Here is a 281266-nt window from a genome sequence, read left to right on the forward strand (position 1 = left end):
CACGACAATCCCGTTCCTCTTTGTCAATACTCAATTTCCCAGGCTTCCCTGAAGTGAGAAGAGCATGTGACTCAGTTCCAGCCCACAAAATTTAAAGGGAATGGTGCTGTGAAGCTTCTTGGAAAGCTTTTACTTTCATGATGAGTGCTGCTGCCTCAGTCACTTCACGCAGCTGTGGCTGCCGCCTTGTGGCATGGAGGGAACAACATGCAAAAGATGGGAGAGGAGGAGGATGAAAAGTCTAGGTCCTTGATGAACCAACACCTATGACACTTAGAGGATGCTTATGTCCAGACTTTTTGTCAGGTGAGGAAAAATGAACCACTCTTTGAGGTCCTGTAAATCAGGTTGTGTTACTTGTAGCAGAGTGCATTCTTGATTGAGGGTCTTTGTGAGGATGACCAAAGGAATTATAAAGGACAGCTCCCTACTTGAAGCACGCTTGGGTCGCTTCTGCCTTTGGGGCCTCACCACTAATTACAAACCAGTTCTCAGCCTTCATGTGTTCTGCCCTCATACTTCGGCTAATCAGTGTAAGGTGGCTCAGGACGCTGCAGGCTGCATCTAGTTGTCCTGCATCACCTGCCTTCTGACCAGCAGTCTGGTATCCAGATTCTGAGCTGGAACTAGCTTGAAACCCTTTTGGCAACAGTCTGAGCTGAAGAGAAAGCCCCTTTGGGCAGAAACGTGTAACCACTACTCCTCCTGGGCAACAGGGAGGAGCTTGGGCTTTGGGCCAACTTCCTGGCACGGCCCAGTGAGCACCTCCAGTCTCATGCCTCCTCTGGGAAATGTTTACTCCAGCTTTGCCCTCCACACCCCCGTCACCCAGCCTCACCTCCCACACCTGCAAAGACACAAGCATGCCAAAAGAGTGCCATTCAAGAGGCTTTCTCCATTTTATTTCTTTGGGAAAAGAAAACGAAGTCTTTCCATCACATGTGGTAGAGATATATATTTATATATATTTATATATAATTTCTTTTGTGGTTGGAAATCCCAAAGCTGAGTCTGTTCATACTTTTTTCTATTTTTTTTTTTCCTACTAATGCCTCCTCTTCCCCCTGCCCCTCTGGCCCAGGCCCAGTTTCTGGGGCAGGTGCAGTGAAGGGTGAGTGGAATGGGCAGTGATTGCCAGGACAGCCCCCCACCCAGCTCAGAGATCTGGTGAGGGGCACTGGAAAGGGCTGTGCAGAAGGACAGAGGCCACAGGGGCACTCCTGTTTTTGTGGGGGATGCACAGCTCGTTAAACAGTCACCAGTCATGGGAGGAGGCTGGTCAGGGGTCGGGGGATTGCTCACAGTAGTTGCCAGCTCCCTCCACCCTGCCCCACAAACCCAGTCTTGTGGGTGGGTGGGAAGGAGAGAGTGAAAAGAGAGAAATACAAGGGCTGAGGGCCAAGCCTCCTCCGATTTTTATTGCTGGTGTGTTAGAAATTTGCCTTTCCCTTCTTATTTTGGGGAGATGGACTCTGAGAGGGCCCCCAGAGAAGGAAGTGACATTGGCTGCCCCAGTCCCCACTGATGGCCATGCCTACCCTGGGCAAGCACTGGGCTACTTCAGGCCTCTGGGACCCAGGGGTCAGTGATCCTCTCAGTTCAGTCTTGCTCTTCAAGAGCAATCATAGCCACTCCCACCCCCCAAAACAAGGGCCTCAGGCTCAAGCTTGGGCCCAGTGGAACTTGGAAGTGGGCAGTGCACCAAAGATCAAGCAGTTTTCTACTGGAAGAAAAGGTGAGGTTTGGGGGAAGAGACGGCCTAGGACAATGATGTTCTGAGCATGAAAGCAGTAGGCTGAGCACAAAAGCAGAAGGTGGCTGAGGGAATCAAGTCAGGGAAAACACAAGAAGACATCACAGACACTCATGTGACCTCAGAAACTAGGTGAGGGGAGTGCCTGAGAGGCAGGTGGCACTTAATAGCTGTAGTTAGAGCTGGACAGTGGCCCTGGGTGTGGGGTCAGCCAAGCAGATGGGGCTGTTGTCCTGTGGGATCCTGGTCAGAAGGGTGAGGGTAAAGCTAAGAAGCCTCCAGGTGACCCTTCTCAAGAATAGGATGGCAGATCTTCCCTGGGCACTGAGCCTCCAGCCCCAGCCCTTCTCTCCTCCAGCACACACATATGGACACACACTCAGGACCAGGCCAGGCTCTGAGGCCTGAGTCCAAGAGACCTTGGCAGGGAGGGGCTGGGCAGGTAGCCCTCTCAACCACAGGTAGGCCACCTGCTCCCACTTGTCCTGCCAATCTGCCCAGGGAGGGAGAAAAGTACTGGAAGGAGAGAGGCCAGGAGTCCAAGGTGTCAGCTTTGGCAGAACTCACGCAGGCCCCCTCAGGTTACATGGCCTAGGAGATGGGTACAGAGAGCATCTCTGGACACAGGGTGGCTGACAGTAGCAGCCCAGACCCACCAAGGAGCTGGGCACCTCATAGCACTGCAAGGCCTGCCACCTCTCCAACAAGGGAGTGCCAAGAAAAGGAGCATGAGTTCCCCTGCTGCCTGGGCTCCTCATCCCCCCTCACTCTGCCCTTCCCCTGTTTCCTCCTTGGGAGGAGGGTTGAGTGGGCTGCCCAGAGGGGCAGTGGTAGAGCTGGGAGGCACCCAGTGAGGGGAGGGCAGGGGAGGGGCCTGGTCACAGCTGCTTTGAGAACCTCTTTGGTCTGGGGATACAGGGGACATGGGGAAAAGAGATGGCAGGGAGGGGATACTGGGGACTCTGGCCTTTGACTGGGTATTTGTCAAAAGGCCACATGCCCAGGTAGGGGATCAGATTTCTGTGGACTCGATGCGCTCGAGGCGGGAGGGGGTCCAGGCTTTCTTCTCCTCCCCATGTTGGGGTGTAGGTGTGCTGGCACCTCCCGCAGCCCCCCGCTCTCGCAGCCGCCGCTCCAGCTGCTGGTTGCGCTGGTACATCTCCACATAACTCAGCTGCAGCTGCTTCTGGTACTCTATGACCTTCTCCTTCTCCTCCAACCACACTCGGCGCTCCTCTGCAAAGCTGGCGCCCTGGCGCTCCCGGGCTCGCCGCTCAGCTGCCAGCTCAGCCTGCAGGCGCCCCACCTCCCGCCGCAGGGCCCGAGTCCCACTCTCCCCCCCAGCATCCACCTCCCCATCCAAGGAAACCAGGGAGGCGGCAGCAGCCACCCCAGCCTGACGGCGCATCTTGGCCTCGTCGCTCTCGCAGGTGGCCAGCACATCCTGCGGCTCGGCCGGGTCCACTGGGGTCAGCGCCGGCTTGAGGCAGGCAGAGGGCAGCTCGCCCTCACCCAGCTCCAGGCTGGCCTGTTTGCTGCTGAAGGAGTCCCTCAGGCTGAGCAGCTGCTCCTCCTTCTCCCGCAGTGAGGCCCGGCCCTCCCGCAGCTGCGAGCGCAGCCCAACAATCTCACTCAGCTTCTGGGACACGTCCGCCTGCGAGTCCTTCAGCTGCTGCTTCAGTAGGGAAATCTCCCCAGCCTTCTGGCATACCTGGGCAGGGACAGGTGAGAAGAGAAGTCAGGGTGAAGGCAGAGCTCTGCTCACCCCCACCCCAGCCCCCATATCCAGCCCCAGGGCATCAAGCTGCCCCGGGGCTCAGGGTCAGCTCCTCATCATGGCAGAAATGACATGCAGGCTTCCCTCCTCAGACTTGGGACAGACATGGCTAATCTCACACAGCCTGGGACAGCTCTGGTCCTCACAGACACTCCTAATTGATCCCTGCACAACCTTCACTCCCCTTGTGATAGCTGTGGGCTGCTGCTCTGGGTTCCTCCAGAGAGACAGAAGGAAGGGGACACAGGGAGATGCCCAACCCCCCAGTCTGCACCTCCCACTTAGTTTCCTCCATCCGGGGCAGGAAGTCGGCCTGTTCCTTCTGGCAGGCGGCAACCTTGTCCTCAAGCTCTTCCCGTTGCCTCATCAGCCGGGCTGCCTCCTCCTGCAGCTGCTTCTTGTCCTGCTGCAGCCGCAGCACCTGCAGCTGTAGGCCTTGCTGGGCGCGCTGGGCGCGCCGGGCCACCTGCTGCAGCTTCCCACTGCAGCCCTGCCGCAGCTCAGCCAGCTCACGCTCCCAGGCCTTCTGACGCTCCTCCAGCACCTGGGCCACTGCCGCCTCGCTCTGCTCCAGGCTACGCCGCAGAGCTGCCACCTCCTGCTCCTTCTCCCACAGCCGTTCCTCTAGCTCCTGGATCAGAGCACTGGGCGAGGGTGGTGAGCAGGCCACAAATGGCAGGCCTCCACCTCCGCCGTCCCCTGATCCCAGGTGGCCTGGCCGCCCCATGGATGAGGATGACCCACTCTTGCTGGAGGCCCGCACACTGTCGGAGGTTGCCAGGTCCTGGTAGCCTGACCCACCACCGCTGCTGCTGCCACCACTGCCACTACCATAGCTGGCAGTGCCGATGCGGTTGATGTGGCTGGTGGAGGCACTGAGGGGCGCCAGGTGCTGGCTATAGCTGGAGCTGTAGGTGGGCAGGCTTGTGAGTGAGTTCCGGCCTGAGTCTGAGAGGCCGCCCCCACCCCCACCCGCTGGGGTCATGGTCCGAGACTTGTCCAGTCCACCCTTGAGGCCACCAGGGCCCTGTCGTGCCTCAGGGGTCCCGTTGGTCTGGGGCGGGCACAAGTTCTGCATGGAGTGGAAATTTTTGGGTACAACAGGCTTGAAGGCCGAAGGCCGAACTAGCGGCTCTGAGCACTGCACAAAAGCAAGGAAGGGGGAGTGGACATCAGGATGGGACCTTAGCCTTGCCCCCAGTCTCTTCCCTCTGATCTAGACTTGTTCAGCCCCACCTCCCACCCCCGTTGGATCTCCATCCTGGGAGTCCCTCCTGGCTGGAGTCCCACCTTACATCCACCACCTGCCCCCCTCACAGCCAAGTCTCTGCCCTAGACCTACCAGCTGGAGTTGGCCCCCAAGGCTCCCCAACCCAGCTTCTATCTCAGCTTCTACAACCCAAAAACGTCCAAGAAGGCCCACTTCACCCTCCTCTCTGGGCTGCCGCCCGCCCCAGGAAAAGGCCCTGGGGACTGACCTGGTCTAGCTTGCCAGAGGTGGCCAGGAGCTTGGGTGGGTGGCTGGGCTCACGATACTGTGGTGGGGCCTTGTCACTGCCGCCGCTGCTGCTGCTGCCACCACTGCTGCCCACCACATTGCCGCAGACATCTGTGTGGTCATTGCCCCGTAGCTCGCCATTGAGGTAGAGTGAATTGGCGAGAGCCTTGTCCTCTGAAGGGTAGCGGCCTGGCCTCTCCCTGCTGGCCCCACTGCCACGGGGGCCAGGGAAACTGCCTTGGCTGCCCCCACCCCCCGTGCGGGTGCCCACACTCTTCATGGCGAACTCCTGAGTGTGGGCCACCCCACTGCCCACACTGCCCATGGCCAGGCGAGGGTCTGGGGGTCCGAGCTCAGAGGGCCGAGGGGCAAAGGCCAGGAGGGGATCCCGCCCTGGATCAGCGCGCACAGGCAGTGTCTCCAGCTTCGCCATGACTAAGCCAGGGGGGCACTGTGGGCACAGGTGGGAAAGCAGATAGGTCAGCCCCACCTCCACTCCCACCACCCCATGCAAGCCCGGCCCGGCAGCACCTGCACCCAGCCCCTCAGTGTCCCCTTCCTTATAGTGGGTACAAGAGTTCCCAAACACCCAAGGTAAAGGAATAGGGCTGGGTAAATAATGATAGCTTGATAATAGGGGCTGCCCGTTGCACACCTGACAAAGCCCAACCCCCAGGGACCATGCACCTACCCTCCTAGCTTTGCTCTGCTCAGTATTCCATTCCTTAACTCCCACCTCAAACCCACCTCCTTCATGAGCCTCCCAGACTCAGTGACCCCCTCAACTCTTCACTGCAACCCCCAGAACTCAGGTGTACTTTACTCAGGGTCTGGACCCCTATATCCCAACCTCATGGGCTGGGGAGATGGGGTTGGAAGGGGACAGCAGTACCTGGATTCAGTAGGGAAACTCAGAACTTAAGGGAGGGAGAGAAACCCACCCCTATCCAAAAACTGTGGATGGGAGTCCTTCCCGGCCCCCTAACCTAGGGTGTTGCAGTCAAGGGCAGAAGTGGAGGCTCACTACCAGCGCAGGATCCTCTCCTTGCCTCTCCAAGGGGGTGGGGGGCCGACGGGTCCTCAAGCCTTGGACGCTCCGAGGCCCGGTCTGCAGGGGCCATGTGCCTCACTCTCGCAGCTCGGCCAGGACCCGCTGCGAGACTTTGGACGGGCCGACTGAGCCATCCCGGACTGCAGTTTTCTCCTCTGCGAAATGGGAGGAATGGAGGACCTACCTCGCAGAGCTGCCGCATGCCAGGCACCACAGGACGGCGGGCGCGGGGAGGGGACAAGGGTATTGGGGGTCGGGTGGGCGGGAGCTGCCGCGGCGGCGCGCATCTGGGCCACCACGGGCATGCCCCGCCCCTCGCGGACGGCCGGGGACCTCAGCTGCAGCGCTTAGCAGGGGGCCCTCCCGGAGGTCTTCCCAACTCCGCCGCATGGGGGCCTGGCACGAGAGGGCCCCCTACCCATGGTCAGTACCTCAGCAGAGGCCCCCGGGCTGGCTGAGGCCGGGGCAGAGGACGCAGCGCCGCCAGCGCGGGAGCCTGCCATGCCTCCCTCCAGGCCTGCTGTTCCTACAGGTGGGCGGGGGCAGGGGCGGGGGCAGGGGCGGGGCCTCTGCGCCCAGCGGCGCCCAGGAGGATTCAGCGCCTGCAGAACCCCTCCAAGAATTCACTGCCTTCGGGAAGACTTCCTGGATTACCCCCCTCCCCCGCTCCCTGTGGACCTTGACCCTGCTCAGTTCACCGTGAATTTCTCTGAGCCCTTCAGTGGACGTGCGTCCCTCCTCCCCCAGGGCCGGCCCACAGGAGCAGGGGGAGCAGGGCCTCGGGTTACCTGCGCTCAGGAAGGCCCCGCTTCCTGGTTCCTTTGTCTCAAGTCCGCACCTGGGAAGACCTGCCCCAGAGATCCTCATATCCAGCCAGGCAGTGGGAGCAGGCAGTGCCTACTGTGAGTGTAGACGCTCAAATACGTGTGCCAGAAATGGAAGGGGGCGCCCTTCAGGCCTTTAACCCCTGTTCCCACCAGAAACCAGGCAGGGAAGCTTCCTTCTCTACCAAGGTGAAGGGGTACAGGTAGCAGCCCTTGGCCCCTTGAGTGCTCTTCAAACTGTCTTCTACCCATATGCCCATTTTTAATGCTGTGTTTGTGCTATCAGGCCCCAGACCAGGGGAGCCTTAACAAAACTCTTGCCCTTCAGTCTTCTGGCCATCACACCTGGAATTACAGCCCTAGGTGGTTGGAAAACTTACCACAAACCAGTCCACACTGCCTTTGTAAAATTCCATTCTATCAGCATCTCCCCCCAACCCCCCAGGTGTGGAGAACAGGACTTTACTACATTCCTCCTTTAAGCTAATCTGTCCCACATGTCCCACAAGGCTGAGACTTAGGGTGAGGCAAGAGAGGCACCTAGGGTGAAATTTAAGTGCAGGAGCAGCAAGTGCAGGACCCTGAGAGTGAGTGCCTCCATTCATCTGATGCCCTAGGTGCCTCCCTTTTTTTTTTTTTTTTTAAATATCTTTGGCTGCATTTGGTCTTCGTTGCTGCGCACAGGCTTTCTCTAGTTGCGGTGAATGGGGGCTACTCTTCGTTGCGATGCGTGGGCTTCTCATTGCGGTGGCTTCTATTGTTGCGGAGCACGGGCTCTAGGCACGCGGGCCCCGTAGTTGTGGCTCGCGGGCTCTAGAGCACAGGCTCAGTAGCTGTGGTGCACGGGCTTAGTTGCTCCGTGGCATGCGGGATCTTCCTGGACTAGGGCTCGAACCCGCGTCCCCTGCATTGGCAGGTGGATTTTTAACTACTGCGCCACCAGGGAAGCCCTAGGTGCCTCTTGACTCACCCTGGCCATGCTGTCTCCACTCCCAGTATACTCCAGCCCAGATATCCCCCTCCCAGCCTAAGCATGACCCCCTTCTCTTGCCATCTCTGGATGCAGTGTAGGGAGCAGCTGGGGACTGAGAGGGTGGAGGCTGTGAGGCCTGAGGCTTAGAACCAGTGGGAAGATCTGGGCAGGGAGGAAGAACGGACAGAATTTCATACAGATGGTGTTCAGGGGGTGGGGGCAAGGGAGGAATCTGGACTGGGGCACCAGGATGGGTGTGACACCCTTAACTTGACAGGAAGAGAATGTTTGGGGGAAATGGGTGATTTGAGGAAGACCAGAGAAAGATATCTGTCACATACCGGATGGAAAGAGAGACTGGAATCATGAGCATTAAAGGGTGGTGTGGGTGGCGCCCAGCATGGAGCTCGAGTGGCAGAGCCCCAGAAGACTGGGAGGTGGTGTGGGAGTGGGAAGAAGGCCAGGAGAAGGCAGGCCCTGAAGACCAAGATGGAGTGGGCTGCAAGAATGTGGGGGCAGCTCCTGGCGTTAAAAAAGGGGCCAGGGCTTCCCTGGTGGCGCAGTGGTTAAGAATCCGCCTGCCAATGCAGGGGACACGGGTTCGAGCCCTGGTCTGGGAGGATCCCACATGCCGCGGAGCAAGTAAGCCGGTGCACCACAACTACTGAGCCTGCGCTCTAGAACCTGCGAGCCACAACTACTGAAGCCCACAGGCCCAGAGCCCATCTCTGCAACAAGAGAAGCCACTGCAATGAGAAGCCCACGCACTGCAACGAAGAGTAGCCCCCGCTCACTGCAACTAGAGAAAGCCCGTGCCCAGCAACAAAGACCCCACGCAGCCAAAAATAAATAAATTTATATTAAAAAAATTTTTTTTAAAGGGACCAGGTAAAATTGGGATTGGCGAGGGTGTCCTGAATTTGGCAGGTGGAAACATCACTGGTGTCTATGAGAGAATGATTTCAGAAAAGTGGTGCAAGGCAGAGCCAGACTACAGGAGTAGGAGGGGGGTCTGGAGGGAAAGATGGAAGAGTTCCCCTCTCTTTTAAGAGAAGGCCAGAGAAGGCAGTAATTTAAGGTGGTTTGGGATCCAAGGGCTCTTTTCTAATTTTAGAATTTAACATGGTAGAAACCTGAGTGTGGCGATATCCTGAAGGAAGACATCAATAGTGAGATTAGAGATCTAGGCAAGGGGGCTCCACCAGAAGCCTGGGTGTGGACAGGAGCAAACCTCAGAAGTGATCATGTTGATCATGAGAGTGACAGGAAGGTTCTTTGCAAACATGTTTGTGCAGTACAAACATGCAATACTACCTTCTCTGAGATTCAGGAAAGGAGAATCTGACCATAGTTTGGGGCTGATCATATTCCACCCTGACCCACTGTTTCCCTGGATTGTGTGTTGTCCCCAGGAAGGTCTGGATGCCCAGAGCCCTGGATGGATGGAAATGAGGTCCCAGAACTGTTTCCTGAGCCTCCTATCCCTGTGGTTTACCTGGGGAATCTTTGACTACCAACCCACTGCAGCTCTTCCTGGAGTCTCTCTCCCCAAAGAGCTTCTTGCCATAATTCTAACCTGTTATGGTCAACCCCATGCAAACGTTCCCTGCCCCTTCTCTCTCCCAAGCTTGGGCTGCTGAAGCTTCTTTCCACAAAACCCCAGCAGGGACTGGTAGGATAAGGAGGGGCGTTATGTTTCCCTGATAGGTGGAAACTGAGCCCAGGGGAAGGGTTTGAGCTTCATTTGTGGTCAGGGTCCTGAACTAGCCCAGGTAGCTGAGTGTGGTCGGCAAAGACAGCCTCATGGCCTCAGCTCAACAACCTGGGATGACAGCCTGTTGCCCGATTCTGCCTCTATCTCTGTCCTATCAGCTCTCAGTGCCTAGGACATTACACACAGTATTAGTGGTCATGAACAGGCCAAATAGACAATACCTGGGGGTTACATGGGCAGGTCCTTCCATCCTACAGTGACCACCCACCCCGCCGTACCTGTGTCCCTCCCAAAACTAGGAACACTCCACCCTTCTCTTGGGTCTCAGAGGCCCCAAACTCAGCCCACTCACCCCCTAAAGATCTCAGCAGCCCCTCCTGCCAGCATCCTTGTGGGGGGCTCCTCACTGGGCTTTCTTCCCCAGCACTCCCTCCCCTGTGCAGCTGCCAAGGGACACTTCCGAAAGGGCAAAGCCGATCTTGTCTGTGCTCTGCCCAAATTCTATTGCACCAAGTGCAATAGAGTTATGGAGGTATCAGCTCCAAGTGTAAATCCCAGCTCAACTGATTAGGGGTGGAACTGCATGCAGGTTATTCCACCTTGGGTTCTCACACCTACCTTACAGGAATCTTAAGAAGTGAATGTATTATGGGTAAATGCCTGGCATTCCTCTCAGCCCTCAGAACCAGAGCAGAGCTTGCAGCAGGGCCCCCAAGGCCTCTCCTGTTGCTCATCCTATTTCCCTTGACCTGAGCCCCTCTCCACTCTACACACAAAATCTCTTCTCAGCTCTCTGTGCCCATCCTGCATCCTTCAAGGACCAATCCAAATGCTGCCTCCCAGGACAGCATCCCTGATCTACCCTGGGAGAGGGGGGAGGGCGGTCTTGGAGCACTTGGCTCAGGCCACTCCAGGGATATTTCATTCTGAGACTGGCCTGTGAGTACCCCCAGGGGGAACGGACGGCAGTCTTGGGATCTCTGGCCCCTGGCACTGAGGAGATGCAGAAAGAATGCGTGTGGGAATGCTAGTTATGAGCAATGCAAAGAAGCAATGAATCGGACAGGAAAATCAGGAAGGGCTTCCGGTAAGAAGGACTGAGGGAGAAAAGGTATCAGGGGCACTGTAGGGCTTTTGGGGGTGCAGAGGTCTCCAGAACTTCTTGGTTGGGATGTGTGAGGGAAGATCCATCTTCCCTTGGCGACAAAGGGGGAAGGGCCCCATCCCCTAGATCCTGGCTCTGATAAATCCCATGTTTCAGGACTGAAGGGGCTGACAGCGCCCCCAACACGCACCCCGAGCACACACACGCGCACACACGAGCCTCCTGCACGGGGGTGGGGGGGTGGCGGGGGGCGGGTGTTCGGGCGCTGCCCGCGACAGATAGAGACCCCGGCCACAGGCCATCCCGAGGAAGTGCCCGGGGGTGGGGTGGTCTCTGCGGTGGGGGAAATCCCTCCCGTACCTCCCGGTGCTCCCCACCAAGGCGTGTGGCCCGGGGGGCGGGGCGCAGAGGGAAGAGGTGACATAATCCGGGCCGCACCCCCTCCGGCCGCCACCTTCCCCCAGGCCCTGCGAAGCATCCATGACATCATCGGCCTCATCTTCACTCCCCTCACCCCCAAGGATCCCAGCAGTGGGACGCGCCCCCTCCCCGGCTCCGGGTCCTACCGAACAAGCCTCGCGGTGCAGCGGGCAAGGCGACAGGTCGGAGCCGGGAGGGGCGCCGCAGTGGGCCTGCCTCACTTACTCGCTATCTCAGGGTCCGGTGCGGGGTCTTCGGCGCGGGCGCCGCCCGCCCGGCTAGCTGGCGCAGCCAGAAGCCCGCCCGGCAGGGCGCGAGGCGCGGGCCCGGCTGCGCTCCGCGCCCCTCCCACTCCCCGCCTGGGCCCCGCCCACTCGCGGCTGCGGCAAACGCGGGCACGCCCTCCAGCCACGGCCCCCGGGCCCGCCAATCCCCGGGCTGGGGCGGGGCCCAATGCCTTAACCCTTTCGTCTCTGCGTCCAGGCCCGTGCGTGGGACCCCTCTCTTTCACCCACCCCAGGACGCCGCGAGTCTGCCCCGAGCCCCCTGCTCATTCCCTGTTAACCCTCAAGACCCTTGGGCTCAGCCCCCAGTCTTTCCTCTTCAATAAATCCAGTAGGACCGCGCCCTCCTTGAACCCCACATCTTTGGCGACAGGGAGGAGCCCCTCTGGCTTGGGGAAGGGGCTCTAGAAGCTAAGCCCCGAGCCCTATTGCTCTCGCGCTCCTGCTCTTCGGGACGCGACTTCCCAGCGAACGCCGTGGAGACCTTGCAAGTCTGCAAGGTGGGGGCGGGGCGAGCCGTCTGGAGTGGATCCGACAACGCGCTTGGAAGACCCTTCTGGGCGCGGGGACAAGCAGGAGGGCATAGGGGAGGCTTCGCGGGTCCGTGACTGTGTCCGTCAGCAATCGGAACCGGTTTGAAACTTGATTGTCACGGAGGATCACCGTCGTGGGGGAAAAGGCGGGCGACAAGGATAAAGACATAACATTACAATCGAGCAGGGTTTGACGGCTTCACCCTGTGGGCCGAACCTGGCAGGATGCCTGGCCCCTCGGAGTGAGAGGGAGTAAGGTGGTTCGTCTCAGATCTGGAGCACCAGCTTCGCACGCACTTGCCAGGTCTGTGAGAAGAGTGCTCATTCCGCCCCAGGTGGCCCCGGAGGACTGCCGGGAGGAAGAAGTCTGTCTGGAAGTGAGGCCTTAGCTTGAATAGGGTAGACAAGCAAGCCAGGCCTAGGGTTAAGGATTAGCAAGAGCCTGGAGGCACAAAGTGTCAGTCCTAAAAACTGCAGCGTCTCCACTCCGGCTGGCATTTAACCCATTGTAGCTCTACTGTTACAGATGACTTGTTTGGTCATCTGTCATCCTACTTTATGGTTTTTATTTTTGGCTATTTCCTGTTTTCTGAATTTTTCCATATTTGCTTTTATCTGCTATAGTGATTTGCAATGCAGAAAGCCTGTTTTTAATTCTCCTGGTTGTTGCCTTTAAGTTTATCAAATAAAAATGCAGTTTAAATTTCACAAATTATTAAAGTCAATGACAAATCATTCATTTTTATGTTCCTCCTTGTGTAATGAGAAATTTCCACCTCTTGGCCTGCTGCCCTCACACTTACTTTTATCTGTCCACTTAATCCAGGATGATAGACCCAGCTTTTGTTTACACTTTTTTTTTTTTTAAGTCACAAAATCCTCTTTTTCAATCATTGTTTTTGGCTTTTGCCAATGCTTCGTTTAATTAGTAACAATGTCACTGCCAGTTTTTTATGCACTAATTTTTCTGTTCCTCATTCAGACTCATCTCCCACTTGACTGGTGATTTCAAGGAGAACTCTGGGATGTTACCTTTTTCTAAGTCTTTGCCCTAGGTGAGAATGCCTTTCTACTGTCTTTACACACATGGTGGCTTGACTATTTATAGAATTCTTGAATCTTAAACTATCCCCGTCAAGACTCTCTTGTCCTTATCCCATTCTTTTGGCTCTTAAAATGGTAGCAAGTACACCTGAAACTAATATAATGTTATATGTCAATTATAGCTCAAAAAAAAAAGGTAACAAAGCTGGGCTGGTCTCTTTTATTTTTTATAATATTTATGTATTTATTTGGCTGTGGCGGGTCTTAGTTGCAGCAAGCAGGATCTTCGGGGCATGCCAGATCTTTTTTTAGTTGCGGCATGAAGGATCTAATTCCCTGACCAGGGATGGAGCCCTCGGTCCCCTGCATTGGGAGCGTGGAGCCCTAACCGCTGGACCACCAGGGAAGTCCCTGGGCTGGTCTCTTTTAGGCGAGCAATTCACCTGGTGCTTGTTGGGATTTTTCTTTACCCTCAGAAGTCAAACATTTTGCCAGTATAATTCTCAGTATAGGCATTTTTCTGTTACTTTTCCAGAAATAAAAAAGGTCTTCTTTTCAACTGAGAAAAGTTTTCTTCTATGTTCTTTCTTGTCCATTCTATGAACAGATTGTTTTGGATTTTTTTCTCCCCTAAAATTATCACGTTGGATTGCCATTGTCAATTAAATCTCTTTGTCCCTTTTCTCCGAATCCTGGAGACACTATCTCAAGTTTTTTGTTTTTGTTTTTTCAACATCACTGATTTAATTTTCTTCAAAGGTACTCTGTTTTCTCTAATAAAATATTTCATTCTGTTTATTTTCCTTTCATTTTAGCCATTTTCTACCCACCTCTGTCTTGATCTCAACTTAATCTCTTTTTATAGTTCTCTGTTCTTATGTGATGGAGAATGTGGTTTTGCATCCTAAGAACACCAGGAAAATAAGAGAATAATCGTATCTGGCTCTGTTCTAATGCATATGAAAACCTTGATAATGTGGACAGTTTTCTGGGAAATAAAATTATAAAAATAAGAAAGATGTTGAAAATATTATCCAAGAAAGATGTCCAAAACAGGCTCTAGGCCCAGATGGTTTAATGGAAGAATTCTCTCAAACTTTCAATGAACAGATAATCCTCACCCTGTAAGTCTGTATCAGAGCACAGGAAACCAAAAATGGTAAATATTTCATTTCATGAAGCCACAATTCGCAATAAAGGAAGATTAGAAAGGAGAACTACAAACCAGTCACACTTATCAGTTCAGAGGGGGAAAAAAATCCTAAATACAAATCAAGGAAATAAAATTAAATATTATTGTATATGAACTTAATAATCCATGAGTGTGTTAAATGAGAAAAACAATCATCATAATAGATGCCAAAAAGTCATTCAAAAATCAATACCCCAAAGAACCCTCATAATTAACCAGGAATGGTTGAAATTAAGTTCAATATTTTGTGCTACCTTGACAAAATCTAGAGGGCCTCAAATGGCCTAACTGAAAGTTGCCCTAGTCAAACAATCCTCCTTATCAAATGGACAAGGTGCAGTTTCTGCTTATCTCTGAGTATTGTAGTGGGTTTCAGTTCTCTGCCGGCCCTCAGATTTATTCAAACAAGCCAATCAGATCCCCTGCAGGAACCAGGGGGCACTCACCCTCTTGCTGCTACAAAGTCTGCCTCCCACAGTCCCTGGTTGTTCACTGTATTCCTGAGTGCAACACCTGTGTGGCCCTGGGTGGCTTGTGGTGTTCTCCTCCCCTGGGCTGTGAGTATATGTGCTGTCAATCTCACCTGCTCAGTTTCAGGTATTGTGTTTGGCTATCCCCATAACCCTAAGGAGGGAATCTCTGCCTCACCAATGGGGTGAAGAGCAAGTAATTAAAACAAGAGTATATCAGACTAACAGGGAATTCCCTGGCAGTCCAGTGGTTAGGACTCCTCATTTTCTCCGCCAAGGGCCCGGGTTTGACCCCTGGTCGGGGAACTAAGATCCCGCAAGCCACGAGGCGCAGCCAAAAAAAAAAGAGTATATCAGGCTAACAAAAATTAAAAATCCATGTTGGTGAGGATGTAGGGAGATAGGAAATCACAAAGTGTTTTTTTTTTTTGGCTGCGTTGGGTCTTCATTGCTGTGCGCCGGCTTTCTCTAGTTGCCGTGAGCGGGGTCTACTCTTTGTTGTGGTGCGTGGTTTTCTCATTGTGGTGCTTCTGCACGGGCTCTAGAGCACGAACTCGGTAGTTGTGGCACACGGGCTTAGCTGCTCCGCGGCATGTGGGACCTTCCAGGACCAGGGCTAGAACTCGTGTCTCCTGCACTGGCAGGCGGATTCTTAACCACTGAGCCACCAGGGAAGCCCCACAAAGTATTTTTGAGAGTATAAATTGGTACAACCTTTTGGGAGGACAATTGGGTAATTTATTAAAATGAGAAATGCGTATATCCTTGGACCCAACAATTCCATTTCTGGAAGAAATACCATCACAAATAATATGACAGATGTACAAAGACAGTCATTGACATAATGGCGTAATAGTCAAAAAAAAGTTTTTTTAAACCTAAATACATCAATCTGCTAAGAGAAGACTGATCAAGTGAATAACAATGCAACCAATGCAATGCAAATCCAAAAAACCAAGTGGCAGAATCACATGTATACACACTATACTCTAATTTTTCTATTATTTTTAAAAGAATATATATGTACATGCATAGAAAAGTCTGGAAAGATACATACCAAACTATTAACAGTGGCTACCTTGAGATGGTGGGATTTCAGGGAGCATGACAGAAGAGAGGACTCTAGGCACTTTGGTAATGTTTGCACTTTTTAAAACAAGCATGTGTTACTTTTGTAAAACAAAAAATTTTTTTAAGGTAAAGAAGTTTGCTTGCAAGAATAAACAGGTGAGTAAGCTCTGAAAATTTAGACAGACTATTAGATATTAAATATTTGCTCAAAAATCCCTGCCCCAATGGAGTTTGCGTTCTAGTGGGAGAAGACAATGAGTAAAATATATAGTGAATTAGAGAGTGGTAAGTACTAAGGAGAAGTTGAGACTGCAGGGGATCCCAATTCTGAATAAGATAGAAGGTCTTGCTGAAGAAGTGCACTCAAGTTACAGACCTGGAGGGGAGGGAAGCAAGCCTGAAGTATAAAAGAGGTTCCTAGGATGCAATCATTTTATCTATAACAAAATGAGCTTTTCTTTTTCAATGTTTTGTTTTATTGCACTAAAGCTTCCAGACAGAAAAATGGTTAAACATTAAAACATTATAGTTTTTAATAAGATCAATAACTACAAAAAGAGGGACTTCACTGGTGGGGCAGTGGTTAAGAATCCGCCTGCCAGTGCAGGGGACACGGGTTCGAGCCCTGGTCCCAGAAGATCCCACATGCTGCGGAGCAACTAAGCCCGTGCGCCACAACTACTGAACCTGCGCTCTAGAGCCCGCGAGCCACAACTACTGAGCCTGAGTGCCACAACTACTGAAGCCCACGCGCCTAGAGCCCATGCTCTGCAACAAGAGAAGCCACCGCAATGAGAAGCCCAGCAACCGCAACGAAGAATAGCCTGCGCGCAGCAACAAAGACCCAAGGCAGCCAAAAAAAAAAAAAAAAAAAAAACTACAAAAAGAATTAGCATTGTTAAAAATCTATCTTTTTTGGCCACGCCACGTGGCATGCGGGATCTGGTTCCCCAACCAGGGATCGAACCCGTGCCCCCTGCAGTGGAAGTGTGGAGTCTTAACCACTGGACCACCAGGGAAGTCCCAAATGTCTACCCTTTTAAACGGCACTGGCCCTAGATTGTTTTATGGCTGAGTTCTACCAATCTATAAACAGGTCATTCTAAATCATAGGGAAAGAGGAAAAGCTCTATGGACCTAGAGATTATCATACTAAGCGCAGTAAGTCAGAAAGAGAAAGACAAATACCATATGATATTTTTATAAGGAATCTAAAATACGACACACATGGACATATCTACGAAACAAAAACAGACTCACAGACATAGAGAACAGACTTGTGGTTGCCAAGGGGAAGGGGGGTTGGGGAGGAGAAGGATTGGGAATTTGGGATTAGCAGATGCAAAGTATTATATATAGGAATAATAAACAAGGTCCTACTGTACAGCACAGAGAACTATATTCAATATCCTGTGATAAACCATCATGGAAAAGTATATGAAAAAGAAAATACGTATGTATAACTGAGTCACTTTGCTGTACAGCAGAAATTAACACAACACTGTAAATCAACTTTTTTATACTTCAATAGAATTAAAAAGAAAAAAGGAAAGCTCTCTGTTTTATAAAGGTAGAATAATCTTAATGCCAAAATCTGACAAATGAGACAAAAGAAGAAAATTGTGTGATTGATTAATCACCTGTCTTCCCCACTAGCTTGTAGCACCCATGTAGACAGGATCCTTTTTTAAAATTCCATATTTCCATCTTAATACTCTGGTAAGCAGAATAATGGCCTTCCAAAGATGTCCAAGTCCTAATTCCCAGGACCCGTGACTATGTTAGGTTACATGGCAAAGGAGAATTAAGATTGTAGATAGGGCTTCCCTGGTGGCGCAGTGGTTGAGAGTCTGCCTGCCCATGCAGGGGACATGCGTTCGAGCCCTGGTCTGGGAAGATCCCACATGCCGCGGAGCAACTGCGCCCGTGAGCCACAATTACTGAGCCTGCGCGTCTGGAGCCTGTGCTCCACAATGAGGGAGGCCGCGATGGTGAGAGGCCCGCGCACCGCGATGAAGAGTGGCCCCCGCTTGCCACAACTAAAGAAAGCCCTCGCACAGAAACGAAGACCCAACACAGCCATAAATACAAAATAAATAAATAAATAAATAAGTAAATAAATACTATCCGGGGGTGGGGGGGAAAGATTGTAGATAGAATTAAGTTTTCTAATAACTTTAAAATTGGGAGATTATCCAAGTGGGCTCCATGTAATCACAAGGGTACTTAAAAATGGAAGAGGGGGACTTCCCTGGTGGTCCAGTGGCTAAGACTCAACACTCTCAATGCAGGGAGCCTGGGTTCAATCCCTGGTCAGGGAACTAGATCCCACATGCCCCAACTAAGGATCCTGCACACGGCAATGAAGATCCTGCGTGCCACAACCAAGACACAGCACATCCAAATAAATAAATATTTTTTTAAAAAATGGAAGAGGGGGCTTCCCTGGTGGCGCAGTGGTTGAGAATCTGTCTGCCAATGCAGGGGACATGGGTTTGAGCCCTGGTCTGGGAAGATCCCACATGCCGCGGAGCAACTAGGCCCGTGAGCCACAATTGCTGAGCCTGCGCGTCTGGAGCCTGTGCTCCGCAACAAGAGAGGCTGCGATAGTGAGAGGCCCGCGCATCGCGATGAAGAGTGGCCCCCGCTTGCCGCAACTAGAGAAAGCCCTAGCACAGAAACGAAGACCCAACACAGCCATAAATAAATAAATAAATTAATTAATTAATTTTAAAAAAAATGGAAGAGGAAGTCGGTGGTGGATTGGGGGGGCAGGCAGGGAGATGCGACTATGGAAGTATGGTTAGAGAGATACAACGTAGCTCGCTTTGCAGATGGAGGATGGGGGCCATGGGAATATGGGTAGTCTCTTGAAGATGGAAAAGAGCCTCCAGAAAGAAACATAGCCTTACCTTGATTTTAGCCCAGTAAGACCTGTATTGGACTTCTACATAACTACAAGATAATAAATTTGTGTTGTTTTACAACACTAAGTTTGTGGTAATTTGTTACAGCATCACTAGAAAACTAATGCAAGGACATAACAGACACTCAGCATTCATTTGCTGAATGATGAATGAAACCACAAAAACCCTGGGTCTATAGATAAATGGGTAAAAGATAGAAATATATCATTCACAGAATACAAATGGCTAATAAGCAGTTGTAAACATCTTCAGCTGATATTGAAGAGATGCAAATGAAAACCTATCAAATTAGCAGGCTGTTGTGATCCTTTGGGCGTCCTACCCACCAAGTTATACAGAAGGGAATTAGGGGCTCCTTCTCTGGGATGACTGGGCAGTATCTCCAGATGCCAAATTGATGAGCAGGCACTTAAATCCATGCAAACGTTTGGATGTTTGTACTAAAGCTTTTTCCAGCTTGCTTTATAAATAAAGGAAATAAAAACCTCCCCAATTGGGCCAAAAATTCTTAGGAATGACCAGTAAAAGTCTTGGGGGTTATCTAGACCAATATAAAACTATAAGTGAAATGTTGATGACCCAAGCATGCTGGGGTGTTTTACAAACTGCTGATGTTCACACACACACGCGCACACACACACACGGCCCGTGAAAAAGGAAATTTAAAGGAAAAATACAAAAACATTATTAGACTATATTCTCTTTTTTACCACTATTCTTTACTAATGGCACATTCTACCTAAGATAGAAGATGGTTTTATGTTCCCCAGGAATTTTTCTTTTCTGTAACATTTTTCTTTTCTGTTTTTACATAATTGATGCTTTGTTTATATAATACTAACAGACAGACTTATCTGTACCTATATGATATAAACCTCACTGCAAGATATTTAGAAACAAGGTAAAAAGGAATACAAGTCACCACCCCACCTACCATATCAGGTGAGTTTTATGTACTCACCTCTATTTGTGAAGCATGTTGGTCCTTCTTAAAGCCCCAAGCAAAATAATATTTTAAATGATTATTGCATCACGGAAATTAGGGTCATGCCCAAACCTCTAATCAATTTTATGGAAACTTGCAAACTCCAAAAATGTTACCAGATTTAATTTTTGTAAAATCTGGGGTAAATTTGTCCAGCAGAAAGTCTTCTCTGTAAACTCTGTACATTATCATTACAGATAGGTACACTGGTGGTTAAATGAAACTTTTATAACCTGCCTTGGGGGCCCACATTTCCCATGTGTCCAATACGCGCAAACTAAAAAGGCATCAAGACAACTGTCAAACTAGACATCAAGCGTGTGTCTACACAACTACTATGCGGTTTAGCTCAACAAAAAAGTGACCTGACTTACCTCATTGATGAGGAATAAAGGAAAATAAAACAACAGAAGTATTTATCTCAGTTACTCAGTTACGATACAGTCATAACATTACTGGTTTTAGTTCTGGTGTAATTATTATTATTATGGATGCGTTTTTTGTATCATGTTAGAAATTTAAGTCAAATTGTAAAATCATATAAGAAAGTTAAAGTGACTAAAATTGGTCAGAGTAAATCTAGCAGGTTATATAAAGGGATATATTTAAACAAGTTTAGTGTTACAGTATCAGTATTTGGTAGGTTCTCTTATGAGGTTCCTTTACACACTTATCTGTAATGAGTAATCAAATATTGCATTAACCAGTCAAAAATTATGTACGGTGTCAGAAGAAACCAAGCAAAAAAATTCTTTTCAATGTCCCCACTATAGTCTACATTGCTTTTGGTACAATTCTGTGACTACTAAAAGTTATGTATGATACACAACTCTTCACTCAGATACTGCCCTGTCAATACAAAAGGAACAAGCTCCTTAGAACCCTGGTTTTCAAACTGTAGGTCGAGATCTGTGAGTGGGTTAGAGAAACAGGGAGTTCCCTGGTGGTCTAGTGGTTGGGATTCTGCGCTTTCACTGCCATGGCCCGGGTTCGGTCCCTGGTCGGGGAACTGAGATCCCGCAGGCTGCTCGGGGCAGCCAAAAAAAAAAAAAAAAGAATAGAGAAACAAATATCAACACGCATCAAACCGTGACAAGCAAAGGATTACTGTGAAACTTTAGCCTGTTCATTATCTCTATATATGCACACACACGTGTACCAAGTCCTTGATGTAAAACGGATTTCTTAGTAAGAGATACTGTCAAAAATTTTTGAAAAACACAACATTGGTAGAATAGTTGTCTCCAATCTTGGGGCCAGGGCTTAGGACTGGAGGTGTCTGGGGCATGCACTTGTGAAGGCTTGCTGCAGTGCCCTCCAACAGTACAACGGGGGCATGGAGGGAGGAGGTGATAGAGTAATAAAGATTTGTGGGATATGAAGATTGCGAAGAAGGCTTAAGAAATGAGTTAGTGATTTAAAACACTAATTAAACATCCCCCCGACACTTCACCAAATACAGCCCAAATCTCTGGGCTCAGTATTTACCACCCTTCCCAGCTGGGTCCCAAGCTCCCTTTACACCCTGTCTCACCTTTGCCCCCACCCAACACTCCATGCCCCTCAGTGAACCACAAACCTTTACATTCTGCACACCTGGCTTCTCCTCAGCCCAAAAGGCCTCATCTTGTAATTACAGGCCGTGCACCTGTTGGCTGAATGATGGGCGGTATCCCTGCTATATTAATAGCATTGCCCTGCCCCCACTTGTGGATGGGGCCATGTTTTGTTTACTGTGATTCCCTGGGGTGCTTAGCATCCTGCCTCATACTTAGTATTTAATAATTTTCCAACTCTTGACCAATTTTGTAAACAACCATTTTGATAAGACAAGTTTATTATATGGCTCTCCAACCTCTGCTTGTCAATATACCTTGAAGGTGCCTTAAAAAAGGAAAGTTGTGGGACTTCCTGGCAGTCCAGTGGTTAAGAATCTGTGCTTCCACTGCAGGGGTGCACGGGTTCAATCCGTGGTCGGGGAACTAAGATCCTGCATGCTGTGCGGTGCGGCCAAAAAAAAAAACAGTAGTGATAGAACCGAACTGAACCACACTGGACTCTATTGGGAGCAAAATGCTTTCAAAATAGACCTGTTGGGCTGGGCTGTGAAGATAAGGCACCTAGAACTAGCACAACAAGCACTGTGTAATTTAGGGGTTACAAAAATCAAAACTTATCTGATTGGTTGAAGCCATCAGTCTAGAGTTCCTGATGGAAGGGGGAAATCTGTGAAAGAGGAGCCACACAACAGGTTGAGGACTCAGATAGGTCCCTGGCTCTGAATCACCATCCTTCAGTCATTTATATTCTCAGCCACCTGAAATAACCACCCTGGTGCTCCAGGATAAGTAAAAACTGTACCCTCAGGAAAAAATAAAAATAAAAATGGAGTTAGTGAATAAGCAAATGGAAATCCATGGTTTTTAAATGTTTAAAATCAGTTTTAGCATTGCATGTACAGATCAGTAATGTAATCATTATGATACCTTGTGTGTTTGGTCAACTTTTTAAGGTATAAAAGTATGTAAAATAATTTCATATACAGCTGACCCTTGAGCAACATGGGTTTGAACTGCTTGGATCCACTTACACGCAGATTTTTTTCAGCAGTAAATACTACAGTACAGCACAATCTGTGGTTGGTTGAATCCGCAGGTGCAGAACCACAGATAGGGAGGAACTTCCGTATAGAGAGCCAGCCATAACTTATATGCAGATATTTGCCTGTGCAGAGGGCCAGCGCTCCCAACCCCCCGTGTTGTTCAAGGGTCAACTGTACTAATTTGGGGAGTTTAAATGCTTAGAAATATTTAAGTAATAATTAATGTTTACACACTTGAAAATTTGTCTAAGCGGTTAAACTTGAAAGTTTTATTAGTTGTTAAAACAGTTTGTACATATTTAGAAAAATGTTAATCGCTTACTGTCTGAAGAACTATTCATTTGATACTTTTATTAGACTAGTGGATTGATTACTAAATAACGCACAAAGGGTTACAGGTTTTCCCCCTCTACACTAAGCCTCTGGGACATTAAGAGTCTTAGAAGCCTTCTGGGATATGAGGAAGGGTTGTGCCTTTTTCTCACTCCTGGCCTGTGGGCAGTGTCCTGAAGGTAGAATGTGGCGGCTTGGGCCGCCATAGTCATCTTGCTACGTGGATGGCAGTGGCTGAGGATGGTTGAGGGAAAGGATGGAAGAGACCTGGAGCTACTGTCTTGCTCTTCCAGAGAAGCTCCTTCCACTGGGGATTTTAATTACCTGCAACTTTACGGCCTGCCTTTCCACCCCACCCTCACTTCCTTTGCTGGCTCTCAACCTTGGCTACACATTGTAATCTCTTACTTATGTTCACTGGACCCCAACCCCAGAGATTCTGATTGAACTGGTCCAGGGTGCAGCCTGGCACAAGACTGCAGTAAACTCCCCAGGTGATTCTAACAAGCAACCAGGGCTGAGAACCACTGCTCCAACTGTAAGCTCTTCTTTTCCCTTTGGAATTTTATCTTTCTATTTCATACTGTGGTTATCTATGTCTATTTCTTCCTTCTTCCTAGACTGTGGGCTCCCAAATGGCCTTCCAAACAATGCATGTGGCTCTTCCCAGCTCCAGGGGACTTCAAGTGTCCATCGCTGATAGAAGTAGCAGAGTTATGCCTTATTTGGAATTTAGGTTCTATAGTCTATGCTTATGGCATCAAATGAGTCAAAATCACCCTTGACAATCCCTCAGGAAGGCTCTGTTCTGGGAGTCTGATGTCCTGTCTCCCCATCACCATCTACATAGACCGTTTCCTCCTAGACCGGAACAGAAAGCTGCCTCCTCCTCCACCAGGCACCAGAGGAAGTAGGTGGTTGTATTTAGGCGCCATCTTGCATAAAAAATACACATTTAAACACATGCCTCACCCTCAGCACAGCAGGAAGCTCATGCCATGAACAGCCCACAGGAACCAGAGTGCTGACCCTACAGGAGACACACATCTCCCATCTCAACCCACTCTCGAGCATATGGTCCTTACATCCACCAGTGCGTGGAATCACCCACACCATTCAAACTTTTTGTCAAGGATGTAGAACTGAATTCATGTGAGGTACTATATGAAGCAATGTCCCTCCACTGCACAATTCTATCCAGCTCAAACAGGTCTTCCCCTTTCTTCTCCCTGTCCCACAAGCAGCTGGCCCAGCCTCTCTCCTCCCTGACCTCCCTTCCGTCCCTCTTAAGGCTGATGTTCCCTAGGAGTCTATCCTTGGCACTTCTCATTAACTCTTCTTCCTAAGGGCTCTCATGGTGAGAACTCCTTCCTCAGTTCGGGGAGATGTGGCCCAAGAGGATTCCCACTTTGGCTCTGGTAAGGTAGGGGAGGAGGAGTAAGACTTCATCCAGGCCTTGGGGGCTGGGCTTGCAGGACACAAAGGAACAGAGTAAACGCTTTTTTTGAATGAATGAATGAATGCATGCTTGATAAGAACGGAACTTGTATCTGCCTCCAAAGGACCCCACCCCCACCCCCAAGATATATTCTGAGGCTGAGATTTTCACCTGCTCATCTAGCACCTCTTCTGCCACACCAAGCCACACCAAGCTCACCAGTGCTCATAGACCTTTAATCTATAACTGCCTGGCCACACTCCACCACTGCCCCAGGATGGAAGGGAGGGATAAAGATGTATAGCCAGCTAGACCATGCCAGCTCTGAGTCCAAGAGGGAAGGGCTAGGTCAGGCTGGGACCTGGGCAGGGGGCTCCCGGCCCCAGGCGATGAGGGAGTTGCTGGCCTGGGCAAGCTCGGTGATGGATACCCGGCCCCGCTGTCGGATGAAGTTAGCCATGGCAGTCAGTTCCTCCGGGGTTATGTAGATGAACTTGCCCCGGTCGTCAATCACACCTGTGGGGACATGCAGGTTGTGGGGCTGAGCCCTCCCCACCTGGCCTGAGGACGCCCACCCACCCACCCCTCCTGCCTGCCTACTTGGCCTCTCCTGGCTGTATCCAATCTTGGCTAGGTGAGTCAAATCAGGCTTCCTTGCCTGTCCTCGTCACTCAAAGCCATCCCCAGGCCTTAGCGTGTCCTCCTTGTAACTGCATCCCCCTCCTCAGTACACTGCTCCCCCAACCCAGGGTGGTCATCCTACCTCTGCAATAAGTCCCTGCAGCACCACGTGGCTAGATACTCCCCAAGGCCAGGGCCCGTAATGACTGATTCTTATCCTCTCACCTGTAAGAGTTCCCTCAGTCAGCAGGTCCTGGATGCGGTTTATGGTGTCCTATGAGGAGAACAGTTCTCAGAGCAGAGATGGGTGCTGCCGTCCCCAGAAAAGGCACTCGCAACCTCCCTCCCACCACAGCCAAATCTACTCCTCTCCTTCTCGTGGCCACCCTGCAATGTGACTCCATGTTTCTCCTTTGGAGGGACCGAGAGAGAAGGGGCTCTGGTCCTGGGACCCTGCAGGACCCCTGAGAGAGGCTCTCTTCCAACCAGGGGAGAACCGTTGGTGACATTTGACCGAGAAGGCTGGTATAGCCTGTTGTAAGACAGCTGTCAAGGTAACTGGATTTGGGCTGCTAAGAGTGATGGGGTTTAGACATTTTTCTTTTTTCTCCCTGCCTGTTTTCCAACTAGTTAGAAAGGCAGGATTCCTGGGGTGCCAAGAGATTCCTACTCTACTCATTCTTGGTTGGGGGCAAGGTGGAAGGGGCATCAAGACTTTCCATCTTTAGGGCAGGCCCTCTCTTACAACCACACAGACCCCATGGCCACACTCCATGTAACAGGCCACCTTGTAGGGCTTACCTGAGTCCGCAGGCCCACCTGGGAAGCCAGGTCTTCCAAGAGCACAACCTTGGACTGCTACAAACAAAGGGAGGAAAGGGAATGAGGCTGAGCTTGAGCAAATCCTTCTCAGCACTGGAATCCTCTGAAGTTGGCATTCTGATCCGATCTGCTCTGGGTGGCTGGATAAACACCGTGTAGATTCCTATGGGAGAGCCTTGCTCCCTTCACACACGACTCACGCACTCTCCCAACTACCCATATGGAGAGACACACACATTCATAACCTCTCTCATTCCCTTGCTTGTGGGCAGAGATCTGCCCGAAACTACCACCTGCCCCCCAGGCTCCTGGACCGAAGACCACCCTGAGACAGACTCACAAGTGGAAAACCAAGCACAGCTGCCACCTTCTTCTCTGCAACCAGACGTATCTTTCTAACATCTTGGGCAAGTTGGAAGGGGAAGCACCATAGAGATGAAGGGGAGGGGTGACAGTCACCAAAAGCTATTTAAAAAAACTTTTTCTAGGACTTGTATTTGCTGAGAACCTGCCAGGACAAGGTACTGAGAAGGTGTTGGGGAAGCAATGTTGAAAAAGACATAGCTCACAGCCCCGCCAGGAGGAAGGTGAGAATGTGGAGAAGAACAGAGCAGATAAAAGGCCCCAATAAGCCAGGGCCTCGGTAGAAGCTCATTCTTGCCTCGCCTTTGCTCAAGGACCCCTGGCCTGGAGAGTACCACAACCCTGACACGCCCATACTTCTTTTTACCCATCCTCTTCACACCGTAGGAGCCCCCCCTTAAAATAACTGTTGATAACACTGCTCAGTGCTTTCCACACACAGCCATGTGCCACGTGCCTCCCTCACATCCTCAGGAGAAAAGTTAGTTCCCAGGGATGCAGCTGAGGGTCCACTGCTGGATCCTACACATGCACCTGCCCCCGCCTCCCCCGCCTCTCTCAGCATATGACTTGAGAGAAGGCGGTCTTTTGCGTTTCTGTGCATCTTCCATAGCAAATGAGCTGGGGTAGGAGTGACACGGTGACACCGCCCCAGCTGCAGATGGCATGTGACTGTTTGAAATGCCAAACCGAATACGTAAGCAGGGAGGCAAGTGAGCGGCAGTTGGGCCACAGTGTGGGCAAGCACAAGGTGACCTGGCCAGCCTGCCTCTACCTACAAAGCAGGGAGTGGGTGCTGGGCTCCGAGCGACAGCTCAGAGTGGGAATATGGAGTCAGAGACCAGGTGGTCTCTGAAAACCTGGCCTGAGGGGCTACTGGAGCCAAAAGTATGTTTGGCAAAACAAACCAACCAACCCAGCCTCAATCAGAGAGAAGAGTGGAGTAACAAGAGCAAGCTATGCCTGTGCACATAACTGCTGCACACAGAAATGTCCCTCCAGTTCTGAAACCCTAAGACGAAAGGGCCCATCCCCTTGGAGCCAAGAGGAAGGTGGGTAGGCTGAATTTTGGAAATTCTCCTTCTCCCTGCAGACAGCAGCTCTGGGAGAATCAGCTAGCATAGGCTGGAGAGACTTCTAAACTCCAAAAGAGTTTGGAGAACCCCCAGAAAATGGCCCCTCGAGAGAGGTGCTGAGAGCGAGGGCTGGCACTGCCCTGGGTACCTTTTCTCAGGCCTCTGCCTTGGAGAGGGGGACCTGAAACTGATGCAGGAGGGCTTCCTGGAGGAGAGACTCAGGACTACATTGCTGCCCACCGGGTAGGTGGGGACAGTGAGCTCCAAACAGCAGCAGGAAAATGAGAGATACCCTGCCCAGGGTTGCAGCCCTCAATCAAGTGTGCCAGGGTGGAGAATGGGCTCCATCAGAGGGGAATGGTGGCAGTCTGAGGGAGCCTTCTCCCTCTCGGGAGCCCTGGCCCCCCGCTGTGAGCCTAGCCCCTCGCCGGCTGGGAGGGGTCTAAACCCCGCTCTCTTCTGGGAGAGGTGGGGGAGGGTTAGCAAGCCCCCAGCTCCTTGGTGCCCCTGGTTACCACTCCCACTACCGCCTCCGCTCCCTCTGCATTCCTTCCCTCAGCCGCCTCTGCACCCCTTAGCTGCACTTGAAAACCTCTCCCCTCATCGCATCCTTTGTGGGAGAGGAGAAGTTGCTTAGCAGCAAAGCAGAGCAGGACGTGCTTATGCAACACAACCCGGAGCAGTATCCGGGAGGCCTGCGCTGCAGCTGTAGACAGAAGGGGGCACACCTGCTGCCCTGCCCCAGATTCCAAAGGAAACATCATCCTATATCCCCCGGAAGACCCAAGTTCCTGGTTGGGAACACACGGCAGGGGATGCTTGTTTCACCTCAGTAGAGCCTCAGTATGACAGAACTGGCAGAAAACACACGTGAAGAAACTTGAAAACACAGTGACTCACTGAGCATGGGGTCTGAAGAGCAGGGAAACTGTCAAACCCTAAGCGTGAGGAAGCGATCATAGACTCGCACCTCCCACACAGACCAGGTGCTTCTCCACCTTTGGGGTCAGAGAAGAAGGGACTCTCCTGTCCAGGACCCCAGCAGCTCAGCCTCTCTTGGTCCACCTGCCCACTCCTGCACAAGCTTGAGTGAAACGCCTGCAGTCCCCGCTCAGGCCTACTCCCTCCAGGTCCTGAAGATGCCTCCAACATGCACACAGGAAGCAGGCAGCTGACACCCAGGTTCTGCTCTGTGGCTTCTTACCTTAATGTAGTTGATGAACTCGGCCAGGAAGCTGTGAGACTGGAGGAGCAGAGAAATCAAGGTGAGTGTCCCTCTGGCAGGGGCCACAGGGTCTATGCCTACACACCTGCCCATCTGAGTGCCACTTGCCTGCCCTGCCTGTGTGCCTGTCCAACCACCTGCGTGAGCAGTAGAGCCTCCTGTGGTGTGGGGATCAAGGCACCACTTCTCCCAAAAACAAGGTCTCAGCCGCTAGAGCCTGCTGATCCTGATGCCCACCCGCCTCTCACTGCCTGACTGGGGAGGCAGGTGAGGAGCAGCGGGGTGTCTGGGATGGGGTGGCTCGTCTTTTTGGGCACAGGGAGGGGTTTCCTAGGGGGTGGTGGGCCCACCTGCTCCTCAGTCATGGTCTCGCCCACACCCTCTTCCTCCACCACGAAGGCCTCCTTCAGTTTCAGATACTCTTCATGCTCCCGCTGGGCCTGCTCCTCCCGGGCTTTCCTCTCCTCCTCCTCCTGTGGACACAGAAGAGGCAAGAGTCAGATATTTTAGGGTGAGTGCCCACCCTATCCTGTTCTGGTCTCTGCTGCCCCCACAGGGCAGCAGAGCATCCAGCCCAGCCCTTTCTCAGGGACAGAGCTCCGTTAAGACCTTGATCCCTCTGGCCCCTAAGCTGAACAGCAGGATCCCTCTTCTCAATCAGTTCCATCACCTCCCAGAAGAATGCTGCTCAGCCCCCCTATCCCTGAAAATCCTGCCATGAACCCCCCCATAATATCCTCCAGTCACCCCCCCTCCCACTTCCTGTCCTGTCATGTCCAAACTTCGTGAACAAACACCCAGTTTCCCTTTCCCCCCAATCATCCATCCATCCAGCCCACTCCAATCCGGCTTCTGCATACTCAGCTCCACCAAAACAAGTCCTGCTATGGTCTCACCCATGTCCTCCAACCACAAAAGCCAAAGGACAACCATCAGGCCTCATACCCCTGTCTTCTCAGTGGCCTGGGGCAAAGCCAACCATCCCTTCTTCCCTCCCTTGGCATCCAGACCCTACCCTCTCCTGGATTTCCTCCTGTTCCTTGGGCCATTCTTCCCGCCTCCTCCATCACTCAGCCCTGTCCCTTCTTTCTCCTTCACTCTCTGGGCCACCTCACCATGCCCACAGCATCAACAATTATGTCCTTGCCAGTGGCTGCCACAGTTGTATCCCCACCCAAATCTCTCCTTGCAAACGCACGACTGCCCAAGTGGCACATCCACTGGGCTGTCTCACAGGCACCTCAAATTGATTATGTCCCAGAAAGACCCTGTGATCTACTCCCCACACATCTGGTACTCCTCCTGGGCCCCTGGCTCAGTGAATCACACAACCATCTGGCCAGATGCCCTGGTCAGAAATGAGGCCCCATCTACTTCTTTCTTTAACTTCTGGAAAACTTGATCCACCCATGTCACTCCATCACCAGCACAACCTAGTGCAACAGTCTCGCCCCAAATCAACCCATTTTCCAGAATTCTCAGAATGATCTATTTTAAACATGAAGCTAAAGCTGGGACACGGAATATACAAGATGAGCCTGGAGCATTTTGCAGTGTCAAAAGTAAAAAAGTACTTAAAAAAACAAAACAATAAGGGTATGTCAAAGGTACACAGGAGCCAACTAAAAGAGCTCCCAGTGGCCAAAGCTGGAACAATCTAAGCAAAAAAGTCAATAAGATAGCATTGGATAGGACTTCCCTGGCGGCTCAGTGGTTAGGACTTTGCACTTTCACTGCTGAGGGCCCAGGTTCAATCCCTGGTTGGGGCACTAAGATCCCACAAGGCACGTGGCGTGGCCCAAAAAAAAAAAAAAAAAAAAAAAAAAGATAGCATTTGGATTATAATACTAAGTTCAAATAAATATCCATAAGTCCACGTGGATACAAATAAACAATTGGGGACTTCCCTGGTGGCACAGTGGTTAAGAATCCGCCTGCCAACGCAGGGGACACGGTTCAATCCCTGGTCCGGGAAGATGCCACATGCCGTGGAGCAACTAAGCCCATGCACCACAACTACTGAGCCTGCGCTCTAGAGCCCACAAGCCACAACTACTGAGCCCATGCACCGCAACTACTGAAGCCTGTGTGCTCTAGGGCCTGTGCTCCGCAACAAGCCACCGCAATGAGAAGCCTGTGCACTGCAATGAAGACCCAATGCAGCCAAAAGATAAATTATTTAAAAAAAAGAAAAAAATTTTTAAAAATTGCTTTAAAAAAATAAAACAATTGAATAAAGAAAGAAGAAAAGATAAATCTGTACAAAAGAATTCCAAATACTTTATGTAAATACTCTCCTCTTAAGAAGGTGGAACATAGCTCCCTACTCCGTAAGTGTGGGCTGTGCAGTGACTTGTTTCCAAAGAAGCATGGGAAATGGGGAAATCTGGCAAATGTAACCTTAGCCAGGTGATCAAGGTTAACATACTAGTGATAAGTCAAGTTGATAACATGTACTCTTGCTATGTTGTGGTGAGGATGACACTTCACCTCCAGTCTTCCTTCCAGAAATCTATAACCCCCAGTCTAACCGTGACAATAACATAAGCCAAATGCAAATAGAGGGACATTTTACAAAATACTCGCCCAACAGTTCTCAAAACTGTCAAGATCATCAAAAGCAAAGAAAGTCTGAGAAACTGTCACAACCCAGAGGAACCTAAGGAGATATGACAACTAAGTGTAATGTGGTATCCTGGATGGAACCCTGGGAAAGAAAAAGGATATTTGGGGAAAGCTAATGAAATCCCAATAATGTGTCAAATTCACTTAATAATAATGTATTAATATTAGTTGTGAGAAATATACCACAGTAAGGTATGATGTTAATAATAAGGGAATCTGGGGTGCAGGGGAGAAGAGTCCCAGAATATTTAAGGTGCATTATTAGGATCAATATTCAGAAAGGTAAAAAACTCTCTCAACTAATGCCTCCCCTCTGCTATGTTCCAGCCCATCTGCTATAGCACCCATAGCCAGGCTTCCTGCCATCCAGTGTCCCTGGACAATAGGGCCAGTAGAGGCCAAAGGCACCATGCTATGGGGTCTTCCCAGCTGGGCAGCCCTGGCTCTCACCCTATATATCCCACATCTTTGTGATGTTGCCTTTCTTCGGCACCTGATTCTCAGAAGGAAGGAAGCATCTGGCAAACAAAGGTTGATTCACCGCCCTTATTGCAGTGGCATCCATTCCCTGAGCATCTTCTCTATGCCAGGCCCCAAACAGAACCTGGTACAGATACGATCCACCATCTCTTACAATGTCCTTTAACAGCCTCAAGACCCTTGGGATCCAGAACCCGCACTCCGCCACCTTACCTCTCTGACCCCTTTCCTTCTTCCTTCCCCTGCTCTAGCCACTCTGTCTCAATGTTCTTCAAATGCTTCAGGTGTGTCCAATAAATCACATGCACAAAATTTCAGTCTCAGGCTCACTTTTCAGCAGCAGCTTTACAGAGGCTGCACCTAGAGCTCAGGGACCAAATAAACCAGGGCCTGCACCTAGCTCAAGGCCCCTCTTCTAGGCTGGAGGTGTTGGGAAGCGGCGTGGGTATCAAGGCTGCCTGGGCAGCTGTCAGAAGTCAGCATCGGGGGACTGGCTCACCTTCTGTTCCTCCTCCAAGCGAAGCCGCTCCTCCTCCTTTTTCCACTCTGCCTCACGCTGCGACTCCAGGCGTTTCCGCTCCTCACGCTCAGCCTCCTCTGCCTGGAGAAAGGCCTTCATAGGGGGCACATCTCCACCCCCAGTTAGAGCTTGCCCACCTCCCAAACAGGCCAGGCTAGGCCAGGCCTGGCCACAGACGAAGGTTGCAGGAGACGGAGACAGGCAAGCATCAAATACCAGCCCAGCATGCAAAGAGCCTCGAGGGGAGGGTCTGCCATTTAGAAGACCCTTTCCCACTTCTCAGAGCTGCACCCCATCCCTCCTGCTTGCCTCACGCTGGGCTTTTCGTGCTTGTTTCTCCTCCAGCTTCCGTAGTTTCTTAGCTCCAATTTTCCCTAACAGGTGAGTTTCCACTGGCCTCTCGATGTCTTCTTCCTCTTGGGCTGAGTATGGTCAGAGAAAGACACTGCAGGTCCTGACCATGGAAGACTGATGATGATGGATCCACCCTACCCCTTGTCCCTCTCCTTATGGGCGGTTCTCCTTCCACTCACTTGCAAATACCACTAGCCCAGCTCTGCCCTCTAGAGGCCTCTGCCACGCAGAAATTCATCTGGGTGTGTGTGTGTGTGTGTTAGGTGTGGGGGAGGGGTGAGGGAATCATGAGGCAAGAAAACAGATGATAACTTTAGATCTGCATAGCCATAAAGAAAGCACTCTAACCCAAGGGTTAAGCCCTCAGGAAATGAGTGTGCCCACACAAGGAGAGTGCTGGAATAGAAGGAGTGGACTGAAGAACTCTCTAGGTCAATCTAAAGACTCCTGCCCTTGGACTTCCCTGGTGGTGCAGTGGTTAAGAATTCGTCTGCCAATGCAGGGAACACAGGTTTGATCCCTGGTCTGGGAAGATCCCACATGTCCGGAGCAACTAAGCCTGTGTGCCACAGCTACTGAGCCTGTGCTCTAGAGCCCGTGAGCAACAACTACTGAGCCCACGTGCCGCCACTACTGAAGCCCACGCGCCTAGAGCCCTTGTTCCGCAACGAAGAGTAGCCCCCGCTCGCCGCACTACAGAAAGCCCGCACTCAGCAACGAAGACCCAGTGCAGACAAAAATAAATAAATAAAAAGACTCCTGCCCTCCTGTTTGGACACTGAGAGCCACAATGAAGGAAGAGGGGGTTGGCTTAATGGAATAGGGATCAGGGTCCAGAGCTGCTAGTCCCCGGGAGCAAAGCCTGGGTCCTAAGTCTCCCCTAACTACATCCTATGGCTCCCAGATATCCCTCCCACACTATGGCTTCACACCCCACTCTTCTGCCCAGCTTTGGGGGTCCCCTCACCCTCTAACCCAGGCCCTTTCTCCACCAGGCTGGGCCCCTCTCACCTGGGATGACGGCCTCCCCCTCATTCTCAACTTCTTCTGCCCAGGCCACCCGCTGGGCTCGACGCTGGGCCTGCAGGCGGCTGCCCAGGTCCCTGCGGCGCCGGGGCCTGCCCCCAGTTCTCTGCTCCTCGGGCTCCAGGGGCAGAGGCTGGGCCACTCGGCCTGCTACTACTGCCTCCTCTTCATTGTGCAAAGGCTCTTGGACAGCTGTAGGGAAGAGAAGAACCATGATTCTGTCCGGCAGCCCAAACCACCTCATGGCAGGGGGAACAGCGTCCTGGAAGCCTCACCCTCCTCTGCTCAACTTCCTCCAGGCTCCCGCTGCCCATAGCACAAAGTCCCAATTTCTCAGTCTGACTGTGGAGGCCTTCATAACCTAAACCCAGACCTTGGTCCTATGCAGCAAGATCACCCCATCCCTCCCACCTGTGCTGATATCTTTCTTTCCTCTCAAGGCCCCACTTTTCCAGTTGACCTGTCAGGAAACTACCACCCTGCAAGATGGAGCTGAAGCTCTACCTCCTCTAGGAAGCCCACCTTGACCTCTCCAGACCTCATCTGAATGCCCACGGCAGGACTGCATTTATCTGTTGCCTAACACCACCTGGCATGGTTTTATCTGGCACCCCAGTCATAGAGCACACCCGAGGGCTGAGTCTCTCCTCTCAGGAAGATTTGTTGGCTATTTGCCTTACCTCAGCTTCTCTGTGCCCACCCCCCTCCCGCAGATGCTCTGAAGTAGCTTGTGGGCCCAAGGAGGGGGAGAGACATATACACAAACCCATATGCTGATAAGAAATGATGGGGAGGGGGGCAGGATGGAGGATGACAGGTGTATCTGTTCTGTGCCCTGGAGGATGACATGGCCTTCCGGGCGGGGTGCAAAACAAGGAGGAAGGTGCATGGCCACATGGGTATTCTCCTTGAAGGTGAAGGAGCTTCCTGGAGCCACCTCATGCTCTGTTCAGCTCGTGGGTAGGTAGAAAACTTAGGTTCCCCCTTCTCGTCAGCTGCTCTGGAGCCCGCCTGGGAGGGATGGGAAACCCCTGTGGATCCCCCAACGGGCGCAGAGAAGGGCTGCCCGGATGAGGGATGGGAGTGCCCGCCAGGGCCTGGCCCTTCTGCAGTGCCAAGGGACGGGGGGGAGAGGTGAGGCGAGGCTCTCTTTTGGGGCCAGGAGAAAGGCGTAGGTAACCTGCTACTCAGTCCGCGAGCCGCAATCCTGCTCTGCGGCCCCCCGCTGGTTCCCCTTCGCGCACGTATGCGCATGCGCGCAGCCTGCCTGACGCGGAATGCGCGGTTATCTCGTCAGCCCAGCCAGGCAAGCCGGCGCATGCGCAGGAGTCGCGGCTCGACGGCCTACAGAGGCTCTGGAGTCAGAGGACGCGCGGCCCCCACCGGCCATGGCGTGGCGACGTCTCCTACCTGCTACCACCCGGCTCCGGCTGCGAGTCAGGAAGAGGATAAGGCCGACAAGCAGAGCCGCCGCCACCAAGTACACCACCGGGGCCACCATGGCAACGCCTTCCAGGTGGAACCAGCGCGTCCACTCTGAGGCCCGGGATCTCCCAGGCCCCGCCTAACGCCCATGTGGCCCCTCCCGTTTCCCATTCTAGGCTCCGCCCACCACTCGGCCCCGCCCAGGCCGCACACTAAATTTAGAGGCCCTAATTTTTTCTTAATCTGCTGTACAGCAATGAATGAATGAATTAATTAGCTGTATAGCAAAGTGATTCAGCTATACATATATATCCTTTTTTTTTGGCCTTGCTGTGCAACTTGCAGGATCTTAGTTCCCCAGCCAGGGACTGAACCTGTGCCCTTGGCAGTGAAAGCGCAGAGTCCTAACAACCGGGCTGCCAGGGAATAACCTACTTTTTTTTTTTTTTTTAATATTCTTTTCCATTATGGTTTATCATAGAATACTGAATATAGTTCTCTGTGCTATAGGAACACAGAAGGTAGGAGCTTGTTTATCTATTGCATATATACCAATAATAGCTTACATCTGCTAACCCTAACCTCCCACTCCATCCCCCCCAACCCCTCCCCCTTGACAACCACAAGTCTGTTCTATATGTCTGTGAGTCTGTTTCTGTTTCATAGATAGGCTCATTTGTCATATATTAGATTCCACATATAAGAGATATATGGTATTTGGCTTTCTCTTTCTGACTTACTTCATTTAGTATGATAATCTCTAGTTGCATCCGTGTTGCTGCGAGAGGCCCTAATTTTTAACTTTAAAATGAATTCTGGGGGAGTAAAAAATGTTAAGTGGAAATTATTGCAAATAGTTATGTGCAGCGTGACATTTATGTATGTTTAAAAAGCACTAAACAATACCACAGTGTTTATGGAAGCATACATATGCAGAAAAAGTAAAAAAGTTGCTTGGGAATGATACATACCAACTTCAGAATAGCAGTTACCTTTGGGGAGGGAAGAAGTTGGATGGCATTAACAGCAGAGATTTGCCTGTATCTGTGACATCGATCTCATTAAAAGTGGAGACCAAATCTTCTATATAAATAAATTGTAATATACTTTTGTACTCAGACTTGCAATTTCATACCATTTTAAAGTAACTTATTGGGTTGTACAAGAATTATTGATCCAGTTTTCCATAGTGAGCACTAGGAAATTAAATACAGGGAATTTAAATTTTCTTTTGATTCTTGACACTGTTCAAAAAGAAAAACAAAACTGGGACTTCCCTGGCAGTCCAGTAGTTAAGACTCAGCACTTACAATGCAGAGGGCGTGGGTTCGATCCCCGGTCTGGGAACTAAAATCCCACATGCCATGTGGTGCGGCCAAAAAAACCCCAACCAACCAACAAAAAAAAACTGGGGACAAATTCTACCTCAATAAAGTTGTTTAAAAAAAAAAACCTAGGGACAGGATGTAAACTCAAGATTTTTTAAAAAGCAAATAACAACTAAACTACTAGGAATTTGCTATTACAGTAGTATGAAGATTTTGTGTGTATGATGACATAAAGATCCCAGGACCCATGATGTGTGTATAGGGGAGGATTTGAAAAAATATGGGCACACGTTAACACTTTAACATGTTAAATTGGAATGGTGGAAACTTGAGCATTTATGATTTTCTGTAATTTTGAAATAGTTCATAATTTATAAACAAGCAAAAAGGGCAGGACAGTGCTTTTAAAATATATAAATGTTGATGATCGTTGAAGCTGGTCAATGGTTATATAGGGGCTCATTATACTGCCTTTTTTTTTTTTTTTTTGGTAAGTTTGTCATTTTTGTGCAAGTTTGAAATTTTCCATAATAAAAAATATTGTTAAAAAGTAAAAATTAAGACTTGATACATTTTTGTGTGTAATTTGCATGTGCATAGAAAGTTGTTTGGAAGGGCAAAATAAGAAACTGTCAATAGATATAACTTCCTTGCTGCCTCAGATTATATCACTTTCACAGCTTTCATTTGGAGTTCTCAGATTGTCAGGGTCCTGGACCCTAAGCATGTTGCTTAAGGTTTGTGGGCAGACTGAGTGGGGTGGAAGATGGCAGGGAGAACAACAGTGAGACAGCTGCTGCCCTGGTCCAGGTAAGAACAGAAGAAGGCTGGATTCATGACAGTAGCATTGGAGTGGTGAGGAGGGGACTGATTGAAGAACTATTTCAGAGGCAGAATTCATAGGACCTGACAATCTCCTTCGAGGGCATGAATTGTCCTTCTTTGCTTAACTTGGTTTCCTCCACATGAGGGAAGTGTAATTCCAAAGAGATTTTCTGTCATATTCCTTGCTAAAGGAAATAAAAATTTACATTTTAGGGACTTCCCTGGTGGCGCAGTGGTTAAGAATCCGCCTGCCAATTCAGGGGACATGGGTTCGAGCCCTGGTCTGGGAAGATCCCACATGCTGTGGAGCCACTAAGCCCGTGTGCCACAACTACTGAGCTGTGCTCTAGAGCCCACTAGCCACAACTACTGGGCCCATGTGCCACAACTACTGAAGCCAACGCGCCTAGAGCCCATGCTCCACAACAAAGAAAAGCCATCGCAATGAGAAGCCCGCGCACTACACTGAAGAGTAGCCCCCGCTCACCGCAACTAGAGAAAGCCCACACACAGCAACGAAGACCCAACCCAGCCAAAAATTTTAAAAAAAATTTACATTTTAATTCTAGCATAGGCTACTTAATGAATGAATAATGCAGTCCCCTTCCTTTCTGCTCAGAGAAACTAAGAACCTATCTACGTTGGCTCACCAGTTAAGTGAAGCAATCGATACATTTCTTTTTTGTTTTGTTGTTGCCTAAGAGGATTTCTGTCACTTGCAACCAAGGATCCTAACTGAAGATCACACATACACAAACTTCTGCATACAATTTTAGGTATTCACCCATCTCCTTCCTCCCCCCCCGCCCCCGACCCTGCCAAGCTCTTGGGCTCCAAGACCTTCAGATTTATTTATCTAACTATTTACTATTTATTTATTGGCTTGCGGGATCTTAGTTCCCTGACCAGGGACTGAACCCGGGCCTTCGGCAGTGAAAGAACAGAGTCCTAACCACTGGACAGCCAGGGAATTCCCCAAGACCTTCAGATTTAGAGTGAGGTCTATCTAAAGTGAATACTCATTTATTTCCAATACTCCATGCTTAATAACTCTGTAGCTGAAGCTTTCAACAGTCAGGAGGTCGGCTTTGCTGAGGGGAACCTCTTCTGCCCCTCCACCTCCCTGAAGATTCACCATGACTTCATGAATTAGGAAGACAAATGACATAGAGGGAAGGCAACCACTTCCTGATGTAACCCACCACTTCTCAGGTCAACTCCAAGGAGCCTCGCAAATCACATGGTAGAAAGGGATCACATGGTAGAATGGGAAACTTCAGGACCTGCCTTAGGACACAGTGAGGCCTTTTGGCCTATGCAATACTCCCACTACGGTAAAGTCGTTGAGCAACAGGATTTTTTCCCCCACGAGGACAAATTCTGGGGTCTAAAAAAAAAAAATCATCCAGATTATTAGAGGTCTTTAACATTAACAAAAATAACTCATCCAGGCATTGACAGCCCTCCAGACTTCCGATGACACTCCTCTGACGGGAGTTGCCTCACCAGGAGTAGAGCTGGCCCTGAATCTGCCCTTACTGTTAACCTTCGGTTGCTGAGTCCATGAAGGAGGGAGACAGCTGAATTGCCCAGTGCGGGTGTCAGCAGTGGGTCAAGGCCTATCGCACAGGTGGGTCTGCTGGGGCACTTTCTGCTCTTTGCTGTGTTGGGGATGAAAAGATGTGGCTGAGAAGGGATGATGGACTTAAAGGACTGGAGGAATGAGGTAATAAGGGGGTCGAAATACTGAAGTCGCAAATCTGGGAGATGGGGGAAAAGACCGGGCTAGATTTAGGCTATGCCAAGTTTAAGATCACAGTCAAGTAGATCAGAGCTGGCAAGCAAGGAGGAGCTAAGGAAGCGAGGCTGAAGGTGAGGTCAGGATAAAGTCCCAGGTTTGGGGGCCCTTGTCCAGAAGGAAACAGTTTCCAGAGACAGCTTTAGAGTGCCCGCGGTTAAGGCGAATCGTCCAGAGCCTAGTCAGTTCATCACCAGCCTCGAGGTAGCTACGCTGGGCTTCTTTGCTTCCTCGGTGTCCCTGTCCCAGAGAGGGGCGAAAGCAGGGGTGGGGCAGGTGGCTGGAACGGTCTCTTCTGGCCTTGAGGAGAGCGTCTCTTTGCGGGAGGGACTGGTCCCGGCGTACGCAACCTCCAGCGTTGGGAAGACCCCAGCAAATCCGACGCAGGAGGGCCGAGCCCTTCTCCTCCCTTCTAGCGCCCGGGGCCCCAGGCTGCTCAAACGGAAAAGGGCGCTGTGCTCCCGGTGATCTGAGCAAGGATTCTGTGCGCCCAGCGCAGCCTTCCCGCCCCTGAAGTGCCCAGACTGCAGCTGCCGCCGCCACCGGAGCGCGCAGCACGCAACAAAATCCACAGCCGGCCTTCCTGGGACCCCCCGGCCGGAAACCGGGCCACCCCCTTCCGCCGCCAGGCGGAAGTAGAGGGGCTTCCGCTGAGCCTGCCAGGTACTTGTGGCTCACAATGGCGGCCTCCTTGTCCGGGAAGAAGATCGTGTTTGTCACGGGGAACGCCAAGAAGCTGGAGGAGGTGACGGGAGGGGTGGGAAGCCGAGCAGGAGGCGGTTGGGGGGTAGCGTGTGGCAAGGTTGGCTGGGGAGAAGGCGGAGAAGTGGCTTCCAGGCGGAGGGAAGCACGCTGGTGGGGAAACAGAGTCCGACCCGGAGGGATGGGTTGGATCGGGAAGGGGATGGGCCGCGCGGAGTGGACCGGCACATGTGCGGAGTGGGGGCGACCCGGGGTTGGACTCGATAGAATGAGGGCCTTGACAAATCCGGGCACGGGGCTTGTGAGCTTAGGGGCATCGGGAGCTGAAGGAGTGGTGGGGTCCTTAACACTTGTCCCAAAGGTCACCTCTTAAGCTAGGTCCTAAACCGGGACCCTGACACCCCTCTGGAGCTGATCCAGACCCCGCTGCTGGCCTGGGGTTGGCAGGGGCCGGACAGGGTGTGGGGCCAGGCATCCAAACTGAGTTCCACACCCCACCACGGTCCAGAAATGTGGTCCTCAGCCTCTCCCAGCCTCTTTCCGCCATCTGTGAAATGGCCATTATGCAGGAGGTCTGCTTCACAGCGCAATGGAGAGGAGGAGTGAAGGAGGCAGTGGATCCAAAGTTCCTGCCTACAGGGACTTTGTGGCCAGCTCTGAGAATTCTGGGGGTTGATGGAACCGCTTTGGTTGCAAATAGTAGAGAGACACAGGGAGCTCATGTAAACAACCAGGTGACAATGGTGGGAATACAATGGTATGCTGTCCCACAGGGCTTGAGGAGTCTTTCTTAGGAGTCCCTATCGAGGGGTTTATTTGTCCTTCTAGTTGTCTCTGGATGCTCATCCCTTTTCCTTTTGAGGTCTTTCTGCATTTTTCCCTTCTGTTGGAGGAGGCAGTAAGGCTTCTGCCAGACATCAGCTCTGATTGGCCTTGCTTGGATCAAAGGTTTGCCCTTACTTAGTCAGCCATGGTCAAGGAGGTGGGTCATGTGTGGGGAATCAGGATGACACCTACTAGATGTCTGAGGCAGACCAATGGGGTGCAGTCATTAGGGTCATTTGTCTACAACATAGGGACCAATGACACTTGCACGCTGTTACAGGGTGGCCTCAGAAGTCAGAGCCCTGTGCTGATAAAAGGTTTGTGATCTTGAGGCCAGACCAGACAAGCAGACAGGCAGTGCCACACTGAACAGAGCCCCATGCAAGATGGTGGGTGCCAGCTCCCAAGGCCATCTCTACCTCTGGTTGAGAATGTGGCCCTCCCACATTTAAAGAAGAGGGAGGGAATTCCCTGGAAGTCCAGTGGTTAGGATTCGAGCTTTCACTGCCGGGGCCCGGGTTCGATCCCTGGTTGGGAAACTAAGATCCTGTAAGCCATGTGGCACGGCCCCCCAAAAAAAGGAGAAAAAAAAGAAGATGCTGGAGTGGCCAGAGGAGGCTCACTGGAGAAAATAGACTTGAAGTTGGCCTAAAATAGGGAGTTTTAACTCTTCATCTCATGGTACCCCATTGGCAGAGTGACGAAGCCTCTGGACCCTTTCTCAGGAAAATATTTTTAAATGTACAAAATAAAATACATAGGATTACAAAGGAAATCAAGTCTACTGATTTACAATTCTCAAAATATTATAAATATTTGTGATCCAGTTACATATGCTTTATTAATGCGTACCGAGCTGATCTCCCTGTGCTATGCCGCTGCTTCCCACTAGCTATTTTACATTTGGTAGTGTGTATATGTCGATGCTTCTGTCACTTCGCCCCAGCTTCTCCCTCCCCCGCTGCCGTGTCCTCAAGTACATTCTGTATGTCTGTGTCTTTATTCCTGCCCTGCCACTAGGTTCATCGGTACCATTTTTTTTTTAGATTCCATATATATGCATTAGCATATGGTATTTGTTTTTCTCTTTCTTTACTTTTTTTCTTTACTTCACTCTGTATGACAGACTCTAGGTCCATCCACCTCACTACAAATCACTATTTCGTTTCTTTTTATGGCTGAGTAATATTCCATTGTATATATGTGCCACATCTTCTTTATCCATTCATCTGTCAATGGACATTTAGTTTGCTTCCATGTCCTGCCTATTGTAAATAGTGCTGCAGTGAAGATTGTGGTGCATGTCTCTTTTTGAATTATGGTTTTCTCAGGGTATATGCCCAGTAGTGGGGTTTGCTGGGTCATATGGTAGTTCTATTTTTAGTTTTTTAAGGAACCTCCATACTGCTCTCCATAGTGGTTGTATCAATTTACATTCCCACCAACAGTGCAGGAGGGTTCCCTTTTTACCACACCCTCTCCAGCATTTATCGTTTCTAGATTTTTTGATAATGGCCATTCTGACCGGTGTGAGGTGATACCTCATTGTGGTTTTGATTTGCATTTCTCTAATAGTGATGTTGAGCATCTTTTCATGTGCCTCTTGGCCATCTGTATGTCTTCTTTGGTGAAATGTCTATTTAGGTCTTCTGCCCATTTTTTAATTGGGTTGTTTCTTTTTGTTTTAAATTTATTTTATTTTATTTTATTTTATTTTTATTTTTGGCTGCGTTGGGTCTTCGTTGCTGTGTGCGGGCTTTTCTCTGGTTGCGGTGAGCGGGGACTACTCTTCGTTGCGGCGCGCAGGCTTCTCATTGCAGTGGCTTCTCTTGTTGTGGAGCATGGGCTCTAGGCGCGTGGGCTTCAGTAGCTGTGGCATGGGGACTCAGTAGTTGTAGCTTGCGGGCTCTAGAGCGCAGGCTCAGTAGCTCGGTATTTGTGGCGCACAGGCTTAGTTGCTCCGCGGCATGCGGGATCTTCCCAGACTAGGGCTCAAACCTGTGTCCCCTGCATTGGCAGGTGGATTCTTAACCACTGTGCCACCAGAGAAGCCCGGGTTGTTTCTTTTTTTGATATTGAGCTCCATGAGCTGTTTGTATATTTTGGAGATTAATCCTTTGCTCGTTGTTTCATTTGCAAATATTTTATCCCATTCTGAGGGTTGTCTTTTCGTCTTGTTTATGGTTTCCTTTGCTGTGCAAAAGCTTTTAAGTTTAATTAGGTCCCATTTGTTTAGTTTTGTTTGTATTTTCATTACTCTAAGAGGTGGGTCAAAAAACATCTTGCTGTGGTTTATGTCAAAGAGTGTTTTTCCTATGGTTTCCTCTAAGAGTTTTATAGTGTCTGTTTTTACATTTAGGTCTTTAATACATTTGGAGTTTATTTTTGTGTGTGGTGTTAGGTGGTGTTCTAATTTCATTGTTTTACATGTAGCTGTCCAGTTTTCCCAGCACCACTTACTGAAGAGGCTGTCTTTTCTCCATTGTATTTTCTTGCCTCCTTTGTCATAAATTAGGTGACCATATGTGCATGGGTTTATCTCTGTGCTTTCTATCCTGCACCTTGATCTGTATTTCTGTTTTTGTGCCAGTACCAACCTGTCTTGATTACTGTAGCTTTGTAGTATAGTTTGAAGTCAGGGAGCCTGATTCCTCCAGCTCCGTTTTTCTTTCTCCGTATTGCTTTGGCTGTTCGGGATCTTTTGTGTTTCCATTACAAATTGTAAAATTTTTTGTTCTAATTCTGTGTAGAATGCCATTGGTAGTTTGATAGGGATTGCATTGAATCTGTAGATTGCTTTGGGTAGTATAGTCATTTTCATAATATTGATTCTTCCAATCCAAAAACATGGTATATTTCTCCATCTGTTTATGTCATCTTTGATTTCTTTCATCAGTGTTTTATAGTTTTCCAAGTATAAGTCTTACGCCTCCTTAGATAGGTTTATTCCTAGGTATTTTATTCTTTTTGTTGCAGTGGTAAATGGGATTGTTTCCTTAATTTCTCTTTCTGATTTTTCGTTGTTAGTGTATAGGAATGCCAGAGATTTCTGTGCATTAATTTTGTATCCTGCAACCTTACCAAATTCGTTGATTAGTTCTAGTAGTTTTCTGGTGGCATCTTTAGGATTTTCTATGTATAGTATCATGTCATCTGCAAACAGTGACAGTTTTACTTCTTTTCCAATTTGTATACCTTTTATTTCTTTTTCTTCTCTGATTGCCATGGCTAGGACTTCGAAAACTATGTTGAATAAGAGTGGCGAGAGAGGACATCCTTGTCTTGTTCCTGATCTTAGAGGAAATGCTTTCAGTTTTTCACCATTGAGTATGTTTGCTGTGGGTTTGTCATATATGACCTTTATTATGTTGAGGTAGGTTCCCTCTATGCCCATTTTCTGGAGCGTTTTTATCGGAAAATGGTGTTGAATTTTTTCAAAACCTTTTTCTGCATCTATTGAGATGATCACATGGTTTTTATTCCTTAATTTGTTAATATGGTGTATCACATTGATTGATTTGCATGTATTGAAGAATCCTTGCATCTGATGTATGATCCTTTTAATATGTTGTTGGTTTCTGTTTGCTAGTATTTTGTTTAGGATTTTTGCATCTATGTTCATCAGTGATATTGGACTATAATTTTCTTTTTTTGTGATATCTTTTTCTGGTTTTGGTATCAGGGTGATGGTGGCTTCATAGAACGAATTTGGGAGTGTTCCTCCCTCTGCAGTTTTTTGGAAGAGTTTGAGAAGGATCGGTGTTAGCTCTTCTCTAAATGTTTGATAGAATTCGCCTGTGAAGCCATCTGGTCCTGGACTTTTGTTTGTTGGAAGATTTTTTTTACATAAAAATTTATTTATTTTTATTTATTTATGTTTGGCTGCGTTGGGTCTTCATTGCTGCGCGTGGACTTCCTCTAGTTGCGGCAAGCCAGGGCTACTCTTCGTTGTGGTGCACAGGCTTCTCATTGCGGTGGCTTCCCTTGTTATGGAGCATGGGCTCTCGGCAGGCGGGTTTCAGTAGTTGCGGCACATGGGCTCAGTAGTTGTGGCTCGTGGACTCTAGAGCACAGGCTCAGTAGGTGCGGCACATGGGGTTAGTTGCTCCGTGGCATATGGGGTCTTCTCGGACCAGGGATCGAACCTGTGTCCCCTGCATTGGCAGGCAGATTTTTAACCAATGCGCCACCAGGGAAGTCCTGTTGGAAGATTTTTAATTACAGTTTCAATTTCATTACTTGTGATAGGTCTGTTTATATTTTCTAATTCTTCCTGGCTCAGTCTTGGAAAATTGTACATTTCCAAGAATTTGTCCATTTCCTCATGGGTGTCCATTTTATTGGCATATAGTTGTCTGTGGTAGTCTCTTATAATCCTTTGTATTTCTGCAGTGTCAGTTGTGATTTCTCCTTTTTCATTTCTTATTTTATTTTATTTATTTATTTATTTATTTATTTTAAACATCTTTATTGAAGTATAATTGCCTTACAATGGTGTGTTAACTTCTGCTTTATAAATTTCTAATTTTATTGATTTGCGTCCTCTCCCTTTTTTTCTTGATGAGTCTGGCTAAGGGTTTATCAATTTTGTTTATCTTCTCAAAGAACCAACTTTTAGTTTTATTGATTTTTGCTGTTATTTTCATTTCTGTTTCATTTATTTCTGCTCTGATCTTTATGATTTCTTTCCTTCTACTGACTTTGGGTTTTCTTTGTGCTTCTTTCTCTAGTTGCTTTAGGTGTAGGGTTAGATTATTTATTTGAGATTTTTCTTGTTTCTTGAGGTGAGATTGAATTGCTGTAAACTTCCCTCTTAGAACAGCTTTTGCTGCATCCCATAGGTTTTGAGTCGTCGTGTTTTTGTTGTCATTTGTTTCTATGTATTCTTTTATTTCTTTGATTTCTCTAGTGATCTCTTTGTTACTTAGTAGTGCACTGTTTAGCCTCCATGTATTTGTGTTTTTTACAGTTTTTTTCCTGTAATTGATTTCCACTCTCGTAGCAGTGTGGTCAGAAAAGATGCTTAATACGATTTCAATTTTCTTAAATTTTCCGAGGCTTGATTTGTGACCCAAGATGTGATCTGTCTTGGAGAATGTTCCGTGTGCACTTGAGAAGGAAGTGTACTCTGCCCCTTTCGGGTAGAATATTCTGTAAATATCAATTAAATCTGTCTGGTCTATTGTGTCATCTAAAGCTTGTGTTTCCTTATTTATTTTCTGTTTGGATGATCTGTCCATTGGGGTAAGTGAGGTGTTCAAGTCCCCTACTATTATTGTGTTACTGTCGATTTCCCCTTTCATGGTTGTTAGCATTTGCCTTATGTATTGAGGTGCTCCTATGTTGGGTGCATAAACGATTATAATTGTTATATCTTCTTCTTGGATTGATCCCTTGATCATTATGTACTGTCCTTCCTTATCTCTTGTAACAGTCTTTATTTTAAAGTCTATTTTTAAATAAATTTATTTATTTTATTTATTTATTTTTGGCTGTGTTGGGTCTTCGTTGCTGTGCATGGGCTTTCTCTAGTTGCGGCAAGCAGGGGTTACTGTTTGTTGTGGTGTGCAGGCTTCTTATTGAGGTGGCTTCTCTTGTTGCAGAACACAGGCTCTAGGCACGCAGGCTTCAGTTGTTGTGGTACACGGGCTCAGTAGTTGTGGCTCACGGGCTCTAGAGCGCAGGCTCACTAGTTGTGGTGCATGGACTTAGTCGCTCCACAGCATGTGGGATCTTCCTGGACCAGGGATCGAACCTGTGTCCCCTGCAATGGCAGACAGATTCTTAACCACTGCACCACCAGGGAAGCCCTAAAGTCTATTTTATCTGATATGAGTACTGCTACTCCAACATTCTTTTGATTTCCATTTGCATGGAATATATTTTTCCATCCCTTCACTTTTAGTCTGTATGTGTCCCTAGGTCTGAAGTGGGTCTCTTGTAGACAGCATATGTACGGGTCTTGTTTTTGTATCCATTCAGCCAGTCTGTGTCTTTTGGTTGGGGCATTTAATCCATTTACATTCAAGGTTGTTATCAATATGTATGTTCCTATTACCATTTTCTTAATTGTTTGGGTTTGTTTTTGTGGGTCTTTTTCTTCTCTTGTGTTTCCTGCCTAGAGAAGTTTTTTTAGCATTTGTTGTAAAGCTGGTTTTGTGGTGCTGAATTCTCTTACCTTTTGCTTGTCTGAAAAGCTTTTGATTTCTCTGTTGACTCTGAATGAGATCCTTGCTGGGTAGAGTAATCTTGGTTGTAGTTTTTTCTCTTTTATCATTTTAAGTATATCCTGCCACTCCCTTCTGGCCTGCAGAGTTTCTGCTGAAAAATCAGTTGATAATGTTATGGGGATTCCTTTGTATGTTATTTTTTGCTTTTCCCTTGCTGCTTTTAATATTTTTTCTTTGAACTTAATTTTTGTTAGTTTGATTAATATGTGTCTTGGTGTGTTTCTCCTAGGGTTTATCCTGTATGGGACTCTCTGTGCTTCCTGGACTTAGGTGGCTATTTCCTTTCCCATGTTAGGGAAGTTTTCCACTATAATCTCTTCAAATATTTTCTCAGACCCTTTCTTTTTCTCTTCTTATTTGGGACCCCTATAATTCGAACGTTGGTGTGTTTAGTATTGTCCCAGAGGTCTCTGAGATTGTCTTCGATTCTTTTCATTGTTTTTTCTTTATTCTGCTCCTTGGCAGTTATTTCCACCATTCTGTCTTCCATCTCACTTATATTTGTTCTTCTGCCTCAGTTATCCTATTATTGATTCTTTCTAGTGTATGTTTCATTTTCAGTTATTGTGTTTTCATCTCTGTTTGTCCTTCAGTTCTTCTAGAACATTGTTAAACATTTCTTGTATTTTCTCAGTCTGTGCCTCCATTCTACTTCTGAGATTCTGGATCATCTTTACCACCATTACTCTGAATTCTTTTTCAGGTAGATTGCCTATTTCCTCTTCATTTATTTGGTCTTATAGGTTTTTACCATGCTCCTTCATCTGTGACATACTTTCTTACCCTCTCATTTTTTCTGATGGGTGGGATTGTGTTCCTGTTTAACTGGTTGTTTGGCCTGAGGCTTCCAACACTGGTTTGTAGGCTGTTGGGTAGAGCTGGGTCTTGGTGCCGAGATGAGGACCTCCGGGAGACCTCATTCCAATGAATATTCCCTGGGGTCTGAGGTTCTCTTGTTAGTCCAGTGGTTCAGACTCAGAGCTCCCATTACAGGAGCCGTTCACTTGGGGGTTCTTCCCGTCTCCTTTGGCGTCAAGGTCCCCCACCAGCATCTGGCAGGCGCCCGAGTTGTAGGGAGACACAAACTCTGCGTCTTCCCATGCCGCCATCTTGACTCTGCCCCTTGTAAATGATATTTTGAGATATCTGCTACAACTGTAATGGGATATGACAGCATCTGTGATTTTAATAGGTTTAAATATCACAGGAGATGCTAGTGCTATTTGTGTTTGTTTTCTATATTCACTATTGAAAGGGATGCTAAATTTCAGGTAGGGGTTAGTGAAAATAAAGCAGTTTTTTTTTTTTCTAATCCAAGTTCACAGACCTCCTGAATTCTGGGTAACCCCTGATAGAAAATTCCTGGCCCAAAGGATAGGTTTTGGGAGCATTGAGAAGGGAAGAGGGTGTTCTAGGTGGGTGGTTAGCATGAACAGAGACCTGAAGTAGGAGGGAGGGATCGGAGAGTAAGCAGATGGGGGAGCTGACCTGCTGGGGTGGGACCCTGAAGGCTGAGGTGAGGCTCGTGGGCCTGACTTGGTAAGCTTTAGGGGACTGACAGGAGAGTTACCTGATGAGAAAGGTGGGTGACAGCTTTTGTAGTAATGGGGAATAGTTAAACAAATGGTGATAAATGTTCTTTCATTTTGGAACAGGTCATTCAGATTCTAGGAGATAAGTTTCCATGCACTTTGGTGGCACAGAAGATTGACCGTATGTCTCTGTTTAGTTCTATTTTTAAAAGATGATTCAATTTCTCTCTCTGTGACCTGACTGTGTGTCTGTTTCTCTGATAAGTGCCAGAGTACCAAGGAGAGCCTGATGAGATTTCCATTCGGAAGTGTCAGGAGGCAGCTCGCCAGGTGCTTGCTTCACACATGTCCTGTGCTTGCGCCTCTTGTCCTGGTGGCTCCTGGGGTCTGTGCCTGCTGGGGATGGGTAAAGAATATGGTGGGCCAGTTTATAATGACTTGAAGGACCTTTCCAGGCTTAGCTAGGCTGGAGTCAGTTAATGTTGGCTCTGGAATACTGCCTTCCTTTCTCAGCCTTGACTGCATAGTATCCCCCTAGATGACCACACACACATATAATTCACTCTTCCCAATTATCAGGTACATACATTCCACCCCTGCATTCTCCCCACATACATCCACCCTGCACTCACACATCTCTGTGGAACTGAAAAAGAGTGCTTTGTAAACAGTCAGGCTGCTTGAGTATGAATCCCAGCTCTCCTGTCACTGTACCTGGAGCAAACTTTACAAGCTGCCAAGGCTTTGATGTCCCTACCTTTAAAATGAAGATAAGAGATTAGTCAACGGCTGTTACCCAGAGCAGATGGACCTCTATCTGATGCTGCTCTTGCACATCCCAGCTAGCTGTGGGTATGGCCTTGGCCTGGGTGGCCGGGGAATTCAGGGTGGAGATGGGGCCTGCTGCTGGGCACAGGTCTCAGAGCTGCATGTCCTTGTGCTGCAGGTGCAGGGCCCTGTACTGGTGGAGGACACCTGTCTGTGCTTCAACGCCCTTGGGGGCCTCCCTGGCCCCTACATGTGAGTGCTCCCCCACCCTTTTGCAGGGCCCTGGCCACAAAACCACTTGAACTTTGAAATGATTGGTTACTTGATACTGCGGGTCATTCACTATCTTGGCATCAACACCAGTATGTCAGATTGTCTTGAGGGAGGATTAGGGATGGGGAAGAGGCATACCTTTCTTTTGTAAAGTGAGAGAATGTGATTGTGTAAGTTGAGATGGGCAAGGGGAACTCACCCATTGGAGAGGTACATTCGTGGGCAGATCAGTTTCAGGAAAGAGGAAATAAGTTGAGATCTGCAGATGGATTTCCTTAAAGCTATCCAGTACCCTGGACCCCCTCAGAAGGTCTTTGTGTATCTCTAGGGTACAAATACCCCAATTTGTTAGGTCTTGGGTATGTATACAGTTGACCCTTGAACAACTCGGGGGGGTTAACCTGCGTTTAACTTACAGTTGGCCTTCCATATCAGTGGATTCAACTGTATATTACTGTAGTATTTACTACTGAAAAATATCCATGTATAAGTGAACATATGCAGTTCAAACTCATGTTGTTCAAGGGTTAACTGTATCTTTAACTTTTGGATTGCTAATTTGTTTGCCAAGGCAGTAGCACCGCTACACGCTTATAGTGTACATTGCTCCATATTCTTACCAGCACTGTTTTATGACTTTTCAGTATTTTGTAATGGTGGGAGTGGGAAATGTTACCACATGCAATTTTAATTTGCATTTCCCTAATTACCAGTGAGATTGAGGGCTTCACTGGTTTATCGATTCTTCTGTGGATTGCCTCTTTGTCTCCATTTCCTTTGTCCTATTGGATTATTTCTCTTCATTTTGAGTTGAGACATTCTTTATCTTTTCTCCTTGGCTGTCCCAGGGCTCTAATCCCTGGGGGACGCAGCCCAGAAACAAGGTGGTAAGAACATCCATCTGCTTGTGGTGTCTGACTCACCTTTATTTCTCTTGCAGAAAGTGGTTTCTGGAGAAGTTAAAGCCTGAAGGTATTATCCCCATTTGTCTCTTTCTTTAGACCTGTTTGAAATTAAGAATCTGTGGGTTCTAGGGGAGGAGCTCCAACTAGTAATCAGGAATCTCAGGTTCCATCCCCTTCACGGAGTCTCCATTCACCTCAGTTTCCCCATCTATAATCTACAGCTCACACTCTCCCTATACACCCGGTGCCAGGGAGCACTGAGACTTGGGAAGAGTGGATGGGGTGGGGGTGGGTGGTGAGAGCATTGAGTTTGAGGGACAAAGGGGCTCTAGTTGATTCTGACTCTGAGAGGGACTGGCCCCACTGCTTGCTGTCCTTGCATCAGTGGGGGGCAGGGAGGAGGACACCCTGCTGCTCCTCCTGGTCCCAGCAGCGCATACCCTGAAGCCCACAGTGGTAGAATAAGGAACCCCACGTCCCCATCGCCCAACTTCCTGGGTTATCAGCGCAGGGCCTATTTGGTGATATGTATAACTCCCCTCGCCACCTGGGCCCCTTGAGTGTGAAGAGGGGGCTGGGGCTGGGGCTGGGCAGCATAGAGTGCGCTGAGCCCTCACTGCACCTGCCCGCAGGTCTCCACCAGCTCCTGGCTGGGTTCCAAGACAAGTCGGCCTATGCACTCTGCACGTTTGCGCTCAGCACTGGGGACCCGAGCGAGCCTGTGCGCCTCTTCAGGGGCCGGACCTCGGTGCGTACCCATGCTCGTTCCCCCGCGTGCCGCCAGAGGGCGCTGTGGCTCGCGATGATGCTGCAGGACTATGGTGGGGAGGGCGCGCCCCTGGGTACCACAGCTAGAAGTGCTGTCAATCCCGAAACGTATTTGACTCCTGAGTCTGTTGTTTGGAAACGCACAATGGCTTACAGCTGTTGGGGCCTGGTATACCCAGAGCTCTGCACTGTATGCTCTCCTGAGAAGCAGATGTGGAAACTGAAGGTGACAACTCCTAGAGCTACATCTATAGCCCAGACTTCTCCAAGCTTGAATCTCCTCATCCCACTGCTGAGGCAACAGCTTCCCTTGAACATCTCACAGCCTTTCCAACTTCTTATGTTCATATAGAATCATCTTCCTTCTCCCCCCAACTCATTCCTTTCAGAACTGCCCTTCAGTGCCCCCATGCTTACCTATCAGACCATAGGTTCAGCTGCTTCTCACAGGGTCCAGACCACCCTCTGGGCTGGCCTGCTCCCCCCCCCACCCCAGCCCATCCATCCCCTCCCCGTGGCAGGAGTGTACCTTCAGGCACATCATTTCTCTGCTTTGTCCTTTCTGCTCAGGATAAAATCCAGAGTCCCACCATAGCTCACATAGCCCTATGCCAGTGGCTGCACCAGAGACTGTCCACAGATGTTTTACTTTACCCTCCCTGATTAGATTTTTAATTTTTGTGGTGAAAGAACAGGTGACAGAAATTATCATCTTCATTTTTAAGTGTACAGTACAATAGTGTACACTGTTGTGCACCAGATCTCTAGATCTTTCTCATCTTGCAGAATTGAAACTATACCCATTGAATAACGACTCCACCTTCCCCTCCTCTCTGCAGCACCTGGCAACCACCATTCTACTTTCTGTTGCTAAGAGTTCAGCTACCTCAGATACATCATATAAGTGGAATCCTGCAGTGTTTGTTTTTTTGTGACTGGCTTATCTCACTTAGCATAATGTCCTCAAGTTTCATCCATGTTGTAGCATGTGACAGGATCTCCTTTTTTAAGGCTGAATAATATTCCATTGTATATATATACCACTTTTTCCTTTATCCGTTTACAGGCATACCTCGTTTTATTGAGCTTCACAGATATTATGTTTTTACAAATTGAAAGTTTGTGGTAATCCTGCATTGTCAGATGATGGTTAGCATTTTTAGCGATGAAGTATTTTTAAATTAAGGTATGTACATTTTTTTTTAGACATAATGCTATCGCACACTTAATAGATTACAACATAGTGTAAACATAATTTTTATATGCAGTAGGAAACCAAAAAATTCATGTGACTTGCTTTATTGCGATAATTGCTTAATTGCAGTGGTCTGGAACTGACCCCGCAATATCTCCGAGGTCTGCCTGTATTCATCGATGAACACTTGCATGGCTTCCACTTTTTGGCTCATAATGCTGCTATGAACGTGGGTGTGCAAATATCTCTTCAAGATCCTGTTTTCATTCTTTTGGATATATATCCAGAAATGGGATTGCTGGATCATATTGCCTGGTTACATTTTTAACAGTTAGTTTTAGTGGTCTGCTACTTTCACAGAAATGTTCTCTCAAAAATCAAAAGTATGAACAACCACAGGCCCAACTTCCTGCACCATGACTGACTAGCAGCTATGCTGCTGACGGGGCCGGATCACTGCCATCCGACCATTCCCTATTGTCTCCCCGGCTTGGGCTGCTGTTTGTACTTTGTTGCTGCCAGCCCCGACTTTAACTGAGGTAGCCTTGTTTCTCCTTGTTCTGTTCTCCCCTGTGCTTTCTAAACCCCAGCCACATTGCCCTTTCAGCAGTGCGTATGCTAAGCCCTTCTCCATCTCTGGACCTCGGCACAGCTGTGTCCTCCACCTAGAATGTTCCTGCCCTAGTCCTTTATGTGGCCAAAGTGTCCCCTCCTCACTGAGGCCTTCCCTGAGCTCCCCATCTTGTTATTCTTGAGCCCAGCTCCCAGTTTGTTGCCTCTAAGACACTTTGCATTTGGTAATCATTAATGTGTTTACTGATGTAATGCTTGTTTTGCTTAAGAGATCCATTCTGTGAAAGCAAGGCTAAGGCTTTCTGTTTTCCTGGTGCCTGCTTGGCTGAGGTGTTCAAAAAACAGTTGTTGCATGGGTGAAGTTCAGAGTGGTTCAGTAACTGGCCTCAGTCACACAGCTCCCCATTAGCAGAAGCAGAATTTGCCTTTGGTCTGAATGACTTGGAATTTATATGGCTAATCCCCATCCTCTAGTACCTCCTTGTATTTTATAAGTTTTGTTTTTTGTTTTTTTTTTTAAACTCCCAAGGTAGCCTGACATCTCATGACACTGGTTGTCTTTGTCACATTTTCCTTTTGGAATTTGCCTCTTACACCCTGTATTTATTGAGCTCATTTTTGTGTTGAACATTGTGCAAAGTAATTTCTATTTTGTTATTTCATTTAATTGTTAGAGCCTCCCTTGTATTTTGAGAAATGCAGTAATAGTAGCAGGCACAGGGCTTGGCTGCAAAGTTCAGGGCCCTCAAACTTCCTATTAGGAGAAAATGTTTTCTGTCAGTCTTTCAAAGTTGATTCTCTTCTTCAGTGAGGTCACAGTTTGTCAAAGCTTCAGAGAGGGAGGCTGGTCCCAGGGGTATCGGTGGGCTGATTAAGCATGTGGTTCCTCCCTGTCTGTGGGCAGTGAGCCGTCCTGCTCTGCATTTTGTCTGTGTTCAGCAAACATTTGCTGGCACCATGGACCCCTTGAAATAATATATTTTGAGTAAATAGGGTTTAACCAAATTCATAAACTAACCAAACTCAAGCTGGCTACTGCCCTCCTCATAGTGCATCTCCTCCACACCCAGTGGCACACCTGTCCCCCTTTCCTCTGGCAGGGCCGGATTGTGGTGCCCCGTGGCTGCCGGGATTTTGGCTGGGACCCCTGCTTTCAGCCTGATGGATATGAGCAGACGTAAGGAGCCCCAGTTTCTTTCAGGGGTGTGGGGTCGGGATGGCCGTGGTCTGGGTTGGGTCAGTGCCCCGCCCAGGTGCAGGCACGCGGATACAGGCGGGGCAGGCTCTGAGGTGCCGTTCTGGCTGAAGGCAGCTCTGCTGGGGTGGATGCAAGGAATCTGGGTGGCCCGGTCCACAGCTGGGAGGCAGCTGGGCGTAGCTGAAGTCCTGGGCTCTCGGGCTCAGCTCAGCTCAGAGCAGCTTTGTAGCTTCAGTGGCTTCCCCCCTCTGACCTGGGCTTGTCAGATTTGTTGGATGATTATCTGACCCCCATTTAGTCTGGAAAAATGTTAGCACTTGGCCACCACGTTACACCCCCACAGTGCCAGGTGTTTTCAGTATTTCATGCTAGCCCCCGCTTATTTACACGGGACATGTTGGCCGTTATTGGAATCGGGCTTGTCAAGCTGGAGGGGGGCCCTTAGGGAGTGTGGCCTGAGGCCTCACAACAGCCAGGCAGGGCTGAGGACAACATGAAGCAGCACTTTGGTGACACAAATGCTCTGTATCTGCGCTGTGCAATCCGGTAGCCATTAGCCACATGTGGCTGCGGAGCATTTGAAATGTGGTTAGAGCAACTGAGGAACAGAATTTATTTTTATTCAGTTGTAATTGGTTTAAATGGCCACAGTGGCTGGTAGCCACCATACTGGACAGCATAGATGTGAAAGTGACAACTGGGTAGGGATTCTCAGCTCACTGGGGGCCTGCCATGGATGGCAGGCCACTGGCTGGCTGTTCGAGGCTCGCCTGCTGCCCCCTGCCCACACCTGCCCGCCCCACAGTGCATTGGAGGCGATTGCTGTGTTTGACTGTCAGGCCCCACTGCTTCCCGTCAACAGATGACAAAGCTGATCAAACATGCAGCTCGTCCCCCTGTCCCCAGCTTCCCTTTGATGACTTTTGGACACACTAGAACAAGTTTAAGATCCTTTCACACTCATTAATATGGGTTTCTACCTACAGGGGAATTTAAGACTCTGATTTAAAAAAAATTAACTCTGGTTGCCAGGAGCTAGTGGCCCCACTACCCTTTCCTGGGGACTCTTTGAGCTTTGGGCTCCAGGATGAGGTGAGGTGTACCTACCCTCCCTGAATCCGGGCTCCCTCTTCTCTGAGCTGCTACTGTTGCCCCTTAGGTATGCAGAGATGCCCAAGGCTGAGAAGAACACCATCTCCCATCGCTTCCAGGCCCTGCTTGAGTTGCAAGAATACTTTGGCAACCTGACTCCTCTTGGAGCTAGTGATGACCACTCTGGCTGAGGATCCGGGGAGGGCTAGCCGGAAACCGCCTCTATCAGGCAGGCACCCGTCCAAGTACTGCCTTCAGGGGTATCACTTCCTGGGGGTGTTACCAGCCGTCAGGAGCAGCTGGCTCTGCCTGGAGAAACTTTGGCCAAAGGACACCATCCTCCTGCCCTCAGGGATTCAGTGGCTTCCTACAGCCTCCAGGCCTTGAATCCGGAAAGGACCTTGGGTGTTAAAACTGGCCTTGGCAGGGTTGAGGGTTTGGGGAAGAACCACACAAACAGCCTTAGATGTTTTTTAAATGCAGCAAGTAAAAATTCGGGAGGGTACTTGCTTCCAAAATAAACTGGGTATATTTGCTTTGAAACCTGCCCCAGGCAGGCGTCTGTCTCCTGAGTCCCCTTTGACACGAGCAGGAAACCTCTCAGGTCGGCGGTGGGGTGAGGGGGGGCAAAAGGGGTTGGGGGGGGTGGCTGGACGAGGGCAGTGCTGTGTCGAGGCTGTTCGTGTGCCCTTGCTAGCTGGAGTATTATATCTTTCTTTTTGTCCTTGAAGTCTCTGATCATGGGCTGAACTTTTCCGTGCCACATCCCTGCTGCCTGCCCACCCACCCACTGAGCAATGCCACCACCCAGCTGGCTTCTATTGTGTTTGCTGGGTTGGGGGGCCGGGCAGTGTGGGATGTTGAGTGCTTTTGCTTTATTCTGGTGTACATTAGAGCAGCTAAAATGTTGGTTTATGGTTATAACGCCAGGTTCATTTTTATGGCAGGGAGGAGGGATGGAGTTCGTGACCCCAGTTGGGTTGACATGCCACGGTTCAGCCTGGGGGGCCAGCTGAGTTGAGCCCTTCAAGCGGCCCGGCTCAGCTACCCCAGACCATTACTGTGTCCTGGTGAAGCCCTTCCCTGGGAGGGACTTCAGAGGCCCGGGGTGGCTCCCTTGCCTTCCTGCAGGTGTTACTCTGGTAGAGAGGAGGTGCCCAACCCCAAGGACAATCAGAAAAGCGTGTTGTGTGCAGCAGGTTGCGGGGTGGGGGTCCCTAATGCTGGTGTGTCACTCCCAGGCTTAAGCTACATCCCCTCCTCAGTCCTAGCAGCACGGCCCAGGGCCTAGATTTAACAGTTGTTTCCTCCCCTAAAATTCATCAGCACGTGTGGGTGAGGACCGGACCTCATCCCTTTGCTCCCCTCTCGTCTGTGAAGCCCAGCTGGGTTGTTTCCTCAGGAAGTGCCGGTGGTGGTGCTCAGCCTCCGCTGAGTTGTCTGCTTGGGGTGGGTGGTGTCCGGCTGGAACTCAGGTGTGGGGTGCTGGGGGGCCTGCCTACTCCTTGCCTGGTGATCCTGGACACAGCCCCACCTGCAGGAAACACACAGGCTACTGGGGTGGGGGCCCCAAAGAAGGATCACTTGCCACGTGGCACTTGGAGCAGGGCACCCCTCTGTGTCTGCTCCTCAGCTGCTTCCTCAGAGTTCTGTCCTGGATGCACAGTACACTTTCTGTCCCCTTTAAACTTTACCCATCCTGCAAGCAGCACCGTGAATGTGCTCATCCCACCCTACCAGCCACTGGGCTCTTCACTGGCCCCAAGCCCACTTTCCCTGCAGGTTCCTGGCAACATGGCAGAACAAAGGCCTCCTGGATCTTCCACGTTTCCCTGTTGAGCTACTGTGTGGAGCTGGAAGTAATAGCCCTTAGGCGGCACTCAACAAATCAGTCCCTTTTATCCCACTTCCCCTGGGAGGGTTTCTCCCTCCTCAGGGCCCTCAGGTGGCCTTCAGTGGCTGGGGCAGGGCAGCATGGATGGAGGCGGTATGTAGAAGCATAGAAACAGGAGCTTTATTCTCTAATGCGCATACAGCAAGTTCCTTACACAATCAAGGAAATGGTTTCTCTTTCAGGCTCTTTTATCAAAAGAAAATCCATCTTGCTTAGTCCCACCCTGGGCAGAAGCTGCCCTGAGCAGAGTTCCGGACCCAAAGCAAAAGGCTAATGGGAAGAGGAGCAGACACACACCTTGGAGCCCCCTCAATGCCCAGACACCCTAGGCCAGTTGGGACAGCTGTGAGGGGGTGCAGCACAGAGCAGCACCCCAAGATACCCACACACAGCCACAGAGCCAGCCTGGGAAGACCCAGAGGGATGGGCGGATGGGGTGTGGCCAGGGCCTGGTAGCCAGGACCTCAGTGCTCAGCGTCCATGGCGTCCAGGTACTTGGCTTCAATGATTTGGGGTAGCAGGTTGTAGCTGAGGGGAGGGGGAACAGGCAGGAAGATAAGCACTGGGTCAGGGAGGAACAGGCTGAGGGTAGCCACTCCAGCCCACCGTCTCCCGCCCAGCCGAGTCCCTCCTGCCTGCTGTCCACCCTCCCGTACCGGATGGGGATCATGGCGATCATGATGAGGGGAAAGATCATCTTCATGTAGGGCAGGGTGCTCATGCCAAAGGCACAGAGCAGCAGCAGCTGCATGACCTGCAGGCCTGTGAAGTAGTGGATCTTCCTCTGGGGCACCCTCCGGATGTAGTGGGTGGGTGGGTATGAGGTCTGTGGGTGGCAGGGGCCAGGTGTGGGCAGGTCTGCAGCCAGATTCCCCCACCCCCACCCCTCACTCTCAGGGCCAGACACTCACTTGGTCCTTGAGCAGCAGGACCATGCGTGCAAACAGCTGGTTGCCGTCGATGGAGGTGAGCGCGATGTAGAGAAAGAGGCCATAGAGCACAGGCTTGGGGATCCACTGTAGCGGGAAGGGCAGCAGCAGGAGGGAGAAGCCCACCAGGATGCTGGCGCCCAGGGTGGTCAACCGCGTCTCCTTCACACTCACAATCCTGCGAGGTTCCAGTGCACTGGGTCACCTCCGGCCTGGTCCACAGGGCCGTGTCCATCCCAGGTCACATGTGCTTCCTGGGCTCTGTTACTTCTGGGCCCTTATCCCACGAGCCATATCCTTCCTTAGGTCATATGTGGCCCAGGGCTACCCCCCACCTCAGGTTCCACGTGACTCTGGTCTCACGTCTCAAGGGGCCACTTTCACACTCACGTCTCATAAATGTGCCCATTCTCCACACGCTCCTCCACCAAAGCTAGTGCCCGCACGTGCAACGGGGAGTGAGGGTAGGCAGCGTGGATCCAGGGCAGCCCAAACAGAGACAGCCCGGTGTTGATGATGGCGACGAGCAGGAGGTCCCAGTGGTAGGCAGTGCCCTTTACCAGCCTGCAGCAGGCAGGGTCACATGTGGACAAAGCCCCGTGGCCCCTGGAGGGCTGGACACATGCTTACCCCTCCCTCCCCAGCCCTGCGAACCTGTTCTCCGGGGCATTAGCCAAGGCAGCCACCAGGTTCTGCTCGATGAAGAAGAGCATGGAGAGGAGGAAGCCGAGGCCCATGGCGCCGCTGACGGCCACCAGGGATAGCGAGTGCATCTCGGCCATCTCGAACAGGCTCTTGCTTGGGTTGTAGCGGAACTTGCCCACTGCAGCCGGGTACAGGCCCCTGCTCAAGCCTTCCTCCCCCACAGAGCGACCCACCCCACCCCACCCCACCCCACGCCTAGTCCCAACTCACTCTTAATCTCCTGGAAGCCGTAGGAAGAGATGAGGGAGAAGGTAAGCACTGAGATGGGCAAGGCACAGTCTGACAGGATCTCACGCATGTAGGGGTGCAGGTAGGGGCTAGGGAGGCAGGTGGGTGTCAGCGTGGCCTGCGGCTTGTGCTCCCTTCCCCTCACCCTGAGGGGGGCACCCCTCACCTCTTCTTGAACTGGTAGAGGGTGTAGCTCAGCCAGAGTGTCCCCAGCATGATGAGGAGGCTGAGCACAGCCGTGTCCCGGGCCAGGGGCTCGGGGCCCTGGCTGCCCACTGAAGGCAGCTCTGGTGGGCCGGCCAGGAGGCTGGTGTTGAGGGCAGCGTGGAGGCTGCTGTTGAGGCTGGGGCTGAGGCCCAGCAGGCTCACCGGGGAAGACCTATCTTTGTAGTAGTTCCCGAGGTTGTGGCCACAGTAGTACTTCTGGAAGACTATGGATACAGGCCAACAGGACTCAGCCATCTGGGCTCTGGGAGCCTGGGGCCCAGCAGCTTCCTCCTGGATGTGGGGGTGAAGGAGCCCCGAGGGGAGGAAGGGATTCTGGGGGGAGGAGGGGAGAGAGCTGGCCTTCTGTCAGCTAGGACCCCTTGACCTGCCTGTCTACCCACCACCCCACAGCCTGCCCTTGTCCACTTCTGACAGCGAATCCTGCTTGGCCCAGTGCCTCTGATCCTGCCTAGGGCAGCTCTGTCATCCTCTAGCATGTGGGCCTGCTGCTCTTGGCCAGTCATGGCTCCCAGAGCACCCTGGGCCATGGAAGCAACCTTAGCGCTTGCATGCTTCTTGGCTGCTCTGGGCACAGTCCATAGCCCCTCATCTCAACCCAGCTTCCCCTGCAGCAGGTGGCCGCCAGCAATACACTCACTTTTGACCATGCCCTTGACAGCATCCAGCACGAATGTGATGGAAATGAACAAAGCAATGATCTCCTCCGTTGACCTGCCAGCAGGGGATATGCCTCATAAGATGGGGTGAGTTGTTACTGGGGGGAGGCTTCCCCGAGCCTCAGCATGGCCCCCTACCTCCTGCCATGAAGAGGACCAGGGTCCCAGGCTTTCCCCTTGGAGCAGTGATATGGTGGGGGCACCCCATCTGCTCTAGGGTTAACAGGGCCTCAGAGGCTGGCATGGAGGCTGACCCAGGCCCCTGGCCTTGGTCTCCCTCCTGCTTGCGAGTCCCAGCAGCTTAGGGAAGGCCCTGTCACCTCTTGAAGAGACTCATGACCAGGCTGAGGTTGAAGAGGGCATAAAGCGTGAGGAAGAAACTGTTCCACAGGCCTGTCCATGCATAGAAGGTACTGAAGTCCAGATCGTAGTCATCACAGATGCCACGGATCACTGCAGGCGGCGGGACAGGAGTGAGCAGTCAGGGCCAGGCTGGGACCAGGGACCTCAGGAAGCATCTCCCCGCTGCCGCCCCCACTGCACCGTGGATGTAGAGGGCCAGGGGTGCGGTCGTCAGCAGCACCACCAGCGGCTGCCCAGAGAAGAGTGCGTACAAGAGGCCTCCGATGCTCTGCCCAGCTATGGTCTTCTGTACATCTGAGGAAGCGGGCCGGTCAGGGGGGAACCGTGGCCCTGGGCTCCACCTGGCATGCCCCACCAGGCTCCAACCCCTCACCAATGGCCCCGTTCGTGTTCTCATCGTTGAGGGACCCAAAAGCGATCGTGGGCAGGAGGCAGGCGAAGTAGAGGAACAGGGTGGTGGTGATGTATTTGCCCACAGCTTTGTTTTTCCCGATAATGCCTAGGAATGGGAGACAGGGCGGAGGGTGTGTTGGGGACACAGGACAGGCCTGGGGCCTCAGCTACAGGCTGAGCTCCAGGAGGGCCACGGGCCACTTACCATCAGTGAAGTCCAGCGGGTACACAGGGAATCTGCGGGCGATGTCTTCCCGGATGCCCCTCCCCATGGGGAGAAAGTCCTTGTGCCGTGGGGGCTGGGAAGAGGACATGAGCCCATCAGCCCTGTGTCCCTGCCCCGTGCTGCCCGCCCAGGCCACCTCTGCCCTGCACCTGCGGGGGTCTGTGGGTGCAGACGGAGCTCATGCTGTAGTCCTTCATGCTGATGCTCGGACAGTGGCTCATTACGGTGAGCAGCTGTCTCTGATGTACCAGGGCCTCCTTGAATTCCTCCTCCGTGCGGGTCTTCAGGAGCTTCTGGCGGAAGGTGATGTCTAAGAACATGGTGGCAAACGTGCGTCCCACCTCCGTCGCAGTCTTGGTGCTTTTCTGGGGATGGGGCAAGAGAATCACATCTGTAGCCACTGTAGAGCGAAGGGTGCCCAGCCCCGGCCTGGCCACTCACGGACAGACATTCCCACACATGTGGCAGGTGCTCTCCCCATGACCTGGGTGTAGTCCCCCAAAGTTCAAGCATAGTGGATCCTGCCACGATTTCCACCAGGTCAGCAGATCACTAGAACTACCATCAACCTAGTATTTTTTTTTTAATAAACTCAGGTATTAAATCTGTGTAATTGTGGATAATGAAATCATGATGATGGAAAAAAATGTTCACCCAGCTACTTTACACTGGTGGCATTTGCACAGTCGGCTGGTTTATGATTTGCAGAGGGGTTCCAGGCCCATCCAGCCTTCTGCCTCTTGCCTGGCCAAGCTCAACCCTGTCCATGAACTCAATGTTCAACCTCTACCACAGCAGCCTGTCTCACCTCCCCAACCTAGGTCCCCTGGGGGCAGCATCCACCCACTCCGTGCTGTCCAAAGCTAGTCCCGGGGCTGCACCGTGCACACTGTGCTTTCTGGTAGCTTTAGAGCAGGCTTGTTCCCCCGAGGAGGAGCCAGGTGTCAGGATGGCTGGTCTGTCTCAAGGCACCAGTCTAGCCACTCAATCCTAGGGATTCTATTCCTTCCAGCTGTTCTGGCCACCTTGTCAGCTGTCACTCCCTCTGACCCATGAGCTGCCCACTGCCCTAAATGCCCTTCCTCTCTCCCCAGCACAGTAACATCTGGAGAGATTCACAGCATGTCTATGAAAGCCCTGGGAGGGACGATCCCGTTAGCACCCCCTTTGCTTAGAGAAAGCCTGGGGAGGGGCCATCTGAAGCTCTGAGTCTACACCAGAGGCAGGGGCAGAATCATCAAGAAGCCAATGGAATCTTAAGCATTAAGGCCCTTCCCAGGCCTGGGGAGGGGCCCTAGCCATTTTCTATTCATGATTTTAAAATCCTTTTCCATAAAAGAAGATTCCCCAAATTGTATAAGTCTCAGCCCCCACAAAAGCGAGATGCCCCTGGCCAGGGGGTAAATGCCCCAGGAAGGAGTAGGGATCTTTGGTCAACAAATCAGCCAACTAGAAGAGTTAGGGTTGGGCAGGCCAAAGAAAGGCCCCTATGTTTGAACAGTAATAATCTTAAAAAGTATCTCTTTTCGGTCAGGAAAGAAATACAACTTTTTGGGCAACTTCTGGGGAAATTAGGGCTTGATGAAGACCTAGCAAGTATGCTTCAAATAAACCCCAGTAGGGCGGAGATGAACAGAGGGGGTGAGAATGTGGCCTTCAGAGGCCAGGACTGTGGTGCCTCCAACACTGGGAGAGATGCCTCCAAGAAGAGGGCAGGGTAACCTGGAACCCTCCTTCCTGGGAAACAGAGCAGCCACCCGAAACCCCTCCTCACCATCTTGGGTGGGGCCAGCACCAGGATGACAAACCGCACCTCACAGGAATTCTCCCCCCAGTTCTGCGGGCGAACCAGTCGGCTGATGCACACATGCCGCTTCAGCAGGGCCTTGGAGGTACAGCTGGCAGGGACAGAGAGGGCACATAGCACACAGTTGCCACCCTTGGGAGCTGGGCCCCCCCTCCCCTAGCCCCCAACTATGACCCCAGTGACCTCTGTTAGGGAGGAAAAAAAAGACCAAAGGGGATGGATTCCTCACTCTCTCTCCCCCCAAACTGAGCGGACCAGCCTCCACAGGGACTGGATGCCTGGCTCCAAGGTGACGTGGGGAGGCCAGTTGTGGCGGCCTGGCAACTCACATGATGCAGAGCCACGACTGCTGGTATTGCACCCCCGTTACTGTGGCAGTGACCCCTTGGATGGTATCTGACAGTAGGTGAACTGCTGACAGAGTGGAGGAACAGGAGGGTCAGATGGCCCCACCTCTCTGACCTCCCACCCAGGCAGAGGGACAGCCCTTACCTTTACCCTCCGTGGGGGCCCCGGCATCAGTGAAAAGCATGGCCATGAGCGGGTCCAAGTTGCAGTCGGGCTCGGTGTTGTGGGAGTCTTGGGCTAAGCGGCACAGCATGGCCCGTAGCACATCATCCAGGGAGGTGGCTGTCTCGTTCAGGATGATGCTGGCCCGTGCCAAGAAGCCGTCTAGGTCCCGGTGCGCTCGGATCTCTTCCTCAAAGTTCTTTAACTTCAGGTACTGTGGGGACCCCACACACAGAACCACACAGGCCCATAAATAAGAAAGACCTCCTGTCGCTGTCTGGGTCCTTCCTCTGTGGTGGTCCCCGGCTGACCCTGCCCACCAGGACCCGACACCCACTTCCCGGAGAGAAGACCAGCGTGGCTGGCCCCAGCAGCCGGGCCCTGGGCTAGTGTGAGATCCAGCAGCAGTGTGAGCTTTCTCAGGGAAGCAACCACCTCCACCCCCAGCTAGTGGCCCAGGACCAAATGTCTCCCATCCGGTCGATGGGCCACTCACCTTGCGGGAGGTGTGTAGGAGCCCGTAGCCGCCAGGCGATTCACCCTCTGCTGGAGGAAAGCGGGAGGGCTCAGGGGGCGGCCCCAGCCCTTCAGGTCTCTCTTGGTGGAGCGGGGCCGTATCTGCCCAGTCCCCAGTCCCCTGCGTGCCTCCCCTGACCCGTCCCTGCTACAGCCCCCATACCGGACTGGGTGGGCTGCACCTCGAGGTTGACGTTGACAAAGAAACGGATGCTCTCGCCAGACACAATGGAGGAGTTGACCGTGTCGAAGGCCTCATCCCCCAGGCTCTCCTCACGGGTTTCAGAGGCATCATCCGCGTCACACTTGAGGTAGCCTGGAGCCCCAACCACCACCAAGAGAGACCCCCGCAAGAGGGCCTGGCTACACACAGGACAAAGGGGCTCCAAGCCAAAGGAGCAGGGGTCCCTGGGCTGTCCCACTTGGTGCAATCTCGGTGAGTGGTAAGGGAGGCCTCTAGCAGGCTAGGAAGTAAGCCTCAGCTAGGCCCAATATCTGGTCCTAGCCCAGCCCCCTGAGTATGGCAGCCAGCTGGCACCCCCCCACCCAACGGTTTTCTCCAACATTCTTCAGCAGCGGGAACCCTGCACTGTTCTGTGCCACACATATCCTTTAGCTAGAGAAAGAACATGTTCATTCCACAGACACTGAGCCAGGCACATGGTACAATGATGTAGTTAAGACTGACTGGCCCCTGCCTTCTCAGAACCTCCAGGTTGCGGGACCTGGACCTGTCTGGCTCCCCAGAAGCGACTCAAGGAAAGCCAGAGCCCTGCAGTATGCGGACCTCGTTGGCACAGGGAGGGCATGTGGGGCAAAGCATCGAGGCTGAGAGACCTTAGTCCAACATCAGACAAGGCCCAGGAAGCAAGACAGCCAGACAAACAGAGCCAGAGACAGAGGTGACAGGACCCCAGAGGAGGCCTCATCTCAGGCCTCCACCCATGGTGGGTGAGGGGCATGTTATGGCACCTTGGGACTCCAGAGCACAGAGCCTGCTGCCCCTTTCTTTTGGTCTGCCTCTCAGTTCCTGCAACTGCCCCCAACACAGGCCCCCTCCTATAGGAAGCCTTCCTGATGACATGCAAAAGTTCCAATCTGCCCTGAGTCCTGCTGGGGCTCCCCACAGCCTCTGGGATGACAGCCTGAGCCAGCCCTGCTTTCCCTGGCCCCTCAGGCCCAGTCCCACGCCGCCCATCTCAATCTCTCACTCCTCAGGCCAGGCGGCCAGCACCCCAGGCATGCCAGCTCCTGTCCTCCAAGCTGAGGGCTTCCCTCCCTGGAGGGCCTTCTTCAAGGCTTGACAGACCCTTCCTCCTCTGGCAAGTCCACCTAGGGCCCTCCTTGCCTTACTCTTGGCCCAGCTGACACCTCTTCCTCACTGTCCTGTGGGTCCACTGTGGTCCACCACTTGTGATTCACCCAGGAGCCCTTGTAGCTGAGACCCCCACCAATGCCTGAAAAACACCTGTGCAGGAACAGGGACGGGTCAGCAGCATGCCTCCACCTGCCAGGCAGTGACTCACCCTGACTCACTTCCACTCCCTCCCACTGGTTTCCTCTGCACATCCCAGGCCCTGTTCCCCCAATGTGCTGTGCTCAGCCTGGGCCCTTTCTGGGTAGGAGGCACTAGGCCTCCTCTGTCAAGGCCCTCATGGACTGGTGACCCCTAACTCCAGGTCTGCACTGCACCCAGAGCCCAGAGAAGAACTATTAAGTCAAAAGATGTCATTCCCCCATTTGTCATGGAGCTCATGTCCATGAAAAACACCTTCCTCCCCAATTCTAGACCTGCTTTGCTTAGAATGCTTGGTTCCCCAGCCCCAACCTGTCCCAACCTCCCTTCTGTCACCCCCACCAGCACCCACTATTCCCCGGCATGCCTCTCACACTGTCCCTCTTCTCCCCTGTCCTGGGCTCTATCTAGGACCTACCCAGCAGACACTACCAGCTCCCTGCAAGGCTCCTGGGATGCCATGCGTGCCCTATCTCCACCCTATAGCCCAATCACATACCTAACCTGCCCACCAGCAGCCTGGCACATGCAGTCACCATGCTCTGGGGACCCTGGGTAGGAGCACATCACCACTGTGTCCAAGCACTGTCCCACTAAACACCCTTCTGAGGCCAGCTCCCGAATCCGGGCTCAGGAGAGCCAGCCCAGAGATGTGGGGAGGGAGAGAGCCAGGCTGGTGCAAGCAGGGAAAGCTGAGGTGCAGAGAGGTTACAATTCTTTAGAGGGACAATGGCAGCCCCTCCCTCACAGGGCTCAGCGGGGTCTGAGGAATGTGGGCACACACAACACTTAGCCTAAAAGCTGGCCAGACAACCAGAGCATTGTAACAGCAAAACCATGGGCTATCAGATGGTCCACATAGTGCAGGATGGGAGCAGCCTGCCCTCCCAGGACCACAGGACCACCAGAGATCTGCCAGAGTCCAGGGCAGTGTCAGCTGCCCCTCTGACCACATCACAACCTTCTGGAGGGTAGAATCCAAAGGCATCCCAGCCCCAGCAGAGGATCATGAGTACCCAGGTGGATGGACTAGGTCCCCTAGAGACTTTTGACCAAGGAGCTCTCTATATACACACACCCATACCTGAAATGTACTCACCTGCATCCTCAAAGTATCCATTCTGCGACATGATAGAAGAGTTTTCTGCAAGGCAAGCCAAAGAATTGTCACCAGCTCCATGCACCAGCCCCGGACAGTCTCCAGGGCACATCTGCTGCCCACCCCACACACCAACCCTGCTGAGTCTTTCTTACCCTTCCCAGAGACCCTGGGAGAAAAAGGAGCAGGGGACAGTACAAGACAGGGGCTCCTTGAGGAGCCAGAGGAAGCCAGGCCTGTTATTCTTCAGCCCATCTACTAGGGGCTGCCCAGGTGGGAAAGGACCGAGGCAGACGGGGAGATGTTCTCAGCATGTTTTCTCCAGGAGTAATTAACAATACCCAGGGAAGGAAGGAAGGATTCGCTGGTTGCAGGAGTCTGGAAGGAGGAGACCTGTCTGGCCACCTTCCCTGTGGAAGCCGGTCTCCCTCTCTCAAGCCTTCGCTGCCAAGCCCAGTATCTGGGCTGGGGCTCTGCCAGCACATTTCGGCTCTCACTCTCACGTCGGTCCCTGGTGCCATCAACACCCATCACACGTGCAGTTGCCCCCAACCTCACGCGCCAGGGGTCAAACGGGGGCGACCCGGCAACGGCCTCCTGCCCTCAGCACCACCCACTTTCTCCTGGGAGGCGGAGCCGTTGGTCCTCTTGGGAGATGCCGCAGGGTGGGGGGCGGGTGCGGGGGGAGGAAGAGAGCTGTCCGCGCTCTCAGCGCCGGTCCCCGGATGGATGGTCCGGGCTGTTTGTGCCTCGCTGTGCGAGGAAGGAAGCGACAGGAAGGGCCGCGTGCACGAGAGGAAAGCGCCTCCAGACTCGGAGACCCTGGGGGTCGGGGGGCAGGATGCGGACGGACTCCCGGGGCGGGAGCCCGGGCGGCATCCAGAAAGGAGGGGCGGGGTCAGTAAAGCTAGCACCGGAGGCTGCAGGGATGGACAAAGGACGAGGATGACGAGGGTATGGAAGGGTGGAGATGCTACTCCCATGCGGGGCGGTTCAAGTGCACGTAAATAGATGGTCGTACAAACCCCGGGCTGGCCCTCAGGTGTCAGGGCGGCGACGGAGAGACTGCTGCGGCCGCGCAGGGGACCGTCAGAGGCCCAAGGATCCCTAAGAGTGGGCAGGCTGCCGCGCAGCGCCAGGGGCGAGAAGGTGTCGGGTAGAACGTAAAATGAGGCTTTCCGAGGTGGCTGCACGACCGGCCGCTAAGACCCTGGCGCTCGAGGTGCTAGGGACCCCGCAACTCCGCCCCGCCATTTGCAAGCCCCCCACCCCTCCACCAGCTACCTCGTAGGTTCAAAAACTGTTAAGAGTTTCAAAACGGCGTTAAGTCAAGCGCGCAGTGCCCACGAAGTAGTCCTGGGCTTCCCCCCGCCACCCGCGTACCCACCCGGGCTCCCACTCCCTCGCGGCTGAACTCACCCCGGGCACCCCCGTCCCTGTTGGGAAGCCCCCACGACCCTCTCGCCCACCACGCCGGGGGCCGGTGCAGGCCGGCGGCGTCCGCATTCCCCCCCCAGCGCCTCGACGGCTCCGCGTCCCAGCTTAGCACGCCTCTGCGACGGAGACCGGACGGCCTTCCAGCCGCAGGCACCCACCGCATGGCTGGAGATGGAACACGCGCCTGGTGGCCGCGGCCATGGCCCCAGCGATCAGCCGCGGGACGGCTGCACACCAGCGCGCACGCCCTGGCTCCTCACCAGGTGCCGCGGGACCCCAACCTCGGCGTCCAAGGCGGGCCGGCGGCTGGAGCCGGTGACACAAGCCTGCGCCGCGCCTGGGTCCTAATGCCGCGCCGACGGTCCTCCCCAGCGCGGCCCGGGCGGGGTCCCGTCCGCCCGCCCCGCGCCCTCACCCGCGCTCCTGTTCAGCCCGGGCGGGTACTGCCGGGAGCCCGCGGCGACTTAGCCAGAACGCGTAGACCGGGCTTCTTCGGGCCCGCGCGCTGAGCGTTAGGGGCTGAGCGGGGCTGCGAAGTTTCCGGGAAGAAGCTCGGTGAGCTCGGAGACCCTCAGAGTTGAGGCAGTGAGGCGGGTCTGGGTAGGGCCTCCCTGCCGTCGGCTTTAAGCTCTTGGCCGGGCCCCCACCTCCTCCTCTCGGCAGGGGGCCTCCGCTGGGCCCAACCCTCGTGGGCCCCGCCCCCTCCATTCATCCCGGCTGCTCGAGCGGTAAATCCTCCTAGTCCCCCTCCAGGAAGCGCGCCCCGACTAACTACACGGGCCGGCGCGCGTTCTCTGGGCTACGCCCTGCCCCGCGGAGCCCGCTGCCCTCCCGGCTCGGCGGCGTCGGGTTTACTGGCAGCGCGCCTCGAGGTTTCTCTCCCGGCCTCGTTGCGCCCTCGGCCTTCTCTTCGGTCAAGGTCTTGGCTTGGGGCTTTTTTCCTTCTCAAGATGGCCCCGCCGCCCGGTTTTCCTTCCCGGACACGAGGGAGCCCGGCCCGGGGACGCGCCTTCTCCGGCGCCTGGTCCTCTGCAAGCAGAGTATGTGTTCGGGGGGAGGGGTGCGGGGTGGGGCGCGAGCTCTCTTGTGTAGGGAGGCGGTGGTGCGCGCGGCCAGGCAAATCCAGCCCATGCGATGAACCCCTGGTCTGACCCTTGGTGGCTTCTCAGCAAATGATCACACAGCCCTCAGGCCCCGGATTGACCCAGGAACTCTCCCCATAACAAAGTGTTAACCCCCCATCCCCTCCACACTGGCCACCAGCCCGAGGAATAGCAGCAATCCCCCCATCTGACCTCCTGTTGGAAAGGAGTTCTCCGCCTCTGTCCCCCAGGCATGGAAGAGGGCAGGCGAAGCAAGCCCAGGGTGAGCCCACCTCTACGGTGGGGGGGGGGGCTTCCCTGCGGCCCCCAAGGGTTCCTGGTGCGTTGGGGCAGCCCCATGCATAGATCCGGTGAGGCTGACCTGGTTTCCCCTCCCAGAGAGATAAGAGAGCATTAGGAGCAAAGCTCCATGCGGTGCCCTCCTTGGCAGATGAAGGCCTGGGGGTCAGGATGGCTCTGAGAACCCTGCTCCCTACTGCTGCAGAAGATGCTGCAGAACAGACCTGTGGAACTCTGACCACGACTGACTCGGGGCTGGCCACATGCTTCTCTGGTTGTGGTGAGCAGAGCTTGGGTGGAGACATGGGGTCTCCTCCATTCAGGGGTATCCCCTCCACTCAGCCTAGGGACTGTCTCTAGGTCACCGTTTAGGTAGAGCTGCAGCCCATGGCACAGACTCCCCCAGACAGCGGGGTGGGGGATGGAGATTAGAAGGGGAGCTGAAGACAGGCAGGCTGATTGCCCAGGAAGCAAAGTTCCATGTGGGAGGTGCAGGGGCTGGACCCCTGAAAAGACACCCATTTTGCCCTCAGCCCCTCTCATCTCAGAATGCCTAGGCTTCTACATCTGCCTCCCCATGTCATCAGCAGCTCCCAAACACCTGGACATTCCAACCCAGCTGTTCCTGGAAGCCACCGTGGAATGGAGGGGACACCTCTCATCCCCTTACTGCAGCCTCCTCCCTCATCTGAGGCCCTCACCACTGAGCTCACTGAGGAAAGAGGAGCCCACAGTCAAGATCTCCCGCAGTGGTCTATGGACCTGACTCTCACAGAAACTGACACCAACCCCTTCTGACCCCTTCCCCAGTATAGCCTCCTGCGCTCTGCCCCTGTGGTTTCTATTCCCCTGGTTGTCCTGGAGAGAGCCCCTGACCCCCACACCCCTGCTGCAAAGTGAGAAGCTGTTTCCTTTAGTCCTCCCACCCACCACCTGCCCTCTGTGGACCAGAGGCTGAGGGCAAATACAGGTGCTCCAGGTCTCCCTCCCCCCACACTCCCCATCCTACCCCTCCACCCTCCATGCCCCAGTGGGTCCTTACACAGGGGGTTTAGGGACCTGGACATAAACACACACATTCCCTCTCATTCCCATCCTTGAAGTCCCATCCTTGAAGTCTCAGACTTTACTGGGCTGTGGACACAACCTTGAATTCTGGGTTCCAAAAGGCACTTAATGGCTTTCCGAAGTACTTTCAACTGAATTTTCTCCTTTAGCCACTATGCCTATAGATTTTAGAACCTGGAGAAGTAACTCTATAGTATCTCATTAAAAAACAAAAACCAAAATACTCCCTTGAACTCCCCCCTCCAGGTACCACCCATTTCCTCAGCTGCACTTCAGAGCAAATCTCCAAAGAGTTGTCTCTAGTTCTCTGTATCCATGCCCCTCCTACCTCTCTTCCACCGATGCATACCGATCTTTTGTCCCCACTACTCCACTGAAACTGCTCTCAAGATCATCCTGCCTCAGCTTTCTGCCAGCCCCTCCCCCACCCCCTAGCAGCACCCAACACCACCAATCCCTCCTTTTTTAAAAAAATATTTATTTATTTTGGCTGCACCAGGTCTTTGTTGCAGCATGCATGAGGGATCTAGTTCCCCGACCAGGGATCGAACCCAGTCCCCCTGCGTTAGGAGAGCGGGGTCTTACCCACTGGACCGCCAGGGAAGTACCCCTCCTTTTTTCTTGCAACATTTCCTTCTCTCTCTCTCACCTCCTTGGACCTAGGAGTGTTGGCCTGCCCTGGATCTTTCCCTGGATCCATGGCTCTCTACCAGCCACAGCTGGCCACCAGATTTCATGACACCTGTCATTGAGCTCCTGACTTCAACATGACATAGCCTACTTACCCCCTCCCCCTTGCCTGGATGGCTAATAGGGAATTCAGATGATATTCAGGCAAAATAGAGCTCCCGAGTCCACTATCCGCCACCATCCACCTGGCTGCTCTGGACCTGGGAGTCCCCCTGACTCATTCACATCTGATCCATGAGTAAGTTTTGTTGGGTTTACCCTCAAAATAGAGCTCAGTTCTGCCCACTTGCATCCCCAGCCTGGTCCATCATCTGGCCCTCTGACTTGCCCCCACCCACCCAGGGCTCTCTGACTTGCCCCCACCCACCATCCATTCTCCACCTCCAATGGCTTCTCATGGCATTTAGGAAAAAAATAAATAAAAGCAAACTCCCTGCTATGGCCTAGGGGAGTAGGGGTGTGGGGTAGGGGGTGCTGTACAACCTGGCACCTGACTATTTCCCATCTCATCCCAGACCTCCTGCTCCCAGGGGAGCACTGTTCCAGCCATGTGGCTGCTAACAGTTCCTTCAACACAACCGCCCCCCACCTGCCTCCAGGCCTGGAGAGTCTGAGTGCCTGGAAGGTGTGTCCACAGCTCTTATTGTGGCTCAGTTCATCCTTCAGCTCTCAGAGAGGCCTTCCCTGGTCACACCATCTAAAATAGGTTCCTGTTTTCTTCCATCACAGATCCTCATGGCCCCTAACTCTGCAGCACAGCCTTCTTACTTTACTGCCTGGGCTGTCTCCCAGTCTAGACTGGGATCTCCCTGAGAGCAAGGCTATGGTGTCTTTCACCAGCGCAGCACCGGTGTAGTAGGTGCTCAATAAATCCATGACATATTGAACGCATGACCAACACCTCCATGTACAGTTCCTGGAGGCTTTCAAGCCGTGAAGCCCCCCAGATGACCTCTTCAGCCACCATCCTCCACTCCCACTCAGGTTTTCCAGCCAGATACTCCTGACTCCGTCTGCCTACTTCCTGTCACCTGGACTCTTCAGATGTCCAAGTCCTTGTATTTCTACTTCCAATCTGCCCTCTCCTACTGCCCTCACCTTCCTTGGACCCTTGGCAAGCATGGCTTTCCACACCTTGCAGCCTTAGGCTTTCCCTGGAGTCACAAGCCTCTTGGGGCTCCTTGCTGCCCAGGGCAGGCAGCCTTGACCAGCATTCCCAGCCCCTTAACAGCCCTTCTCCAGCTGCGGCTGTACCGCCCCCTTGCTGTTCCTGGGAGGAGAGATGATATTCCCACACTATCCCTCCAGTGGTGCTGGAGGGGGCTGAGGGAGGGAACAGGGCCTCCACTGGCCTCCCCTCTTTCCTGGGGGACTCCTCCAGGCCCCCTGGGTAGGTGAGAGGAAGACCTTTTGGTGCTCAAATATCACAGCATGAAGCCTTCTCCCAGTTGCCATCTACCCCTACTGAGAGGAAGATCCAGGTTCCTATAAGGGCAGCCAGGAAGGCAAGGAGCCCTGTGGAGGGCCAGAAGGACCTGCTCCCCTCAGGACAATATCCCTCTGTGCCCCCCATACTCAGAGTCAGAATCTAGTGCTAGACAGCAGGCTGTTGATCAGGAAGGTTCCAGAGCTGCCCCACTGCCCTCATGCCTTCTGACCTGGGTTCCAGTTCCACAGCCCAGCTTCTCAGCCAAGAAACCCCTGGCAGACAGACACCACTAAACACTGACCTACTTTCACTCATCCTGCTCCAGGGTATCCCTATGAGGGGCCAGGAATCTGCATTACCAGCAGAGCTGGCCCCAAACTTCCCCTCCCTCATCTACCCCCAGGCTCCACTTCATTTGAACCCCATCAAAGGCCACCTGAGTCCTTCCAAGTGGTAAGTCCAGGTGGCCTATCACCCTCCTGCCCATCACTGCCCTCCTTAGCCTTTATGTGTACCCCGCATCCTCCTTATCCATGGCTCTCATTCTCACTGGTCCCCTGTGTCAAGGAGCTGCCCAAGGTTCTGCTTCGAGCTCACTATTCAGGGCTGACACTGCCTGCCGCCCCACTTCAGCTGTCTTTCAAATGACCACCAGCTCCTCCCAGCTCCTGCAAGGAAGCTGGATGCACAGAAAGGAAAAGTTAGTGGAGAAGGCATATAGGGCAACACCCTCGGGCAAGACGTTCAGCCTCTTTGGGTCTCTGATCCTTTTTATCTATAAAACAAAGAGGTTGAAATTGAGTCTTTTTTTTTTAAAAATTTTTATTGGAGTATAGTTGACTTACAATGTTGTGTTAGTTTCTGCTGTGTAGCAAAGTGAATCGGTTTTACATATATATATACCCACTTTTAAAAATTCTATTCCCATATAGGTCATTACAGAGTATTGAGTAGAGTTCTCTGTGTTATACAGTAGGTTCTTATTAGTTATCTAGAAATAGTTTTTTTAGTTAGAAAATTCCATGAATTTTTGGTTATCAAACCATCTTTCGTCTTCCTGTTGTCCTTATTTTGCTATTATTTGTACATTCACCCAGGCATGAAATTTCAGAGTAAAGATGTAAAGTTTCTTAAAATTTTGAAGCTATGAAGGAAAAAAATTAAACTTGTTTATTGGTATGGGAAAAACAGTAGTAATGGTAGGATAAAATGGAAATATAGTCACACTTTATTTGGTTAGCTTTTTTTTTTTTTACTGATTTATAATCATTTATTAGTTTGACATAAAATTTGTTGACCCTGATGCAAGTTTTTTAACCAAATTATTTTGGCTAGTCAATTTAGCAATGCTGAGGCCTGGGCAAAACAGGAATAATTTGTGGATAAATTTATTTTTCTTCAAATTTCTGGAGAATGAAACAAAAGAATTTTGGAATTGTTTCAAAATGTTGGGTTTTTTTCCACTTTGGCTTTTTCCACTTCTACCTTGAGGTCATCCCTTTGGCTCTTGTCTAATTAGTCATTTCGTCTTGTCAATTGCTCCTTCAGAATCACTCTCTAGTTGGTCCAGTTCTCACCCCCACCAATGTGGAGTAGCATTACAGTCTACATGATCTTTTTTTAATTTTGGTTGGGTCATTTCCCTGACCAGGGATTGAACCCGGGCCACAGCAGTGGAAGTGCAGAATCCTAACCATTAGACCACCAGGGAACTCCTGATCCTTCTTTTATTTAGGAAAAAAAAGTATCAAACAGGCTCCCATGGAACACTGGTGTCCCTGGGTATACAGAGGCAGTAGGGAGCCTTTTCTCCATCTTCAGGGGGGCAATTATCTTCGCGAATAGAACATTTTCAAGTTAAAAATTTTCTTCCCTTGTTTAAAAGTCACTACTACCATCACCACCACCACAACAGAACAACTATGTTTGCTATCACTTGTACTAGAAAAGACTAGCAGAAAGCAAAAAAAATTAAATCAGATAGGTATCTGACTTTAACAGAAGAGCTCAGAAATGGCCTTCAGGTGGATGTGCAATGCTGATCCATGGGAGCAAACCCCTCTTTGGGAACCCAGCTCCCAAATGATGTTGAAACGCCCTCATATGTGTGCAGTGACCCCTGGCCAGGCCAATCAGAATACTCCTGACCATTGTGACTGATTCAGGGATGAGAATGTGACCCCAGATTTTGGGCCTGCCTTTGGAGAGAGAGGTCGGGTCTTGCCTTTGGGGTGTTGGGGCTGTTGGGTGGCACAGAGGAAGCTTACTACCAGGGGAGAGTGAAGCCATTAAGGATAGAGAGGGGGCTCTGATGACATCTGAGACCAGCTGAACTTGACGCTGGTACCACCCTGGACTCCTCTTAGAGCAACTAAGCCATTCCCTTTCCGTCATGAGCTGGCAGTAGGGCCGTGGTCAGATTTTCTTCGGGCATGACTGTTCCCTAGATTATATGATAGAAATTAATACATCAGCATTTCTCTGTGCTCCTCAGAGACCCTTGTGACTTTCAGCAGCTCCACCTTCTGCTTCAAATCACTTTCCACATGTCTATCCCACCAGGATTCCTTGATTCTGGGACTCTGTCTTGGTCAAGCATGCCCTCAGGGTTCAGTTCAGTAGTCCCCGGCCCCTACTGTGGGCCACTGGTGGGGAGGACCCCTTTCCCCATCCCCGGACTTCTTGGCCTCCAAGTCCTCCTGTCACTCAAAGATCATCCAGTTCTGGAGCTCTTTGCCATTTACTGTCTCCCCCTTCTCTCTGACAATTCTTTGGGGGTAATCCCCAAACCCTGGCGGTTTCTGGGAAGTGCAAGCACAGGAGCTCCTTCAAGGTTCAAGCCCTGTAGGATGGCGCGTGTGGTGGTGTGTCTGGGTGGGGGGGGCGCGTAGCGGGGAGGGAGGGGGCGTGTTGGGAGGCTCTGTGTAAGCCGGTGCTGAGGAGGGTGTATAGTACTGAGGCCAAGACCCCTCCCCCAGTTCTCTCGGCTCCTCGCACGGTTTTGCGATCACATAGAGCCTCCAAACCCAAGACCACCTTCCCAACCATTTGAGGGAGGCTGCCTGTGGAGCCTGCACCCTCGCCCTCGGGCCAGCTCCCAGATCTTCCCAGTGGGTCACTTCCTTCGTCCGGAGGCCCCTGCATTGAGGGTGGGATAGGAAGCAGGGTCTCTGTGGACGCCGGCGGTGCCCCTCCTCAGTCGGCCCTTTTTCCGAAACGACAGAAGCCCCTGCACGGGGTGGGCCCTTGAGAGCTCCGGGGATTCCGGCCGACCTCTCCCTTAGACCGTGTGGTTCCAAGGCCCGCCGGCCTAGGGAGCGCCAGGAGGGGTGCTCGGATCTAACCCGGCGAGGGCAGTAACTCTGCCACCCGGGCCAACTACTGTCCCTTCGCGCCTTGCTCATCCCCCGATTGTAAAGCGGGACCGAGTGGCCACCTGACGGAGCTTTGGCCGGGATTAAACCAAGCTACCAGCCTGTGAAGCAGTGGTTCCTATGGCAGCCTGGCGCAGGCGGGGTGCCCCGCAGGCCAAGCGCCGGGGCTGCGGATGCGGCTTCTCTGGGTGAGGGTGGGACAGCTTATCTCTGGGGCCCCGGGAGACCCCCGCGCCCACAGCCAGCTTCCTCGAGCCCCTCCTTGGGATCTGGGACTCCCAGAGAGTGCCCACTGCAAGCCACAGTGGTCTCCTCATATGAACTGTATTCTCCATGGCCCCTCAGGGGTCTGGGGAGGGGAGTGGAACTCCCGAGGATCCCTCCTGAGGCAGCCCCAGCAAACAGGCGTCCCGGGGAAAAACTGCGGGGAGGTCCCCAGTCCCAGGGGGAAGGCCACCTCCTGAACCCCCAGGGACACTTCGGGAATACAACAACAGGCAACTACTGGAGGCCCTGCTTGTTCAGTGATAAGTTTATTGGTCCTCAGCATTACATCTCAGTTAACAAGATAAATTCACATACACAACTGCAGGTAAAAAACATGAAAATAATATAAAAATAAATTGAAGGCTACTTTTATATATTTACTGAATTAAGTAGTGTAATAAATACTATAATAAGCAAAAAGCTTCAATCACACAATTGTTTCACTGAAGTTACAGTAGTGTTTGTAAATAGGAGTTTTAAAATTTAAGTTACGAATATTAAAGCACTGAAAAACTAGTATAAAAGTGAATTTTGGCACGTAAGTGAGCTCTTCTGTCATTAGTATTTGACAACCTGGAACAGTGAGGAAGCGATTTCTCACCTACTTTTTGAGGTACAACTATCCATCTAGGTCAGCAACACGGCTGGAATACTTAATAGCTTACAATCTTTGAGTTAACTTCTCCCTTTTGACAAGCCCAAAGAGCAAATCCAGAGCTTATTACTGTGCAAAAAATTTCCAAAATCCTAATAGAATTTAGGAGGGTACTTTTTTTTGAGACCCACAGGGCCTAGTGTCCAGGCCTCAGGTCACAGCCCCCAGGACTCTGTGGGGCCAACTCCACTCCTTGCCAGTGGCCCCTTCCTAGGGTGATCCCTTTTCTCCAATTTCTGCCTCCTTCCAATCAAAAACAGAAAAATCCCACATCAAAATGTAAAATAACCTATAACTTCAGCGACTTCAACACTATCACACTCACTCGGGGTGATATAAAACTGAAGCTGCTAATAGAAAAGTGGGCAGAAAGCATGTAAGACCCTGGAGGACTTCTGCCTATCCCTAGGAACCTGATGTCTTTGGCTGGATCCCTGGTATCCACTTCTAAGGTCAAAATTTCAAACACAGTGTCATGGCCCTTCCTCTAGAGACAGTCTAAGACCCCACACCTCCACCTGGAGTGTCCAGAGGAATCAAGTGGATATTAATCTTCACATCCAAGACCCAGAGGCCCCAAAGGTTACAGAAGGGGCAGTGTGGGGAGGAAGCATCCTCCCAGCCTCAGTCCTCAAAGAGCTCACACAGCGCACCGCTAGTGTGCCTCTTCACCAGGGGCACAGCAAGTACGCCCCAAGGAATGCCCTTTCGCCAGTGTGCCCTTCACACTCCCAAGCAGGCTGAGGAGTGTCTATGGAAGCCTCAGCCAGCTTTGCCTTTTTGGCTTTGAAACTTAACATTTTGACTTTTTTCAATCACAGTTTCATATTCAAGTTGAGGTAATCACAGTTTCCCCTCTAACAGGAGAGGAATTGGGACAGTGGGGCAAGTTGGTGAGAGAGCATTTCTATGGACAATGGTCAGAAACCAAGACCATCAGGAGGTATAACCCCATGCAGTGTTTAAGACCCACTTTTATGGCGGCTCCGACCCCTCTTTAAAAACTCTTTTGTGCAGCAGCCAGGAAATGGCTCGAGCTCCTAGAAAGAGAGCTTTCATTTAAATGTTCACAGCAACCCACCTGGAGGAGATGGCCTGTCGTCTCCCCCCCCGCCACCCTCCCACCCCTGGCTCCCTTTTCTAAGGCTGCTTGAGTTTTTAAAAAGAGCTCGGTAGAGCTAAAGGAAGCTACAGTAACTCATTATTATTTCATCAATTGCACTTAAGATCTCTGTTATTGATTCTGAAGCAGAGGCAGGCCCACTGTGGACCCCAGCCTCTGGCCAGCTAGAAGTGAGGAGCTCCCAGACTGGGGCTCCACACCTGGGCCCTTGTCACCAGCAGCTTTGGGAGCTGGGACTGGAGCACATGGGCCTTTCAGAAGCCTTTCTTCAAGCAAGAGTTCTTATTAAATGGTATTTGGAGTATTGTTCATTTGGCTTCAAATGAAAAATTTTTTTCTAATATAACTACATTTTACTAACAAGCCTTTAACAACTGCTTTACTACTTGCATGCAGGCCTCTGTGTGACAGACCACATGTGCTCCATCGGTTTTCTGTCTCTCCTCTGTGCCAGGATCCTTTCTCAAAAACCCCTCTACATTACTAGAAACTTTGCTGGTTTTGCCTATGTGCTCCTTCCTAAGGCATGCAAAAAAATACGTGAAATTCAGAAAGCATTTACAATCTAGGCAGCTGAGGCGCTGAAGTCCTAAGAGACATCACCTAAGTATCTGTGCCTGCGACCTTCCTCTTCCCCACACTAATTCTGGAGGTCAGGCATGGGATACACTTGAAATTCCCCTCTGCTTTTTAGTCCAGCTGAAAACAAAGCTACTAGAAGGAATTCTAACTTGGATATTGGAAATTCCTGGTCCCCTGGAGCCAAACAAATACAAGGCTAGCAACGATGCTTGGAGACATGAGATTCCTGAAGGTTGGGCTGAAAACCAGGCCTTCCCTGGCAAGACTGAGGGGAGGTATGGGTGCTGAGACTGAACCCCCTTCAAGTGAAGATGCCCCATAAGCGACCAGAACCCTGGGCCCAAGACTATGCAGTTGCAGGACACTGCCCTTAACAGTGAGGCAAAGCGTCACCAAGGAGGCCTGAGCAGCAGTTTTTCTCGTCCCCGAATGAGGTAAACCACAGTGATGACATGAGGAGGCTCAAAACCAGTCCCAAGGGGGGCTGCTTGTGTCAATTCAAAAGCCACATACTTCTGGAAAGCAACAAGTCTTTCCCCTCTGTTTAGTCCGTAAGTGAAATTCCCTCATTTTAGAATAAGCTGCTGATCTCCGCCCAAGCTGTTGGCTCTGTGGGTTGGGACTGACCAGGGCTTGTGCTGTTCCCTCTAGGACTGGGCACAGGGTCAGCAGGGCCCAAGCCTTCAGTGGAAGGGGCCTAAACAGGGAGGCAGGCACTCCACTGGGGTGAAAGGCTCTCCTGGGGTGATGTCTGAGGCCCGAGGCCTGTGGTGGCCTGGGCCCCCAGGCATGGCCACAGTTTAGCAGCCAGAATTCTTTATGTCCCAGCAGTCACTCTGTGCAATCCAAACGCTCCTCCCCACCCTCACACACTGCTGCAACAGCCCAAAGGAAATACTGTTATCAGAGACCCAGAGGTCCTGGACTGCCGGCTGCACACAAAGGGCAGCCCCTGTCTGCTCATCCTCCATGAGGACCCCCCTCCCCCGCCAAATCAGTGGTGCAGGTGATGCTCTTCAGCGCTGTATAGAGAATAACGACAACATGCACTCAAGCCAGCACACAAAGGCCAAGGAGAACAAAGACAGCCCCTCTAGGGAGAGGCCTCTGGAAAAGCTGAGGTTAAGACACCCCGTTTTAAAACGTCCATCTCCAGGGTCTTCTTCCTCTAGGGCTTCTGCTCAAAGAGGTCATGATACTCCTGCTGCTCCAGCTCGCGGTTATACTTCTCGATTTCCCGGTTGGCTTCTTCCACGTAGTCATTCATGAACTGGTCCATGACTGGCACCTCATTAAGGAAGAAGGCCCTGAGCCTGGGGGCCAAGGGAGCTGCCAGGCCAGAGGAATATGTGGACAGATGAAGTAGGGGACACTGAGGTAGTGAGTGCTCAGCCTGCACAGAAGGTACCTGACTGGCTTTTTTAATATACTGGCAGCACCACAGCTGCAAAGAATGTGACAGGGATTGACACAGGGCCCATCATGAGCTCTTAGAACTGAGCCCTTCAGCTTTCACTAGCCCACAGCAGCACCCCATCCACCTTTTCACAAATTAACTACTGTAATCAGACCCAGTCTCCAACTTGTAAATCATGACTCCCTGATGACCACAGGATGTCACCACAGCTGCATTTAAACTACAACCCACAGAGTAACCTCAGCCATCATTGAATGAAGAATAAATGTAATTTTAATGACTCTAAGAGGACAAAATGAAAAGTCAGCCTCTGTGGCTTGCCGTGTATTCCCAAACCCAGCCGGCACCAGGGGCTGGGCTATGATGGCTCTAGCAGATACCCTCTTTACAGCCAGGTTTTCACACACCCCCAGCCTCTCTGCCCCAGATTCCAAGGATACGTGGGTGAAAATCAGTCTTGTCACCAAAGAAGTTGACAAACTGGGTGCCATTATAAAAGTAACCTGCAGGTAGGGGGTCCAGGTGGCGTTTCACCTGTAGGAGAAGAGTCCTGTTAGAATTATCTGACCATTTTCTATCATTCACTCACTCATTAAAAACAAAAACAGGGACTTCCCTGGTGGTCTAGTGGTTAAGGCTCTGCACTTCCACTGCAGGGGGCGTGGGTTTGATCCCTGGTCGGGGAACTAAGATCCTGCATGCTGCGTGGTGTGGCCAAAAAAAACCCAAAAAACCCCCCAAATCAAACAAGCCTATTACCCTAGCAAAATAGCCCACTTTGCGATGTGGAAGGCTAGGTGTGCCAGGGAACTAACACCATCCTCACAGCAGCCATCAAACAATGACTGACGGAGGTCCTCCCACCTTTCAGGGAGGAACTCTGGGATTATTCATGGGACTAAGCCCCAGGTGCCCACAGTGGTACTGGTTTGACAATACACGATTCCCTTCTCTTACTTTCCCATTTTCCTAATAGTGTTTTCTAGAATCACTTCCAAAATAAACTACCTGTGCTCAAATCCTTGTTTAAGGTGTGCTTCTGGGGAAACACACACTGCCTGCCTTCTGAGGTGCCCATGGTGTCCTCACCAGGAACACCCAGAGATGCCCAGGCCCTGGAGTCAGAATAAAGGGGCCCTCCTCAAATCCACATCAGGGGCTCCTGGAGGCCCAGAGTCCTGCCCCACCTGCTCATTACTGGGACTTGTGACACAGCTCATGCTGAGACCTGGATTCTCTGTCCCTTTTAACTTTTGCCCCCAAACCCATCAGGAAAAGGCCTCAGTGGGTATGGGAACTGGGGTAGACCCTGGGAGTCAGCCTGGAGTCTGAGAGGGCTCCTCAAAGGGCCTCTCGTCCTGGCCTCAGGATTTCACAACCTGCCCATGAGCAGCTTCAGGATCTAGAGTTTTTACCTGGGCCCTCGCTGGTTTCGTTTCTCTGTGGTTTATCTAGGACAGAGGAATGGGAGGAAAGGACTTCTGCAGCTGCTTGAACACGGTGACAAAACAGACCTCCACGTCACCTGTTTCTCCCACAGGCACTAGTTCTCCTCAATTTCATAACCACATCACACCAGAGGTCACCCCGCCCTTCTGAGGTTGCAAGGCCAGGTGAGCTGAGGTTTCTCTTTACCCAGCTTCCCTCTGTGGCCTGAGAGAAGCAGGACCTCCAGCATGCCCTACAAACAGCCACCTCACTCAGGAATCCTAAAGATAGAGCTGCGCAAGAACAGCCTTGGGACACTGAGGGGACTTAGGCCTCCAGGGCAGGGTACTCACATGGATGTTCCTGATCTCCTGCTGGGTCAGCATCCCCCTGGTCTTCAGGGCCTTCCTCTGAGGCTTCTGTGCAGAGATGTAAGGAGGCGTCAGTTTCCAAAGAGCTGATGGGTACACGGGAGGGTGAGGGCTCAGGGCTCTGGGGGCCAGTTACATGACTGAGATGCCAGCAGAAGGGGAAGCACAAGCATCGTCATGGACTGGATACAATATCCTGCCTGTCTGCCCCTTGAGAAGACCACTTTCCCACCACAGAGCCTTGCGGGCCAGGGGGGAACAAACGGCAGAAGAGAGACTGATGCATTTGCAAATAGGCATGTTTCTGCCTCTTTGCAGATTCTCAATCCTAAGCCCCACCAGTGACAGACATGCAGACAAAAGAACTGGAGGTCTCACAGTCAAATACCATTTAAGAGTTTATCTAATGAGTCTGAGAAAGACCCAGTCTGCAAGCAGTCATTCCTTAGTATAAAAGACAGGTCCCAACTGAGCATGTACAGAAGACCCAGGCCCCAGCCAACTCTATTTCCAGAGCTCTAGAATAAGCTTAAGCTCAGACTGTGCTAAGAGACTTAGAACCCAAAGCTAGCAGCATATTAGAGGATTTTAACTCCAGTCCGGATTTTTTTTCTTTGTAGTATTGGACTAAAGATGCTTGTGTGGATCTATAGGCAAGCCTCCTCTTCCCCTGTACATCTCTCCAGGGCCTCCAGGCTCACTGCTGTCTATGCTTGGAGTCTTGGTTTGCAAAGGACTCTAAGCATATCTTTGTTGTTTTTCCTTTCTAGAGAGAGAACCAAAGTACAGGAGATGCTGGGCTCAGAAGACAGGAGAGCCTATGAATTAGGTTCAGCTAAGAAGACATTTTTGAGTTTAGAACACTAAGCTGATCCAGGGTCCACATGGAACAACTAAGTTTCACCTAGGTCCTGGTTAAGCCATCTGATAACTCCAGTCTGCCTTGGGAAGCAGGACTGGAAATGGCTTTGAGAACCTGGGCTTGCAGGGTAGGCAGCAAAACAAGTCTGCCTGGAGTTTGCCCCAGGGGCTTCCTCCCACTCTCAGAGTCCCTGAAAACACTGGCTGAGCCTGTGAGGGGTGAACCAGTGGGGAGAAAGCAGGGAGAAGGTGGAGGGGCTTCTGCCTCAGGTCCAGTAGCAACTCTGAAGTGTGTGGTCATATCAGTGCCAGGTCTGTCTGGGCTTTGGAAACCACCTGCTTAGCTGACTGCCGCAGCCAGTCCTTGACACTTTCTTCCTTCAGGGAGCAGCCTATGAACACGAGGTAGCATTCCTGCTGCCCACTGCTGCCTTGAGGTGTGCTTCTGGAGTCAGGCGGTGGCGTGGGTCCCTCCAAAACTGGCACGATGCTCAAGGAATTGGCCAGAGTGTTGTGGCAGACCTCCATGGTCCTCTCAGAGTCTGCAAGGAGAACACTTTAGTCCCTGAGACCCTGCCCCGAAAGGAGAAGGTTACACTAAGACTGGATTAGTGCAGCTGTAGGGGACAGATTCACAAGATATGCAGGAGGGAGAACTGACATGACCGGCAGCAAATTATAAAGGATGAAGTAAGAGCGGGAGGATCAATGTAAGTTTCTAGCTAAGCTGATTGGGTGATCAGGTAGACACCATTAACCCAGAAGGGGACTACAAGAGGAAGAAAAGGTTTGCAAGTGGGAGAAGAAGAGTTTGACTCTGCATCTGCGGCATTTGAAAGACTGCAGGACCCTGAGTGGGAGACATCTACACAGTCGTTAGAAGAAGGGAATGGCTGGGGTCACCCCTATGGAAGAGGTAGTTGAGGAGAAGCAAGGAACGCTCCTTTGGTAGAGGTGGAGGGGGTGGGTCTCAGCTGAGGCCTGAGAGTCCATGGGAGGAGGGCAAGCTCAACAGTACAAGTGCTGCAGGAGGGACACATGGGTGGGAACAGAAAAGATGTAATCGGGTTTATAAGCTGAGGAGCTGGGGGCTAAGATATACTGAAGACACAAGAAAAGGGTAAGGTTCCCCAAACAGGCATGATGAGAAAGAGATCTAAAACAAAGAAAAGTTTACCTTTAACAAGAAAGGGGTCAAGAGTCAGTTTAAATAAAAAAGAAAAGGAGGTGATGATAGGGGAGAGGGAAGAGCAGGTGGGGTCTGTCAGAGCCTGAGGGAAGGAAGTGGGCTTGAGTAAGGGGCTTGTAGAGAGGGGCCAAAGTTTCAGATTCAATAACATAAATTAAGCCAAAGGTTAAGGACCTTGAGAGATTCTTTTATAGAGGTTCTGCCACCTAATTCTCCTATCTGAACCCAGATGATTCCATGCTTACAACTCTCAGTGGCTCCCTGCTGCAGACACCCCCAGTTACCTGCCCAGCCTCCCCTTCTTCCTCCAATACCAATTCCCCATGGGCAATGGCAACTTGATCCTGGCCAATGAGAAGTCTGCTGAGGAACTGATAAAGACACCCACAGAAGAGCCAGCTTCTTCCATCAGCTGGCTGTTGTGTCTGGATGTGACACCTAGACCTGCAGCACTACCTGGCAACCATGAGGGGTGGGAACCTGAGGAAAAGCTGACACCAAGAATGTAAGAGCACAAAAGCCATACATTACCTGGGTCTTCAGTGGCCTTGCTATGCTGCCAGATCTCTTGACTTCTTGCTATGTAGCTAACACCTGCTAGTTGAGCTGGGGTTTTCTGTTATAACTGCCAAAGATGCCCTAACAGACACACTCCCTCACTTCCTCCCCTGGGACCCAGACACAGTAAACCCTTTTTGGTTCCTGAAACGTGCCTTTTTTTGCCTCACATCCACAGCACGTGCTCTGCCTTTTCCCTGGAACATTCTCCCCTTTCTCAATGTTGAGTTAACTGGCTCCTTGTTTTCACACCTTCCCTGAACCCCAGCCCAGGACTGACAGACTTCAGGTTGCAAGGGCTCCAGGGGTCAAAGGCTGATAAACAGGTTTACTGAACAGAGGGGAGGAGAAGGCAAGTGGAAGGCTTGAAGACTTTGGCAGAAACGGATCCAGAGCTGGAAGGCTCAGCATTGGGGTAGCTCCTGGTGACAGGTCTAGGAGGAGGCCATGGATGGCTCAAGAGGGGTGGAGTGTGAGTCTCTAGAACAAGGAAGTCAAGGAGCTGTGAGGAGAGGCCCTGGGCAGGTTCATCCAGGGGCAGGAAAACAGATCCTCCACTGCAGAGCAGAAGGACCTGGAGAAAGATTGGGACCCTGACTGAAAGGGATGACTGGAGGAGCCTATGGTGTAAGACCCAGAGGGGAGGGTTTTTTGAGAGAGTCTAAGAGGCATCAGTGGTCTGCAAAGCACCAGCAGAGGCTATGAACTCACATCATGAGATGTGAGCACTCCACAGAGTAGCGCTCCCAAATCCAAGCGCCCAGTTACCTGAAAACTTCACTTTGCCCAGGATGTGGTAGATGTTTCCAGAGAAGGGACTTGGCTTGATAGAGGACTGAATTGCTGGTGGAGGAAGAGGACAGGGTTGTTACTCACCTGGGGGCAGAGGCCAAGTCCAGGGTGGCACAGCTGGGAGGGTTAGGGACTGGAAAGGCACCTCCTCTAGGGTCCAGGGTTCACAGGTACCCCCACTAGATCCTCCCCCAGTGGCTCTGCCACTATTCCCAGGGGTAAGGGACTCCTGGGTCCTCAGATTCTTCTGCCTGCTTTCAGACCCAAATGGTGAGAAGAGACAGCACACACAGAATGCTAAAATGGTGCCAGGAAGTGGGGACAACTCTGGGGCATTCTTTTACCAGTGTCTGGGACATGTCCCAGTCCAGGCTTACCTTTACACTTGGCCACAAAGCGAGTCTTCTCCAAGGGACGACCAAACCATACACAAATCTGAACCATTAATGGAAAGGCCGATCCAACATCAAATTTACCTTCATACCTTAAAAGGTTTAAAAAATTATAAATACAAGTAATTGGGGCTTTGAGTGTTACTACATACTACATTGGAAAGAACTACATATCACTTATCATATTTGAATTCTCCCTTAATTGTACGTCATTTTGTGTACAAAGCACTTATTTGAAAGCATTTATGTCTCTTTCATCTTGAGACTGAGAAGCATGTTTGTCCCCTTAGAGCAGGAAGGTCTTACCTTCTTTGGACTAGCAATTCCTTAAAGTCAAAGACCCCCTCTACCTTTGAAGCTTGCCAGTATCCCAACTGGGATTAGGGGTCCCTCCTGGTACCCTTGGAGCTCTTCCTCAGGATCCCCTCCCACTCTCTTCAGGGCTCCCACTATGCCCCACCCTCACTGAGGGCAGTTTAACAGACTACATTTGGATGTGCAGTCTCTCCAGAAGGAACTAAAGGGCTAGGGCATCTCTGATCTATTTTCTCAGTTTTGAGTTCAGCAGACATACTGACTGCCAAAGACTCATTAAGAACGCAGCATTTTAAAAATTTAATTTTTTATTATGGAAAATTTCAAAGATATGCAAAGATAGAAGGGTAGTGTAATGAATTCCTACCACCCAGCTTCCAAAGTTATGAAACTGTCATTCCTTCTTTTGAATGATTTCATTGAGATGAATCCCTTGATTGGAATCAGTCCAGGAGGGCATAACATCTCATGGGTAATTTATACCACCACCAGCAGTAGATGAGTGTACTAGTTTCACAACAATTCCCCCAGCAATGAATTTTATAGATATTTTTGCCTAAATGTAACGGGTGTCAATCAAAGCAACAGTGAGGCACCATTTTGCATTTGAGTATTACCTACATGGAATTCTGTTACCACAGTTGCCATTTATACTTGGTCTTAAGTGGACTGTTCACATCTATATAATATGGGTTACTTTTCTTAAGTATCTAAACAAGCTTCCCAAATACTATATTAACCCTTCGTCACATTTGATGCAAACACTTCCCTCCAGTCTACTGTATTTTCTTATTAGTTTCCTTTGTTGAAAACTGCACTGCAGTTTTGAATTTTACATTGTTGAAAGTATCTTACTCTTTAAAGCAACTTCTTTAAAGTAAGGTGGTGGCATAACATTTTTGCAAGACTGACATGTTCTTTTTGTTCTCTCCCCATCCAAACATGAGATTTGGAGACCACGGGCTTCTCAGGCTTCTGTGTTCAGAGGCTGTATCCTTAGGGGAATTTGGAGGGGCCAGGGGAAGAGTACAAGGTTTCCTTACAGACTAGGAACAAGCCCTTCTACCAGGGGAGGTGGGGGTGGGGTCGATGACAACAGAGGGCTGTGGGAGGGGAATGGCTGAGAATCTGCACAGCACAAAGCTGAGCACATCCTGCAGCTAAAGCCTGTTCACTCTGAGGTGGTGGCCCTCACCCAAGGAGAGAGGGGAGTAATGTATAGCGATGAGCAAGAATCTGATGACTGCCATCTTGTTAAAAGAGTAAATCATCTGATTCCTAGGAATGAACTTGGAAGGGAGGGCCTGAAGGGTGATTCTGAGGCCCCTCCATCTCTGATTCTCTACAAGGACTGATCTTCCTGATAAAGGAAGATTTCAGACTCTAGATTCACAGAGACTTCTAATGAACTCCCTCATACCTGGCTCTGTCCTAGATCGGTCTGCCTCCAGAAAAGTCTGTGCCCTGAACTAGGTTAATGTATGCCATGTCCACAATGAGTTGGTGTGGACTGGAGAATAGGTGCTTCCCTAGGCACCAGGTGGAGATGACAGAAGTCTCAGGACCAGGCCCAGAGGTGTGGGCAGCAAAAAGGTCAGTAGCTGCAGCCACTGGAGAGGAGAGTTTCACCCCAGAAGCTCCATCTTTTTCTTTTTAGCTAAGATATTATTGTCTTGTTCAGGCATAAAGAATGATCCACTTACTCACTGTTTAAGTATGATGTGACTCAAACCAGAGGTTCCTTCTAAAAATAAGCCTGAAAACCTTCAATTTTACATATTGACCTTTTTTTTTTTTTTAAACAGGATAGTACAATCAGTTTTTTGCTGGTACAAAATACTGGTGATGTAAGGGGTGGTTGGAGGACACACAGATGTGGCTGAGGGAAGTGAGTGAGGATAATAAAGATGATCCAAATCAACATGAGGGATCAATTTTGGCTAAGCTTTAACAACTGTCTTCCCCTGAACCTTCAACAGAGCAAAACTAGTTATCCATTCCATACAGGGACAAGTGCAGCATGGTGGTTAAGAGTACAGGCTCTGCTGTACAGCAGAAATTAACACAACTTTGTAAATCTATTATACTTCAAAAAAAAAAAAAAATACAGGCTCTGAAGCCACACAACCTGGGTTTGAAACCCAACTCTTTCATTTACTTGGACAAGACATTTAAGTCCTTGCTGTCTCAGTTACCTTATCTCTAGAATGAAGAAAATAATGGAATCCACCTTGCAGGCTTGGTTTGAGGATGAATGAGATAACACAGGTTGAACTCTTAGAGCGGCACTGTGAACAGAACTTTCTGTGATGATGGAAATGTTCTGGATCTGAACTGTCCAAGACAGTAGCTGCTAGTCACAGGTAGCTGTTAAGCACTTGAAATGCGGCTTGTGTGACTAAAAGGCTAAATTTTAAATTTTACTTTATTTTTATTAATATACATTTACATTTTATTAAGTAGCCAAATATGGCTAGTGGCTGCCGTACTGGAGAGCGAAGTCTTAGAACAATGTGTAGCACACAGTAAGTGCTCAAGTGATGCTGGAAATATGATTACAGTGTACTTCACACTCTCTTTTCTCTTCCTCTCCTATCTGGAGGACAGGTTCAGGCTAGGAGGCCACCTGCAGAGCACAGAACATCCCCTGGGCCACAACAGCAGGGAACCTACCTGTCAGATGGGAACCCTAGAGGACTGACTATTCTCAGGAGAGACTCTCTCACCCGGGAGGGTCATAACTCCTTGGTTCCATGGCGGCCACCTCACCCTCACTAGAGGCTAGAGGAAACAAAGGATACCATTGTGCTTAAGGCCTATAAGATGACTCCTTAAGTCTCAACATCCAGCAGGGGTCTCAATTTGGACCCCAAGATGTGGATCACTGGGCTTCCAGCAAGGCCAGTGGTTACTGGGACATGGCAGGTTGTTGCAGCTGCCATTGTCACCCTCCTAGAGCACACCTGGTATTTTCACTTTCTCTTTTTCTGTCCTGTAAATAAATAAATCACTGAGTTTATAAAGAAATCTTAGCTACTTTTCAATGATGATACTTGCCAGCCAGGGTACATTAGATATCGAGATCGTAGCATCTGAGGACTCGAAAAACTATTTTCTGAGAGAATCAGTTCAATGTCTTCATTCCTTTGAAAACATACAGAAAATCCAGGTTAATTAGACCTATTAACCTTAACCTGTACATTCTGCTTACTCTCTACACCCCCATACACACATACAAGTACATACATATATTTTTTTTTCTGTTATTTCACCCCTAAATACTTTAGTATGCATCTCTAAGAACAAACACATTCTCTGGAAGAACCGCAACAGTATTACCACACTGAGGGAATTTAATACTGAGGACAAGCAGCACTGGTACCACATGGGAGCTTGGTGGAAATGCAGGATCTCCAGCCTACTCCAGACCTACTGAATCAGAACCCTCGTTTTAATAAGATCCCCAAGAGGTTCATATGCACATTAAAGTTGGAGAAGTACTGATCTAATATACATCCATTTTCAAATTTCCCCTTTTTGGGGGGATAGGGCACTCAGGATCCAATCAAGAATTGCTCATTAATTTATAATCTTTATTTTCCTTCAGTCTGGAATAATTCCTCCAACTTTTTTTTTTTTTGTTTGTTTCTCATGGAGTTGACATTTTTGAAGAGTACATGCCAGCTGTCTTGTGTCCCACAACCTGGATTTGTCTGGTTGCTCCTCATGATTAGATTCAGCTAAACATTTCTGGCAAGATTAATGGCCAAGTGATATTGTGTCCTTTCCACAGTGTCACGAAGGAGGCACATGACGTCAGTTTATCCCATTAGTGGTCTTGCTAAGTTTAATCATTTGGTCAATGTCATGTCTTCTAGATTAGAGCTCTCCATTGTGAAGGTACTTTTCCCTCTCTGTAAGTAGTAAGTAGTCTGTGGAGTGACAGATACTTTTTATTTATTCATTAATTAATTTATTTATTTATGGCTGCTTTGCATGTTCGTTGCTGTGCACGGGCTTTCTCTAGTTGCGGAACAGCGGGGGCTACTCTTCGTTGCAGTGCGCGGGCTTCTCAGTACAGTGGCTTCTCTTGTTGCAGAGCATAGGCTCCAGGTGCGCAGGCTTCAGTAGTTGTGGCACATGGGCTCAGTGGCTGTGGCTCGCGGGCTCTAGAGAGCAGGCTCAGTAGTTGTGGTGCATGGGCTTAGTTGCTCTGTGGCATGTGGGATCTTCCCGGACCAGGGATTGAACCCGTGTCCCCTGCATTGACAGGCAGATTCTTAACCACTGTGCCACCAAGGAAGTCCCGTGACAGATACTTCGAGACAAGTGAGTATCCTTTTCCTCAACAATCTGTCATCCACTGCTTTTAGCATCCATTGATAATTCTTGCCTAGATCAAGTATTATATGAAAGGTTATAAAATGCTGACTTTCTAGTACTATAAATCCTTATTTATTCATTAGCTAGCATTCTTCTATAAAGAAGAGCTTTACTGTTCTGTCCCTCTCCCTTTTTTTAGTATCACCACAGACTCATTTTACTCCACGTGCTATATAATCCATTATTATCATGGTTCTCTCATATACTCAAGTTGTCCCAAATTTGCCTAGTGGGAGCTTCTTAAGCTAGCTTCTGTATCCTTTCGACATATCTCCACTAATCTTTGAATACTTCCCTGCTTTTCTGTCATGAAATGTACTAGGCTCACCTTGTACTTTCACTCCCTAAACCTGCAATCAGCCAATTCTCCAAAGAGTGCTGATACCTTGTAGCGGAGATTGGTACTTAGAAATTAAGATCTAGAGGTAGAAGTATTAATTGCTATTATTATTTCTAGTCCCTTTTAATGGAAAGGGTATTATTTCTGGTCCCTTTCAATGGAAAGAGCTAGGGAATATACTTTTTTTTTTGAAATAATGAATTTATACCGAGTCCCCCAATTCAACTCCAACATTTGCAGGGTTTTTCCTTACCTTTCCCATTTCATATTTATAATCTCCCTTCTCTAATCAGTGATGTCGTTTGGAATCAGGGTTCCAACAGAGGATTATGCTCAGAAGCTACTTGAATTATTTTGCATATGTACGGTTCTTATTACTTTGGTATACAGATGGATTCACTTTTTTGTTTGTATTTTTTCCCTCCTTGTTGACTTAATTTTTGAATGTGTAAAATATGTGCAATGCTCAAAAGTCAAAACTATATGAAAAGTATACACCTTTTAGCACCTTATTGAGCAAACAAAACTGCTATATGACAAGATGTTTTCATACATACATACACACAAAGTCACTAATTCTCTATTTTTAGTTTGTAATTTGAACCCAGGTCTATGAAGTAAAGATATAATTTCCCTATGTTTCTATGCCATTTCTCTCACATCTTAACACAAAGAACATTGAGAGAGTCTTGACTTCCATCATTTAATGATGAGAACGTGAATGCATCAAAACAAAACATCTCAAAACAGTACAGGATATTAACATGTGGGGTCCTCTTGGTGATTTTTACACAGCATCAAAAGCACTTCAAGACCTGACTTTTATAAATGCTCAGGTCTTTGATACAGTGGAAAGACCCAGTGGGCCATAGCCAGACTGCTGCATCTGAGAAAGTGGCTGGTCCTGCGGAGTGAAGTGAACTGGTAAGTTTACCTGGTGACAATCCCATTTTCTGCAAGAATGAAGGCTGCGGAAGGATTGGCAGCTCTGATGAGGCTCTGCAACTGAATGAGGAGAGGGTGCCTCTGCTCTGTGGTGTGACTGGTGAACACAACATTACTCACCAGGCCTGGGGAACAAAACCAAAAACAGTTCAGTCTTTATAGAGTCCTGACTGGGGCTGAGGGTTTGCACAAATGTGAGCCCTTGCTCCCTCCCCTGATCATCCCTTCTAGCAGCCCCCTCATGTAGACACCCCTGACACCCAACACTGATATACATAGCCATCATTCTGCTCCTCTTTCTGCCACTGCAACCTCTTGGAGTGAGTGGCCTCAACTCTGTAGCTGCCTCACCTCCTAACCTCCTCTGTCTTCTTAATTCCGCTTTGATACCTGGAGCTTTTTCATCTAAGGGCCCTTTCTATATCCCACGTACTTAACCTCATCAGGAACTGGTGCCAGTGACTTTTCACCAGTTCAGAACACAGACGTGTACCAAGCACAAACCATATGTCAGGTGCTAACCATTCTCAAAGAGTGCACAGTCAAGAAGTCTCACCCATGGACCCACAGTTCCAAGGTAAGTGCTAACAAAGATATTCACAGAGTGACACAGTAAGGAAGGGTGGCGCATGTAAAGAGAGGTTGTGGAGTGGGCCACAATCACTCTCAACCTTCCTGTGAAAATATAGAAGTAAAATCCACAGCACTACAGATAATTTCGAAATCAGAGAATTTGCCACATCCCACCATGCCAACACAATTGTAATACCTCTTCCATACTTATGTTTACATGGCTAGGATCACAGCATATACACCATTTCTGCTATAGTATCATTTGCATTTGTGCTATTCAACCATTTTTATTCACTTAATATTGTGAAAATTTCAAACATATACAAAAGTAGAAAAAAATAGTATAATGAACGCCCACGAGCCCATCACTTGGCTTCAAGAAAGATCAACATTTGGCTAACTATTTCTTCTATACCATACCCCAACCTTTTCTCCTTTCCTCTCCTTCCCCACTGGATGATTCTGAAGCCAATAATAGACATCCTATTATTTCATCCAAAAATATTTCAGTATGTATTATCATAAGATAAGGACTCTTTAAAAAAATGAATGATTAACAATAAATTCTTTAATATAAAATATCTAGTCCATATTCAAATTTTTCTGTCTCAAGAATATTTTCTTAATTTTTTGGAAACAGGAACCAAACAAAGCCTATACATTATATTTCACTGATGCATCTCATAATTCTCCTTCAATCTATAGTTTTCTTCTTACTTCTTTGTGATTTATTTGTTGAAAAACTGCATCTTGTATATTTCTCTCAGTCTAGATTTTGCTGATTGCATCTCCATAGTGTTGCTTAACATGCTAGATATATCTGGTTTATAGATTCAATCCTTTTTATTATAATCTAGCTTTAAAAACGTTCTTGTTCTTTTTCTAACTTCTTAAGTTGAATGCTTAATTCATTATTTAAAAAAGCCACAATGAGACAGCATTTCACACCTGTTAGAATGGCTGTTCTCAAAAAGACAAGAAATAAGTAGTGTTGGTGAGGATGTGGAGAAAAGGGAAACTTGTACACTGTTGCTGGGAATGCCAATTCCATAGTGGTACAGACACTATGGAAAACAGGATGGAGATTCCTCAAAAAATTAAAAATAAAAGTACCATATGATCCAACAATTCCACTTCTGGAATATACCAGAAGGAACTGAAATCACTATCTTGAAGAGCTATGTGCACACCCATGTTCATTGCAGTATTATTCACAATAGCAAGATATGGAAACAACCTAAGTGTCCATTAGTGGATGAATGGATAAAGGAGATATAAGATAGATATATCTTATATATTAAGATATATCTATCTTATATATGATATGATACATATATGAATGTTACTCAGCCATAAAGAGAATGAAATCTTGCCATCTTGCCATGGATGGACCTCAAGGGCATTATGCTAAATGAAATAAGTCAGACAGAGAAATACCATATGATCTCATTATATCTCATTTATATGCAGAATCTAAAAACAAAAACAAAAAACAAAAACAAAAACCAAGCCCACAGATACAGAGAACAAACTGGTGGCTGCCAGAAGCAGGGGGTAGAGGGTGAGAGAAATGGGAGAAGAGAGTCAAAACGTACAAACTTCCAGTTATAAAACAAATAAGTCATGGAAATGTAATGTACAGCATGGTAACTACAGTTAATAATACTGTACTGAATAACTAAAAGTTGCTAAGAGAGTAGATCTTAAAAGTTCTCATCATAAGAAAAAAATTGTTTTGTAACTATGTAAGCCAATGCATGTTAACTAAACTTATTGTGGTTATCATTTTGCAATGTATACAAACATCAAATCATTCTGTTATACACTTGAAACTAATACAATGTTATATGTCAATTATACCTCAATAAAAAGAAAAATTATTTCTTGTTTAGTAACATAGTAACTTAAAGGTATATGCTTTCTTTTGAATTATTTGGTACAGAAATATTCATGACAGGTTGTAGATGGTGTCCTTTATCATTAAAAATTGCCCTTTTATTTATTTATTGGCCGTGTTGTGCAGCATGTGGGATCTTAGTTCCCCGACCAGGGATTGAACCTGTGCACCTTGCAGTGGAAGCACGGAGTCTTAACCACTGGACCACCAGGAAACTCCCAAAACTGCCCTTTTTAGACTCTTCAATATTTTGCCTGGTATTCAACCCTGCTGTTATTAATATCAACCCCATTTCTTTTTGTTTGCATTCGTTTGTTATATCTTGTCCGTTCTTTTATCACCATCCTTACTTAGTTTTAGATGCTCCTCTTGTACAGAACATCATATAATTAGATTCTATTTTTTGGTTTAATCTGAGATACTTTTCCTTTTAATAGGTATTTATACCATTTATATTTACTGACACTTTGTTTCTGTTACCTTGTTTATGTGGAATTCTATTCAAAAAAAAATTTTTTTTTAACTTTTAGCAGTATGATTTCTGCATTCTGTTTTCTGCTTTCCTTCTGATAAGTGGTGGGCTTATAGTCTGTTTTATGTTCTTATGATAGCTATCCTTATGTCACCTTTAGACAATGTCTTTTGACTTTTCCATATGACAGACAAGGAAGTTCATATACCCTTAAATTTGTCCCACTTCTCCACTATCACGTTCTGGTTGGTTACATTAATAATTTTATAGTTCCTCTAGTGGATACTTATTTTTTTTTAAAGTTTTACTGTTCTTATAAATTTATTTATTTATTTATTTATGGCTGTGTTGGGTCTTCGTTGCTGCGCGCGGGCTTTCTTTAGTTGTGGCGAGCGGGGGCTACTCTTCATTGCGGTGTGTGGGCTTCTCATTGCAGTGGCTTCTCTTGTTGTGGAGCACAGGCTCTAGGAGCGTGGGCTTCAGCAGTTGTGGCTCGTGGGCTCTAGAGCACAGGCTCAGTAGTTGTGGCGCATGGGCTTAGCTGCTCCACGGCACGTGGGATCTTCCCAGACCAGGGCTCACCCCTGTGTCCCCTGACTTGGCAGGTGGATTCCTAACCACCATGCCACCAGAGAAGCCCGAGTGGATAATTTTGTATCTTTAAAGAGTATAACTAACTCTTTACAACTTGACTTAACAGCTTTAAAATTTACTGATCTCCCACTTGAGAAGATGTAGAGGTAATATCTCTCTCTTGTTGCCTCCTAATTTTTTATTAAATATAATTTCATTTATAGGTTTTTGAGATTTTCAACATTTATATTCTATTTTGTAATAGCATTCTCATAGGTGTTATAATTTTTTTTCTCATAAATTTATTTATTTTATTTATTTTTGGCTGCATTGGGTCTTCGTTGCTGCGCGTGGTCTTTCTCTAGTTGCGGCAAGCGGGGGCTACTCTTCGTTGCGGTGCGTGGGCTTCTCACTGCGGTGGCTTCTCTTGTTGTGCAGCACGGGCTCTAGGTGCACAGGCTCAGTAGTTTTGGTTCGCAGGCTCTAGAGCACAGGCTCGGTAGTTGTGGTGCACAGGCTTAGTTGCTCCGCGGCATGTGGCATCTTCCCGGACCAGGGTTTGAACCCGTGTCCCCTGCATTGGCAGGCGGATTCTTAACCACTGCGCCACCAGGGAAGCCTATAATTAATTCTATACCTAAGAAGACTCAATGCTCATCATCAATCTTTTTACTAATAGAGACTAGTTTTATAAACGATTAGTTCATAAGTGAATGTCTCTAAATTATGAGACTTCAGCTTTCCTAAGTAACCCTGTAATTGTAGGATCCTGAATAATGAATATTCAGTACAGAGGACTCTTACTAATACTGTTTACTTCAGTCAAGTGTTTTGTTTTTTAAAGAATTAGCTGTACTTAGTTTTTGAGGGCAAAACTCATAATGCACAGAAGGGTTCACAGAGAAAGTAAATTCCCTTCCTATCCAGCAACCTACTTCTTTCCCTGGAGGCAACCATATTTATCAGAGTTTTCTTCCAGATATGTGCTGAGTATTTACAAGTAAATGTGTATGTATACATTTTTCCCACAAACAGTGGCATACTATACCATTCTGTACCTTGTTTTTTCACTTAAGCCCTTTAAAAAAATTTTTTGGTAAAGCTTACTTCTTCCTTACAATCTTCTCTAATACCTTACCATCCCAATCCTCCCCTCATGCCACCTTGCTGTCTCTCTTTCTCTGAGCTACGAGAGCTCCTTTGAATAACACAGGCAGTGCTTAAAATATAGGGCTTATATTTTTATTTATCTTCTTCATGTATGTAAAAAGATAGCATAAGGTAAAGATTAAAGCATGGGTTTTAGAGCCAAGTAAACCTGAGTCTGAATTTTCGGTTCCACTAATTATTCATGGGTGACATTAGGCAAATTGCTCAACTTTCTCTCTGAGCCCAAATTTCCTCCTCTGTCAGATGGGAACACATATCTCCAGGTTATCTGTGAAATGCTTTATCACAGGCTACAGAGAGTAAGAACTCATTAAATGCAACCTGACACTACTACCACCACCATCTCATCATTTGGGAATGGGACCCCTACATGTACACCAAGGAGCCTGGACCGATCCATTCCTCAGACTGACAGAGGTGGCTGTGGCACACCTTACCACAGCAACAAGCAGGAAGGTAAGTCACATGACTCTCACCAGCCTAGGCTGCTGAGCCCATGGTTTAGATGAGTGGCTATCACTGGTTTGAAGGCAACTTCCAGGACCCCTGGCCCCTGCCTCTGGTCTGAGGCAGAAGTTAGTGATACTTCCTTCCTCTCACCAATCATACTTATAAAAAGTGTTCCAAAACTCTAAAGACTGAATCTAACCTCATAAACACATTCCATTCGCAACCAGGGAACAGGGGTTAGGAGCTTCATGTCAATGGTCGTGTGTAACAATGGGGACAGGGCACACACAAAGGGTATACAATATGCCTAGGATCATAGATGTCAGGAGGTAGGGCTCGACTGCTGAGCACACAATCTGCTTCCTGAGTGCTTACACACTGTTTGGGAATCTATTGGTTCCTTGGTTCTGAGACATGAGTCCTGCTCTTCGCAGGTATCTGTTAGTGCTCCACAGCAAGTCAGTCGGTCTTAGGTAAATATGGCCCATATGCCTCTGCACAGTGCTTGAGAGACCTCTGAGGATTCAAGGGTGAGTTTCCTCAATGGCTTCCCCTGACATCCAAGTGGTCACTTGGTGAAAGGCACACCGACTGCCCAGTTCCCCAAACCTGGGCCATCGTCCATCCTCCACTCTCAGTCCCTGCTACCATCTGCCTGGTTTAGACCACTGCTCTCTCTTCACTAGGTTACTGCTCATTCTACTTCCAGGCTTCCTTTACAATTCATTCTTCCTACTGTAGTAAGAGTAATCTTTCAAAAACATAAATCTGATCAAGTCACTTCTCTACTTAAAATATTTAATGCATTCCAATTATTTTTAGGCTGATATCTAAACTTCTTGGCCTGCTTGATCTATCTGCATGCTGCACTTCCTCAGGGCCCTAGTCGTACTCTAATCACCATCAGGCCTTCAATCTTGCTGTTTCTTCTGCCTGGAGCCATCTTTTCTCTCGTTTTTTTGAAGGAGGGCCAACTCCTCCTTCAGGGTGTAGACAATCTGAATAGCACCTCTTCCAGAAGCCTTTCTTAATCCCCCAGGACTGGGTTACAGCAGGCATTAGATAAAGATTTGCTGAAAAAATGAAAGAATGAATGAAGTGTAATGAAAGACACATGCAACCTGACCTCCGAGGCAGCTGCCTAAGAAACTAAGCTGTGGGTGCCCACATGCCAAAAATTCTCCCACTTGCAGGTCTGAGCAAGTACCATTCATCAGACAGCCATCTGGAAAGGTTTCTAAGATTTATTAGTATATATATATTTTTGGTGCAAAATTGATAAGGTACAAAAGGCTGTTCAAGTTTCTTCTTCCTTTCTCTGGCACCCTGAGCCTTATTTCTCCTCCCCAGAGGCAACCACTAATAACCAGATTTTGGGTATGCCTCCTCAGATAGTCTATGCATATACAAGTATATAGGAATATACAGAACCACATTTTCTTAACAGCTTCTCCTACACTTACAACTTCTATTCTCAAGGTCTTCAGGTATGGCCTAGATGTGGTAACAGCACAAGACTTAGGAATTCAAATGGAGAATATGTCTGCATTTTGTTTATTCTATTTTAAAAAGGTTCCTCACATGCCTTCCTTGTTCATAAGCTTTAACATTAAGATGGACCATCTGCAGTTAGAGTTTCAGGAAAGCCTCCTAACAAAGGTGACACTGGTAGTGCCTGTGCTCCCATTCCCATTTAGAAAGGTCACTCTGGAGGCTGTGGGGAGGCAGTGAGGACAGCCTGCTGAGCCTACTGCCAGAACCCCATGTCCTGGTGCAGCCACAGGAAGTGGCTGGGGCCTTTGGAAACTGAGCAAAGCAAGGCCAGGCAGCCAGGCCCAGAATGTGGCACAGTGGGGTAGCAGGCAGCGTTCTAGAAGGCTCAGCACATTCCAGAGATGGCAGTTATGGGAGCCGGCTCCTGCAAGAGGCCCATGACATTCCCAGGGGTGGAAGACAAGAATAGCTGTGGTGGATCTTGCAGTGAGGAGTAAGGAAAGGCTGAGAGAAGATCTATAAAGGCCCTAGGACACTACTTAGCATCTTCTTGGGCAGAGAAACTGGAGAGTCAGACTACTGCAAATGTGCCAACCTGAGTGGCATGCAGCAGGGTCACAAGCACAGGCTTGGCCTGCCTGAGAAAAGGCTAGGGTCTGAGTCTCTGACAGACACCTTGCCCAAAGTCCTGTCTGCCCCATGAGTACCATGTAGACAAACACTGTGAGCTTTGGATTCTAGGTCAGGAATTGGACATAGAAAAGGGGCTTTGCTTTGTGGAGAAACAAGCAAAAGGATTACCCCCAGCATTCCTTAGGCCAGCTATGCAATCTGCTACCTGCCAAGAGGAAATGCCATCTTCAAGGCAAGGTACAGCAGTTATCTGGAGCACAGGGTGAAGAGGCCATCATGAGCGGTTTCATCTTGCTTGGGCCGGGAGCTTCCTTCTGCTCTGTTATCAAGGAGTGGATACTCTGATTTGGCCAACGTCTCACCAGTCTGGGCTGTGAGTGAGCAGGCAGCCTGGACTGGCCCGTTCCCAAGAGTGGAGAAACATCTCTGAGGTCTGTTTGACCATCCCAGTCTGGCTAAAGACTTCCAGCAGCCCAGAAGAATACAAATCTCACTTCTTTTGTCTATCTACAGATACATCTAAAAGCAGGTCATGGTAGTAAATTATCTACGCTCTGTTTTAAAGCCAGCATTATAATGAGCCTTGCTTGTTGTTTAAGGATTGAGATTATTTCCTAATCCTTGGATTTCTGTAATACACATCATCTTGTGGCTGCAATACAGTGCTTTTCTCATTGTAAAATAATCCTTTGTTGTAAAAGCAATGAATCAGGGAGCTTGACTCATGAACAGGAGCGAAGGGAGGCAACTGCTCCCTTGGGACATGAAATGTTTGTCTACCGGTGGCAGATCCTACCTCTAAGAAAGCCACCAAATCTCTGAGGAGGAAGAAATACTTGCATTTTATCTCCTCTCTCCCCAGAGGGTCCATGCCCATGGTGAATTAGGTCAGATCAGTCTATAGGGTCCTCTTGGCCCAGATGTAAGGGGAAGATGTCTACTAAGGCACTATCACTTAACAAGCCCTTTGCAGTTCAGAAAACAGCAATATATGGCCTCAAGGTTATCTGTCTACATCTGATCACATTCCCAGCTTTCTTTTTTTTTTTTTTAGTCCTCCGACCAGGGACTGAACCCGGGCCGTGGCAGTGAAAACGTGAGTCCTAACCACTGGACTGCCAGGAAATTCCCCCAGCTTTCTTTTTTTTTTTTTTTTTTAAATTCTTTTTTTATAAACATGTTTATTTATTTATTTAATTTTTGGCTGCGTTGGGTCTTGGTTGCGGCACGCGGGATCTTTTGTGGTGGTGCACAGGCTTCTCTCTTCTTGTGGCGTGCGGGGTCCAAAGCGTGTGGGCTCTGTAGCTGTGGCATGCAGGCTCTCTAGTTGTGGCTCGCATGCTCAGTAGTTGCAGCGCATGCGCTTAGTTGCCCCGCGGCAATGGGGGATCTTAGTTCCCCGACCAGGGATCGAACCCGAGTTCCCTGCATTGGAAGGCGGATTCTTAACCACTGGACCACCAAGGAAGTCCTCCCACCCCCACCCCAGCTTTCTTTATATAAGCACAGAATTGACACACATTGCCTTTGAACAATGAGTTGGAAGGCAATGTTAATGAAATATGCCTACAAAATCCCAGACAGAACTCATTCTGTCTTTGCCTAAAAGAGCTTTCCTCTTGTAATGCTGGCCCAGGTTCATGGACAGTAAAGACAGAACACTTGCTTAAGGTTCTTTGCCAAGGTAGCCTGATCATCTTTTTCCCACATGCAAAAAAAGCAGAGGGGCACTGAAGGAGAAAGTGTCAAGAAGCCAAGGGGCACTAGGGTGGCAATCGTCATGTGATCGATCATGTGATCGATCACTATATGATCGATCATATAGTCAGAAGGGCTGACTATAGCCCACACCCTTGGCTTTGATCATGACTTCCAAACATTTATCGAAGGACCAGACAGCTCTCTTTGGTTATCTCCTGGACCTACGTTTTCTTCTATGTAGTCTATTTCAAGGATAGGTACCATGAACCTTCCCAATCTCCCAAGCTAGAAACCTAGGAGTCATTCCAGATACCCCCTTTTGCAATGTCCCCCCATCTAGTCTGTTACCAGATCCTACTGACCCAGCCCCTATAAAATCTCTTTAATCTACCTGGGGTGGACACTGTAGATAGACCCAGCCAACCTCCATTCAACTCTGCTTCTGGGGTGCAGTGCCTAGAAAGCAACAGGGGCCTCTAAAAGCTAGACTTGAGACTCCCTGGTGCAGCAGTCCAACACACACATTCTTCTCTCCAGTGACCCGGCCTCCTGCCCTGCACAGCCTCCAGCTCAGCTCTTTCCCAAGACAACAGCTCTACGAATGCTCTATTGTCTCCATTCCCTGTGGATTGGCAATGGGATCAGCAGGGCAAAACTGTGCTGGTGACACTGAGTTATTTTCTTCCATCTGATTTCTACTTGCTGGGCTGTTTCAGGAAGCCCAGACCCCAGGTCTTCTGACAACAATAAGTATTTTATCACTAACTGTAGGAAACTTAGAATTTATTCTGGGTCTCCAGCCATCATAGCTAATATGACTAAAAAGTGCTGCTCCCAGGCTGCCAGATGGTAGGACAATGCAAGGTTGAGTATAACCTACAGGATGGGTGGATTTTTCTAAATGTTATAAAGGAGACGTGGAAAATTTCAGTATATGTAGCAGGGGACTAAGGGAGAAGGTTCTACTCAGCCATACTCTCACTCATGGGACAGGAGAAATGCATCAAAATCTTGCTGATCCACAGGCTAGGAATACCTATTCAGTCCACTGACATTAGCTGGAAGGCCAGGGCAGACTTAAGCCCAGCTCAGAAGAGGTGTTGCCATGGCAATTTATTATCATTAAGAGACAAACTCTTGGAAGAAATCTGCCTATCAAATAAGATAAAAGCAAAAAATGCGCAAGTTTTCCCTGGATCAGTTTTATTTGCTTTAGATTTCAGAATGGTAGGTGGGAGCATGAAGAAAAGTCTGTTGCATCTAAACATAATTTGAAGGGCATGCAAGCGAAAATAGAGCATATTGCTTACCTTGTGAACACTGGTCGAGACATTTAGGAAAGAGAAATCTAGGGAGAAAAAAGAAATATTTTAAAACCATTGATCTCAGAATTTTCATTGGTTATTTCTCACAAAAATGTGAATATCACTAACATACAAGATGACTTACTCAGTGGGGCAACTGGCAGGCAACACTGACATTAAGGATAGCCATGATTATACAAAAGGTTTTCATAGCTTTGAACCAAAGTTCCCTAAGCCAGAAACCCCATAGAAGTCCCAAAGTGGTCAACTCTTGGTGGAATGTTGAAGAGGGGATACTGAGCACAGGGCCAGCTCTCAAGACTATAGGAAATGGAGAAAGAGAACTTGGTCTTCTTTTCCACCCTCCCAAAGAGATACTGTCCTGACAGTAAAGGGGAAATTTCAAGGGAAAATGAGAATTATTTTGCCTAATTGTGCCAAGGGCCTTCAGTACCAAAGTTGCCATATTTCCCTTTATGTGCACAACAGAATCCTGGTTTCCCTTTAATCCTATTCTGAGCTCAAACAGTGAATGAAATGTAGGAAACTGACTGATTGGATTGAGGGTGACTAATCCGAAGTGTGAGTTAACAACTGTAGCTCTGCAGTAAGCTCCAGAGAAAAGCCCATATTCTCAGTGCTTTAAAACTTCTAAAACACCACGGTGCTCTTCTTAGAGAAGAAAGCTAACACTAATGAGAATAGCTGCCTTTTATCAAGTTCTTAGCATGGGCTGGGCACTGTGCAAGCAGTTCATATGTACAATTTTATTCTCACATCCACCCTGTGCCTTGGGTACCTAAAAACCACAAAGAGTGGGTTTAGGTTGGCTAAGCAAGCTAAGCACTTGGCCCAAGGTCCCACATGCAGCTAGGAAATGGGAGAGCTTATACAGGGAGCCAGGTTTGTCTGGCACCACAGAGCTCCTGTGTCTTCTATCCCTGCAAATGAGATGCTTGATGAAGCCACCCTCTGAATTGTTGCTGGTGTAGTTGGCAGGTATTAATGCTGTTCAAAACACTGAGGGGAGTTTCTCTCCTGCAATTCTCTTGGTGGTGGCAAATCCTCATCTTTTAATTTGATTTCTGACAACAGCCAGACACACACCATTTGGAACCAAATTTGGTGGATGAGTGAGCTGGATGAATACAACTTTGGGCCGTGGATCTAGTTCACGTGCCTGACTCCTTCATGGTTTCTAAAGAATTCCATGGGAGAATCCCCACGTGCTATGACTGAGCAAGGTCAGGAGCCCTGGAACAAAGGAAGAGGCATCCGCACCAGAGTCTCCCAAGAATACAGCTCACTGACTTCACTGCACTCATAGTCCACTGAATGGCCAGCCACACAGCAAATGCATTCTTAGAAAAATGTCTGTCCCCATGAAGTAAGTGCCTGTGACTTTAGAGTACATGCCCTTAAAAGCCCTTCTCAGCGTCCTGCTTCCTTTCTTGCAGCAGCCCACAGCAATTCACACCAGTGGCATCTTAGACAAGGTTGAGCAATGTTTCCCCTCAAGGCATCTTATACAATCACAGGTTGGATGCTCATGTTTTAAACTTCTGACAGGGTAGAGGGCCATTAAGCTGCTCACTTTAAACAGCTGCAAAGAAAATACTCAGAACACATGGACTTGCACATACATGCAATTTCTTCTCATATCTTGGCATCTCTGGCATCCCTGTCCTTCAAATTCATATGCTGGCTTTCTTTCCTAATCCAACTATGAGTTATCATAGCTTTTTTATAATTCTTATAAAATTACATGAATCTTTTATCACAGCACTTCCTACCCTATATCATGATTAATTGTGTACATGTCATGGGTGTGGCATTTGGAAAGTTATTTAACTTTTCTGAGCAACAGCTTCCTCATGGTAAAACATGGTAATGATGCCTACCTTAAATGCCTCCCAAAATACCTAAAGGGGATTTTGAGGTTTGAAAAGGGTAAAGCATCACAGTGTCTAACAAACGGTGGAAAACAAATGTTGGCTCACTCCTTTCCTTCTCTACATATCGTCCTCCCTACTAAACTGTAATATTATTGAAGACAGACAATAACAAGTATTGGTGAAGATGTGGAGAAATGGGAACCCTCATACATTGTTGGTGAGGATGCAAATGGTGCAGTGGCTTTGGATAAGTTTGCAGCTCCTCAAAAAGTTAAACATACAGTTACCATATGACCCAGTAATTCTACCCAAGAGAACAGAAAACATACAACCATAGGAAAACTTATACATAAACATTCATAGCAGTATATTTATGATAGCCAAAAGATATAAATAACTCAAATGTCCATCAACTGATGAATGGATAAAAAAGATATGATATATCCATACAATGAAATATTTGTCAATAAAAAGGAATGAAACACTGACACATGCTACAACATGAATGAACCCTGAAAGAAGCCAGACACAAAAGGCCACATATTATATGATTCCATTTATATGAAATGTCCAGAGTAAGTATATCCACAGAAACTTCAATAAAGCTGTTACATTAAAAGAAGCAATATACATGATACTATAAAATATCAAATGGTTTCCCCATCATCCAACATTTGCCCCCAAGGAACTGGTCATTTCCCAGAAGGAACAACTAATCACAGTTTGGCATGTATCCTTCTAGATATTTTCTCTGCGTATACAAGTAAACATTTAAAAAATACACATTGTTTTGGTAATTTGTTTTTCTCACTTCATAAAATATTATGGCCATTTTCTATGTTAGAAGATAAAAATCTACTTGATTTTAAAAAATGCCTGCATAGCAGTCCATTATATGAATATCCCCAAATTTAACCAGTCACTTACTAATTGAGCATTTGGATTATTTCCAGTTCTTTGATATTATTAATAGTGTTGTCTTGAACATTGCAGAGCACATCTGTCATATTTCAGACTGCCCAGTACCTTCTAAACACCTTTCCCAGACTTGGAATTAGGAAGCCCGTCCCTGGTGTAAATGGCAGAAAACTGCTTTTCCAGCCTTTCTTGCCATCTGGTGCAGGCATATGGCCGAAGTTCTACCAACTAGACTCCAAGTGGCAATGAGCATGGTGAGTGAGGGAATGTATGGTAAGCAGACTCCATTTTCTGGTGGAGGAAGTGGCTGAGATATCCCCTTCACTGGGGCAGCCCTACAGGAAGTTTGAGTGTTCCACCTGGCTGCCTAGCCAATACAGCCTGACCCTCCTAGAGACTCTGCAAGCTATAATGTACATTAGTAAATTCCTCCCCAGCTAGACATGCTGGAGTGGGCTCTACTGTTTGGAATTAAAAATTCTGCCTGAAACAAACACCCCATACATATATATCTTTGCACATTTGTAAAAATATAACTGTATGATAAAATTTGAGCAATGGAATGGCCATATTTGTTTCCAAAGAGATTAAATCATTTTACATTCCTATCAACAGTGTATGAAAAAAAAAAAGAGTGTATAAGTGTACTGATTTTCTTACACTGTTGCAGTATAATAAATCACCCCAAAACTAAGTGGCTTAAAATAATGATGATTTATTATTTCTCATGATTCTATAGGTTGAATGGGCAGTTGTTTTGGCCTGGGGCAGCTCAGCTGGGGCTGATGATTATCTAAGATAATCATCAAGGTCTCACTCACAGGCCCAACTGGGGTCTCAGTCCAAATGGTAGGAATGGATGGCTGGGCCTCTCTCTCCACATGGTCCTTCATCCTCCAGCAGCCTAGCCCAGGCTTCTTCATATGGTGGTCTTAGCTCCCAGAAGCAAGAGAGGGCAAACCCCAATGTGTAAATGCTTTTCAAGCCTTGGCTTGTTTCATGCTTCTTGATGTCCTACTGGCCAAATCCAAGTCACGATGCCCAGGTGAGTAGATTTGACTCTTTAGGTCTTGATGGGAGGGGCTGTTTCTGCTGTGGCCATAATTTTAATCCACCACAGTTGGCTAGGTAAGGATGGATTCCTTCCTTCCTTCCTTCCTTCCTTCCTTCTTTTCCTTCCTCCCTCCCTCTCTTCCTTCCTCCCTCCCTCCCCCTCCTTTCTTTCTTTCTTTCTTTCTTTTGGCCATGCCATGCAGCTTGCAGGATCTTAGTTCCCCAACCAGGGAGCGAACCCAGGCCACGGCAGTGAAAGCGCCAAGTCCTAACCACTGGACTGCCAGGGAATTCCCAGATTGTTTTTGCTTTTTAAAAATTTATGGGCTTATTAACACTGGCCCACTTAATTTTTTTCTTAATGGAATGGGATTAATGTTATTTAATAACTTTCTATTCTTTTTTTTTTTAAACCAGATTTTAAAAAATATATATATTTATTTATTTACTTGGCTGAGCCACCGGGTCTTAGTTGTGGCACACGGGATTTTCTAGTTAAGGCATGTGGGATCTAGTTCCCTGACCAGGGACTGAACCCGGGCCCCCTGTGCTGGGAGTGCAGAGTCTTAACTGCTGGACCACCAGGCAAGTCCCAGTAACTTTCTATTCTTGATCATGAGTCCCATAATTCTCTTATTCTATTCCACATGCACCCCCATGCACATGGAACAGAACAGCTCTCCAGCCCATGCACAGGAGCTAATCATTAGTTTTCCAACAGAGAATTAGTAAACCAATATAGTAAATTACTTTCTGGAATGGATTCAAAAGTAAATTTGGAAATTTCTCATTAATATCTAAAAAAATGAGCAAATCAGTAATTTTGATTTACTGACAAATATTATTAGTGATCTCTTATACTTTTTTTTTTTGGCTGCATTGGGTCTTCATTGCCGCACGCGGGCTTTCTCTAGTTGCGGTGAGCGGGGGCTACTCTTCTTTGAGGTGCGCTTGCTTCTCATTGCGGTGACTTCTCTTGTTGCGGAGCACAGGCTCTAGGTGTGCGGGCTTCGGTAGTTGTGGCTCACTGGCTCTAGAGCGCAGGCTCTGTAGTTGTGGCGCATGGGCTTAGTTGCTCCACGGCATGTGGGATCTTCCTGGACCAGGGCTCAAACCTGTGTTCCCTGCATTGGCAGGCAGATTCTTAACCACTGCACCACCAGGGAAGTCCCAATCTCTTATACTTTTTAACCCACCTGATTTTGTCATTTATATTTTTATATTCCATAACTATAATTCATATACTTTACCCTTATTTCTATATTTAAAGAGATTATATACTTATCTTTAGCTTGTTTATTGATTTATTTATTTAAATTCTCTTCAAGGACACTTATTCCTCACATGCTGGCACACTCATTTATTCCACAGGCACTTCATGAGCACTTACTATGTACTAAGCATTAAACAGAAATGATTTCTGTCCTCGCAAAAGCTAAATCTGTATTCTATAATTCCTCTCTTTTCTCTAATTGTCTTCATTTCTTTGTCTATTTCCTCTGAAAATTTTTTTTTGGCCGTGTGGCTTGTGGGATCTTAGTTCCCCGACCAGGGACTGGACCTGTGCCCCCCTGCAGTAGAAGGGAGGAGTCCTAACCACTGGACCTCCCAGGAATTCCGTATTTCCTCTCCATTTTGTTTTAGCAGTGTCTACTTTACTTCTCACTGCTTTGAGATTTTCATTTCTATAGTGAAATTTTTATTTTCTTTCTAGGACTCTAACAGTTTATCTTTCAGCTGCTTTTGGCAGCTAAATTCCTTTTCCCCTGATCTTTTCTATTTAACTGCTTTATTTATAACCTACACAAAATTTACTCATTTAAAGTGTACAATTCAATGATTATTTTTAGTAAATTGTTTACAGAGTTGTACAACCATTGCCACAATTCCGTTTTAGAACATTTCCACTACCCCAGGAAGATCCCTCCTCCCCATTTCCCCAGACCTTTTATATCTCTTCCTTGAGCTCTTCCCTTACCACCCTGTTAGTTTCTCTTCTCCTTAACTTTTTCTTGATGGTGTAGAAGAGAACTTGTCTAGAGTGTAACCTTTGTCTGTTCTTTGTTTATTACTATCTTTTCTTACCTTTCTATGTTAATATCTCTGGTAGTGTCTAGTCCCCTGTTAGACCCCCTTCTGCTTTCATTCATCTTTAAGTGAAAACTTCAGAACAAGAAGAGACATGGATGGTAGAAAGAGTGGCATGTAAGACTCAATATGGCATTCTGAAGTAGAATGGGGATGCTCAGCATTCACTACAATAACCTAACCTAAGGCAGAAGGAAAAATAGACCACCTTAGCTTTATTATGGGAGAGCAGAACCTAGGTCAGAGCTAAAGAGAAGGGAGAATGGTGAAGACATTTCTTGGGATCAGTTAAGGTGACTAGGGAAGTAACTTCTAATGTAAATTCTATGTGAAGTCTAAAGATATCAACTTGGGACTCAAGCAGGGAGCTTTTTCAGATGAAGATCTAAGGATAGATCAATCAGTTACCAGGAGATGATAATAATATGGACTAGCCAGAAAAACCACATGATTACAGACCTTGGATACATTCTACTAGGCTAAAGGGAGAGGAAGTCAAATAGCTCTATGAAGGGACACTGTAATGTTTGAAACTTCCCAGTGAGGATTTCTCTCATGATGAAATAGGTACTTCCAGACACCACTGGGGCAGTATAAACTGCAAAACCCACTCAGAAAGCAATTTGGAAATATGAATAAAGAGTAATAAAACTATCATACAATTAATTAATAATATATCTTTGAGGAATCTATTCTAAGGAAATTATCTGAAATTTGAGAAATTTATATGGATAAAGATGTTCTCATAGCATTATTTATGATAGTGAAAAGTTGGAGTCATCCTATGTGACTAATAGTGGGGAGCTGGTTAAGACTATTATGTCCATACATGCACATAATTATTACATACCCAATCAAAATGTAATTACCACTGTAATTGCAGGAACATATATATGTTCACTTACATAACATGTCTATATGTTAACCTAAGAAGAAGGATATAAAATTATATGTATACCACAACTGTAAAAAAGCATGCACATAAAAGACCAGGAAGGAATTCACAAAAATTATAATAGTTAACATTGAGTGAGATTATGAGTGAATTATACTCAATTTTCTTTGTTGTTGTTATATTACTTCCAAAGTAGAAAAAAAAATTTCACCTGTTTGTAATGAGAATAAGTGTCATTAACTGAGGTAAGATGCTTTAAGATGGCTTAACCACATGAAAAAGTATCTGTGAGGTACTCCAAGTGCCTTGGGACACAAAGTCCCTCCCCTGCAGTGAAGAGGAAAAGAAAAGCCTGCCATAGGCATTCTTTTTTTCTGGGAGAAGCTATTTCAAGTCCCACTGTCCTAGAAGGGTGACTTTTCAGTGCACAAAGTGGTGAGGAGCTGCCAGTCCAAACAGTAGCTCTGAGGACCTAGCACTAATCAAATGACAACTGGGCATTTATTACATATAAGGTAGACTGATGCATTTCAAAACATAAACACACATAAAGATGTGTCTCCTACTGGTAGGTGGGAGAAAACTGCTTCCTGTACACTTAAACACAACACACCCTGTGGGCCAGAGGTGGTCCTAAGTATGTACCTGTGCTCCATGTAGCAGCTCAGGGGCTCCACGCACACTGTGATGGCACCAATGGTGAAGGAGGACTTGACATTTGAATCTGGATGTATCTGCAGGGCCTGGACAACATCAATAACATCTGTGTAGCTGGCGGGAAAAAAGGGAATAATTAGTTTACTGATTGGCGCTTTAGAGTGTGGGAAGAGGGGTATGCTTGCTGCGTGGCTGAGTGAGCAAGGTGGAAGGAAAACCAAAAGGGGGAGACTGCGACTGGGTTCCTTGGGGTCACCCCACTTCATGATTTAGAGCCCCTGGAGTCCACAGTGGTTCTGTATTTCCGAGTTCCATTAGTTCTAACTGCAATAGTGAGTGGAAGAAAGAACCCTACTGCCCACTCCCCTTAGAGAAGACTGCAGGTGACCCTGGGGCTCTGAGGGTGGGATTTGGTGTTTTCTAATAAAGTTAGGAGCTCCCGCATTGGTATATTTTCTTTAATAGTTCTTTACTCTCCTTTCATCTCACAGAACATGCAGGCAAGAGAACATGTGACCCTGGGGCTCTGAGGGTGGGACTTGGTGTTTTCTAATCAAGTTAGGAGCTCCTGCATTGGTATATTTTCTTTAATAGCTCTTTCCTCTCCTTTCGTCTCACAGAACATGCAGGCAAGAGAAAGAGGGATTATGAGACATATCTCCAAGTCAGTAGACACATGTCAAATACCAACTGCATTTGTATCTCCTGCCTGGAACTCCCTCCAGGGCCAATTTGATGTTTTCAATTACAACTTAATATGTTCCTGATCCAACTCTCCCACATCTGCTCCTCTTGAGGTCTTGTCCTTCTCAGCAGAGGAGATTCCACTCTTTCAGCTGCGAGGCCAAAGGTTTGTTTGGCATCTTCTTTGACTCCATTTTTCCTTAATCTTTAAAATATAACTATGCTCATACTCCCACTCTACCACTGAGTCCAAACTGCTTCTGTCTTTGTATCTCCCTAACCTGTTTTCAACACAAAAGTTAGAGGGGTCATGCTAACCCCATCAGGTAAGTCACTGAGTGAGTGGCTTCCATACCCCTCAGCCTGAAAGCCAAAGCTCTTACAATGGCCCACACAGCCCTCTAAGATCTGACCCGCACTGCAGGGATGAGTTTCATTTCTTACTATTTCTTCCTGTACCTGAATCTAACTACTTTGACCTCCTGGCTCTTCCCTGAACGTGCCAGGTATACTTTCACCTTTGCACTCTCTGTCCCCTCTCCTGTAATGCTCTTTTCCTCAGATGTCTGCAAGCCTCACTCCCTCAACCCCCTTCGGGTCTCTGCTCAGTTGGCATCTTATGAGAGAGGTGTCCTCTGACTTCATACAGCCTATGGGATATAGCAATCCTCTCTCTTGATACTCCCCACCCCCACCCCAATTCTTCTCCAAAGCACTGAACATCAGCTACATACACTGTATTTTCTAATTTGTTTATTGTGTGTCTCCACAATAAGAATGTAAGGTAGTTGCTGGGTGCTGTAATCAATGGTGCCTAAAGCAGGGTAGGTGAATGAACTGGACACTGAACTCCAGGCAGACCCCTGGCCACTCCAAGAACATTTTCCTGACTGACCCAGCCTATCACAAAAGGTCAATTCTTACAGAGGAAAGGCAAATCTGATGGGCAGCCTTGCTGATCATACAGACCTGGGTCTTAGCCTGGGGCTGGGGGGATAGGTACAGCCTGCCTGGGCTATTTCCTGAGTTCCTACAAACAATTCATCTGTACAACGGTACTTGATTTTACTCCACACAACAACATTAGCACCCCCAACCCCAGGTCTGCCTCAGTCCTGACCAAACAGCAGTGGGTGCTTCAGTAGAGAACATGGTGTGCTAGGTTCTACAGAGAGCGAGCCCTCTGCTCCCTGGCTTCTCTTGGAGGCTTCTCCCACTGCCTGGGCATGTGTGTATATGACCATGTGGAGTGCTTTCCACTGGTTCTGTAGTCTCTGGATGGTCCTAGATGCTAGGAGAGCCCCTCAAACTGCAGCAACACTCTGGTAAGCAGGCCTGAAGCTTACAAACGGCCCTAAATCTCTTTGTAGTTGTGTTTAATGGCCTTAATGCTCATGGTGAAGTGCCCTAGCCTTGCTCCTCAGCATCAGCTTTTTCCTCCTCTTCTAAAAAAGTGTCTGGGGGCTTTTTACTTTCCATGTTTGGTACAAGCTGTAGAGACTCTCATTTCTTAGGGTTAAAAAGACTTCCCTGGTGGTGCAGTGGTTAAGAATCCGCCTGCCAATGCAGGGGACATGGGTTCGATCCCTGGTCCGGGAAGATCCCACATGCCGCGGAGCAACTAAGCCCATTCACCACAACTACTTAGCCTGCGCTCTAGAGCCCGCGAGCCACAACTACTGAAGCCCGCGCACCTAGAGCCTGTGCTCCGCAACAAGTGAAGCCACTGCAATGAGAAGCCGGCGCACTGCAACGAAGAGTAGACCCCGCTCACCGCAACTAGAGAAAGCCCGTGCGCAACAACGAAGACCCAACACAGCCATAAATAAATAAATAAATAAATAAATAAATAAATAAATAAATAATCTTATTTAAAAAAAAAAGAACTGAAACATTTATAAGTCAGTCCTGAGGATTTTGGCAATTTTAATACAATAGATTTCCCTTAGACAGGGTGACTGGGGAATTCACAAGTTTTCAGAGCATTACATTAATTTTCACTGATTTTAATGGAAAAAAGTTAGAGTAAAAAACAGGCCCCAGGCTTCTTGGTGAGGCCAATGTATCTAGGTGAAGCATCTGGGCACTGCAGCCAGGAGCCACTGAGGCAGACAGCAGGTCTTTGGTGTCAATCACTCTACTTGTTAATGGGGTGCCTGCTAATGCCCTCCCTTATTGCCCAGCCCCTGCCTTATAACCATCCTGGGCATGGCTTTCAGACAGCAGGAGGCAGCCCTCACCTCAGAAGGATGCACACTGATCCAGCTGCTGAAGCCTGTACCTGGCCACTCTGGCTAAACTGCCCCAACTGCATGATGAAGGCAAAAAACTAACTCTTTGTGTTGCCTCTTTCTTGTCAGTAGTCTCTTTATTAAAAACAAAAACAAAACAGAAACGAAAAACCCAGCAGGGCTTTAACTTTCTTTCCTTTGAAACAACAGATATTCCATACAATTGTCTTTCGGGCTCTATTTTACATTTGCAATTTAAGCCTACAATTTTACCTCGTTTTACATTAATTCAATTTTTGTTTTGAGCAATACTGTTTTAAATGTAGATAATGTAAAGAATAATTTTACAATGTTCCAGAGTATGAAGAAATACAGCCCCTCAAATTCCTTAAAATTATTAAAACTCAGATTTCCGCAGTTTTACTTATTTGTGTATGTATTAAGTTCTATACAATTTTGTCACCTGTGTAGGCTCCACCACCACGATAAAGATACTGAACAGTTCCGTACCACAAAGCTCCCTCGTGTTGCCCTTTTATAACCACATCCACCAGCCTCCTGCCCCCAACTCCCACCCCTAACTCCTGGCAACCACTAATCAGTCCTCCATTCCTAAAATTTTATCATTTCAAAATACATTAATTTTTAAAACAACAACCTAATAATCCACTTGATGTCAAAGCTCAGCACCACTGCCCACCTGCTGCAGTAAGTAGAATGGGACCAGGCCACTCTAGGGGCAAAAGAAAACTCTGCCCTACAGCACAGAATCCTGTAAATCAAAATAAGGCCACATTCAAGGAATAAAATTCTCAACTTGAGAAGCCTCTGGGGTGTCCCCTCACCAACAACCTCAATACTGGGCTCTAAGGCCCAGCCCCAAGGGGATGGACATGCTACAAAGAGGCTGCCATGTGTTCCCTGCTGAGCCTCAAGAGAATGGGCCCAGCCTGTAATAACGGTGTCATAGTGAGCACCACAGCAGGAAATCCATCTGAGGTTCCTAGTGTCCTGGGGCTATGACTGGGCAAGAACTGGGTCTGAGAGTACAAGTGGGCTGGCCATACACTGTCACTGCAGTCCAGAGCAGCCAGGACAGCTAGCACTTTTGCAGACTTGTACAGTTAGAGACAAGGAGTCAACAATGCTTTCTGAAGTAATGGAAGACGGAAATGACCTCAGCTGCACAATGTCAAGCTACCAAATTTGACTCCAGGTCCACACCCCCAATGACTCTCAACTCTGGAGAAGCAGCAGGAGGTGATGAAGCTAGGCCAACCCATTCCTTTGACCATTAGAGGCGATGGAAAACAAGTGGTTTCTAGCCTTCTGGCTCTGTGGTTTCCACAACCTCAGCCCACTAGTAGGACAAAAGGGTCAACAGAAGGGAAGCCCAAAGCAGGTGTAAGAACAAGATCTAAAGAAGAGGAAAGATGGCCTGGCAGGGCACATACTCCCACCTGCCTACTGCAGCACCATCGGCCTGGCTTTCCTCCAGTTCTCACCATCACACCCCAGAGACCAAACAGGGCTTTGGATCCGGGCCTATTCTCTACTGGAAACAATTAGCCAGTTGCAAATACTAATTATTACGAGCACAAAAAAACACAGCATAGCACAAAAGCACTTTGTGAGAACTGCCAAAAGCTTCTTTATCACCAACTATAATGACAGCAGCAAAGAGCACACCCTGTTTTCCTGATCTGGCACGTTCTCCTCTGGGCCCAGGGGATGATGGGCCTGCTTCCTCCCTGGAAGCTCTTAGAACAGGTCAAGGGAAGCTCCTTGCAGCCAGGGCTCCCCAAGCAGTGGTACACACTCCGAAACTGTCCTCACAGGGAGCTCCTTGCCCAACTGGATTATTCATGCTCCTCACTGAGGGTCCAAGGAAACCCTCCTGCACTAGCCATTCCGTGGATGATGGGGCTTGAGACTAGAGTGTGGGGACTGTCTCTGCAACTCCACAGGAGGGAGGACTGAAAATACTGAAGTTCTCTTGCCTCAGTGGCAAAGGAAGAAGCTTAGGGACCACTACTGTTAGAAGAATTATCAAAGAATCTTGCCCAGAAAACCGCCTCCCTAACTCTCTGCCTTCTGAGGATATTATGATGTTGAGGCCAAACTTAAAACTTGTGTGCAATCTTCACCAGTCACTCTGGGCCACAGGATGGCAACAGTTCTTGTTGAAGGCATATCTGTGTAACACAGACACTTCTCATGCATGTGTGTTTGTTCTGTGCCCCAAGTTAGCCACACATGAAATAACAATAATGGCAAGGTCACCACCCTACCCCACTATCCCCAAAAGACTTCCAGTGCTCACCCTTGTAACACCACCAGTAGTCTGGTCTTCTTGCGGATGTAGGCTGACTGGCGGGCAGAGCGGTTCTGTTGGGCCTCCAGGGCACTGGAAAGGTATCTCTGGAAGTGGGCAGCATGAAAACATTCGGAGCTGTCCATGACTTGACGGTATACCATCCACCTGGAAATGGCAAGTGTAATCTCAGCATGAGGACCAGGCCCATAGGCTCTGCCAGTGGATTCAAATGTGACCAGTACTCCCACAGACTCTCTGTCCATTGAACCCATACAGGAGAAATCAATCCTGGCACCACAGAAACAGGAAGAGTGCACTGGCTGGGTGGGGAGCCCTGTATCCTGCAATCACTACCACTGGAGCTTCTGGCAGGAAATGCCTTGCCACAGGAAAAAAGGTCAGATAAGCACATGACCAACAGATTTCAGAGTCGAGAAAGACTCCTGAACAGGCAGTCACTTCCTGAAGGATCATTCAGTAAAATGGCTTCAGTCCAGTTTTCAGTAAAATTCTTGCTAAGAATAAGTAATGGGGGGAGGGGGAGTTCCCTAGGGCCCTAGTGGTTAGGATTCGGCACTTTCAGTGCAGTGGCCCAGGTTCAATTCCTGGTTGGGGAACTGAGATCCCACATGCCACATGGCACAGTCAAAAAAAAGAATAATGGGATAATGGGTAGGGTGAAGAATTCAGATTCTTTACAGAACAAAAGCAATGGAAATGAGGGAGGAACTGGTTAGCTATTGAGTACTTATGAAGGAGGCCTAATATTTCCCCATATCTCTCCAGAACTCACCTCCCCACTGCCCCCACCCCCACAATCTCCCACTCTAAACTCCCAAACTTCTAGGTGATTTCAGTCTTCTCAATTCTGCTATATGGCCTCCTGCAAGATGCCTTGCCTTTTTTTTTTTTTTTTTTTAAATAAATTTATTTATTTTTGGTTGTGTTGGGTCTTCGTTGCTGTGTGCGGGCTTTCTCTAGTTGCGGCAAGCGGGGGCTACTCTTTGTTGCGGTGCGCGAGCTTCTTACTGTGGTGGCTTCTCTTGTTGCGGAGCACGGGCTCTAGGTGCACAGGCTTCATGAGTTGTGGCTCGTGGGCTCTAGAGCGCAGGCTCAGTAGTTGTGGCACACGGGCTTAGTTGCCCCACGGCAACTAAGTGGGATCTTCCCGGACCAGAGCTCGAACCCATGTCCCCTACATTGGCAGGTGGATTCTTAACCACTGCACCACCAGGGAAGCCCAGGATCCCTTGCTTTGAGGTAGACCAACTAGTTATTAAAAGCCTGGTCGGCAAGGGTTGTTTAGCAATCTGCCAGCCAAATGGAAGTGATGGATGAATGATTTCCCCAATTTTGCCTAAGCCAGCATGTCCCAGTTCCACCTGAGCTCACACAGTCCCCTTGTGGTCACAGAAGGATCACATCCACCAGCTCTCAAGTTCTAACCACCCTGGTCCTGAATTCCCCTGCTGACCAGGCATATTCCCAGGCCTCTGCCCATGCTGGTCTTGCTGCTACAGGGCTCTTGCCCAGATATCCAAGGGTTCATTCCTCCATTTCCTCAGGCCTTTGCTCAAATGTCACCTTCTCAGTGAGGTCTTTCCTGAGTACCCAATTTAAAAATGGAATCCCTCCCCCAGCCCAGCACTCCCTATAGCCTTCTCTGCATTCATTTCTCCATAGCACTTTTCACTAGCTAATACACTGTTTTCCTTATCTGGTTAACTGTCTATCTTGCCAAACTAGAATACAAGCTCCATGAAGGCAGAGATTTTCTAGTCTGTTTTGTTCATTTGTCCCCTACAGTTAAAACAGTATCTGGCATACAGAAAGTACTCGGTATAAATGTGTTAAATGAATGGATGGATGGATGACCACTGCGCCGATACCAGTAACACCAAAGGTCAGTGCAAGTTGAAGGTTTCCCAGTGCCAAGGCAGACCCAGACATAGAATCCCTTTCCCCAAAGCAAAGGCAGCAGCCATACTAACCTGCCGTATTCCTTATGCAGAGTGACCAGAAAAGCACAGAGCTCGCTAGCATGACAGCCTGGGAGGCCAGTTACAATGCTGATAATTACCTACATGAAAGAAAAGCCATGTGGGTTTGTGATTCAACTGGGAGGCAGCGTTGTGTAAGAGGTTAAAAGAACTGACTTCTTGAGCCAGGTTCTATGTGTTTGAACCTCAGCACCAGCACTCACTAGCTATGTGACCTTGTGCTCACAACAGAACCTACCTTGCAGGGTGGATGTAATGATTAACTGAGTTAATATATGTAAACAAAATGCGTGCAGCAGCGTCTGGCACATAGCAAACACCATATACAACAATGTAGTGTTACTATAATAATTTCCATGGAGCAGGCTGTGACTAGATCAGTCTATGTGTGGAACAGATAACTAGTGAGAGCCTGCTGTATAGCACAGGGAACTCTACTCAATGCTCTGTGGTGACCTAGATGGGAGGGAAATCCAGAAGGGAGGGGATATGAGCATAAATACGGCTGATTCACTTCGCTGTACAGCAGAAACTAGCACAACATTGTGAAGCAACTATACCCAATAAGTTACAAAAAAAAAAAAAAGTATAATGGAAAATACTGGGCAGAAAGGAGGTTTGGGACAAAAATGCCACAGGCTAAATTGCTGTCGTAAATTCAGCGAAGGAGGGGAGTGGCCTGTGCCTTCCAAGCCACAGGGCCTGAGCTAAGGAAACAAACTGGGTGGAGGAAGCACTTCTCAATCTTGATGGGGAGAAGAGGTGCCAGGCTGCACTTTCCTAATCTTGGCACATGACCACATGAAAACAGGGCCCTCTGCAGGCAGACACTCCAAAGCAACTCAAGAAATTCACCAACAAAGAAGGGGTCAAGCAGAGGAGGAAAGGAACCGTGCATTTGCTGAAGGATAACGATGTCAGTGACATAGCATGGCAAGGGCTTCTTTAAGTATGTTTTATTTCACAGTACACAAGACTCACTGGGACAGGTCTGGAGTGAAGTTCAACTTGCTGGCACTCATCACTTGAGCTAGTCCCATCAGGACAGAGATGGCTATGGATGCCTCTTTTATGGGAAACAGTTCTCCCTCCTCCCCTCTGACCAGACCCTTAGTCTGTATCCCTTTCTGTGCCTGTGGGCAGTACTCCATGTAACTGACTTTCTGTTTATACTCTTCCCATCCAAATTTCTCCATCTTGGTTCCCATTCCTCAGCACCCACGCCTCAGCCTCTCAAACCCCAGCAAACATGCTCACAGCCAGATACCCTCTTACTTTAAGGCCAGTCCTGTAGCACTTTGTTATATGAAATATCAATACCTATATTAAAAAAATATTTAAAATATGTAAAATATAATATTTTCATTTTTAAACTCTTGCTTAAGGGAAAAATGAGGCTTCTGACTGCTTAATGTTTCTATTTCCTTTTGCAGCTGAGTGTCTTCTAGATTTGCGCAGAAATAAATGCCCTCTTTGAGCATATTATGACATACGGTTCCAAAGAAATGTTGGGAGGAGTCAAGAGGAGAGGCGTGTGAAGCAGGAGCAGATGAAAATCCACTCTTGGGAAGACAGTGTTTATAAAGTGTCACCTTATCCTGGTGGTGCTAGCAAGGTCTCGCTAACACTTCCCCTTACGAAGCTCAATGTGCCAGGTAAGTCCTTGCAAACCAGAAAGAGCTGATGGCATGAGAGTACTGAGCAGGAGTTTGGAAGACCTGGAGGAGCAAGGGGAAGGCACAGCAATATGCCAGGGTTTCATCATTGCTATGGGGCTCAGCTGGGGTTAATGTAGATGCCTGTACACAGTCATTATATAGAGCAGGTTTCATGTGTATCATTACATCAGTATCCAGGGAGGTGGAGAGTCTTATAAAAGGGACTCCGCCTGAGCTCCTTTTGTTAATTGACACTGAAGATTAAGGGCAGGCTACCAGAATTATCTTCCCATGAATTCCCAGCTTATTTGGTGAGCTGTTGTACCTTGTCATTTTCTACTCTGTGAGTAGGGTTGATTTCAGCTTGCTGCAGCAGGACAGGGAGATGGGTCCTCATCACGGGTTCCCGACTAATGCTGCTGACGGCAAAACGCTGGAGAAACCTAGAAAAAGAAAGACAATGCTATTATGTTACCATCACCAGCCTTGCCTGAATGTGCCCATTCACATGATAAACTTATTTCACTGCTGAAAAGAAACCTTAGTGAATATCTCTAGAGAATAAAATTGTATATGGTGTGTCACTACTACTTTTTATAATTATTCTTAAGAAGCTATAAAGAAAGAAAATGGAGCTTAGAAAGCACCAACTCTGAGGTTTCTGACATTTCAAAAGTCAGAAACAGAAAAACAGAGCTCACCCATCCAGCTCTGGGAGTTCGGCTGAGAGTAGCTTTAGAGGACTCTGTTTCTCCCCAGCAGAATGGCTCAGGACACTGAAGAGCTTCTGTGCACTGGAGTGTCTGGAATATCAAAGGCTCACAGATTAGAATTCCATGTCTCTACAGCAAACATACGTTACATAACTTGTTCTGATATTTTCAAGCCAAAGTCCCGTGACAGAGTCAATACTTCTACAACAAGCATCTCACTGACTTAAGCAAAATTCGGCATTAATGCCGGATGATTGGTTTGCCCACATAGGAAGCCTGGCCTAAAACCTTTGGTAATACTACAGGTTTCTGATTCTTGGTGGATTTCATCTCTCTTGACTTTTGTTCCCCAAGGGCACTGGCTACCTGCAAGTTGGCAGCACTGGAATGATTGTGTCGGCCCTTTCAGAAGCCAGGACCCCTATGTTACATAACACAAGTCATCCTGCAGAGAGAGCAGACACACACAGCCTAGGGAAGCAAGCATAAACACTGAAGGCAGCCACTTACAATCTCTTTTGTTCCACAGATAATCCATCTTCCTGGATCACTTTTAAAGACAGCCCTGAGTTAGCCTGCTGTTGCCAGGGGGAGAAGACCTAAACAAAACAGAATTTGAGCAAAGAACACTTTAAACCCAACAACAGGATATAGAACCCACATGGGGATTTGATGGCTGTTGAAAATCTAGACTGTCAGTACAGAGAAAAACTATCATAACAAACAAGTTTGTTCCAAAAATAGAGGCCTGAAGCAATTCTGTTCTGTATTTTTAAAAACTAGAATTTCTTTCTGGGTTCTTCTCCCAGGGACTCTGCTCCTTAAGAGGCCAGGAAGCACAGAGGAAGGTATCAGGTAACACTGTTCTGGCAGCAGGGGCATGTCTTCCCTGGTGATAGGGCCAGACAGAAGGAGCAGTTCAAGCAAATTCTGCCTAGAGGCAGAGGAGTAGCTGAAGAGAATCTCTAGGTTCCTAGACTGAAAGGACAAGCACAAGGAGGTAGAAGGACCAGCTGGCAGTAAGATGGAGACACAGACAGGCCCTAAAAGCCGCTCTGCAGCCAAGGCCAGTTCTTGCCTCTTCCCTGTTCTACGAATCTGTCCTGAGGGAGGGACTGTCCTCTCAAAAGCTGTTGCATCACACCTTTCCAAGCATTTACACCAGAATAAGACTGGCCATTTGTATGACTCTGGCTACTGCTTGGTCTCTAAGTAGGCTGTATAATTCTTGGTGAGCTCCCTCACTCGTAAAATCTGTGCTGAGAGCCTATGGTGTGCAGCCTGCCAAGTGGAACCACTTGCAAGGGCAGGGCCTATGAACCATGGGGAGGGAGATTTTGGGGTAGGGTAGAGAGCTCTGACCCAGTAGGTAGGGCCCAACAACTCAATAAAGTAGCTAAAAGGAAAATGAGTCTAATTATGACTTATAAGGGACAAAGAAGATTTTTCTTAGAAGTTAAAAAGCCTTTTGTTCAGTTCCTTTAGGTTCTCACCTTTCAATGGCAAGAGTACTATTCCAGGACCCCAAAAGATCAGAAGCAGCCACACTCACACCAGCCCTCCCAACTCTCCCTCTCAGCACCTCACTGTTAGCCCTGAAACATTGCCTTACCAACTAAATTACTAGGAAAAAGGGTAGTAATTGTTTTGCTGAATAATGATTGATGTTACCTCTGAGTAAAATGTCTGGTATATCTTGGATTTGGGGAAAAGGGCAATCATCAGAAAATTGCTTGATCCACAGAAATGAACTGGAAGATGGGGAAGCAATGAACTTTTGAAGTCTATCAGAAGGGCAGCAACAATACTGGTGGAATCCTAAAGAGAAAAAGAGGGAGCATCACTGAGAAAAACCATATGCATGATACAAGCCCTCACATCTACTGTCAGAACACATATGGTGAACGTCAGTCCAGTTATTTTCACATTACGTGGTTTACTGGGATTCAGTTATAGATGTGCTTGCCCACACCCAGTTTTAGGAGATATAGGAAGTGCAGGGTCTTTTCTCCTAAACTGAAAATATCATCTCTTCCTAGGATATTAATCCCTTATCAGATAAATGATTTGCAAATATTTTCTCCCATCCTGTGGGCTGCTTTTCACATTCTTAATAGAGTCTTTTGATGCAGAGAAGTTTTAAAATTTGATGAAGTCCAACTTATATATTTTTTCTTTTGTTGTCTGTGCTTTTGGTGTCAAATCCAAGAAACTGCTGCCTAATCCAAGGTCACGAGGATTTACTCCTATGTTTTCTTCTAAGAATTTAATAGTTTTCGTTCCCATATTTAGGCTTATACTCCATTTTGAGTTTTTTTTTTTTGTATACAGTGTAAGGTAAGAGTCTAACCTCATTCTTTTGCATGTGGATATCCAGTTTTTCCATCACTGTTTGTTGAAAAGACTGTCCTCTTCTCATTGTATGATCTTGGCACCCTTGTTGAAAATCATTTGACCATATAAGCAAGACTTTCTTTTTGGGCTCTCTATTCTGTTCCACTGGTCTACATGTCTAATCTTACACCAATACCACACTGTTACAATTATTGTAGCTCTGTAGCTAGTTTTGAAATTAGGAAGTGTGAGTCCTCCAACTTTCTTCTTTTTCAAGATCATTTTGGCTATTTTGGCAGGGGGGTCCCTTGAGATACCATATGAATTTCAGGATGGGTTTTTTCATTTCTGCAAAAAGCGCCATTGGGGTTTTAACAGGAATTGCCCTGAATCTACTGATTGCTTTGGGTAGTACTGTCATCTTATTTTAATATTAAGTTTTCCAGCCCATGAATGTGGGATGTCTTACCATTTATTTAGGTCTTCTTTAATTTCTTTCAGCAATGTTTTGTGGATTTTGGTGTCTTAAGTCTTTCAACTCCTTGGTTAAATTTATTGGAATTGTTTCCTTAAGAACCTTTTCGGATTATTCACAGTTTGGGTACGGAAATGCAACTGTTTTTTTATCGGTTTATTTCGTATTCTGCAACATTGGTGAATTCGTTTGTTAATTCTAACAATTTGTGTGTGTGTGTGGGGAATCTTTAGGAATTTCTACATATAAATCATGTCATCCATGAACAGAGCTACTTTTACTTGTTTCGTTCCAATTTAAATGCCTTTTATTTCTTTTGCTCGCCTAATTGCTCTGGCTAGGACTTCCAATGCTATGTTGAATAGACGTGGCAAAAGCAAGTATTTTCGTCTTGTTCCTGATCTTAGAGGAAAAGGTTTTTTTTTTTAAAGTTAGTTTATATATACTTTAAAATTTTTATTTATTTTTGGCGGTGGGCTTCTCTAGTTGCAGCACATGGGCTTAGTTGTATTCTGTGGGATTTTAGTTCCCCAACCAGGGACCAAACCTGGGCCCACTGCATTGGGAGCATGGAGTCTTAACCATTGGACTGCCAGGGAAGTCCCTTTTTTTTTTTTTTTTAATCATTTAAGATTTCATTATGAAAGTCATATGTTCATTAAGTAAAAATTTGAGAAAAATATAAAAATAGAGAATAAAGGTTAAAAAAATTAATCCAAGGTCCCATCACCCAACTCCAACTACAGTTAACATTTTAGTACTTTTCCTTCTAGTCTTTTCTTCCTATTCATTCATTGACTTCCCTTTTTTATGTACTGGGAAATCATATTCACTTTTACAGTTTCATATCTTGCTTTTAAAACTTAATCTAGGGCTTCCCTGGTGGCGCAGTGGTTGAGAATCTGCCTGCCAATGCAGGGGACACGGGTTTGAGCCCTGGTTTGGGAAGATCCCACATGCCGCGGAGCAACTAGGCCCGTGAGCCACAACTACTGAGCCTGCGCGTCTGGAGCCTGTGCTCCGCAACAAGAGAGGCCGCGATAGTGAGAGGCCCGCGCACCACGATGAAGAGTGGCCCCCACTTGCCACAACTAGAGAAAGCCCTCGCACAGAAACGAAGACACAACACAACCATAAATTAATTAATTAATTATTAAAAACAAAAACAAAAAAAAAACTTAATCTACCATTAGCACCTACCATGTTGTTGTAAACTATCTGTAAACATTTTCAAAGGCTGCATCTGACTCCCCTCTTAGCCCACCCCTATGACTGGACATTCATATTATCAATTCCACTTCACTTTTTGTCTACTTCACTGTACCTTTTATCTACTCTTTACTAATTTACTAATTTACTGTTATACATGGTAGCACGCATCTGATGTGCTTCCACGTATCTGTTAACTAACCTCACATCCTCTGAACACCCATGACCTGGCACTCAGTGTTTTCATGTTGATAAAGTTAGAGCTCTTCATAGAAAAGAAACAGCAACTCATTTTTTTTTTAATCACCAAAAACAGTTTTCCTGGTTTGTGTTTTTGTCTTTTAATTCCCCTTTTGAATATTTTTTAGAGTTTTAAATTATTAGTGTGATAAATTTTATGCTACATCCATACACTGGAATACTACTCATCAATAAAGCAATAAAAAGGAAAAACTATTTTTTTTTACCATCTTTATTGGACTATAATTGCTTTACAATGGTGTGTTAGTTTCTGCTTTATAACAAAGTGAATCAGTTATACATACACATATGTTCCCGTATCTCTTCCCTCTTGCGCCTCCCTCCCTCCCACCCTCCCTATCCCACTCCTCTAGGTGGTCACAAAGCACCGAGCTGATCTCCCTGTGCTATGCGGCTGCTTCCCACTAGCTATCTATTTTACATTTGATAGTGTATATATGTCCATGCCACTCTCTCACCCTGTCACATCTTACCCCTCCCCCTCCCCATATCCTCAAGTCCATTCTCTAGTAGGTCTGTGTCTTTATTCCCACCTTGCCACTAGGTTCTTCATGACCTTTTTTTTTTTTTCCTTAGATTCCATATATATGTGTTAGCATACTGTATTTGTTTTTCTTTTCCTGACTTACTTCACTCTGTATGACAGACTCTAACTCCATCCACCTCACTACAAATACCTCCATTTCATTTCTTTTTATGGCTGAGTAATATTCCATTGTATATATGTGCCACATCTTCTTTATCCATTCATCCGATGATGGACACTTAGGTTGCTTCCATGTCCTGGCTATTGTAAGTAGAGCTGCAATGAACATTTGGGTACATGACTCTTTTTGAATTATGGTTTTTTCAGGGTATACGCCCAGTAGTGGGATTGCTGGGTCGTATGGTAGTTCTATTTGTAGTTTTTTAAGGAACCTCCATACTGTTCTCCATAGTGGCTGTATCAATTTACATTCCCACCAACAGTGCAAGAGTGTTCCCTTTCCTCCACACCCTCTCCAGCATTTATTGTTTCTAGATTTGATGATGGCCATTCTGACCGGTGTGAGATGATATCTCATTGTAGTTTTGATTTGCATTTCTCTAATGATTAATGATGTTGAGCATTCTTTCCTGTGTCTGTTGGCAATCTGTATATCTTCTTTGGAGAAATGTCTATTTAGGTCTTCTGCCCATTTTTGGATTGGGTTGTTTGTTTTTTTGTTATTGAGCTGCATGAGCTGCTTGTAAATCTTGGAGATTAATCCTTTGTCAGTTGCTTCACTTGCAAATATTTTCTCCCATTCTGAGGGTTGTCTTTTGGTCTTGTTTATGGTTTCCTTTGCTGTGCAAAAGCTTTTAAGTTTCATTAGGTCCCATTTGTTTATTTGTGTTTTTATTTCCATTTCTCTAGGAGCTGGGTCAAAAAGGATCTTGCTGTGATTTATGTCATACAGTGTTCTGCCTATGTTTTCCTCTAAGAGTTTGATAGTGCCTGGCCTTACACTTAGGTCTTTAATCCATTTTGAGTTTATTTTTGTGTATGGTGTTAGGGAGTGTTCTAATTTCATACTTTTACATGTAGCTGTCCAGTTTTCCGAGCACCACTTATTGAAGAGGCTGTCTTTTCTCCACTGTATATGCTTGCCTCCTTTATCAAAGATAAGGTGACCATATGTGCGTGGGTTTATCTCTGGGCTTTCTATCCTGTTCCATTGATCTATGTTTCTGTTTTTGTGCCAGTACCAAACTGTCTTGATTACTGTAGCTTTGTAATATAGTCTGAAATCAGGGAGCCTGATTCTTCCAGCTCCATTTTTCGTTCTCAAGATTGCTTTGGCTATTCGGGGTCTTTTGTGTTTCCATACAAATTGTGAAATTTTTTGTTCTAGTTCTGTGAAAAATGCCAGCGGTAGTTTGATAGGGATTGCATTCAATCTGTAGATTGCTTTGGGTAGTAGAGTCATTTTCACAATGTTGATTCTTCCAATCCAAGAACATGGTATATTTCTCCATCTATTTGTATCATCTTTAATTTCTTTCATCAGTGTCTTATAATTTTCTGCATACAGGTCTTTTGTCTCCTTAGGTAGGTTTATTCCTAGATATTTTATTCTTTTTGTTGCAATGGTAAACGGGAGTGTTTTCTTAATTTCACTTTCAGATTTTTCGTCATTAGTGTATAGAAATGCAAGAGATTTCTGTGCATTAATTTTGTATCCTGCTACTTTACCAAATTCATTGATTAGCTCTAGTAGTTTTCTGGTAGCATCTTTAGGATTCTCTATGTATAGTATCATGTCATCTGCAAACAGTGACAGCTTTACTTCTTCTTTTCCAATTTGGATTCCTTTTATTTCTTTTTCTTCTCTGATTGCTGTGGCCAAGGAAAAACTATTGATACACACAACAACATGGATGACCTAAAAATCATGCTGAGTGAAAAATGCCAGGCTCAAAAGGGTACAGAATGTATGATGTCCATTTATATAACATTTTAGAAAATGCAAACTAATCTACAGTGACAGAAAGCTAATAAGTGGTTGCCTGAAGCCAGAAGCTGGGGGGAAAGATGATCTGCAAAAAGGTATTAGAAAACGTTTGGGGGGTGACAAAAATCTGTATCTTGACTGTGCTGGTGGTTTCATGAATATATACATCTGTCAAAACTTTAAACAGATACAGTTAACTGTATGTATGTATGTATTTATAATATATTTTATTCAATCCAACATATCCAAAATATTTTAAATGTAATCAGTATAAAAATATTATGAGATATTTTACATGCTTTTTTTTAGGTATAGCTGGTGTACAATATTATATAAATTTCAGGTGTACAACATAGTGATTCACAATTTTTAAGGGTTATATTCCATTTATAGTTATTATAAAATATTGGCTATATTCCCTGTGTTGTACAATAAGTCCTTGTAGCCAGTTAATTGCACTTAAAGTATACTTCAATAAATTATCAGCAAAAAGTTAAGAAATCCTTAAGTGGTCAAATCTGACAAACTTTTTCTTTAGAATTTCTTGTATCATTTCTAAGCTTAGATTAGAAAGTCTTCCTGTCCCTAAAGATTTAATAAATATTCATTTTTATATTCTCCTTAACCGGACTTACTGTGGTGATCATTTAATAATATATATATGTCTAAGACAGTAGATCTTAAAAGTTCTCATCAGAATCTGAAAAAGAATGGATATATGTATATGTATAACTGAATCGCTTTGCTGTACACCTGAAACTAACACACTGTAAATCAACTATACCCCAATGTAAAATAAAAATTAAATTTAAAAAAGTTCTCATAAGAAAAATAATTTGCAACTATATCCTTCTTTTTACTTATGAAATTTTAAAATATTTAATTTTCTCAGAAGTTTATTTTCATTTTTGATATGAGTTAAAAATCCATCCCCACCCACCCCAAAACTAGGTAAATTATCATTCCAGCCCTTAAGTTTCACCCTTTCCTTCCTGATGTTGGAAGACTCTTTAACCTAATTAATATCAAATATCAAAGCTTTCACCTAATATAGCCATCTAACCTGTCTGGTTGGTCTGCCTGCATTTTTGAACAGCCTTTAAGGAACCAGGTTCTATGTGGAAGAAAGACATAACTCTTTCTGACTTGCTCACAGAATTCATTTTCAGAGCTATCTGACCAAACCACTTTACCCGGTCTCTGTTCCGGCTCCCGAACAAGCTGGTTTTGAGGCTGAGACCACACAGGGTGGAGGGCCTGCCCTCTGCTCTGGTGTCACACTGTGATGAGCTGTGCCCTGGCCAAAGGGTATAGGCTAGGGGAAACTCATAGCTACCCCTATGGCTCACAAGAGCCTCTCCATGACTTTCTTGCCTGCCTGCCTCAAGGGCAGCGCTGGTTCCTAACATCCTGCCCTGTGGTGGTAGAGGGAGGACAGGGAGTTATTTGATTTTCCCTCAGAAGTGTGAGTATCTTTCTGAACATCAAAACCATGGACTGTGAAACACCTACCCCATCATAGAACAAAACGGAATTCATGTGATCCTTGGAAATGATGATATTTCCGTGATGACGGTCAGAAAACAGAAGTCCACCAGAGAAGAAATGTACTTTCCCTGGAAGGAAAAGAGAGCTGGTAAGAGCTGGAGGGCTGGATTCTGGGGGCCAATATCACAATGTTCTTCCTGCAGGTTCCAGGCCAAGACAGAGGGGTAGCTAGAGACCATCTGAAGTGGTTAAGTTAAACAATCTTTATGCTGAGCCCTGTGCTCTGAGAAAGCCAATGTACCCTCCTAGGGCCTCAGAGAGAAATGAGGCATCAGATACAGTCTTTGCATAAGAATTAGAAAAAGCAACAAGTGAGTAAGTTATCAGCTGATGGAGAGAGGCAAAATTCACATTCACTTATGGGTTTCTTCCAGGGAAATACACTAAAGAAGACTTTGGGTATGTCTGCTCCATTACTGAGTTTATAGATGCTCCTTTCTACTATTTTGGCAGAAGCCGGCTCAGCTCTGAAGTGACCACATCTCTCACATAAGGCCCAAGAAAGAGCACTAGGGCATCAGTTGTTGAAAGACTGGTGAAGGGTGCTTAAGGGCCCCTTGCCAGGAAAGGAACATGTGAGTTAGGTAATAAGTGAATTCTACAGACACTGGAGGCTGCTGTTCTGTAGTTCCCAAAAGCAAGATGAGTGGGACATGGACACTGAGTGTGGGTTCCTTAGAATAAGGATTCAGGTTTAAGGAGAGCTGCTTGTTTCCTGGGTGGCCAAGGTTACACAGCAGCTGAATATGGGCCCTAGGGAGTAGATGACAGAATTGATGGACACTAAGGTGACAAGGGTTAAGGCTGGGCCTGGGCTTGCTTTGGAAACCCAAATGAAGCACCCAGAGCACCCATAAGACCCCTAGGTGAAGCTGCTCTCTGGAATGGTCCAAGCTGGATCCTTCCTATTCCTGTAATAGCCTTTCTTTCCATGTTTTCACAAACAGAGAAGAGATAAAGTATTTCTTAGAGCTCAAGGCACAGGCTTGGGGAAAACCGCCAATATCTTATTGCTAAGGCAGAGGACATGAGACCAAGAAGAGGGACTGATTCCTTGAGCTGTAGCTCTAAAAAGGCAGCCCCAAAGCTGTGTAAGTTGTAATGACAAGAAGAGCAAAGGCCAAGTTTTGAAGGTTTCCTGAGAAGGTGGGGTTTCAGGAGGCAGAGAGGGGCCTAGAGAGTATGTGTGCTTGTGTGTATGCATGTTAATGGGGGGTGGGGAGAAGTGGGGGAGGTGGAGGCAGTTTTTAGGTACTAGAGGACGGTTTGAAGCCTGAATATCAACAAAAGAACAAGACAACCAGTCAGAGGGAACTAATGCCAACCTTACCAGCCAGCCCAGTTCAAGGCACTCAATGGTTCAAGTCCTGTAAGGCTCCTACCCTCTAAGAAGTATAACCTAGCCTCACCTACACACAGTCTTGCCCTATGGCCCTCTTGAGTGGAGGCTCCTCATGCCCCAGCCTCATCCTGCACCCATGCCAAGGTTCATCACTGCTGTTCCCAGACCATTCCCTCCCACAATGGCACAATATTTTCATTCCCTCAGAGACTCATGCCCCTCCTTTCCTTCACTGCTCACATCTACTGCCCTCCTAATTATGCTACAACACTTCAAACAGCTTCTGAATGTGTTCACAGTCTTCTCTTCCAAAGCCGAGACTCCCATTCCCTCTGAGAGATCAGGGGGTGGGCCATGCCATGCTCTGGCCTTGCTGCTCCTCAATGCCAGTTCCATACCAGTAAAGCAGCACCCAGAATGTCTTAACTTCTGAAATCTTCAGCTCCAGAACCTACTCTGACTACAAAATGCCATCATACTTTTAACTATCTCACTCCCCAAACCTCATCCCGTGATGTCACTGAGCCTTTGAAGCCTTCAGTTCCCCCATTTTCCCTTATTGCTCAGAAATTTCTGACTTTCCTCTCATCCACATTCAGGGCCAATCCCCAGGGACAAGACAAACGTTTGATCTCTGTTTTGTCAGGGAAAGGGATGGGAACAGATTTTATTTAGTATTCACTAAGCACCAACCATGTCATATACATTACAGTTCTCCATCTTTGCAACAATTGTAAGAGGTAGTATTATTTTTAGAGGACTGATGGGAAACTCAAGCTTAGAGAGATATTCCCCAAAGTCATAGAACTGCTTGATAGTGGAGCCAAGTACAGAACACAGGTTTGTCTGATGCCAGGGCACTGTACCATGCTAGCCACTTCGGTTCTCTTTTTTCCTTTACCTCTGCTCTCTCCACAGCCCATTTGTGGCTAATCTGATGAGGTACCTTCTCTGCTTGCTCAACCTCAACAAGCCCTCAGTGCTGCCTGGCAGTCCCACCACTGCCATCTCCTTCCATCAACTCCTCCTGGGCCCAACCAAAGCCCTTAACACTCTCCTAACACCACAACTTCTTAAACTCCAGCCACAAGATGACTCTACCTACTGTTAGAGGAAAGAGGGGTCAACAGGTGTAATCAGGTAGAAACTGCTCCCCTACCTACTGCTTAGTATCTGGACCCTTCCATGTCCTGGGCTCTCCGTCCACCTGTATACCTCTAACATGAAGCTTCTCAGGAACAAGTACCACTCAAAGGCCTCCTGGACCCAAAATCACTCAAAAGCTTCCAGAAAACAGCCTCAAAATCACTCCAAAGCTTCCAGAAAACAGCACATATCTGAGAGTTGGTACATTCCAAGTAGTCACTGGGAAGATGGGAAAAGAAGTGGATCAGGGAGGTCATCTCCAGCACTTCTTCTCCCTCTAGATTCTAAAGCCTCAAAACAAAATGGAAAAGAGGCAGAGAGAAATTCACAAGGCAGTGCTGGAAAAGCACTCACTATGGGGCCTGGCCCAGGGCAAGAGGTGATTTTAGTACTGGTGCAGACTGTTCTGTGTTGCAACTACCCTTTGCTCTGGGAATAGTAACTCTGTTATTATTCTCAGGGCACACATGAGATAACTGAAGTCTCTCACTGGGTGGTCCAATGCCAGTGCCCCAGTCTCTTAGATCCTAATCCACTTGAAGTAGTAACACTTCCAGTACCTGTTCTGGACTTGTGACTGTCCAACTGTTGTCTGATAGGACATGCCTTTGCAAGGGCTTCTCAGTGACTGGGGGAGCCAATTCCTGATGAGATCTCTCTGGCTCCTTAACCAATCCCTGGTGCCTTGCTTAATGGGCTCTTTCATTCCTTCTCCATTCTGTGAGTCTGAAAACCCAAGGTAAGAGGAAGTTCCCCCTCAGTACCCAAGAAGTAGCAGGGGACTACAGCAGGGCTGTCTTTGAGTGACCTCTACATCCCCGGAAGTCTAACAGGAATGAGCCCTCAGGGCAAAATAAGACACCAAGTGTTAATGAAGAATATGGCTTTTCCTCCTTCAGACAACTGGCTGTACAAATAAAAACGCTTGGACTTCCCTGGTGGCGCAGTGGTTAAGAATTCGCCTGCCAATGCAGGGGACACGGGTTCCATCCCTGGTCCGGGAAGATCCCACATGCCGCGGAGCAACTAAGCCTGTGCGCCACAACTACTGAGCCTGCGCTTTAGAGCCCTTGAGCCACAGCTACTGAGCCCACATGCCTAGAGCCCATGCTCCGCAACAAGAGAAGCCACCGCAATGAGAAGCATGTGCACCACAATGAAGACTAGCCCCCACTCGCCACAACTAGAGAAAGCCCTCACGCAGCAAAGACCCAACACAGCCAAAAATAAATAAATAAATAAATAAATAAAATAAAATAAAAATCCTCCAATGGTCCAGCCTGTGTAAAGAGGGAACATTATCACTGCTGGGAAAATATTATGATACAATGGCTGGATAATTTTCATTCTGTGTGTGTGACAGTATGTGAAGTATACACACATGATTTAAAGAAAAAAACCTAAACAACAACAAACCCTGATGCCTGTATATGCACCACTCAGCTTAATAAATCAAGTATTCCTAGTGCCTTTGAAGCCTACTCAATGCCCTTCCGCAAAGGCCCTCTCTCTTCCACCCAGAGGGAACCAACATCCCAAATTTTATGTAGCTTTACCATACTTCAATGTATCTATAAACTACATATGATTTAGTCTTGTCTCTTTTACTTTCATACAGATGGAATCTTAATACATGTGTTCTTCTGTGACTTGCTTACTTCTTTCAGCATCCTGTTCCTGAGAGTCATCCATGCTGTAGGTAACACGCAACTGTGGGTAATATGTATGTTGTAGGTATATGCTATATAATTCATCCATGCTCAGTGCTGCAGAGAACTTTCTCTTTTAAAGTGTCCCTCAACAGTTTCATATCAGCACAAGGGAACACATGAGAGGGTGCAGAATGAAGCAGATGGCCACTGCCTGGGCCTTCCCATCACAGGAAGGTGAAACTCAGCTTGGTCACCAGAGTTCTCAGACTTTATGTGTCAATGGTACCAGCATCTCTGCTCCTCACTGCTAAAAAATCTCTGCCTGATGGAAAAAATACTCTGGAATCTGTAAATTGCTACAGGGATAATGAAGGTGCTGCCTGAGGGCCAACCATTCACTGAGGCTTGTAGGAAATAGTAGATATATGGTCAACTGATATTCAACAAAGGTGCAAAGACAATTCAAAGTAGAAAGGAGAGTCTTTTCAACAAATGGTGCTGGAAAAAATGGATATTCCCATGTAAAACAATGAACATCAATTCATACCTTGCACCAGATATTCTGCCCATTCGCACCAGCCACAGTGGAAAACCTCATACTTCATAGGGATGGCAGGTAGAGTTCTCAAGATGATTTTGCCTCATTACCGGGGTAAAATTAGTCCTAAACTAAATGCTGCTCTGCTTCCTGCCTAACAAAGCTTAAAAGAAAGGCCCAGATGATAAGAGTAGAAGAGAAATAGAGCAGTTATTATCACTGTATTCCCTATGTTCGCGGCTAGAGGAAAGACTGAACCATGTTAACCTGAGACATGAAAGATGTAAAAAATGTCTAAATTGAACTTCTAGAGATGAAAAATACAATTTCTGAGAAGAAAAAAACACTGGATAAGACTAATGACATGACAACTGTTGAGAGCTTAGCTACTCCGTGGTACTGCTGCCTCAGCATCCATTTTGTCTGGCCAAGCGGGCTGCACAGGCCTTAAACTGACACTAGCTCCCTCATGTGAGCACAGGCCCTAGACAACAGCCTGCAGAGTCACAAGCAAATGTAAGTTCCTGATATGACTTTCCCAGCAACCCTTGTCATCAACAGTCTCCCCTGCCTCCTTAGTGCCTTCCCCTTGTGTGCCCCTTATATAAGACCTCCATGGAGCTTACCAAAACCCCACTCTTTTTGGTTTGAATTGACCAGTTTGGCCTTAGCCAAAAGGCTAAGGAATCCCAAAGCACTCCAACCCACAGACCTTAATAAAGGCATGTACCCAGGTTCAGCCTGCACCTTGCCTTGACCACCGCCCCCTGCCCCCCCCACCTCCGTGTAGCCCCTCAAGGCATGCCATGTACTTCCTCCTGGACCTGTGAGTAATAAACTTCTTTATTTCAATTTCTTTCGTGGTCTTTTGCTGAATCTGGCTCACCATTCAGCAGCCTGTGTTCCGTTTAACAAATGTTAATTTAACAAACTCGTAACAACAATGCAGAACAAAAGATTAGTAAATCAGAATATGTAGAAACTATGCAAAATAAAACACAAAGAGAAAAAAGACTAAAAATAATTGTACAGAGCATCAGGGAGCTGTGGGACAACTTTAGGCAGCCAAATGTATGTAATTGGAATCCTTGAAGGAGAGGGGAAAAACTAAAGAAATAATGGCCAAAAAATTTCCAAATTTGAGGAAAACTCTAAATCCATCAATTCAAGAAACTAAATGAATCTCAAGCATAAGCAACATGAAGAAAACCACACCAGTCACAAAAAGATCAGATTGCTTAAAATCTGTGATAAAAAGAAAGAAAATCTTAAAAGCAGCTGGTAATAAAAGACACCTTATATAGAAAGGAACAAAGATAAGAATGACAGTAGATTTCTGCTCAGAAATAATGTTAGCAAGAAGACAGTGGAGTGGAGCAACATCTTTGAAGCACAGAAAGAAATGGTCAACCTACAATTCTTTACCAAGTGAAAATATCTTTCAAAAGCCTCAGGGTTGGGACTTCTGAAATGGCTGTGAGGAGTCTGGAAAATTCTCTCCCCAGGAAGCAGCCATAAAACTGGACTGTCAAAAACAACTAGTTAAGGACTCTGGAAATGGACCAAAGTTATACAACAAAACTGAGAAGCATTTAAGGAATTCTACTGAAGCTTGGTAAGAACAGTGGAAATTTATGGTATTTTAGCTTGGGGCTATTCACATTACCTCCCTTCCAGCTCTGTGGTGCAGAAGTCTTATGAAGGAGAGAGGTTGGCCTGTTGGAGTGGCTGACTTTATTTGCGGGCAAAGCACAGAAAATTCCATACATAGAGATATCAAAAACCAAAGCAATCCAAGTGGCAAACATGGGACTTCCCTGGTGGCGTGGTGGGTAAGACTCTGCGCTCCCAATGCAGGGGGCCCAGGTTTGATCCCTGGTCAGGGAACTAGATCCCACATGCATGTCGCAACTAAGAGTTCATATGCAACAGCTAAGGAGCCGGTGAGCTGCAACTAAGGAGCCCGCCTGCCGCAATTAAGACCTGGTACAACCAAAAAAATAAAAAAATAAATATTAAACAACAACAACAAAAACAAAGTGGCAAACATTCAGAGAAGACCAACATACCAGAGATCTCAATGCTGGCTGGTACAACCAGACAGAAATGTAACAGGAAAATCAGAGGATTGAGACCATAGATGACAATTTTGTCTTTACATACCACAAGAAAGATGTGTTGTAAGGCACTGTCCTGGTGCCAGGTGCACCAAGAGACATGTACAAGAATGCTCATGAGAGCACTGTCTGCAATAGCAAAAAACTATAAACAACCCAAATGTCCATCAAGAGTCAAAAGGATAAACAGCATATTTTCATACAAAGCAATCCTATGGAACCACGAAAATGAATGAGCTGTAAGGCTACACACAATAATCTGGATGAATCTTAGGAACAGAACACTGAGCGAAAAAAGCAAGTCCCAGAAGAACACGATAGAGTATAATCCTAATTTGTGTTAAATTCAAAAATAAGACATTGTTTAGGGATATAGGCATATGTGGTAAAACTCTAAAGCAGGCTCCTGAGGATTAGGTACTGGGCAGCCTGCCTGACCAAGGTCAGCAGGGTAGGGAAGAAAAGGGCATATAAAGGAAATGAATGAAAAGGAAGCTGCATAACAAAAAGTCTTTTGATAGCAGAAGTCACTAACTGGGAAAGGGAAAAGATACCAGAGCTGGAAACATTTCAAGGTAAAGGAAGTACTATTCTTTTTGCCCATTAAGTAGTTCACTGGGCCATCCCTAGACCAAAAATCAAAAGACCTGGACCACCCCCCCAAATATCACCACTAACTTGTACTATAACCTCAGACCCATTTTTCACCTTCTATGGGGCTCAAGATACGAAGATCAATCAAGATAATGCATGCTGATGAGCTCTTTAAATGCCTTCAGAGGATGGGAACAGATAAATCTCAGTCTCAACTCCAGGCAGATTTACCTAGACCCTAATGACATTTAAGCTTCAGGACCCCTCACCTGCTCAAGCCCCTTTTTCAAGGCCCAGAGAAGAGACCTAACCCTTCTGTATGTACTATTTTTCCTTAAGAGAGCCCTGAAGTGGTATAAACTTCAAGCCCTATAAAACTGACCTGAGCCCTAATGCTTAATACACAGCCAGAGGATACTCCTATTTAAATTCTCTGCTCTATTGAAATTTCCTGCCTCAGAAAACCATCTCCTAAATTCAAACTACATTTTCCTCAGGAACTAAGAAAGTGTGAAATCTAAGCTCTCAAGTGTGTTACTAACAAGGCCCCAGAAATTCCTGGCTTTATTCGTGTGTAGAGACCTCAGGATACACTGAATCTTGCTGGATAACTCAATACAGTGTAAGATTATTTTTCTAACAAGGACTTTTGCTAAGAAGGTGCAAACTAATTTTGGCAAATATCCTTGCTAAATATTATAACTGGCTCAACTATGACACAGCACAACCACCTCTGTGTTGTGTCTACAAGCTGATTTTAAAACATTACGCAGCTTTGCCTCAAGGCTGGGAGTACTGTCACACACTCTCCTGTCTTTAGCAAATGTTCCTAACTTCCTGGTTTTTTGCACCAGGATCTGGAGAGGCAGAAATGCAGGGGGCACAGCATGATAAAAAATGCTACCTGGCATTTTGTGGATCGAAAACCAGGACTCCTTGCGCTTTATCTTCTATGACAACAGAGGAGCCAAGTTTAACCAGTGATCTGAGACCATGGAGAGCAACTTGTCACTGGAGAGAATATTTTCAAGAAGAACAAATTATCCAGAGAGGGAATTTGCTTAGTAAAGGATGAGGAATTTGTGGAGTAAGTCACAACTCCTCTTCCACAAAAAAGGCTTATCTAACAGGGAAAGAATAGGACTCATAAGAAAATGTTATTTTGAGGAAACCAAAAAGGAGCATGGAATGAATCCCCAGGAAATCCATGTAAGACCAACACAGTTCTTGAGAATTTTACATCAGCAGAAACACTGCCAGCTTGGACTGAAAGGGATAGAGAGAATAGAAAAATGAAAGGAGACTGTTGGACCCCCAAAATTCTAGCGGCAAGAAGCAGGCTGATAAAACTAGTCAGCTACAAAGTGCCACCTTCATGAAAAGGAAGGACGACAGAGGTATAGCCACAGACAAGAGGGCAGAGTCATGAGCCTAGAGGGCAAAACTAAGAGTTTAGAGGGTAGAACCAAGAGCCCCGGGGGCAGAACTAAGGGCCATGGAGGACTATTCCTAGGCCTTGAAACCTAATCTTGGAACTGGAGTTTGTCTAGCTGAATTTCAAAGCTGCCTTGGGGTTCGGACTCCTTTTTACCTTTCATTCCCCCCCACCTTTTTTTTTTTTTTAAATTAGTTAACTAATTAATTTATTTTTGGCTGTGCTGGGTCTTCATTTCTGTGCGCGGGCTTTCTCCAGTTGCGGCAAGTGGGGGCCACTCTTCATCGCGGTGCGCGGGCCTCTCACTGTCGCGGCCTCTCTTGTTGCGGAGCACAGGCTCCAGACGCACAGGCTCAGTAGTTGTGGCTCACGGGCTTTGTTGCTCTGTGGCATGTGGGATCTTCCCAGACCAGGGCTCGAACCCGTGTCCCCTGAATTGGCAGGCAGACTCTCAACCACTGTGCCACCAGGGAAGCCCCCCCCTTTTTAATATGAATGTCTATAACTGTTATCCTATGCCAGTCCTACCTTGTATGTTGTGAGGGCTGGGGCAGATAACTTGCCTCTAATTTCACAGGCCTACAGATGGAAAGGAATTGTGTTCAGGACCTGTACTTTATGAATTAGCTCCAGAGCCTCACCTACAGCTGATTTAAACAATCTTGATGATGAGATTATGGATTTTTCAGTTGGTGAGATTTAAGACTCTGAATTGTTACCATAATGGAATGAGGCTCTTGGGTGGGGGTGATTATATCTTGCATGTGAGAATCGTGGGGCCCAGAGGGCACACTGTTATAGGCAGAAATTTAAAACAGCCCCCATGATCTTCATCCTCTTAGGTTACTCCTGTATTCATGTAATATTATATGGCAAAAGGGAGATTATTTGATTGGGCCTCCTCTAATCACATGAGCCCTTTATAAGCAGACTTTTCTCTGCCTGGTAGAAGAGGAGTTCAGAGAGATTAGAAGTGTGAAAGAGATTCAACACAATTAAGGTTCTTTGTTGCTGAGATGGAGGGGGTCACAGGGCAAGGACTCCTGGGAGGAGGAGCTAAGAGTGGTCCCAGTTGATAGCCAGCAATGAAAGAGGCCCCTCAGTCCTACAGTCTGAAGGAAATGCACTCTGCAAACAACCTGTATGAGCTTGGGAGCAGGTTCTTTCCCAGAGCCTCCAGATATAAGCCTGGTTAATGCCTTGACTTCAGTCTTATGAAACCCTAAACATGAATCCAGCAAAGCCTTCCTGGACTTCTGACCACAGAACTGTGAGAAAATAAATGCATGTTGTTTTAAGCTACCGAATTTGTGGTAATTTGCTACACAGCAGTAAAAAACTAACCCAGGTTTTGTTTTGGCCCAACAGAACCTATTTCTGGACATGTTGCTGCTCTAGCCCATTCTGAGAGCAATCCTCAGGCAGCAGCAAGAGGACCAGGTGCAGTTCTGGCACCAGTCCTTTCTAGCACAAGTTTCCTCATCTGGAAAATGGACAGATCAAGAGAGAAAAGCTGTAAGAAAACACTTCTACACCAACAAGTTTTTTCAGATATCAGATGTATTATTAATTACAACACTCATGTTGAAACCTATGAAAGAGGTACCCAGACAGAGTCAAAAACAGATAAGTCAGAGCCGCTCACCTTCCTCAGGCCAAGACTGTGGATTACTAGAATAAAGATACGCCCCTTCTCCTCTAGTTAGAAAAGTGCCCAGGAAACACTCATCTCCCTTTAAAAAACAAACATAAAGAGCAGGTGATTTACAGCATAAACATTCAGAGAATCAAAAGTCCTGCCCAAGTTAGTCTGTCTACAGAGGCTGCTAAGTCAGCCTCAGATTTACCCAACTTCTTTCATGGCCTTTGGCACTGCTTGGCTCTTTGCCATGTTACTGGTATTCGTGACTCGTGCTGAGAAAAAGAATGTTAAGGTCCTCTCTGAGTCTAGGCACCATGGTCTGCAATGCTTGTTCATGTTCCCATAGATTTATATCCTCTGATAAAAGAGGCAGCTTCTCCTTGGCCTAAAGCCTTGACCTCTTAGCTCTACATGTCTAGGCCAATTTGAGATCTGCATGTATGTATGTATGTATGTATGTATGTAATTTATTTATGCCGCACCACGTGGCATGTGGGATCTTAGTTCCCCGACCAGGGATTGAACCCGCATCCCCTGCACTGGAAGTGGGAAGTCTTAACCACTGGACAGCCAGGGAAGTCCCTGAGATCTGCTTTTAAAAGTACTGGGAGATTTTGAAAAAACATCTAAAGGTTTAAGTGGCAGAAAGAATCCCTCTAGTTTGTACCCCATACATGGTTATTTCTAGAGCTCTGCTGGGAAGAGGAAGAATACAAAAAGGAACTGAGACAAGAAGGTACAGAATCTTTAGATTAGCAGTAAGAGGAAATATTTTAAGTTGTTTTTATAAATTGTTTACATTTCATTTTGATATGATGTTAACATTAAGAATAAGAAGGTTGCTTACCATAACCGATTGCTGGGTTTTCTCAGAAAATTTTGCTTCAATATCTTCTACCTGTGTCCAAAAGGAGTGCAGATTTTCAGTTTACTACTTAAAGGGCAAAACTCTGCTAGGTCTCCCTTGTGTTCACATATTTCTAAGAGAGCAGTCCCTCCACCAAATCCAGTGTTCTCAGGCCCTGATGGCTAGCAGAGCTGGCTGCTGGTCACAAAGCTCAGAGCACCAGGCCATGATGGGCTCTCTCATGGGGACCTGAAGTCCAGCTAAATGACCCTACAATATGTGGAGAGGATATGTTAGTCTCCACTTACATTTCACTTCGGAGAAAACTATTTTTACGGATGAAGGAAAGAGAACATTTTAAAGTATTTTGAATGTGTTCTCATTTAAACATGTTCACATTAGAGGATGACTCTTGCTCTTCTCTATTCATGTCAGGATTGTAGAAACAGAATATAAACAGATTCTGAAATAGGTACTTAGACCATTACTAGACTCACTGCTGTCATATTTTCTGTGTCCCAAGGCACCAGAGTTTCCGACCAAGTCCCACAGATGAAGATGGGACCATTCCACATGTAGAGACGTGGTTGTAAAAATTCAGCAGCAACTATTCTGACCAGAAAAGCGAGCACATGATCCACTTCTCACTTTCCGTGTGACCTTGGACAGGTTGGTCAATTTCTAAACCTTAGTCTCCTCATCTGTAAAATGAGGGTGTTAATTTCTTCCTTTCACAAATTTAACCGGGACCCAGATAATTGAGTTCCTTTCTTTTGGAACTTTTCCAAGATTATAAGAAAGTTAAAGAAACTAGATTCGTCTGTATAAAGAAAAAGAGCAGAGATAAAAACTTCTATTCCTGAAAAGTGGCTAGGTAAGGATCTGACATCCCACCAGGACCCAATGAAGAGGCTCTTCCTTAAACGTTCTCCCCAGTTTCTCCACGTTTATGTCCACTTTCACCTGATGAATGACACTAACCAGCCAGGAGCAGAATCTGGGTATGGCAGCTGTCAGGATTATGAAGCTGGTTTCTGTGGTAACAGTGCCATCTGCAGGAAGACCACAGATATGCCGGTTACTGCCCACCACCAGAGCCCACCATGCAGGCCCCAGACTACTTCCCTTCTCAGGAGTGAGGGCTCCTCTTATTAGTATACAGAGTCTGAGGCCTTCAGAAAATGAAAACTTACTCATCTGGGTACAGGGAGTCTAATGAGGGGATGGAGAAAGGCTTCCCCATGTGATTAACTCTATTCTTTTTACGCCAAATAGAAATACATATTTAAATAAAGAGTCCATTTTATCTATACTTTTAATTTTTGTCAAGGTAGTACAGATGTATATATTAAAAACCAAACAAAACATTATCAAGCTCATCCTACTAGCACTGGATATTATCATTCTCTAGAATTTTTTGCTAACATAATGGGTAAAAAAACCAGATCTAATTATTATTTCAAATTGCTTTTTTCCTACTAGTAAGGCTGTACATATTCATATATATATATATATATATATATATATATATATATATATATATATATATATATATATACACATACATACACATACAGTGGACCCTTGAACAATGTGAGGGCTAGGGGTACTGATCCTCTGCACAATTGAAAATCCATGTGTAACTTTACAGTCAGCCCTCTGTATCCACAGTTCCACATCCACGGATTCAACCAACCATGGAACATGTAGTTCTGTAGTATGTACTTACTGAAAAAAATTTGTGTATACGTGGACCTGTGTAGTTTAAACCTGTGTTCAGGGGTCAATTATGTGTGTCTGTGTATGTATAAACATTAAAAAATATATATTTTTAAAATATTAAAAATTTTTTTTTGTTTTCCACTCTGGTAAACTGCCTGCTCATATTTTTTGCCCATTTACCATGGGGTATGTCTTTTTCTTATCAATTTATAAAAGCTCTTCATAAATTAGGATATGTACCCTTTGTTTATTTTAAGTATTCTAATATTTTCACCAGTTTGTTGCTGGTCTTTTGATTTAGTTTATGGTTTATTTTGCCAAAAAAATATATATACATATAAACAAGTTCAAGTTTTGCCTTCCAAAGACGACATACACTTACCCTTTTCTTTAACCAAGATCTGAGATGTCAAAAATGATTCTGAGAAGACCACAGATCCTAAGCACCCACTTCCTCCCAGCAAGTCAGGAATGTCATAGATGGTCATACAAGCCTGTATCAAATAAGAAACCAGAGTTAGTCCAGTTGTCAGTCCTAAACATACAGGGAAAGATCCATAAGAAACAGACCACAAAATACTAAGGCACATGGCAAAAGAATACTGGAGAATTTCTAAGGAAAACTCAAGTATATCTTGAAATACATCTCAAACTGGGAGATGACTTCAGGATCATCCAGGCTTCTTGCTCCTTGGTCAGAGGCACACGTGGGCTAGATGAAGAATATCTTTATGTTTCTGTAAATTCCCTCAAATTGCTTATCCTCCCTAAAAGGCAATGCAACAGCCTTCCTTCTTAACCATGACCAGTGTCACATCCCAGTGTGTCCACATGCTCATCCACTCATTCTTTGGTTTGGGCTCGAGTTCTGAACAAATCTGGAAAGGGGGATACATGTCTTCATGGATATTTCTGGGTACCTGTCAAAACATGCAAATGCTCCTTTCAGTACCAAAAAATTAAAAGAAAGCTGTTTGAGCTTTAATGGCCAAGACAAATAAAAATAGAGGCTTCAGTAGGCCAGAAAAAAACTAGAGCAACTCAGAGAAAGCTCTGAATGGCTGGTAAGAAGGCTATAATTTAGTTAAAAACCAGTGAAAATGGAATAATTCTGAGATGAATCTAGCAGAGGAAATGCAGAAATTGGTACAAGCCAGAGTTAGAGTTTGAGATGACCGTGAAGATCTGGTGAAGGACATAGGATAAGCTGCACAATGAGCACTCCCAGGTCCCTGCCCTTCCTGGCCTGACGATGCTGAATGGCCAGGTATAGAGCTCCTAAAGCCAAAGCTCATTTTCACACATTGTTGTCCTCATATGGGATCCCTGCTCTATCCTCAGTACAGAGATAAAAGACCTAGGCCTCTTGAAGGGACTGCTAGATTCTCAAATAAAAACAGATGGCAGGGGAACTTCCCTGGTGGTGCAGTGGTTAAGAATCTGCCTGCAAATGCAGGGGACATGGGTTCAATCCCTGGTCTGGGAAGATCCCACATGCCACGGAGCAACTAAGCCCATGCGCCACAACTACTGAAGCCTGCGCGCCTAGAGCCTGAGCTCTGCAACAAGAGAAGCCACTGCAATGAGAAGCCCATGCACCACAATGAAGAGCAGCCCCCGCTCTTCACAACTAGAGAAAGCCCGCGCAGCAATGAAGACCCAACGCAGCCAAAAAGAAATAAATAAAAAATAAATAAATTTATAAAAAAGAAAAAAAAAGATGGCAGAAGAGTTGAAAGGAAAAAAACCATAGTTAAAGTCCTTAATCATCCATGCTGTCGTGATAAAGGAATGTACAAAAGTGACAGATAGGCTTTATATTTCAGTTAACTTTCTGATTAGGCATGACAACTGGAAGGTTTATTTAAATTTGTTTCAAAGAATTTTGAGTATCTGAAGACACAGAACCTTCCTGGGCTACATGGTTCCTCTTAAGTGACAATGATCAGTTAGGTTCCCAAATCAATTAGGAAGACAAATCCTGTGGTTTCCTAATCCCCCACTTCCCTATTTGGCCTCTGGTGCTGAGGAAGGGGAGAGAGGACATTAAAAAGAATACATGTAGTATTTTTTAGACACTTGCTATGTACTTCCCACATGTGGCATGGGGAGAGAAAAAATATGAAGCGTGGTTCCTATCTTCAGGAAACCTATAATGTATAGCTGGGGAGACAAGAGCATTCTTACATAGAAGTCATCATGTGACACATTACTATAGAATTACTCCCTAATTCATGTAATTTACTCCCTAATTATGTATTCCTATAGGAATACAGTACTTGTAGGGAGAAATCAGTAGGGTAGGCTTGGAGGAGGAGGCAGAACTTCATCTCTGCCTGGAAGGGAGGATAGGATTTGGACAGAAAGCACCAACATCCTATCTTTTCTTTCCTACTTCATTAGCTGCTGCTGAATGTGTACTTAACACAGTAGTATGATTCTACTGGACTGCTAATCACCTTCTCCAGTGCAAAGCATCTTCCAGAGCACTGCACAAGAGTCTAAGAAGAGAAGTCAGGGAAACTAAAGTCCAGCAAGGAGACAAAGTATTATTACCTAAATATCAGAAAGTATTTCCCAGTGTCTTAATAATGTCACAAAAAAGTCTCCATTAGTTCTAAAAGAACATCACCACAAAATACTGACAGAGACAGGGAGCAGGTATCTCATAAACACAGAAACTACTCACAACCTCAAAAAATTACCCATGTTGTACTACTCTCTGTAGATGAGATAACACTATGCTTGTCCCCTGGTGATGGCAGTGGGCATGCATTTGCACCAAGTCATCCACACCTGCCCACCCAGTTCCCTATGACCAAAAGCTCACTGAAATTAAGGTTCAGGCAGTAGCCACAGAATGGACTGAAGGTACAACTTGTACCCATATATACTACAACCAGAATCTTGGCTGGATGTCCACCATCCTCTTATGCATTGCTTGACAATTTTCTTCATATCAGAATACACTGGGGTAAATAGAGGATTTGGATGTGGCTGGGAGCAACTGGTTTAGAAACCCTGGCTCCCCAAGACCATGCCAGCTCACCCCAGGGACCAATATTTCTGCATCTCTAAACCCATTTCCTTGGCCCATTAGTTCTGCCTTCAGCACGTAGGTCAGAAAGCTCTGCTCTCACTACCCCACTTCACAGGAGACTCAGGCCCGTTTTTTTTTTTTTTTACGTTAGTTTGTTTTTATTTTCATAAGCGCCTGTTAAATAAGGGCATAAGGACTTCCCTGGTGGGGCAGTGGTTAAGAATCTGCCTGCCAGTGTAAGGGACACGGGTTCGAGCCCTGGGCCAGGAAGATCCCACATGCCACAGAGCAACGAAGCCCGTGTGCCACAACTATTGAGTCTATGCTCTAGAGCCCAGGAGCCACAACTATTGAAGCCTGCGTGCCTAGAGTCCGTGCTCCACAACAAGAGAAGCCACCGCAATGAGAAGCCCATGCACCGCAACGAAGAGCAGCCCCCGCTCGTCCCAACTAGAGAAAGCCCGCGCGCAGCAACGAAGACCCAATGCAGCCATAAATAAATAAATAAATAAATAAATAAATTTATTTATTTAAAAAAAAAGGGCATCAACACAGGCCTTGGAACACAGAGAAGCCACTGAAAACTTGGTCTGTGTTGAGGTAGGCTTGTCATCAGCTCCCATATAGCCTTCCATGTGAGGCCAGAGAAACCTCAGTCACTTGGAGGAAGCCTTTCTAATCTCAGGAAGAGGTGTCTACCACCCCCACCCCCTCGCCCCCCACCCCCCCAGCTAAGACTCTGCACCCAAGGGGCGCCTAGACATGGGAGTGTGGATGTGGTAAGCCTTGTACAGCTGCTGGACACCCTCAGAAAGCACAGGCTCACCACCACTGCAGCTGGAACAGTCCTGAAAGTAGACTAGTTTTCTCAGGTAAGGGGTGGGCTGCCTAAGACTCCCACCCACTCCTACCTCACCCCTTGTAGATGTCCTCTACAGGCCATTCCCTGCCAGCTGACCTGTAACAGCTCTGCTTACCGTCTTCACAAAGTATAAGCTATCTTCACTGTCCAGAGGCACAAGTCTACAAAAGGAGATTGATGGGAGAGACATATATTAAATTTACAGTGTTCTCTTTTTTTCAACTTGGAAGCAACTCACACTCAGCTCTCTCTCAGGGATTTTCAGAACACTGGGTTGCATGTATGCAGAATTCCACTTGGAGGGAACTAGGTCCACCCCCCAACCCACCCTAGTCTTTCAGTGGGAAGCATTCAGGGCAAAGGGTCTCATCTGAGCACAGCCACCTCCAAGCCCAGCCCTGGAGTGATGCCACTGCCAGGTGTAGAAGGGTGAAAAGATCATCCATGCCAGCAGTTACAAGGTAGCTGCTCTTCTTTTTGCTCCTAACTTGCCCCCAGTGAGGACACACCATAAACATATACTTACCTTCCCTGATTATTCACAGCATGTATATGAAAAGCCATCTTGGAGCTGTAGACCCAAAACAAAATGAAACAAAAGTCAGTCTGCTTTTGTGACCACTGTGTTGGCATCCTCCCCAGACACCTGCCACTGCAGTGCACCTGTGCTGTTCTCGCACAGCCACCAGTGAGGTGTGTGTCGTCCTTACCTGCCTTAGGGTATCATGCCATCAGCAAACATGGGGTCAGTGTCTGACTCCAGTCATGGCCCTGCCTCTGTGCAGATTCTCAGGGCTATCTTGACTCTTGGACAGAGCAGGAGAGAACTATGTGACTGCTGTCCATGGCAGATTGAGAGTAAACCTCTACTTGCCCCAGGCCTCTGGCCCACAGCTTGACATATTCTCCTGCTCCTCCTCCTCTTCACCACCTTTGAAGTCAAGCTGCCATCCCTGCTCGGAGTCAGACTGCTACCCACAGTCAACTGCTATGTAATAATGGGCATGGTCAGGACTTCAGAACTGAGGAATAACCAGGAAACCCTTTTGGCATCAACTCTTTTTGTAAAAGAAAGTTTCTAAATTGAATTAAGTTTAATTTTTTTGCCTTAACAAGTACTGGTCAGTCATATGCTAACTTCCCATGTTCCTCTTGGGAGAAGATTTGCTAATTTCGTGCAGTTTGAGGGAAGTGACCACGTGAAGAGAAGGAAGTGGGGCTCTTGGGTGGAGGACTGGCCCTGGAAGACTCTCCTCCTATTGCCTGGAATGTATTCTCTCCTTGTTCTTTCCTCCAGCCAGGGTGGTACACCCCATGCATAGGAGGCCATGGGATTGAGAGCGTGGCCTGCCCTAGAAAGGCAGAGTGGGTTAGGCAAGGCCCCGAGGACAGGAGGAATGGAATGACTTTGTCAGCCATGCTGATGGTAAGAGAGGAGAACCCACTGAGACAGCAGCTACCATTCACTTGCCCAATCACTCTACAGGGCAGGAAGATGATGAAACAGATGCACAGAGAGCTCCCTATCTTGCCCAAGGTCACACAGCTGGAAAGCAAAGAAGCTTCCTTAAACTCAGGTCTGCCAGGAACAGACAGTGCAGGTCAGCACACAGTCTTAAGGGACCAAATTTCCTCTAGCCCTCCCCTCTCAAGGTCAGAGCTACAAGATTCAGAAGACCCAGAAGAAAGGAAAAGAAACCTGAAGCAAGCCTACAGCTTTGCACCAAAGAGTTCTGGCTCTTTCCTACAGTCCTGGAGCTATAGCAATAGAATTCTTCTTGTTAGATCATAAACTAACTTAGTTTTCCAAATGTTCCTTCTCACTACCCAGGGCTGCAGATGTAAGAAAATGTGGGGTATGGAACTGACGTACCACAGGGCACATCCCAGAAGCGTCCTTAAAGAAACTCTCTGATATTGGTGTCTTTTGTCTCCTTCACAAAAAAGTACACCAAGTCGTCCTCATATGGGACAGAAGGTTGAGAGGACTGGGTTCAAGAAGGTTTAGCTATGGACAAAGACTACACAGAGATCCACTGTGATATGCCAGGAGATGTGTGATGGGAAGACTGCCAGGAAGCCAAATTCCCAGACCTTCTAGACCCTGAGACATGGCCAGGCTCAGGGGTTTCTACCATCTGAGAGGCAGATGAGGCCCAGGGCAACTCTCTTCTAAGCAGTGACCATCTTCATGTGCCCAGGGCCCCTAATCCTAACAAACCTCACCACTCATGCCCCCAGCTTCATCTTTCTAACCTCTGAACTGTCTGTCAGAGGTCTGAACTGTCTGAACAGTTCTAATACTGATCTGCCTCCCATTCCAGCCTCAGGCAGTGTGTCTGACTCTCAAACAGTTCCTCCATCCTTGGCTCCTTGGCCTCTCAAATAGAACCCTGATCATGAATGACTCTCCTTCACATATCTTATTGATTTACTGGAATATTTCTCAAAGGGGAGACAGAATATCAAATACAAAGGAGAAAAGGGTTTTTAAAACACAAACATTAAAGAAAAGCTTTTATAAACAATATCAGCTATTGCTTACCGTAGGGCTGCCTTAAACTGCATCAACTCAAAGGAATTTAACCCAGATCCAAAGGTCTGCTCAGCTACCTCCTTGGCCTGTAAAATCAGTAACGAAACAGAGACAATTAGCTTTCACAGCAGGAAAGAATACACTTAGAAGGGCCCTTCTCACATATGGCCAGGAGAACACTTCCCATCCCCTCTAAGTGACTATTTTGTACACATCAATAGATTAAAGTGAAAACATCTTGTTAGGGGAAACAGGAGCCTGCTTTCTTCGGGCTGGGTTCACATGAAAACACTTCATTCAGGCAGGTGGGCATTGGAACCTGATCTGGTGACCTGTAACCAGCTGGGACGGTGCCATTATGAGGCCTGGAAAAGCGCTTTCTCCTCCCCTCGAGAGATCACTGCCCTCAGTGTTTCTGCCCAGATGCTAAGCACATTCAAATAACTAAAGCTATAAAAAATCAGTTAAAAAACAAAGGTGCAGAACTGATACTGAAGAATAACCTACTGTTTTGCATAAGCTTTCATCTAAAGGGCTGAGAAATCCCAAGTACTGGGGGAATCAAGTTCAGTGAGGAGGGAAGGTGACAAGGAACTGGTGACTAGGCGATAGTCTCTTTGATATCTACAACACAACCTTTCCAATGTCAAATGGTTTGCTTCAGGAAAGGTCCTATTGGCACTGGGAGGCATCAAGCCAACTCGTTCTCATCTGTCACTGGGTCAGATATAGAATCCAACTCAGCACAGCAGGTTAACCACAAAACAGCAAGGAAGTAAACGGTCAGAGAAAGGAAACACATGTGCCTGTCTAGGAAAGACAAGTCAGAATTTCTAATCTTCAGTTAATTTTTTAAAACACAGAATTATAGGAAATCAAACTATGTAGCTCAAAACAAACTTATCTAACTTTATTAAAATTCACAGTAGAACAATCTATATTTTTATTTTTTAACTTTTGAAAGCCTTTTAAAAAACTACTAAGTAAAACAATATACTACAGAATGATTTTTTTTTTTAACACAACCAGATATCTACAAAGAAGTGCTGATTAGCTGTCATTCATAAGACAAGCTCAGCACACTAAAGGCATCTCTTTGGTGCCCAAGTTCACACACAAAATTAAGTACTATAAGGTGTCCAAATTAAAAACAGATCGATAAAAAGTTTCACATTAAAATAACTACTAAGGAAAGAGAAATGCGGTATTTAAATTACCTTTGTTAGACTGGAAGTTTTAGCATAACATACAATGGCAGCCAAAACAGCCTCAATAACAGCAGCATATACCTGTGACAAGAGCCTACTTTAAAAACAAAAAATAAGGGTTAACTACAGCATCACAAGGTTTCATCATAAGCTGCGTGCACATAAATGACATTCTCTAAGAAACAGATTTTTAAACAGAATGAGAAAAGTATAATAACAGAACTTGTTGATTTCTAGACCTTTTAAAAGCTATGTGCCCCATTCCAATTTTTACTTTGCTCTTGTTAAACCATGATAAGAATCACCTTTTCTTAATTCTGCTCAAAAGACCAACCCTCCCTGTTCGTGATCCAACAGATGAAAACAGTGTAGACTCCCTGACCCTCTATGAGGACCCAAAAGGTATCATGACACAGACTTGCTGCTTTTCCAGGAACCAACCACAGCACACCTTCAAGTTGTCTCCTCCCCAGGCCTGCTAAGGGCTGGCTGCTACTGGAACCTCAGGGTGGGACCCCTCAGGGGGCAAAAGAGATCATCCAATTGAGGAGAAGACTCGCTCCACTTAAACGAAAATTTTTTTTTTTTAAATTGGGGTATAGTTGCTTTACAATGTTCTGTTAGTTTCTGCTGTACAGTGAAGTGAATCAGCTATACATATACATATATCTCCTCTTTTTTGGATTTCCTTCCCATTTAGGTCACCACAGAGCACTGAGTAGACTTCCCTGTGCTATACAGCAGGTTCTCATTAGTTATCTGGTTTTTTTTTGTTTTTTTTTTTTAATTTATTTTTGGCTGTGTTGGGCCTTCGTTGCTGCACACGGGCTTTCTCTAGTTGCGGCGAGTGGGGGCTACTCTTCGTTGCAGTGCGCGGGCTTCTCATTGTGGTGGCTTCTCTTGCTGCAGAGCATGGGCTCTAGGTGTGCAGGCTTCAGTAGTTGTGGCACATGGGCTCATTAGTTGTGGCTCGCAAGCTCAGTAGTTGTGGCTCATGGGCTCTAGAGCACAGGCTCAGTAGTTGTGGCACATGGGCTTAGTTGCTCTGCGGCATGTGGGATCTTCCTGGACCAGGGCTTGAACCCGTGTCCCCTGCATTGGCAGGCGGATTCTTAACCACTGCGCCACCAGGGAAGCCCTAGTTATCTGTTTTATACATATTAGTGTATATATGCCAATCCCAATCTCCCAGTTCATCCCCCACCTTCCTCCCCCCAACCCCGCCTTGGTGTCCATACGTTTGTTCTCTATGTCTGTGTCTCTTTTTCTGCCTTGCAAACAGGTTCATCTGTACCATTTTTCTAGACTCCACATACACGTGTTAATACATATTTGCTTTTCTCTGTCTGAGTTACTTCACTCTGTATGACAGTCTCTAAATGCAAATTAATAGCCGGAGACCACTTTCTAAATAGCTCACCTGATCCAGAGAATAGAGTATGCTTTTGAGGGGAAGCATCCCCTGCTCCTGCCCAACCTTGCTCTTCCTATCTGACTTCACACTTCCCAAAGACATTATAAGAAGGTTTTTTTCTTGGGACTTCCCTAGTGGCGCAGTGGTTAAGAATCCGCCTGCCAATGCAGGGGACACAAGCCCTGGTTCGAGCCCTGGTCCAGGAAGATCCCACGTGCCGTGGAGCAACTAAGCCCGTGGGCCACAACTACTGATGCTGCACTCTAGAGCCCGCGAGCCACAAATACTGAGCCCGCGAGCCACAACTACTGAGCCTGCATGCCACAACTACTGAAGCCTGAGTGCCTAGAGCTCGTGCTCGGCAACAAGAGAAGCCACCGCAATGAGAAGCCCACACACCACAGCGAAGGGTAGCCCCTGATCGCTGCAACTACAGAAAGCCGGCGAGCAGCAACTAAGACCCAACACAGCCAAAAATAAATAATAAATAAATAAATTTATTTAAAAAAGGAAGGTTTTTTTCTTTGCCAGACAGGGAATGCCATGAAGATTCCTAGAAAATCCAAGTCTGGTTCCCTTTTGGGCAGGGTTTCTCAATCTCTGCATTTTGGGCCAGCTAATTCTTTGTTGAGAGGTCTTCCCTGTGCATTATAGGATGTTCAGAAGCATTCCTGGCCTCTCAGTAGTAACCTCAGTTGTGACAAGCAAAAATGTCTCCAGACACTGCCAAACATCCCTGGGGGTTGGGGGTTGGGGAGGAACTGGTGGGAGTGATGTGGTAGAACTGCCCTCGGTTGAGAACCATTGCCTTAGGGGAAGGAGACCCAGGGTCTTATTAGGATAATTACAGAGAGAAGGGGCTCATCCACAAGGCCTCAAAGGCAAGGGAGGTGTTTGGCAAGTAACTGCCTCATCTAAGAATATGTTTATTTTTAAGCCTGAGAATCTCGTACCAGGTAAAGGAAGGCGAAAGGACTTTTGTAACAGGGAAGAGCAAATTCTGACTCCACATTGGTTCTGTTTCTTTTACTTTAACCTTTGCTTTTCATTGCTTTTGTTATTATTATAATCATTATCTATAGCTGTAAGCATACATAATGGCCTGCCACAGGGAACCCTGACCCTCTGCCTGACTGTTAAACTAAAAGGCCTTTGTTCAGCTCACAGAGAGACATTCTGACCCTGCCCACCTGTGAATGGCTGCAGAAAAGAAGAAATTAACACAACCCCTTCCCAGTGCAGGAGATATTCTGCAAGACAAATGGCCTTTTTACTTTACTTCTTCACCACATCTCCCTCTCTGATTCTATAAAAGAAACTGGCATCCAAACCCCGGTAAGATGGTTTTTTGGGTACACTAGTTTGCCACCTTCTTGGTCTGCCGAATAAAGTCTCTACTCCTTGCCTCAACACCTCATGTCCCGATTTATTGGCCTGTTGTGCGGCGAGCAGACCGAGCTTGGACTCGGCAACAGTTTGATAGCAGGAAGAACACAGAAATGATCTGGTCTAACACTCTCATCTTACAGAAGAAACAAGCAGGGCCTGTAGAGGAACTCAGGTCTGCTCTCAGCCTGGTGCCTTTCCATTGCGCCACACCACACTGCCAACACCTTCAATTTCCTCTTTGGCTCTCACACCACACCTCTGCATTGCAGGTAAGAGATTTGAATAAGGTAGAAGAAAAAGAGAAACAACACATAACAAAATGACAGCTCCAAGGTTCAACATATCCTGAAGATTGTTGACCAGGCCATGGCAGAGGGGTATGTCCTGGCAGGAAAGTGCCCGGCAGGGACACTGCCAAAGAGCTTGGCCACTTCCAGGTATGACAAGAATCCTCCACATCTCAACACTAAGGGCAAAGATTTATAGACACCAAAGACATATAAAGAAACCCTTACTCCCTCCCTCACCCAGCTTAATTCAAACATCACTCAGTACCAACACTGGTCAGGCCAACCCCCTGCTTGGCCTTTTCCTATACAGACCCTTAGGCAAGAGTTCAGTACAAAGCTATCTGGCTTCTGACTCATAAAAAGGCCTGGACAGGAGGCCTGAGACCCATGATTGGGGAAGGGCCTGCTCTATGCCTGGATGGTGCTGCTGTTGCCTTCAGTAGGACTCCATTAGGCCCCAATTCTACCAGCCCTGTGATTTAACAAGTCTCCTGATGTGGGCCCAAGCACCTCTCAACACCAGTCCCTGAAGTGGAGCACCAGTGACTTTGGTTTAAGCAAAATGTCTTCGGGTCTAGAATGAGGATCCAGGGCAATGGCTAGGCACAGATGGCATGGAAACACAAACAGGTGCAAAGCAAGACTATACATATCCACCAACACATGAGAATGTGGTTGACGTGCTGCTAACGTAAAGAAAACCCACACAGAAAAATTGTATACACACTACAATTACAGCTACACAAAACCTAAATGTATAATTTAAAAAAAACAACAAAAAGATACACATTAAGATACTAATGCGTGGGGCTTCCCTAGTGGCGCAGTGGTTAAGAATCCACCTGCCAATGCAGGGGACACTGGTTTAAGCCCTGGTCCGCAGGGGACACGGGTTTGATCCCTGGTCCAAGAAGGTCCCACATGCCGCAGAGCAACTTAGCCCATGTGCCACAACTACTGAAGCCTGCGTGCCTAGAGCCCATGCTCTGCAATGAGAAGCCACCGCAATGAGAAGCCCGCCCACCGCAATGAGGAGTAGCTCCTGCTCACCGCAACTAAAGAAAGCCCATGTGCAGCGACAAAGACCCAATGCAGCAATCAATCAATCAATCAATATATTTTAAAAAAGAGATACTAACGGGTGGTGTCTAAGAAGAGGAATTATGGTTAATCTTATTTTTTCCCCTTATTTCTCAAATTTTCAAATGTGATTATATTACTTTATATTTTTCCAACAGAGCCTTACGGGTTCTACCCTAGAGATTCTGATTCAGTAGTTCTGAGAACTACTATAGCCTGGGAAATGTATCTTTTTAAAAAGATCCTTAAATGATTCTCTGTGGCCTGTCACTGTTAGCCTTTGGGAAGCACAGACCTAACTAGTTTATGCTAGGATATTTAATTAGGTAATAACAGAACTCTATTACCTTCATAATTCTGAAAGAAAATCCCTTTATGGAATTCAGAAATTCCTGCATTATTATGGACTGATTACATCTTCCCAAAATTCATATGGAATCCCTAATCCCCAATGTGACTATATTTGGAGATAGGGCCGGGCCTTTAAAAGGTAATTAAAGTTAAAGGAGGTCATAAAGGGTGGGTTCCTAATCCAGTAGGATTGGTGTCCTTATAAGAGGAAGAGACACCAGGGACTTCCCTGGTGGTCCAGTGGTTAAGAATCCATCTTGCAATGCAGGGGACACTGGTTCCATCCCTGGTCGGGGAACTAAGATCCTACATGCCATGGGGCAACTAAGCCCACGTGCCACAACTAGAGAGCCCGTGTGCCACAACTAGAGAGAGAGAAGCCCACATGCCACAACTAGAGAGAAGCCCGTGCACCTCAACGAAAGATCCCATGTGCCAATGCAGCTAAAAAATAAATAAATATTAAAAAAAAAAAAAAGGAAGAGGCACCAGAGATCTTTCTCTCTCTCCATGTAAGCACAACACTAAGAAGTTGGTGGTCTGCACTCAAGGAGAGAAGCCTCACCAGAAACCAACTCTGCTAGTACCTAGATCTTGGACTTCTAGTCCCCAGAACTGTGAGAAAATAAATTCTGTTGTTTAAGCCACCAGTCTGTGGTAATTTGTTACGGTAGCCCAAGCAGACAAGCATTAATGAGTTTACTTCTTGTCTTTGGTTTCCTGCTATATTGGGGGGAGGGGGGGAGAAGTCAACACTAGGCCCTTTCTAGAGAGTTGCATGGCCTGAGTTGAGATCCTAGCTCTGTTCCATAAGTCTGAGTGTCAAATTCAGAGGAAACACCTCTCAGACCAGATGTGGTTTCACACAGGTTCTACCAATGGGTTTCAGGATGTTTTATTTTTTGGAAAGCCCCTATTATAAAATGCACTATATAGAAAATATATTAAGAAGCGTTATGCCACTTAAATGCATGGGTGCACAGGCAGGAAGTCTCTGAGTCTGGAGAGAGGAGCAGATGGCAAACCTGGCAGAGTCTCTAGCCTAGACTTCAAGGTGAAAGACAGGGGCTGGGACATCCTGGGAGACTACACAGCCCTACTTATTATAAGTAATAAGCCTTATTATAAGCCTTACTTATTTTACTTATTTATTTATTTATTTATTTGGCTGCACTGGGTCTTAGTTGCAGCAATGTGGACTCCAGAGAGCATGGGCTCGGTAGTTGTGGTGCGGGCTTAGTTGCCCTGCAGCATGTGGGATCTTAGTTCCCCAAACAGGGATTGAACCCACGTCCTCTGCATTGGAAGGCGGATTCTTAATCACTGGACCATGAGGAAAGTCCCTCTGCTCACCTCTTAAGCCAAATGTCCTACCCAACGCTGATCTCAAAAGGAGGTAGATGGGACAATCTCAACATCTGAGTAACTCAATGTGAGGAAGAAAAAATGTAATAGAAATGAAGACTTACATTTGTTCAGTTTTCTTGGGCAGCTTGTTGTCATCTCCTGTGAAAGAGGACCATGTATTAAGAATGTGACAAGATTACAGGAGATGCAAACACTTCACAAGGAGGCTAGAATTTCCTAATTTGAAGGAGATGTCAAGAACTACATTTTTTTCTTTTGAGTTAAATACTGTACAAGCACAAACAACAGTGAAACCTAGCTTCTGCCAGTATCTTCCCAGACCATCATCCCTGACACTGACCTTGACAACCAATCAGCATCACCACTAAACACCAGAGAAGACATGTGGAATCTTCAGCTCTGGAATGTTTTTGCTTTCATTTTAAAATTTTTGAATTAGGAGGTATAAGTAAGCAGGCTCAGTTCTGCCTCTTTCTTCATCTCCTTAATTATCCAACCCAAGTCATGCTTCTTTCAGAGTTTCCTGGTTTATATAACAATGCTCAGGAGAAAACCTGGTTTCTGATGTATACTCCTCTGTGGAACAGTGCTGGGACCCTCATTCATTCAAGAGTTCTTCTCTGTGTCTCTTTGGATGTCTGCAGCTTCTGGTTACCACAGCAAAGAGGATAGCCTCAGTCAGCCTAGCCTTTCTGAATGGCTCCTCAGCATGGAGCACTTGCTCCTGTCAATGTTCCCAGCTTATGGGTACCCTTCTACCATGGCTCTTCCTCACCTTCCTCACTAGAACAACAGGCACCTGGCTGAGTCATCCAAACTCCCCTTGCAGCCCATATCTCTTCCTGCTATCTCCAACTACAGCTGACTCATCTTTGCCTTCCCTCTGATACCAAGCACATGGTCTCACACATGATTGGACCTAATATATACTGAGTTGATAGTTATTCCTCCTGAAATACACTCTGTGATAAATGTGTTAGGCACATCAACAGGGAATTACAGGCTACAAAATGAGTTTCTGAGGAAAGTAGTAAATCTCAAGTCCACTTCTAGTTCATGGGAGAAACTTTTCATTAGGTAAGTTGATGAGATGACAACTTACATGGACTTACCCAAGTAAGGAACATGAGTAGCTCCAAAAAAGTATGTTCTTGAACAAGCAAGGGGTCCCTTTGGTGAAACACACTGTACTACCTGGATGTCAGGAAAAAAAAAAGTAAAAAAGGAGCAGGGACTTAAGTGTGTACTGTTAGAGAAACAAAAAGTGTATAGTTAATAGAAATCCATTTTATTTTACCAACAGCTGATTTATTATTTTTTAAACGCATAGGGGAAAAGGTCACCTTTAATTGTTGTTTTTTCTAAGGTATCTTGTGTGTGTTTTATAACTTTGGCTACATTGTGAGGCTGCTGTTGGGTCAGCCCAGGATGCTAAAGAATTAACAACTTAGAAAGAAGACAAAATGTGCTTGGATTTTGACTGTCATTAATGTTTAGTGCAGAACTTTCAAAGTTTGGACCTTGGCTGACATGATATGCAGATGTGGGAAGGCAGCTACAAATTCAGGAAAGGAGGTGATACCCAGGTCCCCACCTTCACTTGTATTTCATCTCTGTACATAGGCCATCCAGAAGAGAAAATAAGTTCTCTAGATTTTAAAATTCTTATTTTTCTTCCCTGCTTAGTTGTTCATTTATACAGATGGAAATGGATGTCCTTTTCTCTTTTGAAAATCCAACAATCTCATCAGGGGTCCTAGGATAGTAGGTACAAAATGCAAAAATGCTACCACAAGAAACAGAGGAAAGGAAATTAGCACAGTATCTTTTTTTTTAAAATTAATTAATTAATTAATTTATGGCTGCGCTGGGTCTTTGTTCCTGCGCAAGGGCTTTCTCTAGTTGCGGTGAGCGGGGGCTACTCTTCATGAGGTGTGCAGGTTTCTCATTGCGGTGGCTTCTCTTGTTGCACAGCACTGGCTCTAGGTGTGCAGGCTTCAGTAGTTGTGGCTCACGGGCTCTAGAGCGCAGGCTCAGTAGTTGTGGTGCATGGGCTTAGTTGCTCCGTGGCATGTGGGATCTTCTCGGACCAGGGCTCAAACCCGTGTCCCCTGCATTGCCAGGCAGACTCTCAAGCACTGTGCCACTAGGGAAGCCCAGCACAGTATCTTAAAAACAGCTAAATATGACACAAGTATTCATTCCTTCTATTTTACTCTATTAAGGAAGTCACAAGAGAATATATGGCATTTTTCTGTAATCCAAGTTATAGATTTGAAATAAAAATTTAATTCTGACTAATCTAAACTATACCATAGTGAATATGATCAATACTGCCATGATCCTAAATGAAAAATCATGTACATAATTCTAATTGTTGGTTAATAGGCTTATTTCCTCAAAATATGTTCCTTGGATTTCCAAATTTTCCCTAACTAAAGGCTTTTTTTTTAAGGTGCCATGTATTTCAAACCCACTTCCTTAGATGAGGTCACAAATTTATGTAAGTCTATATTAACATCAAATTTATTGATGTTTAGATGCAACTGACAAGGGATTAATCTCCAAAATATACAAACAGCTCATACAGCTCAATATCAAAAAAACAAACAACACAATCCAAAAATGTGCAGAAGACCTAAATAGACATTTCTTCAAAGAAGACATACAGATGGCCAAAGGGCACATGAAAAGATGCTCAACATCACTAATTATTAGAGAAATGTAAATCAAAACTACAATGAGGTATCATCTCACACTGGTCAGAATGGCATCATCAAAAAGTCTACAAATAATAAATACTGGAGAGGGTGTGGAGAAAAGGGAACCCTCCTACACTGTTGGTGGGAATGTAAATTGGTGCAGCCACTATGGAGAGCAGTATGGAGGTTCCCCAAAAAACTAAAAATAGAGCTAACACGTGATCCAGGAATCCTACCCCTGAGCACATACTGGAGAAAACCATAATTTGAAAAGATACAATGCACCCCAATGTTCATTGCAGCACTATTTACAATAGCCAAGACATGGAAGCAACCTAAATGTCCATCAACAGATGAATGGATAAAGAAGATATGGTATATATATACAGTGGAATATTACTCAGCCAAAAAAAGGATGAAATAATGCCATTTGCAGCAACATGGGTGGACCTAGAGATTATCATACTAAGTGAAGTAAGCCAGAGAGAGAAAGATAAATACATATGATATTATATGTGGAATCTAAAAAAAAAAGATACAAATGAACTTATTTCCAAAAACAGAAAGAGACTCACAGGCATAGAAAACAAATTTATGGTTATCAAAGGGAAAAGGGTGGTGAGGGGAGGGATAAATTAGGAGGCTGGGATTAACATATACACACCACTATATATAAAATAGATAACCAACAAGGACCTACTGTATAGCACAGGGAACTATACTCAGTATTTTGTAATAACCTATAAGGGAAGAGAATCTGAAGAATATGTGTGTGTGTGTGTGTATACACACACACACACACATATATATGTGTAACTGAATCACTGTGCTATACACCTGAAACTAACACAATATTGTAAATCGACTATACTTCAAAAAAAATGTTATTGACATTTACATTAAAAAGGAAATTGGTACAACAGAATTTGCATGTGTAATGTAAAACTGCTCAGATAATCTGGATTTTCAGATTTAATATCACCTATTAATTTGTAAATTATTCACAAATGGCACAGAAATGGAAAAGATAAGTATGTCACCTAGAAACAGAGCTGAATGAAGATGAAAGTTCATAACTAGGGCCCCCACCACCCCAGGACCGGTCTCCGTAAGTTCCTTGACTTCATTAGGTTTTCATGTTTGTAAAATAAAGAACCCCAATTATTACAGAAAGTTGTATAAATAACCTGCTACATTTTTGTTTTGTTAATAGACTATTTTTTTTAGAGCAGGTTTAGGTTTACAGAAAGACTGATCCAAAAGCACCGAGAGTTCCCACATTATCTCCTGTCCTTCCCTCTGCCTCCACAATTTCCCCTATTATTTGTCTTGTAATATTATATTTGTTACAACTGATGAATATTGATAAATTATTATTAACTAGAGTCCATAGTTTACATTAGGGTTCACTCTTTGTATTGTACATTCTATGGGTTTTGACAAATGTATAATGACATGTGCCCATCGTGACAATATCATACAGAATAGTTTCACTTCCCTAAAAATCCACTATGATCCATCTATTCTCCCTTCCTCGCACTGCGTGGCTTGTGGGATCTTAGTTCCCCCGACCAGGGATTGAACCCAGGCCCTCGGCAGTGAGAGTGGCAGTGAGAGCATGGAATCCTCAACCACTGGACCGCCAGGGAATTCCCTTTACTCTCTCCACTGTTGTACCTTTTCCAGAATGTCATATAGTGGGAGTCATATACTATGTAGCCATTAAAGATTGGCTTCTTTAACTTAGCAATATGCATTTTAGGTTCCTCCATGTCTTTTTGTGGCTTAATAGCTCTTTTTATCACTGAAACACAGTCCACTGTATGGATGTACCACAGTTTATTTATCCAGTCACCTGCTGAAGGACATCTTGGCTGCTTCCAAGTTTCCAAGTTTTGGCAATTATGAAAAGTGATGTTATAAGAAAAAATTCCTTGTCTAGGTTTTTGTGTGGATGTAAGTTTTCAGCTCATTTGGGTAAATACCAAAGAGCATGACTGATGCTAAAAGTATGTTTAGTTTTGCAAGAAACTGCCAAACTGTCTTCCATAGTGGCTGTACCATTTTGCATTCTCACCAGTAATGAATGAGAGTTTCTGTTGCTCCACATTTGGTGTTGTCAGTGTTTCAGCCATTCTAAGGTGTGTAATGGATGGCTAAATTATTGCTCCAAACATTTCACAGCACCATCCTCACTGACCCTTCTACTAGTCTGTGAGATCCTTCAAGGCAAAGACTATTGACTATATTTTCCCTGCACCTAGCACAGTGATTGGCACACAGTAGACACTCAATAATGATTACTGAGTTAATGACTGAAAGCCCTTGGCTTTGGAGTCATACAGACCTAAAAACAGAAATTGGTTAAGTCATCCACAATGTGGGTGTGCACTGGGGTTGGTTTCTTTTTTTGCAATTTTTTTGAGATAAAATTCACTATTTTAAAGTATACAAAAAAAATGTACTGGTTTTATCATTGTGTTCTTTTGTCCTCCTTATTGTTCCAAGATTCCTTCTTCTTTTTTTTTTTTTATCATTTCTTCTTTGTTTTGACCAAACTTCCTTTAGTCATTCTTTTAGGGTAGGTCTGCTGGCAACAAATTCTCTTAGTGTTCTTTCATCTGAGCATGTCTTGATTACCCCTTCATTACTGAAGGAGGTTTTCACTGGATATAGATTTCTAGATGATAGTTCTCTTTTAACACTTGAAATGTAACAGTCAAGACATAACAAACTTAGGCTTGGAATGACTGCCTATTTTCAAGTTAATTTAAAATTCTTATTCTACTGTTGATACTACTTGGATAACTGAAAGTTTGGTTCGTGAAAGTATTTTTTTAACCTTTTCCCTTCAAATATTTAAAAATTAAATATGATACTTTCAAATCGTGTCTAGTACTTATATAAAAATACACAGTCAGTTTTTAATCACTTTTCACACCAAAACAACTTCAAGGTTAAATCAATACACTAGTTGGAAAGGTTCCATTTATCCAGCTCCCCTCCTCCCTATTTGATAATAAAACCAATTAAGCACCAGGTAGTCAAGCCACTCACCATGTGTTTGGCAAAGCTCCCGCTGGGACCAGTGCTGCGTACCAGGTGCCCTTCAGAAGGGAAGTTAAAGTTGCCAGCATTCAGGTTTTCTCTTGTGGAATGATTACCAAAGAGAACAAATGGCTGCCTATTAGGGCTAGAGTGGCAAATCAAAAACATGTGATTAGTGAAGAGATTACTGGCTAGGGAAACTTCCAAATGACTGAGTTCTTGGGCTTCTCTGACTGTCATCCTGCAGTTTGAGCAAGGTGATTAGTACAGTCCACCTAATGCTCCCTGCTGGTTGGGAAGAGATACCAGATTATCTTTGACTCCTCCTACTGACCCATAGGGATCAGTCATTTAGGGACATAACTAAACCCAAGCCATGTTTATATTTTTAGCTTGTCCTGCTGCTTAAGGAGAAAGTTCTGTAAGTTTGCTGTCCATGATGCAGAGATGGAGCAAAATCCCAGTTTTATACAATAGCATTTTGATAGAAATATACATTTTCAAGAATGATAGCAGTTGTGATACTCACACTGTAGACAAACAATAGAGCTGTTAACCATTCCCAAGTAGCTTTACGAAGGAAGGAGGAAAGTAGGGTTGCAAATGTTCTCACCACACCTACCCGTCCCTGCACCCATCCCTCTCTTCCCTCTTTCCTCTTGGCTGCAATGCTTCCTCATAGTTTCCCTACTTTCCACTCGGCTTCCACTCTGCCCTCCTATAATCCATTCTCCACATTGCAGAGAGGATAATCTTTTAAACATGCAAAGGCTTTATTTTCAGGAGAAGGGCTGAAATCTTTCACATGGCCAACAAAGACTAACATGGTCTGGCCTGGCCAACTTCTTTAGCTCCATATAAGGCCACTCTCTCCCAACTTCCACACTCCAGCCAAACTCATCTTCTTTTATGTTCCTCAACACACATTTCTTTTATGTTCCTTACATTCTCAAGACCACTGCTTTTGTCCCTTATCTTTACTAATCATTCACATCTCATCTCCCCCCAGAGGTCAGCTCTCCAGTGTGGTCTTCACAGTACCATGTTCTTTTCTCCTTCAAGGCATCAATCAGAGTTTGCAATTACATATTTCTTTGTGAGGTTGCTTGATTAATGTCTTATTTCTCCATCACACTATTCACTCCATGAGGGCAGAGACTGTGTCTGGTTTATTTTTTAATCATGTATCTCTTGCTTAGTATGTCATACCTATTTGTCAACAAATAGTCAATGACTAAAGGATATTTTAAAAAGATAGTTTCTGCTATGGACTGAATGTTGTGTTCTCCCAAAATTCAACATGTTAAAATCCTAACCCCCAAAGTGATGGTATTAGGAGGTAGGGATTTGGGGAGGTGATTAGGTCATAAGGATAGAGCCTTCATGAATAGGATTATAAAAGAAACTCTTATAAAAGAGGTTCCAGAGAGATCCCCCTTACCCCTCCTGCTATGTGAGGTTAGAGTGAAATGACACCCATCTATGAGAAAGTGGGCCCTCACCAGACACCAAATCTGCCAGTGCCATGATCTTGGACTTCCCAGTCTCCAGAACTGTAATGGAGAAATAAATGTTTGTTGTTTATAAGCTACCCAGTCTATGGTATTTTTGTCACAGGAGCTAAAACAGACTAAGACAGCTTTCTTTATCCCATACCCTTTCCTTAAATTGCCCTTAGAGTACGTTATGTTGAAATTCCTTTGTATTTCGTTTCACTGTTCTCAAACATACTTCCTTAAGCTTCAGGCAAACTGGGGCTCTTAAAAGTAAAAATGACTCTGATTCTATTCTGATGCTTGCTTGATTCAAGTTAAGTGAGACTCTGCGCAGAAAAAGATGACTCTGAGTCCCAGGCAGGGTAGTCTGTCTCATTACCAGATTGGACTGCAGTTGGGGAAGAAAAGAAAGGAAAGATCTACTGCATTCATCCATCAGAGGAACTATCCCCTGCTGGACCCTCCTGATTATCATGGCAAGAGAGGTACTGAAGGAAACACTTAAAGAAAACAAATGCAGCAACCCTCATTGCTCCCATGTCTTCCTGGGGCTGGACCTTTATGCCCAATCCCTTTTACTCCCCAACAAGCCACTGTTGATCCCTGCCCAGCCCTTGGACACTCTGCTTCCTCTAGCTTTGCTGGGTTACAGATGGAATAAAAAATTCCTTTCTTTAGATTTTAGCAAGTTAACAATGTTTTAAAAGCCACCTTAATATAAAACTGTTTTTAATACAAAAATACAAAAGCAGTAAAACAGACAATTTTATAGAGTATGGATTTCTTACTCTGTGATGACTAAAGTCAACCCATATTTTCCTGACTCCAGCTTCTGTACTTAGATTCTCCCCCATTTCCACCACCTTGTCAACCCCATTTTCTCTATTACCATTCAATTTCTTTCCCAAGAATCTTACCTATTTTCAGTTATATGACTGGAAATCATTCCATGACTAAAGTAACTTCTGAATGGCTGAAAAAGAAGCCAACATTATATATATTAAGATCACAATTTTATAAAACAATCACAAACCCCTCATATATGCATGTATGTATGTATATAGTGTGTGTGTGCATGTGTGTGTGTGTGAGAGAGAGAGAGAGTGAAAGAGAAAGAGAGAGAGAAAGAGGGAGAGATGCATGTTTATAGATTGTTATAAGAACATGGGAGGACATATGTGGTGGATAACAACATGAATTTTGGGGATAGAAAGCAAACAAACAACAATTAGCAAAGAAAAAAAAGACAAAAGTCTGCAAAAGAAAAAGAAAGGAAAAGGAAGGTAAAGAAAAATCCTTGTCAAGTTTTACAGTTTTTAACTACTGAAAGGAAACTGGACAAACCACCATCTGTGTTCTAAGTTACTAACCATATAGGAATCTTTTTCTTCTATTAAATTTTTTTCTACATTTCCAATAATTAGAATTATGTTAATTCTATAAATTATAATATATATTAATTCTAATATATACTAATTTAAAATGAGTAATGAGGGAGAATCCAAGGAACTTAGAAGTACTGACAGAAGCACTTCTCAGCTTTGATGTGCATAGTGCTAGGCTGAACACTAATCAAACATTGATATGCAGGGTCTTTGTCAAGAGTTCAAAGCTTCAAAAGGCAATTCTAATCCCCTTAAATAATACTGATTGTTTTTCCCCCCAATTAAATAAATAATATATGCTTATTTTAGAATACAATAAAAACCACCTACAATCTCTAAGAACTATTAACGTTCTGGTACATTTTCTTCAAATCTTTCTTCTATGGTATATTCATAGAATATATATAGATTGTACCAAAGTTTGTTAAATAGTCCTTTATTCTTGGAAATTTATATTGCTACTATTATATCATAAATAATACTGTAATGAATAACTTTTCATAAATTTTATCTACAGCTCTGATTATTTCCTTAAGGCAAATCTGGAAATGAAATTATAGGGTAAAAAGGCAAAACTATATTGCCAAATTGTTTTTCAAAAAAGTCTGATCAATGTACACTTCCACTTACAATATCTGAGCGTGCCTATCTCAGGGTAAGCACTGTCCAATAAATGTCCTTTTAAAAATATATTTGTCAAGTTGACAAACGAAAAATGGTACCTCGTTGTTGTTTTATTTTATACCCCTTTGATTTTTAATGAAGTAGAATATTTCAGATATGTTCAATGGCCATTTGGACTTCCCTTTGGTAATTAACTATTTATTTACATCCTCTGTATGTTTATCAATTGGAGTTTCTCTTACTGATTTGTAAAAACTCCTTATATATTAAAGGAATAATAGCTAAAGTTTATTGAGGGTTTACCATGTGAACTGTGACAGGCATTTAAATGTATTATCTCAAGTACAGTTGACCCTTGAACAACAAAAGTTTGAACTGCACAGGTCCACTTATATGTGGATCTTTTAAAATAGTAAATACCACAGTAATATATGACAGGCAGTTGGTTGAATCTGTGGATGTGGAACCGCGGATGCCAAGGAACCGCAGATATGGAAGGACTGCATATAAGGAGGCGTTGTGTACACAAAGGGCTGGCTATAAGTTAAATGCAGATTGTCGACTGTGTGGAGGGTCTGGAGGGTCTGGGTCCCTAACGCCAGTGCTGTTCAAGGGTCAACTGTAATCCTAGTAACAACCTATGCAGTTCATTCTTCATGATCCCCTCTTCACAGATGAGTTGGCTAATTTAATTAACTTGTCCCAGGTCACAGAGCTAGTGAGTTGCATAGTCAGGATTCTAACTGGATTTGGGAAAAAAAGATAAAATTAGATCCATATCTCACATCATATCCATATCTCACATCATATACACAAAAAACCCCAAGTGAATTACGGATCTAAATTTAAAAAATTAAACCATACAAGTACTAAAAGGGTAAATTCCTCTTTAACCTTAGATTTATAAGCCTTTCTGTATATGACTCAAAATCCAGAGGCAATAAAAGTAAATATTAATAAATTTACATAAAGATAAAAAGTTTGCATGGCAAAATACCACCATAAACAAAGCAACTGATAAATAAGGAAGAAATATTTGGAATATATATCACAGACAAAAAGGTAATAGCCTAAATATATAAAGAACTCGTAAAAAACAAGGGACAAAAGACCTAAAACCTGTGCTCTATAGCTCAGTTAATAATATTGTACCAATATTAAAATGGGAAAAAGACATGAAAATAAAATATAAAATGGCCTTCAAACATATGAAAAAGTGTTCAAGCTTAGTCATAATTAGAAAAACACAAACTAAGATAATACCAAGATACCATTTCTCATCGATGAGACTGTCAAAAATTAAAAAGTATGACAACACATTCTATTGGTGAGGCTGTGGTAAAACAGGCACTCTCATATGTTGCTAGTGGGAATGCAAATCAGTACAACCTTTCTGAAGGGAAATTTGGCAATAGCTAACACAACTACATATGCACTTACCTTTTGACCCAGCAATCCCATTACTAGGTATACAAACCTCCAACAATATGAAAATACATAAGCACAGAGTTATTTACTATGGCACTGTTTGCAATAGCAAAATACTGAAAATAACCTAAATACACATACATAAGACAGGGGTTAATCTGCATATAACTTATAGTTGGCCCTCTGCATTCGCGGCTCCTCTGCATCCATGAATTCAACCAATCTTGAACCGTGTAGTACTGTAGTATTTACTACTGAAAAATATGCAAGTGGACCCAGGTAGTTCAAGCCTGCGTTGGTCAAGGGTCAACTGTATTATGAATTATAATAAAGAATGAGGACGATCTCAACGAACTGACCTAGACAGAGTTCCAGGATACACTGTTAAGTGAAAAGAGCAAAGTGGAAATGACTACATATGGTATGCCACTCTTCAATGAAAGACAGAAGAGGATATAAGAAAATACCTATGTATCTGATCATTTGTGCAAAAGAGACAGAAAAGATAAACCAGAAACTGAAGAGATTTGTTACCTACTGGTAATGGAATGGGTGGAAAAAGGGTGGGAAGAAAGTGGGAATGAGAACATGGTAGTAAGAACCCAGGAGTGACATGTCACTGAGTACACCTTTTTGAATATTTTTTACTCTTAGAATCAGTAATAAGAAAAAAAGAATTAAAAAAAATAAAAAACTGAAATGGGCATCAGTGAGAGGTGGGACAACTTCAAGTGGCCTAATATAGAGGTAACTGGAGTCTCTGAAGAAAAAGAGGACAGAAAAAATAATGGCCAAAAACTTTCCAAACCTGATGAAACTAAAAATCCAGATCCAAAAAGCTCAACAAAACCCAAGCATAGGAAATATGATCAAAATTATAGTGAGACATACCATAATCAAATTACTCAAAACCAGTAATGAAAGAGAAAATCATAAAAGCTACCAGAGGGAAAAATGACAAGTTATGTACAGATGAACAAAGATAAAGATGAAAGACTTCTCATCAGAAATAATGCAAGTGAGAAAGAGTGGAACAACATCTTTCAGGTACTGTAAGGAAAAAACTGTCAACCTAGAATTCTATACACGGCAAAAATACTTTCAAAAATGAAAGTGAGGGACTTCCTTGGTGGCACAGTGGTTAAGAATCTGCCTGCAAATGCAGGGGACACAGGTTCAACCCCTGGTCCGGCAAGATCCCACATGCCGCGGAGCAACTAAGTCCATGTGCCACAACTACTGAGCCTGCGCTCTAGAGCCCATGAGCCACAACTACTGAGGCCCAAGCGCCTAGAGCCCGTGCTCCGCGACAAGAGAAGCCACCGCAATGAGAAGCCTGCACACCGCAACGAAGAGTAGCCCCCACTCGCCACAACTAGAGAAAGCCCGCGTGCAGCAAATGAAGACTCAATGCAGCCAAAAATAAATAAATAATTAATTTTTTTAAACAATGAAAGTGAAATAAAAATTTTTTTCAGACATACAAAAGCTGGAAGAATTAATCATCAGATGATTTGCACAACAAAAAATGTTAAATGATATCTTCGGGGAGAAGGAAATCATACCAAATGGATATCTGTGTCTATACAAAGAAATGAACAGCACCAGAAATTTTAACTACGTGGGCAGATATGTAAGATTTTTTAATTATTTAAATCTTTAAAAAATATTTTTAAAGATTTTTAAAAGACAAAAAAGACAATGGACTGTTTAAACAAAAATAACCCCAATATATTGTGGGATTTATAACATAATGTAAAAGTAAAATGCACAGCAACAAAGATCAACTCCAGTTGCAAAGGTCAGGACTAGGGCCTGTCCTGGGTCAAAGTGGAACACAGCAGAACTGAGGACTGGCAGTGCAAGCCCAAAGTAAGCTCAAGTGCAAGCTCAAGATCACTCTTTTGATCCTTCCTGTTGACTAGTTTTGGGAACTAGTTTGGGAACTAGTTTTGTGCCTTTCTTTTTTTCTTCTTTCTTTCTTTTCCTTCCTTCCTTCCTTCCTCCCTCCCTCCCTCCTTCCCTCCTTCCTTTCTCTCTCTCTCTCTTTCTCTCTCTCTCTCTCTCTTCTCTTCTCTCCCTCTCCCTCTCTCTCCCTCTCTTTATTTTTGGCTGTGTCTGGTCTTAGTTGTGGCACGCGGGATGTTTGTTGAGGCATGCAGGATCTTTTGTTGCAGCGCACGGGCTCTTTGTTGTGGTGCGCAGGCTTCTCTCCAGTTGTGGCCTGCAGGTTTTCTCTTCTCTAGTTGTGGCGCACAGGCCCCAGAGCACGTGGGCTCTATAGTTTGCAGCACGTGGGCTCTAGTTGAGGCGTGCGAGCTCAGTAGTTGTGGTAAGTGGGCTTAGTTGTCCCACGGCATGTGGGATCTTAGTTCCCTGACCAGGGATCAAACCCATGTCCCCTGCATTGGAAGGTGGATTCTTTACCACTGGACCACCAGGGAAGTCCCTGTGCCTTAGTTCTGGATTTACATACCTCAGTTTACTCATGGAGTGGGTCTTATCCTGAACCTAGTAACTTCACTATTGTTGTTTGCCTAGAAAGAAAGCTTGGCATTACCTAGAGGTTCAACTGACAAAGGTGTGCTATTCACATGTGGAGAATTATTCCTAGGCTTATTAACTGGTGCCCAACAGAATTCCTGGCTGACAGGGGCACCACCTCTGACAAATGAGTATCTTTCTTGTAGAGAAACTGGCACAGAAAAAAATACCTTCTTATATAGGGGTTGGCATGGGAGTTAAAAACTTCTTTACAGCATGCAACAAATCTTAAGGAAATGATAGCCAAATTCAGATTGGTAGCGCTGTATTCTGAGAAAATTTTTAATAAAAATAAAAACAATAAATAAACTAGCCAATTTCTTCTTTCTCTTTGACCCTTCCTTTACATACTTCACCCGCCTGAGATTCGGACAATTCCAGCAAGAAGGGAATTTCTGTGTCAAAATTGGCGAAGAAGTTAGTCCACTGACGTTCAAAAGCCACCAAATCCTAGAAAGAAAATGAAAAGATAATGTGGTCATTCAAGGAGGTACTTTAGAAAACCAGAATCATGAAACCGCATCTGATCTCAAAATACCAGACCATTTAAATATGTTGTTTAAAAGGTAGTAGCAAAGTACTGATTCATGTTACCACATGGATGGACCTCAAAAACATTATGCCCAATGAAAGAGGCCATGTATAAAAGACTACAGTATATGAAATACTCAGAAAAGACAAATCTACAGAGACAGAAAGTAGATTAGTGGTTTGCTTAGGGCTGAGAGTGGGAATGGAGGTTGACTGCAAGTGAGGACAAGGGAACTTTCTGGGTTGATGAAATGGTCTAAAATTCAAATTGTGGTGATGGTTGCACACATCTGTAAACTTACTAAAAATCACCAAACTGTACACTTAAAATGGGTAAATTTTATGGTATATAAATTATATTCCAATAAAGCTGTTTTTTTTTTTTAAAAAGAGCAGTAATGTCCTTTAAAAGCTGTTTTTAAAAAGGACAGTTAGCAACCCTTGTTGAAGAGGGAATTATTTATGAGGCACCTAAAGCTATTTATGAGACACTACACCTAGTACCATAAGCTCACAGCAGTGAAGCTTTGTTCAAGGACAAATTAGTTGACTTTAGTTAGAAGTTCAGTGGGGTCAGAGGTGGCCCAGAGCCCTTTCCTCCCTCATCCTCTCCTCCTAGCAGGAAAGCAAGTATGAGGAACTCTGCACCTTCCCAGCTGACTCTCCTCTACATACAGCCTGCCTCCCTCCCCCATCCCAGCTGCTTTTCAGCCTCCTCTCTGAACTCATTCCTGTTCCCAACCACTACATGTTGCTTTGTGTTCCTGGCTTTTCTTTAAGGCATCATCAGTTAACCCAAAGTATCAGCTATGACTTGCTTGATTGAGATACTCAAGTGACATCTTTGTCCTTATTTTGAAGTTGCTGTTAATTTGTACTCAAATTGGATAGTTGTCTTTACTGTCCATCTCACACTGTGTAAGTGTACATGACAAGCACCCAGCCTAGTGCCTTGCTTACAGCAGGCATCCTGTTTGCTGCACTAAAACTGGCTGTCTGGATCTATGCTCTTCCCTACTCTTCTCTTTAAGGATACACAAGTACTCATACCTATGAACTCTGTGTTAGCCATGCAATGGCCCTAGGCATAAAGCACAATGGATCTCTGCTGGGAATACTTAGTGTAAACAATATTCTCAAGTGACTTCACTATTTGCTGCCCAGAAAAATCTATATTTTGTTTATATATATATATATATATATATATATATATATATATATATATACACGCACATTACATTAATGTCAATATATGTCTAAAATTATTTTCAGTAATATGTAGGAGACAGTGCTGATACTGTTTTCTGAGTATGTTTTATATATAACATAGGATAAAAAATCAGGTATATGTGTGTGTACATATGTATGTATATACATGTGCATGTATATATAAGTATGTATATGTGTATACACACATACACACACACAAGGAGAGAAAAGGCGAGGGAGCAGGGAGAGAGAGAAGAGAATTTCCTAGTTTCGTCCACTGAAGAGATCTAGAAACAGTGACCAAACCAGGAGCAAGGAGCATTTCTAGCACCCAGACTGTGGTGCTGAAATGTCATTTCCCACTCAAAGAAACCATAACTTACTAGAGAAATGACCAATTCCAGGTGTGAGACAGGAAATGTACAAGATAAGCCTGGAATATCTCGTCACAGTGTATAGCAGAGAAGTTATTGAGGACTATTAAGACTGTGTTAAAAGGATGTGTGACCAACTTGAAGTGAGACCACAGCCCAAAGATGGAACAATTTAGAGCATCAGTAAAGATGATAACTGCAATGGACAGAAACATATCAAATATGTTTAAATCTATGAGTTCAAAATTAGATATATTTTAAAAAACTATTTTTTTTACTGGTTACTTTTGGAAAACGGTTGGGAACCAACCTTATTTTGAAAACTTATAAGTAAAAGCAAGAATTCAAGCATTTATCTTGCTTTTCCTACATGAACGTCACCACTGCATAAACAATATTAGCAAGCTGAATATTTCTCTTTAGAGAATATAAATGAAGAAGGAATTATAGAATTAGAATACCACCATTTTGCAATAGTGAATTAAGACTCTAATTAATGAAGTAAAGATCTGAAGATTGCATATCAATGGCTGTTCACAAAATAAAGAGAATCAATTAGATACACGTACTTCTTGGTAAGGAACACAACACCCTCTATGAAGTTATCTTCCCTCTAAAAATCAATCCTGAAACTGATTAAACCTCTAGATTCAATTACTAATAATCAGGGAATACAGAAGACAGGGAAACTGTTAAACTACATCATGGGAATGCAATCAACAAAATCCCAGTAAGGGGCTTCCCTGGTGGCACAGGGGTTAAGAATCCGCCTGCCAAGGCAGAGGACATGGATTCGAGCCCTGGTCCTGGAAGATCCCTCATGTCGTGGAGCAACTAAGCCCGTGGGCCACAACTACTGAGCCTGCGCTCTACAGCCCGCAAGCCACAGCTACTGAGCCCGTGTGCCACAATTACTGAGGCCCGCGCACCTAGAGCCAGTGCTCCGCTACAAGAGAAGCCACCGCAATGAGAAGCCCATGCACCACAACAAAGAGTAGCTCCCACTTGCTGCAACTAAAGAAAGCCTGAGCGCAGCAAAGACCCAAAGCAGCCAAAAAAAAAAAAAAAATCCCAGTAAGGACAACCATATGACAATGATCTGGCTTCTTCAACAGACAGTTAGCGAGGGATGGGTGGGAACAAAGAGAAGGAGGGGGTATCCATACATGAGAAGAAACCTAAGACACACACAAGCAGGCAAAGCTAAACTATGATTAGATTCAGAAAGACTTGTGCTGGAAACTTTGTTTTGCCTCTTACTGGCTGTGTGACCTTGGGCAAGGGAGCTAACCTCTCTGAGCCGCAAATGCCTTATGTGCATAATGGCGGGGGCTATTATTTACCTTACAGAGATATTATAGGAATTAAATGAAATAACCTGTAGAAAGTGCTTATTACCAGGCCTTACACACTAGATGTCTGCAGTACTTGTCAATTTCTCTGCTTCTACTGTCGGCTAGCTGGAGTTGGCTAAGAACATCTGAGCCTCCACCTTGATTTCCTGGCATTTGTCTGCTCTATCTCTCAGACACCCATAATGCATATCACTGGCCTCAGGTAAGTCACATCTGAGGCTATGCACCCCAGTGTGGGTCTGTGCTTTCCTTGCTTGGCTCTGTCCAATCCCTTGGGCTATACCAGAATGCTTCACTTTGTGAGGCTTAGGAAAACAAAAAGAACCAATATAGCTATTAGTACAGAATACACTTTATTCTGTTTTCCAATTCTATTTAGAAACAAACTCAGAAGTTTGTTTCTATTTTAATGGCCTACATGGTGACACTCACCTTGGTTTGGGTCTATGATAAGAAGTAGAGTTATACAGTTGAGCAGTCACCATTTTCTGGCTATCTTCTACGTGAAAAACACTGCGTGCTTTGGGGGATACACAGAAAAGATAGGCATTTTGCTCCCCAAAAAGTTCCCTGATGGAGGTGGATATGTCAGTACTAACTACACAATAAGGTGGAATGAATCATTAAATACTGCCTTCAGCTCCATGCTATGACCAAGAGTGACAAATCCTAACCACTAGACCATCAGGAATCCATGCTATGACTGAAATGGAAGATTTCACGTGTGTGTGTGTGTGTGTGTGTGTGTGTGTGTGTGTGTGTGTGTGTGTGTGTATTTAAATCTTCCTAATATCCTCATGTACTTCTCTATGCCCACTTTATAGATGAGGAGACTGAGGTACTAAATGGTAAAGTGACCTGAGGATGCGATACTAACAACTAGCAAAAGTGAAAATATATCTAGGTAAGAGATACCCAGAGCCTGTGTGGTTTCCACCAGACACACTATTCTTCAATTTTTCCCCAGCACAAACAGTGCATTTGTGGAAATGGATACTGTGTATGGAGGTAGAATCGGTTCGTTGGATCTGATGATGAAGAAGGGAAAGTCTATCTGCTCAGACTCCTGAAGGCCGAATCCAGAAGACAGGCCCAGATGGATATCAAGATCAGATAAGCAGCAGAAGTCTGCAAACCCCAAGAAACATGCCAGTGTGCCTTGGCCTTTGGCCACCAGGGAAGGATCCTGAACTTCAGACAGAACTCTTGCCCCTAGGCTGGCATCCAGCAGTGTCTGATCTCAGGTGACTCAAAGGGGGAAAAGAAGCTTAATTTCAATATTTAAAAGTATTTTTAAGAATTACACGAGGTAGGACTTCCCTGGTGGTGCAGTGGTTAAGAATCTGCCTGCCAATGCAGGGGACACAGGTTCAAGCCCTGGTCCGGGAAGATCCCACATGCTGCGGAGCAGCTAAGCCCATGTGCCACAACTACTGAGCCTGCGCTCTAGAGCCCATGCGCCACAACTACTGAGCCCACGTGCCACAACTATTGAAGCCCATGCACCTAGAGCCTGTGCTTCACAACAAGAGAAGCCACTGCAATGAGAAGCCTGTGCACCACAATGAAGAGCTCCCACTCACTGCAACTAGAGAAAGCCCATGCACAGCAATGAAGACCCAATGCAGGGAGGGAGGGAGGGAGGAAGAAAAAGATTTAAAAGAAAAGAATTACATGATGTAATAAATATAAGAAAATGAAAATACGTAAAATAATAACAACAACCAGTGAGACTACCATCTGAAGTTTCTAAGACACAGAACACAAATTATTTTACAAAGATGGAAATATACTCTGCTTTTTTACTTTTCTCACCAAACATATTTTGAACATCTTTCTAAATCAAATCTCAGAGCAGTCTGCACTTTCTCTTTGCAGGATCTGACCAAGAAGCATGGAGCTGTAGGCTCCCTGGCCATCACAGAGCTGCCAGCAGTGATTGACCAGTAAAAATTAAGGCCTAGATGCTAATTCTGACTATAAGATTACCAGTCTTAGCAAAGAGAAAATACATGTGAACAGAAAATGCATTTGGATATTGAAGAGAAAAAGAGTTTTTAAAGAGAACTTTGGAGGCTATGAAGCAGCTAAGCAAGAGAAGAGAGAAGAAAAAAAAGTAGATTTTAAGAAGTAATATGGGTATAGATTGGCTTCCTTTTTAATAATTTTTTATAGGCACAAGTAATGACCTGAATTGCATTTTAACTTCTTTTGGTTGTTGGATTTGAATTTTATTAATACTTGTAGACTCACCACAGAGATCCCTGCACAAATTTATAGTCATTTTCATACATATTTATTTTATCCTACTTAGGGTTTACTGAGCTTCTTGATCTGTGGATTGATGTATTTCATCAATTTGGAAAGTTCTCAGACATTATCAACTTAAATTTCCAGCCCCATTTTCTCTCTACTCTCCCTTCTGGGACTCCAATGATCTACTATGCTAGATCATTTGACACTGTTGGGCAGACACTGGATGCTCTGTTCCACCCCTTTTGCTCTTTTTCTCTCTGTCCTTCAGTTTGGAAACTTTCTATTGACTTACCTTCAAGTTCACTGAACTTTTTCTTCATTCATGTCTAATCTGATAAATTAGACAATCTAATAAATCCTCCATTTCTATACCATATATTTTTCATTTCTAGCATTTCCATTTGGTTCTTTTTATAGTTTTCAGGTCTCTGCTAAAATTCCGCAACTCTTCACACATGTTGTCCCATTTTGTTCCAGATTCTTTAGCACTTTTATCAGTTATTTAAACAGATCAAATTTTCTTGTTTCTTCCGGTCTTATAATTTTAAAAATATCATATGCCAGACATTTTGTATAAAAGACCAGCAAAAACAGTGGTAAATAGTACCATTTACCTCTAGGAAAGGGCCACTAGATCCCTTTCTTTTGTTAGGCCACTAAAGCAGGGATCTAAGTCAATTTGATCTATAATTGATCAGGGTCTGTGTTTTGTAGCATTTGTAGTTTGGTTTACTTCATCACTAAATTCAAGTATTTTGAGGGTGGGGTGTGAACTTTGATAAAGATTTTGCTCAGAGCACTGGGACAAGATTCTGGAAATCTCTTTGCATTTTATAGCTGAGCCACCAGCTTGCAGAATCATGGACAATCTCTCCCTGCTTTACAAGCTGGCTACCACTTTTCTGGGTGGCTAAGGAGTTCTCTTTGCTCTGTAGTCCCCTTGGCTCTGTCTGTGTAGAGAGATCCTTGCCTTGCTGCCTTGCACCCAGCCTTAAGAGGGCAGCTGCTTATACTCTGTAAAGACCTGGAATGCCTCCAAATGACTGCTCTCAGCTCTCCTGCGCTAATCCAGGTTATAGTTGAGTGTCAAGTACCTCAGGGGGGATGGTTCTCAGCGCTCCAGCCTGGCGCCTAGTCTTTGGTGGATTACCCCGAGCACTTGTGAAGACCTATGGTTTAGAGTTGAGGGGTAGGTGCTGACTCACTCACATACAGCCATTAAAAGCTCTTTAAAAGGTCAACTGATTTTTACTTATCCCTGTCTGTGATAGATTTCTCTTCCTCCTGCTGCTCCATTGGAAATGAGAACAGTGTCCTATGAAGGGCCCTACGTTTTTAGAAACAGAGTTCTTTGAGGTTTCCTTGCATCTTCAGCTCTCTAATGATTTTACACTATTATTTTGTTGCATATTCAGATTGTTTTGGTTATTAGGGTGAGAATAATGGTCTCTTTTGACTTTCTATATCCCTAACTGGGAGTGGAAAACCATGGTCATTTTTATTTCTTATTTTGTGAACAGCCAATTCCAGTTGTCTCCCAGTTCCCCACTGCTGTATTTTTCTTACCAATTTGTAAGAGCTCTCCATAGTGTAGTGGGTATAAATGTACTCAATCATATTTTGGTATAAGAAATATCACCTTACTTTATTCTTTCTAAATAAAATTAAATCTGGCCCTGAGTCCTCCTCACTCTTCCTGCTAGATGGGGAGTCCACTATCAGACATTAAAAGGGCTTCCTTTCTACTTCTTCATGGTACCACCTAAGAATACCAAGCTCACTGGAAGTCAGAAAACCAGGAAATGGCCTGGTCTACAGCCCATGATGACTACCACTGTTGCTTCTTCAGTTGCATGATGTCACTGCTGTTCTAGGTGTAATTAAAGATGCTCTCTTGAGTGGTCCCATTCCACTGACTCCAGAGATGCTTGCGATGTTCTCAAAACTACAATGCTATGTCTAGCTTCCATGTGTGACCTGAAGCGTCCTCACATTCAGGGCACTGCATGCAAGTGGGGCATGGGTCCCAGATACTGTGCAGAAACTCCTAAACTACTTATCTCTTTTATTTGTCTGTAGTTAAATTTTATTTAACATTCTTACACTCTTTTTTCCTTTTTTTTTTTTTTTTGTGGCCATGCCACGCAGCTTGCGGGATCTTAGTTCCCCGACCAGGGATTGAACCCGGGCCCCTGGCAGTGGAAGCACAGAGTCCTAGCCACTAGACCGCCAGGGAATTACCATCATTCTTACACTCTTACTGTTGTAATTTTTGCATTTTCACTTTTTCCCATAATTAGGCAAGCCATGGATTGATGATGATGATTAGGTCTTTTTAAAGAACAAAAAGTTCAGGTTTTAATTTTCTTTTATATTCCTATTTTATTAGAAATGTTTAACGGAATGGATGTTCAATTTCATCAAATGCCTTTTCGGCATCTATGGAGTTATCATAAATGGTTCTAAGGAGAAAAATCAGTAGTGATTACATTAATAGATTTCCTGATATTAAATTAAATACTAAGCCCTTAATAAACTCTGCTTTATCACAGAATGTTCTTTTAATATGATACTGTTTGCTACCATTTTACTTAAAGTATAGGCATTAATATTCATGAGACTGATGCGCAGTCTTCATTTTTTGAATTAGTTTTGTTGGGTCTTGATTTCACAGCTCATTTCATTAAAAGGCTACATACAAGCTGTTCTTTTTCCATGCATATCCATCCATGACCCCTGAGAGACCCTACTGGGCTGTTTAAACAAAGTACTTATACCTTAGTTTTGCTTGTTGCTCCTCATTGCAAATTGCTTTGCCCACTGTGAATTTTTTCTTCAAAGTTCAGATGAAAAATTAATGCCTGACCCTTTAATCCAGGAGTTAGTAAATTATAGCCTGCCGGCAGGCCATATATTTTTATAAATAAAGTTTCCTTGGAACACAGACACACTCGTTCGTTAAAGCATTGTCTATAATGGCATTGCTGAGTAGTTTGAACAGAGACACAGGGCCCACAAGGCCTAAAATGTTACTGTCTACCCCTTTACAGAAAAACGTTGCCAACCCCTGTCTAATCCTTGATTCCTTTAAGGCATACACCAACTTTTTAATCTTTTCATGCCAGAGAAAGAGTGCAAAAAGACACCCTCTTTACTGTTTTTCTAAAGTCCAGCCCAACGGAAAGAATGTCTTTAGGTGAAAACCTAAATCTTGGACCAGGCAGGCAGCCTTGGTCTCATCTCAGGTGAGGTTTCCTCAGAGTGGAAGAGGTAGTGTCTCTTCCAGGTCCCCTTCCACTCCCCAAGAAGTTCAAGATAATAATTGGGGAAGAAACTGCTCAATTCTTTGACTAAAGCAAACTAAAATATATCCTGCATTTCTACAAGTTAAATACCAGTAGTGGATAATTGAGCTGATTCTAATATTTATAAGTTAAATACAGTGTGGCTCCTTACTTCTGAAAGCAAACTCTCCAGAGACATAGGATCCATCTTGCTGTAGACATTCCATAGATTCAAACTCACATCCTGCAACTGCAACACAAGGGGAAAAACATTGAAATAACTGAGTCAGTATCATTAGGACGATCAGGATTATTTCCTGACATTTAGAAATGACTATCTTGGTGAAAACTCAGTGATTAGAATAATAAATAAAAATTTTATATTATATTAGAACCTATACATATTAATAAATGTGTCCCATTCAAGGAAACTATCTGTTCAGAGACTTTGGTATATCTTTTGAATATCTTCAATGATGGGCATATATATATTTATATACATATACACACAAAAATATTTTGTCTTTGTTTAGAATAAAATTTTAATTAAAATAATACATTCCTATAGTTTTAAAAAATCAAATACTAGTCCTAAAGGCTTGTAATAAAAAAATTTTAATCCCTACTCCAACCTTTCACAAACCTCCACTAGTGTTAATCCTCAGAGACAACCACTTTGAAGTCTTTTAACATTTTCTTTTTGGTAATTACCTCCATATTTTGATATAAGCTTCTATCACTATTTCTTGATTTATCAATTTAGAAATTAAATACTGACTTATGGCAAAGATGTAGCTCTGCTACGCTTATCCCCATTCTCATACGTTTTCTCACATATACACCTTAACATTATCTAATATCATAATATGACTTTTTTGGTTATACCAGTAGTTATTGTTTATAATATTAAGAATATATATATATATATATAATATAAAATTTACTGCAGGCCAAGTGCATACCATACTCATATTTGCTTTCTTAAACAAATTTTGTTTTTCCAAGAGCTACCAACAGCTTCATTCTTTTCACTTGTGTAATTAAAAAAATCAATCCTAAAATTTTTTCTACCTTTCCCACTTAATTTGCTAGTATGCTTACACTAGGGTTTCTCAATAGCAACACTACTGTCATTTTGGGCCAGTTATTCCTTTGTTGTGAGGGACTGCCCTGTGCATTGCCTCGTGCAAAATCCCTGGCCTCTACTCACTAGATGCCTACAACCCACCCCCCAGCCCCGGTCCAGGCAAATCAAAAGCATGTCCAAATATTGCCAAGTGACTTGTGGGGAGGGTGAGGATGGGACAGCAAAATCACCCCAATTGAGAACCACTGGCTTAAAGGTATCAGATAATCTATCATTTCTTTTACTTCTTGCTTCATTTTGGGATGCCTGTTATGTAAGCTTGCTGTGCAACTGCAACTTTCACTATGAGACTTCTCTTTGCTATCATCCTGGTGCTCTCACGTGCTGGATCTGATTTCATGGCTTAATTTGTCTCCTGTTCCTTGGTTAACTTGTTTGCTGGAGAACATCCTCCAACAGCTTTCTAAGAAAAGATTAATGGGAGGAAATTGTTTTTAGTTTTAAAATGTCTTTATTCTGTCCTTACGACTAATTTGGCAATCATTGATGCTCTTTCTATTCTTCTGTATTCTTTAGTCTCTCTGTGCTTCATCTTGGATAGTTTCTACTGCTATGGCTTCAAATTCACTAATCTTTTCTTTGGCAGAGTCTAATTTAATGTTACTGCCATCCAGTGTATTTTTTCATCTTAGATATTGCAATTTTCGCTTCTAGAAGTTCAATCTGAGTCTTTTATATTTTCTGTTTCTGTTCAACACGTTCAGTCTTTCCTCTAGCTTCCTGAACATATGGAACAGTGAGAATAACTGTTTTAATGTCCTTGTCTGCTAATTCTAACATTTCTGTCAATTTTAGGTCAATTTTGATGAACTGATTACCTTACTATCAGTCATGTATTCCCACTTCTTTGTAAACTGATAATCTTTGGATGCCAGACACTGTGAATTTTACCTTGTTGGGTGCTAGATATTTTTGTATTCCTATAAATATTCTTGTGATTTGTTCTGGAATGCAGTTACTTGGAAACAGTTTGATCCTTTCAGTTCTTGCTTTTATAAATTGTTAGGAGGGTCCAGAGCAGTGCTCAGACAAGGGCTGATAATTCCCCACAGGAGACAAAACCCTCCTGAGGACTCTATCCAATGCCCCCTGTGAATTATGCATTTTTCGAGTCAAACTGGTGGGAACAGGTACTATTCCCAGCTCTGAGCATGCATCAGGCACTGTTCTGGAATACTTTCAGATATTTTTTTCTTCCTCCACTTTCAGTAGTTACATCACACATGAACACATAGATCAATAGTCTGTTGAATACTTGGGATGTGGGGGTGGGGAGAAAGAGGAATCTTGGCAGATCTTGGGAGTTCTGTTTTGGAGCAAATATTTCCTCTTTAGTACTCCAGCCATCTTGGTCTCACCAGACTCTCAGCTCCATCTACTCAGCTCAGGAAGTGCATTGGGATCTACCTGGGTACCCCCTTCCTGTGCCATGGCCTGGAAATTTTCTCAAAGTACAGCTGACCCTTGAATGAGGGGGTTTGGGGAACTGACCCTCTGTGCAGTCGAAAATCCATGGATTCAACCAACTGTGGATCGTGTAGTATTATAGTATTTACTACTGAAAAAAATCTGCATATAAGTGGACCTATGCAGTTCAAACTCCTGTTGTTTAAGGGTCAACTGTAGTAAGCTAGGACATTCATGGGGCTCACCTTGTTTATTTCTCTCTCTCAAGGGAATCACTATTCCTCATTGCCTGATGTCTAGTGTCTTGAAAACCATTGCCTCACATGTTTTGTTTAATGTTTGTTTGTTTGTTTTGGTTGGGGAAGGAGAGAAATCAAGTTTCTGTTGTCTTATTGCATAAGACTTATTTTTTCTGCTTTTTATTATATTCTTTAATCATCAGTGTTCAAAAAAGGCATAGATAGATTTAAGGTTTTTCTACTCTCATTGAGGCTTGCTAAAAGCTTTTCTTTTTATCACTGGAAATGTTTACTTTTTTTTTTTTTAATTTCCTCCCTTCTGATATCTCTGCTCTATTTTTTTTTTTTTTAAATTCACGATCTTTTTATTTATTTATTTATTTATGGCTGTGTTGGGTCTTCGTTTCTGTGCGAGGGGCTTTCTCTAGTTGCGGCAAGTGGGGACCACTCTTCATCGCGGTGCGCGGGCCTCTCACCATCGCGGCCTCTCTTGTTGTGGAGCACAGGCTCCAGACGCACAGGCTCAGTAATTGTGGCTCACGGGCCCAGTTGCTCCGTGGCATGTGGGATCTTCCCAGACCAGGGCTCGAACCTGTGTCCCCTGCATTGGCAGGCAGATTCTCAACCACTGCGCCACCAGGGAAGCCCTCTGCTCTATTTTTCTAGAACTCCTACTTAATGGCTATCAAACCTCATGGATAAGTTCTCTATGACTTTTAAGTTTTTTCTCGTATTTTCTACCTCTTTTATTTCTAAACTTTTATATTTTGAGATTTTCCTAACTTTACCTCCCAACTTCTCTGTTAATTTTATCAATTATCATTTTCCAGAGCTCATATTTTCCTTATATTCATTTATCACAAAATAACACTTATTCTAATAAGTCACCAAATCTTACATTTCTCCGGGCATCCTAAGGAGAGTTTTGTATCTTAACTTTTCCTCTATATCATAAATCATCTTTGGCCTTAATCAATCAGAGTTTTAAAAGAATCTTGATCTTTTTCTTTCGAATTACAGGTATTTAATCAAATGTGTGGTGAACTTTCACTGCCTGTTTATATTTTCAAATGAAAAGGCTGATTGGAAGCTTTCTGCTCTCAGCAGAGCTTGTCAACTACCAGGAAGTTTTATAGGGAGAGTAGACAGGCAGGAGGCAGTTATTATAGGATCTCTACTCCCTCATATTCTAAGTGTGAAAGTGTAGATAGAGAGCTTTACCCTCAGCCATCAAAAGCTACACTACCCAATGAGTTCTCTTTGTTTTTTCAGTTTCTATAGAGAAACCCCACCCATCCACTCACCTTGTTCCTTGTTTTTCCTAGTTGGTGGCAGTTGGTAAATTTCTGGTTGTTTATCACTCGGGAGGTGGGGAGGACGACACAGACTACTACATAACCTTCAATTAATTCATTTTTTGATATCACCAATTTCCATTCTCTATCCTCCATTTTATCACCTTCTTCCTCACTGACTTAACCTATTTGGCTCCTTCCTCTGTACTGTGGAACAGGTTTACAAGTGTGTCAACTGATTAGATTTTTGAGGTACTGAATTTGATTTCTATTTTTAAAATTTATTTATTTATATTGAAGTATAGTTGACGTGCAAAATCATGTAAGTTACAAGTGTACAATATAGTGATTCACAATTTTTAAAGCTTATACTGCATTTACAGTTATTATAAAATATTGGCTATATTCCCTGTGCTGTACAATATATCCTTGTAGCTTATTTTATACATAATAGTTTGTACCGCTTATTCCCCTACCCCTAATATTGCTCCTCCCCACTGGTAACAACTAGTTAGTTCTTTATATCTGTGAGTCTATTTCTTTTTCATTTTATTCACTAGTTTGTTGTATTTTTTAGATTCCACATAAAATGATATCATATTTGTCTTTCTCTGACTTATTTCACTTAGCATAATACCATCCAAATCCATCCATGCTGTTGCAAATGGCAAGTTTTCATTCTTTTTTTATGGCTGAGCAGTATTCCATTGTATATATTATATACACCATATCTTCTTTATCCATTCATCTACTGATGGACACTTAGGTTGCTTCCATATATTGACAACTGTAAATAATGTTGCTGTGAACACTGGGGTGCATGTATCTTTTTGAGTTAGAGTTTTGGGGGTTTTTTTCGAATGTATACCCAGGAGTGGAATTGCTGGGATATAAGATAGTTATATTTTTAGTTTTTTGAGGAACCTCCATACTGTTTTCCACAGTGGCTCTACCAATTTACATTTCCACCAACGGTGTATGATGCGTTCCCTTTTCTCCACATCCTCACCAACATTTATTTGTGTTCTTTTTGATGACAGTCATTCTGACAAATGTGAGGTGATATCTCATTGTGGTTTTGAGTTGCATTTCCCTGATGATAGCGATGTTGAGCATCTTTTCACATGCCTGTTGGCCATCTGTATGTCTTCTTTGGAGAAATGTCTGTTTAGGACTTCTGCCCATTTTTTGATTGGGTTGTTTGTTTTTTGGATGTGGAGTTGTATGAGCTTTTTATATATTCTGGATATTCTTATCAGTTGTATCATTTGCAAATATCTTCTCCCATTCACTAGGTTTTCATTTTGTTGATGGTTTCCTTTGCTGTGCAAAAGCTTTTAAGTTTAATTAGGTCTGACTTGTTTATTTTTAATTTATTTTATTTGCTGTTACTTCCTTTGCATTAGGAGGCAGATCCAAAAAACTATTGCTACAATTTATGTCAGAGTGTTCTGCCTAGGTTTTCCTCTAGGGGTTTTATGGTTTCCAACCTTACACTTAGGTCTTTAATCCACTTTGAGTTTATTTTTGTATATGGTGTTAGACAATGTTCTAATTTCATTATTTTACATGTAGCTGTCTAGTTTTCCCAGCACCACTTATTGGAGACTGTCTTCTTTCCATTGTATATTCTTGCCTCTTTTGATGTAGATTAATTGCCCATAAGTGCATGGGTTTACTGCTGGGCTCTCTATTCTGTTCCATTGATCTATGTGTCTGTGTTCCAGTACCATACTGCTGTTATTACTGCAGCTTTGTAGTACAGTCTGAAGTCAGGGACTGTGATTCCTCCAGCTCTGTTCTTCTTTCTCAAGACTGTTTTGGCTCTTTGGGGTCTACTGTGTTTCCATACAAATTTTAAAATTATTTGCTCTAGTTCCGTGAAAAATGCCATTGGTATTTTGATAGGGATTGAACTGAATCTGTAGATTGCCTAGGGTAGTATGGTCATTTTAACAATATTACTTCTTCCAATCCAAGACCACGGTATATATCTTTCCATTTGGGTCATCTTTAATTTCTTTCATCAGTGTCGTACAGTTTTCTGAGAATAGGTCTTTTACCTCTTTAGGTAGATTTATTCCTAGGTATTTTATTCTTTTTGATGCAATGGTAGATGGGATTGTTTCCTTAATTTCTCTTTGTGATAGTTCATTGTTAGTGTACAGAAATGCAACAGATTTCTGTATATTAATTTTGTAACCTGCAACTTCACCAAATTCATTGATGAGCTCTAGCAGTTTTCTGGTAGTGTCTTTAGGATTTTCTATGTATAGTATTATGTCATCCGCAAACAGTGAAAGCTTTACTTCTTCCTTTCCAATTTGGATTCCTTTTTTGTCATAAATGGCCTTTATTATGTTGAGGTATGCTCCCTCTATGCCCACTTTTTGGAGGGTTTTTAATCATAAACGGATATTGAATTTTGCCTTTTCTGCATCTGTTGAGATGATCATATGGTTTTTAGTCTTCAACTTGTTAATGTGATGTATCACACTGATTGATTTGCAGATACTGAAAATTTCCATTGATAGATCCCACTTGATCATGATGTATGATCCTTTTAATGTGCTGTTGGATTCAGTTGATGATTTTGTTGACGATTTTTGCATCTATGTTCATCAGTGATACTGGCCTGTTATTTTCTTTTTTTATGATATCTTAGTCTGGTTTTGGTATCAGGTGATGTTGGCCTCATAGAATGATTTTGGAAGTGTTCCTTCTCTGCAATTTTCTGGAATAGTTTCAGAAGGACAGGTGTTAATTCTTCTCTAAATGTTTGGTAGAACTCACCTGAAAAGCCATCTGGTCCTGGACTATTGTTTTCTGGGAGTGTTTTTGTTTTGTTTTGTTTTTTGTTTGTTTTTGATTCAATTTTAGTAGTGGTAATTGGTCTGTTCATATTTTTTATTTCTTCCTGGTTCAGTCTTGGGAGATTGTACCTTTTTAAGAATTGGTCCATTTCTTCCAGTTTGTCCATTTTATTGATGTATAGTTGCTCGTAGTGGTCTCTTATGATCCTTTGTATTCCTGTGGTGTTGGCTGTAACTTCTTCTTTTTCATTTCTGGTATTATTGATTTGGGCCCTCTCCCTTTTTTCTTGATGAGTCTGGCTAAAGACTCATCAATTTTATCTTTTCAAAGAACCAGCTTTTAGTTTCATCTATCTTTTCTATTTTTTAAAAAATCTCTATTTCATTTATTTCTGCCATCTTTATGACTTTTTTCCTTCCACTAACGTTGGGTTTTGTTTGTTCTTCTTTCTCTAGCTCCTTTAGGTGTAAGGTTAGGTTGTTTGAGATTTTTCTTGTTTCCTGAGGTAAGCTTGTATCGCTACAAACTTCCCCCTTAGAACTGCTTTTGCTGTGTCCCATAGGTTTTGGATCATCATGTTTTCATTTTCATTTGTCTCTAGGTAATTTTTTATTTCCTTTTTGATTTCTTCAGTGATCCATTCATTGTTTAGTAGCATATTGCTAACGCTCCATGTGTTTTGTGGTTTTTGCAGTTTTTTTCCTTGTAGTTGGTTTCTAGTCAGTGTTGTGGTTGGAAAAGATGCTTGATATGATTTCAATTTTCTTAAATTTACCAAGGCTTGTTTTGTGGCCTAGTATGTGACCTATCCCGGAGAATGTTCCATGGGCACTTGAAAAGAATGTGTATTCTGCTGCTTTTGGATGGAATGCTCTATATCAATTAAGTCTATTTGGTCTAATGTGTCATTTAAGGCCAGTGCTTCCTTATTGATTTTCTGTCTGGATGATCTGTCCATTGATGTAAGCGGGGTGTTAAAGTCCTCTGCTATTATTGTGTTACTGTTGATTTCTCCCTTTATGTCCATTAATATTTGCTTTATTTAGGTGCTCCTATGTTGGGTGCGTATATAATTGTTATATCTTCTCCTTGGATTGATTCCTTGATTATTATGTAGTGTCCTTCTTCGTCTCTTATAACAGCCTTTATTTTAGGGTCTATTTTGTCTGATATAAGTATTGCTACCCTGGCTTTCTGTTAATTTCCATTTGCATGGAATACCTTTATCCATCCCCTCACTTTCAGTCTGTGTGTGTCTTTAGACCTGAAGTGAAGCCTCTTGTAGGCAGCATATATAAAGGTCTTGTTTTTGTATCCATTCAGCTACTCTGTGTCTTCTGATTGGAGCAGTCAGTCCATTTACATTTAAGGTAATTACTGATATGTATTTTCTTATTGCCATTTTGTTAATTGTTTTGGGATTGCATTTGTAGGTCTTTTTTCCCCTTTTTCTTCTTTTGTTCTCTTGTGACTTGGTGACTATCTTTAGTGTTATGTTTGGATTTTTCTCTTTTGTGTATATGCATTACAGACTTTTAGTTTGTGGTTACCATGAGGTTTTTATATAGCAATCTATTTACATACTTGATTGTTTTAAGTTGTTGATCTCTTTAATTTCAAATGCATTTTAACAATCCCACAGTTTGAACTCTCCTCCCCTCACTATGACTGTTTTTGGTATCTGTTGGGAAAATTAATAAAGTAGTCTTGTTCAGGCTTCAGATGCAGAAGCAGGCCTCTGACTGACCCGTGACCCAGCCTGGACTGCACGCTTGCTTGCACACCTAACAATTGCTGCTAGCAAGGCAAGTAGCACTCACAATAAGAAAGGGAGGGCTTCCCTGGTGGCGCAGTGGTTGAGAATCTGCCTGCCAATGCAGGGGACACGGGTTCGAGCCCTGGTGTGGGAAGATCCCACATGCCGCGGAACAACTGGGCCCGTAAGCCACAACTACTGAGCCTGCGCGTCTGGAGCCTGTGCTCCGCAACAAGAGGTCGTGACAGTGAGAGGCCCGTGCACCGCGATGAAGAGTGGCCCCCGCTTGCCGCAACTAAAGAAAGCCCTTGCACAGAAACGAAGACCCAACACACCCAAAAATAAATAAATAAATAAATTTAAAGTACGTGCCGAAAAAACCAAGAATTAAAAAAAAAAAAAAAAAAAGAAAGGGAGTGGGTCTTGGAATTTCTTGAGCCCTGGGACCTGGCCAGTCCCCTGGGGTCTGGAAAATCTTGTGACCCACGTGGTGAAACAAACAGCATTGCTAAAGTAAATCCAGAGCTGCATTTTGGCACGCAAACTGATATTAGTTTGTGGCCTGGAATTACAAATGGAAGCCCCTGGAACTCTGATCTGAAGTCTCACCCATGGGATGGATGCACCGCCCGGGACCTTTCCCAACTGGGGCTCCAGACTGCTGTTACTCAGGACTTCCCAACTGCTGTTTGGATCTGGAAGTAGGTGTCGGCCCAATTCTGTGATGTATATATACCGTGTTATGTTTCTCTAATATTCTTATTCCTTTCCTTCTAATGATTGTATATTAAAATTAAGCTAAGTCATCTTTCATTAAAGGATTAAAGCTGTTTATTTGTGTGAAACAAGTGGTTATTTTGCCAGCGAATCCAACAAACCTTAAAACCGAAAGCAGGCTTTCGGCAAAACAACATCACATTTTACATCTAATTCTTCTGTGTATCCCTTAAGTGTTTATTGTGTATATTTGTGGATATTGTGGATTTTACTACTTTTGTCTTTTCAGCTTTCTACTAGGTTTGTGCATGGATGATTTCCTATCTTTACTGTATGTTTTCCTTTACTGATGAGCTTTTTCATTTCATAATTTTCATGCTTCTAGTTGTGGCCTTTTCTTTTTCACCTAGAGAAGATCTTTAACATTGGTTGTAAAGCTGGTTTGGTGGTGAACTCTTTTAGCTTTTGCTTGTCTATAAAGCGTTTGCTCTCACCAACAAATATGCATGAGAGCCTTACCGAGTAGTGTATTTGTGCTTGTAGGTTTTTCCCTTTTGTCACTTTAAATTTATCATGGCACTCCCTTCTGGCCTGCAGAGTTTCTGCTGAAAAATCAGCTCACAGCTTTATGGGAGTTCCCTTGTATGTTATTTGTTCCTTTTGTCTTGCCACTTTTAATATTCTCTCTTTAATTTCTGCCATTTTAATTATAATGTGTCTTGGTGTGTTCCTCTTTGGGTTAATCCTGTATGGGACTCTGCATTTCCTGGATGTGGATAACTGTAACCTATTCCAGGTTAGGGAAGTTTTCAGTTATTATGTCTTCAAGTATGTTCTTAGCACCTTTCTCTCTCTCTTCTCCTTCTAAGACCCCTATAATGCAAATATTAGTGCGCTTGATGGTGTCCCAGAGGTCTCTTAAACTGTCTTCATTTCATTCTTTTTTCTGTTCAGCATCAGTGATTTCCACTACTTTGTCTTCCAGCTCGCTGATTCATTCTTCTGTATCACTTAATATACTGATGATTCCTTCTAATGTATTTTTCATTTCCATTATTGTATTCTTCATCTCTGGCTGTTCTTTATATTTTCTAACTCTTTGTTAAAAACTTCTAATTTCTCGCTCTGTGCATCCATTCTTCACCCACATTCTTTTTTTTTTTTAATTTAATTTTTTTTTTGGCTGTGTTGGGTCTTCATTGCCGCGCGTGGGCTTTCTTTAGTTGTGGCGAGTGGGGGCTACTCTTCATTGCGGTGTGCAGGCTTCTCATTGCGGTGGCTTCTCTTGTTGAGGAGCACGGGCTCTAGGTGTGCGGGCTTCAGTAGTTGTGGCATGCGGGCTTCAGTAGTTGTGGCTTGCGGGCTCTAGAGCACAGGCTCAGTAGTTGTGGCCCACGGGCTTAGATGCTCCGCGGCATGTGGGATCTTCCTGGACCAGGGATCAAACCCGTGTCCCCTGCATTGGCAGGATGATTCTTAACCACTGAGCCACCAGGGAAGCCCCACCCACATTCTTTGATCAACTTTATGATCATTACCCTGCACTCTTTCTTGGGAAGATTGTCTTTTTCACTTCACTTAATTCATCTTCTGGGGTTTTATCTTATTCCTTTGACTGGAACATGTTCCTCTGTCACCTCATTTTGCCTAAGTTGCTGTTTGTATTTTTATTTATCTGGTAGGTTAATTATGTTTCCCAACTTTGGAGAAGTGGTCTTCTGTAGGAGACATCCTATGCATCCCGGCAGTGCACTCCCCTCGTCACCCAAGCTATATGCTCTAGGGGTTCTCCCATGAGGGCTGTGTGGGTCCTTCTTTTGTAGAGGGCTATTTGGGTGATGTGGTAGGCTTTGTTGGCGCCTGGTCCAGTTGGTTGCCAGGCCCTGCCTTGTGCAGAGGCTGCCGGCTGCTGGTTGGTGGAGCTGGAAAACCTCAGGGAGCCCCAGAACTAGTGCTGGCTCACTGGTAGGTAGAGTCAGGGTCCAGAAGACTCCAGGGTTGTTGCCTGTCCACTGATGGGTGAAGCCAGGTCCTGGAGTTAGTACCAGACTACTGGCAGGCAGACCTGGGTCCTGGAGTCTGGTTTCTAGGCCTAGGGATCCCAGATGCAGACAGATCACTGGTGTGTGTGTGTGGGGGGGGGGAGGTCCTGACACAGTTGGGTTTGGGGTTCAGGGTGTCCTGAAGCTTGTATTTGGCTGCTAGTGGGCAGGGGGCCGGGGCCAAAGTGGTCTCAGGGCAGGGTCTGGCCTGCTTTGGGCAGGCTGGATTCACAGGCTGTGGGAGTCTGGTTTTCTTGCAGCTGGTGTCTGTCCCTTGGTTGGTGAGACTGGTCCAAAGCCCGCAGCAGGCTTCCTGGAGGGCAGGGCTGGGGCCCAGAGGATTCTGGGACTGGTGCCTTCCCACTGGTAGGTGGAGCTGGGTCCTGAGCCTCTGGTGGGCAGGGCCATGTCTAGAGGCGGCTGTGGGTTCAGGAAGTCTTCAGGCAGCCTGCCTGCTGATGGATGGGGCTGTTCCCCTGCCTAATTTGGCTTGAGGCATCCCAGCACTGGCCCCTACAGGCTACTACTGAAGCCAGGTCTTGGTGCTAATGAGCCAGAGGGAGGATTCCACAATGGCGACCACTAGCATCAGTGTCCACGTGATAGAAGGGAGCTCCCAAGGAATGGCTGCCATCAGCGTCTATGTCCCCAGGGTGAGCTGCAGTTGCCTTTTGCCTCTCTGGGAGACTCCCCAAGACGAGCAGGTAAGTCTGGCCCGGGGTCCTATCAAATTACTGCTTTCGCCCTGAGTCCCAGGGCATGTGATATTTTGTGCACGCCCTTTAAGAATGAAGTCTCTGTTTCCCCCAGTCCTGTGGGACTCCTGATATTAAGCCCTGCTGGCCTTAAAAGTCAAATGTTCTGGGAGCTCATCCTCCCAGTGCAGGGCCCCCAGGCTGGGGAGCCCGATGTGGGGCTCAGAACTCTCACTGCTGTGGGAAAACCTCTGCAATGTAATTATCCTCCAGTTGTGGGTCACCCACCTGGGGGAAAAGGACCTGACTATATCGCAAGTCCGCCCTTCCTACCTGTCTTGTTGTGGTTTGTTCCTTATGTCTTTAGTTGTAGAAGGTCTTTTCTGGTAGGTTGTGGTCTTTTTTCATCGATGGTTGTTCTGCAAATAATTCTGATTTTGGTGTGCTTGTGAGAGGAGGTGGGCTCAGGATCTTTCTACTCTGCCATTTGGCCAATCTCCCTGATTTCTATTTTGAAATTCAAATCTTAATTCTACTAATGAATTTTGAGACTTATAACAATATTTCCTCATGTCATCCATCTCCCTTTTTAATTCTGCTTGCTCTACCTACCATATCTCATTTCTCTTTTTACAAACTGCATTCTTAAAAAGTACAAAGAGATATTTTTCTCAATTTTTATTTTATTTCCTGGAGAAAATATTTTTTAAAAGCATGCTGATCTATCCCTGCATCTAATATGCTATGGTCTCTTTCTTACCTTTTGAATTTTTTCATAGGGTTTATCCCACCTTTCAGTACAAAAATCTTATGTTTGTCCATAAAAAGGTGAATGAATGTTTACTCTGTAATTATTCTCATTATTCAGAGGATTATTTTAGAATCCTCCCCTTGGGGAGCTGGCTAATGTAAATTTACATTACCAGGTCATACAGTTCCAGCAGCTGGAGAGTAAGAAGAAGGAAGTTGGAGACAGGGAAAGCCCTAGAAGAGGAACTTCCCTGTACTGCTTCCAGGAAGAAAAAGTTCCCTATATCCATAACTTAGTTTGGCTCAGCCTAAGTACCAAGTAAATGCTGTGTGGGTCTGGCTTCCTTTCTCATGCTGGCACCTACCACATCAGGGATAAAAACATCCTCTGAATTAAGGATTTTCTTCTGGGTATGAGCATACAGTAAAAAAGTTTAAAAAATTAAGTTGTAAGTATCTGTAGTTCTCCTCCTAGCTTTCAAAGGAGGCAAGAACTTTTCTGGCTCAGGCAGTTATCAGGCCTTTAATATGTGAATCAGAGAGAAGTACAGTATAATGGCAGAGCTGATCAGTAGGCCTAACTGCTCCATACCTTAAACGACCAGGAAGGACAGGGTAAGGAAGAGAAGTGAGGTCAAGGGAAATGAGATGGAGACGAAAGGAAAGTATCTGAGAGAATGAAAATTAGTGGCTACAGAGAAGGGCAGGATCTGAAGAAAGGGATCTGGAGAGAAGACTTATAGTAATAACTCTTAAAATATGATGTGTGCTGTTTCCTCCTCACTGCCCATCCCATCCCCTAAAAACACCACCCTACAGGAAAAATCTACATTACCTGGATTTGACTTCATGGTGTGATGCACTTTAAGCCAGAAGCCAGAGGCCTGCCCCATTTGAGCTGCATGAATTGTACAGCCTCCTAGTGCACTGCTTTCTAACGCTAATCTAGTGGCAGCCCAGGGGTTAGGAGCACAGGCTTTGAAGCCAGACTCTCTTGACTGGGCCCTAGCCCTGCCACTCACAGGCTACTAGCTCTGTGACTTTGGGAAATTCATTTAAACTTCCCATAAAATAGGGATGGTAATAGTACCTACTTCAGAGGATTATTGTAAGAATTAAAGTTAATTCATGCAAAATGCTTAGAACAGTGCCTGGAGTATACGAGACAGTAAAAAATGCCTAGTTTATACAATTAATTAAAAATAAACATTACCATTATCACTAAAAATTTTAAGCTTCCTCTCTACCTCCTGTGGCTTGCCTCCTTTCAAGTCCCTCTTCTTCTAAATTAGAGAGCATTAGATGCTACCAGGGGCAGCTCCCACAGCCTTGTTGATATTCTGCTACCTGTGGTCAATGTGAGAAAACTGGTTTGGAGCAAGAAAAGTAGGGCTGATGTGGTGTGTGTCTCTTCATCCCTACAGCCCATGTTCCTCTACATTACAGGGTTTGTCAGGTGAGCCTCCAAACATTTCTTAGGGACACTGTTACTTCTCAGAAGGGGGTAGGAATTAGCCCTGGGCCTTGCTTCCAAAGGTCCCACTTACTTCTATCCCTAAGAGTATGTCCCCATTTCTAGCATGTCAATGTTCCTTCTCCCTGGTTTCCTGTACTGGGGGCAGGTCATTTCATTGGGGATCCTATGGAGGCATGTGGATACCAGGTCATCCGCCCTAATATGTACCCTGGGTGATCCCCTCTCCCAGTCTCATTCATTAATTCACTTAACAAATATTTACTGGTCATCTTCTAGATGCAAAGAATACTGAAATAAAAGATACTGTTCTTACCACAAAAGCTAATCCTTTTATTCCTCTAGTACACAGTACTTATACAAAATTCTCATTGCTCCTTTCATTGCTCTTGAACAGTTAAATTATACGAACTTCTGAGCTACAAACAACAAGAATGCTTTTTTTCTCAAGGAGCTTCTAATCCAGAGACCAGGGGTGGGTGAATGAGTGAGTGGGTGTGACAAATGTGGGTGACATAGGAAGATAAAAGCTATAAGAGGAGTCAGCCTAGGGTGCTACAGTGAACTTAGAATGGGGAAAGAAGAGGAAGAAGGACAGAGAGGAACTCCAAGAATAAAGGGCACAGGAGCTCAGTTTGGGGACTAGCCTTAAATAGCAACTATTTTCCATTTCAAGTCTTTTAACTTGCTCCATGCCCTTTGCAGTCACTGCCAGCTTTTCAGAGTGTTATAATGAACACCCACATTGTGGGCCTTCATAAAAACAGCCCAGTGGTAGACAAAAACCAGGCACACTGTTTTTCATACATACCTCGTATTTCATGGTAAAAAATCCATCCCCTCCAATGCCCTCAAGTGCAAAGGCCTGTACAATTGGCCATTTCTCCACTACAAACATATCAAATATCTGCAAGTGACCTAGAGGAATCAAGTACAACATGTATCAAATATCGTCCTGGATACAGCAGTCTAAACCTGATCTAATGTGGTCATTAGACATCATTTCTCACAAGTTCACCACAGCCTCATCAAGCAAAATAAAACTGAACCAGATACACAAGTTACAAAAATTCAGATTTCTCTACAGTATTTTTTCACATTCTGGTTTCCTAAGTAAGTAAATAAGTAAATAAATAAATAAATAGTGGCCTACTACATCTGACTTGTATCACTAAGTGGATATATTTATTAACAGACCAAAACTTGGCTCCTTTCCCTTAAGAAACACAGCTAACCAACTTCCTCAAGGGAAAATTACCAAATCAAAATTTTTCTTTTCCTATAACAACAAGCTTCAATGTGCAAAGTTTTTTTTTTTTTATAAATAAGATACAAGCACTGCTAAGCTTGTTGATTTTTTCCCTCTGTTTTCACACTTTTTTTTTTCGGCCATGCCGTGTTGGCATGTGGGATCTTAGTTCCCAGACCAGGGATCGAACCCGTGCCCCCTGCACTGGAAGCACAGAGTCTTAACCACTGGACCACCAGGGAAGTCCCCTACACATTATTTTTGAGTCTCACTGTCAGCATATTTTTAACAGCTACCCAAATTACTATTTCTTATTAGCAAGAGGCCCCACATCTACACTTCAAGTATAATAAGTGGTATAGCATAGATGGCAACTGTGGTAAATCCTTTATCAGTTCTTCTGACTGCTGCTGGTAGCATGCTGTGTTGCTGCAGAAACTTCAGTTATGAACACAAGCTTGCATAGGATAGTTCCCAAATTTCATTCTGCTTGATCCTCTCTGCCTTTAGTGAAAACAGATCAACAGGTTTCCCAGCTGAATGCCTCCACTGAAAGGAGAAGTAAGGACATTCGATTCACACACCATCCCAGCAAGGTTCTAAAATGGCTGACTGTCAGATACGCACCTTGGGAGCTGTAAGGAATGCCAATTCTACTACAGTCTCGAACCATGTCTACAAAACTGGCAATTTTAAATTCTTCTGCAGCTTCCTCATCTTCATACTAAAGAAGGAAATAGAAAGGAAACAGGCTCTCATGAGACATCATACAAAATCCCATATTTTCTGTGCATTTTTATTAGTTGTCCCAAATGTCCCTAGAGGGTTTTTTTGTTTGCTTTTGTTTTGTTTTGTTTTTCTTGGCCGCATTGCGTGGCTTGCAGGATCTTAGTTCCCTGACCAGGGACTGAACCCACTTCCTCGGCAGTAAAAGCACAGAGTCCTGGAACGCTAGGGAATTCCCATCAAGAGGGTATTTTTTTTTTTTTTTTTTTTTAATATAAATTTATTTATTTATTTATATTTTTTTATTTTTGGCTGTGTTGGGTCTTCGTTTCTGTGCGAGGGCTTTCTCCAGTTGTGGCGAGCGGGGGCCACTCCTCATCGCGGTGCGCGGGCCTCTCACCGTCGCGGAGCACAGGCTCCAGACGCGCAGGCTCAGTAGTTGTGGCTCACGGGCTTAGTCGCTCCGCGGCATGTGGGATCTTCCCAGACCAGGGCTCGAACCCGTGTCCCCTGCGTTGGCAGGCAGATTCTCAACCACTGCGCCACCAGGGAAGCCCCAAGAGGGTATTTTTAAAGGCAAGTTTTAGTGTTTGCTGGTCAGAAACATGTCAATCCCTTACCTTACACCACACACAAAAATCAACTCAAAATGGATCAGAGACCTAAATGCAAGAGATAAAACTTGTCCTCAAAAGTCCCCCAAATGCTCATATGGAAAGAAGGGTTCTGGACCTACATTGGGTCACAATTTCCACGAAATCCTAAATCTCAAGTCCCAATTTGATTTCTAGCCAAATCTTTGAAAAGGGTCTAAAGGGAAATAGAAACAAATACCAAGAAATCCAAACATTGAAATGTCACAGAGCTTATCAAATTCTCCTGGGGCAGTTCCTAGGCCCGAGAGAATGCACCCAGGCCGGGGATAAAGAAGCAGGGCAGGAAGGCAGGTTCACAAGTCCACTATTAGGTCCCAATTTTAATAGTCCTTTTTGTCTCTGTCAGGCATATAATTTATCGCTAGGGTAGCCTCATAATGAAATATGAAAAGTTCCACTAAAACAAATAACCTTTTTTGTGTAACCACATTTCACGAATTTTTTTTTTGGGGGGGGCCATGTCGCGCAGCATGTGGGATCTTAGTTCCACAACCAGGGATCAAACCCATGCCCCCTGCAGCGGAAGCTTGGGGTCCTAACCACTGGACCACCAGGGAACTCCCCAATTTGATTTCTTTAAGGACCTCCTGTTCCCATTCTATCAATACATTTTCCTGAACGAATATCCTTAAGAGTGTCTCTAAGCGCCTATTTTATCGTTTCTCCTCACCTCATTTTCAGTCATGCAGTGGAAATGCAGATTTCTCCAATGTGCCACATAGGGTAAAAGATAGCGATAATTTATAGGATTACAGTACAGGTGGACACTATCTGATTTAATCAATATAATCACATCTGTAAGAAAAACAAAATTAAAACACAAGATTGTCAAAAGCATTTCCTTTAGACATCTTCTGCCCACATAATCAGTAAAACCACTAAAACGACAGAAACAATGTAACAAAACTCTAAACTGAAAATTCTTTAATTAGGCAACGTGCTTCAAAGTGACTGTAGAACACTCAAGTGTGGACAGCAAGCATTTCCTCATCCCCATGCTATGCTTCCACTACTGTGGCCCTCTGGTTATGGTAGAATAAGTCAAAAGAACAGCCTTCAGGGTGTTTCACAAAGTTCAACACAGCAAAATTTGTTGTACCAAACTCAACTGTGTACTTTGCTGTGGAGATAGATAGTAAATGGAAACTCTACAGGTAAAAGCCACTGAGGCAGGAAAACAGCACCAAATATGGCCAGTGACTGGTTCTCCTGCAGACATCAGTCTATAAAGCTCTTGGCTGCTGGCTCATCTGGCTCAAGGCAAATCGTGGGCCCGAGGATACCCCTTTCCTTGCAACCTGGGAAGGGTTATTGTATACAGATGTAAACTCTGTACGCAGGAAAGGCTGGGAGGAAGAAAGTAGAGGCAAGTGATCAGCAGCTCACAGATTTAGGGAATAATCATTGATGTTGGTGGGTCAAATAAATAAAGCAATCCCAAAGGTGCAAATAAAACCAAGTAAACTAACAAACAAGCCATGGAACGGGGCAGGAATATTAAAACAGTTTGAACACTGAGAAAGAAAGCAGTCACACTTCCAGAAGAAAAGCAGAGGCTCCATTCTACGGCTCCTCAGAAACCAGAGTCATTAGGCCTCTTTCTAACAAGATGACACTAGGGAAGGGGCTAGAGGAGATGGCTGGAAGTGAGAGAGGAGCGTGGGGGCAGAAAGCAACTGATGCAGCAGGCTTAGGGCAATGCCAACACAGTAACACAGTGTGACAGACCATAATCTACAAAAACATAAGCCCAGTGAATACTGATCTCAGCTGACTGCACAGCTGGGTGGCCTCATGAAATAAAGCTCCATGATGGTGGCCTTTTAAGCCACTCTGAGCTCCACACCTGGTCAGACCCTAGGTGTTCTAGGCAACACAGTATGGAGCAGGCTCTTCACTGCTGACTCTCAGCTAAGTGCTGGAGTTAAAAGGTAGCAAGGGATGAGAAAGAAGCCCCGTCTCATTCTGCTGGGAGACCCACCCTGAATCACCTGTAGGTCACCTGCTCAATAGTGAGAGTTTGATGTCACTGAGGGCTTCCTGTATACACTGTACTCTATACTAATGTGTAACATACTGCAAAGAATTAGGATCCAGTAAAAGAAATAATGCAACAGCTACTAAACCTAATGAAGCATGCTAAGGATCTCACAAGACTGACGTCATCACTACAAATAAATTTTAACAGAGTACACAGTCAGGTAAAAGAAAGCATAAGAGCACGTAAACTATTTTAAAAGTTTCTTTTTAAAATAAATCCTTCGTGTTTGCCTCTTTTTCTCTCAGATAATTAGGGATTGTAATGTAGAAGATAAATCTGGTGAACTCAGCTTTCCAGCTACTTGGATTTAAAAATGAATTTATTAATTTGGAAGAAAACGCTTACTTTATAAGCACGCATTGTGCTAGGTGACAGGATAAAGACAAAGATAAGCAAAAAGGAGCACCTTTGAGGATTTAAACTACTTCCTTAATTTCAGTACTGCAATGTCCTTAGCAACCTTGACTGCAGTGAAATGTGTGGTTGGTACAAGTATCTGCCTTTTTGTAACTGTCTAAATGAGCTGCCAAGATGAACTCTTTCCAAACCAGTATATGTTTTACAGTGTAAGAAAGCATTTTTTAAAATCAAAATCTGAAACTAAATTTGAATTGAAAAAAAATTAACAGAAGGAATAATTTCACCCTGTTTTCTGCACTTCCTAATAAAAAGAAAATCTTTCACCAATCTATAAGGATAGATACTATTAAGGACTTTACTACAGAAGAATTTTCACATACACTAGGCCAGGGTTCTTCACCTTCAGCACTACTGACAGTTTAGACCAGATCATTCTTTGTTGTGGGGAGCTGTCCTGTGTATGCGTTGTAGGATGTTTAGTAGCATCTCTGGCCTCTATCCACTCTGCCCAGTTGTGACAATCAAAAGTGTCTTCAGATATTGCCAAATGTCCCCTGGGGGATAAAACTGCCCCCAGTTGAGAATCACTGTATTAGATCCACAGCAAGATTATTTCAACATCAGATGTTTGCTTTCACGCGTCCCCCAGCTGCTTCACAAGAGCTGTCTCTCATCCATTTTGATTTGTCTATTCCTGTGTCTCCTGATCCACCTGGCAGACAAGTCATAATGCTAAGTATGTGATATCAGAGATAGCTCCTGGGCATCACCCCATAGCAGCATGAACACAGGGTGAGTGTCTCAAGAGCCGAGGAAAGGGGAATGTAAGCAGAAAGTCTGCATTGTAGTCAGAGGCATCGTCATAAATTACAGCTCACAGAAAACAATTCCCAAAGACAGAGCAGGACAAAGAGGCTTTGTTCCTAAGCTGAAGATCCACATGAAGTCCTCCTTGCAGGAGTAGCCTGCAGGCTTATCCCTGACTCACAGCTGAAAGTGCTTTCATAGGACAACGGCACATAATGTGAACCTCCCAGCATGTAGAGGCAATGGAAAATTCAGAGGAAAACTAGTACCTTGCCAAGAAGATATAAAGCCAAACACTGATGTTTACATTTTTCCTCTAAAACCTATTTATCTAGTAAACATACTCTGAAAACTACTTGTCACTAGTCTCTTATAATCCAGCAGGTAACCGACAGAGCATATTACTTAACATATCAGCAAAGAAGAAATGTCGTTTTTCATTAATAAAAAAAGCAAAAATTTACTGGCTCTTCAGGCTATTTTAAATTTGATCATATTTTTCCATAAAAAGGCCATGAAATAAGAATCCAAAGTACTAAATCACTTACTCCTCTCTCACACAGAGTTCACCAATATATACTTACCATCTAGAACTTCTTCAGAAAACCCTGTTTTCTCAAAATCACTGGTATTCTGATTGTACAAACCAAACAGAAGATAATTTGCCAGCTCTCTGCAGCCTTCATTGTACCTGCTATCGATTCCTGCAAGGCAAAAAAGGCTCTGATCAGCTGTACTGTACTACGGGGAGCATATGAGTCCCAACAGTTTGCCCCTGCTCAGCAAAACCCTAATGGTTAAGTTAAAGGCAGCACCTCAGACCAGTTTTGTGCCAGAAGCCAAACTAAACAACTCAAAGAAGCAGGCCTCAGCATCAAGTACTCTTACATGGATTCAAGATCTATATAGTTGAGACAGTCAAACATCACAGAACATAGAAGCTGTTAATTTAATCAAAAGCAATTCTTGAGGATAGAAGGAACCAGAAAATATAGTCCAAGTCCTGCCATAGTTGGCTAAAAATTTTTAATACTTTCAGTTAGAATAGGAATAGGCATCAGAAAAGTATTCTCTTCTCAAAGAGACCTTTACCAAAACACGTGGAATTAAATAAAGGAGGATTAAGGTGGTTTGAAAAGAACTCAAAGAAGTAAAAAGAGGACAAGTGAATGAAACCGCAGACATCCATCATTTCACAAATATTTATCAGGCCCAAGGCCTAGCACTCTGCTGGGTGCTGAAGCATGTAGTAAACATGCCTACAAATGGTCTTACAGTCTAGTAGGGTTGGGTCAGAGACTAATAAAAAGGAAATTAAATACTGCCTTCACAACTGCCTTTCAATGCCACAGGCACATATACTAACTGGTTCCTGGATATCTGTGAAGGCCCAGAGCTATGACCCTGGGCAAGAGGGACATGTCAAGGGCAGGAAGCAGCTGGCTACGTGAGGCTAAGAGGAAGGGGTTGGGGCAGAAGAAGCTCCAAGAATGGAAATATGGCTGGAGCCTGGGAAACAGGACTGCCAGTTGTTATTCAGACCAGTGAAAAGTAATGGGCATTCAGACCAGAGGGGCTTAGGGACCACCTGTGGTAGGGGACTTCAAATATGGGAAGATTACTTTCTCAGCTAGATCAAAGCAGCACAGCCCTCTTTTATGCCATTCAACACTTTAGTGAAGAAAGAGATGAAAAAGAATCAAAAGCAGAAATGACCTGGCCTACATAAGGCCTGAAGTAGAAAGGGCTACAGAGCTAAAAATAACCAGTGGACTGGGCAGCATGTCCTCTGCTAAAGATTCCAGCTACATAAACTGCCACAAAAAATGCTAACATTAAAAAGACTGACCATGTAAAATTAAAGGCAAAAGATACTATATGTAACCACCATACTCTAGTTAATAAAGTTGTTTCCCATGGGGGAATTTTGGGCTACAAATCTGATACTGCTAAATATGCATACTGGAATTAAACAAGTAAATGGATGGTAGACAGTAGGTGCCAAGTTTCTCACTGGTGGAGTGGAAGTTTACAGATAAGCAAGAGAAGGAAGCTAGAATGATCCATGTAGTAATGGGTTAGAGCTAGAAGCACTAATATGAATTCATGTTTAGCTTAATACAGTAGAGACAGTTACATAACATATACAGATGTATATATATACACCACTTAAGGTACACACATATATTTCCTTACTTTGTCAGCTGAGAGGGCCTAAAAGCAATGACATCCCAGTAGCAAAGAGCATACCCAGTCCCCAGATCTTGGTTTCTAATACCTTTCTCCAATAAAAGAAATCCAATTAGAGAAATGGCTGATTCTAGGACTGAAGCAGGTAATATACAAAATAAGACTGGAGCATCTTATAGTGTCAGAAAGTACAGAAGTACTAAACAAACTATAACTTTTATGGTGATATATCAAAGGGAGGGATGTAGGAACCAACTGAAAGAGCCCCAAACAGCCAAAGCTGGAACAATTTGAAGTAGTAGTAGATTATAACCTAAGGTATAAATGAAGTAGTACTGGATTTTAACTCAAAGTATAAAATAAATCTCCATGAAGACATACAAACAAACGATTGAATAAATAAATAAATGGGGGAGAAGAGACAAATATCCCATGCAGAAGAATTTCAAATAATTTATGTAGACACTACCCTCCTCAAGGCAATGGAGCATAATCCCGACTCCTTAAGTGTGGGCTCATAGTGACTTCCTTCCAAAGAGGACAATATGGAAGGAGGGGTGGGGAGAGTACTTTACAATGCAGAACCTGACAAATATTATCTTAGCCAAGTGATCAAAGTCAATATAAACAGTGAAAAGTCTTGTTGTTAGTATGTATCCTTGATATCGTGTGATGAAAATGGCATGTTACTTCATTGGTCTTGCACTCCAAAATCCATAACCCCAGTCTAAGCATGAGAAAAACATAAGAAAAATCCCAAAAGAGGGATTTCACATATGTCAAAACTTATCACATCGTACACTTTAAATATGTGCAGTTTACTATACATGAATTATACCACCATAAAGCTGTTTTTAAAAAAAGGTTAGCAGAAATTCAGTGAGAACATCTCCTACACCATAATAACTAAATGAAAAATGCCAAAGTGGAGGGAGTTGAGCCAGAGTTGCTCAGAAGGATACTGTTGAGGCTAGAAGGATAGATTAAACCAACCAACCAACCATGAGATGCTATGATAACCCTAATTACCCAAAAAAGCAGAATTCACTAAACCCCAGAAGCTGTTTAAAAACATACAAGTGCCTCACTGATTTCTTGCTTCACGTTCACATACAGCTGTTTCACATTCAGCTGTCCTGAAGGTTTTTTTTTTTTTTTTTGGCCGCACCACGCAGCATGTGGGACCCTAGTTCCCTGACTAGGGATGGAACCCACGGCCCCTGCATCAGAAGCACATAGTCTTAACCACTGGACCACCAGGGAAGTCCCTGTCCTGAAGGTTTATTAAGTTTTTACCTCAATCTTCACACCCAACTTCAAACATCAATTTCTGCAACATTTGTGTTTTCATTAAAAAAAATATATATATATGGTCTCGTGATATTCTTATAAGTTGACCTTTTCCTCAATCCTTTAGTATTCTATATTCAAGTAGCCCACATGATCAATTTTATGCTGCCTATTTTTACTAGGTTGAGCCTTAACTAACAGAAATAATAGCATAAGTCCAGTAACAAACAGGTGATTTTATTCATAAGTAAATTCATGGCAAAGACAGCCCCCACACCCTTGATGGCTGCAGCTGGAAAGAGAATCCAGTGAGTGTTGTTTCAGCATTTGACTGGAATTCTAGGCCCACCATAAACTATGTCTCTTGGCTAAGTGAGTGATGAAGCCAAGATTCAAACCCCAAACCTGCCTGGCTCCAGAGTGCACGTTTTTAATCACTCTGCCCACTGCCTATCGTAAGTTTAAATGCAAGTGCTATTAAGTGAAAAAATAAAATTATGCATAGATTATCTGAGGAAGGACAAACAAGAAAGTGGTTCGCTTCTGGGAAGGAAATTGGGTGGTTGACAGACAAACAACCTGAGCTAAGCAAGTTTTATGACTCAATACTGTGAATGTAAATGAAAGTGAGATAAAGAAGGAGATTGACCTGACATAGAAAAAGCTCCAAGATATACTTATCAAGTGAAAAATTTTCAATTAGATTAACAACAATATACATAAAATGATCCCTTTTGTGTTAAAAGAAAAATACGGTTGACATTATCTCTGGGGAGTGGGACTGGGAAACTGGGATGATTAGAAAATTTTGTTCATTATTATTTGTGTAATGTCTTAATTTTTAAATTATATGATGTATTTTCATAATAAAAACAGTGTTAAAGAACAAATAAATGCCCAATTCTGCCACTCTATGGCCCTGGGCAAGTCTGTTTGATCTCCCAGAGTCTCAGTTTCCTCCTCTGTAAAAAAGGGACAACACTGTTTCTTGTAAGGTTGCTGTGAGGAGAAATGAGATAACATGTACAAAGTGCCTGCTCTGTGGTACAGGCCCCCTATCTCACTGATATCTCACCTGATCTCATTAAAACAGCAATAGATCTCAGGGGAACAAAAGCTGGGAGAAGAATACTAACTCACAGCTTATCTCACAGTGATGATACTATTATTATATCTTCCTGTGAACAGAAGCCAAGTTGCCCCAGCCCTGAGTCCCACCTTGTTAAAAGCACTGACCTAGGATGCAGAGGATCCCGTCGGGTTGAGACTTGCTGCTCTGGGTCAGGATGCTCTGAACCTGGCGGAGTCGACTGCAGCTGCAATAAGAACAGAAATCAGCTTCCTGAGTGCCAGCACATGAAGGCATGAAGAAGAGAACGACTGCTAGGGATGGAAACTGGTCCTTGTCTGACTTTGGTATCGGAATCATAACAAGAAATTAGGGAGCATTCTTTTTTTTTTCTATTTTTTGGAAGAGATTATGCAGAAGTGGTCTGAAGACTAAGTCTGAACTGCTGATTATAAACCGATGGTCAGTGGCTCTCTGGCTCAACAAAGGATGGAGCCAAAGGCCCTCTCATGATGAATGCTGGACAGGATTAGAACTGAGCAGCTGACCAGAAGGACTTCCAATGACTTCTCAATTTTGAAGTTTAATCAAGGAAGAGTTTCTACACTTATCTGTCCTAACTGTGGTCATCATTGGTCTGTTAAAAACAAACCAAAAAACAAACAGATAAAAACCAAAAACTGGCCTAAGGACCTAAAGGAAGCTCTGATGTATCATCATCAGAGAGTGTCAGTAGATGGTACTTGGTCCCATTTCTGTGCAGATCTCTGATTCCATTGGTTTTAGGCATATGCCCTTCCTCCCAAACAAAGCATAAGAAGAGACACGACCAGACATTAATATCACTTCTAAGGACCCCATGCTTTCCATATCAATCCCTCCTCCTTCCCAGAAGTCCGAGAGAGAGCTGGTCACTTTCCTGCTTGAGACTGATCTTTCCACAGGGTCTGTCCACATCACCTTCAGGTCCAAGATCTGTCTCCAGTATTCATTCCCTAACACTCCTATATTAATTTTTTTTCCCTACAGTAAACATATTCCCAGCCCTACCACATCATTATTATCTAAGATCCTCCACAAACCAACTACAGTAACTGTTCCATCCATAACAATCAGATTTCATCCTCACCACTCTGTTCCGGTACACTGCTCTACGCTCACCCAAGCAATAGTATTTCCAGTCAAACAACACCACTTCCCTTCCTTGGATTCTCTTTCCCCCCTGGATTCTTTCTGATGTCCCCATACCCCAAGTCCTTGACTTAGTGGTCATTATCACTGTCTTCCCTCAAGATGTTCACAGTCTTCCACCTAATACCAAAACCAAAGATAGCACCAAAAAATAGAAACCTACAGATCAATATCTACCATGAATATAGATATAAAAATCCTCAATAAAATATTAGCAAATAGAATTCAAAAACATACAAAAAGAATTGTACATCATGACCAAGAGGGATGCAAGGCTGTTTCACTACTGGTAAATCAATCAATATAATCCATCAGGCTAAAGAAGAAAAAAAATCACACAACCATATAATTGATGCAGAAAAATCATCTAACAGAATTCAACACCCATTCATAATAAAAACACTTAGAAAACCAGAAATAGAGTTTCCTCAACTTGATAAAGAACATCTACAAAAAACCTCCAAAGCAAAGTTTGGAATATACTTAATGGTGAAAGACTAAATGAGGAACAAGAAAAAGATGTCTGCTCTCATTACTCCGATTCAACATAATACTGGAAGTTCTAGCCAATGCGATAAGGCAAAAAAAAAAAAAAAAGGAAATAAAAGGCATAAACATAGAAAAGGAAGACATAAAACCATCGCTATTTGCAGATGACATAATGACCTATGCAGGGAATCTCACAGAATCTACAAAAAAAAAAAATCTGAGAACTAATAAGTGAATTCAACAAAGTCACAAGCTCAACATGCAAAAACCAACTGTATAAATGAACACACAGAAACCAAAATTAAAAATACAGTATCGGGCTTTCCTGGTGGCGCAGTGGTTGAGAATCTGCCTGCCAATGCAGGGGACATGGGTTCGAGCCTTGGTCTGGGAAGATCCCACATGCCACGGAGCAACTGGGCCCGTGAGCCACAATTACTGAGCCTGCGCGTCTGGAGCCTGTGCTCCGCAACAAGAGAGGCCGCGATGGTGAGAGGCCCGCGCACCGCGATGAAGAGTGGCCCCCACTTGCCACAACTAGAGAAAGCCCTCGCACAGAAACAAAGACCCAACACAGCCATAAATAAATAAATAAAAGAACGTGAATTTCTAAAAAAAAAAAAAATACAGTATCATTTAAATATAAATCTAACAAAACATGCACTGGACTTACATGCTAAAAACTACAAAACACTGATTAAAGAAACCAAATAAGATATAAGTAAGTGGAGAGACGTATTTACGGACTGGAAGACTCAACATAATATAGATGTCAATTCTCCTCAAATTAGTGTACAAGTTTAACACAATTCCTATCATAATCCCAGCAAGATTTTTTGTAGATATAGAAAAGATTACTCTAAAACTTACATGGAATGGCAAAGGAACATTCTAGAATAGCTAAAACTTTTCTGAAAATGAATAAAGTGGGAGAAATCACTCTACCTGATGTCAAGACTTATTACAGAGACAGGTTCAAGATGGCGGAACAAAAGGACGGGCACTCACTCCATCTTGCGAGAGCACTGGAATCACAACTAACTGCTGAACAGTCATCGACAGGAAGACACTGGAACTCACCAAAAAAGATACCCCACAACCAAAGACAAAGGAGAAGCCATAATGAGACAGTAGGAGGGGCACAATCACAATAAAATCAAATCCCATAACTGCTAGGTGGGTGACTCACAAACTGGAGAACACTTATACCACAGAAGTCCACTCACTGGAGTGAAGGTTCTGAGTACCACGTCAGGCTTCCCAACCTGGGGATCTGGCAAAGGAAGGAGGAATTCCCAGAGACTCAGATTTTGAAGGCTAGTGGGATTTGTTTGCAGGACATCGACAGGACTGGGGGTAACAGAGACTCCACTCTTGAAGGGCACACACAAAGTAGTGTGTGCATCAGGACTCAGGGGAAAGGAGCAGTGACCCCACAGGAGACTGAACCAGACCTACCTGCTATTCCTTGGAGGGTCTCCTGCAGAGGTGGGGGATGGCTGTGGCTCACCGGGGGGAGAAGGACACTGGCAACAGAAGTTCTGGGAAGTACTCCTTGGCATGAGCCCTCCCGGAATCTGCCATTAGCTCCACCAAAGAGCCTGTAGTCTCCAGTGCTGGGTCGCCTCAGGCCAAACGACCAACAGGGAGGGAACTCAGCCCCACCCATCGCAGACAAACAGATGAAAGTTTTACTGAGCTCTGCCCACCAGAGCAACACCCAGCTCTACCCACCACCAGTCCCTCCCATCAGGAAGCTTGCACATAGTCTCATCTACCAGGGGGCAGACAGTAGAAGCAAGAATAACTACAATCCTGCAGCCCGAGGAACAAAAACCACATTCACAGAAAGACAGACAAAATGAAAAGGCAGAGGGCTATGTACCAAATGAAGGAAAAAGATAAAACCCCAGCAACACAACTAAATGAAGTGGAGACAGGCAACCTTCCAGAAAAAGAATTCAGAATAACAATAGTGAAAATGATCCAGGACCCTGGAAAAAGAATGGAGGCAAAGATTGAGAAGATGCAAGAAATGTTTAACAAAGACCTAGAAGAATGAGAGAACAAACACCTAGAAGAATTAAAGAACAAACAAACAGAGGTGAACAATACAATAAATGATATGAAAAATACACTAAAAGGAATCAATAGCAAAATAACTGAGGGAGAAGAACGGATAAGCGACCTGGAAGACAGAATGGTGGAATTCACTGCTGCAGAACAGAATAAAGAAAAAAGAATGAAAAGAAATGAAGACAGCCTAAGAGACCTCTGGGACAACATTAAACGCACCAACATACGCATTACAGGGGTCCCAGAAGGAAAACAGAAAGGACCCAAGAAAATATTTGAAGAGATTATAGTCGAAAATTTCCCTAACATGGGAAAGAAAACAGCCACCCAAGTCCAGGAAGCGCAGACAGTCCCAGGCAGCCTAAACCCAAGGAGAAACACACCGAGACACATAGTAACCAAATTGGCAAAAATTAAAGACAAAGAAAAATTATTAAAAGCAACAAGGGAAAAACAACAAATAACATACAAGGGAACTCCCATAAGGTTAACAGCTGATTTCTCAGCAGAAACTCTACAAGCCAGAAGGGAGTGGCATGATGCGTTTAAAGTGATGAAAGGGAAGAACCTACAACCAAGATTACTCTACCCAGAAAGGATCTCATTCAGATTCAATGGAGAAATCAAAAGCTTTACAGACAAGCAAAAGCTAAGAGAATTCAGCACCACCAAACCAGCTCTACAACAAATGTTAAAGGAACTTCTCTAAGTGGGAAACACAAGAGAAGAAAAGGACCTACAAAAACAAACCCAAAACAATTAAGAAAATGGTAACAGGAACATACATATTGATAATTACCTTAAACGTGAATGGATTAAATGCTCCAGCCAAAAGACACAAGCTCGCTGAATGGATATAAAAATAAGACCCATATATATGCTGTCTAAAAGTAACCCACTTCAGACCTAAGGACACATACAGACTGAAAGTGAGGGGATGGAAAAAAGAAAAAAAGCAAAAGAAAGCTGGAGTAGCAATACTCATATCAGATAAAATAGACTTTAAAATAAAGAATGTTACAAAAGACAAAGAAGGACTACATACTGATCAAGGGATCAATCCAAGAAGAATATATAACAATTAAAAATATATATGCCCCCAACATAGGAGCACCTCAATACGTAAGGCAAATGCTAACAGCTATAAAAGAGAAAATCGACAGTAACACAATAATAGTGGGGGACTTTAACACCTCACTTACACCAACGGACAGATCATACAAACAGAATATTAATAAGGAAAGAGAAGCTTTAAATGACACAATAGACCAGATAGATTTAATTGATATTTATAGGACATTCCATCCAAAAACAGTTTACACTTTCTTCTCAAGTGCACACAGAACATTCTCCAGGATAGATCACATCTTGGGTCGCAAATCAAGCCTCAGTAAATTTAAGAAAATTGAAATCATATCAAGCATGTTTTCTGACCACAGTGCTATGAGATTAGAAATGAATTACAGGGAAAAAAACGTAAAAAACACAAACACATGGAGGCTAAACACTACGCTACTAAATAACCAAGAGATCACTGAAGAAATCAAAGAGTAAATCAAAAAATACCTAGAGACAAATGACAATGAAAACACAACAAGCCAAAACCTATGGGATGCAGCAAAAGCAGTTCTAAGAGAGAAGTTTATTGCTATACAAGCCTACCTCAAGAAACAAGAAAAATCTCAAATAAACAATCTAACCTTACACCTAAAGGAACTAGAGAAAGAAGAGCAAACAAAACCCAAAGTTAGCAGAAGGAAAGAAATCATAAAGATCAGAGCAGAAATAAATGAAATAGAAACAAAGAAAACAATAGCAAAGATCAATAAAACTAAAAGCTAGTTCTTTGAGAAGATAAACAAAATTGATAAACCTTTAGCCAGACTCATCAAGAAAAAAAGGGAGAGGACTCAAATCAGTAAAATTAGAAATGAAAAAGGAGAAGTTACAATGGACACCACAGAAATACAAAGCATCATAAGACACTACTACAAGAAACTCTATACCAATAAAATGGACAACCTGGAAGAAATGGACAAATTCTCAGAAAGGTATAACCTTCCAAGACTGAACCAGGAAGACATAGAAAATATGAACAGACCGATCACAAGTAATGAAGTTGAAACTGTGATTAAAAATCTTCCAACAGTAAGTCAGAAAGAGAAAAACAAATACAGTATGCTAACACATATATACGGAATCTAAGGAAAAAAAAAAAAGGCCATGAAGAACCTAGTGGCAAGACGGGAATAAAGACACAGACCTACTAGAGAATGGACTTGAGGATAGGGGGAGGGGGTGGGGTGAGATGTGACAGGGTAAGAGAGTGTCATGGACATATATACACTACCAAATGTAAAATAGATAGCTAGTGGGAAGCAGCCGCATAGCACAGGGAGATCAGCTCGGTGCTTTGTGACCACCTAGAGGGGTGGGATGGGGAGGGTGGGAGGGAGGGAGATGCAAGAGGGAAGAGAAATGGGAACATATTGTATATGTATAACTGATTCACTTTGTTATAAAGCAGAAGCTAACACACTATTGTAAGGCAATTATACTTCAATAAAGATGTTAAAAAAAAAAAAAAAAAAAAAAAAATCTTCCAACAAAAAAAAGTCCAGAACCAGATGGCTTCACAGGTGAATTCTATCAAACATTTAGACCACAGCTTCTCAAACTCTTTCAAAAAACTGCAGAGGAAGGAACACTCCCAAACTCATTCTACGAGGCCAACATCACTGATACCAAAACCAGACAGATAGTACAAAAAAAGAAAATTACAGACCAATACTACTGGTGAATATAGATGCAAAAATCCTCAAAAAAATACTAACAAACAGAATCCAACAACACATTAAAAGGATCATACAGCATGATTAAGTGGGATTTATCCCAGGGATGCAAGGATTCTTCAATATACGCAAATCAATCAATGTGATACACCATATTAACAAATTAAAGAATAAAAACCATATGATCATCTCAATAGATGCAGAAAAAGCTTTTGACAAAACTCAACACCCATTCATGATAAAACCTCTCCAGAAAGTAGGCAAAGAGGGACCCTACCTCAACATAATAAAGGCCACATACGACAAACCCCAAACATCATTCTCAATGGTGGGATGAATTGGGATTGACATATATACACTAACACGTATAAAATAGGTAACTAATAAGAACCTGCTATATAAAAAAGTAAAATAAAATTCAAAAAAATTTTAAAAACTTATTATATAGCTAAAGTAATCAAGACTGTGGTTCTGGCTGAGAGACAGACACATAAATCAATGGAACGGAACAAAATAGCCAGAAATAGACCCACAAAAATATAGCCAATTAATATTTGACAAAGGGTGGAAAGCGATTCAATAGAGGAAATATAGTCTCTTCAATAAATGGTGCTGAAACAACTGGATATCCAAAGACAAAAACATGAACCTCAACCTAAACCTTATAACTTTCACAAAAATTAAGATAGATCATAGATTTAAAATTTTTAATGTAAAACTATAAAATCTTCAGAAGAAAAGAGAATAAATATTCAGGGCTTAGGATTTAATGAAGTTCTTAGGCTTGATACCAAAAGTATGATTGATTAAAAATTTGATAAATTAGACTTCATCAAAATTTTAAACTTTTTGCTTTGTGAAAGAACCTGTTGGGAGAATGAAAAGACAAGCTACAGATTGGGAGAACATATTTGCAAATCACTTATCTAACCAAGGAGAATACATAAGAAACTCTCCAAACTCAACAGTAAAAAAAAAATCCAATTAGAAAACAGGCCAAAGGCATGAAAAAACATTTTCTCAAAGTGGATATAGAGATGGCACATAAGCACATGAAAACATGTTCAACATCATTATCCATTAGGGAAATGCAAGTTAAAACCACAATGAGATATTACTACACATCTATTAGAAAAGCTAAAATATCCATAACAAATGGTGACGATACCGAAATGCTGGTGAGGATTCAGAGAAACTGAATCATTCATACATTTCTGAAGTAAATTAAAGAAGGCACCAATAATGGAAATACATTCATGTTCATGCATTGGAACACTGAATACTGTTAAGCTGTCAATACTACACAAAACAATCTACAGATTCAATATAATCTCCATCACAATTCCAGGAACTTTTATATATATATATTTTTTTTTTTTTTTAATTTTTATTGGGGCATAATTGATTTACAATGTTGTGTTAGTTTCAGGTGTACAGCAAAGTGAATCTGGTATACAAATACACATATCCACTCTTTTTTTTAGATTCTTTTCCCTTATAGGCCATTACAGAGTATTGAGTAGAGTTCCCTGTGCTATACAGTAGGTCCTTATTAGTTATCTATTTTATATATAGTAGTATATATGTGTCAATCTCCATTTTCCAATTTATCCCTCCCGTCCACTCCAGAAACTTTTTTTGAAGAAACAGAAAAATCCATCCTAAAATTCACAGTAATCTCAAGGAACCCAGAATAGACAAAACAATATTGAAAAAGAAGGATAAAGCTGGAGGACACACTTCCTGATTTTAAAAGTTATTACAAAGCTAACCATAACAGTTTGGTACTGGCATAAAGACAGACATATAGAACAGGGGTCCCCAACCCCCGGGCTGTGGACCGGTAAGCGTCCACACTCTGTTAGGAACCCAGCCACAGAGCAGGAGGTGAGCGGCGGGCGAGCGAGCAAAGCGTCACCTGCAGCTCCTCATCGCTCACATTAATTACCCCCTGAACCATCCACCCCACCCCTGGTCCGTGGAAAAACTGTCTTCCACGAAACCTGTCCGTGGTGCCAGAAAGGTTGGGGACCACTGATTATACAACAATGGAATAGAATAGAGAACCCAGTAATAAACTCTTTTAGTGACTGGCTTATTTCACTTACTATAATGTGCTCATGGTCAAATGATTTTTGACAAGGGTACCAGGATTGAGAAAGGAGAGTTTTTTCAACAAATGGTTTTGGGAAAACTGTATAGTCACATGCAAATTAAAAAAAAAAAAAAAAATTCAAACTCTGACTTTACACCATATACAAAATTTAACTCAGAATAAAGACCTAAATGTAAACCTAAAACTATAAAATTTTTAGACGAAAACATATGGGAAAAGCTTCATGACATTAGAGTTGGCAATGATTTTTTGTCATTTTCCAATGACACCAAAAGCACAGATGACAAATGGAAAGATACATAAATTAAACTTCATCAAAATTAAAAACTTATGTTCATTAAAGGACACAATTAACAGAGTGAAAAAATAACCCACAGAATGGGAGAAAATATTTGCAAATCATATATCTATTAAGAGGCTAATATCCAGAATACATAAAGAACCTCTATAACTCAACAACGACAAACAACTCAAAATGGGCAAAGAACATGAATAGACATTTCTCCAGAGAAGATACATAAATGGCCAATAAGCACATGAAAAGATAAAAGATGCTCAATATCACTAATCATCAGGGAAATGCAAATCAAAACCACAACGAGGTATTACTGCCACACAAATTAACATGGCTACTATCGAAAAAGCAGAAAATATAAAGTTTAGCAAGGATGAGGAGAAATCAGAACCTTTGTGCACCATTGGTGGGAATGTAAAATATTGCAGTTGCTGAGGAAAACAGCACAGTGATCCTCAAAAAATTAAAAACAGAATTACCATATGATCCAGCAATTCCACTTCTGGGTATACACCGCAAAGAAATGAAAGCAAGACTCAAAGAGATATTTGTACACCCATGTTCATAGCAGCATTATTTGCAATAGTCAAAAGGCAGAAGCAACCCAAGTGTCTATGGACACAGATAAACTGTGGTATATACATACAATGGAATATCATTCAATCTTAAAAAGGACAGGAAATTCTGACATACGCTAAAACATGGATGAACTTTAAGGACATTATAATAAGTGAAATAAGCCAGTCACAAAAGGACAAATGTTATATGATTCCGTTTTTATGAGGTACCTACAACAGCCAAATTCACAAAGACAGAAAGTAGAATGATGGTTGCCACGGGCCAGAGGGAAGGAGTGGGGAGTTACTGTTTAATAGGTACCAGAGTTTCAGTTTTGCAAGATGAAGAGTTCTGTGGATAGATACTGGTGAATGTAGCACAACAATGTGAAAGTACTTAATACTACTAAATTGTACACTTAAAACAGTTAAGATGGTAAATTTTATGTGTATTTTACCATAATTTAAAACATTTTAAGTTAAAAGAAGCCAATGTGATGTAAAACAGAAAGAACAGAGAGGGAGAACTCTTCTTATGTAAAAGAGATTAAAGAATAATAAGACAATGCAATTTATGAACCTTAATTCGATTTAAACAAACAAACAAGCAAACAAAAACCCAGGGAAACATCTATGAGACATCTGAGGAAATTTGAATATGCCTTGTATAATAGGTAATAATTATATTATATATTATTATCTATTATCCAGGGCATATTCAAATTGACTATTAATTTTCTTAGCTGAGATAATATTATGGTGGTTACGAAGTAGAATGTCCTTTTTCTTTGCAGAGTCATGAGGCAGTACTTAGGAGCAAAGTGTCATTATACCTGCAAATTGAAAAACGTTTAACAGAAAAGAAGAATGAAAAGAAAAGAAAAAGTAAAGACAATGCACATAAGGTAAAAGTTAAAATTGGTGAATCTAAGCGACGGGTACAGAGTATTCATTGTACTATTCTTTCAGCTTTTCTGTATTATTCAAACATTTTCATAATAAAAATTGGGGGCTGGAGGTAAGGAGGACATGTGGAGTAACTCAGTAACTACTTTGGAAGTAGCAGAATTTAAGCCGCAAGATGATTAAGATTAAAACTTCTTTCCCTGGGAAATGGTTGCCTGTCCCTCCCCACTTTCTCATGTTTAATATAAGATTCATTTTGCAATCATTCTCTACACGACAAATATTTTATTAAGTTGGTCCTTTGGTCCATTGCCCAACCCTAGCTGACTACCAAGGTTACCAAGAGCTCTTGGGCTTTCAAACTTAGAATCAGCCAGTGACAAAAAGCATTAACAGGTCATGTGACCAGGAAACAAACAGCTCCCCAACTACTGCAGTGGGAAGCCAAGACAATACTGAAGACAGGAGCAAAAACAGGATTTTTTCCCCTGCAAGTATTTTGGGAAATAAATAAAGTGAAAAGTAAAACAAAGTGAAAGCATATAAAACGTAGAAAGACCTTCCTCTTCCCAGAGTAAAACATTATCATAGTATTTTCTTGTCAAATGGGTAGAACTAAATTTAGTTCTTTTTTCCTTTGAATATTTTCTTGCTTCCCAAATTTAATTTTTAACCAGAACATAGCCTATTGTTTGTCACTGAACCATTAAACTTTTCACTTACTGAAATAGCTACCTATTAAAAAACACCTGGTAAGTATAAAGAAAACCACAATCACTCATATTTCCAGCACCCAGAATTAACCTACGTTAGTGCCTTTTTGAATTATGTAAAATATTAATTTATCATCCTTTTTTATTTAAAAAAATGGAATATGACATATAAAACTAAAGTCTTCACTGTTCCCCACCCCCGGAGGTCACCATTATGAGTTTGTTGTGTATCCACCCACTCTTTTTTTCCTTTTTTTCAATAGAAACTTTCAAACACACACCAAGCCCAGCAACAGCACTGCCCTGTAGCTTCCAGGTCTACCTGAGCACAGCTGGCACATCCTGGGTAGATGGCCTGTGGTCACCCACAACTTTACAAAGTTCCTCCTTTAGAATACCTGTAGACTCAGCAGACCCAGTAATATTGTTTATATCAAACATGCTGCTTGTATACTATACTTTATTTCTCACTTTCCTTGGATTCAGGCTCAAAATCCAGACATGACAGATGACAAGACGAAAACAAGACCCAAAGAGAAGCAGTTTGCCCAAGATCACAAGGCTGAGTAAAGATTAACAGCCCCAGGACCTGAGTGACCAGGCACCGACTCTGAACTTCTCCTGATATACCTCACTGATTTCCTGACAATAAAGTTAGCCTCAGATACAATATTTCTGAATTCTAAACAATCATCTCTGTTCTCCCCATCTTCCATTTTATACATAATAGTTAATTCACTGCTCATTGCTTTTATAACAATTACTGTATACATAGCCAGGTATATTTTCTTGTTTGTTTGTGTTTTATTATCCTGGTTCCCTGGAAATGAAGGAGAAAATTTGAAAATTTTATTTCTGCCTGTTTTTCCTCCATAATTTATGCTTTTTGATTTTCAAAATTAAACAATTAAAACATGAATAATTCTCCTTATATTCTATATGCTTTGTGCTTTGAAAGTTTTACAAAGTGAATCCTCATACCAATCAGAATCACTTCATCTTATAAAACTGTTGTGAACAATCTGATGTGAATCTCTCAGTAACACATAGTTTGGGTGAGTTTTTTGGGGAGAGAGTTGTTTTACATAAACTCATAATAACGACATATGTAACTGCTCTGCAACGTGCTTTTTTCACTTAACATTGTACCTTAAGATCTTTCCAAGCTAGTAAATAGAACGCAACCTCATTTTTAAAACTGTTGTACTATGTTCTTTTGTTTTTATTTAACCAGACACTATAATTGAACATTCAGGATTTTTATTATTTTTGCAAATAGCAAACAATGCTTCATTGAACAACCTTATATAGCCATCTTTGGCATAAGTACTAAAGTTTCTGCAAGGTAGAGACTAGCAGTGCCAGGTTAAGAGGTATCTGCATTTAAAACTTTGATAGATCTTGCCAAATTGTCTTCTTAAAACGTTCACCTACAATATACCAGAGTACCTGTTTCCCCATAACTTCTAAACCATGTGTGGTTAGAATTTTCATTGTTATACAGTTGTCCCTTGTTATCCATGGAGGATTGGTTCCAGGACCCCCCCAGATACCAAAATCTGCAGATGCTCAAGTCCCTTATATAAAATGGCATAGTATTTGCATATAACCTATGCACATCCTCCGGTACACTTTAAATCATCTCTAGGGACCTCCCCGGCAGTCCAGTGGTTAAGACTCTGGCTTCCAATGCAGGGGGTGCGGGTTCGATCCCTGGTTGGGGAACTAAGATCCTACATGCCACACGGTGCAGCCAAAAATAAAAAAAAAAATCATTTCTAGATTACTTATACCTAATATAAATGCTAAGTGAACAGTTGTAAATACAGTATAAATGCTATATAAATAGTTGCTTGTGTGCAGCAAATTCAAGTTTTGCTTTCTGGAACTTTCTCAAATTAAAAAAATATATATATATATTTTTTCATTTATTTATTTATTTTTGGCTGCGTTGGGTCTCTGTTGCTGCACCTGGGCTTTCTCTAGTTGCAGCGAATGGGGGCTACTCTTTGTTGTGGTGCACGGGCTTCTGATTGCGGTGGCCTCTCCCGTTGTGGAGCACGGGCTCTAGGTGTGCGGGCTTCAGTAGTTGTGGCACATGGGCTCAGTAGTTGTGGCTCATGGGCTCTAGAGTGCAGGCTCAGTAGCTGTGGCGCACGGGCTTAGTCGATCCACGGCATGTGGGATCTTCCTGGACCAGGGCTCGAACCCGTGTCTCCTGCATTGGCAGGCAGATTCTTAATTGCTGCGCCACCAGGGAAGCCCAAAAAATACATTTTTGATTGGGGTGGTTGAATCCATGGATGCAGAACCTGTGGATGTGAAGGGCTGGCTGTAATATTATTTTATTTAGGAGTTTTGCATTTGTAGTTCTCCTTTGTACTCTTCTAGTCAAACGCCAGCATTATGCCAGCATGAGAGAACAAATGGGAAAGCTTTCTGAGGTATATACTTCACTTAGCATGCTTTCCATTTTCATTTCCCTTGGTAACATACACTGTGCCCCTTCTCTGCCACAGCATCCAATCATGACTCACCCAGAGGCAAGCCAGGTCAGCTGGAGTCCTTTCCAGGGATTTCCTATTTTAGAGGTAGAAGAGAAATGGCCTCTAGGGTCACACTGCAGGAAGAATGTGGATTTCGGGCTATATAGATAGAGGCAACTATTTTGATAGCAGAGTCTTGGTTCCAGTTCCTGAGGCCCTAGTTCTTACAGGTCTTCCTACAAGTCTATCTCCCCACTATTCCTTCCAGCCAAGTAAGCCAATACATTCACTCCCTTTTTTACTTTAATTTATTGAGTTGGGTTTCTGTCACTTGAAACAGAGAGTATTCTTCCTATTATGAAATCAATACCAGGAAATGTTTAGGGTTGAAGCATACCAATGTCTGTAACTTACTTTGAAAAGCATTAAAACATAGGATGAATTGATGGATGGAGAGCGGGATGACTATATGATAAGGCAAACAGAGCAAATACATTAAGCAGAGAATCTAGGTATGAATATACATGAATGTCCACTGAACAATTCTTTCAACTTTTCTGTACTTCCAAACAGTTTTCATAATAAAATATTGGGGGGAAAATCAACAGCAGGAGTAATACAACATATTATTATATCAGCATTAATCCAGACTTCAGATACTGATTACAAGGAGCTACTGCAGGACTGCTAAGAAAAGGGTTTAAGGACTTAAGAAAGCTGGCCCTGCATTAAAGTGGCAACTATTTATTCCCTCCATAAAACAGACTTGGAAGAAAGCCAAGAAGGCAGGATGTGTCTCAAGTCAATAAATGTCCTTTCCTACTGATGTCCTTTCTGGAGCAACAATTTGCAATGGAAAAAGCAAAGGCAACATTACTGCTGTCATAACCAATACATGGTTAACCAGTGACCATAAAGTGACTCAAACTGAAGGGATACACACACACACACACACACACACACACACACACGACTGAGAAATGTGTTGGCATCATTTAACTATTCGATGACTTGAATTTTCTCCCAGCATTTTCATGTAGCTCATCACAGCCATTAGTAATCCTAAGCAATATAACTTTCAATCCACACAGCTACCTCTCTGTGGTAGAGACAAACAGGTGCCTAATCCATATCCATTCTCCCCGCTCCCCCTTTTTTTTTTTTTTTTTTACTAATACTGGGTTGGCCAAAAAGTGCCTTCGGTTTTTAAGTAAAAATAAAAACATTTTTCATTTTTGCCAAGAACTTTACTGAACAACACAGTCACCATTTTGTTCCACTACCTTCTGTCATTTTTCAGGCAACTTCATAATTCCATCTTCCCAAAACTTTTTATCTTTTTGAGCAAAGGTTCCCGGTACCTTTTACAGTCTTCCAGGGAACTGAAATTTTTTCCATTAACAGAATTTTGTAAAGACCAAAATAAATGGAAATCTGAAGGTGCAATGTCTGGTGAATACGGTGGATGAATCAGAACTTCCCACCCAAGCTGTAACAGTTTTTGCCTGGTCATCAAAGAAACATGTGGTCTTGCGTTATCCTGATGGAAGATTATGCATTTTCTGTTGACTAATTCCGGATGCTTTCTGTCGAGTGCTGCTTTCAGTTGGTCTAACTGGGAGCAGTATATGTTGGAATTAATCGTTTGATTTTCCGGAAGGAGCTCATAATAGAGGACTCCCTTCCAACCCCACCTTATACACAACATCACCTGCTTTGGATGAAGACCGGCCTTTGGTGTGGCTGGTGGTGGTTCATTTTGCTTGCCCCACGATCTCTTCCATTCCACGTTATTGTACAGTATCCACTTTTCATCACCCATCACAATTTGTTTTAAAAACAGAACGTTTTCGTTATGTTTAAGTAGAGAATCGCATGCAGAAATACAGTCAAGAAGATTTTTTTCACTTAACTTGTGTGGGACCCAATCAAAGCGACGAACATAACCAAGCTGGTGCAAATGATTTTCAACGCTTGATTTGGATAACGCTTGATTTGGATATTTTGAATATGTCAGCTATCTCCCGCGTGGTATGATGTTGACTGTTCTCAGTTAAAGTCTTGATTTGATTGCTATCAACTTCAACTGGTCTACCTGACCGTGGAGCATTGTCCAGCGAGAAATCTCCAGCAGGAAACTTCACAAACCACTTTTGACACATTTGATCAGTCACAGCACCTTCTCCATACACTGCACAAATCTTTTTTTGCGTTTCAGTTGCATTTTCACCTTTCTTGAAATAATAAAGCATAATATGCTGAAAATGTTGCTTTTTTTCTTCCATCTTCAATTTTAAAGTGGCTACACAAAAATTCACCAATTTTGATACATTTTTAATTTTTTATTTATTTAAATAAAATTTATTTATTTATTTACCTATGGGTGCGTTGGGTCTTCATTGCTGTGCACGGGCTTTCTCTAGTTGCGGCGAGCAGCGGCTACTCTTCGTTGAGGTGCACAGGCTTCTCATTGCAGTGGCTTCTCTTGTTGTGGAGCACGGGCTCTAGGCGTGCGGGCTTCAGTAGTTGTGGCACACGGGCTTAGCTGCTCTGCAGCATGTGGGATCTTCCGGGACCAGGGCTCAAACCCGTGTCCCCTGCACTGGCAGGTGGATTCTTAACCACTGCACCACCAGGGAAGTCCTGATAAGTTTTTTTTTTAAATGCATGCTGATATGACAGCTGTCATAACACAATCTAACAAAATTGTTTCGAATAAGTTAAAGACAACTAAGCACTACTAGAGCCACTTAAGGAAAAAACCAAACGAACCTTTTGGCCAACCCAATAGTATCCCAATTTTATTTGGAGCAGCAATTGGCACAGCTCCTTTGCTTCTAGAGCTGACCAATGAGACATGCAAAAGCCATCAGGTGGAGGCTTCTGGGAAAGTTTTCTGAAGGGAAAGAACTGACTCAACTAGGAAAGCTGCCGCTTTTCTTTCCCCTTCTTGCCTGACAGACCGGATAGCTAGAGTTCCTGCAGCCATTTTGTGACCATGAAGCTATGGAGAAAATGGAATCCATTTGCTAAATACAAACACAGAAGAGGCCTGGTTCCCTGATGACTTCATACCAGGCCTAGCCTGCCCTCCTCTAGACAGACATCTTTTGCAAGAGAGAGTAAACCTCAAACTTAAGTCATTATTGTTAAGCATCTTCTACCAGCTGCCAAACATGGTTCCTAACTGACAGGTCACCTTATCTAAAATGGTTAAAACTTGTACCCAATTGCAATTCATGTCTATGCATATTTCACAAATTGGGGTATATAAGACTCTCTACAAACTAAATCTGAGAACTTCAGAAAATGCTACCCACCACAAATGAAAAATGTTATTTCAAAGTCTGTCACTATGCTCCACTGTAACAATATATTATTTCCCATTTTCTTCCTTTTCTCCAGATTTCTCTGAGCATTTCCACACACAATCTGCTCTTTGTAAAGTCAGTTTCACAGGTCTTCATTCAAAAGGCATCCACAAGTACTTTCCCTCACCTCTTTGACTATTAAAAGCATGCCAAATATAAATGCACTGTGGAATCCTGGATTGGATCTTGGAATAGAAAAAAGACATTAGTGGAAAGACTGGGCAAATAAAGTCTGGAGTAATAAACTCCAAATAAAAACAAATGTACTAAGTAAACAAAGTTTACCTAGTAAACTAATGTACGGTACAAATATTAATTTCTTAGTTTTCATAAATGCACCATGTTAACATTAGAGGAAGCAGAGTGAAGGCCATATAGGAACACTATGTACCATATGTACAAATCATCTATAAACCTAATATTATTTCAAACAAGTTGAAAGCAAAAAGCATGCCAAATTAGCTAACTTTCCCTCGAACTAGGGTTCAAAATCACAGAAAACAGTTTTAAATACCCAAGTAGCAAACTCTGCTTTTTCTTTTCTTTTTAATTTCAGGGCAAAGCAGTATTTAAGCTGTGGAACTCTTGAGGGCATCTGCATCTCATCTACTCCCCCTCTCCAAAAATTAGAACATGACAGAAGAGCCCAAGAGCTAGGAAACACTGTTACAATACTGTGCACTATTAATGCAACTATACTCACTAAATAAGAGTCCTCAGAACACAGTCATCCCAGACATATGTGAAAATGCAGACAGGGGCATCCCCTGCTTCTCAAAGTTCGCTTTTACATAAGACCTACCTGTTTTCACTAACTGAAAGAAATCTGAAGAGGGTTTTTGCTTTTATGAAAAAAGGTGAAAAACAAAGATAGCCAGCATCTGTTTTGCAGTGGAGCAATGAGAGTGGCACTGCCAAGCTCCTTCCCTGGTAACTACACTCAGCATAACAGCAACAAGCCTCCATAGCTTTGAACTGTGTCTGTGAGCATCTGTGCTTTATCCTGATTTATTTTATGCCTCTGTTAGCAAGATGTGTTCTAAGGTAATTGCTCCTTCGCTTTAGGCTGTTTCACCTTACAAAAGGTTTCCTAGGAAGGCTCTACTTTCTGACAGCAGGGGGAAACCCATACTTAGACCTCCACCCTGGGCCAGAAATAAGGCCATAAAAACGTAACTAAGCAAACACTTTTTACTTCTATAGCACCAAACCAAGCCTCCCTGGCCAGCATCCAAGCAAGTATACTGAAGGTGAAACTTCACATTTTCAGACACACAAGGTCATAGTCTTGCTCTGTATTTTGAGTTTTCTTAAGGCAGGGACAATTACCACTTCTGTAGATCTGTAAACCCAAAAGAGAACCACGGGTATTGGTACCTGACCAATAAACATCACCTGAAGAGATAACCTGCCTCTGTGAGGCTTTACGTAAGCGCTCTCTATAGAAAATCACTATGGTGACCCACCTTCCCACCATCTAGCTTACAACTGTGATTATTCATTCTCTGAACACCCATAGCCCACAGTTTCACCTGTAATTATTCTTTATTCATTCAATAAATAATTAGTGCAAGCAGTGTTTCATAATAGCTAACAACAGCAGTTCACATTTAGTGAGTACTGACTATGTGCCAGACACTGACCTAAGCACTAGGGCAAGCAATATGGGAAATGGCAATAAAAAATGGTCTCAGCCCGGGGCTTCCCTGGTGGCGCAGTGGTTAGGAATCCGCCTGCCAGTGCAGGGGACATGGGTTTGAGCCCTGGTCCGGGAAGATCCCACATGCCACGAAGCAACTAAGCCTGTGAGCCACAACTACTGAGCCCACGTGCCACAACCACTGAAGCCCGCGTGCCTAGAGCCTGTGCTCCGCAACAAGAGAAGCCACCACAATGAGAAGCCCGCACACCGCAACGAAGAGCAGCCCCTGCTCGCCGCAACTAGAGAAAGCCCGCACGCAGCAACGAAGACCCAATGCAGCCATAAATAAATAAATAAATTTATTTTTATTTTTTTTAAAAAAAAGGTTCCAGCCCTTTGGTAATTTCCAGAAGCAACAAAGGTCCTTCCTTATGAGTCCCTTAACAAGAAAAAAATCCCACCTATACATGGTATAGAAGAACTCCAGCACAGGAACTCCTCGGTCAGAATTTTTTGCTAGAGCACACGCCACCCAGTGAGTTCTTAATAAAGGGCGCGTGGAAAGTCAAACTATGAGACCTCGCATGTGTGAAATGTCTTTATTGTTCCCTCACACCTGCCTGAGAGTTTGGCTGGATACAGAATTCTGAGTGGGAACCCATTTTCTTTTAGAAGGCACTCCTTGCTCCATTATCTTCTAGTGTCCATTCTTGCTACAATCTAATGATTCATGACTCTATGTGATTTGTAGATATTCTTTTGTCTTCATAGTGCTCAAAACTTTCATGATGTGGGGACTTCCCTGGTGGCGCAGTGGTTAAGAATCCTCCTGCCGATGCAGGGGACACGGATTTGAGCCCTGGTCCAGGAAGATCCCGCATGCCACAGAGCAACTAAGCCCATGCGCCACAACTACTGAGCCTGTGCTCTAGAGCCTGCGAGCCACAACTACTGAGCCTGCACGCCACAACTACTGAAGCATGAGCACCTAGAGCCCGTGCTCCACAACAAGAGAAGCCACCACAATGAGAAGCCAGTGCACCACAACAAAGAGTAGCCCCCGCTGGCTGCAACCAGAGAAAGCCCACGTGTAGCAACGAAGACCCAATGCAGCCAAAAATAAACAAATAAAAAATAAATTTCTAAAGAAAAAAAAAATTTCATGATGATGTGCCTTGGCATGGATATTTTTAAATTAATTGTGCTGGATTCTTGGAGGGTCCTTTTAATCTAGAAACACACCTTTGTTTGTGAGAAACTGTATTTTATTTTGGATGATTTCTTCATGCCAACAAACAATAACCACCCACTATCCCTCCTTGTTACAGACATCTACAAACCTGTAGGTCATTCAGTCCTCCACATTCCCTCAAGATTTAGCTTCTGGATCATTGTCTCTTTGCTATTACTACTCCCATCTTAATTCATGATGATCTCAATATGCACTGAGATAACCCTTCCACTATCCTTACCTCTCAGTTCCTTTACTCCTATTTTCCAATTACGTCCTCTATCCTACCTCAGCCACTCCCTCCCACAGTGCCCACATCCAAGCAGCTCAACACAGCTGAAGGGGAAGCATTCAACCATGCTAACTGGGTCTCACCCACCTTAAATTTATGACCACAAATGCCAAATGGGCACCTGGTGCCCTAAAATATTTCCTTATTCAACTCATTTTTTCCCACTCTCTTGGATGAATTTTACACCTTCTTTCTCCTCAAACTTCCAACACCTCCCCCACTCTTCATTTTTAGCTAAAGACCTTCCTTCTTATTTAACTGAGAATATGGAAGTAATCAGAAGAGAACGTTCACTCTGTCCCACTACCAAGCTACCAATTCACCAGTATTTGGGTCAATATAATCACCACAGATGAACTGTCCATGTAGCTATCGAGCTTAAGGTCAACATATCCATTTATATCCTAGACGCCATTCCCTCTCATCTACTCAAGGACTTCACCCCTGCAATTGTCCCTTCTCTCTCTTTAATCATCAATTTGTCTCTCTGTACTCCACCATTCCCATTAACTTACAAATATGCTATCTGCCCACCTAAAAACAAAAACAACTCTAACACTTCGTGCCCTTCCAGTCACAGCCCTATTACTCTGCTCTCCCTAATAAAAATCCTTGAAATAACATCACTGTGACTATCTATACTCACTGTCTTCAACTCCTCTTCTATATCCTCTTGAACCCACTGCACCAAAACTGTTCTTGTCAAGGTCGCCAATGACCTCCACATTACCAAATCTAATAGTCTATTCTTGCATTTATCATTTGATTATCCTTGATTCTTCCCCTATCTCAGAGGTAGGAAACCATTTACCCTCAGATTTTGGAAGACATTGCTACACTGCCTTTTTTACATGGGATATCCCAGGGCTTGGATGTTGGTCCTCCTCTCTATCTACATTTACTCCCTGGGTCTCTATCTAGTCTCATAGCTTTAAAAAAAAATTTTGGAGTCACCAGTATTATGGGTGGTATTTCCAGTTTCAATCTCTCTCCTGAACTACAGACTAATATATCCAACTGCTAATCCAATTTCTCCACTTGGCTATCTATTAGGAAACTCAAATGAACAAGGCCAAAATTGAACTCTGTTTTCTCCACAAATCTGCTCTTATTCCAATGTTCCCAATATCAGTAAATGGCAACTCCATTCTTCCAACTGCTGAGCCCCAAACTGACTATGCTTTCTTACATTATTGTTCCTTCAGCCCTATTTCCTCCCCAATACTTATTTCTCACCACACTGTATTATGATTTTTACCTCTCTCCACTTACAAAGGAGCTCTTGAAGGGCAGAGGCCTGCCTTACTGCTCTGAATCCACAGTACCTAGCACAGTGTATGTTGGATTATTTGCATAAAGAGGCAGTGAAATTTAAACTGTTAAACAAGTCCTGAGCAGGATCAGAGTCCTCTGCAGGAAAAGATCTGAAGTAGGAAAGCATATTTCAACTATTTCCACTGGTTCCTTAGTACAAGTAAAGATAGTTATTTGGTAATAACTCCAAAATCTCGGTGGCTTGAAACAAAGGCTTACTTCTTGCTCACTCTACGTGTCAAACATAGGTCACCTGGAAGCTTGCTCTGGTTCCCAGACTGAGACTAGCCACCATCTGGAGCACCAACAATCACCAAAACAGAGGGAAAGAGTGGCAAATTACACACCAGAAGTTTTTACCATGAAGGGATGCACATCATTCCTATGCACATTTCACTGACCAAAAGCAACTAACAACGCCATATCCATCTTCAAGGGTGCAAGCAAGTACAATGGTACCACATGCCCAGGAGACAGAAACCAAAGATATTTGATGGACAGCACTGATGACCACCGTATCATTAAAAAGAAGCTTCTAGATCTAAGCAACAATATTTTAACTCCTGATCTCTACTGCTCATCTGTGAAAATGAACTCCATTGCTAGAAGAGAACCACTCACCTGCAAAGTACTATCTATGCGTCTTTAGGAATGTAGCTTCACCAGTTAGGCCCGCCTCTTTCATCACTCAGGTGTCAGAGTGCAGCAAAGAAGCCAAATATGGGTGACAGGAAAGTGCTGAGCACAAACCTTCTAGAAACGTTCAACCTCAAAATCTGGGAAAGGCTTGACTGAATGAGTAAGAAAAGCACGTTCAGTTAAAAACGGCAGGGAAAGGAGGGAAACTTTCACAAAATTTCTTTTACCAAAGGTATACAACCTACAGGCCTTGGGGTTCCTTGCACTACCCTATGTCTGAAGACTAACAAGTTTCACTCAAACCACGTGATGGAAAATTCGGAGTTTGAGTATGATTAGTAAAGTTAGCCAACATTGATCTTTTTAACATAAAAACACTACTTACACACAAAAAAAATGTATACTGACATGCTACCAGAAGCAAGGAAGGAAGCAGTTATTTTAGAGATGGATTTTATTCAGAAGCTCTTTTTTCCCTAAAAGTCTCAAGGACTCCAGACTTCAAAGCTCAAGACGATATGGGATGAACCCCAAGTCTACAAAGACCCTGGATTTAAAGTGTGGCTGCTTCAAGTTCTAAAGTATCCTGTGCAGTTTCTACTTTATTCAAAGTTTAAATACTTTCTAACAGTGAAACTGGCTGCCAGAAACGTTAGGACAGACTGGAGATGGTTACCACAAGCTGCTAAACACTTGGAACTGTAAAGCTCACTGAAATTCCACTGAAGAGCAGAACAGGAGTCCAAATATGTCACCTAACGTCACCTGCCAAATCAGAAGCAAATTAGGACTCCCAAATGCAACCAAGGGTATCTAGTCCCACCTCCCCATCCTTTATTTATTCAACCAACATGTGTTAATAGCTGGGGTGGAAGAAGGAATGTCAGTAAGTAAGAGAGGGACTGGATTTTAAGATTTAGTTCTTGTTCTCCATGAATCTGGTGGAGTTAAAACAAAATAAAAACAAAACAAAGAAAAAAAAGATTTGAGAGCAAAAATTCCAAAATACAATGCCTTAAATACCATAACAAGGATACAGGAAAGACCATTCTCACATGTAAGTTGACAACCTTCTTTCAAGGAAACAACACTGTATTTGCTTTGTTAAGTAGCTAGAATAAAGAAAAAGCAAACAAAACAAATAAAAACCCTCTTCTGGTTTAATGACAGTTTAGCAGAACCAAAGCCCATTTCTCTCTCTTCCTCCCTTCCTCTCAATGGTCTCTGCTACAACCCCTCCATCATTCCAACCTCCACACTCCACTGGCGGCCCCAAACCAGCTCCATCACGAATAATACCGAGACTATCAAGGTCAGCCCCAAAGGCACAGGAAGCAGACAGCAGAAAAAAATCTTCATATATCGAAAGGGGGCGGGGACCCTCCCTATAATGAGGCACCCGGGGGCTCTATCTCTAGGCTCTGAGGCCTGGGATCCGCAGCTTTCAGGGATTCTGGCCCCTTTTTCCTTATCCAGGCCCCTAATGACCTCCACCTGTCCTCAACCTGAGCTCTCCATCGTGGAGTGAGGGAGAGGCTCGGGCTGGGGCAGGGGGAGGTGGGGAAACGCGAAACAGGGAAGATGCTGTCCGTGTGGGTGTTTCTAGGGGGCGGGAGGGGAGTACTCTCTAGGGAAGGCACAGTGAGAGGGAAAGGCTCTAAAGGAGACCTACTGTAGGGGAGCATGAAAGGTAAGCCATTTCGAGGGAAACCCATTTAGGGGTTCTATAAGGGGCGCTATTGTGAGGGGACGTCTCCATAGATGGCCATTTCTGGGGGAAATATCCTATGGGGAAGGCAAGTGAATTAATCATACAGAAAGCACTGTGGAGGTTCTCGATAGGCGAATCTTTCCGGGGGGAAATGTTCTATGGGGTTGGGGATGTTATAATAGGGGGTCTTTACAGAGGAACCATTGTGGGAGCCTCTGCACCGAGAGCCGCTCCTCGGGAAACGTTCGTCAGGGAACCGTTCAGGAAAAAACCGTCCGCAAGGAAGCCATATCGGGCCACGCCCTTCGGCGGGAGGCTTCTCCAGACCCCAACAGCCCGCAACCGCCTGCCCGCCCGCCCGCCCCTCTGCGGCCTCGGCCCCGCGTACCTGACGGAGGGCGACCCGCGGCCAGGGCCGCCGGGGGACCGTGCGCGGGGCAGCCCCAGCCGGTGTGGGGGGTACACGTCCATGGCTGCGAGCGGCGGAGGAGGACAGCGCCGCTGCGAGGGTCACTCAGGCCTGCGGGGCGTCTCCGGGCCCGCTTCGGCCGGGCGGGGCGGCTGGGCGTGCCGGGTGGGCGGGGGGCGCGGTGCGCGGGGGCACGTAGGGGGCGGGGGCACGTCGGGGGGTGGGGGTGGGGGTGGGGGTGGGGGTGGGGGTGGGGGTGGAGCCGGACGCCTGCAAAGAGCGCGGATGGGGGCAAGCGCACGGCTGCGGGTCGAGTCTTCCTTAAGCTTCGAGGCGGCCGGGTTGGACGTTGGGATCGTGGGTCCCCAGAGTGAAAGCTACCGCGCCGCCGCTCTGCCCTGTCTTCAGGCTTCGCATCGTGGAGTGGGACTCTGCGGCGCCCCCAGCCACGCACACGGGCGCGCCCGGGGGCGGGGCCTCGTTCCACCCCGCCCAGTCCACTTCGGCCTCCAGCAAAGCCTTCTGCTGCCGCAGCAGGTCCCTGGCGCGGAGATCTGAACCGCCCTGGTGCTCGGCTTTCGTGTCCCGGTCTCCCAGGCCGGTTCCTTGCTGCTGTTTCCTCACCTGCTGCTAGTCAATTGTGCACCCTCCCTTCAAACATTAAGCCGATTTCTAGCCGACCTATGGTTAGCGGTGCGCGCCCAGCCTTGCGCAGACGTTAGGGGCTCACAGGGGCCCAGAGGATCCCTGCCCTTTACAGTTCAGATTCTGACTCGACCCGTTTCCGACTGCAGGGCCGTATGCAAGAAACCCAATCCCAGCGAGCGTCAGTCTTCTGTGTAATTGACAGTTTCCAGGCATCCTGTATATATAGGACGTATTTAATGATTTTGTCCTGCGTCGTATATTGACTTTGTCAGGATGCCTTAAATGTCCTGTATTTATCTTTTTATAATCAATTAAAACCTATTAGAGCTATTTTTCCGCCACAGTAATTGGTGCTTAAATCACTAACTGAAAATCCTACTTTTACAAATAAACGATCTGTACAGTGTCTACGGTGTCTCCAGCGAGTTTAGCTGAGGGAAGACCAAAAGAAGGAACTAGAAATTAAAAGTACTTATTTTTCATATTCAAGAAAGGAAAAGACTTTTTTCCTCAAGTTCTAAATCCTGATCAAGTAACCACCATTATTTAGAGATAACTTCGCATCAGTACACAGGCTCTACAAACCAGCCAATCAGCGACAGCCTCACTCCAGTGGCTTCTGAAAATCAGCCAGTCAACAACAGCTTCACTACGGTAGCTAGGCTTCTGAAAGTTCGTAAATCAACGACAGTCCAGAGCTTCTGAAAGTCAGCCAATCATTGACAGCTCCACGCTTCTAGACAACAACCAATCAGCAAGTGCCTCACTCCAGGGACCAGGCTTCTGATAGTTAGCAGGTACTCAGCTTCCTTACTCCAGTAACCACACTAACAAAGCTGGAAGCCCGTCAATCGCTGGACGCTCACGCTTCTGAAATACTGCCAGTCCCTGAACGCTAGCTTCCCAAAACATTGGATTGGGTTGGCCAAAAAGTTCGTTCGGGTTTTCCGTAAGATGATACAGAAAACCCCGAACGAACTTTTTGGCCAGCCCATATTGGCTCAGCTCCGACTTTGTTAAGGGAGACTTTTCCTTACAAGTACAGCTCTCCTTTGCAGGCAGACTAGATATTCACCTTTGAGTTCAATTTGCTTTTCGTAAAATCAAGTTAGCAACCCTTTCACGACTCAACTCCCACCTTACCGTTAGATATGAATTTGGGCTTATGACAGATGCAGTGATGCAGCCATGAGATTTATTAAATACAACTTTTTCAGTTCTTGCGTTGGTCGCTATTACCAATTTTTCTCTTTTATAATTCAATGGGTGTATTCACAAAGTTGTGCGATCACCACCACAGTCATTTTAGAACATTTTCAGCACGCCCAAAAGAAACCCTATACCTTTTAGTAGTCATTCCCCCATTGCTTCCCAACCATCCCAGCCATAGGCAACCACTAATCTACCTTTCTCTCTCTCTCTCTTCCCGCCCCCCTTCTATGGATTTGCCAATTCTGAACGTTTCACATAAATGGAATCATACAGTATGTGGTCCTTTGTTACTGACATTTCATTTAGCATAATGTTTGCAAGGCTCAAACGTGTTGTAGGATGTACAAGGATTTCATTTTTTATGGTTGAATAATATTCTATTGCATGGTTATCTCACATATTTCTTATCCATTTATCAGGTGATGAACATTTGTGTTGCTTCCACTTTTTTACTTTTTTTTTTTTTAGCTAATGGTGCTGTGAACATTCGTGTACAAGTTCTCCTGTGGACACATGTTTTCCAGTCTCTTGGGTATATAACTTAGGAGTGGAATTGCTGGGTAACTCTATCTTTTGAGGAACTTCCAAACTGTTTTCCAAAGCAGCTGTACCATTCACAGTCCCACCAACAATGTATGAGAGTTCCAGTTTCTCCACCTCCTTATCAACACTTACTATCTGTCTTTTTGTTCATAGCCATCCTAGTAGCTGTGAAGTGGTATCTCACTCTGGCTTTGATTTGCATTTCCCTGACAGCTAATGATGTTGAGCATCTTTTCCTATACTTACTAGCCATTTTTATGTTTTTTTAGAGAAATGTCTGTTCAGATCTTTTGCCCATTTTTTAATTGGGTTGTCTTTTTATTAAGTTGTAATAGTTCTTTATATAGCCTAAATACAAGTCCCTTATCAGGTATACAATTTGCAAAAATTTTCTCGCACTCTGTGGGTTGTCTTTTCACATCCTTGATAGTGTCCTATGAAGCACACAATTTTAAGTTTTGATGGTATCCAATTTATTTTTTTCTTTTGTTGCTTGTGCTTTTGGTGTCATATGTAACCATTGCCTAATCCAGGGATTTACCCCTACATTTTCTTCTAAGAGTTTAGTAGTTTTGGCTCTTACGTATAGGTATTTAATCCATTTGGGTTAAATTTTGTATTTGATATGAGGTAGAAGTTCAGCTTCATTCTTTTGCATGTGGCTATCCAGTTGTCTCAGCACCATTGCTTTTCCCATTAAGTTGTCTTGGCACCCTCGTTGAAAATAAATTGTTACCTCGTTTTTATTTGCTATATTTGGACCCATAAATGCCAAAATACAAGTGTGAATTTCATGATACATTTTCTGAATTAAATGAGGAAAATTCCCTTTGAAGCTCTTTGTGCAGTATGCAAGTGTTCATTCAGTATTGAAAATGGTGGAAAGTCAGATATAACCCAGCATCTACTAACAGCTAAGAGTAAAAGATGCGTGATTTCTTCAACTTGTATCAAAGAAAGTGATAAAATAAAATTTTGATTAAAAGAAAGCTAGATGAAGAACATAAAATAATCACAGCAGAAGTTGTAACAGTCTCCCACATTGTATATTGTCATCAGTCTTTCAGCTCAAATGACTCTTTGAATGTACTGCTACCAGCAGGATTTTCTAATTCCAAAACTGGAAGCAAAATGTCAAATGCCAGGACAAAGCCTACTGCAATAATTAAAAATGTAATAACTCTATTTACTATTGCAGTGATTATCAAAGCCCTAAATGCCTCATCTTTTTATGGATGCAAGTAATGACAAAGCAGAAAAATTTGCTTGTGCAATACCCTTCTTGTGAAAAGGCTCACTTGTAAGGTTATTTTAAGTAAAGACTCTTCCAGATCAGACTTCAGAAACAAGAGCAAATTTTTGCAGAGACTCTCTTATTGACTTAGGAGTTAACGAAGAAAATTGTACTGCTTTTGGTGGAGATGATACCAATACAAATGTTGGTAGATGTTCGCATAAAAGTGCAGACATTGTTTATTCAAAGTTGAAGTAAAGCACGAATGGTTCTTCGGAAGCCGTTTGGCTATCTGGCTCATATTCTGCATGGTGCTGCTCATACAACATCTGATGTCTTTCCTGTTGACTTTGATGTAATTGTCATGAAATTGTTCTCTTAAGCGCCAACTGAACAACTGAGGAATTTTTGTGATTTTGTTGGCATTCAGTACTGTTCATTTCTCTTGCATTCAGAAACTTGTTAGCTTGCTTTAATAAATGGAGAATCCTCAGTTCATTTGAAGTACTGAATCATACTTTAATCCTAAAGAAAATGCCCCTCAAATTCTTACTGACTTTAAGGGAAACTTAGTTACCTCTTGTTCATAGTTTATAATACCTCTTTAGCAATAGATTATGCAAAGTGAAAGAAGAGAAACCAGTGTTGTTGAAGCACTCCATTGCTTAAGAGAACTGTAAAGTACACTAAAGAATGGTTTTTTTTAACATCTTTATTGGAGTATAATTGCTTTACAATGGTGTGTTAGTTTCTGCTTGATAACAAAGTGAATCAACTATACATATACATATATCCCCATATCTCCTCCCTCTTGCATCTCCCTCTCACGCTCCCTATCCCACCCCTCTAGGTGGTCACAAAGCACTGAGCTGATCTCCCTGTGCTATGCGGCTGCTTCCCACTAGCTCTCTATTTTACAGTTAGTAGTGTACATATGTCCATGCCACTCTCTCACTTCGTCCCAGCTTACCCTTCCCACTCTCCATGTCCTCAAGTCCATTCTCTACGTCTGTGTCTTTATTCCTGTCCTGCCCCTAGGTTCATCAGAACCTTTTTTTTTTTTTAGATTCCATATATATGTGTTAGCATACGGTACTTGTTTTTCTCTTTCTGACTTACTTCACTCTGTATGACAGACTCTAGGTCCATCCACCTCACTACAGATAACTCAATTTCATTTCTTTTTATGGCTGGGTAATATTCCATTGTATATATGTGTCACATCTTCTTTATCCATTCATCTGTCGATGGACACTTAAGTTGCTTCCATGTCCTGACTACTGTAAATAGAGCTGCAATGAACATTATGGTACATGACTCTTTTTGAATTATGGTTTTCTTAGGGTATATGCCCAGTAGTGGGGTTGCTGGGTCGTATGGTAGTTCTATTTTTCATGACTACCTTTTGAAATAGATTTCATCTCATGAAGAATTTGAAACTTGTACAAGAACTAAATACTCTTCCAGCATGGTAACCAGTGGAATCATCGTGTGTAGTGTTGAAGAAGAAAGGAAGAAAAATTGATGACAATGTTCTTTTTCTGTTACTGGATAATATTTTTTAAAGTTATTGATCAGGGGCTTCCCTGGTGGTGCAGTGGGTGAGAATCCGCCTGCCCACGCAGGGGACGTGGGTTCGAGCCCTGGTGCGGGAAGATCCCGCAGGCCACGGAGCAACTAAGCCCGTGCGCCACAACTACTGAGCCTGTACTCTAGGGCCCATGAGCCACAACTACTGAGACTGCGTGCCACAACTACTGGAGCCTGTGCTCCACAACGAGAGAAGCCACCACAATGAGAAGTCCGCACACTGCAACAAAGAGTAGCCCCTGCTCGCCACAACTAGAGAAAGCCAAGCCCGCGCGCAGCAATGAAGACCAAATACAGCCAAAAATAAATAAATTTATAAAAAATAAAAAATAAATAAAAAGTTATTGATCAAGAGATGCAACATAATACTGAAAAATAAAAAACCATCTCATTCCATGAAAGATGGTATTTGCTTCAACAAGCCATATTTGAAGAGCAATTTTCAGGGTTGTTAACTTTATCCTAGTATATGTTCAGTATATTGGCTCATAATACTAATGTTGAGTATATTTTCCCATTAATGAATGTTCAATAGACAAAAGAACTAAAGAAGTTAGATGTGACCACTGTAGAGCTATGATACAAAGAAAATGAACATAGACTGTGTCTGCAAGGAATTTTGTAAGCAAATACCACAAAACAAGGAATTATTGAAAAGAACCAAATGATCAGAAGAATATAATTACAAAAATGTATAATTTAGATACTTATAATTTATTTTCTATGAATAACAAATACTTTTAAAGTATATGTACCACACAATATTTTTCTTTTCTATCAATGTAGATATGCATAAGCAATTAGATATAATTCAAATTTAACTGGGCCCCCCTGTTTTTCATTTGCTAAATCTGGCAACCCTACTCATAAATGATCTGAGAGATACTGTGTGTTACCCACTTAAGAGGATCTTCTTAAAAGTTTTTCCCCAATAATCTTTTTTTAATGGAAGTCTAATTTCCTTACAATAAAATGGATAATAAAATACAGTACAGTTCAATGAATTTTGACAAATGTTTACAGTTTTAGAATCATTGCCCACCCCCCACCCCCCCCCCCGGTTAGGATACAGAACATTTCCATGACCATAGAAAAGTTCCCTGAGACCCCTTTGCAGTCAAATCCCCACCTCGGCCCCAGACAATTACTGATTTGATTTTAATGGCCATAGATTAATTTAATCTGCTGTTGAAATTTATATAAATGGAATCAGTATAATGATTTGGGGATTTATTCATTTTGTTATACATATCAGTAGTTTGCTCCTTTTTACTGACGAGTAGTTTTCCATAGTTTGGACAAAACGTAATTTGTTTATCCATTTACTAGTTGGTAGACATTTCAGTTGTTTCCAGTTTGGGGCTATTATGTGTAAACTCCTATAAACATTTATGTATAAGTCTTTGCATGACCATATGTTTTAATTTTTCTTGGGTAAATACTTAAGAGTGGAATTGCTGGGTCATGTGGTACATATATATTTAGCTTTATAAGAAACCATCAAACAGTTTTACAAAGTGTTTGTTTTCATTTTACATGCCCACCTGCAGTGCAGGACAATTCCAGTTGTTCCATATCCTCACCAACACTTGGTGGTGCCAATCTTTAACTTTCATTCTCCTGGCCATGCAGTGGTATCCCAGTGGGGTTTTAATTTGCATTTCCCTAATGATAATGATGTTGGGTACCTTTCCATGTTCTTATTTAGCATCTGAATATCTTCTGTTGTGAAGTGAGTTTTAAGTATTTTGCCCACTTTTTAAAATTAAGTTGTATATTTTTTATTACTGAATGAAAGGAATTTTTAAATAGTATTTTGAATATGATTTGTTTCCCAGATATATGCATTGGGAATTTTTTCTCCTAGTCTGAGGGTTGCATTTTCATTTTCTTAAGGGGTATCTTTTATGAAACAGAATGCTTTAATTTTCATGAAGTCTAATTTATTTTTACTTTTTCATTTATTTAAGAAGTAAATGTGGCTAGCTATGGTATTGGGGCTGTAGGAACAGGAAGAGGTAGGAAGGCCTGGACCAGCTATGAGACCTTACCTGAGGTATTGATCCCCACCCCCCGCTCAAAGCCTCTAATCACAGTCTTGAACATGCAGAATAATAAAAGCTTGAACAGATTCAATTTTGATTCTTTTGGTAAAGCTATTACATAACTACTTATAGTGGTCGGGAAGGCTTCTCAGTAGAAGTGACGTTTGTGCAGGGGGTCCAGAAAATGAGTGAGAATAAAAGCTATTATTTTAAAACACACTGTGTTCCAAGCACCTTTCATGTAATTCTTTGTGGTAGCCAACCTCCAAGCTGGCCCCCAGCGATTCTCACTTCCTATATTCAGGCCTTTGTATAGTCCCCTCCATTATACAGGTAAGGAAACTGGACTTCAGAAAGGTTAAAGAACTTGCCCAAATAAGTATCAGAGTAGAATTTTTTCCCTTGACAAATAATTTAAATTTTTTTTGCAATTTCCTTGAAGAAATAATAAAGGGAAACATCACAGCTTAGATAATAAATCTCTTCAGGCTTTCTTGAACCTCCTTAATTTTTCTCTAATGTTGTAACTTCTCTCAAAAAACCCAAGGCTGGGGACTTCCCTGGTGGTGCAGTGGTTTAGAATCCACCTGCCAATGCAGGGGACACGGGTTCGATTCCTGGTCCGGGAAGATCCCACATGCCACGGAGCAACTAAGCCCATGTGCCACAACTACTGAGCCTGCACTCTAGAGCTTGTGAGCCACAACTACTGAGGCCATGTGCCACAACTACTGAAGCCCACGCGCCGAGAACCCGTGCTCCACAACAAAAGAAGCCACCACAATGAGAAGCCCGTGCACCGCAACGAAGAGTAGCCCCCGTTCGCTGCAACTAGAGAAAGCTCACGTGCAGCAATGAAAAACCAACGCAGCCAAAAATAAGTAAATAAATAAAGATTAAAAAAAAACCACAAAAAACCAAGGCTGCCCAACTTTACACACTCCTCTCTATATCCTGTCATGCATTTCCCACTAAGCAAAGCAAATACTGGCACTATTAGAACAGAGTTTTGATTCTAGCTCTTTCTCCAGTGCTCTGCCTCTTTGAAGGGTTCTCTAGTAAGAGAATAAGGGAAGAGCATTAAAGGCAGAGAAAACAACAAATGCAAAGAACTGAGGGTTTGGCAGGATCCAGCTGCTTCAATATGGCTAGAGATCAAACTTCTTGGGAAAGGAGCTGGTATTTGGTGTATAGAAATCTGTAAGTAAGGACTTCCCTGGTGGTGCAGTGGTTAAGAATCCTCCTGCCAACACAGGGGACACAGGTTCGAGCCCTGGTCCAGGAAGATCCCACATGCCGTGGAGCATCTAAGCCCGCGCGTGCCAGCTACTGAGCCCCCGTGCCACAACTACTGAAGCCTGCTCACCTAGAGCCTGTGCTCCGCAACAAGAGAAGCCACCGCAATGAGAAGTCCACGCACTGCAATGAAGAGTAGCCCCCGCTCACTACAACTAGAGAAAGCCCGTGCGCAGCAATGAAGACCCAACACAGCCAAAAATAAATAAATAAATAAATAAATTTATTTAAAAAAAGAAAGAAAGAAACCTGTAAGTCATGCCAACAATTTTGGATTCCTCTACAGTAAAAACAAAAAACAAAAAACAAAAAAAACTTTAGGCAGGGGAGAGACATGCTATATCTGAACCTTCAAAAGACCTTTTGGTGATTTAGCAGACACTGTTGGTGCTCCTTGGCACTTACCATTTCCTTGCAGGCTAGCCACCTTCCATGTGAGAAGGCTGGAAGGGCTGGGGAATTAATGCCTGCTGGAAGCCCTCAGTGACTGAAAGGAGTTGTTGTATAAATACCCCAGCTTCTCACTCCTCAGGTGGGATGACTCTGAGGCATGTGTTCTACAACATTTCTCAGGATTCCCCAGAATTAAGCTCTAATTGCCCATAGTGATAACTTGCTTGAGAATGGGTACTCCATTGACTGCTTTCCCTTCCCTGAGTCTCTTCCCCATTCTCCTGAGGGTTTTTCCTGTGACTACCTCACAAACAAGGTACAGTTATCCACCCTTATCCATGGGGGATATGTTCCAAGATCCCCAGTTGGATGCCTGTAACTGAGGATAGTACCAAACTCTATATATAGTATATTTTTTCCTATACATACATATAAAGTTTAATTTATAAATTAGGCACAGTAAGAGATTAACAACAATAACTAACAATAAAATAGAACAATTATTACAATATACTGTAATAAAAGTTATGTGAATGTGGTCTCTCTCTCAAAATATCTTATTGTACAAATTTAATGCCTTTTTCATCTTAACTAAGCACTTATGCACTGTGGCTGTAACTTTTGCAGTTTGAGGTGTGACAACAAAACTAGCACGGATTTCTTTTTCCTTCACAATTTCACAGACGGAAGATTTGTTCTCACTGAGATCTTAGCAACCCCAGCGTCTGACTTTTTTTCTTTTCTTATTAAGTCGAGAATATTCACCTTTTCACTTAAAGGAAGCACTCTACGACTTCTCTTTGGCGTATCAGAATTGCCGGTGTCACTACTCTTGCTCCTTGGAGCCATTATTAAGTAAAATAAGGATTACTTGAACACCGCACTGCGATGCTGCGTCAGTCAGTCTGATAACCAAAACTATTGGGCAGGATATGCTGGACAAAAGGATGATTCACGTCCTGGGCAGGACGGAGTGGGGCAGCATGAGATTTCATCACGCTACTCAGAATGGGATGCAATCTAAAATTTATGAATTATTTCCAGAATTTTCCATTCAATATTTTTGGACTGAGGTTGACGGCAGGTAACTTAAACCTCAGAAAGCAAAAGTGAGGATAAGGGGGGACTTGCACTCAAATTCTTATCTCAGGGTCTACTTCTGAGCAGGGAGAAAGGGAGGACTACAGAGTACAACAGATGGAATAAGAGGTAATATAGCCAATGTTTATTCAAATGCAAATTAAAATGTTGATTCTTCCCAAATTACTCTATGAATTAAATGAGATTTCCAACATAATTCTAACAGGATATTTTTAATGGAACTTAAAAAACTGATCCCTATGGTCATTAACAGTAAAGTCAGTTGCAAAAAAGAAGAAAAAGGAGAGGACACTTGCCCTACCAAATTTAATGCCTTTTCTGTCGTAAGATTTACTATAAATCTATCATAATGGCACAGGGTAAACAGTCCTAAACATATATGAGACCTTATTGTATAATACACGAGGCATTACAAAACAATGGGGGAATCGATGGACTATTCAATAAGTAGTGCTGGACAATTGACTACCAATATGTAAAAGAATTAAATCTTTATGTGACATATGCAAAATAAACTTCCGGTAATTTAAATATGAAAAACAAAACTTGCAATTATTAAAGAATATATTAATGTTTATAACTCAGAGAAAGGGGAGGATTTCTTAAGTAAGACAGAAAACTCAGAAATCTAAAGAAAAGACTGATACATTTGATCAAATCAAAATTCAAAACATATGTACAACAACTTAACTATCCATGCTATAACATGGATGAAACTTGAAAGCATTATGCTAAATAAAAGAAGCCAATTGTAGAAGACCACATATTGTTTGATTCCTTTTTTCATATATAAATTTATTTTATTTATTTATTTTAACATCTTTATTGGAGTATATTGCTTTACAATGGTGTGTTAGTTTCTGCTTTATAACAAAGTGAATCAGTTATACATACACATATGTTCCCATATCTCTTCCCTCTTGCATCTCCCTCCCTCCCACCCTCCCTATGCCACCCCTCTAGGTGGTCACAAAGCACCGAGCTGATCTCCCTGTGCTATGCGGCTGCTTCCCACTAGCTATCTATTTTACATTTGGTAGCGTATATATGTCCATGCCACTCTCTCACTTCGTCCCAGCTTACCCTTCCCCCTTCCCGTGTCCTCAAGTCCATTCTCCAGTAGGTCTGTATCTTTTCTCCCGTCTTCCCCTTAGGTTCTTCATGACCTTTTTTTTTTTTTTAGATTCCGTATATATGTGTTAGCATATGGTACTTGTTTTTCTCTTTCTGACTTACTTCACTCTGTATGACAGACTCTAGGTCCATCCACCTCACTACAAATAACTCAATTTCATTTCTTTCTATGGCTGAGTAATATTCCATTGTATATATGTGCCACATCTTCTTTATCCATTCATCTGTTGATGGACACTTAGGTTGCTTCCATGTCCTGGCTATTGTAAATAGAGCTGCAATGAACATTGTGGTACATGATTCTTTTTGAATTATGGTTTTCTCAGGGTATATGCCCAGTAGTGGGATTGCTGGGTTGTATAGTAGTTCTATTTTTAGTTTTTTAAGGAACCTCCATACTGTTCTCCATAGTGGCTGTATCAATTTACATTCCCACCAACAGTGCAAGAGGGTTCCCTTTTCTCCACACCCTCTCCAGCATTTATTGTTTGTAGATTTTTTGATGATGGCCATTCTGACTGGTGTGAGGTGATACCTCATTGTAGTTTTGATTTGCATTTCTCTAATGATTAATGATGTTGAGCATTCTTTCATGTGTTTGTTGGCAATCTGTATATCTTCTTTGGAGAAATGTCTATTTAGGTCTTCTGCCCATTTTGGGATTGGGTTGTTTGTTTTTTTGATATTGAGCTGCATGGGCTGTTTGTAAATTTTGGAGATTAATCCTTTGTCAGTTGCTTCATTTGCAAATATTTTCTCCCATTCTGAGAGTTGTCTTTTCATCTGGTTTATGGTTTCCTTTGCTGTGCAAAAGCATTTAAGTTTCATTAGGTCCCATTTGTTTATTTATTTTTTTAATTTCCATTTCTGTAGGAGGTGGGTCAAAAAGGATCTTGCTGTGATTTATGTCATAGAGTGTTCTGCCTATGTTTTCCTCTAAGAGTTTGATAGTGTCTGGCCTTACATTTAGGTCTTTAATCCATTTTGAGTTTATTTTTGTGTATGGTGTTAGGGAGTGTTCTAATTTCATTCTCTTACATGTAGCTGTCCAGTTTTCCCAGAACCACTTACTGAAGAGGCTGTCTTTTCTCCATTGTCTATTCTTGCCTCCTTTATCAAAAATAAGGTGACCATATGTGTGTCGGTTTATCTCTGGGCTTTGTGTCCTGTTCCATTGATCTATATTTCTGTTTTTGCAACAGTACCATACTGTCTTGATTACTGTAGCTTTGTAGTATAGTCTGAAGTCAGGGAGCCTGATTCCTCCAGCTCCGTTTTCCTTTCTCAAGATTGCTTTGGCTATTCGGGGTCTTTTGTGTTTCCATGCAAATTGTGAAATTTTTTGCTCTAGTTCTGTGGAAAATGTCATTGGTAGTTTGATAGGGATTGCATTGAATCTGTAGATTGCTTTGGGTAGTATAGTAATTTTCACAATGTTGATTCTTCCAATCCAAGAACATGGTATATCTCTCCATCTGTTGGTATCATCTTTAATTTCTTTCATCAGTGTCTTATAATTTTCTGCATACAGGTCTTTTGTCTCCTTAGGTAGGTTTATTCCTAGGTATTTGTTGTTGTTGTTGTTGCAGTGGTAAATGGGAGTGTTTCCTTAATTTCTCTTTCAGATTTTTCATCATTAGTGTATAGGAATGCAAGAGATTTCTGTGCATTAATTTTGTAGCCTGCAACTTTACCAAATTCATTGATTACCTCTAGTAGTTTTCTGGTGGCATCTTTAGGATTCTCTATGTATAGTATCATGTCATCTGCAAATAGTGACAGCTTTACTTCTTCTTTTCCGATTTGGATTCCTTTTATTTCTTTTTCTTCTCTGATTGCTGAGGCTAAAACTTCCAAAACAGTGTTGAATAATAGTGGTGAGAGTGGGAAACCTTGTCTTGTTCCTGATCATAGTGAAAATGGTTTCAGTTTTTCACCATTGAGAACAATGTTGGCTGTGGGTTTGTCGTATATGGCCTTTATTATGTTGAGATAAGTTCCCTCTATGCCTACTTTCTGCAGGGCTTTTATCATAAATGGGTGTTGAATTTTGTCAAAAGCTTTTTCTGCATCTATTGAGATGATCATATGGTTTATTCTTCAATTTGTTCATATGGTGTATCACATTGATTGACTCACGTATACTGAAGAATCCTTTCATTCCTGAGGTAAACCCCACTTGATCATGGTGTATGATCCTTTTAATGTGCTGTTGGATTCTGTTTGCTAGTATTTTGTTGAGGATTTTTGCATCTATGTTCATCAGTGATATTGGCCTGTAGTTTTCTTTCTTTGTGACATCTTTGATTTTGGTATCAGAGTGATGGTGGCCTTGTAGAATGAGTTTGGGAGTGTTCCTCCCTCTGCTATATTTTGGAACAGTTTGAGAAGGATAGGAGTCAGCTCTTCTCGAAATATTTGATAGAATTCGCCTGTGAAGCCATCTGGTCCTGGGCTTTTGTTTGTTGGAAGCTGTTTAATCACAGTTTCAATTTCAGTGCTTGTGGTTGGTCTGTTTATATTTTCTATTTCTTCCTGGTTCAGTCTCAGAAGGTGACTTGTGCTTCCTTCCTTCCAAAAGCAAAAGTCTTGTGCTTTTCTAAGAATTTGTCCATTTCTTCCAGGTTGTCCATTTTATTGGCATAGAGTTGCTTGTAGTAATCTCTCATGATCCTTTGTATTTCTGCAGTGTCAGTTGTTACTTCTCCTTTTTCATTTCTATTTCTATTGATTTGAGTCTTCTCCCTTTTTTTCTTGATGAGTCTGGCTAGTGGTTTATCAATTTTGTTTATCTTCTCAAAGAACCAGCTTTTAGTTTTATTGATCTTTGCGATGGTTTCCTTCATTTCTTTTTCATTTTTTTCTGATCTGATGCTTATGATTTCTTTCCTTCTGCTAACTTTGGGGTTTTTTTGTTCTTCTTTCTCTAATTGCTTTAGGTGTAAGGTTAGGTTTTTTATTTGAGATGTTTCTTGTTTCTTAAGGTAGTATTGTATTGCTATAAACTTCCCTCTTAGAACTGCTTTTGCTGCATCCCATAGGTTTTGGGTTGTCGTGTCTCCATTGTCATTTGTTTCTAGGTATTTTTTGATTTCCTCTTTGATTTCTTCAGTGATCTCTTGGCTATCAGGTAGTGTACTGTTTAGCCTCCATATGTTTGTATTTTTTACAGATTTTTTTCCTGTAATTGATATCTAGTCTCATAGTGTTGTGGTCGGAAAAGATACTTGATACGATTTCAATTTTCTTAAATTTACCAAGGCTTGATTTGTGACCCAAGATATGATCTATCCTGGAGAATGTTCCATGAGCACTTGAGAAGATAGTGTATTCTGTTGTTTTTGGATAGAATGTCCTATAAATATCAACTAAGTCCATCTTGTTTAATGTATCACTTAAAGCTTGTGTTTCCTTATTTATTTTCATTTTGGATGATCTGTCCATTGATGAAAGTGGGGCATTAAAGTCCCCTACTATGATTGTGTTACTGTTGATTTCCCCTTTTATGGCTGTTAGCATTTGCCTTATGTATTGAGATGCTCCTATGTTGGGTGCATAAATATTTACAGTTGTTATATCTTCTTCCTGGATTGATCCCTTGATCATTATGTAGTCTCCTTCTTTGTCTCTTGTAATAGACTTTATTTTAAAGTCTATTTTATCTGATATGAGAATTGCTACTCCAGGTTTCTTTTGATTTCCATTTGCATGGAATATCTTTTTCCATCCCCTCACTTTCAGTCTGTATGTGTCCCTAGGTCTGAAGTGGGTCTTTTGTAGACAGCATATGTACAGGTCTTGTTTTTGTATCCATACAGCCAGTCTATGTCTTTTGGTTGGAGCATTTAATCCATTTACATTTAAGGTAATTATCGATATGTATGCTCCTATTACCATTTTCTTAACTGTTTTGGGTTTGTTATTGTAGGTCTTTTCCTTCTCTTGTGTTTCCTGCCTAGAGAAGTTCCTTCAGCATTTGTTGTAAAGCTAGTTTGGTGGTGCTGAATTCTCTTAGCTTTTGCTTGTCTGTAAAGGTTTTAATTTCTCCATCGAATCTGAATGAGATACTTGCTTTGTAGAGTAATCTTGGTTGTAGGCTTTTCCCTTTTATCACTTTAAATATGTCCTGCCACTTGCTTCTGGCTTGCAGAGTTTCTGCTGAAAGATCAGCTGTTAACCTTATGGGGATTCCCTTGTATATTATTAGTTGTTTTTCCCTTGCTGCTTTTAATATGTTTTCTTTGTATTTAATTTTTGATAGTTTGATTAATATGTGTCTTGGCATGTTTCTCCTTGGATTTATCCTGTATGGGACTCTCTGTGCTTCCTGGACTTGATTAACTATTTCCTTTCCCATATTAGGGAAATTTTCAACTATAATCTCCTCAAATATTTTCTCAGTCCCTTTCTTTTTCTCTTCTTCTTCTGGGACCCCTATAATTTGAATGTTGGTGTGTTTAATGTTGTCCCAGAGGTCTCTGAGACTGTCCTCAATTCTTTTCATTCTTTTTTCTTTATTCTGCTCTGCAGCAGTTTTTTCCACTATTTTATCTTCCAGGTCACTTATCCGTTCTTCTGCCTCAGTTATTCTGCTACTGATTCCTTCTAGAGAATTTTTAATTTCATTTACTGTGTTGTTCATCATTGTTTGTTTGCTCTTTAGTTCTTCTAGGTCCTTGTTAAACGTTTCTTTTATTTTCTCCATTCTATTTCCAAGATTTTGGATCATCTTTACTATCATTACTCTGAATTCTTTTTCCGGTAGACTGCCTATTTCCTCTTCATTTGTTTGGTCTGGTGTGTTTTTACCTTGCTCATTCATCTGCTGTGTGTTTCTCTGTCCTCTCATTTTGCTTCACTTACTGTGGGGTACTGTGGGGGTCTCCTTTTTGCAGGCTGCACGTTCATAGTTCCTGTTGTTTTTGGTGTCTGCCCCCAGTGGCTACGTTGGCTCAGTGGGTTGTGTAGGCTTCCTGGTGGAGGGGACTAGTGCCTGTGTTCTGGTGGATGAGGCTGGATCTTGTCTTTCTGGTGGGCCGGTCCATGTCCAGTGGTGTGTTTTGGGGTGTCTGTGAGCTTATTTATGATTTTAGGCAGCCTTTCTGCTAGTGTGTGGGGTTGTGTTCCTGTCTTGCTAGTTGTTTGGCATAGGGTGTCCAGCACTGTAGCTTGCTGGTCGTTGAGTGGAGCTGGGTCTTGACATTGAGATGGAGATCTCTGGGAGATTTTCACCATTTGATATTACATGGAGCTGGGAGGTCTCTGGTGGACCAATGTCCTGAACTCGGCTCTCCCACCTCAGAGGCACAGGCCTGACACCCAGCCGGAGCACCAAGACCCTGTCATCCACACGGCTCAGAATAAAAGGGAGAAAAAAGGAAGAAAGAGAGAAAAATAATAAAATAAAATAAAATAATATAAAGTTGTTAAAATAAAAAATAATTAGTAAAAATTAAAAAATAATTTTAAAAAAAGGAAAGAAAGAAAGAAGGAAGAGAGCAACCAAACCAAAAAACAAATCCACCAATGATAACAAGCACTAAAAACTACAAAAAAAAAAAAAAAAAAAGGACAGACAGAACCCTAGGACAAATGGTAAAAGTAAAAAAAACAAACAAACAACAGACAGAAAGAACCCTAGGACAAATGGTAAAAGCAATGCTATACAGACAAAATCACATACAGAAGCATACACATACACACTCACAAAAAGAGAAAAAGGAAAAATATATATGTAGTTGCCTCCAAAGTCCACTGCCTCAATTTGGGATGATTTGTTGTCTATTCAGGTATTCCAGAGATGCAGGGTACATCAAGTTGATTGTGGAGATTTAATTTGCTGCTCCTGAGTCTGCTGGGAGAGATTTCCCTTTCTCTGTTCGCACAGCTCCTGGGGTTCAGCTTTGGATTTGGCCCCGCATCTGCGTGTAGGTCACCTGAGGGCATCTTTTCTTTGCTCAGACAGGACGGGGTTAAAGGAGCAGTTGATTAGGGGGCTCTGGCTCACTCAGGCCGGGGGGAGGGTGGGGTACGGAATGCAGGGCAAGCCTGCGGCGGCAGAGGCCAACATGAAATTGCACCAGCCTGAGGCGTGCCGTGTGTTCTCCTGGGGAAGTTGTCCCTGGATCACGGGACCCTGGCAGTGGCGGGCTGCATAGGCTCCCGGGAGGGAAGGTGTGAATAGTGACGTGCGCTTGCACACAGGCTTCTTGGTAGCTGCAGCAGCAGCCTTAGCGTTTCATGCCCATCTCTGGGGTCCGCGCTGATAGCCGTGGCTCGCGCCCATCTCTTTAGGCGGTGCTCTGAATCCCCTGTCTTTGTGCACCCTGAAAGAATGGTCTCTTGCCTCTTAGGCAGTTCCAGACATTTTCCTACACTCCCTCCTGGCTAGCTGTGGCGCACTAGCCCCCTTCAGGCTGTGTTCACACAGCCAACCCCAGTCCTCTCCCTGGGGTCTGACCTCCGAAGCCTGATCCTCAGCTCCCAGCCCCCACCCGCCCCGACAGGTGAGCAGACAAGCCTCTCAGGATGGTCAGTGCTGGTTGGCAGCGATCCTCTGTGCGGGAATCTCTCCGCTTTGCCCTCCGCACCCCTGTTGCTGCTCTCTCCTCCATGGCTCCGAAGCTTCCCCCCGACCCTGCCACTCCCTGTCTCCGCCAGTGAAGGGGCTTCCTAGTTTGTGGAAACTTTTCCTCCTTCACAGCTCCCTCCCACTGGTGCAGGTCCCGTCCCTATTCTTTTGTCTCTGTTTTTTCTTTTTTCTTTTGCCCTACCCTGGTACGTGGGGAGTTTCTTGCCTTTTGGGAGGTCTGAGGTTTTCTGCCAGCGTTCAGTAGGTGTTCTGTAGGAGTTGTTCCACTTGTAGAGGTATTTCTGATGTATTTGTGGGGAGGAAGGTGATCTCCACATCTTACTCTTCCACCATCTTTAGAAATCTATTTATTTTATTTTTGACTGCGTTGGGTCTTCATTGCTGCACGTGGGCTTTTTCTAGTTGCAGCAAGAAGGGGCTACTCTTCGTTGTGGTGCGCAGGCTTCTCAGTGCGGTGGCTTCTCTTGTTGTGGAGCATGGGCTCTAGGCACACGGGCTTCAGTAGTTGTGGTGTGCGGACTCAGTAGTAGTGGCTGGTGGGCTTAGTTGCTCCGCGGCATGTGGGATCTTCCCGGACCAGGGCTCGAACCCGTGTCGCCTACATTGACAGGCGGATTCTTAACCACTGCGCCACCAGGGAAGCCCTATTTGATTCCTTTTTAATGGAAGATCTAAAATAAGCAAATCCATAGTGACAGAAAGCAGATTATTAGTTGCCAGCGGCTTGGAGGAGAGGGGGAATGGAGAGTGACTGCTTCAGGATTTCTTTGGGGGATGATGAACATACTCTAAAATTAGATTGTAGTGATGATTTTACAACTTTGTGACTATAATTAAAACCCAATGGGGACTTCCCTGGTAGTCCAGTGGTTAAGAATCCACCTTCCAATGGGGGGGACACAGGTTCGATCCCTGGTTGGGGAACTAAGATCCCACATGCCACGGGTGACTAAGCCCACACGCTCTAGAACCTGTGCACCACAACTAGAGAGCCAGTGCAGCATGACTACTGAGCCCGCGTGCTGCATTGAAGAGCCTGTGTGCCCAACTAAGACCCAATGCAGCCAAATAAATAAATAAATAATTTTTAAAAAAAGCAATGGATTGTATACTTTAAATGGGTCAATTTTATGGTATGTGAATACTTTCTTCTTTTTTTAAAAAAATTTTTGGCTGCATTGGGTCTTCGTTGCTGCGAGCGGGCTTTCTCTAGTTGCGGTGAACCAAGGCTACTCTTCGTTGTGGTGGGCCAGCTTCTCATTGTGGTGGGTTCTCTTGTTGTGGAGCACAGGCTCTAGGTGCGTGGGCTTCAGTACTTGTGGCATGCGGGCTCAGTAGTTGCAGCTCACGGGCTCTAGAGTGCAGGTTCAGTATTTGTGGCGCACGGGCTTAGTTGCCCCGTGGCATGTGAGATCTTCCCGGGAAGACCAGGGCTCGAACCTGTGTCCCCTGCATTGGCAGGCAGATTCTTAACCACTGAATTATTTCTTAATAAAACTTTTTTTTTTTTTTAAAGGTAAGCCACACACTGGGAGAAGATATTTGCAGTGAATATTATTGACAGATTATATCAAAGAATTCTGTAAAGCAATAAAAATGACAAACAACCCAATATAAAAATGCATAAAGAATTGGAATAGACATTTCAAAGATGAGGAAATTCAATAAACATATGTAAATATGCTCAACATCATTAGTAATGAGGGAGAAGAAAATTAAAATAATGAGATACCATCACACCTATTAATTTGGGAAAAAAACTTAAAAAAGCTTCACAGTATTTAGTGTTGCCAGGATATGGAAAAATGGGACCTTTTGAACACTTCTGGTGGGAGTATTAATTCATATAACCACTTTGCACCACAATTTAGTAATATCTAGTAAAGATGCTTACATGTCCCTATAACCCAGCAATTCCACTTCAAAAATTTTTTTTCATGTGGGAATATATGAAGTAAGTCCATAGATGTTTATGCCACATTGTAATAGTAAAATTTGGGAGGGGGTATTTAATATCCATCAGTAGGGGATCAGGTGTGAAATATGAATCAAATGTGGAATATTCATTCAATGTTATATTATACAACAATTAAATGAATATGGATAAATCTCAAAAACACAGAGTTCAGTAAGCTACAAAAGAATATTTTCAATATGACACTTGTAATAGTCTTGGTTTTCCAGAGAAACCAAACCAGTTTTATATACATATTATTATAAGGAATTGGCTCATGCAATTATGGAGGCCAAGAAGTCCCACAATTTGCTGTCTGCAAACTGAAGACTCAGGAAAGCCTGTAGTATAGTTTCAGTCTGGTTCCGACGGCCTGAGGGCCAGGAGTGCTAACGGTATAAAAATTCTGGTTTGAGAGCAGATGACTGATGTCTTAACTCAAGTGGTCAGGCAGAGAGAGTGAATTCTTCCTTTCTCCACCTTTTTTTCTACTCAGGCCCTCAACTAATTGGATGATTCACACCCACCTTGCAGAGGGCATTTGCTTTACTCAGTCTACTGATTCAAATGCTAATTTCATCCCAAAACATCCTCCCAGATAAACAGAGAAAGATTATTTAATCAAATACCTGGGCACCCTGTGACCCAGTTAAATTGACACATAAAGTTAACCACCACAACACAATTAATGTAAATTAAAATAAACATACCTGAAATGATATCATGTATATTGCAGCAAAAGTATAAAAATATGATAGTTGTTGTTTCTGAGGCTGGGGAAGGTAAACTTGGTGAATATATCTTCATCTACAATGTTTTATTTCTTTAAAAGAAGATTTGAATCAAATATGACAGAATATCAACATTTGTTCATTTGGGTGATTGGTACCCAGGTATTTTTTTATATCAACCTTCCTTATTCTTAACAACATATTTATATTTTTTCAGATAAACAAGAACCTCTAAATCACTATGAAAATATAACCCCCTCCCCCATAGAAAATGGACAAATGATATGAACAGGCAATTTACAAAGGAAGAAATGAAACTGTGCATCTCAGACTGGGACTTGAATCCAGCCAAATCCCAGATTGGGACTCAAACTCACAGTCTTTTAACTGAGATCAAACACCTGGTCTCAGGACTTAATGAAACTCAGGTTCTGAGCTTCACAGAAAGAATTCAGTGAGAGACAAAGTGATAGTTAAGAAGTAGATTTATTTAGAGAGAAACAAACTCCACAGAGTATAGGCCATCTCAGAAGGCAAGAGCAACCCCAGGGTATGGGGTTGTCAGTTTTTTGGGTTTTTTTAAAATTTATTTTTGGCTGTGTTGGGTCTTCGTTTCTGTGCGAGGGCTTTCTCTAGTTGCGGCAAGCAGGGGCCACTCTTCATCGCGGTGCGCGGGCCTCTCACTATCGTGGCCTCTCTTGTTGCGGAGCACAGGCTCCAGACGCGCAGGCTCAGCAGTTGTGGCTCACGGGCCTAGTTGCTCCGCGGCATGTGGGATCCTCCCAGACCAGGGCTCGAACCCGTGTCCCCTGCATTTGCAGGCAGATTCTCAACCACTGCGCCACCAGGGAAGCCCGGGTTGTCAGTTTTTATAGAGGTGGGTAATTTCATAGGCTAATGAGTGGGAGGAATATTCCAGCTATTTTGGGGAAGGGGTAGGGATTTCTAGAAATTAGGCCATTGCCTACTTTTTGACCTTTATGGTCAGCCTTGGAACTGGCATGGCTCCTGTGGGTGTGTCATTTAGCTTGCTGATGTATTTGCAGTGAGTGTATCCTGAGGCTTAAGGTCTAGTGGAAGTCAACTTGTTTGCCATCTTGGATCTATTTGGTTCTAATCAGTTTATGACATATCTTTGGGCTGTGGCATTCTTTTAAAGGTTGTGCCCTGCCCCCTTCCCTCCTGTTTCAGAAATACAAACGGCCAAAATAAAAAAGATGAAAATATGTTCAACTTGACCAGAAATCTGGGAAAGGAAAATTGAAACAACAGTAAGATGGCTTCTTGCTTATTAAATAAATCCATCCTAAAAAAATAACAAGCAGTGTGGAGAAATAAACACTCTGATATCTGCTAAATGGAGTAAAAATGGGTCAATCTTGCCAGAGGGCTCTCTGGCAAAGTATATGTAGCAGGTTCTCAAATTCATTTTCAATCTGGCTTGAATATTGGACTGATTAGGATTACACTACTCTGTGAATGAATTTTACCCTGTAAAAGTTAATTAACAGTAGTTTAGCCTGGGTGGAAGAGTCTTTCTATGTTGAAGGTGTGGTGGCTGTGGCACAGTGATGTCAGAAACCAAGGTCCCTTCTAATTGTGCATCTGCTGGCTTTCATTCCCTAGATGTCTGTTCACGCTCCAGCCATCACACAGCAGAATAGAGGAATGGACAAAGAAGAAAGAGCAAAGGATGACAAAGCTGTGTCTCAAGGAGGCTTCCTGGAAGCTTCCATATGACATTCTGCCTTCATCTGGTGTCCTGAACCTAGTTATGTGGACATGCCTAGTTAGAAGGGAGTCTGAGAAATGTAATTTTTATTCTGGTTCAGCTAAGTTATCTTGTTTGTTTTTCTTTTTGGTAAAGGAAATAGGGAAGAATGAATATTAGGAAAGAAATAGCAGTATTTGTTATGGGTGTGTAGAGAAAATGTAATTTTATTTTGATATGGTCTTTCATGAACGATATGTTAGCTGTTGTAGGTGCCCTTCCCAGATTCCATTAACCTAGGTAGTGCATACAATCCCTAGCTGTTGTGAGTTTTGGTTGATCTCAGATCACAGCTGCTACCTTCTTCAGAGAATTGTCTTTGGCCTACAGCTGCTACCTCACAAAGAAGTGCCTGGGAGGTTATACCCACCCCAGGGGAGAGAGAGACAACCAATGGTTTACTGACATGGGGTAAAAGAGCCCAACTCTTGCCTCATGGCGGATAATTCAGTGGTACAATTCTCACTCAAGAACTCCCCTGTGGGATCAGGCTGAGACTAGACTCCAGCTGAGACCATATTCTTCACTGCTTCCCTGATATACATCTTTCATTATGTGTACAAGAATCCCCATCTCAGGCTCTCCTTCTAGTGAACTTGACCCAAGACAAGTCCCTATCTACTGGGTAGTGGGAAAAAATTACATTTCTGTCCTGTCCAGAAACCTTAGTCTAATGTAATAATTTGGATGGTCCTTTTAGGTAATACCTAGTCCCTGCAATAGATTGGATTATTGTTCCCAATTCTTCACTCCCTCCCTAATATACATTATGCTTCCTGACCCATTGACTTTGGACTTGGCTATAAGGTTTACACTGGCTAGTGGAATGTTGGTGGATGTGGTATGAGCAGAGGCTTTAAATGTGAGTGTGGTTTGGCTTGGCCTTTTGCAACCCTGTCCTCTGTCATGAGAAGAGCATGTTACAGTAGCTGCTGGTCCCAAAATGAGGAGACTTGTGGAACAGACTTGAATCCTACTCATGGCCTGGAGCCAAGTTCAGTTGATCCCAGTTGAAGCCAAAAGAGCTCAACTGAACCTCAAACCTATGAGTAAGGAATCAAAGCTTGTTGTTAAAAATCACCGCGATTTAGGATTGTTGTGCAGCAGGAGTATAACTAAAAGTGTCTTTTTAAGAAGAAATGGTCAGATTTTTAGCTTTTTGCACCCATCTCATTTTCAAAGAGGACATGTGGATGACCAGGGGGAGGTGGACTTACGTGTCCATCTCCTACCTGCTGACATCCACAGTTGATGAGATCAATTCTCTTTCTCAGTTTGAGCTCCGTCTGGTGTCTTTAGCCTCCCACTGGGTTTTACTTGCTCTTTGGACAACTCTGAGTCATTGTCCTGTCTCCTCTGTCCCTGTCTGTGGTGGTCAGTCCACCCATCAGCCCCTGCTGCCCCATGACAGACCCACTGGCTCTCACCTAGCATTTGCTCCACCCAAGGATCATGGGAGTCATGACAGGAGCCCAAGAAAAGCTGCATCCCTTTTTGGCCACTCTGTACATTGCCCTTTAGCAGGTTCTAGCAGGTTAAAGCATTGCTCCTCTACATGGTGGCCTCCTCCCAGAACCCCAAATAGGGAATGGAGTGATTTCTCCTGCCCTTGAATCATAGCTGAATTCTTGAACTCCTTCTCCAGGCTGAAGTCTGGAACAGAGAGACTAGAGCCCGTGCATTACATATCCTCTCTCTGCAGCCTCTCCCTCCTTTTCTTCTCCATGATACTCTCAGGCCAAGGCCTAGGTTTTGAAAGCACACTATGGAGGAAATGCTTCAATCGGATAACTATTGTTATGTCAAATGGAGCTAATGGAATTTAGAAAATTATTTCCCTCTCGACAATGCCTTGCTTTGGAGCCTATTGATATGCAGCAAAACTGTTGTGAATGTCCAAAGTTGAAAAAAAAATCTTTTGTTTATGTCCTGGAACAAATCAAATCATCACCAGCACCCCACCAGGAGGGATGAATTGTGGTGGACATGGAGATGTGTTGCTGAGATCCCCCTTCCAGAAGGACTGGCTGCCCAGCTGCAGAGAGCATGTCAGCAGCCAGCCTCCAACTGTCAGCTCCCTCAGGGTCTGCCTTAGCTGAAAAAACCACCCCTTCCAAGGTCATGCCCTTCCCAAGGCAGCCTATGTGTGGTAACTGGGTCAGGTGGAGGTGTAAAGGCCTGGCTATTCTGGTCTAATGTGGGACACTTTCATGGGCAGTACTCACTCAAAAATTCCCTGCCAGGTTGGCTGAGGCTCCACTGGGCCTGCATCATAGTCTGATTTCTTCCTCTGCCCAGTCTGGCTTCTATCCCTTTCTTTTCCATAATAAATGTTTTGCACCCCAAACTCCATCGCAGTGTCTGATTCCAGAGAAGCCAACCTATGATATGGATACTTTGGGCTGCATGTAAAGGTCCTTATACATACAATGGAATATTATTCAGCCTTAAAGAGGAAGGAAATTCTGGCACATGCTACAATATGGATGAATCTTGAGAACATTATGCTAAGTGAAATAAGCCTGTCAGAAATACTGTTTGATTCTACTTATATGAGGTACCTCGAGTGGTCAAATTTATAGACAGAAAGTAGAATGGTGGTTGCCAGGGGTTGGGGAGGAGGAAATGGGGACTTATTATTTTATGAGTACAGAATTTCAACTGGGGAAATGAAAGTGTTCTGGAGATGGATGACAGTGGTGGTTGTACAACAATATGAATGTACTTAATGCCACTGAGCTGCACACTTAAAATTGGTAAATTTTATGTTATGTATATTTTATCACCATAAAAAATATTGGTTAAAAAAGTCAGCCACAAATCAAAGAATTACACACTACAGGCAAGCTTATGAAATGTAAGGATGGTTAAATATTAGAAAATTTATTAATATAATTCACTGTGCTAGTAACGCAAAGACGAAAAAATATCTGATCGTGTCCATAGATGTTGAAAAGGCATTTGAAAAAATGTAACATCAGTTCCTAACATAATTCTTAATTAAGCAGATATTAATTGATTCATCTTAGTATGACAGATAAATTTTTTTTTTTTCTGGCTGTGCCGTACGGCTTGCAGTATCTTAGTTCCCTGACCAGGGACTGAACCCCGGGCCCCAGGCAGTGAAAGCACTGAGTCCTAACCACTGGACCACCAGGGAATTCCCAAATGACTAATAATTTATATCTAAAAACAAAAACCAGCAGTGTAACACTAGAAGCATTCCCATTAAAATAACAAGCACCCATTATCACCACCATTATTTAATATTGTTCTTGACAACTAGCTAATAACTTAAATTTTTAAAAAATCTAAAGTATAAAATTGGAAAAGAAAAGATACGTATAAAAGACAAAGATAAAGGATATAAACAAACTGTACACAGGAAATATATTCAACATCTTTTATAATAGAAATACAAATTAAAATTTAATTTTTGCTAAGATTAGCAAAGTTAAGACAATGAGCACTCATATTTGCTGGTAATGTGGAAACTGGTACTACTGGTCTATGGAGGGCAATTTGACATCTAAAGAAATCACAAATATACACACTGGACATGTCTTTTGACCTAGAAATTTCCACTTCTTGGAATCTATGCTATCGATTTGTTTCATATATGTGTGAAATTTTATCTGTTTAAGTATGTGGCAGATACTGCTATTTACCAATATCCATTTTACTTTTCTTCCTTATAAAAGAAACTTGATTTTGTTCAAGGTGACAATAAACCCAATAAAAACATATCACCTTGCAGCCTGGGTAGCCACATGGATCAGTTATGGTCAATAAGCCAAAGACATTGGTTGGAATTCAAGGAAAGGTCTTTAAGAAGGACAGAAGTCATGGACCTGTCTTTTGGCTCTTCGCCCTCTGTCTTTTTTCTGGTCTGGAATGCAGAAACAATGCCTGGAGGAGCAGCAGCTATTCTGTAAGTATGAAGATGAAAGTCATACACTAAGGAAGGCAGAGAGGGGAGGAGGAGCCTGGCTTCCTGAAGATGGCATTGAGCAACTGTCTCTGTTCTGGAATTCCTTCCTCTGGACTCCTTTCTGTAAGAGAAAAATACACTCTATTTAAGTTTTTTAAAGTTGAGTTTTCTTTTACCTTGAGCCAAAAGCAATCCTCACTGAATCAAAAGATTTTGATGGTAATGTCAATTGCTGCATTGTTTGTAATACCAATAAAATTGAAAACAATCTAAACGTCCATCAACAGAAGACAGGGTAAATAAGTGATGGTACACACATGCAATAAAATACTCTATAGCAAGAAAGATGAATGAGGAACACCCACAGGTATTGATAAGCAATGATCTTCAAAATACATCATTAAAAGAAAAAAATCAAGATGTAGAACCATGTGCCTATTGTCCTAGCATTAATATAAACAAAACGGGGAGGGGTGTAGTTTTGATAACCGAGGGAAACAGGGAATTTGCAGGAAAGCCTGTGTCTCGAGGTCCCAGGGAAACACAGAAACGTCCTGTTGGAGGAACAGAGAGAAATGAGGGTAAAGGAGGCTGCTGCCCACTGAATCTCTCACTTTCCACTCTTCTGCTTTGGCAACCGTTCCATCCACAGGCCTCTGTGTCCTCTTGTGGAACAATTCCTTGGTTATGATACTCTAAGGTGTCAAGTGGGCTGGTGAGAGAGTTCCAGAGTGAGCTGGATGACTGGGGAGGGGTAGATGGAAGGAGACCCTGTGCCTCAGAGGGCAAGTCTAAAAGACAGTGCTGACTAAACCACTTTCCTCTGGCAAGTGCCCATGGACCCATTCCTCAGTCCTAGGGACACAGGAGAGAGAACAAAAACTGAGTGGTTAGGACCCTCGCAGCTGGAAAAGCCCTGGGGGCGGGGCCTAGGCGGGGTGAAGTTCAAGCATGGAGTGGGCCTCTGCTTAGGACCTGTGCAGAAGGGGAGAGGCAGCACGTGGAAAGGGGGGCCTCCGGAGTGTGGAGTTCCGGAGTTTGGAGATTTACAGTTCCCCTGCAATTGACTTATATAGAATGAGGAATGGTTACCCGGGTGACCTGAAGAAGGCCACAGATACTGAAGCCTGACTTAACTCAGCACCCTAGAAAAAGGATAAACATACTTCTGACTCCCAGTGTTGTCCATGAAACTAACAGCTGTGTGGCTGACAGGGTCTTGGTGCTCCAACCAGGTGTCAGGCCTCTGCCTCTGAAGTGGGAGAGCCAAGTTCAGGACATTGGTCCACCAGAGACCTCCCGGCTCCACGTAATATCAAATGGTGAAAGCTCTCCCAGAGATCTCCGTCTCAACGCTAAGACCGATCTCCACTCAATGATTGATAAGACACAGTGCCGGACACCCTATGCCAAACAACTAGCAAGACAGGAACACAACCCCATCCATTAGCAGAGAGGCTGCCTAAAATCATAATAAGGTCACAGACACCCCAAAACACACCACCGGACGCGGTCCTGCCTACCAGATAGACAATATCCAGCCTCATCCACCAGAACACAGGCACTAGTCCCCTCCACCCAGAAGCCTACACAACCCACTGAACCAACCTTACCCACTGGGGACAGACACCAAAAACAATGGGAACTAAGAACCTGGAGCCTGCGAAAGAAGACCCCAAACACAGTGAGTTAAGCAAAATGAGAAGACAGAGAAACACACAGCAGATGAAAGAGCAAGGTAAAAACCCACCAGACCAAACAAATGAAGAGGAAATAGGCAGTCTACCTGAAAAAGAATGCAGAATAATGATAGTAAAGATGATCCAAAATCTTGGAAACAGAATGGAGAAAATACAAAAAACTTTTAACAAGGACCTAGAAGAACTAAAGAGCAAACATACAATGATGAAGAACACAATAAATGAAATTAAAAATTCTCTAGAAAGAATCAGTAGCCAAATAACTGAGGCAGAAGAACAGATAAGTGACCTGGAAGATAAAAGAGTGGAAATAACTACTGCAGAGCAGACTAAAGAAAAAAGAATGAAAAGAATTGAAGACAGTCTCAGAGACCTCTGGGACAACATTAAATGCACAAACATTCGAATTATAGTGGCCCCAGGAGAAGAAGAGAAAAAGAAAGGGACTGAGAAAACATTTGAAGAGATTATAGTGGAAAACTTCTCTAATATGGGAACGGAAATAGTTAATCAATTCCAGGAAGCACAGAGAGTCCCATACAGGATAAATACAAGGAGAAACACGCCAAGACACATATTAATCAAACTATCAAAAATTAAATACAAAGAAAAAATATTAAAAGCAGAAAGGGAAAAACAACAAATAACATACAAAGGAGCCCCTGCTTACCGTAACTAGAGAAAGCCCGCACACAGCAACGAAGGCCCAACACAGCCAAAAATAAATAAAATAAATAAATTTATTTTTTAAAAAAAACATACAAAGGAATCCCCATAAGGTTAACAGCTAATCTTTGAGCAGAAACTCAGCAAGCCAGAAGGGAGTAGCAGGACATATTTAAAGTGATGAAAGGGGAAAACCTACAACCAAGATTACCCTACCCAACTAAGATCTCTTTCAGATTCGACAGAGAAATTAAAACCTTTACAGACAAGCAAAAGCTAAGAGAATTCAGCACCACCAAACCAGCTTTACAACAAATGCTAAAGGAACTTCTCTAGGCAGGAAGCACAAGAGAAGGAATAGACCTACAATAATAAACCCAAAACAATTAAGAAAATGGTAACAGGAAAATACATATCAATAATTACCTTAAATGTAAATGGATTAAATGCTCCAAACAAAAGACGTAGACTGGCTGATTCAATACATAAACAAGACCAATATATATGCTGTCTACAGGAGACCCACTTCAGACCTAGGGACACATACAGACTGAAAGTAAGGGGATGGAAAAAGATATTCCATGCAAATGGAAATCAAAAGAAAGCTGGAGTAGCAATTCTCATATCAGACAAAATAGACTTTAAAAACTATTACAAGAGACAAAGATGGACACTACATGAGGATCAAGGGATCAATCCAAGAAGAAGATATAACAATTGTAAATATTTATGCACCCAACATAGGAGCACCTCAATACATAAGGCAAATGCTAACAGCCATAAAAGGGGAAATCAACAGTAACACAATCATAGTAGGGGTCTTTAACACCCCACTTTCACCAATCAACCAGATCATCCAAAATGAAAATAAACAAGGAATCACAGGCTTTAAATGATACATTAAACAAGATGGGCTTCATTGATATTTATAGGACATTCCATCCAAAAACAACAGAATACACTTTCTTCTCAAGTGCTCATGGGACATTCTCCAGGGTAGACCATATCTTGGATCACAAATCAAGCCTTGGTAAGTTTAAGAAAATTGAAATTGTTTCAAGTATCTTTTCCGACCACAACACTATGAGACTACATATCAATTATAGGAAAATATCTGTGAAAAATACAAACACATGGAGGCTAAACAATACACTGCTTACTAACCAAGAGATCACTGAAGAAATCAAAGAAGAAATCAAAATATACCTGGAAACAAATGACAATGAAAACACGGTGACCAAAAACCTATGGGATGCAGCAAAAGCAGTTCTAAGAGGGAGGTTTATAGCAATACAATCCTACCTCAAGAAACAAGAAACATCTCAAATAAACAACCTAACCTTACACCTAAAGCAATTAGAGAAAGAAGAACAAAAAAACCCCAAAGTTAGCAGAAGGAAAGATATCATGATGATCAGATCAGAAATAAATGAAAAAGAAATGAAGGAAACAATAGCAAAGATCAATAAACTAAAAGCTGGTTCTTTGAGAAGGTAAGCAAAATTGGTAACCCATTAGCCAGAAAAAAAAGAAAAAAAAAGGAGAAGGCTCAAATCAATAGAATTAGAAATGAAAAGGAGAAATAAAAACTGACACTGCAGAAATACAAAGGATCATGAGAGATTACTACAAGCAACTATATGCCAATAAAATGGACAACCTGGAAGAAATGGACAAATTCTTAGAAAAGCACAACCTTCCAAAACTGAACCAGGAAGAAATAGAAAATACAAACAGACAATCACAAGCACTGAAATTGAGATGGTGATTCATAATCTTCCAACAAACAAAAGCCCAGGACCAGATGGCTTCACAGGGGAATTCTATCAAACATTTAGAGAACAGGTAACACCTATGCTTCTCAAACCCTTCCAAAATATAGCAGAGGGAGGAACACTCCCAAACTCCTTCTACAAGACCAACATCACCCAGATACCAAAAGTAGACACAGATGTCACAAAGAAATCTACAGGCCAGTATCACTGATGAACATAGTTACAAAAATCCTCAACAAAATACTAGCAAACAGAATCCAACAGCACATTAAAAGGATCATACACCTTCATAAAGTGGGGTTTATCCCAGGAATGCAAGGATTCTTCAATATACACAAAGCAATCAATGTGATACACCATATTAACAAACTGAAGGAGAAAAACCATATGATCATCTCAATAGATGAAGAAAATCTTTCAACAAAATTCAACACCCATTTATGATAAAAACCCTGCAGAAAGTAGGCATAGAGGGAACTTACATAATAAAGGCCATATATGACAAACCCACAGCCAACATCATTCTCAATGGTGAAAAACTGAAACCATTTCCGCTAAGATCAGGAACAACACAAGGTTGCCCACTCTCACCACTATTATTCAACATAGTTTTGAAAGTTTTAGCCACAGCAATCAGAGAAGAAAAAGAAATAAAAGGAATCCAAATCAGAAAGGAGGAAGTAAAGCTGTCACTGTTGGCAGATGACATGATACTGTACATAGAGAATCCTAAAGATGCTACCAGAAAACTACTAGAGCTAATCAATGAATTTGGTAAAGTAGCAGGATACAAAATTAATGCACAGAAATCTCTTGCATTCCTATACACTAATGATGAAAAATCTGAAAGAGAAACTAAGGAAACACTCCCATTTACCATTGCAACAAAAAGAATAAAATACTAGAAATAGACCTACCTAAGGAGACAAAAGATCTGTATGCAGAAAACTATAAGATACTGATGAAAGAAGTTAAAGATGATACAAACAGATGGAGAGATATACCATGTTCTTTGATTGGAAGGATCAACAATGTGATAATGACTATACTACCCAAAGCAATCTACAGATTCAGTGCTATCCCTATCAAACTACCAATGGCATTTTTCACAGAACTAGAACAGAAAATTTTACAATTTGTATGGAAACACAAAAGACCCTGAATAGCCAAAGCAATCTTGAGAAAGAAAAACAGAGCTGGAGGAATCAGACTCCCTGACTTCAGACTATACTACAAAGCTACAGTAATCCAGACAGTATGGTTCTGGCACAAAAACAGAAATATAGATCAATGGAACAGGATAGAAAGCCCAGAGATAAACCCACGTGCATATGGTCACCTTATCTTTGATAAAGGAGCCAAGAATATACAATAGAGAAAAGACAACCTCTTCAATAAGTGGTGCTGGGAAAACTGGACAGCTACATGTAAAAGAATGAAATTAGAACACTCCCTAACACCATATACAAAAATAAACTCAAAATGTATTAGAGACCTAATGTAAGGCCAGACACCATAAAGGTCTTAGAGGAAAATAGACAGAACACCGTATGACATAAATCACAGCAAGATCCTTTTTGACCCACCTCCTAGAGAAATGGAAATAAAAACAAAAATAAACAAATGGGACCTAATGAAACAAAAGCTTTTGCACAGCAAAGTAAACTACAAACAATATGAAAAGACAACCCTCAGAATGGGAGAAAATATATGCAAATGAAGCAACTGACAAAGGATTAATCTCCAAAATTTGCAAGCAGCTCATGCAGCTCAATATCAAAAAAACAAACAACCAAATCCAAAATGGGCAGAAGAACTAAATAGAGATTTCTCCAAAGAAAATATACAGATTGCCAAGAAACACATGAAAGGATGCTCAACATCTCTAATCATTAGAGAAATGCAAATCAAAACTACAGTGAGGTATCACCTCACACCAGTCAGAATGGCCATCATCAAAAAATCTACAAACAATAAATGCTGAAGAGGGTGTGGAGAAAAGGGAACCCTCTTGCACTGTTGGTGGGAATGTAAACTGATACAGCCACTATGGAGAACAGTATGGAGGTTCCTTAAAAAACTAAAAATAGAATTTCCATACGACCCAGCAATCCCACTACTGGGCATATACCCTGAGAAAGCCATAATTCAAAAAGAGTCATGTACCACAATGTTCATTGCAGCTCTATTTACAATAGGCAGGACATGGAAGCAACCTACGTGTCCATCGACAGATGAATGAATAAAGAAGATGTGGCACATATATGCAGTGGAGTATTACTCAGCCATAAAACGAAACTAAATTGATTTATTTGTAGTGAGGTGGATGGACCTAGAGTCTGTCATACAGAGTGAAGTAAGTCAGAAAGGGAAAAACAAATACTGTATGCTAAAACACATATATGGAATCTAAAAAAAAAAAAGGTTTCTGAAGAACCTAGGGGCAGGACAGGAGTAAAGATGCAGATGTAGAGAATGGACTTGAGGACATGGGGTGGGGGAGGGGTAAGCTGGGATGAAGTGAGAGTGGCATCGACTTATATATACTACCAAATGTAAAATAGAAAGCTAGTGGGAAGCAGCCGTGTAGCACAGGGAAATCAGCTCAGTGCTTTGTGACCACCTAGAAGGGTGGGATCGGGAGGGTGGGAGGGAGACGCAAGAGGGAGGAGATATGGGGATATATGTATATGTATAGCTGATTCACTTTGTTATACAGCAGAAAACTAACACACCATTATAAAGCAATTATACTCCAATAAAGATGTTAAAAAAAAAAAAAAAAAAAAAAACTGAGTGGTTGTCACATAAAATCTTGGTGAGATGCTGCAAGTCTAAAGTAGTCCTTTTAGGACCATCATGTAAGAAAGTGGCCTCAAGGTATATTTCAGCAGTTTCAACACAGAGTGATCTTGTCATTGGACACATTTCACAAAGATGTAAGAAATGGGACAGAGACCATGCTCATTCTTTTCATACGACAGAGACCTGGAGGGTAACACTTCCAGAGGAAGAATGGAAGATTCTGAGAGGATTACACAAGAGTCTTCCCTGGTTTTTTCCGGAAAATAAAGGAGGCTATGGTAGAAGGGAACTGAAAATTTCAAAGTATTGATCATATCCATTAAATAAGACATTGTGTTTAAAAGCACTATGACATCATGATACACAGGGCCTTGATTTCATCTGATTTCATTAAAAATAAATCTGGATTCAGATTTTTGATAGAAATATTAAGTGATACTGTATCCATCTCAGTGCATCACATTAGTTAGCTTGTCACATTAGTGGTGATGCTAAGTGTAATCCCTTGATCAAGATGGTGACTACCAGATCTCTCTATGGTAATGGCAGCTTTTCCTCTTTGCAAATAGTAAATATCCTTAGGGTGACACTTTCAGACCTTTTCCATATCTTCTCCCCAAACTCTTTCATTGCAATGGTTTTATCTTTCATTGATGATTCCTGTCTGAATCAATTATTACTAGAATTCTTATAAAATGATTTTTCCATTTCTATCATTCGTTCCACATTGACTAGTTGATAATCTTCTATGAAGAACTTTCCTTTTTATCTCCCTTAAAATGTGTTTTGTTCATATCAATATAGATGGATGGATTCCTTTTTACTCAATATATTGTAACCCATTCTGCATTATTCATTTGCGGCTGGCATGACCTCAGATTTGACATGGGGTTCTCTTTAAAATGTAGATTCCAAGGCACCTTCTCCATTGTCTGAGAGTGGAGTCTGGGGTTCTGCATTTATAACTGGCTCCCCCTAGTGCTACTTATGCCCATTAAAGTTTTAAAGGCTGAAGAGAAGCCCTTCCAAAGGACCATCTGAGGGGTTTATGTTAACAGTGGTTCCCCCCTGCCAAGGCAATAATCCTAAAATGTGAAAAGGCTGCTCCTTTGAGGCAAGGAAGACCAGAATACCAGCAAAGGCAAGTCTGTCTTCCATGGGTAGAGAGGGATGAGTAAGAAGTGGAGAGGTTGGGAGGCGAGATAGCTACTATTTCCTCTACAGCAATGTTTTTTTGAATAATGGGAACCATTTGCTTCTATCCCCAAAGGTGGGGATGATATTTGGAGCCAAACATTGATATAATTAAGAAAAAGCCTAGATCAGGATGGCATATAGAATGCATGAGTATACACTGTCATCCCTGCTGGTATCCCAATGAAATCCAGAAAACAACATGAAAAAGAGAAACTAATAGTTTTATAGAAGCATCAGGAAACTGAAAAACCAACAGGCCAGACAGTCTAAGAAACTTCTGGAAGATAGAGAGCAGAAAGCAATGTGTGGTTAAAAAAAGGAGGAATTGAGCTCATGTGTTAATGCCTGCTTCCTCTCCTAACCTCACTAAAATAACAGTAAATTAGGAAAAACAACAACAACAAAAACAAACACAAAACCCACAAGGATAAAAGAACAGGCATTGAGGCAAGACTGGGTTAGTGATGCCCATAGTATTTTAGATGTTTTTTGCCTGGCATAGGAGAGAAAGAGAAAATGATTCCATGCTCAGAAAAAAGGCAAAATTATGATTGATAAACTCCTGATACCTCGAGGAAACACCTTAAACACCCAGTTTGAATGAAAGCTGAAACTAGAGTCCTGAGGAATGTAATCCATTGCCACAAGATGTCTAATTGATTCACAGCTATTGAAGGAACAGACAGTTTTATGGTCCACTATAGTTATAGTTTAACTTTAGAAACCAACAGATTCTATGATTTTACAGCCTGGTTGTGTAGTTAAACACAAGGATTTTAATGCTGTGTAGAAAGTTAACCAGTCTCGAATCTTACCGAGCAAACTGTCTTTGGAATTCCTTTCATTAACTCTAACTCAGTGTTTGTTTATACACATACACACTTCTGTTTTTCAAGCACTGGAAAACCAGCCTTTTTTGTTTTTTTCTACCTGCTGTTTTTTTCCTTAAGGAATTAAATCCAGTTTTGATAAATGCTCACAATCTCTTCATTTTAGAATTTTGCTTTAACTTTGCTTTCAGTTTTCTCAGTTCTGCAAAGTAAATGGGGGTGAGCCAACAAGAGGAAAAACCAATTTGTGCCCTAGTACTCCAGAAAGGCTCAGAGATTGGAAATACCACATCTCGTGGTGGGAATGGGGGACATAGCTGAAAATCCTTGTCCTCATCTATCAGGACAGAAAACTAGAATTTGCCATCTGGAAAGGTTGGATCCCAAAGCTCTTGGCTTAGGGAGATCAGGCACAGTTGAGGGTGAGGCTGCTGGAGTGGATATGGGGGAATTGAGTGAAGTCATCCCCTGCTCTGAGCCACGCAGATTCTACCACTATCCACTGTCTCCCTTCTACTCACACATACACTGCCCCCTACCAGGCAGATCATAGGAGGAGCCTTCTCTAGAGAAACTGGCCAGGCCAGAGAAAAATACCTACAGAAATTGACCTTTGGGGGAGTTCCCCTAGGAGATTTCCAGGGCCCTACTCATCTGTTACTATGAGGCCACAATCAATAAACTCCATCCACAAATCTAAAACTCTAGTTCATGTGTATATGAACAGATGGCCATAGGTCACCTAACATGGAAAGCTGCTAACACGGAAATCAGAGACCTAAACAAACTGAAAAAAGGAACTTGAGGAAATTCTTCCCACCTTCCAGTCTCCTGCCAGTGCCTCCCACAGGCCAAGGGAGCTTGAGAAGCTATGAGGGTCAGTCCCCTGAAAGCCCAAGATGGGCAGGCAGGGAGTGGATATATAAGCAAATAGGCACCTGACCAGCACATCCTTGAAATACCAGCTAAATTCAGACAGAGGGAGACAGAGACAAAGATAGTGAGATAGAACAGAAAGAGAGAGAGGAGAGAGAGAGAGAGAGAGAGAAGGACGAGAGACAGAGAGAGAAATAAGAAAATGGTGAGAGGAAACTTTCAAGAAGATAATCCAAATCTCAAAATTGAAGCTTCTGGTTGGAAAGGTCTCCTCAGGATTCCAGCATAATGAATGAATTTAAAAATATAAACCCATCCAATCAATATGAACTCATGTTTAGCTTAACACATATACAGATGAATAGATACAGAAATAACTTTAGAAATAAATGCGTGTCTACGTGGGTTAGTATATGTATGTATATTTCCCCTTTCTACTGAGAAATCCTGGGAGCACTGACACTACAATAGAAACAAGTACACCCAGTGCTGAGATCTTGGTTTCTAATACCATTCTCCAATCAAAGGAACCAGAATTCCTTGGAGAAATGGACTGAATTTAGGTCTGGGGCCAAGAAAATACAAAATGATCCTAGAGAATTTTATAGAACCAGAAATAAAGAAATAGCTCAGAAACTACAACAACAACAACAACAACAAAAGATGGGGCAAGTCAAAGGGATACCAGAGCCAACTTGGAGGAGTTCCTAATGGCCAAAGCTGAAACAAATTGGGAAACAAAATAAATAATGTAATACTGAATTATAACACAGAGTATAAAATAAATATACTTGATATATATATTTATTGATACTTATATCAATAAAGTGATTGAATACATAAACAAATGGGGGAGATGGGACAAATCTCCTTTAAGGAATAATTTCAAATAATACACATAGACATGCTTCCCCCTTTGCAGAAGGTAGAGTTTAATTCCTTTCACTGTCCCCTTTGAGTGTGGGCTGGACTTGGTGACTTACTTCCAAATAATAGAACATGGAAGGGGGAAAAATAGTAACTTTACAATGGAGAACACCACCTTGACCAAGTGATCAAGGTTAATATCATCAGTAATAAGTTGTGTTGATATGTGTCTCTGATATGATGTGATAAGAAGGTTACTTTTACCGCTGTGTTTTTTATCCCCAAATCTTATAACCACAGTCAAGTCATGAGGAAAACATCAGACAAGCCCAAATTAAGGGACAAAATATTCTACAAAATATTTAATCAGTACTCTTCACAGAGAAAGTTCAAGAAAACAAGGAAAGACTGAGAAAAGTTGAATAAAAAAGGATGGGAAATACATACCATGCAAATGTTAACCAAAAGAAAGTTACTGTAGCTATATTCATACCAGACAAAATAAACTTTAAGGCAAACAGAATATCTAGAAATAGAGATTTTTTTCGTAATGGCAAAATGTGCAATTTGCCAGGAAGCTATAATAATCATAAATTTGTGGGCACCTAATAACATGGTCCTCAATGTTAAAAGCTAGATTGATAGGACTTGAAAGCGAAATAGATATGTGCACAATCATGGTGAGCCATTTTAACATACTTCTCTCAGGAACTCTCTCAGGAACTGACAAAACAGACAAAATAAGTCAGTGGGTCTGTTGTTTGTTTGCTCTTTCCTTCTCTCTTTCTCTTTTCTTGTCTTTTTTTGTTTTGTTTTTAGTTCCCCTTCCAGGGATTGAACCTGTGCCCTGTACAGTGAAAGCACACAGAGTCTTAACCACTGGACTGCCAGGGAATTCCCTGAATGAAATTTTAAATTATTGAATAAAGAAAAATTGAAAGAATCAGATTAATGGAGATAGGATCAAAGAGAACCAGAGCCCAAAATTTGCCTGCCAGAAGTTTAGGGGCAGGTGAAAAGCAGGGCTTCTCAATGAAGTTAACTCATTTAAACAACATGGAATTATTACAGGGATAGAAAACCAGGTCAATGGAGCAATACATAGTCAAGTAACAGAACTATATAAATGTAGAATCTAGTTTGTAATGAATGTGACATTTACAACTGGTGGGGAAAAGATAGACTATTCAACATATGGTTTTAGGACAATAGGTTTTACATATGGGAAAAAAATTAAGTTAGATATCTACCTCATGCCATAAATAAAAATACATTCGGATGGAATACAGATCTGAAATAAAAAACAATTTTTTAAAAGTAAAAAAAATGAGCAGATTAAAAAATATATAAACATACATATATATATATAAAATATATACAAATATAATTTGGGAAAAGGAAGGTTTTCATAAACAAGACACAAAAGATGGAGGTGAGTACGGTAGCTATCATACGCTTACCAGGTTTTCCCTTCCGCCAGTTCTTCCATAACCAAACTCTTTCAGTCCATGTGGAGCACATTCTGAGTAGTCTGAAATGACTGAACCAGCCACCAGACACAGGAATAGATATATAATACATACTGGTCAGGGTGCCCATAATAGCAAGCAGGTTCTCCTGGGATTCCTATGCCTAATCCATCAGGAGAGTCCTTCTCCCTTCCTTTGGAACCAGGAAGTGTAATAATATGGGCCATGTTTCCAAAAAGATGAAGGAAGCTTCAGTGGGAAAGAAGCCCAGGGAACTGATAGACTGAGAGAGAAATGGTCCTAATGACATGGTTGGAGTTATGATTCTAGTTGTGGCTTAGGACTAAATACCTCTAGAATTCCCAATTTTGTTAGCCAATAAATTGTCTTTTTATCAGAACTAGATTGAGTTGGGCTTGCATCACTTTCAACCAAAGAACCACGTCCAATAATCCAAAGATGATAAAGGTGAAGCTTGTTGATTTAAACTCCATAAAACCACAACCTTCTCAATAATGAGAAATAGCATAAACAAAGTAAAAGATAAGTGGTAAAATAACTTATTTACAGCAAACAATGGACAAAAGATCAAGTCCAGAATATATACAGAAAGCCTTCAAATCAGTAAGGAAAAAATAAAATGGCTCAAAGGAAAAATGAGAAAAGGGTATTGTGTTAGAACTCTTTCCTTTGAAAGTAATAAAGCTTAACTCGTACTCCTTTAAGGAAAAGAGTGGGGAATTTTTGTGTTCAAATAATTGAGAACCCAAAGGAGCAACATACTTCAGGAATGGCAGCATTCTGGTGCTTAGATATTGCCCATAGCAATTGCTTGCTCTCCCTCTCACCATCTCTTAGTTTGAATTCTTTCTTTCTTATGAGTAGGTTTTGTTGTCACCAAGGGTCTCTTTACATGGCAGCAATATATTTTCCTGCAGCTGAGGGCTGCCCTCATTGTATTTGTCATAACTGTTTTGATTGTGTTATAAAATCCAGCCCAAACTGGTTTAAACAAAGAAGGGAACTCATTAGCCTGTGTAATCAAAGAGCTGTGATCTAAAGTAAGACTGTCTGAGTGGAGCTTGAACCAAGAGCTCCAACAGCATCAACTAGGACTCATTTCACTCCCTCCACAGTATCCTGCCTTCTGCTGTGCTGGCTTTATACTCAGGTTCCTCATTATGGCCTCCAGGAGCCCTAGGTTCCCCTCATCCTTGATGAGGAAGAGTGAAATATATGTTAGGGAGTAAACATATATCTACCACAATGTTCTTAAGTGTAGCTCATAACTTTAAAGACAGACAGATTTTCCAGAGTCCATATCAATGTGCCCAAGGATTCTAGCAATGCCAGGGCCTGTGTCTTCCCCTGGGCCAATCCATCATTGTATCTCACTGAATGGGTTTTTGGTTGGGTATCCTAGGAGCAGAGCCTGAGCCAGGGATTCAGCTGCACCTGATTGATTGAAGAGGGCTCTCAGGAAAATCTTATAAGGGAGTGAGGGAAACAGAATAGGGCCAGGGAAGAAACTAGGCAAAGGTGAGGGTCCAGCTGCAGTCTAACCTGATCTCTTGGGGAGCACTGAAGCATAAATTGTTATGCAGAATTGTCTCTCCCCTCTTCCCTTGGGTCTCCTTATCGTTAGATGTGGAATGGGGGTGGGGGGTGGGGCGGTGGTGTGTAAATCGGCCCTCTCCTGCTGCAGACAATTCTCTGAAGAAAAGTGCAGCTGTCAGCAACACTCACCTGAACTGAAGGATGGGTGCCATGATCAGTAAAGGGAATCTAACTGGGGTGCCAACAGTGTCTACTACAATGATTTAGCATGATTGGCCTACTTGGGTCATTTGTATGCCTTGTGACAAAGGAGCTAAGGCTTTTGAGTGACAGCCCCACCAGAATCATATGCAATGGGAGAAGGGCGATTCTGAAAAGCAGAATCAGATATTGTCTGCTGTTCCCTTCAGAACTTACACACACATGCCTACAACTTTTTAAATGCCCCCATCTAAGATAATGCAGTTAGCTCACAATTGAAGAGAAACTCTTTCACTTCTTGCAGCAAATGCTGTCATTGCCTTTCCCAAAGTCCCTTGTCCTTACCACTTTAGTGCATACTGGCCTGACTCCCAGCTGCCAGTATGTGTGTTTCTCTGAATAAGGGCTTTCTCTGATTGTTCCCTATTTTGTCACCTAAACAGCAGGCCAGAAGTACAGAGAAATTAATGTTTTTCCCTCCCTGGGAGCTGCTCTCAACCAATGAATGACAGGAGTTGATGTACAAACACTTCAGCTCCCTTACTCTTTGTAGTGGAATAACACTGTGGTGCATGTCCTACAGTGGCTCCCAGAGTTTACCGTGGGATTAAGATCTAATTGTACACAATGGTAACTGGCATGATAATACACCCTATATTTGTTCTCTTACTTTTCCTGTGTCACTTCCTTACACTCCTACCAGTATTCTCCTTTACCTCCCAAATAAACGACTACTTACAATTGATACAAGTGTTCTTTGCTTTGACAGCTGACAATGTTCCTGGTCAGTCCATCTCACTGCCTCCTGGCTACTCTCTGTGCTGTCCTCCATGGCCATATCTAAAACGTTTCTGGCATGGATCCCCTTCTGAATTCTGTACAGCTTTAGCAGGTCATTTCCTGTTGATGTGAGGTCTGAGGCCTTAGGATGCTTTAAGGTACTGTCAGCCATACTTGCCTGATCATAAGACTCAATTGGGGTGCTTATTAAAAACCTAAATTCCCAGCACTGTTCTTCACCGTTCTAAAGGAAAAGATCCTGGGAAATTGTCTTTGCCTGGATTCCCTAAGGAACAGAGCAGGAGGCAAAGGTTTCATAGTGGGGCCTTAATGGGAGGTACAATCCCAGAGCAACAAAAGATAGAAATAGGGGAAGGAAAGATAGCAAATGCAAGGTGGTCTATTACTGGGCTCACCAAAGCTTCAAGAAAACATACCTGGTTGCTTAATTACACAGGAGTCTTCTTTAAAAGTTATGCAAACCCCCCATGTCTTGGAATGTTCCACTGAGGGGTGAAAAAGAAAGATTATTTCCTGGTTCTCTCCTGTCTCTTATCTTACACTGGCCAAAGTTCACACATGGGGTGTTAACTCCCTCATGACCTGGGATTCTTTTCCACACCTATAGAAGGGGAGGCCAAGTTCCTTGGCTGAAAGGTTTACTAAATCATGGGTAGGAGAATAGCAACTCTCCCCAAATGAGGAAATTCAGGGAGAGAATAATTAACTCACAGAATTTGAAGGTCATAGGGTAAGGGTGATATTCAAGATATCTAACAATCAGTACATTATGGACACAGCTCAATCAGAAATTATTATAGGTATTATAGGACAAAGAAAATGAGTACCTGTGTTGATAACATTAGGAATCAAGATTCTCAGAACAGAATTTCTCCTGTATCTCTTTTCAGAGATACAAACATAGAATCAAAATTTTGTGAAACCTGTTGTCCTAAATTTGAACTTGGAAATCGACATGAACTTAAGATGAATTTTCTTTAAAAAACAAACACAAAAATTTTCTAGCTCTGTATACTAAAAAACAAAAACAAAAACAGCCATGTCTCTAGGAATGAGTACCCCTAGCCCCTAGATTGTGATCTCTAAATACTGTTTTTCCCTAAAAGGGACCAGGACTATTTGAAAAAATGATTCCATGTCTAGGGCAGAAAATGTACAAGATGACCTGAAACATCTTGCATTAGAAATGTAAAACCTTTAGGGAATTCCCTGGTGGTCCAGTGGTTGGGACTTGGTGCACTTTCACTGCCGTGGCCTGGGTTCAATCCCTGGTTGGGGAACTAGATCCCACAAGCCTCGCTTGGCTCAGGGTGGGGGTGGGGGGTGGGGGGGGCGGACTTTAAATACTACTGTAGGAGCTGACTTACTATATGGGACAATTTGAGAATCAAAACGAAGAGTGATTACAATGAACTGAAAGACATCAAACATGTTGCACATGAGTTCATAATGATATTCAAAACAATAGAACAACAAAATGCTTTGATCAGCTTTGGAGGATGCCAGGGAATTATTTCATTGTTCTGAATACTGGTAAACAAAGGCTCATAAGCACTTATCATACTTCTACTGTACAAACTATACCTCAAATAACTAAATAGTTGATGGAGGAATATTATTCTTTATAGAACAATCACAGTTAACAAATGCATAAAGGATGATAGAATGAAATATTAGAAATTATAAATATAATTAAAATGAAATAATGACTCTAGGCTAGTTCTGTCTAATATAGCTTTCTGGATGATGGAAAAACTCTATATTTGCATTTTTCAGTACAGTAGCCTCTGTAGCTACTGAGCACTTAAAATATGGCTAGTGTGACTAAGGAACTGAAGTTTTAATTTTATTCAGTTTTCATTCAATTTAAATAGCCACATGTAGCTAGTTGCTATTGTATTGGACAGTACAGTTCTATGGCATGATTAGTTTTGGCTGTTAAAATCATTAGGTGAAAGACTGGTGGGGAGTTTATATGGATGGATTAGAGTGACTACCCTTGAATTTACTGATTGGGACTTCCATGGCGGTCCAGCTGTTAAGACTCCGAGCTTCCAATGCTGGGGTTGCAGGTTCGAACCCTGGTCAGGGAACTAAGATCCCACGTGCTATGCAGTGTTGTGTGGGGGGCAGAAAAGAATTTACTGATTAATCTTAAAATCACAAAAAGAGACAAACAGACATTATGTCTACTGATGTGATAAAACAGGAAGTATGGAATACTACCCATGAAGTATTCTTGCCAAAAAATGAAACCAGAATCTGATCTGATCAAGCTTCTAGATCTAACTATCAGTTTAGGAAACATAGGGAACAGAGGAACATGATAAACAACACCATAGCAAGAGAGATCAGCAAAATCTAGAATATGGTAAACTCATCAGAACAAACAATATGATTTATTACGATAACCAAATAAGTGCAAGAGACAAGAAGTGGAAGGGCATGAAACCTGTAGATTAGAGAGCTAAAAGACAGACCAGTCAAATGCAAAGGGTGGACCTTATTTGGAACCAGTTTTGTCTTAGTCTGGGTCCCCCAGAAAGCATAACCTGATTTTTAAAAAAGCTATGTGCGGGACTTCCCTGGTGGTGCAGTGGTTAAGAATCCGCCTGCCAATGCAGGGTACACGGGTCTGAGCCCTGGTCCGGGAAGATCCCACATGCCAGGGAGCAACTAAGCCTGTGCACCACAACTACAGAGCCTGAGCTCTAGAGCCCCCGAGCCACAACTACTGAGCCTGAGTGCCACAACTACTGAGCCCGCATGCCTAGAGCTGGTGCTCCACAACAAGAGAAGCCACCGCAATGAGAAGCCTGCACACCTCAAGGAAGAGTAGCCCCCTCTCGCCACAACTAGGGAAAGTCCGCGTACAGCAACAAAGACCCAATGCAGCCAAAAATTAATTAATTAATTAATTTGAAAAAAAAGCTATGTGCAAACACATAGCTTTTTTTTTTTAAAGCTGAGAATTATGTTTTATTCAGCAGACACACTGAGGACTTAAGCCTGGGAGGCAGCCTCTCAGATAGCTCTGAGGGATGTTTCCAAAGAGGTAAGTGAGGAGCCAGGATTATAGGAGTTTTTGCAAGAAAAACCAGGTAGTCAGCATCAATAGATTACTGTTAATTAAAGAAAACCAGATATCTCAAGTTAATGAATTTAGCACTTTGTATGGGAACATGCAAGAGTCTGGGCTCATTGAAATCATTCCTTTGACATGCACCTTAACTATCTAGGGCCAGTATCCTGTTTTTTTCCATACTGAATCCCCTCAGGGTGAACATTCAGTGTGGCTTTAGTGGCTGATGGCTAGATGGACGCAACATCCTTTGTTCAGTGATATGGCAGGTGACTTTCTTCAACCACAGCTGGAAGGAACCAGCTCTTCTGTCTCAGTCATGGGTCCTTTTGTGTGCGTCCCTCTTTCTGTTTCAATTTTTTTTTTTAATTTTTATTGGAGGGACTTCCCTGGTGGTACAGTGGTTAAGAATCCACCTGCCAATGCGGGGGACACGGGTTCGAGCCCTGGTCCAGGAAGATCCCACATGCTGTGGAGCAGCTAAGCCCATGTGCCACAACTACTGAGCCTGCACTCTAGAGCCCGTGAGCCACAACTTGTGAGCCACATGCCGCAACTACTGAAGTCCGCATGCCTAGAGCCCGTGCTCCACAAGAGAAGCCACCGCAATGAAAAGCCCGTGCACTGCAATGAGGAGTGGCCCCCGCTCACCGCAACTAGAGAAATCCTGCATGCAGAAACAGAGACCCAATGTAGCCAAAACTAAATAAATAAATAAATAAATTTTAAAAAATATTCTTTTTATTGGAGTATAGTTGATTTACAACATTGTGTTAGTTTCTGCTGTACAGCAAAGTGAATCAGTTATACATATACATATATCCACTCTTTTTTAGATTCTTTTCCCATATAGGTCATTACAGAGTATTGAGTAGAGTTCCCTGTGCCAAACAGCAGGTCCTTATTAGTTATCTATTTTATATATAGTACTGTGTATATGTCAATCCCAATCTCCCAATTTATCCCTCCCACCCTCCATTCCCCCCTGGTAACCATAAGTTTTTTTCTTACATCTGTGACTCTATTTCTATTTTGTAAATAAGTTCATTTGTAACATTTTTTTAGATTCCACATATGAGGGATATCATATATTTGTCCTTCTCTGACTTACTTCACTCAGTATGACAATCTCTAGGTCCATCCATGTTGCTGCAAATGGCATTATTTCGTTCTTTTTTATGGCTGAGTAATATTCCATTGTATATATGTACCATACCTTCTTTATCCATTCTTCTGTCTGTGCCAACACACTTTATTGAGCAGTGTGACCTCAGGGAGCAGGAGTGAAGGATGCTAAGTGAAACAAGGAAACAGGGAAATCCAACACAAGAAAGCATGATCAAGATGGCCACCACTAAAAGTGATTCCTTAATCCTATAGACCTCCTGAGAGGCTGCATGTACTGTGTCTTAGGACTGTTGCTCTGGGGATGAAAGGGAAACAGTTGTTCATTGGTTCTCATTCTCCATTGGTCAAAGTTTACCTCTAAGAGTGTTAAGTCCTTGGCACTTCTGGGTTGTGCATGCCTGGGTGCCAAGCAGATTTCCACAGTAGCCCACACTGCAGCATTAAAGAGAAGCCAGGAGCAGGTTCCGGGCTGTATCTGTGTGTTGAACTGCTCAGAACTGTGCAGAACTGATCGAGGCAACAACTGCTGAATTAAGAGACAGGTGATTCCCCAGAGGATCTGGAGTTATGCACAGAGGTGTCTGGTACAAACTGTATAAAGGGAGAGGGGCGGGGGAGAAGGGCAAAATAAATCAGGGAAGTTTCTTTTAATTAATTAATTAATTTTTGGCTGCATTGGGTCTTCATTGCTGTGCGTGGGCTTTCTCTAGTTGTGGCGAGCAGGGGCTACTCTTCGTTGGGGTGCGCGGGCTTCTCATTGTGGTGGCTTCTCCTGTTGCAGAGCACGGGCTCTAGGCACGCGGGCTTCAGTAGTTGCAGCACGCAGGCTCAGTAGTTGTGGCTCACGGGCTCTAGAGTGCAGGCTTAGTAGTTGTGGCGCACGGGCTTAGCTGCTCCACGGCATGTAGGATCTTCCCTGACCAGGGCTCGAACTCGTGTCCCCTGCATTGGCAGACGGATTCTTAACCATCACGTCACCAGGGAAGTCCCTAAATCAGGGAAGTTTGAATGCTACCTGGCTATTGGGTGATACTAAGCAATTATTGTCATATTGTTAACTTTTTGTGAGATAATGGTATAGTCATTATGATTCTTCTGGGCTTACCTTTTAGAAAATCATACTAAGGTCCTTATACATGAAATGATATAATGCCTGGGATTTTCTTCATAATAATCCAGTTGGTAAGGGAAAGTGGATGAAAGCATAGCTGAAACAAGATTAACCATGAGTTATGTCCTGGTTTTAAAAATGTCCAGTAACTTTTCAATATTCCTCTCTTCAAAAGGTAGAACCTAACACCTCCCACCCCCAACCTTGGATGTGGATGGGACTTAGTGACTCATTTCTAATGAATACAATGTAGTAGAAGTGATCTTGTATGTCTTCCAAGACTACATTATAAAAGCATTGCAACTTCCACCTTGCTGTCTCTCGGATCATTCATTCTGGGGAAAGCCAGCCACCATGCCATGATGACACACCAGCAGCTCTAAGAGAGGCCCAGGCCACAAGAAACTGGTGCCTCCTGCTAGCACCTTACCAGCCATAAGTATGAGCCACCTTGAAATAGATCCTTTAGCCTCAGTTAAGGCTTCAGATGACTGTAGCCCATTTGCAGCCTCATGACAGAGCCTGAGCCAGAACCACCCAGTTAAGTCACTCCTGAAACCCTGACCCACAGAAATTGTGTGAGATAAAAATGTTTATTATTGTTTTAATTTGCTAGTTTGGGGCGTAATTTGCTGCACAGCAGTGATCAACTAAAACAAGTTAATAATTGCTGAGGCTGGGTATTGGGTTCATTGTACTATTCCATTTTTATGTATGTTTGATATTTTCCATGATAAAAATTAAATCTTGAATCTCTAAAAATTAAATATTGCATCATCATATAAATACTTTCCAGGTGTGTTAAAGACTATCTGTAAAAAGCAAAAAATGCCTGGCAAACTATCATCTTTGTAACTACAAGAAAGGAAAGGATTTAAAAAAAATTTTATTTATTTATTTGGCTGCGTCGGGTCATAGTTGCGGCATGTGGGATCTTTAGTTGTGGCATGCGGGATCTTTAGTTGCGGCATGCAGGATCTAGTTTCCTGACCAGGGACTGAACCTGGGCCCCCTGCATTGGGACCGCAGAGTCTTAACCACTGGACCACCAGGGAAGACCCAGGAAAGTATTTCTTAAACAAGGCGCAAAAAGCACAGGCTATAAAAATTGATAAATTAATCTACACTCTATTTATTGAGTGATACCATAAAGAAAGTGAAAAGCTGAACAAAAATCTGGAAAATGGTATTTGTCACACATATAATGAAGAAAAGATTAGTATCTAAATATATCAATCAATAATAAAACTATAAACCAATAGAAAAATGGGCAAAGGTCATGAACGCACAATTCAAAAAGTATATGAACGCACAATTCACCTAAATGACCAATAAACAAAAAAAGATTGATCAACCAATATCTGCAACTCTGTTTTGGTCACCACAGTAATTGACACCTCTTCCCCTAGCAGCTCTCAACAATGGCTGACTGGAGTTGGTGTATAAATACCCCCAAATACGCCAGTCCTGTTGCCTCCCTGGGGTTTGTGTCCTACACCATTTCCCAGAGTTTCCCTTGAAACCAGAAACTGGTTTGGTAAAGCACCCTGTGTTGACTTCCCTTCCCTTCCATGTCTCACTTCCCCACTCCCCTACCAGCTTCCTAGGATTACATCCCACAGTAACCTTAATACTCGCCTCAGGGCTTTCTTCTGAGGGAACCTAAGCTAATATAAAATGTTCAAGCTTCCTTGCCAGCATGGGACAAAGTCTGAACCCTGGCAACTCTGTGGGGAGTTTCTCCCACATGAAAAAAAACCTTTAGACTCCCTTGAAATGTATATGGGAGAAGGGCCCTGATGGTTTCAAGCCAGCCCTGCAGGTGGGGAAGCCCAGACCATGGCCTTAGGCACAGACTTCAAAGCTGCCCCATGGGCCTCCTGCAGGTCTGCTTTTTTTCTGTCTTCTTTGAATCTTGTCCATAATCCATGCCCTTGGCCCTGACTTGCTGGGGTTCATAGCTAAACTCTCCCTGTTCCTTGAGCCATTTTTGATATGCTGATCTGGCTTTAGCCTGTTTAACTTGGTAAACACTGCAATCTGGGCCATACCTCTAGTCACAGGCCAGGCTTTTGGTCAGCTGGCTCTGTATACAGGGTTACCTGCCGCTCCTCACCCACCTTGGGGTTCCTGCCACAGTCACAGTACAAGTGAATGCAAGAACCACTTGGCTGTTAGGAAGTCTGCATTACTACCAGTGGCTTTTCAGATGATGGGAGTTGGTGCCAGTGGCTCAGCAGCAACATAAAATTTGGACCTCTGCGTAGGCATCAGAGGCCTTGATCACAACCCTGGCAATAATCTGTATTATGGCTTTGGGCGAGCTCTAGAAATAGAGATGGTGTTTCTAGTGGCACCAGGACAGTGGACTTTGATGGGAGTCAGCTCGGAGAGGAGACGGCTTCTCTCTGAGCCAAAGCAGGAAATGAGGAAATGGACATCTTCCATGGATTTGCCATGTTGTCTCAATGCTAATATCTTCTGTTATGGCATTGGTTGTATGCAGGGGGACTTCCAAACTCTTGTTGCCTGTATAAGTTATTTATTGCCATGAGATAAATTACCCCCAAATTCAGTGGCTTACAAGAACAATTTACTATCCTCATGGTTCCTGTGGGTCAGAAATTTGAGGGCAGCTTGACTAGGCAATCCTGGTTTAGGGTCTTTCATGAGGTCAGTTAAGATGTTGGCCAGGGCTGCCATCATCTGAAGACTTGATGGGGACTAAAAGATCCACTTCCATGTTGGCTCACACAGGTATCTGGCAAGTTTATGCTGGCTCTTGATGGGAGGCCTCAATTCCTCACCACCTGGGCCTCTCCACAGGCTGTTTGAGTGGCCTCATGATACGATGACTGGCTTTTTCCAAAGCAAGTGAAGAGAGAGAAAAAGAAGTGGGATGGGGGGGAGAGAGAGAGAGAGACTGACTATCCTTTGTATGGTCGCATTCTACCACTTTCTATTTGTTAGAAGTGAGTCACTAAAACCTGGCCTACATTCTAAGAGAGGAATTAAACTCCAACTTATAAAGATAAAGGGAGTATCAAAGAATTTGTGGACATTTTTTTAAAAGTACCACATTGCTTTTAGTTCAATAGCTAACTATAACTTGGATTATAAGGTCTTTTCCAGCTTCTGTTTCTGACTAGCTAACTCCATTTTTCTATTCTTTCCTTAAGTAATCAGTAAGGTACAAATCATCAGTTAGGAATATAGTATGGTCAACTCCTATTACTTTAATTAATGACTAGAACACTTCTCTGCCCTTATTAGGAGGAAATCCTATAATGTCTTCCTCTAGAATCTCTCTCTTTCAGTCAATTACCCAAGAAACCTGGGGCTTATTCAGTCTAAAATGGCCAGTCCAGCTTCCAAACAAGTCAGCTAAGTCAGGGTTGTGCATCTAACTTGTGAAAAGTAAGATGTGAAAAGTAAGTGTAGAGAAGACACTGATTGAGAAGCCATCCCACTCATCTCCAGGGAGGTGGCACGAAGGAATATTGTCAGGTGTGGAGATCATGAAAATACAATGGTCAGATCTCCTGCTGTGTGGAGTGTAACTGACTGGCAGCCCAGCGGCCGCCAGTCTGGCTCCACCACCACATTTGTGCTAATGTAGGCCTCTTCCTGCGAAATTCAGGGCCACTCCAACAGGAAACTTTGGCTCCAACACTCGCCTTTGGCCTGGACAAGCCTTTCTTGGAACTGCACTGCAGTCTGAGACTCTTCTTAACCAGTCCTGCTTTCCCCCTTTCCTTCACAGCTGTCAGTTTTTTATTCCAGTCTGATTCCTCTCCCTGCCTTTTCCTGCTTCCTTTCTCTTTATCCTTCACAGATGTTTCTCCTAATAAGTCTCTTGAACTAATTCTGTTCTGGGATGTTTCTTGGTAGGCCTCCCAGGCATTCACAGTGCTGGAGCTGATTCCCACTGGCTTGTGGGAGCAGATTCTGTGCACCACCTTCCCAGCTCCACATTCAGTGACATCATGTTGGTAGCTTGAAATAGGTCATGATGGGAGTATTTACACTGTAGGAATCAACAAATGCTACACATGAAAGCTTTTTTTCCCCCTAGCAAGCTGGTTGTTAAACATTTATCAGTATATCTCTGGTATATACCCAACAGAAATGTGTACATATGTTCACCAAGAGACCTGTGCTGGATTCCTAGACTGTTCATAGTAGAGAAATGAAAATAAATGACCTACTAGATACAACAATATGGATGAATCTCACAAACATAATGCTAAGTGAAAGCCAGTCACAAAAGAGTCCATATTGTAGCATTGCATTTACATAAAGTAAAAAACTGGCAAAACTAATCTATAGTGTAACAAGTCAGGAGAACTTCCCTGGTGTTCCAGTGGTTAGGACTCGGCACTTTCACTGTCAGGGCTGGGGTTCAATCCCTGGTCAGGGAACTCACATCCCTCAAGCCGAGTGGTGCACCAAAAAAAAAAAAAAATGTGTGTGTGTGTGTGTGTGTGTGTGTGTGTGTGTGTGTGTGTATGCCTAATTAGTTCTATGAAGGCAAGGATTTTTTAACACAATTTTTAAATTGTTGTGGTTAAAAAAACCCACATATAATAAAATTTACCATCTTAACCATCTGTAAGTGCACAGTTCAGTAGTGTTAAGCATATTCACATTGTTGTACAACAGCTGTCCAGAACTTTTTCATCTTGCAAAACTCAAACTCTATATGCATTAAACAACCACTGCCCACTTTCCCCTCCTCCCAGTTACCTCATGTAAGTGGAATCATATAGTATTTATCTTTTTGTTCACTTAACATAATGTTTCTAAGTTTCATCCATGTTATAGCATGTGTCAGAATTTCTTTCCTTTTTAAGGCTGAATACTATTCTATTGTATTTATTTACCACATTTTGTTCATCCACTCATCCACTGATGGATGCTTGGGCTGCTTCCACCTCTTGGCTATTGTGAATAATGTTGCAATGAACATGGGTATGCAAATATCTCTTCAAGAGCCTGCTTTCAAATTATTTTGGATATATATATATCCACAAGTGATATTGCTGGATCATACGGTAATTCTATTTTTAATGTTTCCAGGAACTGCCAAACCATTTACCATAGCGGCTGTACAATTTTACACTCCCGCTAACAGTGCACAGTGATTCCAATTTCTCCACATTCTCGCCATTTGTTGTTCTGGATTTTGTTTGTTTGTTTATTTGTTTGATAGTAGCCATTCTAATGGACGTGAGGAAGAGCAGGGATTTTCTTTCATATGCTTTTTCACTGCTGCCTCCCCGGAGCCTAGATCAATCTCTGGTACATAGTAGCCACTCAATGAGTATTAGTTGCATAAATGAATAAATTGAATGAGTTGAATTCATGTATAGGGTTGTGTAGTGGGCTGAACAGTGGTACTGCAAAAGATCTGTCCACATCCTTACCCAAGAACCCGTGAATGTTACCATATTTGGAAAAGGGTCTTTGTAGATGAAATTAATTAAGGATCTTGAGATGAAGGGGTCATCCTAGATTACCCAGGTGGGCCCTAAGTCTAATGACAAGTGTTCTTTTTTTTTTAAAGGGAACTTTATTTTTATTTATTTATTTATTTATTTACTTTTCACTGCGTTGGGTCTTCCTTGCTGCGCGGGCTTTCTTTAGTTGCAGTGAGCGGGGACTACTCTTTGTTGTGGTGCACAGGCTTCTCATTGTGGTGGCTTCTCTTGTTGCAGAGCATGGGTTCTAGGCTCATGGGCTTCAGTAGCTGTGGCATGTGGGCTTCAGTAGTTATGGCTCATGGGCTCTAGAGCTCAGGCTCAGTAGTTGTGGCTCATGGGCTTAGTTGCTCCACGGCATGTGGGCTATTCCCGGACGAGGGTTCGAACCTGTGTCCCCTGCATTGGTGGATTCTTAACCACTGTGCCACCAGGGAAGCCCGACAAGTGTTCTTATAAGAGAGATACGCACAGGAGAAGACAACACAGAGGAGAAGGCAATGTGATGACAAAAATTGGAGTGATGTGGCCACGAGCCAAGGAGGACAAGGAATGCCAACAGCCACCAGAAGCTAGAACAGTCAAGGAAGCATTCTCCCCTGAAGTCTCCAGAGGGAATGCAGCCCTGCTGAAACCCAGAACTGTGAGAGAATAAATTCTTGTTGTTTTATGCCACCAAGATTTTGATAATTTGTTACAGCACTCACAGAAAACCAATACAGGCTGTTACCCATAATTCTGAGAAGTTTTTATCAAAAAGGATGGCTTCGGGAGTGAGGTGGGAGGATGAAAGAAATAGATGAGGGAGATTAAGAGGAACAAACTTCCAGTTACTAAATAAATGTCACAGGTATGAAATATACAGTGTGGGGAATACAGTCAATAATAATGTAATATCTTTATGGTGACAGATGGTAACTAGACTTATCATGGCGATCATTTTAGAAGGTATAGAAATACTGATCACTATGTTATAGCTAATGATACTGAGTTATATACTTGAAAGTTGCTAAGAGAGGAAATCTTAAATGTTCTCACCAACAAAAAAAGAAATGGTAATTATGTGATGGGATGGAGGTGTTAGCTAATACTATGGTGGTCATCATTTTGCAAAATATAAGTGTATCAAATCAACATGTTGTACACCTTAAACTTACATGATGTTATATGTCAATTCTATCCCAATAAAGCTGCAGAAAAAAAAAAAAGAAATACTGAGCACTATGTTGTACACTAGGAACTAACAGTGTTGCAGGTCAATTACACTTGAAAAACAAACAAACAAATAAACAAACTTATAGAAAAAGAGATCAGATTTGTGGTTATCAGAGGTGGAGGTTGTGGGGTGGGGGAATTGGATGAAGGTGGTCAAAAGGTACAAACTTCCAGGTATAAGGTAAATAAGTGCTGGGATGTAATATACATCATGATTAATATAATAAACTACATTGTATGTTATATGAAAATTGTTAAGAGGGTAAATCGTAAGAGTTCTTATTATAAGGAAAAATATTTTTCTACTTCTTTAATTTTATATCTATATGAGATGATAGATGTTCACTAAATTTATTGTGATAATCATTTCATGATGTATGGAAGTCAAATCATTATGCTGTACACCTTAAACTTATACAATGCTGTATGTTAACCATATCTCAATAAAATTGGGGAAAAATGACTTTAGTTTGGGAAGCTCTTATTTGAAGTCATTCTTCATGGGTGTACTATTTAGCAAGGCCAGTTGTCTTTTAATGTTATTATTGTTTTCATAACATCTAATCTATGTACAGGAGAAGCCTTTTAGTTCTCTATCATAGAAATTTGGGAAAAGGGGCATGCATCCAGCTCATCCAATAGAAATTTCAAGTCGTCTGCCTTTAAATTGGTTATCGTTTCCCAAGACTGGGTTTTGTCCCTTGAACTGATGTAAAGGTCACTTCCTATATTTGTGGGGCTTGTCTATGGAGGCCATAGGGGCTCTGCCATAGCTCAGGGGGCTAATTCTGTGCTCCCAGGTCAAGGATCCCTACTTTCCCTTAGAGCCTGCCAAAGAGTATTGGGATCTTATGTTTGTAAGTTGACCTATCCCTCACATGGGAGCTGCTACCCAATAAGCTTCATTCCTACATAGAACCCTCCCAGTTGTGATTGTTCCAAAGTTTCAGGATCAGCCTTTTTCACAGGCAATATAGTACCTTACCTGTTAGGTGAGATCCTGACACCTGTAATCAAGGAATTACTTCATTTCATGTATACTAAAAGTATAAGAAGACCTTTGGCATACTAAAATATGTTGATGTTCCAAACAGTTCAGAGAAAGCTCTTTTGATACTTAGGGAAGGTCAGACAGCTGATCAGATAGATCTTACCAGGGAAGCATTCATCCTTGCTATATAGTGCTCAATAAATATTCGTTGTATGTAGTAAACTGCTGGTACCCCTCCCAAATTTCCTTTACTGGATCCTTCTTACTGCTGTGAGTGATGGCTGCTAAATGAGATATGTGTACAAAATCCTGGCCCTTTTGCCTCAAGGTGGGATCAACTCTATGGTACAATTCATGCTCCACAGCTCTTCATGAGATCAGACTGAAGCTCCAGATAAGACCACATCTTATCAGCTACCTTCCCTGCCCTATCCTGCTTCCTTCATTGCCTTTCTCCTAAGAGTACTCTCCCAATAAATTATGCACTCAAATCCTGTTTCAGGGTCTGCTCCTAGGGAAACAGACCTAAGACACTGCATGAATAAAAAAATATAAAAATTCATCCACGTCCATGACCTGGAGACAATGTTATAATGCAAGCAAAGATATAGAAAATGATGACGTGAAATCAGAGAGAGCAGAAGGGCCACACAGAGAGAATGCTTTTCTTGAGTGAAAAAAACAAAAAACCAACAGAGGCAACTTCAAACCATCTTAGTGGCAAATGTCCCTGGCCATGCAGTTAGTAAGAACTATGTTATTTAGAGTCTGGACTTAGAACAGTTCCAGATCAAAGGCTAAGAATTCTTTGCTGTTGGCATTAACGTTTCTGGGACCTGGAGGTGGCTACTTTGATAAGGACTAGAGGAGAAAAAGTTGGCATGGGATTTCAGGTAGAACAGCCACAGTACCCTGGTGATAAGGAATAAGGAGTCCAACAGAAGTGCTTCCAGAGCTGCAGTGATCCTTTTCGTTAGGAGTGACTGGATATTATACCAGAACCCACTTAGTATTATATACAGATGACTAGCTATACATGATATTTGTATACATAATTATACAGCCATTCTTGACCAATTCTTAATCAAGTTTACCTCACAAGACTTGTCCTTGGCGGAAGCAAGTTACACAGTATTCTGGTAATCTATTGCTGTGTAACAAATTTAGTGCCTTAAAAAGTACACTTATTTATTTTGCTCGTGTACCTGTAATTTGGGGTGGGTTCAGCAGAGATGATACCCCTCTGCTTCATGAATGTCTGGGGCCTCAACTTGGAAGGCCTGAATGGCTGTGGGCTGGCTTCCTCACAGCATGGCAGTCTTAGAGTAGCTAGACTTCTTTTAAGGCAGCTGGATTTCCCCAGTGCAAGTGTTCCAAGACACTCAGGAGGAAGCTGCAAAACTTCCTATGACCTAGACTCAAAAGTCTCAACACATCACTTCCATCATAGTCTACTGGTTAAACAAATCATTAAAGCCACCCCAGATTCAAGGAGTGGGGGGATTAGTCCCCACCTCCCCATATAAATAGTGTAAAAGAATTTGTAGCCATCTTTAATGCACCGTACAGAAACAGAAAGTGTAGTGGACTCTGACAACAACAGTAAAGGAGAAAGAAAATATCAATACTTTCTGTCACAAGAAAAGATTTTGTTTTTTAAGGATAAGATAATTTGAGCATGTCTGAAGGCTAAGGAAAAAGAACCAGAGAAGGGAGTAGATTAAAGAAGTAAGAAAAAGAATGTTTGCTGCAGCAAGGTTTGAGAGCTTTGGAGAGCAGCCATACTGCTGCTGTGTAGACGCGAGCCATTTCCTGTTAACCTCAAGTGTTGGTAAAGTCACATGAAACTTCACAGCCTGGGCTCAGTTTTGCTGTGGGGAGTGGTGGAATAGACTGGTTCCACTTCTGGCCTGGAGGAGCAGTGCCTCCTGAGGCCAGGGCATGGCTCCATGTCAGCCTGTCCCATGGTAGGGCCATGTCTTCCATTTTCCTGTCTCATCCTGCACATCCCCATGTAGGAAACTGCAGCAAAACATAACCTGCAAACCAGAATGCCAGTGCTAGGGCCCAGGCTGAACAACAGGTTTCACGTAGGAATAGGAGGGATGTGTGGGTGGAGAGCTGGCTGTTGTGCAGTTCAGCTTCACCAGGCTTAAGGGGATGCAGAATGAGGAAGGTCAGGACCTGGCTATGAGGAACATCGTAGAATTTTAGAATTCTGTGCTCTGTGAAGAGAAGCTTCACAGGTACATGAGGGCCTTTCTTTGTTTCCCACGGACTGCAAGGTGCCCAAACTATGAGATAGCTGCCATGGGAATATTCATCCCACCACAAGGCTTATGTCAGACAATGTTCTGGTTATCTACTGGTGAGTAACAAACCTCTCTAAAACTCGGAGGCTTAAAACAGCAGCCAGTTTATAATGTCTCAGGATTTTGGATAAGGCATAGTAGGAAAGACTTCTCTCTGTTCTACGTAATGTGGAACGGCCCAGATGGCTGGAACAATGACTTCTTCCCTCAGTGACTTTGTCCCTCAGCTGGGATGGGTCCACCAGGTTCTTGTGTCTGGGATCTCAGTTCTTGGTGATAACTGGGCTCCTGCTTTTCCTCCATGTGGTCTCTCTGCAGCAAGGTGGAAGAGCAGCTGCAGCTCAGGGCTACCAAGAGCTCAAAATCAAGATTGCTAGGTTGTTCTTAAAGGCTCAGAACTGGAACCGGCACATCATCACTTGCCCCACATTCTTCTTCAGTGAAATCGAGTCACAGGTCCGTCCAGATCCCAGGGTCGGGGACCACACAAGGTTGTACCGCCAGGAGGCATATTTCACTGGGGGGCACCAAAGTAACAAACTACCTGACAAGAAGGGCTCCAGGGGCACTACTGTGTGTGAGGGGGGGAGAGGGGGGATGCTCCAGTTCCTAATTTTATGCTGCCCTTTCTTCAGAGATGATTGGAGGGCAAATAGCGGGGAGCAAGGTAACCTCAAACTTCCTGTACAGAATTAAAGATGTGTGGTCTGGTCTGCTACTTAATCAGCCTGTATCAAGGGAGGCCGCACTACGTGTCCTTCGTTAACCCTATACAACAGAAGACAAAGCAGAGGCTCAAAGGCAGCACTGCTACAGTACCGCACTTAGCGTCACACCACGACGCTGACTCCTAGGCCCTTTCTGCCCCGCAGCGAGAGTTGGGGTAGAGCGATGACCGGCGCCGGGGTCTTCGGGACCGCAGCGCTCAACTGTGCCGGCTTGGTTAGCAGAGGGACCGGATCCGAGGCAGCCAACGG

The 281266-nt window shown here is 44.1% G+C and overlaps 5 protein-coding genes and 2 long non-coding RNA genes across 22 annotated transcripts; 3 read left to right on the forward strand and 4 right to left on the reverse strand.

Annotated features, from left to right (window-relative positions):
* Positions 1–875: 875 nt before the first annotated feature.
* LZTS3 (leucine zipper tumor suppressor family member 3) lies at positions 876–6602 on the reverse strand. The gene is given in 6 exon segments (XM_082359092.1): positions 876–3464; positions 3805–4671; positions 5009–5479; positions 6053–6094; positions 6096–6234; positions 6511–6602. Coding segments are annotated over 5 exon segments (2133 nt in total). The 5' UTR covers positions 6150–6234; positions 6511–6602; the 3' UTR covers positions 876–2765.
* A 4739-nt stretch (positions 6603–11341) lies between these two features.
* LOC309612910 lies at positions 11342–20691 on the forward strand. Its single transcript, XR_014235401.1, has 3 exons — positions 11342–12236; positions 12915–12987; positions 18194–20691. It is a non-coding gene; the product is annotated as an uncharacterized lncRNA (long non-coding RNA).
* A 3518-nt stretch (positions 20692–24209) lies between these two features.
* On the reverse strand, positions 24210–34696 carry DDRGK1 (DDRGK domain containing 1). The gene is made up of 9 exons (XM_082359183.1): positions 34517–34696; positions 33092–33298; positions 32036–32148; positions 31706–31807; positions 28452–28574; positions 28081–28119; positions 25417–25473; positions 24841–24889; positions 24210–24510 (listed from the first exon to the last, which is right to left on the reverse strand). The coding sequence occupies exons 1-9, from the start codon at positions 34605–34607 to the stop codon at positions 24344–24346; spliced, it is 948 nt and encodes a 315-aa protein (XP_082215309.1). The 5' UTR covers positions 34608–34696; the 3' UTR covers positions 24210–24343.
* A 2905-nt stretch (positions 34697–37601) lies between these two features.
* On the forward strand, positions 37602–55086 carry ITPA (inosine triphosphatase). 6 transcript variants are annotated; one of them, XM_082359228.1, is made up of 8 exons: positions 37602–39227; positions 47895–47952; positions 48037–48101; positions 48718–48791; positions 49753–49784; positions 50350–50509; positions 53354–53430; positions 54611–55086. In XM_082359228.1, exons 1-8 carry the CDS (start codon positions 39162–39164, stop codon positions 54697–54699), a joined length of 621 nt encoding a protein of 206 aa, XP_082215354.1. In that variant the 5' UTR covers positions 37602–39161; the 3' UTR covers positions 54700–55086. The 6 variants fall into 6 exon arrangements, with proteins under 6 accessions (XP_082215354.1, XP_082215353.1, XP_082215349.1 ...); XM_082359223.1 differs by having other exon boundaries at positions 39092–39227; positions 50350–50465; XM_082359224.1 differs by having other exon boundaries at positions 39145–39227; positions 48037–48177; positions 50350–50465.
* Positions 55087–56535: 1449 nt separating this feature from the next.
* SLC4A11 (solute carrier family 4 member 11) lies at positions 56536–67682 on the reverse strand. Of its 9 annotated transcripts, none has more exons than XM_082359009.1 (20): positions 67209–67442; positions 65614–65658; positions 63162–63314; positions 62979–63025; positions 62465–62696; positions 62302–62383; positions 61940–62063; positions 60315–60530; positions 60145–60238; positions 59920–60045; positions 59727–59840; positions 59504–59636; positions 59165–59238; positions 58466–58730; positions 58282–58388; positions 58021–58189; positions 57757–57930; positions 57349–57544; positions 57094–57263; positions 56785–56965 (listed from the first exon to the last, which is right to left on the reverse strand). In XM_082359009.1, the coding sequence occupies exons 1-20, from the start codon at positions 67249–67251 to the stop codon at positions 56902–56904; spliced, it is 2628 nt and encodes an 875-aa protein (XP_082215135.1). In that variant the 5' UTR covers positions 67252–67442; the 3' UTR covers positions 56785–56901. The 9 variants fall into 9 exon arrangements, with proteins under 9 accessions (XP_082215131.1, XP_082215135.1, XP_082215134.1 ...); XM_082359008.1 differs by having other exon boundaries at positions 62302–62386; XM_082359007.1 differs by having other exon boundaries at positions 62302–62386; positions 62979–63028.
* Positions 67683–68422: 740 nt separating this feature from the next.
* On the forward strand, positions 68423–70071 carry LOC309612924. Its single transcript, XR_014235415.1, has 2 exons — positions 68423–68712; positions 69023–70071. It is a non-coding gene; the product is annotated as an uncharacterized lncRNA (long non-coding RNA).
* Positions 70072–75510: 5439 nt separating this feature from the next.
* Positions 75511–224252, reverse strand: DNAAF9 (dynein axonemal assembly factor 9). 3 transcript variants are annotated; one of them, XM_082359003.1, is made up of 37 exons: positions 224031–224252; positions 199989–200068; positions 195857–195976; positions 192735–192859; positions 191310–191406; positions 190245–190351; positions 175270–175347; positions 166440–166538; positions 161025–161080; positions 158621–158756; positions 153974–154055; positions 152963–152999; positions 146979–147063; positions 145771–145847; positions 143752–143796; positions 143341–143386; positions 139706–139817; positions 138583–138653; positions 137602–137652; positions 136758–136845; positions 126253–126356; positions 119659–119805; positions 118498–118586; positions 117976–118077; positions 117600–117717; positions 115608–115696; positions 113623–113781; positions 108373–108498; positions 100885–100922; positions 90601–90736; positions 88001–88087; positions 84614–84720; positions 84213–84287; positions 82034–82239; positions 80819–80884; positions 79478–79571; positions 75511–78901 (listed from the first exon to the last, which is right to left on the reverse strand). In XM_082359003.1, exons 1-37 carry the CDS (start codon positions 224111–224113, stop codon positions 78789–78791), a joined length of 3531 nt encoding a protein of 1176 aa, XP_082215129.1. In that variant the 5' UTR covers positions 224114–224252; the 3' UTR covers positions 75511–78788. The 3 variants fall into 3 exon arrangements, with proteins under 3 accessions (XP_082215129.1, XP_082215128.1, XP_082215130.1); XM_082359002.1 differs by having other exon boundaries at positions 146979–147066; positions 224031–224251; XM_082359004.1 differs by lacking the exon at positions 195857–195976 and having other exon boundaries at positions 146979–147066.
* Positions 224253–281266: the final 57014 nt, after the last annotated feature.

Source organism: Balaenoptera borealis, assembly GCF_965194805.1.
Source record: "Balaenoptera borealis genome assembly, chromosome: 16".
Lineage (NCBI taxonomy): Eukaryota > Metazoa > Chordata > Mammalia > Artiodactyla > Balaenopteridae > Balaenoptera > Balaenoptera borealis.

Bases quoted from the DNA above. Each gene is read 5' to 3' on its own strand.
- DDRGK1 (XM_082359183.1), bottom strand. From the start codon at position 34,607: ATGGTGGCCCCGGTGGTGTACTTGGTGGCGGCGGCTCTGCTTGTCGGC. The intron at 28,575-31,705 runs GTGAGCCAGTCC...CTGTGTCCACAG, and splicing joins GCTTGGAGGAGGAACAGAAG to GAGGAGGAGGAGAGGAAAGC. The intron at 24,890-25,416 runs GTAAGCCCTACA...TTCTCCTCATAG, and splicing joins AGGTGGGCCTGCGGACTCAG to GACACCATAAACCGCATCCA.
- ITPA (XM_082359228.1), top strand. From the start codon at position 39,162: ATGGCGGCCTCCTTGTCCGGGAAGAAGATCGTGTTTGTCACGGGGAAC. The intron at 39,228-47,894 runs GTGACGGGAGGG...ATTTTGGAACAG, and splicing joins ACGCCAAGAAGCTGGAGGAG to GTCATTCAGATTCTAGGAGA. The intron at 53,431-54,610 runs GTAAGGAGCCCC...GTTGCCCCTTAG, and splicing joins CCTGATGGATATGAGCAGAC to GTATGCAGAGATGCCCAAGG.
- SLC4A11 (XM_082359005.1), bottom strand. From the start codon at position 65,725: ATGTGCCCTGGAGACTGTCCGGGGCTGGTGCATGGAGCTGGTGACAAT. The intron at 59,637-59,726 runs GTGCAGTGGGGG...CGCCGCCTGCAG, and splicing joins CCTGGCCCTCTACATCCACG to TGATCCGTGGCATCTGTGAT. The intron at 58,389-58,465 runs GTGAGGGGTGCC...CTGCCTCCCTAG, and splicing joins CTCTACCAGTTCAAGAAGAG to CCCCTACCTGCACCCCTACA.
- DNAAF9 (XM_082359002.1), bottom strand. From the start codon at position 224,113: ATGGACGTGTACCCCCCACACCGGCTGGGGCTGCCCCGCGCACGGTCC. The intron at 143,387-143,751 runs GTAAGTATATGT...CTCCTTTTGTAG, and splicing joins GCTGTGAATAATCAGGGAAG to ACTTGTGCCTCTGGACAGTG. The intron at 78,902-79,477 runs GTATCCTTGGAA...ATGAGGTGCCAG, and splicing joins CAAGACTGATTTTCACCCAC to TCATGGACCAGTTCATGAAT.